Source organism: Magnolia sinica, chromosome 11 (genome assembly GCF_029962835.1).
Source record: "Magnolia sinica isolate HGM2019 chromosome 11, MsV1, whole genome shotgun sequence".
NCBI classification, from domain to species: Eukaryota; Viridiplantae; Streptophyta; class Magnoliopsida; order Magnoliales; family Magnoliaceae; genus Magnolia; species Magnolia sinica.
In genome coordinates this window covers 15,664,554-15,952,911 of record NC_080583.1, presented here as the reverse complement: position 1 = coordinate 15,952,911, position 288,358 = coordinate 15,664,554, and the positions used below count along the sequence as shown (strand labels likewise).

The 288,358-nt window shown below is 40.2% G+C and overlaps 4 protein-coding genes, 1 long non-coding RNA gene and 2 other non-coding genes across 17 annotated transcripts; 2 read left to right on the top strand and 5 right to left on the bottom strand.

The window, feature by feature from the left end:
* Window positions 1-22,983: 22,983 nt before the first annotated feature.
* On the top strand, window positions 22,984-25,995 carry LOC131218872 (FACT complex subunit SPT16-like). 11 transcript variants are annotated; one of them, XM_058213739.1, is made up of 7 exons: window positions 22,984-23,137; window positions 23,385-23,435; window positions 24,111-24,218; window positions 24,425-24,599; window positions 24,741-24,918; window positions 25,035-25,086; window positions 25,431-25,995. In XM_058213739.1, the coding sequence occupies exons 3-7, from the start codon at window positions 24,162-24,164 to the stop codon at window positions 25,443-25,445; spliced, it is 477 nt and encodes a 158-aa protein (XP_058069722.1). In that variant the 5' UTR covers window positions 22,984-23,137; window positions 23,385-23,435; window positions 24,111-24,161; the 3' UTR covers window positions 25,446-25,995. The 11 variants fall into 11 exon arrangements, 5 of the variants coding, with proteins under 5 accessions (XP_058069722.1, XP_058069718.1, XP_058069721.1 ...); XM_058213735.1 differs by having other exon boundaries at window positions 24,741-25,086; window positions 25,431-25,991; XR_009157883.1 differs by lacking the exons at window positions 25,035-25,086; window positions 25,431-25,995 and having other exon boundaries at window positions 24,337-24,493; window positions 24,741-24,885.
* Window positions 25,996-83,172: 57,177 nt separating this feature from the next.
* Window positions 83,173-84,055, bottom strand: LOC131218031 (nuclear transcription factor Y subunit C-2-like). The gene is made up of 2 exons (XM_058212712.1): window positions 83,951-84,055; window positions 83,173-83,899 (listed from the first exon to the last, which is right to left on the bottom strand). Exons 1-2 carry the CDS (start codon window positions 84,053-84,055, stop codon window positions 83,327-83,329), a joined length of 678 nt encoding a protein of 225 aa, XP_058068695.1. The 3' UTR covers window positions 83,173-83,326.
* Window positions 84,056-88,769: 4,714 nt separating this feature from the next.
* Window positions 88,770-88,876, top strand: LOC131219701 (small nucleolar RNA R71). Its single transcript, XR_009158347.1, has one exon. It is a non-coding gene; the product is annotated as a small nucleolar RNA R71 (small nucleolar RNA).
* A 16,229-nt stretch (window positions 88,877-105,105) lies between these two features.
* On the bottom strand, window positions 105,106-263,871 carry LOC131218030 (serine carboxypeptidase-like 18). The gene is made up of 27 exons (XM_058212711.1): window positions 263,608-263,871; window positions 263,100-263,245; window positions 261,672-261,748; window positions 261,223-261,345; window positions 261,023-261,125; window positions 260,114-260,151; window positions 257,710-257,811; window positions 257,274-257,354; window positions 256,382-256,549; window positions 251,008-251,079; window positions 249,378-249,496; window positions 248,865-248,978; window positions 248,353-248,398; window positions 246,984-247,066; window positions 219,691-219,726; window positions 173,791-173,838; window positions 173,545-173,690; window positions 171,575-171,651; window positions 168,955-169,077; window positions 168,127-168,250; window positions 149,828-149,937; window positions 148,662-148,742; window positions 124,203-124,274; window positions 105,868-105,986; window positions 105,672-105,785; window positions 105,533-105,578; window positions 105,106-105,189 (listed from the first exon to the last, which is right to left on the bottom strand). Exons 1-27 carry the CDS (start codon window positions 263,748-263,750, stop codon window positions 105,106-105,108), a joined length of 2,595 nt encoding a protein of 864 aa, XP_058068694.1. The 5' UTR covers window positions 263,751-263,871.
* LOC131219633 (small nucleolar RNA R71) lies at window positions 130,097-130,203 on the bottom strand. Its single transcript, XR_009158281.1, has one exon. It is a non-coding gene; the product is annotated as a small nucleolar RNA R71 (small nucleolar RNA).
* Window positions 154,477-154,916, bottom strand: LOC131218869 (histone H4-like). Its single transcript, XM_058213734.1, has one exon. The coding sequence runs from the start codon at window positions 154,892-154,894 to the stop codon at window positions 154,583-154,585; it is 312 nt and encodes a 103-aa protein (XP_058069717.1). The 5' UTR covers window positions 154,895-154,916; the 3' UTR covers window positions 154,477-154,582.
* Window positions 253,036-254,626, bottom strand: LOC131218870 (uncharacterized). The gene is made up of 2 exons (XR_009157878.1): window positions 253,248-254,626; window positions 253,036-253,193 (listed from the first exon to the last, which is right to left on the bottom strand). It is a non-coding gene; the product is annotated as an uncharacterized LOC131218870 (long non-coding RNA).
* Window positions 263,872-288,358: the final 24,487 nt, after the last annotated feature.

Below are 288,358 nucleotides of genomic sequence, written 5' to 3'. Positions count from 1 at the left end.
TCTGAGCCAGTTATGACGATGAGGCAATATGGATGAGAAATTAATCAGTTGCCCAAAGTTGTTAACAAGTACTTTATATGGTATGTATTTTAGAACCAACATTCTTGCAATTGAAGTAATAGGGATGGGAATTGCACATGCTTCGAAAGGTGTCTGGATAGGGGTGCAGTTGGGAATTCATGATATTTTATAGGGCTATGTATGATTTAGTGGTGTGACTGAGGATGAGATAACACATGATTCAGTTAATATTAGTATTTTTAATTACATGCCATGATATAGATGAGTTTAAAAAAGTCAGGGTCTGTTTGGTTTCCAGTAATGAATGAGTTGATTTCACTTCAAATCTTTCATATATTTCCATTTTTTTTTCTCATTTTGGCTATTATTCGCTTCAAATTGTCATAAGCGAGTTAAGTCTTCTTGTTGGTTCATCCACAGTTATATGTTTTCCCTAGTATTTCATATTATTTTCTAATAATAAGTTTCGTTCATATTGTATAATGTTAGGTAAGGGAGGGAATGCCAATAGATTGCCTAGAAGTATGGCGGCTTTTTGTGTTGGTAGGCTCAGTAGAACTGCAGCAATGATACAGGATAGAATCTTGATTAAGGTAATATATGAGAATCTTGAGAATGTCTTATGTATTTGCTCGAAATTAATGGAGCATTCCCGGATGTACGTCGGAGCTATCCGGATGAGCGGCGGTCCCTGGAAGGTGGGAACTGTTGTTATGACCATGATGAAGCTGTCCATTTCCTATAGACAGCATTGGAGGGGCCTGGCCATTTGGGCAGGCCGTGTTTATGTATTTGCTTGAAATTAATGGAGCAGACCCGAATGTGCGTCGGAGCTATCCGGATGAGCGGGGGTCCCTGAAAGATGGGAACCGCTGTTATGACCATGATGAAACTGTCCATTTCCTATGGACAACATTAGAAGGGTCTGGCCAATTGGAGCAGGCCGTGTTTATATCTGTATTTGCAGGGACCACACCCTAAACCTAAACCACGCCATAAACCTATAACCTAAACCTATTCTCAAATCCCAAAACCTATACTTACAGCATAAACCTAAACTTATAACCTAAACCTATTCTCAAATCCCAAAAGCTATACCTTTAACCTAAACCTTAACCTTAACCTATAACCTAAACCTATACTTATAACCTTAACCTAAACTTATTACCTTAACCTAAACCTATTCTCAAATCCCAAAACCTATATTTATAACATATACTTATAACCTTAACCTAAACCTATTCTCAAATCCCAAAAGCTATACTTATAACCTAAACCTAAACCTAAACCTTAACCTATAACCTAAACCTATACTTATAACCTTAACCTAAACCTATTGTCAAATACCAAAACCTATATAACCTAAACCTAAACCTTAACCTATAACCTTAACCTAAACTTATAACCTTAACCTAAACTTATAAACTTAACCTAAACCTATTCTCAAATACCAAAACCTATAATTTTTTTTATGGTTCCTTTCAGTTTTTACTGAAGACAATTGAATTACATAGCCAAGTGTTTAATGTAGGGAACTTCTCTAAAAATGTTATTCTGAATTTATAATATATAACCTATTCTCAAATCCCAAAACCTATAAATTTTTTAAATAGCTGATTGCCGCCTCTGGCATGTTTTAGATACATGATGCTCTACATATTGTTCCCCTTTGGTTGGATCCTTGTCAAATAAATAAACAATATATTATGGTTCCTTTCAGTTTTTGCTGATTCTGATTTTTCTGTAGCTGATAAATTAACCTGGGGTGTCATCTTACTCCCATATATTTGGCTTTTGGCAGATCCTGTGTTCTTCTTTTTCTCTATTAGTTACTTAGACTATCAAATGTTGATTTTCTTTCATTGTTTAGTTTTTGGTGTATGTGATTGTCTGCATTACTATAAATTACTGTTCATTTTACCGTTTTTGGAACCCACACAAATGATCTTGGCTCGCTTAAGTTTGTCACAGAAAACTTGCCACCAATGCTTGTTACTAAAACTTAAGTTACTGATGAGTACAATCCAATGATTGAATCTCTTTGGTGGTGGAAACTCTTTAAGTACTTGAGACTATGTTCCCTACTTCTTAGCTCCCTCTTGATCTAGCATATACGGAAACATGGCCACTTTGATTGCAGTAATTTCAGCCTAAGAGGAGACATGCAGTTTCAGTTTCTTTTATATTAGATTTTTTTTTTTTTTTTTTTTGTTTCATTCTTTCTCTTTTTCCCTTTTTGTTTGGACAATTAGGAATTGTTAGAGAAATTAGGCTTCCTCTTATATCTTCTTCTGTTATCCAATTTCATAAACACTTACATATAACATGTGTTGATACTCTATGATCTTAGTGAAAGTTTAAAGTGCAAGGCAAACTCACTTGATTTTTTTGATTTCATTTGATTTTTTTTGTATGGATACATCATGCATGATTTTATGATAAAACACATGTATGTATGTGTGTATATGTATGCATGCACACATGGATGGATGAAACGTATGCATGCATGCATGGATGGACAGATTATGCATGTGTGTATGCATGCATACATGCATGGATGGATTTATGTGTGTGTATATGTATGTATGTATGCATGCATGGATGGAAGACTAGATGGATGGATCATCACACATGTGTGTGTATATGTGTATGCATGTGAGACCCGACCCGAGTTCGCTTATGTGCATGTGTGTGTGTGAGTATGCATTTTGTTCATTTTGGTCCCGCGGTCCTACCGGTCAAATTTCGGTGACCCGCAACCTTCGGATAGTGTTTGCGGATACCCTTGAGTTCGGTCATGTAAACCCGACTCGGGTTGACTTGAGACCTATGTCATTGTGTCCGTCTCGTCGCCGCGATTCCAACGCCACGTCCCGTGCGTTAATCCGATATATATATCTCAAGTTATGATCATTGATCGATATGGGCCATTGATTGCATGATTGGTGGACCCCACCATGAGTTGCACATTTTCCCATACCATCATTTCACCCGAAGCTGAGATTCCTAGAAAGGCTATGACCCTAAGCCTTGTTAATATCACCATAGGCCACCATCATTGCCTAGGAGAGAGAGAGCTCATCATACAAGCCTTAAAAGTCTCTCTCTCTCTCTCTTTCCCTCTCATTTTCTCTCTCTCTCTTCTCTTCTTCCCCAGCAACTTCCCTTCCATCTTCCTCTCTTCTCCAGCCCCTTCTCCCTCAAATCCCCTCCCATCTAACCTTCAACAATTCATCTCACCCATTGAAACATGTCCCTTGGAGCATGAAGAGAAGATTGATGTAATTTTGAAGTGGGATCCATTAAGGTGGGTGATTATAATTTCTAATCTTGTTTTCTATCCTTTGATCTTATTTTTCTTCCTAGATGGATCATGTGGGACCCACCAATCCATGGTGGGGATCCCATTTGATCCCATAGATGTGGCCCTTTGGCCCATCCTGCATGCATGTCATGATCCATGATGGGGCCATTCTCCATGGACCCCATCATGATGTATTTAATGATCCACTCTATCTTAAGGTCATCTAGACCCTAAGGATTATGTTGGGATGGCATCCCAACCATCCATAGCAATTATAGATCATGCATGTAGTGATTTTATGTTGCATGTACAATTAATGTAGTTGTATGGGTATGATTCACTCTTGGGAGGGCCCATTAGTGGCGGGGCCCTACCCCCATGGCCGGATTACTCTCTTTTCTTCTTCTCCTTTCTCTGATGTATGGATGATAATGTGTGTGTGGCCCATTTAGTGGGCCTTGGATGTCCCAAAAATAAATAAAAATAAAAATCCAGCAAGGTGGGATGCCCTTACCACCCAACTCCATGATTATTGGACACCTTAATCAATGCATGCAAGTGTTCTAGTCCTAGTATATGATCTGGACTTATGTGAGGCCCACTGAGGAAGGCTACACACCCATTTTATGACTGAGATTATTGAGATATAGGCTAACGTATGCAGCCATGTATTGCTGTCCAAAAACCTGAATTGTTGCATGGACTGTCATGTTCAATCTTTGGCATGGATTTTTGGATCATGATTGCCATTATTTTCTTTATAATTATGGGGTGTAATGAGAAGGTGTGGACCCCACCGTGAGGTGTGATGGGTCATACCTCAGATGGCCCATGAAATGATACCCAAAAAGGAGGCCCATAGGGGTGGGCGGTCTACCTTGTTGGGCTGTCCAGCCCACATGTATGGAGGGAAAACATACACTTCAGCTTGGTTTCTCTGAGGGATGGGCCACTTTTATGGACCCCACCTTACTTTATTTTATGAAGAAAATATTAAACCTCCATTTTCCCCCTCTTGGATGAAGGTTGGGCCCACCTTATTGGGTAAACAATGAATGGACAGCAACATTTCTTCCTGGACAGATTGAAATTCCTAATTTAATTAAAATATTTATGAGTATCCAAAAATCATAAAATTTTTTAAAAAGGTGGTTCACTCATGGTAGGACCCACATACAAAATTTTGGGGCCAATGGACACCTGTACACACCATGGTGGTGGCTGGACTGGCCCATTACAATACGATGTCCAGATCAGTCCGATTTTTAGGACAGATTGATTTCTTTAAATAAATTAAAATATTTATATATGTCTAAAAATTATGAAATTTTGTAGAGATATGTTCCACCCATTCTAAGACCCACTTACCAAATTTCAGGGCCAATGGACCTCTGTGCACACCGTGGCAAGGGCCGGACTGGCCCACCACGTTGGGACGTCCAGGTCAGTCTGATTTTCTGGACAGTCTATTTTAATTAAATAAATTAAAATATTTCTAAGTGTCTAAAAATCTTAAAATTTTGTGGGCATGTAGGTCACCTATGGAATTATCACTCTGTAAAATTTTAGACCTAAAATACATTTGAGTTGCCCGTGGTATGGCTGGAAGTGGTCTGCTAGGCAGGGACGCCCAAGCTAGGGCATCCAGCCTGCTTCATGGGCCCACCTTGATGTGTTGAATGTCCCACCACCCATCCATGTAGGGTCCTTAGGGGATCGATCATACTTGCCCCCTTTTTATTCAATTAGAATCCATTAGGTGGATTTTTGGGCCAGATACCCCAGGCCCATAGGGCTGCCTACACATGGGACATCCCTGCCTTAGGCTACTGCTGGGCCTGCATTCTAACGGTCTGGCCCATTTCATATATGTATTGCATATTCTCTCTCATCTAGTGGGGCCCACAGTGATGTGTGTGATCCATCAAGAATTAATTATACTAAGAAATACTTCTAATGTTGAACTCCAACTAACCCAGAAATTTGGGTGGGCTGGAATTTGGCATTGAGCCCATTAACTATTGCCTATAGATGTTCTTTGGGGCAATATGGCCCACTAGATTTGAAGAGGATTTATGTCAGTATCTTACCATCTTAATTTTATATTTTTTGGAGCTTAATTAGTGTATGATTAAAGGCCCATCCCAAATAGGATTCTTCTTGGGCTAGTCTCTTAGTTAAGTATGGGCCTTATAGCCTTGGTTGGGCTGGAACTTTTGATATAACCATTGAATCCTTAGGTCCTATATTTACCATGTCATTGTGATGGGCCTTATGGGCCAAATACTCAAGTAGTTGAGCCCTTGTTTGCCCACTATAATAAATCCATACTTGGGCCGAGATGTGAGGCCCAACTTACATGTGTTAAAAATTTAAGGATTTCTCATATGTTGGGATAATGGGCTGCCCATTAGGCCCACCACAATGAATGAACCTATAACCCTTATGGTTGGGCCTTAACCTTGCTTAAGGACCCACCAGGTTGCCTTTGTTTTTGGGCTTAGTGTATGGCCCACTAGGCCATGGGTTGATTGTGCCTTGGACCTTTCTTTGCATATGTAGCAGGCTACCTTTTGGGACCCAGTTGAGGTTGGATGTCCTCCTTGGTGGCCCTAAGGTAGGCCCATAGAGGCCCTTATAGGTGGTTAAAGGCCCACCTTAGGCCTGGCTAGGACTGTTCCTCCTTAGGATTTTAACTCTCTTAGTTTGTGGGCCATCCCAAAGTACTGGGCTCCTACTAGAGGACTTCTCTTCTTCTTAGAATACCTGTCGATGTGCCTAAATCTTGACCCTCCTTGGAACAGACGATTTCATATTCCACAGGTAGCACACTTACATCGTTGCAACCCATATGCATCATCTGTATGAATTGATTGCATTGTATAATGGTCATTCAGGGATGGAGTTTCTCCCCTTGTGCACATTGAGTGCCTGAAACTTGTGCATGATCTGTGTGTGCGACTCACGCATTGGCATCGCATTTCATGAGGATACTGCCTTTGCTTCATCGGGGCCTTGCCTCCACAAGGACATTTGTGGATGGCCGCATGTGTGGACACCGAAAATATTACTTGAGCATACCGGGTGCATAGGATGCCCATGGGTGAGATTCCCAAAACTTCCATGGTACCAAGGATCTGCTCTAATGCCGTGACCGGGTGGAATACATGAGCGCACGAGGGACTTATACCGTTAGGCCGTGACTCCCACTGTCATGTAGTCGGTTGGATAGGGGTGTAGCCTTACCTGCCTGGCGAGAGGAGGCATTGCTAGGCTGAGTCTGACCAACTCGTAAATGGGTCCACTACCTTCAGGCCTTGTTGGTGATTGGTTGTCCACAGGCGGGTAGTGAGGTCTCTTATGCTCGTTTGACTGTGCGGGGTCTGCAGAGCGGCAGTCATTCAGTAGTGTAATGGACCCCGGTGATTTTCTTATAATTGGAAACGTACTTGACATATGGTTTGGATATGAGCACTGGCATTACTTACATCGCATTAGCATTGGCTGTACAAGCCCCTTCATGCATTGCCTTGGTACGGCGTCCAGTACTCTTTGCATCATATTCATAGTTAGCCTGGGTAAGGCTAGTGATATGTTCATTGATCATGCTTCTCTCCTTATACCTCTTACTATTCTTCTGTGCACCATTGTCACACACCTACACCACCCTCTAAGCTTCTATAAGCTTATGCACGATTGATGCGTGCAGGAGATTCTAGACAGGCATCGTAGCAGCAAAGCGTGGAGCAGAGCTGAGCATTTGAGGACCCTAGTGTTGCTGACCTTTCTCTCTTTTCCTTTTTATCTCATGTATGTCCTTTTGGACCTTATGGATGATTGTAAAAGTTTAAATTTTTTGTGGATTTTGTGATGTATGCCTTTGTTATTCTCAGATGTACTTGTTGTGATCTTGGGTATGCTCGCATTGGAAGTGATTATACTGTTATGAAAATCCTCCTTGTAGGATCCCAGGATCGGAACCTACCTCAGGAGCCGAGAATGGGGTACTACGGAGGCTGTTGCGTCCAGAACCGACCATCGGGTTCCTTGTGAGTCCGGTTACCGAGTCTGGGGCGTGACAATGTATGCATGGATAGATGGATGGATTGTTAGATCATGGATGGATGGATCATCATGCATGTGTTTATGTATGTATGCACGCATGGATGAATGGATGTATCATCATGCATGTTTGTATGCATGTATGTATGTATGCATGATCCCAAACCTAAACTCGACCCCAAACCCGAACCCAATTTCCTAAACCTAAACCTTAACTTATCCTCAATTCCCTAAAGCTATAACCTGTAACTTGTAACCTAAAACCTACACCTAATCATGTGCATATATTTGCGGATATATATAGATCCATGTATCGGTTGCATGGATCTATATATAGGTTGCATTATAAGGAAACATTTAATGATGTGTCATACAGGTTGTGGCTATCAAAGATATAATATCACCTCCTTATAGGGAAACATTTAATGATGTGTACAGGTAAATTCATTTTTTTATTCCTTATATTGTTTCCCAGTTATACTTGTGTTGGTTTCAGAGTACAGGTAGCAATAGAAAGTGTTGGTCGATTGTGGCTTATAGACAAAGGGATGAGTAACCAACAATACGAATATGGGAGGCCTTCCCCAGGTATCCAAATGCTTTTAGATACAATTATGTTGTTTTTAAATGTGTTAAATCGAAATTGATGGAGCAGACCCGGATGTGCGTCGGAGCTATCCGGATGTTGAGCGGGGGCCCTTGAAAGGTGGGAACCGCTGTTATGACCATGATGAAGCTGTCCATTTTCTATGGACAACATTGGAGTAGCCTGACCATTTGGACAGGCCATGTTTATGTATTAACTCGAAATTGATGGAGCAGATCCGGATGGGCGTCGAAGTTATCCGGATGTTGAGCGGGGGTCCCTGGAAGGTGAGAACCGCTGTTATGACCATGATGAAGCTGTCCATTTCCTATGGATAGCATTGAAGGGGCCTGGCCATTTGGACATGCCGTATTTATGTATTTGATCGAAATTAATGGAGCAGACCCGGATGTGCGTCAGAGCTATTCGGAAGAGCGGGGTTCCCTGGAAAGAGGGAACCGCTATTATGATCATGATGAAGCTGTCTATTTTTTATGGACAGCATTGGAAGGGCCTGGTCATTTGCTCCGGATGGCCGTGTTTATATCTATATTTGCAGGGACCATACCCTTAACCTAAACCAAAACCTATGACCTAAAACCTCAACCTATAACCTAAACTTCAACCTTAACCTAAACTTAAACCTTAACTTAAAGCCTAAACCTAAACCTAAAACCTAAATGTATTCTCAAATCTCTAAACTAAACCTACACTTAATCCTAATTTTAACTCCCTAACCTAAACCTATACCTAAACTTGAAAACCCAAACATAGACCCAATCCCGAACCCGAACCTAAACATTAACCTTAACCTATTCTCAATTCCCTAAACCTATATCTTATAACCTAAACTTAAACCTAAACCTAAACCTTAACCTAAACCTAAACCTAAACCTTAATCTAAACCTATAACCTTAACCTAAAACCTAAACCTATAACCTAAACCTAAATCAAAACATATAACCAAAACCAAAACCTATATCCTAAACATAAATGCATTCTCAAATCCTATAACCCATAATCTAAACCTAAACCTAAACCTATAACCTATAACCAAAACCAAAACCTATAACCTAAACCAAAGCCAAAACCTATAGCCTAAACCCGAACTCATTCTCAAATCCAAAAACCTATAACCTAAACCATTAACCTATAACCTAAACCAAACCTAAACCTACAATCTATAACCTAAATCAAAACATATAATCAAAACCAAATCCCAAAACCCAAACCTACACCTAAACCTAAACCTAAAACCTAAACCTAAACCTATAACCTAAACTCAAATCCCTAAACCTAAACCTAAACCTAATCATATAACTTAAACTCAAATCCCTAAACCTTAACTTATAACCTTAACCTAAACCTATACTTATAACCTAAAACTATTCTCAAATCCCAAAGCCTATAACCTAAACCTAACCTTTCCCTAAACATATAACCTAAACTCAATTCCCTAAACATAAACCTAGACCTAAACCTAAACCTATAGCCTAAACTCAAATCCCTAAACCTTAACCTATAACCTAACCTAAACCAATACTTATAACTTAAAACTATTCCCAAATCCCAAAACTTATAACCTAAACCTAAGATTTCCCTAAACCTATAAGCTAAACTCAATTCCCTAAAGCTAAACCTACACCTAATCCTAATCTCAACTCCCTAACCTAAACCTAAACATAAACTTGAAAACTCAAACTTAAACCCAATCCCGAACCTGAACCCGATTTCCTAAACCTAAACCATAACCCATTCTCAAATCCAAAAACCTATAACCTAAACCTAAACCAAAACCAAAACTTATAACTTAAACCCGAACCCATTCTCAAATCCCAAAACCTATAACCTAAACCCGAACCCATTCTCAAATCCCAAAACCTATAACCTAAACATAAACCTTAACCTAAACCTATAACTTATAACTAAAACCTATAACCTAAACCCGAACCCATTCTCAAATCCCAAAACCTATAACCTAAACCTAAACCTAAACATTAACCTAAACCTATAACCTATAACATAAATCAAAACCTAAACCTAAACCTAGAACCTAGAACCTAAACCTATAACCTATAACCTAAATCAAAACCTATTACCTTTCCCTAAACCTTAACCTAAACCTATAACCTATAACCTAAATCAAAACCAAAACCAAACCTAAACCTAAACCTAAACCTAAACCTAAAACCTAATGTATTCTCAAATCTCTAAACCTAAACTTACACCTAATCCTAATCTCAGCTCCCTAACCTAAACTTAAACCTAAACTTGAAAACCCAAACCTAAACCCGATCCTGAACTCGAACCCGATTTCCTAAGCCTAAACCTTAACCTATAACCTAAAATAAACCTATACTTATAACCTAAACCTATTCTCAAATCCCAAAACCTATAACTATAACCTAAACCTTAACCAAAAACCTATAACCTAACCTAAACCCAAACATATAACCTTAACCTAAACCTAAACCTATATAACCTTAACCTTAACATATAACTTTAACCAAAACCTATAACCTAAACCTATTCTCAAATCTCGAACCCGATTTCCTAAACCTAAACCTTAACCTATTCTCAATTTACTAAACCTATAGCTTATAACCTAAACCGAAATCTAAACCTATACCTTAACCTAAACCTATAACCTATAACCTAAACATAAACCTAAAACCTAAATGTATTCCCAAATTCCTAAACCTAAACCTACACCTAATCCTAATCTCAACTCCCTAACCTAAACCTAAACTTAAACTTGAAAACTCAAACCTAAACCTGATCCTGAACCCGAACCCGATTTCCTAAACCTAAACCTCAACCTATTCTCAATTCCCTAAATCTTAACCTATAACCTAACCTAAACCTAAATCTATAACCTAAACCTAAACCTATAACCTAAGTGTATTCTCAAATCCTGAAACCTAAACCTACACCTAATCCTAATCTCAACTCCTTAACCTAAACCTAAACCCGATCCCGAACCCGATCCCGATTTCCTAAACCTAAACATTAACCTATTCTCAATTCCCTAAACCTATATCTTATAACCTAAACCATAACCTAAACCTAAACCTATAACTTATAACCTTAACCTAAACCTAAACTTAAACCTGTAACCTATAACCTATAACCTAAACCTAAACCTATAACCTAAATGTATTCTCAAATCCCTAAACCTAAACCTACACCTAATCCTAATCTCAACTCCCTAACCTAAACCTAAATTTAAACTTGAAAACCCAAACCTAAACCCGATCCCGAACCCGAACCCGATTTCCTAAACCTAAACCTTAACCTATTCTCAATTCCATAAACCTATAGCTTATAACCTAAACCGAAACCTAAACCTATACCTAAACCTAAACCTATAACCTATAACCTAAATATAAACCTAAAACCTAAATATATTCTCAAATCGCTAAACCTAAACCTACACCTAATCCTAATCTTAACTCCCTAACCGAAACCTAAACCTAAACTTGAAAACCCAAACCTAAACCTGATCCTGAACCCGAACCCGATTTCCTAAACCTAAACCTCAACCTATTCTCAATTCCCTCAACCTTAACCTATAACCTAACCTAAACCTAAATCGATAACCTAAATCTAAACCTATAACCTAAGTGTATTCTCAAATCCTGAAACCTAAACCTACACCTAATCCTAATCTCAACTCCTTCACTTAAACCTAAACCCAATCCCGAACCGGATCTTGATTTCCTAAACTTAAACATTAACCTATTCTTAATTCCCTAAACCTATATCTTATAACCTAAACCTAAACCTAAGCCTATAACCTATAACCTTAACCTAAACCTAAACCTAAACTTAAACCCGTAACCTATAACCAAAACCTAAACCTAAAACCTAAATGTATTCTCAATTCCCTAAACCTAAACCTACACCTAATCCTAATCTAAACTCCCTAACCTAAACATAAACCTAAACTTGAAAATCCAAACCTAAACCCGATCCCGAACCCGAACCCGATTTCCTAAACCTAAACCTTAACCTATTCTCAATTCTCTAAACCTATAGCTTATAACCTAAACCGAAACCTAATCCTATACCTAAACCTAAACCTATAACCTATAACCTAAACCTAAACCTAAAACCTAAATGTATTCTCAAATTCCTAAACTTAAACCTACACCTAATCCCAATCTCAACTCCCTAACCTAAACCTAAACCTAAACTTGATAACCTAAACCTAAACCCGATCCTGAACCTGAACCCGATTTCCTAAACCTAAACCTTAACCTATTCTCAATTCTCTAAACCTTAATCTATAACCTAACCTAAACCTAAATCTATAACCTAAAACCTAAGGGTATTCTCAAATCCTTAAACCTAAACCTACACCTAATCCTAATCTCAACTCCTTAACCTAAACTTAAACCTAAATTTGAAAACCCAAACCTAAACTCAATCCCGAACCCGAACCTGATTTCCTAAACCTAAACATTAACTTATTCTCAATTCCCTAAACCTATATCTTATAACCTATACCTAAACCTAAACCTTAACCTAAACCTATAACCTATAACCTTGATCTAAACCTAAACCTAAACCTGTAACCTACAACCTAAACCTAAACCTAAAACCTAAATGTATTCTCAAATCCCTAAACCTAAACCTACACCTAATCCTAATCTCAACTCCCTAACCTAAACCTAAACCTAAACTTGAAAACCAAAACCTAAACCCGATCCCGAACCCGAACACGATTTCCTAAACCTAAACATTAACCTATTCTCAATTCCCTAAACCTATATCTTATAACCTAAACCATCACCTAAACCTAAACCTATAACCTATAACCTTGACCTAAACCTGTAACCTATAACCTAAACCTAAACCTAAACCTAAAACCTAAATATATTCTCAAATCCGTAAACCTAAACCTACACCTAATCCTAATCTCAACTCCCTAACTTAAACCTAAACCTAAACTTGAAAACCAAAACCTAAACCCGATCCCAAACCCGAACCCGATTTCCTAAACCTAAACCTTAACCTGTTCTCAATTCCCTAAACCTATAGCTTATAACCTAAACCGAAACCTAAACCTATACCTAAACCTAAACCTAAACCTAAACCTATAACCTATAAACTAAACATAAACCTAAAATCTAAATGTATTCTCAAATCCCTAAACCTAAACCTACACCTAATCCTAATCTCAACTCCCTAACCTAAACCTAAACCTAAACTTGATAACCCAAACCTAAACCCGATCCTGAACCCGAACCCGATTTTCTAAACCTAAACATTAACCTATTCTCAATTCCCTAAACCTATATCTTATAACCTAAACCTAAACCTATAACCTATAACTTTAACCTAAACCTAAACCTAAACCTGTAACCTATAACCTAAACCTAAATATAAAACCTAAATGTATTCTCAAATCTTTAAACCTAAACCTACACCTAATCCTAATCTCAACTCCCTAACGTAAACCTAAACTTAAACTTGAAAACCACAACCTAAAGTCGATCCCGAACCCGAACCCGATTTCCTAAACTTAAACCTGAACCTTTTCTCAATTCCCTAACCTATATCTTATAACCTAAACCTAAGCCTAAACCTAAACCTAAACCTAAACCTAAACCTGTAACCTATAACCTAAACCTAAACTTAAAACCTAAATGTATTCTGAAATTCCTAAACCTAAACCTACACCTAATCCTAATCTCAACTCCCTAACCTAAACCTAAGCCTAAACTTGAAACCAAAACCTAAACCCGATCCCGAACCCCAACCCGATTTCCTAAAGTAAACCCTAACCTATTCTCAATTCCCTAAACCTATAGCTCATAACCTAAACCTAAACCTAAACCTGTAACCTAAACCTAAAACCTAAAGGTATTCTTAAATCCCTAAACCTAAACTTACACCTAATCCTAATCTCAACTCCCTAACCTAAACCTAAACCCGATCCCGAACTCGAACCCAATTTCCTAAACCTAAACCTTAACCTATTCTCAATTCCCTAAACCTATTGCTTATAACCTAAACTGAAACCTAAACCTATACCTTAACCTATAACATATAACTTAAACATAAACCTAAAACCTAAATGTATTTTGAAATCCCTAAACTTAAACCTACACCTAATCCTAATCTCAACTCCTAAACCTAAACCTAAACCTAAACTTGAAAACCCAAACCTAAACCCGATCCCGAACCCGAACCCGATTTCTTAAACGTAAACCTAAATGTATTCTCAAATCCCTAAACCTAAACCAACACCTAATCCTAATCTCAACTCCCTAACCTAAACCTAAACTTAAACTTGAAAACCCAAACCATAACCTGATCCTGAACCCGAACCCGATTTCCTAATCCTAAACCTTAACCTATTCTCAATTCCCTAAACCTATAGCTTATAACCTAAACCTAAACCTAAACCTATAACTTATAACCTTAATCTAAACCTAAACCTAAACCTATAACCTATAACCTAAACCTAAACCTAAAACCTAAATGTATTCTCAAATCCCTAAACCTAAACCTACACCTAATCCTAATCTCAACTCCCTAATCTAAACCTAAACTTGAAAACCCAAACCTAAACCCGATCTCGAACCCGAACCCGATTTCCTAAACCTAAACCTTAACCTATTCTCAATTCCCTAAACCTATAGCTTATAACCTATACCTAAACCTAAACCTAAACCTATAACATATACCCTAAACCTAAACCTAAAACCTAATATATTCTCAAATCCCTAAACCTAAACCTACACCTAATCCTAATCTCAACTCCCTAACCTAAACCTAAACCTAAACTTGAAAATCCAAACCTAAACCCGATCCCGAACCCGAACCCGATTTCCTAAACCTAAACCTTAACCTATTCTCAATTCCCTAAACCTATAGCTTATAACCTAAACATAAACCTAAACCTAAACTTAAACTTTAACCTAAACCAATAACCTATAACATAAACCTAAACCTAAACCTAAAACCTAAATATATTCTCAAATCCCTAAACCTAAACCTACACCTAATCCTAATCTCAACTCCTTAACCTAAACCTAAACCTAAATTGAAAACCCAAACCTAAACCCGATCCCGAACCCATACCCAATTTCCTAAACCTAAACATTAACATATTCTCAATTCCCTAAACCTATAGCTTATGACATAAACCTAAAGCTTAACCTAAACCTATAACCTATAACCTAAACCTAAACCTAAATCCTAAATGTATTCTCAAATCCCTAAACCTAAACCTACACCTAATCCTAATCTCATCTCCCTAACCTAAACCTAAACCTAAACTTGAAAATCCAAACCTAAACCCGATCCTGAACCCGAACCCGATTTCCTAAACCTAAACCTTAACCTATAACCTAACTTAAACCTAAACCTATAACATAAACATAAGCCTAAAACCTAAACCTAAACCTAAAATCGAAATGTATTCTCAAATCCCTAAACCTAAACCTATACCTAATTCTAATCTCAACTCCCTAACCTAAACCTAAACCTAAACTTGAAAACCCAAACCTAAACCCAATCCCGAACCCGAACCCGATTTCCTAAACCCAAACCTTAACCTATAACCTAACATAAACCTAAACCTATTACCTGCACTTATAACCTAAACATATAACCTAAATATAAGCCTAAAACCTAAACCTAAACCTAAAATCGAAATGTATTCTCAAATCCTTGAACCTAAACCTATACCTAATCCTAATCTCAACTCCCTAACCTAAACCTAAACCTAAACTTGTTAACCCAGACCTAAACCTGATCCCGAACTCGGACCCGATTTCCTAAACCTTAACCTTAACCTATTCTCAATTCTCTAAAGCTATAACCTATATACTATAACCTATAACTAAAACCTAAACCTTAACTTAAACCTATAACCTAAGCCTAAACCTTAACCTAAACCTAAACCAAAACCTATAACCTACACCAAAACCTATAACCTAAACCTTAACCTATAACCTATAACCTATAACCTAAACTTATAACCTAAAACCTAAAACCTAATCCTAAACCTAAACCTAAACCTAAAACCTATAACCTAAACATAAACCTATTTTAATGATCAGTTTTATTTTTAAAAAGTGCCAACTTTTTTGGAAAAAGTTTATGCAATTTTTCATGATTCTGAATTATAATGTTTTGTTGGTTTAATATTTTTTTTCAGATGAAAGACAAAAAGAAAATTGTTGCTGATTTTTTTTTTTTTTTTTTTATGATGTTAAACCTATATGTATTTGTATGGATGAATGTAATGTGGATAAGATTGCTTGTGTTTGGATGGATGTAGTTTATGTTTGGATGAATGTAGTTTATGTTGGATTTACGTAGTTTGGGTTGTTTAGATGGATGTGAATGTGAATATGATGAAATATATTATATAACAGGTGTATATCAGGAAGAATACGATGAAATATATTATAACAGGTGTATAGTAAGCCTCTTATAAAGGACAGTCCATGACAGTCCTTTTTAAGGACGGTCCATGGCCGTCCTTTTAAAGGACGGTCTATGGCCGTCCTTTGAAGGCCCATAAGAGACGGTCCATGACAGTCCTTTTTAAGGATGGCCCATGACCGTCCTTTTAAAGGACAGTCTATAGCCGTCCTTTGAAGGCTTATCAGAGACGGTCTACGACCATCTTTTTTAAGGACGGTCCATGACCATTCTTTTAAAGGACGGTCGATGGCCGTCCTTTAAAGGCTTATAAGAGATGATCCAAGACCGTCCTTTTTAAAGACGGTTCACGACCGTCCTTTTTAAGGACGGTCTACGACCGTCTTTTTTTCGTCAATAAAAATGACGGTTTTCGACCGTCCTTTAAGTAATACGACACGTCAAAATTTGATGGCCCTTGCGACGGTCCATGACCGTCCTTTTTGGTCATTTGAGACGGTTTTGGACCGTCCTTTTTTCGCAGTTTTGGCGTAGTGCATGGCCATTCCAAGACCATGCATTGGTTGCATGTGAGATGAGTTGACAACATGCATGGGCATCTTCTCATGATGGGTAATGTTGATGGTTAAAGAAGAGAGATTCTCTTATCCTTTAGAATGTGTTGGGGCCTTATTTTTTCTTGTACTTATTTTCCTTGGGCTATGGGCTTAAAAAGGCCTTAAATTCATGGGCTGGGCTAGGCTCATTAAGGTTGTAGTTTAATAAAGTACATGATTTGGGCTATGGATTCAACAAGGCCGTATCTAACTAATGGAGTGTTGGATATTGACACACGGTTGGCACCTCCATCCTCTTGGTAGCGGTGCAATCGATATGGCATACGTTTCGGGTCCAACAGGCGTTGGTTGTCCATACGCTTACTTGTATTCTTAGGTTCTACTATGTACAGTTCAAGTTAGTCGGCATTTAGGTGTGACTATGAGGTGATACAAAGGATCAAGGTCCTAGAAAGGTCGTTACCCAGTTGCAAAATAAATAATAATAATTTAAAAAAAAAAAAGAACAAAAGACCACTAAGTTTTGGATCCACCTCATTTTTAAACCCCTAATCTATTGAAACATATTGACATATAGTATATTTCTCACCAAACATGCACGTGTGGACCTAGCACAATGCATGTGTGAATTAGAGAGCACACTGTCTCCTCTCTATGTAAATTGAGTTTAAAATGAAGTTTCCATTTTCATATTCATTTCTAAATCCAAGAGATGCAGCTTTAGCAGATCATAACCGTTCAATGTGGAGAAATCTTGGCTGACCATATCTACTCAAGCATGAAAACCAAAACATGAAGATCTCTTTTAACGTGCGAAATGATTCTTTCTATTTCTTTCATTTCAACAACCTACAATGACCAAATCAGTGTTGGGGGAACTACGGAAGCGTACACAGAGATGAATCTAGGATGGCAATCCAATATCACCAACCAAACATAGAGAACACAATGATTTAAAGTAGAAAAACCCTTTTGGGAAAAAAACCACAGCACAAAACGACAAATGATCACTATGAAAGCAGAAATTATAAAGAGAAAGAGCTTACCCGATTCGAACAAACTCGAATCTCACCCTTTGAAACCCTTGGACAATTTAGAAACCCTTAGAATACCTCTCAATCCTGTTTACATCCATATATGTAGCCTTGGTACGAATCCCAAATGAAATCGGAAACAAATCTCACAAATTTGCAGTTTTGCGTAAAATCAATGCAGAATCTTGTCGATTGTATCGAAGCTCTGTTGATGCCATAAAACTAACACCTCAACCTTCTAGAGACAAAATATGATTTTTCGAAAATTCTTGATGGCATCGAACACTCATCGATGACATCAAAAAAGTACCCAGTTAGTCCAGCAACCAACTGAAGAAAATCTAGAAAATATCGATGGGATTGAGAACTATTCGATGCCATTGAATATGACATCGAACAAACTATCAATGGCATCAACAGACCCTATATCTGACTCGATTTAAGACATCAAATACAACAATCAAGATCACCTTCATAAGATTATTGAAAAATCAAAACCATCCAACTAGATCTTAATCCAAGAATCATTGTAACACCGAACATGATGTCTGGATTTCCTGTTCTCACAACAACGTTCGTGCGGTAGCTAAAACTTTCTCACCCAAAACCAACCTACTAAAACTATCTAGAGCTTTGATTACTTTGGCCCACATGCACATGGGACCAATTTGAACCATCTAAAAGAATCAAAAAGTCGAAAGATGTATCGGGCTGAAATTCTCCATTAATGGTCGGTCGTCTTCCTCGACAAGGAATCACCACCATAGTTTCTTGAAAGAGCATCGATTTGAAATATAACCCAAGCACTTAGTGGGCCATCTGGTCAATATCTTATCACTACTTTTCTTAAGATCAAACACCACAATTTCAAATGAATCGAATAGAAACCAATGTCGAGAAATCTTCGTAAGTAAACCCAACACAACCCCTCCATACTTAATTATGATTCTAGAACTTTTGAGAAACTTAAGAAAATACATTATTTAAACCTTCTGTAGTAGGAGAGAGGGTTCAAAACAAGATTAGAAAGAGATGGGGGAGAGAGAGAGAGAGAGAGAGATTTCTATCAAGTTTGAATCACTGAGTTGATTTTAATTATCGACTCCAACAACCCTTGTTGAACATAGTGGGCAAGGGAAAGAGAAGGAGAAAGAAAGAGACAGAAAGAAGAAGAAAAGAAGAAGAGTCAAACTGAGTCAACTTACCAGTTATAGATGAGCCATGCATAGTTTTGGGCTGATTGGATTTAATCAGTGACAATATGTTAGGTAAGCTATCCTATAAAGGTTTTCATTCCAAAAGAAGAAAATTCTTACAATTTTTCTAGATAATTCAATGACTTGCCAAGTTAACTCACTGAGTCAGAGCTGATGTTCATCCGAAATCAGGTTTGTGGGTCATGAAACCTACGGAGAAACTAAGTACTTCATAAAAGTCGTTGCACATCAAACTCACATAAGATCACATCAAATTCTAGTTGATTCATTATTGAGTTCCACCTGTTCAAGGTGAATTCAATTCATTTTGTGTCAAATCAAGTGGGTCATCCTCCTGCCTTGTGTTCTTCTGATTCCTATATAAAAAAGAATTAATTCTCTTATTTCATTCTATTTATGATTTTGCATTGAGAATTGCAAGTTTACTTCTTAGCTTTGATATGGCAAATTTATGACATGAGCATATGAGCATTGCATAATAATTAATATTAAGATCGGGTGCGTGATCTTGGTTTCTAAAAACTGTCTTGGTCAATGCATTGCCATGGATTCCCTATAAGGTGCGCACGCCACCTCAATTCACTTATTGTGAGTTGCACGGATCGGATTCCCTAAAATTGTATTAGTTGATGCATTGCCTTGGGTTTCCATTTGATGAGAATTAAGATTGACATCACAAGTGCACTACTTTGGGTTTCCTAAAATGACATTCTTGGTGCTCAGGCCTGGGTTCCTTAAAATGTAATCATACATGCACTACATTATAACCAAAAAGGAACATGATGCTCTACCCATGAATGATCCTAAAATAGCACGCTTGATGCTCTACCTTAAACATCCTAAAATGAACACGATACTTTGCCTTGGATTCCTTAAAACATAGCATGGGTGCTTTGCCTTGGAATCATCCTAAAATTGTTGTGCACAGATGCACTACCAAAAACGTTTCTAAAAGGATGGATTGAAAAATGATTATGGAAAATATTGATGATGATTGTTCAAATTTGAATTTATGAAAAGCATTGAACACATTGTATCTCTTCCATTATGATTCTCTCTTCATGCTTTATTTCAATTCTATTTTGTTAACTATATAAATGCAGTAGTTTTTAGAAGTTGGCATGATATGATCCTACTAAGTTGTTATGCTTAATCTACTTTAAATAGTTTTATAAGGTGCAGAGTTTAGTCAGGGAGTGAACAGTAACAAATACATAGTCATCTATCATGTCATAGTTTCTTTTCTAGTTATATAAAAAATATGTAGAGAGTTTGAATTTGTAATGATGTTGAGTATTTTAATGAATGCATAGTTTAATGTTATGCAACTTCAATGATGCCATAAATTATTAAATAATTATAAATCATGACCTAAGATTTAGAGTTGTGTATGGCCAACTCAGATACTGGATTTCGTAGCATGACATGCGAACCTTAGCCCAACCTTACCCCAAGTTGGAAACTTGAACTTGATTAAAATTTGGCCCGAAACTTAACCTAAATTCCAACCTACACTCGGGCCCAAGTCCAAGCTCAGATCCCATTAAACCCAACTCATCTTGAAAACTAGAAGTCCAAAGAAGCACCCAAGGTCTAGGATGCTTGGATGCTTTTCCTTCCATCCAAATTCCTCAGTCTCACGGATCTTTAAAAGTTTCAGACTTCATTGGCATTGATGGCCTGTTGCCACTTCCTCCTTTTGCTCTTCCTGCTGGCGTTTTGGACCATATACATCGAGGGGGCTTCTACACTTTGGATTCGATGGATATCCCAATCTGGTCGTCGAACGCTAACTACTGGAAATTTCTCCGTAAGGTCGGCTTGGGATTTGTTTAAAGCTCATGGATCGAAAAAAGATAGGGCGCGAAGAGTCTGGCACCTCAAAATTCCCCTGAGAATCTCTCTTTTCATGTGGAAGCTCCTTTAGGGGGCTCTCCTAGTGGATGAATCACTACCAAAAAAAGGGATAAAGGATACAGACCACATTAGTTTTTTGCTACGGATATAAACTTTAGCTATAGTTGCTACAGATTTAATAGGTAGCTACAACCTAATTTATCTCTACCTAAAACCTACCTTCCCACCATAACCTTATTAAATATTGATGGTGCTTAAGGGGCTCCATGGGTCCCATTGAAATATATTTGTTTGATCTAAGCCGTCCATCAATTTTGATATATAATTTCAGTGGATGGGCCCAAAAATTATGTTGATTAAAGATCTAAGTGGACCACACCATAAGAAATAATATAAATTAAATTTCTATTGTTAATATGTCGTGTGGTCTACTTACAGTTGGATATGACTCACTTTTTGCATCAACACTTAAAATAATAATTTAAAATTAATGGACGGAGTGGATAAACAAAATACATCACGGTGGGCCCCACGGTCCAAAAACCCATCAGATAAAGGGCTGTCCGTCACGCCCCTCCCAAATGAAATGCGGAATCTGTCCGCCATTTTCTCCCGCCCGCAGCAGACCTCCCAAAACCCTTCTCTCCATCTCTCTCTCCATGTCTCTCTCACACTCAGCCTCTCTCTTTCCCTCGCCCTCTCTTGATCTCCCGCTCTCCCTCACCCTCTCCCTGTCTGTTGGCCGCATTCCCCTCTCTGTTTCCCAACCCCTCTCTCTCTCGCTAGGGTTTTCAAAACCCCCTTTCACCGCAAGAAGGAGAAGGAGAAGGAGAAGGAGAAGGAGGAGGAGGAGAAGAAGAAGAACGGTTTCTCTCTCTCTCTCTCTCTCTCTCTCTCTCTCTCTCTCTCTCTCTCTCTCTCTCTCTCTCTCTCTCTCTGTTTTTGAAATTTGTTGCGAAACCCATGTTTTGTTTTTGTAGATTATTCATGTTCTCTGATGTTCTTTAAAGATTAAATATAGATGTATGTTGGTAGAATGTGGTGGGTTTTTTTTTTTTAATGTTGTAAATGCCTTCCAAAAAAATAATTTTACTTGGTTTTTTTTTTCGTGGTTAGATAGATAGAATTTGAATATCTCACCAAAAAAAGAAAAAAGAAAGAAAGATTTGTATAGATTGGAGGGGTTTAGGTAATGAAAAGATTTTGAAAGAAAAAGAAAAAAATAAAAAAGATTGGTATAGATATGTGATGGTTGTAGAATGTGGGTTCTTGTTTTATTTATTTAATTAAATTTCTGTGTAGTGAATGCCTTTTAAAAAAAAATTTATTTGTTTTTGGTGGTTAGATTGATAAAAAAGATTGGTATTTCTTTCCATTGTGTGGTAATTTTGATCCTTTGCTTGTTTTTGGATTTTTCTTTCTTGGTGGTCGCCGATCTGTCAATTGATGCTGCATAGTTACTGATGACCAGCATTGCAGTTCCGTTGCAGGAGATTGGGTACTCAATTCAAGTACTTGTGACATGGCATTCGATTGACACACGCATGCACATGTATTTGTTTAGGAACATTACTTGCTGAACTTGGGAATGTTCTGTAGAATTGATATCAGAACTTCAGAGCCTTTGTAAGACATTGCTTGTTTTAGGAATTTTAGCAATGCCTGTTTGAATGATTGTGGAAATTAACCATTGCCAAAGTTTTGGATATCATGTATTTCCTAACCTGTCATGGGTCATGAAAGAAAGAGCGAGAGAACTACTAGGATGTTTGTGCAGGATTCTGTCAATCCTCTGAAAGAATTAGTTATAGAACACCTGATGTGAGGCTAATCTGATGATCTAATAACATAAACATATAAAACAATACAAGGCTAGCATCGTGTCATTCATCTTCAAAGGCATACACTGGTCAATCTGATCAGATTCTAACTTGGAAGGTTTCTTTTCTTTATCGTCATGTGGGTTTTGGTTCCTGTGTTGTGCAGGTTTATTCACTCGAAGATGGTCCTGCTCATGCTGTTTGGAGAAACATAGGATTGTCTGCCACTATTCTAGAAATCAGTAACAAATCAGAGATCACTATAGATTGGTTAAAGTAAGCCAGTTATACTCTTTTAGTATATCTTGTACTACTAGATATTAATTTTTGGGGAATTTTTTAGAAGAAGCAAGAATAGCTAAGAGCCTTCTCTTTTGGCTAAGGCAGATTGTGCATTTCTAGTTTGAATGGTTTCTGAATATCTGCTCATCTCGACTTGGAAAAAAATCTATGAGAAACATTTGGTTACCAAAATCAATAATTTTGTTTCCAATATATAACTTACTTTATGTGCGTTTTGCAGCTATGATGGTGTTCTTGTGAATTCTCTCAAGGCTAGGGATGTCATGTTGTGGTAAATATATATTTTCACTGCCACTTTACTTATTTGAGAATGCTTTTCTTCTCTGCAAATTATTTGAAGCATGTATTGTGTGATAAAGTTTTTGAAGAAAACTTGTCTCATATTAATTGCATTTTTTTTTTTTTTTGGAAAGTAGGTTTCGTAATGACATGGATGTACTAAATTGTAGTTTTCACCATTTTTAATTGTCTTTATGTCTAGTCATTTTGTTGTTCTCTATAACTATACTTTGTTAAATTTGCAGTCCCTGATTTAATCTACTTAACCATGCATAAAATTAGGATTCGAAACTATTAGGATTGCATTGCAATTGTCTGCATTGTATATGTCTGCATTGCATATATGCCCTTCTTTATTTGTCTGCATTGCATTCAATTCTCTTCTAATCTGTCAAAAACAATATTTTAAAACGGGATTCATGATATAGAAATGTGGCATGTGGAAGCCAAGGGACTGTTTAGCTTGACTTATGTTTATGGTGCAAGTTCAAGCATATATTCACCTTAACTGCAGCAGGTGCAACCCCAGAACTGCAACAGGTGCAGCCCCAGAACTGCAGCAGGTGCAGCCCCAGAACTACAACAGGTGCAGCTTAACTGCAGTTCAAGCATATATTCAGCTTTCATCCATGTAAAGGTTCTGAAATGTATGGGTTGCTTTGTGTAGGTTGTATTGACATCTGCAACTCTGCCTCATGAAATTTTGGAGATAACAAACATGTTTATGACAGATCCTGTTAGAATACTCGTGAAGCGTGATGAGTTGACCTTGGAGGTGAAATAATTTATTTCCTTTCTCCTTTTTCTTTTCTTTTTCTTTTTCTTTCTTTTCTTTTTGGTTAAAAATGCTTGCTGAAATGTGTCTTTGGTGCTCTTGGTTATGACTCGACAAGTGTGATCATATGCGCAATCGGATCGCGCTACAACAGCTACTGCTCAAACATTGCCAGAACATTTCTCATTGATGCAAATGCAACGCAGAGTAAGGCTTATGAGGTTCTCCTCAAGGCCCATGAGGCAGCGATAGGTTCATTGAAGGCTGGGAATAAGGTCAGTGCTGTTTACCAAGCAGCAGTCTCGGTGGTAGAGAGGGATGCTCCTGAATTTGCCTCTCATCTTACAAAGTCAGCAGGAACGGGAATTGGTCTCGAGTTCCGTGAGTCGGGATTGAGTTTAAATGCCAAGAACGATCGGGTGTTAAAGCCTGGAATGGTTTTTAATGTATCTCTTGGGTTCCAGAACTTACAATCAGAAACCAACAATCCAAAGACTAAGATGTTCTCGTTGTTTCTTGCAGACACCATTATTGTCAATGAAAAAGCTGCAGAAGTTGTGACTTCAATCAACTCCAAGTTAGTTAAGGATGTTGCATACTCATTCAATGAGGAAGAGGAGGAGGAAGAAGAGCGTCCAAAGGTCAAAGCAGAATCCAATGGAGCTGAGGCATTCTTGTCAAAAGCGACTCATACATTTAGGTTTCTGTGGCTTCTCATACATTTAGCTTTCTGTGGCTTGAAAATTTTATACTTAAGGGGCCTTATCGATTGTCAGCTTAATGCTACTGCTGTTGAGACTCACTTTTTGTTTGCAGGGATTTCACAAATCCGTCGTTGCCATCTGATCGGACAAGCAGATCCTCTCTGGTAAGAGCCTACCCTTTACGTCCAACTCCAACGTATCTGTTTAGTGACTCGTCTCTTCAGTGACTTAGTCTTTGGTTTTAGCATAATAGGTTTGTGGTTTTGCACATCCAAGGCTAGCTTACCCTTGATAAATATTTAAAAATAAAATAAAATAAAATTGCTATTTGAGTCAATGCTTACCCTTGATAACAATGAAGTGGGGATTTTCTTTCTTTCTTTTTCTTTTCTTTTTTCTTTTTCCACCATTTAGGTATTTAACTAGGAATATGCTGACTGGGCCTATACCTGGATGGATCATAAAGAAATAATAATCTTACTCATCAGACTGATTTCCTTAATTGCAGGTAGTTTTGCACTGAAGAAGCAAATGATGGATGAAAGAAGATTCTCCAAATTGCATCTGAATTTGCAACACCTCTTGCAGGTATTTTCTCAATGTCTATACACATTGCCTTAGAGAAAAATATGTACAAAAGGTGCTTACCCAATCACAAGGGAAGCACACTAAATAGGAAAACTCCACAAACATCACTACTCGTGGCTGCACCTAGCACATGTGGGACATCTAAGCTAACTGTAAGGTGTGACTGACTATGTAGATGACCTAGTCTAGAAATTAGGTGGATCACTCATCAGGGAGCCACTTGTGTGTGTGAACGTGGACCATTGGGAAATTGTTTATGAATGTGAAAACCAAAGTAGCCCCTGTATTGTGAATGTTATCCATCCAAGTGGGGCCCAATAGAGTAATGATCCCAGATTTACTAAAAAAAAAAAAAAAAAAAAAAAAAACCAAGCCTATGGACAGGCTTATATATTATATTGATGAAGTAGATCCGGATGTGCGTCGGAGCTATCCGGATGTTGAGCGGGGGTCCCTAGAAGGTAGGAACTGCTGTTATGACCATGATGAAGCTTTCCATTTCCTATGGATAGCAATATGGGTGGCCCGGCCATTTGGACAAGCTCATGTTTATATATTATCTCGAAATTGATGAAGCAGATCCGGATGTGTGTCGGAGCTATCCGGATGTTGAGCAAGGGTCCCTGGAAGGTGGGAACAGTGTTATGACCATGATGAAGCTATCCATTTCCTATGGACAGTAATATGGGTGACCTGGCCATTTGGACAGGCCCGTGTTTATGTATTATCTCGAAATTGATGAAGCAGATCCGAATGTGCGTCGGAGCTATCCGGATGTTGAGAGGGGGTCTCTGGAAGGTGGGAACTGCTATTATGACCATGAAGAAGCTGTCCATTTCCTATGGACAGCATTGGAAGGGCCTGACCATTTGGATAGGCCGTATTTATATCTGTATTTGCAGGGACCACACCCTTAACCAAAACCACACCCTAAACTTATAACCTAAACCTAAACCTTAATCTATAACTTAAACTTTAACCTGTAACCTATAACCTAAACTGAAACCTATAACCTATAACCTAACCTAAACCTAAACCTATAACCTAAACCTATAACCTATAACCTAAACCTAAACCTATAACCTAAACCCGATCCTAAACCTGATCCCGAACCTGAACCCGATTTCCAAAACCTAAACCTTAACCTATTCTCAATTCCCTAAAGCTGTAACCTATAACTTACAACTTATAACCTAAACCTAAACCTAACCTAAACCTATAACCTTAACCTTAACCTAAAACCTAAACCAAAACCTATAACCTTAACCTATAACCTATAAGCTAAAACCTAAACTTAAACCTAAAACCTAAATGTATTCTCAAATCCCTAAACCTAAACCTACACCTAATCCTAATCTCAACTACTTAACCTAAACCTAAACTTGAAAACCCAAACCTAAACCCGATCCCGAACCCGAACCCGATTTCCTAAACCTAAACCTTAACCTATTCTCAATTCCCTAAAGCTATAACCTATAACATATAACCTATAACCTATAACCTAAACCTAACCTAAACTAAACCTATAACCTAAACCTAACCTAAACTAAACCTATAACCTAAACCTAACCTAAACTAAACCTATAACCTTAACCTATAACCTAAAACCTAAACCTAAACCTAAAACCTAAATGTATTCTCAAATCCTTAAACCTATACCTACACCTAATCCTAATCTCAATTACTTAACCTAAACCTAAGCTTGAAAATCCAAACCTAAATCCGATCCCGAACCCGAACCCGATTTCCTAAACCTAAACCTTAACCTATTCTCAATTCCCTAAAGTTATAACTTATAACCTATAACCTTAACCGAAACCTAAAACCTAAACCCTAAACCTAAACCAAAACCTATAACCTTAATCTAAATCAAAACCTATAACCTATAACCTAAACTTATAACTGCTAACCTAAACCTAAACCTATAACCTAAACCTAAACCTAAATGTATTCTCAAATCCTTAAACCTAAACCTACACCTAATCCTAATCTCAACTACTTAACCTAAACCTAAACTTGAAAACCTAAACCTAAACCCGATCACGAACCCCAACCCGATTTCTTAAACCTAAACCTTAACCTATTCTCAATTCCATAAAGCTATAACCTATAACCTGTAACCTATAGCCTAAACCTAAACCTATAACCTTAACCTTAACCTAAACTTAAAACTTAAACCTAAACCTAAACCAACCTAAACCTAAACCAAAACCTATAACCTTAACCTAAACCAAAACTTATAACCTAAACCTTAACCTATAACCTATAACCTATAACCTAAACTTATAACCTATAACTTAACCTTAACCTAAACCTAAAACCTAAACCTAAACCTATAAACTAAAACCTAAACCTAAACCTAAAACCTAAATGTATTCTCAAATCCCTAAACCTAAACCTACACCTAATCCTAATCTCAACTCCCTAACCTAAACCTAAACCTAAACTTGAAAACCCAAACCTAAACCCGATCCCGAACCCAAACCCGATTTCCTAAACCTAAACCTCAACCTGTTCTCAATTCCTTAAAGCTATAACCTATAACCTATAACATATAACCTAAACCTAAACCTATAACCTAAACCTATAACCTAAACCTAAACTTAAACCTATAACCTTAACCTAAACCAAAACCTATAAACTAAACCTATAACTTATAACCTAAACTTATAACCGATAACCTAACCTTAACCTAAACCTATAACCTAAACTTAAACCTATAACCATAAACTTAAACCTATACCTAAAACCTAAATGTATTCTTAAATCCCTAAACTTAAACCTTCACCTAATCCTAATCTCAACTCCCTAACCTAAACTTAAACCTAAACTTGAAAACCCAAACCTAAACCCGATCCCGAACCCGAACCTGATTTCCTAAACCTAAACCTTAACCTATTTTCAATTTTCTAAAGCTATAACCCATAACCTATAACCTATAACCTAAACCTAAACCTAACCTAAACCTATAAACTAAACCTAACCTAAACCTAAAACCTAAACCTAAACCTAAACCAAAACCTATAACCTTAACCTAAACCAAAACCTATAACCTAAACCTTAACCTATAACCTAAACTTATAACCTGAACTTAAACCTAAACCTATAACCTAAACCTATAAACTAAAACCTAAAACCTAAATGTATTCTCAAATCCCTAAACCTAAACCTACACCTAATCCTAATCTCAACTCCCTAACTTAAACCTAAACCAAAACTTTAAAACCCAAACCTAAACCCGATTCCAAACCCGAACCCAATTTCCTAAACCTAAACCTTAACTTATTCTCAATTCCTTAAAGCTATAACCTATAACCTATAACCTATAACCTATAACCTAAACCTAAACCTAAACCTATAACCTAAACCTAAATCTAAACCTAAACCTAAACCTATAACCTTAACCTAAACCAAAACCTATAAACTAAACTGTAACCTATAACCTATAACCTAAACTTATAACCGATAACCTAACCTTAACCTAAACCTACAACCTATAACTTATAACCCAAACCTATACCTAAAACCTAAATGTATTCTCAAATCCTTAAACCTAAAGCTACACTTAATCCTAATCTCAACTCCCTAATCTAAACCTAAACATAAACTTGAAAACCCAAACCTAAACCCGATCCCGAACCCGAACCCGATTTCCTAAACCTAAACCTTAACCTATTCTCAATTCCTTAAAGCTATAACCTATAACATATAACCTAAACCTAAACCAAAACCTATAACCTTAACCTATAACCTAAACCTTAACCTATAACCTATAACGTATAACCTAAACTTATAACCTATAACCTAACCTTAACCTAAACCTAAAACCTAAATCTAAACCTATAACCTAAACTTATAAACTAAAACATAAACTTAAACCTAAAACCTAAATGTATTCTCAAATCCCTAAACCTAAACCTACACCAAATCCTAATCTCAACTCCCTAACCTAAACCTAAATCTAAACTTGAAAACCCAAACCGAAACCCAATCCCGAACCCAAACTCAATTTCCTAAACCTAAACATCAACCTATTCTCAATTCCTTAAAGCTATAACCTATAACATAAAACCTAAACTTAAACCTTAACCTAAACCTATAATCTAAACCTAAACCTAAACCTATGACCTTAACCTAAACCAAAACCTATAAACTAAACCTATAACCTAAAACCTAAACTTATAACCGATAACCTAACCTTAACCTAAACCTAAAACCTAAACTTAAACCTATAACCTAAAACCTAAACCTATACCTAAAACCTAAGTGTATTCTTAAATCCTTAAACCTAAACCTTCACTTAATCCTAATCTCAACTTCCTAACCTAAACTTAAACCTAAACTTGAAAACCCAAACCTAAACCTGATCCCGAACCCGAACCTGATTTCCTAAACCTAAACCTTAACCTATTCTCAATTTCCTAAAGCTATAACTCATAACCTATAACCTATAACCTAAACCTAACCTAAACCTAACCTAAACCTATAAACTAAACCTAACCTAAACCTAAAACCTAAACCAAAACCAAAACCTATAACCTAAACCTAAACCAAAACCTATAACCTATAACCTAAACTTATAACCTTAACTTAAACCTAAACCTATAACTTAAACCTAAACCTATAACTTAAACCCATAAACTAAAACCTAAACCTAAACCTAAAACCTAAATGTATTATCAAATCCCTAAATATAAACCTACACCTAATCCTAATCTCAACTCCCTAACCTAAACCTAAACCTAAACTTGAAAACCCAAACTTAAAGTCGATCCCAAACCCGAACCCGATTTCCTAAACCTAAACCTTAACCTATTCTCAATTCCTTAAAGCTATAACTTATAACCTATAACATATAACCTAAACCTAAACCTTAACCTAAACCTATAACCTAAACCTAAACATATAATCTTAACCTAAACCAAAACCTATAAACTAAACCTTAACATATAACCTAAACTTATAACCGATAACCTAACCTTAACCTAAACCTAAAACCTATAACCTATAATCCAAACCTATATCTAAAACCTAAATGTATTCTCAAATCCCTAAACCTAAACCTACACCTAATCCTAATCTCAACTCCCTAACCTAAACCTAAACCTAAACTTGAAAACCCAAACTTAAACCCGATCCCGAACCCGAACCTGATTTCCTAAACCTAAACCTTAACCTATTCTCAATTCCATAAACCTATAACGTATAACCTACACCTAAACCTAACCTAAACCTATAACCTTAACCTAACCTAAAACCTAAACCTAAACCCAAAACCTAAATGTGTTCTCAAATCTTTAAACCTAAATCTACACCTAATCCTAATCTCAACTCCTTAACCTAAACCTAAACTTGAAAACCCAAACTAAACCCGATCTCAAACCCGAACCCAATTTCCTAAACCTAAACCTTAACCTATTCTCAATTCCCTAAAGCTTTAACCTATAACCTATAATCTAAACTTGAATCTATAACCTTAACCTAAACCTTAACCTAAACCTAAACCTATAACCTTAACCTAAACCAAAATGTATAACCTAAACCTTAACCTATAACCTATAACCTATAACCTATAACCTAAACCTAAAACCTAAATGTATTCTCAAATCCCTAAACCTAAACCTACACCTAATCCTAATCTCAACTCCCTAACCTAAACCTAAACCTAAACTTGAAAGCCCAAACCTAAACCCGATTTCCTAAACCTAAACTTTAATTTATTCTCAACTCCCCAAAGCTATAACCTATAACCTAAACCTAACCTAAACCTATAACCTTAACCTAAACTTAAAACCTAAACCTAAACCTAAACCTATAACCTTAACCTAAACCTAGATTTTGAATTTAAAAGTCCATCCTAGGTTTGAACACATTACTCATGTTGGATTTTGCCATAGTTTAGAAGATTTGTAGGTACATTTTTTATTTCTTCATATATAAGTGTTTTTTTTTTTTTTGTCTTTCTTCCTTTTGAGATGTGTACGAAGGCATGCTTGTTTGATTGTGTCTACAAATGTCGTTTTATACAAGCTGACAAGCTAAAGAAGTCAGTGGAGGATGAAATTCATTTTCTCAAGCGAAGGGTTTCAGAACTTGAAAGTGATCTTGTGTCGAAGTCCACAGAAGTTACATCTGCCGTTTCAAAGAAAGAAGAAGCTCTATCTTCTACATTTGCTGAAATTGACCGTCTGAAGGAAGAAAATTCTGTAAAAACGTGAGCATTATTGAATATATATGGAGGGTGTTTACTGTGTTGGAGTGTATTTGTTTCTTGCACATGAGGGCACGCCTTAGTTGTAATTCTTATGATAGGTTGAGCAAAGTGAAGTATTGTTTATTTATAAATGTGAATGTATGATGCATTTTATGATTTGATTGCTATTTGTAATAAATGCATCATTTTTTTTTCTGATTGCATTTTATGTACTATCTCTATCAACATTAGGCTTAGATGAGTTATCAATCACAGCAGGTTCTTGTAATGGAAACAAGTCGTATTATTACAATTTTAAAAAAAATAGTTACAAATATAATCCGTAGCTATAGCTACGACTTTTGTCCATAGCTATTGGCATCTATTACTATGGATATTATTGGTGCTATTGGTATCTATTGCTATGGATAAAACCCTTTTGCTATGGATATGATCCGTAGCACGTCCGTCGCTATTGGTGGAGTAGCTAAAGGTATTGCTACGGATTATATCTGTACCTATTGGTATCTATTGCTACGGATTATATCTGTAGCTAATGGTATCTATTGCTACAGATATAATCCGTAGCTATACCTTTAGCTACCCCACCAATAGCGACGGACGTGCTACGGATTGTATCCGTAGCAAAAGGGATTTTGCTACGGTTTTTGGCCATAGCCTTTGCCCGTTTTTCTTGTAGTGAATATATCCAGAGGAAGGGGATTCCCCTAGCTTTGAAATGTGTCTGCTATGAAGGCGATTAGCGCTTTTCTGCCTGCTCGGAATCGCTGGATCGCCTTTTTCTTACAGGGAGTTTGGCGTGTTTTGTCTGGTCCTGGGTTGCTAGTTCTTTTGGGATTTCTCTCCCTTCCCACCTGTCCATCTCGGGCCGGCTCATCTGGTGGTGGTTTACAGCCTTCCCTATCCGGAAAATCCTAATCTGTCTTCGCTTAATCCCAGCTATGGCCCTGTGGGAATTTTGGAAAGGTAGAAATAGTGCCCGTTTCGATGGCAAGACATTCTCAGTTGATGGTGTGAAGGGGAAGATTTCGTGGTGGTTGGAAGCACTCTTCCCTCTAGCTTCCAAAGCTCGGGCTACCTCATCCTTCCTCGCCGTTGATCCGGGCCGCAGATCGTTCCCTGGCCCTTCCCCGCCCTCGGTTGTCGAAGTGGTCAAGTGGCTCCGTCCTCCTCGTGGCTGGTCTAAGCTTAATGTGGACGGCTCCGCTTTGTCCAATCCGGGTCTAGCAGGCGGAGGCGGTATTTGCAGAGACTCCTAAGCAAATTTGTGTTTTGCCTTTTGCAGGGGTTACGGGAATGCTACCAACAATATGGCCGAGATTCGTGTAGTGTATGATGGGTTGCAGATGTCTATTTCGTTCGGTTTTGACAGGATTATCATTGAGTCTGATTCTAAGTGGGTAGTGGATTGTTTGACCGGTATTTTCACTGTCTCCTGGAAGTGGAGATATTGGGTGACTAGAATCAGAAGGATTTGTGAGAGGGGTATATTCAGTTTTTCCCTTATTCCAAGGGAATCCAACGAGCCAGCTGATGGGTTAGCTAAAGAGGGCAGCTCGTCCCAATCTTCCAAGTCCTTTCGGAGTGTCTCCCTCCTCCCCCGACTGATTAAGGGCCGCTTCCTTTTAGACAAAGCGGGCCTTGGTTCAATTAGGTTTAAAAATTCTTCCTTTGTTTAGCATATGATAGGTAGGCAGTTGAAATGTAGTTGCTTGCCCGAAACCTCAAGTTGTTTTGTTTTACTCCATATATGAATTTGATGGGCCCTGGCTCATCTTTCTTTAAAAAAAAAAAGGCACCCAAGGTCTACTAGGGCTCCATGTTTAGTTGGGAGAGTGTCACCCTCCATGTGGATAACTGTGTAACTCAAGGGATGCTTAGGTGGAGGAGAGAGAATTTATCTCCCCGAATCGAGTGTTGTGCTTAGATTTTGAAATGACCAAAATACCCATGATTCCTCCTCTTTTTACCATTCTTACCGCATTTACTAGCCAATGGGAGGATGTTGAGTTGTATTCCCATTCTCTTAGCCAATCATAGCCCTTCAAGCCATCACTTCCCTCTCAAGCTTCATAAGAACAACCAAAATGCCATCTCCTCTACCTATAAATACCCCGTTCATTTCATTTTCACACACCAACACATTGTAACCTTAAGTGATAATGAAGGGGGAGAGCCACCATCCATTTCATCCATTCACTAAGTGAGAGGGAGAGTGAGAGGAAGGAAAGAAGTTATTTTAGCCCATAAACTAGCTTAGTTATGCCAATGCGCTAGCCATCCTAGTCACTCGGTACAGATCAAGCTTTCTCCTTAATTTCTTAGTTTCATCCATCTACCACCCTTCTCACAACCCTCATGTTGAATAAACTTAAACTATAAATCATTTTCATCATTCTGCATCTAGTATTTGCATTATTACATCCATTCCAACTTCTTGCTTTTCTAGTATGTTCGAGCGTATGCTTTATGGCTTGTCAAAATTTTTAGATGTTGTCACATCAAAAACTCGAATTGGCTAAATCATATTTTTTTCTTTCTCATCTCTCTCTCTCAAGTAAATGGGTGTTGGCAGATTGCCTATGTTTGATCTCTTACTCTCAATCATGAGTTGGACATGCATCATTCATCATTCATTCATTTTTTGTTTCTTTATCATTTCTCTAAGGTAAGTGGGTGTTGGCAGATCGCCTGCATTCAATCTCTCACTCCCAATCCTGAGTAGGACACATCACTCATCATTCATTCATTTTCTTTCTCATCTCTTTCAAGTAAACTGGTGTTGGCGGATCACCTGCGTTGGATCTCTCACTCTCAATCCTAAGTTAGACATTCATCATTCATTTCATCTCCATGCATACATAAACATTAGGGTAATTAATTCCTTAAAATTTCACTAAATCTCACAAATTAGAGCTTGTACTCATGTGCGAGCAAAGAGGGTGCCTGACACCTTCCTTCTTCGTCACCGAGGTCCCTTAGAATCTAAGGTTGCAGATAAGGAGTTATTATATAAAATGACAGATCTCTAGGTTCTCTAGTTTTTAAAAATTTTTAAGAGTCTAGCCCACTATGAAATTCTGATTAATTAGTTAGCAGTGATTTCAAGTCAAACATTTTATATCCCGAGTCAACCCACAAAAGCATGTAAGCCAAAGCTTGAAAAAAACCTCCCATGAGCATGACCCCAGCATTCAACGTTTACACCTAATCACTGAAAGGAAGGAGATCTATCTTAAAGTGGTAATCTCGATCTTATCCAGTGACTTTTCTTGTGCTGGGAGATGATATTGTCCACCTCATCCTCATTGGACACATCACCAAGAGATTGTATTCTATGATTTAGCACGTGTTGGATTTGTTGATCTACGTACTGAATGACCATGATCCTTTCAACAATTGGCCATTTGTTGCCACCAATTTGATTTCACCCTATGGCCTCAGTCAACTAAAACAATTGATGCTTGTGTCTCTCATATGGTTTGTGATGTAGAGTGGGTTGTGGACAGTTTCATGGCCAAGATGGATAAGAAAAGGCCCAGTCGACGACAGAAGTGATCTGGACCGTCGGACCTTAATTAAATCGGGCATATCTCACAATTTGGAATGAGTTACGAGTTGTAAAATATATGATTTTGGAGTAGGACGAGCTACTTTAGCCAACCAACTCAACAGAAGCTGGGTTGCTCACACGCGGAATTTGCAAAATTCCATCATATCGACGGTCGAATTCCATATTTAATTCCTTTTTTTTTACTATAAATGGTAAGTTTGAGTTTGATTATAACTCTTCATCTGTTGGGCTTTAGGAGTTGTGTCCAACATGAAAAGTGCTTAGAATAATTATAAGAATAACATGGTTAAGCCACATAGGAAACTTACAATAAAAAATAAATTTTCTATTTATAGTAAGTTACTAATTTCTAGGAGTTTTAGTTATAGTTTGCTTCTGATTTCTCTCTTATTGCTTGGTATACCTATTTAAAGGGTTGTGAACTTGTTTATTTTATTCATCAATTAAATTTCAAATTTATTAGAATTTATTTATATTTTCTTGCTCACTTTCCTCGTGGATTCGAGAAGTCTCTGTGAGGAGTCCAGATAAGCTCCGTGGATTCGGAGTAGTTATCCTTGAGGAAGATGGTAATCGACCTAGTCATGTTTATCCCTGCGTCAGTTTGTTGTACTATTGCAAACTCTACCTTAATAGCTGGTTGATTCTCCATAATATCATCTGAAGAATTATTGCTACTTTGTCTTCTAGTTTATTTTATTTTTTCAAAAATAGTGCTTCATTGATATGAGAGGATAAATACAAAAGAACTGATTCGGGATTCCCCAGGAGAAAAATGACCTGGGGAAGCCTATCATATTGCTAAATACTAAACAAAGGTCAGGCCCGCTAAAAAAACCACTGCGCTGACCTAGAGCAAAAAACGCTATACTTGCTAACACTCTCTAATCGCCCCTAGCCCCACCTTGTCCAGAAATAAGAGACCTCGGATCCCGGGCGGGAGATCAGCTAAAAGCTCAAAGGATGAGGAGGTCTGAGAGACGCTACCTTGACAGGCCAAGGCGTCTGCTGGAGCATTACCTTCCCTAAAGATGTGAGCAAGCTCAATACGGCCTCTACACTTCATCCTATTGATCCGGCTTAATCAATAGCTCCACTTCCAACCCGGATGGGATAGCCTTCAGCACTTTCACTACCTACAATGAGTTGGATTTAATAATAACCTTATTAAAACCTCTAGCAAGACAGAAATACAAACCGTCATGCACCGCACGCAACTCCGCATAGGTCTTGGAACCAATGCCGTAACCCATGGAGAAGGCAAAAAGGAAATGGCCCTTATCTCCTCTAAAACACTACCTCCGCCTGCTGATCCCGGGTTCAATCTGGAGGATCCATCGACGTTCACCTTAACCCAGTTGCTGCATAGCCTGATCCATTTCACCACCTCTGCAAACCTAGAGGGATCGGGCCTCTGCTTAGAGGCCTGCCCCTGCTGCTGCTGACGTTCTCTTCTACTGCCCGACATATCCAAAAGAGGTCTCTTGGTGCTACTCTGTTCCTGGAGGATTGCCGCTGACTGAAATCCGCCATTAAGCACACCTCACGATCACAGCCGGATTAGTGCTACTTTGTCTTCTATGGGAAGCCATGGCCCGAGGAAAACTTTAATATGATATTAAATAACACAGCAGGTGCATGGATATATAAAGTGATACTCTGGTATTAATGAAAAGTGCTGCTTACATTGCATCTAATAGCCTTTTATAAATAAAAGAAACCTAGGACTATAAATTATTGATTTGAAATATAAAACTTCTCCAAAATAGTGAAAAATGTTTAATCTTATCAAAGCTCATAACCAACTCTTTAATAATCTAAACTGGTTATACTGTAAATGGACTTTTATGATCCTAAAAATTTATAATTTAAAAAAAAAAAAAAAAGACAACTTTTTAAACATAATAAGTTTTAATTTAAAATTCTAATTTTATTCTTAAATATAATTGAATTTTATAAAACCATTGTTATCAAAGCGTAGAGCTCATCCATAACCTTCTAATGATATATTTATACACGTGAAACAGACAATCCGTTCTAAAATTATGGCCGTTGAAAACTATATTATATGTTTAAGCACTTTTGGGTCGCTGAAGCTCATCCAGCTTAATTTTTCTCAATCTTGAGCACTAGTCACTTTCATTGACTCATCCTACATCAAAATGTTGTAATATTTCTGATCCGTGGGATTATTTGAGACCCTCCATCGATTGTGAGACCCATCAAAAGCACGGTAGTGATCACCAAAGCATGGATCCCACGCCCCAATTCGTGCCTATCTACAACCGTACACATGCTATATTTTACCTCTTGTGTTAGGCCGATCAGAAATCTAAATCTACACGTGACAAATGTTTAATATTTGGGTTCGTACAAGGAATCTGGGTCAGCGATTGTGCCACCGATATGACCCAAACACGATAAGGATGAGGTAACTACAATCGACTTTTGGTGTATGTTTGTCCCTTCTGTGTGGTACACTTCCGCTTTACCAATCATGCAAGAGGGACTACAGGATCCTGTACACCAGCAAATGCATGGTTAGCTCACGAACTCGATGGTGCAGATGTGGGGCCAGTGGATAGCTGATATAGACCATTGATCTGGCCAACTCATCATATGTCGGGGTTGCAAAGAAAATAACCCAAGTTGGAAAATCTTACCCTTCTTATCAAGCACGCGGATTGCGTACTACCCCTGCCGGGACCCAGGTAGAGACAGACGATCCTGGCAGGAGCTCTGTGGGGCCACCATGATGTATGTGTTTTATTTATGCCGTCCATTCATTTTGAAAGATCATTTTAAGGCATGGCCCCAAAAAGGAGGCAGATTGAAGGCTCAAGTGGACTACATCACAAGAAGTAGTTTAGACTACCATTGAAAATTTTTTAGGGGCCACAGGAGTTTTTAATCAAGAAGATATTTATGTTTTCCTTAATGCAGGTCTATGTGACCTTATGGACAGGTTGGATGGAAAATAAACATCATAGTGGGCCCTACAAAGTTTTCAAGGTTAGGCTTTCAATACCCACTGCTTCTTGTGTATGGTCCACTTGAGTTTTGGATTTCTCCTTTTAGGTCTTATGCTCGAAGATAATCATTAAAAATTTATGGACGGTATGGATAAAACACATGCATTACCGTGGCCCCACAAAGCCCCTGCCAAGACCGTTCATCTCTAGCTAGGTCCTGGTGAGGATGGTACCTCATCGGCTCCCTTCTGTCAATGGCTTCGAAATAGACGGTTAAAAAGAAAATTTAACAACAATCCACCATTAAGATAACACAGACGGTAGACCAAAAAGCAGGAATTACCCAATATGTTTTTGAGAACATCCCAACAACAGTGGATCGACCATATCAACTAGGCATGAGCCCAAAAAATGAAGCAGATCCAAAGATCCTGTGGACAAATAGTGGTGATTGATGGCCACTACTAAAAATTTATTGGGCCATCAAGCTGAAATTTCTATTGATCTTTGTGATCTTATGACCAGGTTAGATGGCAAAGAAACATCACCATGGGCCTTGGAGGGTTTCGAATGGTGTGTATAGGTATCCCTACTATTTCCTATGATGCGGTCCACTTGAGCTTTGGATTCCTGCTGCCAATTCAATCAAATTAGACCCACACATATAAGCGAGTGCCTAAATTGGTTTTGCTGGCTTGATTCAAAAGTTTTGATTGAATTGTTGGTGTCCTAGCCCCGGAGATCCGGTTATCCTCTCAACCACTAATTTATGCTCCGTTCAAGCAATTTGTAAAAGGATAGGGGTTAGCCCCTCCATATGAGTTTTTTTGCCTTGTGACAATAAACATTAGTTTACAGTTTACAAACTAATGGACTTTTTCTTTCACTGGTCTTTAGGCTTGTATGCCTCTCAAATGAACAAAAATATACCAACAAATGGAAAAGGCTAACCATTGCTGATTTTATTAATATTTAAAATGTTTTACACATTACAATCGACATAGTAACAATCAATCACATAAATTAAACAAAAGTGATCAAAAAGAAAGATAAATTCTTAATATGTTTATTGGAATGGGTGATTGAAGCGGGTGGTAAGGAAGATGTGACTAGATTAGTATGATTAACCAAATCGGAATTCAATTAATCATTTTCCTACAAGTTAAGGTTAATTATATTTACTCCCGTTCCTAAGGTACTGTAGTGGGAGCCACTATGCAGTAGCAATCTATGATCGAATTAGGCTAAGCTAAAATAGGAAAAGATAAATGTAAAGTAACATAGATGTATTTCGCATGGGGCCTTGAGCTCTTCTTCATATGCTCTTTTTATATTGTCGAGGTGGTGAAATCCCTTACTGGGTTTCCTTGTTATTTTTGGATCCTTTGTGCTCACATCGCAGTTCTGGGTATACGAATCTCCCTAATTGATTCAAAACTAATAGCTTGCATTGGAAAAGAAAAAAGAAGAAGAAACCCAATTGGATCTAGATCTACAACCTTCTCAAATCTTCTTCTCATAGCTGATCCTTCATGGAGATGTTCATGACCCACTAAAGATTAGGTCTGGAACCAAAAAAGTTTTTCTGATGAAGACAACTAGATCTAGATCGACAAACCTCAAGAGATAGACATGAACCAATCACGGTCGCTTATCATTTCTGCTAATGACCTACCTTTTTAACTTCAACATGTTGGATGATGCAGATCAAACCACCCTTGTATTTGACTATCCATAAAGTGATGGTCTGCAATAAGGAAGGATAGAACTTTTTATAATTTAGAGTAAGAATTGGTTGGAGCCTAGATGTTTTAAACATGTGTTGAACTCTGTTGTGATATGAAGTTATATCACATGAAAGTACTTCCGGATGATTTGATATTTTAAGGATATTGAGGCAAAAATGTTCGGGTAATTGTAGATCATAACACCTAAGAATGCAAACTAAGCAGCAACCACGTCGTTGTCCCCCAACATGATCGATGAAGGGCGTTGATAGATGGGTTATACAATGTTTTAGGTGATTTAACAGCACTCCTTCACTAACAAGTGCAAAATATTAATGCCATTGTTAATCAACACCTCATTCAGGTCCCACGAGGCAGTGGTGAAGGAGATTTGTTACAAAATCAAAAGACTCGGGCCACCGGTCTTTAAAGGGAAAAATGACACCCTAAACGCTGAGAATTAAAAGAATTAGGTGGAAAAGCTTTTCGATGGAATGAGTTGTATCGATGAAGATAGTGTTATCTTGGCAGTATATACCTTAGAAGGAGAAGTAGACAACTGGTGGAAGGCAATGAAAAGAGCGGCCATCAAGGGAACAATTTATACATGGGATCATTTTTATGAGAAATTTTTTCAAAATTATTTTCCCCAGAGCACCCGAGATAGAAAGGTTGTTGAATTTATGAACTTAGAAAAGAAAATCTTACCATACGAAAGTGTAAGGATAAATTTACCAAGCCATCTCTCTTTGCACCCCACATTATCCCTAATGGAAAGAAAAATACTAAAAAGTTCAAGAAAGGTTTAAAGACTTCTCTTTGCACTAAAGTAGTCCCTTTTGAACTTTGAACCTATATCGAAGTCATGAACAAAGATTTAGTTATCGAGTGGGACCTGGAAGATTTATGGAAAAACTGAGAACATAAGAGGGTGGTGGGTATCAACACAAGGCTATGTCTGATGCACCATAGGGGGCAGGATAAGAGACCAAGAACCACAGCTTCGAACCCTCCATATTTTCAGCCGTGTCAAAAATTCATTGGCAAGTGTTTTAACTATGGCTCAGAAGGACATTTGTTATGCACTTGTCCTCTACCCCGTCGCCAGTCGCAGGATCAAAGGCTATTATAGTCTTATTCAAATATCCTATGGAAGAGACATTTTGAAACTTTTTTTTAAATTTTTTTTTATTGGGGGGTTAGCTTGTTAGTACACACCCCACTGTTAGTACACACTCCACTGTTAGCCACCCCCACTAGGGAATCGATACCAAGGCCTTGGTGTTGAAAGGAGGGTATCTTCACTCAGTCTACCACTTAAGCTATGGACTAGGGTGTGAGGCATCCAGAAACTTAAAAATAAATGAGGACAGAAATCAGAACATCATAAAAGGTATGCTAATCATTTAAATTTTATTGGCTAAGACTATGATTTTCGTTCTTTGTACTCTTTTATCTTAGCATCATTTGTTAAGTGAATAACCATAATCCTTGAAAGAAAATTTGAACGCACCCCTAGTTAGGAAAATGTAGAACTAAAACTTTTAAAATCGAAGTAAATTTTGAGGATGAAATTTCTTAAGGGGAAGGGGGGGTAGATTATAATAACCCAAGTTTGTATAGTCAATTATACACACTATTACATACATAGCTATATCATGAGGAACACAATGAAAATTTAGATACACCTTAAATTAGAGTATCCTCATCCGTGTACACGGTGGAAGTGTTTGAATTTTGAGGATGGAATTTCTTTAATGAGAGTAGAATGTAACGACCCGAGATTTTAGCGCGTGTACACACGTACACAAGTACATACACATGTAAACACGTACATTTATATTTATTCAAGCATACATGTGTAAAGCCATTAATTTAGCCTTTTTTAACTATCCATCTATGCTCTAATCTTAATTTAACCATTGATATATAGTACTCTTCATCCTTATAACAAGCTATCCAATTGTTGATTTTTAAGGTCGATTAACAAATCATCATGAAACAACCAATATATACAATTTAAGCCCTTTCCACCCATCATTAATAGATCTGAACATTACATCATGATTTTGATATACTAAGGACTGTTTTACACCATTAAAGTATAATTCTAATGATTACGAACGTGTTTTTATTGATTATCTTAAGTTTTCCATTGGGTTCATGTTCATACCCAATACTGAACCCTAGAAGACCTATTTCTAGTAATCTGATCATGGTAAAATTTTAGACAATGCTTTGTTAGACTAATTGAACCATACATGATTAATTTAGGATCCGAAGTCACAAGATCCACCATCTAATGGGTTCACATCCTATCCATTCAAAAATTGTTCACAACCCCAAGTATAGGGCTGCGATGTAGTAATAATCTCGATAAGACCGTGGTTGAATCCACAGGGACTGAATCGTGTACGTATTTTGAAAGTAACTAGAAGAAGATGTAATCTAAATTAGGAAATTTTAAGAGAATAATTGTAAACTGCTTAACTAAAACTTGTAAAATTCAAAGGTGGGAAACTAGGTTTCGAAGGATCCACTTGTAGAGATCAGAGAGATCTATGCTTGATTCATAAACACAACTGGAATTAGAGTCCTATCTTCATCCAGTTGGAAAATAACTCGTTAAAATCAAATATGAACTTCCTTTGATCTAGTTCTTAATAGACGAGAGGTATTAGAACTAGAATTGATTCCATCACAAAACCATGCCTATGAGACAAAGCAAACAACAGAATTTAACCAATTGTAAGTGCTATAGTTTATATCCCTATCTGTTGTCAAATTTGTGGTGCCAAAATCACTGTTATGTTATATATAACCTGCTTAAGTGAAGCTCTCTCAAGGATCAACATTCATCACTCCATGACCAAGCTAAGCTCACAACAAGCAAAGCTCACAAGACAAGACTCAAGCTGCAAGACTTCAAGAAGAGTTCAAAGCAGTTAATACACTTTCAAGATTGAGCTACATCAAGGTTTGATCTACATCAAGATTACAAGGCTCATACTTCAAGGTCTCAAGTTCCGAATGTTTCAATGTCCATACTTCATGTTTGAGGTTTGATTGACCATAGGTTGACCTTAGAAGTAGGTCATTTCGGATACATAAACCGAATGTTTATTTTACATGTGATTGGTCTGTTCTTCGACCAGTCTTAGGTCTTTTTCGACTAGTCCTAGACTTGCTTCGACCAGTCTAAGATATTCCTCGACCAGTCGTAAGTTTGTTACAAATTCCGGATAAAATCTGTTAGCCTTCGACTAGTCACGGAATGCATTCGACCGATCGTAGGCAGTGTCGGCGATCTTGACGATCGTAAAACCTTCGACTCGAAGTCCAGCGATGGTTTACAGGACCTACGACCAGTCGAAGGAAACCTACGACCAGTCGTAGGTGACCTACGACCAGTCGTAGGAGGGCTACGACCAGTCGTAGAACGGCCAGAGCATATCCCGCTGAATTTTTCAAATATCTGTTGTTGCTTCGACTAGTCGAAGAGCACTCTAGACCAGTCGAAGACCCGATCTTCTCACCTATAAATAGTGCACGAATCTCAGAAGAAACTATCGATTTAATTAAAGTATTCAAGCCAATCTTCGTCGAACTTCTGAGAGATAATTCTGTGCTCCATCTAAGCTAAGTGTGCCTATTTAATATTCTTCTTTCCTTAGCTTTATTTTAATTGATTTTGTTTCTGCTGTTCCAATATGATTTGATAAAGAGGAATTATTATTCCCTTTCTTTGGAATCAAAATCAATTAAGGCAAGCCCTATTTGGTTTAATTTAAAATCTATTAGAATTAGAACCATTGTAATCGAGTACTGGACATTGAACTTGGACATTCAATCATCTACTTTGATTTGGTTCTACCGGGCTGCTACAACGAAGGAGATTTTCAGGTATTTTACACATTGTAAATTCCTTTCTATTATTTTGGTTTCTTTCAAGATTTACCAGAAAAATCTTGTTATTTTGGTTATCTGAGGAAAGCCAGGAAAACTCAGAAGTGGGGTTTTTTTAATTGTGTAAGCCCACATACAAAGACACAATTGTAAGGGTTTTGGGTGAACCTGGGAAAACCTATTTTTAGTGAACGCTAATATCCCCTGTGTGAGGATATTAGGAGTGGAGTAGCATTTTGTGTGGCTGTCGTATAACAGTTGGTGAATACACAGGCGAACCACTATAATCCCTTGAGTTGTGGTTGATTGTTTTATTCTTCTAATTTTTTATTCTTTTTGTGGGATGTATGTATGGTGGTGAATGTTGTAATTATTTCAAGCTTTGTGAGAATATTGTAATAGCTTAGAATTTACTTTCTGCTATTCCTTTATAAGCTTGATTTTCAATTTCATTTGAAAGTTGTTCAAGCAAAGTTGCCCTGCCATTTTTATGGTGTATGGCTGTCCCTAGAACAATACATCTTTAATTACAAGTTATTTCAATTCAGTTTATATTTATTTTTGTATTCCTCTTCGATTTGAGACTTGATACAAAGACCTTTCTAGAAATAAGGTTGTCCTACCATAAACTCTGTTTTTGGTGTAAGGTTGTCCTTAGAATAACGTTTGTATCAACCTCTCAAGATCTGAATTTTGAGGTTGTTTTTTTTTTCCTGCATTGTTATTTAATTTGGTTATCATTTTCTTTATTATTCCGTTGTTATAAGTTTTTATTTGGCATTGTCCTATTCACCCCCCCTCTAGGACATATAGCTTGGCCTTTTCAAGTGGTATCAGAGACTAATAGCTCGTTTTTTGGATTTAATTCCTGAGCTAACGATTTAAGTTATTTAAGATGTCAAATTTTGATAGCCTTTCAGTCACTAGGCCTCCACCCTTTGATGGCTCCAACTATGCCTATTGGAAAGCCAGAATGAGGATCTTCCTCAAATCAATGGATGAAAATGTGTGGCAAGCCACAGTGACTGAATGGAATCCTCCTATCATGGAAGTTACCGGGGTTGATGGTTCAAAGTCTATGAAAACCACACCATATTACCAATGGACCACCCTTCAGAAAAGTGAGAGTAGTGGAAATGCTAAAACACTAAATGCAATTACTTGTGCACTATCACCGGATGAGTTCAAAAGAATCATTTCCTGTGATACTGCAAAGCAAGCTTGGGATACATTAGAAATGACACACGAGGGTACTACAATTGTCAAAAAATCTAAAGTCCAACTCCTCACAACCAGATTTGAAGAAATTCATATGGAGGAAAATGAAATGTTTATGGACTTTTACACCAGATTGAATGACATTGTAAACTCAATGTGGGGTCTTGGCGATAAAATCCCAGAAAGTAAAGTATGTGCAAAAATATTACGCTCACTTCCTGAACGGTTCAATTCTAAAGTAACCACGATCCAGGAACTTCGTAATACGGACAATATGAGAGTAGAAGAACTAGTTGGTTCACTACAAACCTACGAGTTAAACTTTAAAGCTCCTAAAGGTAAATCTATCGCACTAAAATCTTCTAAATATAATTCAGAAGAAAATTCTGATTCAGAAGATGATATGGCTCTTTTAGCTAAAAAATTTTATAAGATTTTCAAAAGCAAGAAAAGGGTTGATTTTCAAAAATCAAATGACAAAAAGAAGTTTAGACCCAAATTTCGAAAATCTTTGAAAGATAGTCAATGTTACAACTGTCAAGAATATGGGCACTTAGCAAATAAATGTCCTAAAAGGGACAAACCCAGGAAGAAGGGTATGTTGGCTACATGGGATGAATCATCTGATCCTGAAGGTTCTTCAAAAGATTCTGAAACTGAGTCGGGCAATGAGGTCAAAGCTCTTATGACTCTAGCCAAATTCACATTTTCAGATAATGACTCTACAAGTGAAGAAAATCTGAATAGTGAATGTGAAAATGAAGATGATCTTCAAGACGCTTACAATGCCCTATATAAGGAAAGTTGTAAAATTGCTGTCAAACTTAAACTTCAAAAAGAAAAGTTTTCTAAACTCAAAAATTGTTTTGAATCGCTTGTTTTAGAAAAATCACAAATTTCAGATTGTTTTGAAAAATCGAAATGCGATTTGGAATTCAAAAACTCCCAAATTGTTGATTTAAAATCTGAAATTGAGAAACTTAAAACTGAAGTATCTTCTCTTCTGAGTTTAAAGGACACATGGAAATATGCCCAAGGTGATCCAAAGTTAGAAAAACTTTTATCCGGATCTAGAAAATGTGGTGATCGATCCGGGTTGGGCTATGATAAAAATCTACCTCCTAAACAAAAGTATACTCCTCCTATGTTTGTTAAAGGAGAGTCATCAAACTCAAAAGAGAAAAGTACTTATCAAGATTTTTCTAAAAATTTAAAAACTTTTCAAAAACCTAGAAACAGCCATGTCAACTTTAATCAGAAACGAAATCCACTAGCTGAAAAGATAGTTAATTTACTCAAGGAGCTATTAAAATCTAACTCTATAGGTCATTCCTACAAATGTACACAAAAGAAGACCAACTATGTTCCTAAACCCAAAACAGTTATGAAATGGGTTCCTAAAGTTACCTGCTTGGTTGCTCACACTGCTTTCAAAGCAACAAGTCATTCAAAGTGGTACCTAGACAGTGGATGCTCCAGGCATATGACAGGTGACAAAGCCTTATTCACCGATCTGAAAGATATGACTGATGGTTCAGTCACATTTGGTGATGGTAGCAACTGCAAGATTATAGGCCAAGGTACGGTTCAACTTTTTAATCTTCCGATGTTTAAAAATGTTTTATACGTTGAAGGCCTAAAGCACAACTTGCTTAGTATATCACAAATATGTGATAATAACCATAATGTTCGGTTTTCTAATCAAAGCTGTGAGATATTAAATAATAAGGGTTCTGTAATATTAACTGGACGTAGAACGTCTGAAAATTGCTATATTATTAGTGAAACCAGCTCATCTAATCAAACATGTTACATGGTCCATACAGACGAGACTGATTTATGGCACAAATGTCTTGGACATGTACATTATCGAAATTTATATTGATTGAGCAAACGAGAACTTGTAAGAGGTTTACCCAAACTTCAGAAATTAGATAAAATATGTGGTGAGTGCCAGATAGGCAAACAAACAAAGAACTCACACAAAAAGGTGAATTCAAATACCACATCAAGACCACTCGAACTTCTCCACATGGACCTGATAGGACCTACTAGAACGGAAAGTCGTGGTGGTAAAAAGTATATCTTGGTAATAGTTGATGACTTTACCGGATTTACTTGGGTAGTCTTCTTAAGGGATAAATCTGAAACCCTTGAAGAAGTAAGAAAAGTTCTCAAAAGGATTCAAACTGAAAAATCTTCTCAAATCAGTAAAATTCGTAGTGATCATGGATCTGAATTTGAGAATAGCAATTTTGAGAAGTTCTGTACCGACCAAGGAATATTACATGAATTCTCTGCTCCCAAAACTCCACAACAAAATGGAGTTGTAGAAAGAAAGAATAGGGTGCTTCAAGAAATGGCTAATGTCATGTTGAATAGCATGAAGCTCTCTAAAAATCTTTGGGCTGAAGCAGTCAACACAGCTTGCTATATAATTAACCGAGTCTACACTAGCAAAGATAAAAATAAAACGGCTTACGAATTGTGGTTCAATAAAAAGCCTACTGTTAAATACTTTCGAGTTTTTGGCAGCAAGTGCTATATTTTACGTGATCGTGAAAATTTGGAAAAATTCGATACAAAGAGTGATGAAGGGATCTTTCTAGGATATTCCTTAAACAGTCGAGATTATAGGGTCCTAAACAAAAGGACTGGTGTGATTCAAGAATCCATTAATGTTGTCATTGATGATCACTTAAACACACCAATCTCTAATTCAGATAATGATGAGGTACTAATCATTGATAAACTCGATACTTCATCGAATCAGACTGATTCTGAGTTAAGGACTGTTAAAGATCATCCAACCACACAAATTCTTGGAAACCCTCTCACCGGTGTTCGCACCCGTAGACAACTTGAGGATATATGTAATTATGTAAGTTTTACATCCCAAATTGAACCATCTAACGTAAAAGAAGCTCTTGCTGATGAAAACTGGATTGTTGCGATGCAAGATGAACTCAACCAATTCATAAGAAATGATGTTTGGTATCTCGTACCAAGACCTAAAGATAAACACATCATTGGAACAAAATGGATTTTCAAAAATAAGTCTGATGAATGTGGAAATATAATTAGAAACAAGGCTAGACTGGTGGTACAAGGTTATACTCAAATTGAAGGGATTGATTTCGATGAAACCTTTGCACCAGTAGCATGTCTTGAATCTATCAGACTATTTATATCCATTGCATGTTTTAGAAAGATAAAGATCTATCAGATGGATGCGAAAAGTGCTTTTCTAAATGGCGATTTACATGAAGAAGTCTATGTTGAACAGCCAATGGGATTTGAAGATTCCAAAAATATTGATCATGTATATCGGCTTTAAAAGCACTTTATGGATTAAAAAAAGCACCTAGGGCATGGTATAAGAAACTAACAAATTTTCTTTTAACTCATAATTTTTAAATGTGATCTGTTGATAAAACTCTATTTGTTAAGAAACATAATGATCATATCTTAATGGTACAGATTTATGTTGATGATATCATTTATGGTTCAACTTGTACTGACTTGACTACTGAGTTTGCAGATTTGATGAAATCACAGTTCGAAATGAGCATGGTTGGGGAATTGACTTATTTCCTTGGATTGCAAGTAAAGCAACAACCTGAAGGAATATTCATTTCTCAATCTAAGTATGCCTTGAACCTAATCAAGAGATTTGGATTTGAAAATGGCAAAAATTTTGATACTCCTATAAGTACTACCCTGAAACTATCAAAAGACTCTAATGGTAAAAATGTTGACTCAAAACTTTATCGGAGTATGATTGGTAGTTTGTTATATTTAACTGCTAGTAGACCTGATATTTCTCTAAGTGTTGGTATTTGCACAAGATATCAATCTGATCCAAAAGAATCTCACTTGATTGCTGTCAAGCGAATTATTAGATATGTCGCAAGTACTGTAAATCTCGGTCTCTGGTATCCTCATGAAACCAATGTTCAATTAGCTGGGTACTCGGATGCTGACTGGGCTGGTAATCTAGATGATAGAAAATCAACCAGTGGTGGTTGTTTTTTCATTGAAAATTGTCCAGTTTCCTGGTTTAGTAAGAAACAAAATTCTATATCACTTTCAACAGCTGAAGCTGAGTATATTGCAGCTGGTAATGCATGTACACATCTTGTTTGGATGCAACGAATGCTAAGTGATTATGGAATTAAACAGGATTCTATGTTATTACATTGTGATAATTCCAGTGCGATAAATATTTCAAAAAATCCTATTCAGCATTCTCGTACTAAGCATATTGACATTAGATTTCATTATATAAGGGAATTAGTAGAAGAAAATGTTATATCTCTAGAATATATTCCTACTGAAGATCAACGTGCTGATATTTTCACAAAACCTCTTGATAAAAGCAGGTTCAAAAAGATGAAATTTGATCTTGGCATGTGCATTTTAAATTGATAATTTATGCCTTCTTGTATAATATTATATATATTTGCTAGATTGTATTTCAATTTTTGTAAAATTTGCAAGTATATTGAATTTTTGGGGTTTATACGACCAGTCGTGAGTATACACCACCAGTCGTACTATGACCGGTCGTAGATACCCACGACCAGTCGTGGAGCACGGGTTTCACTTCAAATTGGAGATTTTTTCACTTTCTTCCTTATTTCTTCTTTCTTCTCCTTGGAGCCGAACTTCGACTCGTCGAACCCATCCTTTAAGTTCTTCAAGGTTAGTGTTCCAAATCCATTTTTCTTGCATATTTGTGTCAAGATTGCTTCCTTTTCTCTCTTGAAGCTTTCTATTTTGAAAATCATTGAGATTTGGGGTTTGGGTTGTGAAAAATCTGTTTTGAGCAAACCCACTTCTCAATCCTTTACAACTTCTTTATTCCTTTAATTCCTTGTTGCAAATGGCTTCTAGAGGAAGAAAAACTACTTCACGTGGTCCTTCTTCTTCCTCCAGATCAACCCCTATCTCTAAACGTCATCTTCTTGTTCCCAATGATGATCCATCATTTGTTAGGGACATTAGATATCGTAAGGTTATCGTTGAACATCCTGTTGATGTCAATCACATTGCTCCATTTGACATCCTTCCTATGCTTGAAGCTGTAGGTTGGACTAACTTATTGCATTGGGGTGGGCCTGCATACCGGTCCATTGCCCAATCCATGTTTTCATGTATTAGGGCATTTTCACAGGATAATTTAACTTTTCAAATTTCTACTAGAGAAGGGCCATTTGACGTTGATCGTCATTTAATTTCAGCCCTTATGGAAATTCCTGTGAATGATGAGGGTATTCCAATTCATAATTTAACTGATAAACCCTCAATGGCTGAAAAACGCATGCTCACTAGAGACTTGTGCAATATGGATGTTCAATGGACTCAAAAAGGAAATGCGCTCCCCGCAAGGTATTTGTTACCCAAATACAGAATTCTCCACAGAATCTTTGTGTCTAATCTGTATCCTCGTTCGGGTAATAAATCTGACCTGACTTCATTTATGGTTCGTGTTATCCATGCTATCTCAAATGGTACTCAGATTTGTTTGCCATCCTTAATCTGTCATTTCATTCTTCAATTTCGACTCCATCCTAGTCATAGTGACATTCCATTTGCATACTTTATGACTGTATTGGCTACTCATATGTTAGTCGATATACCTGTTGATGAAGCACCAATCCATCATCTGATCTTCAACAATACAAATATTAATAAGATGAAGTTGGATCTGCTTCCTGAACAAGGTGGTGGTGGTGATGGTGGTCCTAAAAAAACTGGTGTTGACATTAATATGGATGACATTTTTGAGGAACTGGATTCTGACTCAGCTAATGATCCAGATTTTATACCATCTGATGTTGATGCACGTCTGAGTGCATTAGAAGGTAAAGTTGAGAATATAAATGTTAAGTTGGAAAACATGTCTGTTGCTCATGATTTGCAATTCAAGTACATGCGCAAATATCTTAGGCGCTTGAACAAAGGCATGCACCAACTTGATCCTTCTATTCCTGCTCCATCTTCAAGTTCTAGTTCTGACTAGTTTTTATAAGACTTTTTGGTCTGTAATAACTTTATTACTTAGCACTTGTTTACTTGGGTATGAGTTGGATTCTATTTATGTTTTATGCTGAATATTTGTTCTTAATGTAATGCTGGATATATGTGATGCTATCTTGAGTTCCTCTTACTCTCTTACTTCCTCATGTTTCCTCTCATGACTTCCTTTCTTTAGTTCTCCTTTGTCATATTGTGACAAAAAGGGGGAGAATAGTTTGTTCTTAATGTGATTGTGAGGGGAGTAGTAGTGGTTATGTTACCCAGGGGGAGTTAGGGGGAGTATATGTTTGATCTTGTTGAATGAAGATGGTTGAATGTTGAAACTGGTTGAATGTTAAATGTTGAATATTGATTTGCATGTATTAACCAGTTGTTTTACTTCTTGTTTATCTTGGTTATGTGTTTTGTCACTAATTTGACAAAGGGGGAGATTGTAAGTGCTATAGTTTATATCCCTATCTGTTGTCAAATTTGTGGTGCCAAAATCACTGTTATGTTATATATAACCTGCTTAAGTGAAGCTCTCTCAAGGATCAACATTCATCACTCCATGACCAAGCTAAGCTCACAACAAGCAAAGCTCACAAGACAAGACTCAAGCTGCAAGACTTCAAGAAGAGTTCAAAGCAGTTAATACACTTTCAAGATTGAGCTACATCAAGGTTTGATCTACATCAAGATTACAAGGCTCATACTTCAAGGTCTCAAGTTCCGAATGTTTCAATGTTCATACTTCATGTTTGAGGTTTGATTGACCATAGGTTGACCTTAGAAGTAGGTCATTTCGGATACATAAACCGAATGTTTATTTTACATGTGATTGGTCTGTTCTTCGACCAGTCTTAGGTCTTTTTCGACTAGTCCTAGACTTGCTTCGACCAGTCTAAGATATTCCTCGACCAGTCGTAAGTTTGTTACAAATTAGGATAAAATCTATTAGCCTTGACTAGTCCTGGAATCTGTTCGACCAGTCGTAGGAACAGTGTCGACTGATCTTCGACCAGTCGTAAAACCTTCGACTCGAAGTCCAGCGATGGTTTACAGGACCTACGACCAGTCGTAGGTGACCTACGACCAATCGTAGGAGGGCTACGACCAGTCGTAGAACGGCCAGAGCATATCCCGCCGGATTTTTCAAATATCTGTTGTTGCTTCGACTAGTCGAAGAGCACTCTAGACCAGTCGAAGACCCGATCTTCTCACCTATAAATAGTGCACGAATCTCAGAAGAAACTATCGATTTAATTAAAGTATTCAAGCCAATCTTCATCGAACTTCTGAGAGATAATTCTGTGCTCCATCTAAGCTAAGTGTGCCTATTTAATATTCTTCTTTCCTTAGCTTTATTTTAATTGATTTTGTTTCTGCTATTCCAATCTGATTTGATAAAGAGGAATTATTATTCCTTTTCTTTGGAATCAAAATCAATTAAGGCAAGCCCTATTTGGTTTAATTTAAAATCTATTAGAATTAGAACCATTGTAATCGAGTCTTGGACATTGAACTTGGACATTCAATCATCTACTTTGATTTGGTTCTACCTGCTACAACGAAGGAGATTTTCGTATTTTACATATTGTAAATTCCTTTCTATTATTTTGGTTTCTTTCAAGATTTGAGAAAAATCTTGTTATTTTGGTTATCCGAGGAAAGCCAGGAAAACTCGAAGTGGGGTTTTTAATTGTGTAAGCCCACATACAAAGACACAAATGTAAGGGTTTTGGGTGAACATAGGAAAACCTATTTTTAGTGAACGCTAATATCCCCTGTGTGAGGATATTAGGAGTGGAGTAGCATTTAGTGTGGCTGTTGTATAACAGTTGGTGACCACACAGGCGACCCTCTATAATTCCTTGAGGTGTGGTTGATTGTTTTATTCTTCTAATTTTTTTCTTTTTGTGGGATGTATGTATGGTGGTGAATGTTGTAATTATTTCAAGCTTTGTGAGAATGTTGTAATAGCTTAGAATTTACTTTCTGTTATTCCTTTATAAGCTTGATTTTCAATTTCATTTGAAAGTTGTTCCAGCAAGGTTGCTCTGCCATTTTTATGGTATATGGCTGTCCCTAGAACAATACATCTTTAATTACAAGTTATTTCAATTCAGTTTATATTTATTTTTGTATTCCTCTTCGATTTGAGACTTGATACAAAGACCTTTCTAGAAATAAGGTTGTCCTACCATAAACTCTGTTTTTGGTGTAAGGTTGTCCTTAGAATAACGTTTGTATCAACCTCTCAAGATCTGAATTTTGAGGTTATTTTTCTTTCCTGCATTGTTATTTAATTTGGCTATCATTTTCTTTATTATTCCGCTGTTATAAGTTTTTATTTGGCATTGTCCTATTCACCCCCCCTCTAGGATATATAGCTTGGCCTTTTCACCAATCCACAACCAATCTAAGAGAATTATGAACGTTAAGAAGGGTTCCATCATCCAACCATGTTCATAAGACGATGGTGAACAACAGGGTTCCCAAATTCACAATCCCTATAATGAAAAAAAACATGCTCAGAGCTATCACAGATCCATTGTAATTTAAGTCACAACAAACCATTAAAAACTAAAGGCATTCCTTATAATCAAACTAAAAGCAAAGATAATTCAACTTAAACATGAATCAAAACCATAGGAAGCATCCCATCATGCTACAGTTTTCACCTCATAGCCCTAGCTAAGAGGCTTAGCCTATCATAGACATGATCAAGGTATAAACTCTTAAAAACATCAAGGAAGAAAACTAAATAAGAAGAGGAAGAAAAACTCTTTGAAACCGGCCCACTCCATGACTCCCTCTCTTTTTGCTCTTCACGTCTCACGTCCAATGATGATCCTCTCTCTCTCTCACTCTCTTCTCTTCTCCTTTTATAGCCAAGGGAGGTCGGCTAGAGTCAGTGAAGGCATGAGAGAACTCGGTGATGTGCGTAAAAACTTACGCAGCCAACTTCTTTCGCAGCGAAAGTGCAACCCGATTTGTGTTGGATCCCATTTTTGGGATGGCTGAGCGTCTCAGCTTCTATTTTAACTTCATGGCTGGGGTCTGGATGATCTTTTGTAGCCTATGGATGGTCCGGATCACAGATCCGACCGTGATTGTGATCACACAATGGCCCAAGGTGGGCCAGACGTCCGGACACACATCCTTGTGCGTTAACCTACGCTAAGATGCTCGGTGGGCCTCTGGTGTGCATCAAAAGAGAAATCCCCTCCATCCATTGGATTCATGGCTAAATTTCAGTTAGGAATGGACGGTTTTTCTCGAGTTTGGTGCGGCCCAAGGGATCAAATCTTCCTACCGTTTATCCTATGTTTGATGGTGATCTTCGTGTGTGCACGTGCATGGTTGTAAAAAGACACCATGGCTGTGGTTGGCCCCACCGTCTGGACACGTTAGACGGTTCAGATCAACCATTGGGAGAAAAGTGGTGAGCCACTCGTTATCTCAGTGGACTGACGTCCGCACTTACTGCATAAACGAGAGCGACCTTTGACCGGACTCTCCGATCCAGTGTGGTGCGACTGTGCACCTTTCGCGCACATGCACCAATGCACGTGGTGTCCATTGTCATGTTCACGAGAAATTTGCACCATCTATTCAATTTGCCATCTAATTTAAGGAGTTGAGACTAAAGTTGAAGCATATCTAAAGATCAGGTGGGCCCCAAATCAGTGATTTTTTTTATTGATCTTTTCATTGGGCCATTTCCACAAAGATCCAATGGCTGAAATTTTACGTGTAAGGTTACTTTATGATCCTCAGGCCGGATATAAAGTTTCGTACCAAACGAATGGTGAGAACCTTGTGATCTTACATTCAGGACGATTTCAGGCTTCTTTATCTTCAATCACTTGATTTTCTCGGATCTTTGGCATATGAATTCTTCAATCTCGGTCTCCTAAGATTAGTCTCTTGCCTTGGTGATCTTTGAGCATCTAATTTATGCCTTTAGTATCCTTTTCATTCCAAGCTCTCAAATTCACCTTGCAACAAAAACATGATTAAAATGGAGCGTTAGGCATTATCATAGACGTAAAACCAAGTAATAACTGGGGTCTAGTATGCAATATTTGACCCTTAACAAAAATCACACCAATCCAACCATTTGATTATATAATTAACCGTTAAATTTTATCTAGACATCTCTAAGGAATCCTAAGATCGATAATCATCAATTTGAAAAAACATCCATCCATTGGATCTAAACACAAATTGCTGATCTTGCCAATGATAAATCAAAATTTTACAATCGTTGATCCAAATAGTTATACAAGTCAAACAATCAAGGACTAACCCATGCAATTGCTGGACTAAATGATGGACTGCGATCAGAACCCATAAATCTAGTGCACACATAGACGCACCCATGTACAACACTCAAAACCTGAAACAGATTCCAGCGAGCACACGAACAATATTTCAAAAATGGAAAATCTTCATTTTCCCAATTATAAGAGGATTCTTGTCCAAATGCAAGAGAGGAAATTCCTTCACAAATCTCGAACGTCTTATGAAGCTTCTGTAACGTCTCAAAAAAATCTGTACAAGGACCTGAGTATCACCTCAGGCAGAAATCACCCAGGACCAGAACCTTTAACAATTAGGTTAAGATTAGTAAGTGTTAAACTAGAGTACTTGTAAAATTAGCACTAATCACCTTAAATATGATCTGCAAGACCTGCAACATATAGAGTCATTGGTGCTACATTATTCTGGAATCTAGAATCCATCCCTAAACCCGGTTGCTCTCGGGAGCACACCGAAACTCCATATCGGACCTGGACCGTACGTCGAAAGTCCGATAACCGCAAAACTAAACAGCTATGACCGCATTATTAGACTTGACAACTCTCTCAAAAATCAAGTCTTAATTGTGTCTAGAAATGCACAACTTGAGCCCGGAGCAAAGTGTGTGAGAAACGTGAATATCTTTAGAAATAAAATCCGAATTTAAGTAAACTAAGTCGTGTCGCTTGCAGGCCAAATATAAGGATTCAGACCGTCAGAATCTGACCAAATACACCCTCGGATCAAGGGAAATTTTCCATACATGGCAATGTACTTGTGGCCCTGATTGAGTGACGGTGACCGTTGAACTGAAACTGGTCCGCCACGGTCGATCTGTAAACCCGATCGGAGCGAAAACTCAGCCTGACCTAGATCCAATGTCAGGGAACTTAATTCCGATCGCACGCAGAAAAGGGGGCTCCAGAAGTGCTCCGTTGGATCGGAACAGCCGATCTTTGGACATAACTTAAGTATACCATGGCCCTGGGGCCATTCCCTTTAGTTCTGGGCCTATATAAGGGCCGTAAACCCTCTCTCTTATATTCCATACGAATTTTAAACCCTAAGAAAGAGAGGAGAGGAAAAGGAAAGGAAAGAGAGAGAAAGAGAGAGAGAGAGAGAGAGAGAGAGAGAGAGTTGGAGATTCATCCAGGGATTTGATCACATTGCTCTACGCACTTAGCCACCCTATCTATATCACAAATCCGGCATTTTCAACAATGTACTTGGGTAAGAAAACCTAACCCTAATATGTTTTAGGGTTTCAGATAGTGTAAGGTATGAAATAGCTAACCTAATTCATGCTATAGGTTGTCAATCCGCCGTTGACAAAGACTAAGTGTCTAAAACGAATCCCTTATGTGTTTACCGACATAAGGTGCGGACTATAAACATATAGGTTATGGTTTTCAAGGCTTTCAATGTCGGTTAATGATTTATTACTGACGTGGGTGCTATTTCACATGCCAAATACGATGTTTGTTTCGCTTTTCAGATATATATGAACTATATTGAGTTTAGTGTATTCCATGTATTTGTAGAAAGGGTCATATACGTATGAAATTTAAAAATGTGTTTGCCTTGATTAATTGTTGTGTGTTTATACTAGTTGTATGTGTAACAACTCCTTGGCAAAAAGATTTGCCCCAATACATGTTATGGCCAACATATGTCGTGTATGTTAAAAAAAGTGTAGTCTAAGTATTTGTAAAAATGTCTGAATGAACTAATAGTTAGTAAATTGTACTTTATATGATTGTTGAGATATGATTCTCAACTACCTTAATTATGTGTATGATTTTCTCCATGTATTTATACTATAGTGTCTGTTTAGGCATGGATGTATATGTGTGAATTCATGTTTAAGTTGTATTTCCTAATATACTCAAATGATTGTATGAATTGAATTATTGATTCATTTCTACCTTGATCTTCTCATATGATTATCTGTTAAAGTTGAATGCGCTTGAGACTATGATATAGTCCAGGCAATCAGTAATAGGCCCTGATTTAGTGGCTGAGGTTGTTTTCGCCCCACAAGACGTGTTCGATGAGTCCGAGCTGTACTTCGGTTCTCAACAATGGTTAAGCCACACGGAGTGCTCGTGCACTTCATGTCGATCAATTCGATGTGTGCTCGTACCAGTCAAACTCGTCAAGTAACCCGATTGACCCGATGTATATTCACCATGTATAGACGCTACTGCTTGAATCTAAGGTACCGAACTCACCAGTGAAAACCCCTTTAACCTTGGTACTTCGATTCGCTAAGACTCATGAGCCGGGCATGGTGGTATAGGACACCGTGGTCGAGCTGTCAGCCTACGCTGGGGTGACGAGCCTCCCCGTAGTGACCAGTGAGCAACCCAAACTCGTGAGCCAAATACGGTGGTATGGAACACTGTATTTGAGCTGTCGGCCTACGTCTAGGTGACAAGCTAGTTGTAGTGACCTCGAGCATACTCTAAGACTGCGCAAAGGCGAAGAGTCTTTCCGTAGCAACTAGAGTATAAACTAGGCCTACACTGATCAGGTGACGAGCCCTTTGTAGTGACCTAGAACCGCAACATCGTATGAGATTTGCTAGGACTGACGACCCTAGAATGGATCATTGTTTGGTTATTGATACAAGGGAGGTACCTTAGCTTCCCAATCCTGCTTTATGAAAATGACTAATAAGAACTTGGTAATCACACTCATCACCACTTTACGTGTGCGTTTGGCGTAACAGGTCAAGCACCGAAGAAGTGTTTTATACGCGATCGTAAGATGAAGTCACTGAGGGAGCGCAGGCGAGGGCATGCATCATTATTTTATATCATTCTTGCATTAATCAGAGTATTTAGGGATATTCGATTGTGTTGTTTTATCATTACTGCTTGACTGAATTGATAACATGTTAACCTTTGCTTTATAGCTCCACTGAGTTGATCACTCACTCCCACGTTATGGGACGGTGTTTTAAATACCAACCAGACCCTATTGTAGTTTTAAGTGATGGCACAGCCTGCGAGGCGAAGCTAGACTTTGAGGATGATGAGGAGGCATTCTCATACATGCAGTATTCAGACGAGTTTACGTAGATCGTTCTGAATCGATGGGGCTTCAAGGCTGATACTTTGTAGTGGACCACCACATTTTAACCTTTTATATTTTGAAATAATACTTATAACTATTTGACCTGTAACATGATCATACTTGGGAGACTCACAATCACTTACATACTTTATATACTTATCACAGTCTTCCGCTTACGTAATGTAACTGTCTCCGGAGCATGATATGCTGTTTTGGTATAATCTCATTCATGTTAAATGCACTAATATGGACAACATTTAATCATCGTTATCCATATTGCATAAGTGATGCGTTGAAACTCGGGAGTTGGGCTGATGCTCGACCTCCGATTTTTAGGGCTTTACAAGTTGGTATCAGAGCATGATTTGGATTAAACCGGACTAAGTTATGGTCACACGACATGTGTTGATGCATTTAGACCTAGGTGGGTGCAAGAAAAATGTAGAGATAATTTATGTTTCCCAGTTTCGCCAATTGGTGAAATTTACCAAAAACGATCGCTGAGGTCAGGTCTGTACACATCCGTGATCACTTGAGATGACCCCGGATCACCCTTAGACTGTCAATCAACAGGTTTAGACCATGATTTATGCCATCTCAGCCTTCAACAATCGATAAATGCGAATGTACATCAGAAAGTACTCGAAATGACCCAAAATGACTCAAGAGGGAGTCGGGGGCCAAATGGGACACCTCCAGGGGGACCCAGGATGAGACCCACACATTTTTAGGGTCCAAGGGGCAAGAGGACCTCACCCCACCGGTGAGCCATCGCCGGTTTGTCCAGTGATCGACGAGGGCCTCGCCGCCTGGCAAGCCTGGCTGGGCAGGCTGGTTCGGGCCGACGCCTCTAGGGCGTTGTGTGGCCCACTGATGTATGTTGGGCTGGTTTAAACCCCTCCCAATACTTCCCCTCTTCATAACCTACCCCTCCAAGCTTTCCTTTTTCTTCAAAAACCCTTGTTTCTCTCTCAAATCTCCCCTCCATTCACCAATTTCCTCATTTTCATTCAATACACACACCCCTCCATCATTTTCCATCAAAACCCTCTCCTATCTCTCTTTTCCTTTGATTTGAGTGCATAAATCTCTCATTCGTGTCTCATATACCTCCAAGTCCAACAACTCATCCTATTCCCCACATATCATTCCACTCCAATGGCTCTATTCGAGCTTGTGATGACCTTTTTCTCGATTTCCACCTTCTCTCTATCATGGAAAAGAAAAGGGCTCATGTGGATAAAACCAGGCCTAGTCACCCTACTCGTTCAAGGAGGCCGAGAGGCGTCACCGCAAGTGCAAGCGTCGATCAAGAGATAAGGACCAAGCGGGAGCTTGATCCCAGGGCTCCCCTCGAAAGGATCCTTCTAACGGATATGTCTCATGGGAGATTTCATGGTCGCAGGGTCCTTTTTGAAGCTCATGTGGATAAGAGGCTCTTTGGGCAATATCTGGTGATGGACCGCCTGGTCGAGGCCGGGTGGGGTCTCGTATTCGAGGGTGAGTAGCTCACAAATGTGGGCATAGTCCGAGCCTTCTACGCCCACATTCGAGAGCCTATGCTGGAGCCCTTGCAGTTCAAGATCCCAGTGGGTAGAGATCGAGAGGCCACAATTGATGCTGGCTTGATAGCCTGACTCATGAGAATGCCGCTTGGCAAGAACCAAGCAAGCGAGAAGAATTTGAGGAGTGCATGTGAAAGGGATCGCCACACGCGATTCCTTTATAGACAAGTGGCCCACTGGAATCCAAACAACAACCTTCTAACAATCAATATGACTGACAACTTTTTCCTGCTCCACCACATCTTCACGTACAACATGTACCCCAGGTGGAACAATCGTAGCTAGCGCACCCGTCTGATGGTAGATTTCCTGAACCAAGTGGGGTAGGGAGAGAAGTTGTGTGTGCCTACGCATGTTCTGCGACAAATAGTTCTTACCACATGCTTCACTAGAGCGTCTGATTCGCTCCCATTCGGCCGACTCATATGCAAGATTGCACGTGAGTTTGGCTATAGACTCGGGACGAAAATGCCGGTGCTGACCCATTACATCAACGAAACTACTCTCAATCAGATAGAAATTGGACCGCGGCAGCGGCAAGCCCGACTCGATGAGAGTGAGGACGAGACGGCTAGTGAGGAGTATGGAAGCGAGGAGGAAAGCAGAGAAGAGATAGAAGAAGAACAGGAAGAAGTGGAGGCTTAGGACACGGATGAGAGCTCCCCTCCTATAGCAACGGAGCATGACACTGATCGAGCTTCTAGGGTAGTCCGCTTAGCTCGACTTGAGGAGGGCCAGGCTGCCCTGCGACAGGAGATCATTGATACCCGGGCCCTCGTGAAACACAAGTTTAAGAAGGTGACTCACACCTTGAAAGCTATCATGTGCTGCCTAAAGGATAAGGGCGCCCCTCCTCCGTCGCCAGACTCAAATGTCTAGTCGTCCATGTCGTTGCCCTGTAGCTTGTTTTGTTGCTATTTTAGGATGTCCGTGCTTTAAATGTTGATGAGCCTAGTAGTATTGTAAGTAGAAAGTGTGTTTGTGTTTGTGTTTGTTAGTTTGTTTTAATGTTTGTAGCCTTGCTTGTAATAGCTCATATGCATTTCCTGTCATGATTCATGTAATGTCGTATCTCATGTAATTGTGACAATTTTGGTAAATGAAATGCAAGAAGTTTCTTAAAACTGTGTGAATATTATGTGGTTGAGTTAGTGGGCATGCTGAATCTAACCTGGGTTGCACCTTATGTTGTGTATAGGGAATGCCACCTAAGGCCGCACGGAGTACGACATGTTTCATTATTGGCGAGTCGTTTGACGGGGCACCTCCCCTAAGCGATAACCATACGGACCCCAGTTCGGGCCCGTCTCCCTCTGACACCATGCCGGATTCTCAACCGGCCACTGGCCCCACCAATGGGCCTACACCTGTTGTACCACCAGTTCCAGAGCAGAACCGTGCGTCCTCTTTGACACCATCTGAACCTCAGTCAGTTCCCCCCACTGATAGGTTGGAGCAGATGATGTTATTGATACAGCAGCAGCAGGTGCAGCAACAAGCACAATAGCAGTTTTTGACCACCAAGGCAGGGATTTTTGCCCAGGGCATGGGCGTGGCTCCACCTACATCACCTGTGCCCTCTGCTGGCAATGTGGGTTCTAGCGGCCTTTTTGAGCGATTTTAGCACTTGCAGCCCCTTACCTTTGCGGGTACTCACAGACCCGAGGAGGCCGAGTATTGGCTTGACCGCATCTCTAAGATGCTAAAGCCGCTGTACTGCACAGAGCCTGACCAGGTGGAGTTGGTCACCTTCATGTTCGAGATAGAGGCCAGCTTATGGTGGGATAGTGTCCTTCGTACTGTTGCGGTTGGACACATATGGATGTGGGCAGCCTTTGAGACCCACTTCCACGAGAAATACTATCCCATTACCTATTACCACGAGAAGGAGAGTGAGTTCCTTCACCTCCGACAGGGAGGGATGTCAGTGGTAGAGTATGAGAACAGATTTACGGAGTTAGGCAGGTACGCCCCGTTGATTCTGGCGGATAAGCCGATGCGAATGCGACGATTTTCTGAGGGCCTGCGACCCAAGATCCACTCCAAGATGTGTTGTGCTAGCGTACCTAGCTATGCTGAGCTAGTGAGCATGTATATGCAGGCTGAGCAGGACAGAGACAGGCAATCCCGTATGCGAGCACCTATGTCTCCCAGGCCGCGACCTGATCTTCCGAGTAGACAATTCCTCGGTAAGAGGCCGCGCGCAGACTCACCGCCGAGGCTGATGACTTGATGTATGGTGTGCCTACTGCAAGAGGCCTAGCCACACGGAGGTGAACTGCTTCACCAGGATGAGAGATAGCGGCTTCTCACCACCCCAGAGGATCAACCGCCAGCATCCCCAGGTTATATCAGCACCACCTCTACAGTCGGCACTAGCTCATCCATCATTCCAGCCACCAGCACCTCGATCTAGTCCGCCTCAATGGCCTGTGGTACCTCAGCCCAACAGTTTTTAGCAGGCTCGTGTGCACTCACTTATAGCTGAGGCAACAGAGGCAGCACCTACAACACCTATGGCTTTTGACGTTACGGCACATATCCAAGGTACTCTAGTCTTCTTATTAGTGGACACTGGGTCCACTGTCTTTATCATATCGTGCGCAGCAATCAAGCGGCTGGGGTTAAAAACTAGTCCTATGGTTAGGGTGAGAATCCTTACTGCCATAGGACTTTATCGGACGCTACCAGGATCTATAAGGGGTGTTCGATAGATGTAGGGAGCGGGACAGTACTCATCGACTTGATTGTCACCCCATTGCATCATTATGACGTCATTCTCGGTATGGATTGGCTCACAGAGATGAAGGCAGAGATCGACTGCGATACTAGAGTGGTGACAGCCTATGGGCCAGAGGGCACAACCTTTACATTCCCAGTGCAGGTCAGTTGGCCCTATCGCATTGGTTGTTATGTTTCCATGCTGGAGATGTTCATGGTCCAACACTTCAGGACACTCCTGTGGTCCAAGAGTTCTTAGATGTGCTCAGGAAGATACCTGGACTACCCCCTCAGCGCGAAATCGATTTTACCATCGATCTAGTGCCTAGTACGACACCTGTATCTCTTTCGACCTATCGCATGGCCCCATTTGAGATGGAGGAGTTGAGGAAACAGATCGATGATCTGTTGGATGCAGGCTTTATACGACCCAACGTGTCTCCATGGGGAGCACCCGTGTTGTTCGTAAAGAAGAAGGATGGATCTCTACGATTATGTATTGATTATCGCAGATTGAACCAAGTGATGGTAAAGAATAAGTATCCTTTGCCTAGGATAGATGACCTGTTTGATCAGTTGAAGGGGGCAAAGTATTTCTCGAAGATTGACATGCAGTTGGGGTATCACCAGTTGCGCGTCAGAGATGAGGACGTGCAGAAGACGGCCTTCAGGACCAGTTTTGGACACTATGAGTTTCTCGTGATATCATTCGGTCTTACGAACGCACCGGCCGTGTTCATGGACCTGATGAACAGGGTATTTCGGCCGTTTCTATTCTGATTCGTCATCGTGTTTATTGATGACATCCTGATATACTCTAAGAGTCAGGAAGGGTACGAGGAACACCTGCGAGCAGTCTTAGATACTCTGAAGAAGAACCAGTTGTTCACACTATACAAGAAGTGCGACTTCTGGAAAAAGGAAGTCAAGTTCCTGGGACATGTGGTGTCTAAGAAAGGGATAGTAGTTAACCTCGCTAAGGTAGTCGTGGTTCAAGACTGGGAACAACCTGGTTAGGTTACTGAGGTGAGGAGCTTTCTTGGTCTGGTAGGGTACTACCGTAGATTTATTAGGGACTTCTCCAAGATTGTTAGACCGCTATCTCAGTTGACACGGAAGGATCTGAAATTCGCCTAGAATGAGAAGGCGGAAATAGCTTTTTAAGAGCTGAAGGATAAGCTGACGTCCGCCCCTGTGCTAGTATTGCCAAAGAAAGGGGTCAAGTATACGATATACATAGACGCGTCTCGCGTCAGTTTGGGCGGTGTTTTGATGCAGAAGGACAAGGTTATTGCCTACCTATCACGACAGTTGAGGAAACACGAGGAAAACTACCCTACGCACGACCTGGAGTTAGCGGCCGTCATCTTTGCTTTGAAGATCTGGAGACATTACCTCTACGGAGAGGAGTTCGAGCTCTTTTACGACCACAAGAGCCTCAGATACATATTCACTCAAAGAGACCTAAATATGAGGTAACAGCGATGGATGGAAACCTTAAAGGACATCAAGTTCGAGGTTTCCTATCATCCAGGCAAGGCTAACCTTATGGCTGACGCGTTGAGCTGTAAGAAGACCATAGAGTTTACGGCTCCGCTAATGGTGGCAGAATGGGGTATGGTAGAGTTCGTGCAAGACTTCGAGTAGAAGCTCACCATGGAGGAGCCGTTCGAGAGGGTCGCGCACGCTCATGTGCGGCCACTTATTGATGATAGGATCATTGAGGCCCAGAAGGGCGATGGACGATTGTCTGAGTTTCGAGAGCAGGCTAGCGACGATAAGGACACCGAGTGCAGAGTTAGTACGGATGGGGGCTTACGTTACCGTGGCCGCCTATGCATCCCAAATCTTCACAATCTGAGGCAGGAAGTTCTCGAGGCTATGCATAACTCGAAGATGGCGATGCACCCTGGAAGTACGAAGATGTATCGCGATATAAAGAGATCATACTGGTGGGACAATATGAAGGCCCACATAGCAGATTACGTGTCCCATTGTCTCACGTGCCAATAGGTCAAGGCAAAGCATCGCCGACCTCCTGGACTTCTTCAGCCCATGCCCATAACTGAATGGAAGTGAGATTTCATCTCTATGGACTTTATCTCGGGACTACTAAAGATGAGGAAGGGTTATGATTCTATCTGGGTGATCATGGATCGGTTGACGAAATCGTCTCACTTCCTCCCGATTAAAGTTTTGAACTCAGCAGACGAGTTGGCTAGACTGTATATCAGGGAGATTGTGCGTCTGCATGGAATTCCTTAGAGATCGTGTCGGACCGAGACACGCAATTCACATCTATCTTCTGGACTCGTATCCAGGAAGCAATGGGTGTGAAGTTGAAGTTCAGTACCGCATTCCACCCACAGACTGACGGGCAGATGGAACAGGTGTGTTGGCATGGCTCCTTACGAGTCACTGTATGGGCGTCCATGTAGGGCACCGCATTGCTAAGCAGAGGTTCGCGAGAAAAGCTTGATTGGCTCAGATTTAGTTCAGGCGACCTCAGAGAAAGTCGACATTATCAGGCGCCGACTTTTGGCAGCATAGTGCAGACAGAAAAGCTACACCGATAAGAGATGGCGACCGTTAGAGTTCGAGGTTAGGGACCATGTATTTTTGAAGGTTTTCCCAATGAAGGGAGTCCTCCAGTTTGGGAAGAAGGAGAAGCTCACGCCTAGATTCATTGACCCATTCCAGATACTTGATCGAGTGGGGGCGGTAGCATACCGCCTTGCTTTGCCCACACCACTCGTAAGCGTGCACGACGTATTTCATGTATCTATGCTGAAGAAATACGTTCTCGATCCTTCCTACATTATCATATGGGAGCAGGTATAGTTGAGCGAGGATCCTACATATATACTGCGACCTACACATATCCTAGACAGGAAGGAGCAGGTATTGCATAACAAGGTTATCCCACTTGTGAAAGTGTTGTGGAAGCACCACACCGAAGTAGAGGCTACTTGGGAAATAAAAGCCGAGGTTCGAAAGAACTACCCTCAGATTCTTGAGGAGTACAAAAAGGTACTAATTTTGAGGATGGAATTTTTCATTAAGGGGGATAGATTGTAACGTCTCAGAAAAATCTGTACAAGGACCCGAATACCACCTCAGGCGGAAATCACCCAGAACCAGAACCTTTAGCAATTAGGCTAAGATTAGTAAGTGCTAAACTAGAGTACTTGTGAAATTAGCACTAATCACTTTAAATATGATCTGCAAGACCCAAAACGTGCAGAGTCATTGACGCTACATTACCCTAGAATCTAGAATCTATCCCTAAACCCGGTTGCTCTCGGGAGCACACCGAAACTCCATATCAGACCTGTGACCACACGTCGAAAGTCCGATAACCGCAAAATTATATAGCTATGACCGCATTATTGGACTTGACAACCCCCTCGAAAATCAAGTCTTAATTGTGTCTAGAAATGTACAACTTGAGCCCGGAGCAAAGTGTATGAGAAATATGAATATTTTTAGAAATAAAATCTGAATTTAAGTAAACTAAGTCGTGTCACTTGCGGGCCAAATATAAGGATTCAGACCGTCAGAATTTGACCCAAATACACCCTCAGATCAAGGAAAATTTCTCATACATGGTAATGTACTTGTGGCCCTGATCGAGTGACGGTGACCGTTGAACTGAAACTGGTCCGCCACGGTCGATCTGTAAACCCGATTGGAGCGAAAACTCAGTCTGACCTAGATCCAATGTCAGGGAGCTTAAGTCCGACCACACGCAGAAAGGGGGCTCCAGAAGTGCTCCGTTGGATCGGAACAGCCAATCTTTGGACATAACCTAAGTATACCATGGCCCTGGGGCCATTCCCATCAATTTTGGGCCTATATAAGCCTTAAACCCTCTCTCTTATATTCCATACGAATTTTAAATCCTAAGAAAGAGAGGAGAGGAAAAGGAAAGGAAAGAGAGAGAAAGAGAGAGAGAGAGAGAGAGAGAGAGAGAGAGTTGGAGATTCATCCCAGGATTTGATCTCATTGCTCCACGCACTTAGCCACCATATCTGTATCACAAATCCGGCATTTCCGACAACGTACTTGGGTAAGAAAACCTAACCCTAATCTGTTTTAGGGTTTTAGATGGTGTAAGGTATGAAATAGCTAACCTAATTCATGCTATAGGTTGCCAATCCGCCGTTGACAAAGACTAAGTGTCTAAAACGAATCTGTTACGTGTTTAACGGCGTAAGGTGCCGACTATAAATGTATAGGTTATGGTTTTCAAGGCTTTCAATGTCGGTTAATGATTTATTACTGACGTGGGTGCTATTTCACATGCCAAATACGATGTTTGTTTCGCGTTTCAGATATATATGAACTATATTAAGTTTAGTGTATTCCATGTATTTGTAGAAAGGGTCGTATACGTATAGAATTTGAAAATGTATTTTCCATGATTAATTGTTGTGTGTTTATACTAGTTGTATGTGTAACAACTCCTTGGCGAAAGGATTTGCCCCAATACATGTTATGGCCAACATACGTCGTGTATGTTAAAAAAAGTGTAGTCTAAGTGTTTGTAAAAATGTCTGAATGAACTAGTAGTTAGTAAATTGTACTTATATGATTGTTGAGATATGATTCTCAACTACCTTAATTATGTGTATGATTTCTTCCATGTATTTATACTATAGTGTCTGTTTAGGTATGGAATGTATATGTGTGAATTCATGTTTAAGTTGTATTTCCTAATATACTTAAATGATTGTATGAATTGAATTATTGATTCATTGCTGCCTTGATCTTCTCATATGATTATCTGTTAAAGTTGAATGCGCTTGGGACTATGATATAGTCCAGGCAATCGGTAACAAGCCCTGATTTGGTGGCTGAGGTTGTTTTTACCCCAGAAGACGTGTTCGATGAGTCCGAGCCGTACTTTGGTTGTCGACAGTGGTTAGGCCACATGGAGTGCTTATATACTTCATGTCGATCAATTCGATGTATGCTCGTACCAGTCGAGCTCGTCAAGTAACCCGATTGACCCGATGTATGTTCATCATGTATGGACGTTACTGCTTGAATCTAAGGTACCGAACTCACCAGTGAAAACTCCTTTAACCTTGGTACCTCGATTCGTTAAGACTCATGAGCTGGGCATGGTGGTATGGGACACCGTGGTCTAGCTGTCGGCCTATGCTGTGATGACGAGCCTCCCTATAGTGACCAGTGAGCAACCCAAACTCATGAGCCGAATACGGTGGTATACGACACTGTATTCGAGCTGTCGGCCTACGTCTAGGTGACGAGCCAGTCGTAGTGACCTCGAGCATACTCTAAGACTGCGCAGAGGTGACGAGTCTTTCCGTAGCAACTAGAGTATAAACTAAGCCTACACTGATCAGGTGACGAGCCCTTTATAGTGACCTAGAACAGCAACATCGTATGTGATTTGCTAGGACTGACGATCCTAGAATGGATCATTATTTGGGAATTGATACAAGGGAGGTACCTTAGCTTCCTAATCCTATTGTATGAAAAGGACTAATAAGAACTTGGTAATCACACTCATGCACCGCATTACGTGTGTATTTGGCGTAGCAGGTCAAGCACTGAGGAAGTTTTCATGTGCGATCGTGAGATGAAGTCGTTGACGGAGGGTAGGCGAGGGCATGCATCATTATTTCATATCATTCTTGCATTAATCAGAGTATTTAGGGATGTTTGATTGTGCTGCTTTATCATTACTACTTGACTGAATTGATAACATGTTAACTTTTGCTTTATAGCTCCACTGAGTTGATCACTCACTCCCACGTTATGGGACGGTGTTTTAAACACCAACCAGACCCTGTTGTAGTTTCAGGTGATGGCGCAGCCTACGAGGCGGAGTTAGACTTTGAGGATGATGAGGAGGCATTCTCATAAATGCAGTATTCAGGCGGGTTTACGTAGACCATTCTGAATCGATGGGACTTCAGGGCTGATACTTTGCAGTAGCCCACCACATTTTGACATTTTGTATTTTGAAATAATACTTGTAACTATTCAACCTAGTAACATGATCATACTTGGGAGACTCACAATCACTTACATATTTTATATACTTATCACAGTCTTCCGCTTGCATAATGTAACTGTCTCCGGAGTATGATATGCTGTTTTGGTATAATCTCATTCATGTTAAATGCACTAATACGGACAACATTTAATCATCATTATCCATGTTGCATAAGTAATGCGTTGGAACTCGGGAGTTGGGCCGATGCTCGACCCTCGATTTTCAGGGCGTTACAGCTTCACATGAATAGTTAGAAAAGCAAAAAACAATGCATTTTTTAATTCAAAATAATTATCACTATTTTGGACAAGGATATAAGAAAAAGGGAAATTTAACACTCGTAAACGATGTTCTTTACATGAAGTTTTTACCAAGGTGAGAAATGCATCTCTCTAACCACTTACATTATCTGAGAGCAGCTTTCACATAAACAAGGTACGTCACCAAGTTTCTGTTGTCAGAAAGTCTTCAAGTCCTGCTGCTCAACCGGTCGAGCGAACCACTCGACCAGTCGAGGGTCCACTCGACTAGTTGAGCCCCGCTCGACTCAAAGTCCAACGAGCTAGTTTTTTTTGTGTCCGTCAGGCTCAACCAGTTGAGGGTCAGGCTTGACTGGTCGAGCGGGTTGCTCGACCAGTCAAGGCCCCCCTTTGACTAGTCGAGGTCACGCAGTTCCTGAACAGACTACGTAAATTTGAGGTGGTTTCCGGACTTTTCCGGACTATGTGCATAAGTGGAGTTTCCTAAACTATAAATAGGGGTATATAGGGCTATTCTAAGGTATTCTAAAGCTTTCTAAAAGTTTTCCAAGGGTTCCCAAAGGGTTCTAGGGTTATCAAAGGGTGTAGCAAGGGTGAGATTCGAGATTATTCAAATCGGATAAGTCCTCTCTCTTGTAATCTCTATTTTCATAGTGGATTTCTATCACTTTGTGCCGTGGTTTTTTTTTTCCCGCATGGGTTTTCCATGTTAAATCTTTATGTTCTTCTGTGATTGCTTGTTACTATTGAATTGCTATCCTAGACCTAGATCTATATGATTCCGCATCAAATCCCCAACAAGTGGTATCAGAGCAATCGTTGGGGCACAGATCTGAATCTGCAGGATTAGTAATAATCGGAAACGACAAGTTTGATATTGAGAAGTACTCCGGCAAAAATAATTTTGAGTTATGGAAGGTTAAGATGATTAACCTGTTAACCAAGTAATGTGAGATTAAGGCTCTTGAGGAGCAAAAATCTATCATGAAAGATGATGAATGGGAAAACCTTAATAGTAATGTTTTAGCATCTATCTGTTTATATCTCACGGATGAGGTTCTCTATAATGTTTTGAGGGAGAAAACTATGGCTAGTTTGTGGGCGAAGTTAGAGAACATCTATACAAAGAAGTCCTCTGAAAATCACCTACACTTGAAGCTACAGTGTTATACCTTCAAGATGGCAGAGGGTGGAGATTTAGAAGCCCATATCAGCAACTTTAATAAATTGATGTGCAAATTGCTAGATATGGAGGAAGTAGTCAAAGATGAGGAACAAGCATATATATTGTTGAATTCTCTTCCTACATCATATGAGTCTTTCATGGACACGATGTGCACCGCAAATAAAACCCTACGTGTTGACACCATTATCTCAGCACTTTAAGGGAATGCTATGAGAAAGCTAAACGATGACATGGGGGCAACTTCTGATGCACTGATTACGATGGACAAAGATTCTGAGTGAGGTACAAGATCCTCGAGGCCTAGATCCAAATCCAAGGGTAAGGTGTTCACTCCCCAAGTATAAGGTTGTGATGTAGTAATAAACTCGGTGAGACCGAGGTCGAATCTTAAGGGACTGAAACCTGTACATAATCTGAAATTAAGTAGAATTAGAACTGGACTAAGATGAAATCTAAATCGAGTGTAATTGAAGGAATAATGATGAAATATTTATCTAAAACTTAGACAATTCAGAGGAAGAAAACTAAGGATTCAGAGAATCCACTTGTAGAGATTAAGAACATCTTATGCCTGCTCCAAGAACTCAACTGGACTTCCATCTTCATCCAGTTGAAGAGTGTAAGCATGGAAATCAAAACTGATCTTCTTTTGATCTAGTTTTCAAGAGATGAAAGGTATAAGAATTAGAGTAGATTCCGTCACCAAACCATGCCCAGGAGATAAAGTAAACAACAGAATTAAACTAATTAACAACCAATCAGAGGATATATGAAGGTTAGGAAGGGTTTCGTCATCCAACCATGCCCAAGAGATGATGGTGAACAACAGGGCTTTTTGATGTCATTATCATAAAAAGGGAAGGAACATGCTCAAAGCTATCGCAGACCCATTATAATTTTAGTCACAACAGACCATTAAAAACTAAAAACAATCCCTTAATTAAACTAAAATCAACATCGGTTCAGTCTAAACAAAAGACACAAGTAAAAAGTCTCTTATCACGCTACAAGCTTCACCTCTTAGCCCTAGCTAAGAGGTTTAGCCTAGAATAGACATGATTAGGCTAAACATCTTTAAAGAAATAAAAAGAAATAGTAGAAATATATATATATATATATTACTCTCTCTCTCTCTCTCTCTCTCTCTCTCTCTCTCTCTCTCTCTCTCTCCCTGCTCCACGTCCCCTGCAAATTGAATACCCTTTTTCTCTCTTGTGCGTCCTCCTTTATAGGAACTCCAGTCGGTGGTTGCGTGAGTGCGTAACTTCAAACTCCAGTCGGTGGTTGCGTTCGCAGCATGAGGCGGTGGAAACTTCCGCAAATCGTTACGCACAAGGGCAGTTGCGTAGCGATGGTGCAAACCGACTTGCGCTTGGCTGATTTTTTTAGACGGTGCACGAGCTCACTTCGAGATCTAGCTCTATGGCTAGAGTCATCTTGGGTCTGGGCTCCGTATGGACGGTGCGGATTGGCCGTCCGCTCAATGGTGGTGGGCCACCACATCCCAAAAAGTTCGGATTTCGAGGCATGCGCAATCCTACTGCGTAACCATTTTACGCTGTTGAAGTCGGTGGGCCGCTGATCAGCATCATATGGAAAATCCAGTCTGTCCACTGGATTCCCCTCGCAAAACCGTTCAGACATGGATGATTTTGGGTCTGTTTCGGTGCGGCCCACGGAGTTTTTGTTCAGCCGTCCATCCTGCGTTTGAACGGTAGAAAACCGATCTCCGTTGTCTTCTTCAATTCTGTCACGTAGGCATGGATGAGAGGGACCAAGGGACTCTCATGGACAGTCTACCGTTGACGCACGGTGGTGGCCTACAAGACCCAAACACTTGCTCTATTCGCATTCGCAGCAAAAAGAAACGGTAGTTGCCGTTTTTTGAAGAGAATTCGGGTCAAAGTCGGTTTGACCCGAATTGTGTTTCAGCACACAACGAGTGCTCTTGTGTATGGTGCACACATCATGCTAGGTGGGGTCCACTGTGATGGTTATGTGCAATCCGATCCATCCATCTATTTCATCACCCTGTTTAAGGGGTTGAAACCAAAATTAAAGTATTCCCAGTACCAGGCGGGCCCCATGTCATGATTTAAAGGGATGATCCGTTCTTTGAGCCACTTTTAGAGGGATCCAGTGGGTCAAATTATGTGTACGGTGAATTTATGGTCCTCAGGCCATATATGAAGTTTCGAGCTGAACGGATGGTTGCAACCCTGTGATCTTGCATTCTGGATCAATTTCGGGCCACTTGAGCTTCAGTTTCTTGATTTTCTCAGATCTCTAGAATGTAAATCCGTCAATCTTAGTCCCCTGGGGTTTGTCCCTTGCCTTAGTGAATTTTGAGCATTAAATCCATGCTTTTAGCACCCTGTATCAGTCCAAGCTCGTAAATACACCTTGCATCACAAACACGATTAAATTGGACCGTTAAATGATATCATGTTCGTAAATCCAGGTAGTAACTGGGGTCTAATATGTAATATTTGACCCTCAACACAACCCCCAAATAGCATCTTACTATTCCCGAGCAAAGTATGCGAAAAATAAGTTGAGACTTACAGGATGATTTACATAAACTCGAGTGATTTATACAAAACAATCCAGATCCTAGAATTCTAAGATTCATGAATGTGGGGCATTACTATCTCCTGGACTCGAGTGCATGGTAAATTTCATAGTAAAGTTCAAAGTATTAATCCATCAATTAGAAAAAATTCTAAACATTGAGTTCCATGAGTGTATAGTGTAGTCTCAACTTATCATCATTAAGAGATCCAATCGTCAATTTCCTGATAACATTGATGATTGGAAGAGTATTCAGGACAACCAAAACCTAAACCAGAATTTGCCTTACAGTTTTTCTTTTTATTTTTTCAGCTTTTGATTTTTCCATCGATGAGCAGGGGAATCGAATCCTCACTTATAGGGAGCAAACCCATGGTGAAGACCATTCGCCCAATCCTTTTCTGATGACAACTGTTTTTTAGCTGGTTATTCTTTTTTTCTTTCATTCTTTTTTTTTCAAAAACTTCTTTTTCTTTTTCTATATTCTTCTTATTGAACATGATAAACAAATTCCCCAGGTTGGTTCCTTTTATGCTTAATGATCACCAAGTTACAATTTAATATCGAACTGAAATCTTAATATGTAAGCGAGATGTGTCCTGTGAAATCATGACTCAATCAATGTTTAAAACTTCTAATCATGGATTAACAATTCGAACTTAATTGTGAAATGTAATAGATAACCAAATCCAAAAGTCATAAATTACCAACATCACGTATCTTGTAATTCTAAATCAAAGATGGCTGTCAAAATCACATCGAATTTACAAGAAATTCTAGAAAATTTTAAAAAAATTTCACAAATTTCTGCTCAAGACCAAGAAAACACTGTTTAGGCAACCTAATCTCCCACCCCCAAACTAAAATCTATATTGTCCTTAATATAAAAGATATGAGCATGCAATGCACATAGGACAATGAAAGTAAATAAAACATGATGGGAAGATAGTACCTGAATAAAGGAATCGAGAGAGATTTTTCAAGAGATCGCAGTGTGAGAGCAGGTCAGTACGAGAGTGAAAACACGAAAACAAACTAACCTAATAACAACGTATCAAGCAAACTAAGCTAACGACATAAAATCGTCTATCGTAGAACAGCATAAAGCAAACTATCCTAGTCCTATGAAAGCGAGAAACCTACCTATACTTCCATCAGATTAGGAGGTCAATCCTGGTAAATAGGATCAGTCAGAGGCATGGACATGTCCTCTGAATCAAATTTCTTGACAAATGGTTTTAATCAATGTCCATTTACTTTAAACTCATTGCTATTGTCGGGATCTCTTATCTCAACAACCCCATGAGGATACACAGTGACAACAATGTAAGGGTCGGTCCAACGAGATCGAAGCATACCCGGAAAGAGATGTAGTCGAGAATTATATAAAAGGACTTTCTGACCTGGCTTGAATGATTTCCGCAGAATATGTTGATCATGAAACGACTTCATCATATCCTTGTAAATTCTCGAGTTCTCGTATACGTCATTCCGAATTTCTTTAAGTTCATTCAACTGAAGTTTGTGTAACGAGCCAGCGTTGTCCAGATTGAAATTCAAATTTTTGATCACCCAATACACTTTATGTTCTAACTCCACAGGCAAGTGACAAGTCTTCCCATAGACAAGTCTAAAGGGAGACATTCTAATAGGGGTTTTAAAAGCAGTACAGTACGTCCATAAAGCATCGGTCAATTGGGTTGACCAATCCTTACGATCAGGATTAACCATTTTCTCCAGGATATGTTTGATCTCCTTATTGGAAATCTTAGCTTTTCCACTTGTCTGTGGATGGTATGGGGTACTCACCTTATGAGAAATACCATATTTCTTCATTAGGCTCTCAAATGGTCTATTACAAAAGTGTGAGCCTCCATCACTAATGATGGCTCAAGGCGTTCCGAACTGAGAAAGGATGTTATCTTTTAAAAATTTAATGACTGTACAATGGTCATTGTTTTGGCACAGAATCACTTCTACCCATTTAGTGACATAGTCTATCGTAAGCAAAATATACAAATTTCCAAAGAATTAGGAGAATGGTCCCATGAAATCAATGCCCCAGCAATCAAATGCTTCTATGATAAGGATGAGATTCAAAGGCATTATATTTCGACAGGACAATGCTCCCAATTTCTAACAATGCTCATAAGCCTTGCAAAACTCATGAGTGTCCCTGAACATAGTGGGCCAATAAAAGTCACACTGCAGAATCTTGGCCATGGTCTTTTTAGAAGAAAAGTGACCACACAGGCCTGTGAGTGACAGAAGGAGATGACACTCTGATACTCATCGTCTGGCACACATCTCCTTAGGATTTGGTCTGGACAATATTTAAACAAATATGGATCGTTTCAAAAAAGTTGTACACCTCGATAAAGAATTTCTTCTTATCTTGTGCAGTCCAATTTGTAGGTATGGAACCTGTGGCAAGATAATTAGCAATATCAGTGAACCAAGGTGAATGAGAGACTCTGAACAGTTGTTCATCAGGGAACATGTCATTGATATGGGTCGCCTCAAGGGAATCAGAGGTATTAAGGCGAGAAAGGTGATCGGCCACTACATTCTCTACTCCATTTTTATCTTTAATTTCCAAATCAAATTCTTGGAGTAGAAGGATCCATCTTATCAGGCGAGGCTTAAAATCATTCTTAGAAAGAAGATACTTGAGTGATGCATGATCTGTGTGGATAATAATCTTGGATCCGATCAGGTAGGACCTAAATTTGTTTAAGGCAAACACTACGGATAAGAGTTTCTTTTTTGTAGTCGAGTAGTTCACTTGGGCAGGATTTAGAGTTCTACTCACGTAATAAATAACGTAGGGCCTCTTATCTTTTCTCTGACCTAGAACCACTCCAAGAGCATAATCAGAAGCATCGCACATAAGCTCAAAAGGAAGGCCCCAATCAGGTGGCTGCATGATAGGTGTAGTGGTTAACATTCCCTTAAGCTTGGTGAAAGCTTCCTCGCATTGCTCAGTCCACTCATGTGGTGCATTCTTTTGAAAAAGATTACATAAAGGATGAGAAAGGAGACTAAAGTCCTTTATGAATCATCTGTAAAACCTTGCGTGTTCTAAGAAGGATCGCACATCTCTGTTGTTCTTGGGTGGAGGTAGGTTAGAAATAAAATCAATTTTTGCCTTATCTACCTCGATTCCCTTGGACGAGATGATATGCCCAAGGACAATTCCCTTCTGAACCATGAAATGACACTTCTCCCAATTAAGTACTAGATTCTTTTCTTCACATCTTTTCATCACACATTTAAGACTCCGTAAGCACTCGCTGAAAGATGAACCGAAAATAGAGAAATCATCCATGAAGACCTCTAGATATTTTCCCATCATGTCAGAAAAGATACTCATAATACATCGCTGAAAGGTGGCAGGGGCATTACATAGTCCGAATGACATCTTTTAGTAAGCAAAGGTGTCGTAGGGACATGTAAATGTGGTCTTTTCCTAATCTTCAGGGGTGATCTCTAACTGATTGTGGCCTGAATACCCGTCTAAGAAACAGTAATAGGAATGACTAGCTAACTTTTCCAAAATTTGATCAATGAAGGGCAAAGGAAAGTGGTCTTTCCTCGTGACGGTATTCAACTTCCTGTATTCAATGCACATTGTCCAACTAGTAATAACTCTAATTGGCACGAGTTCATTATTGGCATTGGCTACGATGGTGATTCCGGACTTCTTAGGAATTACCTGAGTTGGACTCACCCATTGACTATCGGATATAGGGTATATAATACCCACATCCAATAGTTTCAGAACCTCGGCCTTAACTACTTCTTTCATATTTGGATTGAGTTTACATTGTGATTGTCGTGAGGTCTTTGCATTATCCTTAAGATATATGCAGTGAATACAAATCGGGGGGTCAATTCCCTTGAGGTCTGCTATCCTCCATCCAAGGGCTCCCTTATGCTCAATGAGAATAGATATGAGCATACTTTTCTGTTCTTTCTCCAGGTGGGCAGAAATCACCACCGGGTATGTCTCATCTTGACCTAAATAGACATATTTCAAATTAGAAGGTAAATATTTTAGGTCAAGCTTCGGTGGCTTGATGTTAGACGGTAGAGGCACTACATCAGTTTGGGGCAATTCTTCAAATTGTGGCCTCCACCGGTTAACTTCAAGTACCGGTGCAGTGTTAAGCAAGACACACATCTCCCTAATCATGTCATCATCCAAGTCATGGGAGTGGGCCAGGCACGTCTCTAGAGGGTCAGAGGATAAGGTCAGTGGTATTCTATCTTCCACGAAAGAATCAATCATGTTAATGTCGTGGAAATCGTCATCATCCTCAGAATTTCTGCCATTATTGAAAAAGATATTTGACTCTAATGTCATATTCCCAAAAGACATGCTCATGACTCCATTCCTGCAATTGATAATTGCGTTTGAAGTGGCAAGGAATGGGCGACCAAGAATGACAGGAATCTGAGTGCTTCCATTATTGACGGGTTCAGTATCCAGGATGATGAAATCTATAGGGTAGTAGAATCTGTGGACCTGAACTAACATATCCTCAATGATCACTATGTGAAAAAGGGAAAAATAAGACAAATTTTGAGACGGTTGTGAACCATCTCTAAAATCCCTTGGTTTAAAGACGGCTATAAACCGTCTCTAAAATTTCAGACAACTCTTAACTGTCTTTAATATAAACCAAAATTGTCTTAAATGTTAAACATCCACAAATCATTTAAGACGGTCAAAGTCCATCGGTAATTGCTTAGAAAAGACAGTTATCGACTGTCTGAAATAAAAGACAGTCCTTAGCTGTCTTATAGGTAGTCATCTGAGACTGTTAGACACCGTCGGCATTAGAGACGGTCCTTAGCCGTCTTATAGTCGTCATCTAAGACGGTCAGAGACTGTCTGCATTAGAGACGGTACTTAGCCGTCTTATAATGGTCATTTGAGACAATCAGAGACCATCTGCATTAGAGACGGTCTTTGACTGTCTTATAATGGTCATTTGAGATAGTCTGAGACTGTTTGCATTAGAGACGCTCATTGGATATCTTATAGGCCCAAAACTGCCTTACCCTTTCATTGTCATGACTCCCTCACGCAAGGTAGAGCATGCCTTAACGTGGGGTTACTGTGGGAGCCACCTTGATGTATATATTATGTATCCAGGCCATTCATTAGTTTCTCACTCTACATCCTTCTTATTTTATTAAAAATCGAGATTTAGGAAATGAAGTTTTAAAAAAATTGAGATTAAAAAAATCAAGATTTTGATAAATAATGGACATTCTGAAAAAGAAAATTGAGAAGTTAAAAAAATTTATGAATTTGAAAAAAAAAAAGTAATAAAGAAGCTTAGAAAAACAATTAACATAGTTTGAGAAAAATTGTGATTAAAAAAAAAACTGTGATTTGAAAATAAATTTTGAAAAAAATAATAATAAGAACTTCGAATAAAGTTGATCATTTGTAAAAATAATTAGATTTCCAAAAAAAAAAAATGATATTTTGAAAAAGAAAATTGAAAATATTAAAAAATTTGTGAGAATTTTGACAATTTTGAAAAAAAAAAATTGAAAAAGAAATTGAGATTTTGTATTTCGAAAAAAAAAAATTGAAAAGTTCGATAACAAAAATGAGATTTTGATGATGTTTCTCTAGCCCATTTTTGAGCGGGGTATAAAAAAAGTATAGATTTAAATCTTAAGTAGACCACACCACCAGAAAAAAGTGGTAATATAGTGCCTTGCCATTAAAAATTATAAAGAGCCCAATGTTTTAATAGTGTTTATTTGTAATCCAACTTGTTGATTATGTAAAGAAGATTTGGATGAAGGGAAACTACAAAGATCAAAACTTTTGTGGTCTTCAAAAGGTTTTTAATGGTTATTCATCACTGTTTTGATTAGTATGACCCACTTGAGATTACTGAGTTTTTATGATTTGGAATCATGATGGAAAAATATGTGTTTTATATAAGCCATCCATCCATTTTGGCAACTAATGTTAGTGGACGAACTCAAAAAGTGATGCAAATCGAAGACTCAAGTGAACCGCATCATAAGAAACGGTGCATATCAAGTCTCTATGGTCTATCCCTGGTGTGGTTGACTTAGGCCTTTATCTGCCTCCCTTTTTTATATCATGGTTTATAAATATATTTTAAAATAAATGGATAGATAAAAAAAATACATTACGGTGGGGCCCATGAGCCCCTAGTAGAACCGTCCACGCATGGATCCCCAAAATATCAGCGCGCGGCTTCTTTTTTTTTTTTTTTTGGGTAAAAGAAATCCCCGCTCCTCTCGCCCTCATTTTCACTTTCCCTCCCCCTCTCCCTCGCGGTCGCCCTCCCTCCCTCTACCTCGTGCTCCATCACCCCCCCACCCCCGCTCTCTTCTCCATCTCTCCCTCTCTCTCAATCTCGCTGCCACTCTCCGGAGGGTTTCTTCCCCAAATCCAACGATCATCTTTCCGGCGAGCATGAATCTTTCCAGCGAGCATCTCCTAAGTCAAACCCTCGCCATTGTTGGTATCTCTCTCCCTAATCTAAAGATTTACATATTCGAAGTTTTTATTTTTCTATTAATCATTTGGATATCTTTCATCTCTCTCAGGAGCTGAGATTTCTTTCGAACTTTCCACAATCTTGAAGGTAATTTTAACATTCGATCTTATCTTAGTCTTTCTTTAGTCAATCTCCTTTTCTTTGTATTCTCATGCTTCGATTTTTATATTTTCCATATATATATATATGTGATCTAGGGTTTGTAATGAGATTCAAATGATTATTTCAGAAAGCTTAGTTCTTGCAAATTTCCTTTCTTAAAAATGGAATTTCTAGACTTAATTCTACTAATTTCCATATTGGGAAATGATATTTACATCTCATTTTTTGATACACACTCCCTAATTTTTGATATACCCACCCACCCAGTAATGATATTTACACACCCACTAGTAAGAAACGAGAAAGGTAAATGTAAATGCTTGCATAACTGCACGTAATCACACCGGCAGTGTGACTATTCTTTGAAATGGATGAATGACTTTATGTGGGTGAGATCCATGCTATTGATCAGGTGTGCAGAGACATGTTAGCCTTTGATCATGAATATCACACTGATTCAAGACTTAGGTGGGCCTCACCACAGAAAAACAATGTAAAATCTGCCTAAAATCTCTAAATTCATGCGGTGTGGTCCACCTGAGTTTTGGAATAGGGTGAGTTGTTGAGAGTTCCTTTAACTTGGTGAGTAGAGCCTTACAGATGTATTGGATGGATGGCATTTATAAACCACAGTGGGCCTCATACACAACTAACAGTGGGTGTCCTGTCCCAACTCTTCGTTATGGTGTGGCCTACCTGACTTTTGCACTGACCCAAGTTTTGGTTTTCAAGGTTAACATGAGGCAAGACACATCATGTACGTTCTACAACCATGTGGTGCTCAGTTAGTTGTAGGCATGTCCTGTAGGACCACGCATAGTCAGGCTAGTGTGGTTCAAAGGCGAAAGGTAAATATGAGCTAGCTTGATTCTGTGAGGTATATCTTATGTTTGGTCGAATAAAATGGTGTTTTCTGCTTGCCCGTTGTTTCTGCTGATGCGGTTCATGTTTCGCTGATCGAGAAGTTCATCTGATCGGGTCCTTTAGCAATGGACCACACTGGAAAATGTCAGTCATTGGGTGATCTTGACCATCTGATTGGTGTGCTGGACATGATGGTTATGCCCATGGTCCAACATTCAGTGGAAGGAAAATAAATTGATCGAGTGCAAAAGATTTCTGGAAGGATATGTTTGAGTGGCACAATCCTGATGGGAACTTCCAGTTGAACGGCTTCTATGATGGAAAACCAAGGCCCACCCATAGTTGTAGGTGATTAACTTAAGACATCATTTTGTTGACCGAGGGTTGTATATTTTGGGATTCTTTTCTTTTTTGTTTGGGCTTCAACGTTTTTTTTAACTACTTCACGTTGATGTTGATGCGATGGTACATACTATGCAGTTATTTTCTTTTAAAGTCGATTGATTTTTAAAATTTCTAGTTAGAGCCTATTAGGAAACTCACTCATTATAATCAACCTATGGAATAGACTATTAGATAGTGTTTGATTGTAAATCAACCTATCTAATCGTATATCACATTGCACTTGTGGGTTTTGTGCTCCCATTGCTAGTCCCAAGCCCAGATAAAGGAGGGTTGCGCCAGTTTGGCAGCCAATGTCAAACTAATGCCACGACTTCCAACATGAATCCGAACAATATGACATTCCGATATGGCAGAAAAGGATTCGGGTAGCCAACCCCAATTAGTTGGGATAAGGCTTAGATGATGATGGTTATGATGATGAAGCTTCTGATTAGGAGCTGAGGCTGTTTTAATTTGTATTGGATGAATTCAGACATGAATTATCTGAATTTGATTCAATTTGGATTGTTTTATCTGTATTATGTTTCCCCTTTGATTTCTAATCTTGTTATTTCTATTTGAAAGTGTTCAGATGACTCCAACAATCATTCTCCATTCGTTGATAAAGCTCTTTGTTTTCTTGTTAAAAATTTGTTCTGAAAGGTTTTCTTGCTAAATTTATGACCTTCAATTTTGCCATTAGTTGATTACATCCAATTGTTCTTTTTAAATTCAATTCTCTGAATTTGATTTGATTTGTATCTTTCATTATCTGTATAGGCAGTTATTGCTTTTCAGTTGATATTTATGTGATTGTCTTTTCACTGTCCCTCTTTCCTTCATTTTCTATTAAGGCCATGTTTGGTTACTAGGGATTCCATGCCAAACAATGGAAAAGGAAAAAGGGTTTTCCTTTGATGTGACGTTTTTTGTTGTTTGGATAAGTATAGAAAAGGAGGACTCCACTAAACAATCATTATACTTTTCCATAAGTTCTTGGCATAAGAAGCTAGGTGATATTTGTGAGAGGCATATGATATTTCCACTTCTATATTCGAACAAGAACTCCAAAAATGGAATCCATGTTTCAATAGTACTTAGGAAATCATTGTTAGATATTTTTTGTTCCTTTCTTTTCCTTGGACTTCACATGTCCAAGCATGACCTAAAAAGTGCAGATAGTTATGATGGCTAATTCCCATTTGCTTAAAGCTCTATAAATTTATTTTATCCTTTTTTTTTGAAAGGTAAATTCATTTTTTCTTATTCCTTAAATTGTTTCCCAGTTATATTTGTGTTGGTTTCAGAGTACATGTAGCGATAGAAATTGTTGGTCGATTGTGGCTTGTAGACAAAGGGATGAGTAACCAACAATGCGAATATGGGCGGCCTTCCCCAGGTATCTAGATCCTTATCATCAACATAGAATTTTCCACCCACTGGTGTGTTGGGTGTTCAATTCTCCAAATGTTAAAACAATTAACTTTTTACATAGACTGTTTTTGGCAAGGAAAATGTTTTGAATATGGAATAGATAATTTGGTTGGTTGGCACCATAAATGTGATGGTGACTAAGAGCAGGGGAAGTGGAAATCTTTTTTTTTTTGGTAAATTTTCAGCATTCTGTTTGCAAGGCATGTGTCACCTGATGAGTGGATAACTTGTTTTTTTGAATAAGGACACATGGACTCGTGGGATCATATGATGGACATATGGGATCCCAAATAGCACACAGCTTAAGTGTGTGTTGCGTTTGTGCTTGCCATTGAATATATTGAAATGGGATATTTTTTTAAGGCCCAAAAAAGGGATTTCCTTTTCCATCTTAGACTCTATGGCAACTGGTTACCATCCAGATGCCTCTTTTTAAGGTTTTGGGAATTCACAAGTCAACAAGAACTTTTCTCTGAAAAGTGCAAAGTGGTCTCATTCCTTGGTAAGCTTTTCTCCAATCTAGTTTCGCTTGGATTTATTGATGTAATTTCGGTGTGAGAATGCAAGGGTGAAAACTGTTTGCTGCTTCAGGTGGGATTCGAAATACTTGCATCTGTCTGTAACTATGTAAAGTTTCCTCAGTTATTTGTATTGCCATTATTTGTGTATTCTGCAGAAACCCCTGTTGGAGATAAACCAGGAAATGGTCAGTGGTGTCCATATGGTTCATCTAAATGATGTAACTTGATTTTTCAGAATAATTCTTGGCCTCATTTTTTTTTTTTTGGCATCATAAAAACGAAGATTTTGCATAAACACAAGCAATCCTTTGGACAGGAGCAATAGTGACTGCCGGGGGGTTCAGTTTTTGAATTGAGTTCACAAAACAATGTCTAACAAAAGTGGAGCTTGTGCTGATCATTAGAAAAATATAAACTAGTCAAAGTCTCACTTTAAGACAGAGAAATCTGCAGAGTACTTGTATTGAAGCATGCAATTGAAACAAGATCATCTTAATTTTCATTCTTACCACATATTAGCTACGGTTAAAAAGAGAAATTGCATAGTTTTAATTTTACCATGTCTTTTCTTGAATTCATCTGCTGCTGCTTCATTTCCCTGTTCACGAATCTTCTCCTGGTTGCTGCTGCGGCTGCTGCCACATCTGAACATACAGATTTTGATCCACGACAGGTTTGCCCATGACCTGAGGGCCAGGCTGTGGCGACATGTAGTAGTAAGGAATAGCATCGGTGGGACCCCCAACTGAACCAGCCCCACCCCTTGGGAGGGCCCCAAGCACCTCATCCTTCAGCTCCTCCCTTGGCACAATGTCAACCAGGAAGTCAAAGATGTCCGTCCGTGTGATCGCAGCTGCGATGTCAGTCTTCTGCAGGGTCCGCCTCTTGTTCTCTTCTGTGTGATTCCATGAACGCAGTGTCAGTTCCAGGATGAACATCTCGCACGCCTTGGCAAACATGACTGGAGCTTCAGCCGATATCATCCGCACATCTTCATCAGCCTTCATGATCTTCTTGATCCTAGCCTGCGGCAGGCTGTGGTTTTTGAAGTCATTCACCTGTTCAATCTCCTGGTACTGGTTGTTCCAGAACATTTGGAGCTGCTGCTGCTGTATGTGCTGATAAGCAAGCTGATGTTGAGCAAGCTGGGCTGGGGAAGCAGCATAAGCAGTCGACTGGCCTCATGTTTCTAAAATATCCAATTGTCCAAATGGCAGGTGTATTACAGTGAAGGAACACTCAGTGTGCCAGTAGAGATGATAGAAGGGAAGTGTGAAGTTAGAAAGAAGCATGATCTTCCATCTCTGGATGGCCCTGCAATCTTTGAGCATATCGTCTTCAGCGAAAACATGTATGATCCTTCCAAATGCTGGGTGGTGTAGATAAAAGAGAGATGGCAATGATGTTAAGATGCAAGAACAAGGAAACAAGTGTACATGGCTATGGAACAAGTGTACTGATTATGGTACAAACACCATTTATGTGAAATGTCGGCGACTTACAACTTTCAGGTGGGAACTTCAAGCCATGGAAGGGCTTCCAGATTACATGAAGGCTTGCTATCGCGCACTCGCGAACACCGTGGATGAAATAGAGAGCCATATGGTGCCGGATGAAAAATTCTACCGTACAAACTACATAAAAAGAGAAGTATGATCACATCCAACTCTACCTCATGTTATTTCTTACATTCTTAATGTATATTCCTTCTACCTGAGCCCTCCCATATGGATGATTGAAATTGCCAGAATGTGGGTACAACTACATGTTCCTTATGAATTTGTGACAGTTAAATGCATGGAAGTGTTATAGTGCCATTGAGATTCATGATTTTGGACTTGGTTTTTCAGGAATTTACTCCCATTCAGCTGCAAGAAGGTGAGTTTTATTACCTTCAATCAGAAGTTAACCGCGCAACCCGCCTCCCCTTACACATTCAAATTTGATTGAGAATCCAAAAACACCCTTCTTGCATATGCTTTTCCAGCCACTGAAACATTTGCTCATGTTAGAAAGCCATTCCATGCAGTGACAAACCTGGATACCATGACCACATTTTTGTACTCTTTATAAAAGAATTTAGAAAGAGTCCTAAGACTAACTCTAAAGCTCATTGTAAAATGCAAGCCATTGATTGTATCTAATTGTGGTGCTTAAAAGTCTAACTTCGTAAACAAAACATGCAAATTATAACCTGTGATTTTAGCATTGCAGGTTACTGGTAATGAGAATGGCATCACTGCATTTTAGATGGACATAAAGGTCAAGACAAATCAAATCAACAGAACTCAGTTTCTTCAGGAGATGCTTTGTTTCTTGTGCATTGGAAAGACAGGTTTTTGAATGTTTAGTTTTTTGTCATGTTGATTCAGGTTTTTTGTCATGTTGATTCAAGTTTTTATTTTTATTTTTATTTTTATTTTGTTGTTGAAGCATGTATGTTTCTGGATCTGTTCATCAATTTGTACATTTAGTTTTCCTAGCTAGATTTTATTGCCACTTGTATGCATGCCATAGATCCGTACATGGTATTGTTGAAATCTGAAGATGTGCTTGTGGAGAATGAGAGATCTGATATTAATGGAGAAAGACATGAAAAAAAAAAAAAAAAAAAATCAGTTAGTCCGGTTATCTATTTTTATGAATTATTGATTGTATTATTTTCTTTCCAAAAATCAGGTCTCCACCAAAACTTTCTAAGCTTCTCTTCTACATAGGTCAGTTCTCTTCAATTCTAAAATGAAAATTCTAATTTGGAATTGGATACGAGATGCTTTCTTGGTCTGAGTGCAGGGCTAACAGCTTAGTGGGCGAGGCCCTGACTGTGGGACGCACCTTGATATATATGTTGTATATCCACGCTGTTCATCTTTTTTGCCACACTAGTAGGGATTGAATTCCCACCATAAAAAACTTCTTGGGATCCATGAAAGTTTGGATCAAGCTGCTATTTGTGTTTTCCCTTCGTCCTGGTCTGTGTGAACTTATCAACAGGTTGGATGGCAAATAAACATTACTGTGGATCTAGGAAGTTTTTAATGGTGGGTGTTCAATCACCACTGTTTTTCTGTCGTGTGGTCCACCTGGGATTCATATCTGCCTCAATTTTTGGACCATGCTCTAAAAAGAGATGGTGAAACGGATGGATGACGTGGATATACACCACATACATCAAGGTGGGCCCCATGGTCAGGGCCTCACCCACTTAGCTGTTACCCTTACCCCCGCCTCACCTAATCCATGTCCATGTCACACGTGCAGCAATGACATGGGGCATGGTACCTCCCATGCATCCAATGGCACTGGATCTGGTCCCTTTCTGGTTACTAGAGGCAAAATTGAGGCGAAATGCTTTAGCCTCAATTTTTAACCTTTTTAACCACGGTTTTGAATGGAGGCTAAAGCCCCTTTTTCTTGTAGTGGTGGCTAGTGATTTAGAGGTCTATAATGGGTTATGGAAGCTGTTATGGATTTGACTTTTGGCTATGGAAATGCCAAAAGTTGATTTGGCTAAACACTTGCCAGTAAAAATAGTTTGCCAATATCAAGAAAATAAAATTTCAAAACTTTATAAATGCTTTACGGTTGCAAATTCACGTGGACCATAGAACCCATGAATTTAATAGCCTTTTGTTTTATGCTACTAGATTTTATGATGTCATTATATTAGAAGTTTGTAGACCGTGAATGCCATCTCACTAAATGAATATTGTTGTTTCTATTTTTTTCAAACCCTCTTTTAATTCATTGATTAGTTTTCATAAGATTGTACATATTCTGTTGTAAAGGAAAATAGAAGGGCTTGATTAGTTTTTGAGCTCTTCTAAGCTTTCTTATAATTCATGTATGGCAGTGCAAACTTATGCTAAACTGTAGCTCTAATCTGAACTTTGTGTGCAATCTGATCAAGTACATTAATGGTTCAATTTGATCAAGTGCATTAAAATCTAATACTATAGTTAACATCTAATACTATCTTATTTCTTTGTAGGATAACACTGTCGTGTTTATGGACCCTTTTGCTACAATTCTTGTTATCATTATCATTGGACTCTTATGCATGAGAATCAACGAGGTATCCCTTTCACACATGCCTCTTTTTACAAAGCTTTAATTTTCTAGTAACTTGAATTGAAATACTTTTCTTTATTATTTCCTTGTCCACTTAAATAAAGCTTCTATTTAAGCTTAACAATTCTTCTTAATTCTGAATTATAACTATGTTTTGTTGGTTAAATATTTTTTTTATTAGATGAAAGAAACACAAAAAGAAAATTGCCTTTTTTTTATTTTTATTTTTATTTTTTATTTTTTTAATGCAAGAAATTTTTTGAGGCTTTAGGTTGTCTGTATCTCTAAAATATTGAAGTCCGAGACGGTCCATAACCGTCTTGTTTTAAAGACATTAAATGCATGTTAACAATGGCCACAGACCGTTAGTGTTTTAGACGGTTTGTTACTGTCAATCATCAAAGACGGTCCGTAACAGACCTTTCATTGTCCATCTTTAATTACGGTCCATAACCGTCCTTCTTTATAGACAGGCTATAACTGTCCATCGTTAATGACGGTCCATGACCGTCCTTTAACTAATACAACGCAGCAAAATAAGACGGCCCATGTGACGGTTCAAAACCGTCATTTATTGAGATTTGAGATGGTTTTTAGCTGTCATTTTTTTCACTATTTTGGCTTAGTACTTGGTATACGAACAGAACGATCAGCGAGTTGTAATGTGGATAAGGTGGTTTTCAATTCACCAAACCCTAGCTGTTTGAATACCGAGTAAAGAATCAGATTGACGCTCGCTCCTAAGTCAAGAAGTGCGTGTTCAATGGGGTAGTTACCGATCATACATGATATGGTTGGGCTACCAGGATCCTTGTATTTCTGTGGCACGTCTTGCTTTAGGATGACACTCACTTTCTCAGTCAAGAACTTCTTTTGAATACTTTGTTGTCTTTTGATCGTGTATAGGTCTTTCAGAAATTTTGCATATGAAGGTATTTGTTTCACGGCATCAAGTAGAGGAATGTTAACTTTTACTTCTTTCAACATCTCTAAAATATCCTGAGAGTTAGAGGTTTTGGTGCAACCAACCGTCGGGGAAATGGAGCAACTGGCTTCTCTAGAAGTTTCGGTTCTAATTTTTGTGAGGCATCACTAGATCCATCATTGTTGTCCTCTTCTAATTCTTGAGGCTTTTTGGGCCTAACCGGAAGGGTTTTATTAATAATCTTCCCATTCCTAAGAGTGGTGATGGATTTAGCGTGCTCTATCTGATTTGAAGAGCTTGGGTTGCCAACTTCATATTGCAGATTTGGATTGGAAAGAGGTTGAGCTGGGAGGCTCCCCTTATTCCCAATCGTGTTTTCAGCCTTAAGTCCTTGTAGTGTTTTGTTAAGGTCTTGTAAGGCTTGTAGCATACCCTGATTGAAAAGATCTTGCTTTTCAAAATGTTTTGAAATCGGATCCTCATGAGGTTTCTCTTGTTGTTGTTGTTGTGCGGTTTGATTAAAGAAACCTTGAGGGGTAGCAGTTTGTCCATTTCTCCAACTAAAATTTGGATGATTTTTCCAACCAGGATTGTATGTATTAGAGGTAGGTCCATTGAAAGGTCTTTGATAGTTATTTACGGCATTGACTTGCTCATTTAACACTCCTCGAAAGGCAGGTATTATAGGACAATTTTCAGTTGTGTAAATGTTACAATCACAGATGCCGCAAATAATTTTATTAACCTTATCCTTCTTTCCTTCCATGGCCTCGAATTTTCTTATGAGATTAGTCACTTTATAATTGAGATCATCCTCTTCTTTCAGGAGATACAATCCACCTTTCTCCTTAGATTGAGTCGGCCTAGACGTGGTGTTCGATTTTGGGTAATGGTCCCATGATTGTGCGTTCTCAGCAAGTCTATTGAGGTAATCTCATACCTCATCGACATCTTTATTCATGAATTCTCCATTACACATTGTCTCGACCAATTGGTACATGGAAGATGTCAGTCCATCATAGAAAAAGTTTGTAATGCGCCACGTCTCAAAGCCATGTTGTGAGCATGAATTGACAAGATCCTTGAACCTTTTCCAACATTGGAAGAATGTTTCATCCTCCTTTTGGGCGAAGTTCATGATTTCTTTTCTAAGGATAATCGTTTTATGATGTGGAAAAAAATTCTTTATAAATTTCCTCTAAATATCATTCCATGTGCCAATGGATCTAGGACGCAGTGAATGTAACCATGTCTTAGCCTTCTCCTTCAAGAAAAAGGAAAAGAGTGTTAGCCTGACTGTATCTTCAGATACATTAGGAAAGTATAAAGTGGCTATGATCTCATCGAACTCTTTCAGATGTAAGTATAGACTTTCTGATTTAAGCCCATGGAATTTAGGAAGGAGTTGGATATCCCCTGGCTTGATATCCATATGTCCTGTATTTTTAGAAAAAATCATGCACGAGGGCGTACTCACCCTCGCCGGTTGTAAATAATATCATAAAGTACGAGGCGTGGGTGCTTGCTGCACCTCATTCTCATCCTGAGTGTCCTCTACCCTAGGTTGGGGTAAAAGAGGTTGGTTTTCAGCCATCACTTCAATTAACTCAGGGGACTTCGAGCGGTGTATAGTCCTGCGATGAATAGTCAACCCCTCAATCAATCCTCCTTCAGTCAAGAGATGTCGAGTGTTGTCACGAGCCCACTTGGGCCTGAAACACTCGCAACCCTCAATCAGATTCTAAACCTAATCCTAAGAAATGAAATAAAAATCTAGAAAGAAAGAGAGGGTTGGAAAGAAGTTACCAAATTGAAGTTCCTAAGTTAAGAACTTGCAAAACAAATTAGTTTCTAAAAATAGAAAGTCTAAGATTAGAAAATTTCTAAAAAGAAAGATAGAAGTAAACTAGTTTCTAAAGAAAACGAAGATATTCCTAAAAAAGAAAGTAGAAAATTTCTACAACAAATTAGGAAAGTCTTAAACTAGAAAGTAAGTTAATCAAAGAGATTTGAAAAATAGAAAGTAGAAATTAGAAAGAGCTTACCAAATTAGAAGTTTCTATCTTAAAAGCCTACAAAATAGTAAGGTTAGTTTCTAAATAGAAAGTCTACAAAATAGAAAATTTCTAAAATTAAAACCCTAAAAATTAGAAAAAACCTAATCTTAAGCTAATCCCAAATCTAGTTAATCTCAGAAAAACATAACTGTCAATCCCCGGCAACGGCGCCAAAAACTTGTTCACTCCCTAAGTAAAGGGTTGTGATGTAGTAATAAACTCGGTGAGACCAAGGTCGAATCCCAAGGGACTGAAACCTGTACGTAATCTGAAACTAAGTAGAATTAGAACTAGACTAAGATGAAATCTAAATCGAGTGTAATTGAGGGAATAATGATGAAATATTTATCTAAAACTTAGACAATTCAGAGGAAGAAAACTAGGGATTCAGAGGATCCACTTGTAGAGATCAGGGAGATCTTATGCTTGCTTCAAGAACTCTACCGGACTTAGAGTCCCATCTTCATCCAGTTGAAGAGTGTAACCATGGAAATCAAAACTGATCTTCTTTTGATCTAATTTTCAAGAGATGAAAGGTATAAGAATTAGAGTGGATTCTGTCACCAAACCATGCCCAGGAGACAAAGTAAACAATAGAATTAAACTAATTAACAACCAATCAGAGGATATATGAAGGTTAGGAAGGGTTCCGTCATCCAACCATGCCCAGGAGACGATGGTGAACAACAGGGCTTCCTGACGTCATTATCATAAAAAGGGAAGGAACATGCTCAAAGCTATCGCAGACCCATTGTAATTTTAGTCACAACAGACCATTAAAAACTGAAAACATTTCCTTAATTAAACCAAAATCAACATTAGTTCAGTCTAAACAAAAGGCACAAGCAAAAAGTCTCCCATCTTGCTACAAGCTTCACCTCTTAGCCCTAGCTAAGAGGTTTAGCCTAGAATAGATATGATTAGGCTAAACATCTTAAAAGAAATAAAAAGAAATAGTAGAAATAAAAATAAATAAATATTACTCTCTCTCTCTCTCTCTCTCTCTCTCTCTCTCCATTTCTCTCTGCTCCACGTCCCCTGCAAATTGAATACCCTTTTTCTCTCTTGTGCGTCCTCCTTTATAGGAACTCCAATGGGTGGTTGCGTGAGTGCGTAACTTCAAATTCCAGTCAGTGGTTGCGTTCGCAGCATGAGGCGATGGAAACTTCCGCAAATCGTTACGCATAAGGGCAGTTGCGCAGTGACGGCGCAAACCGACTTGCGTTTGGCCGATTTTTTTGGATGGTGCACGAGCTCACTTCGAGATCTAGCTCCATGGCTAGAGTCGGCCTGGGTCTGGGCTCCGTATGGATGGTGCAGATTGGTCGTCCGCTCAACGGTGGTGGGCCACCACATCCCGAAAAGTCTGGATTTCGCGGCATGCGCAATCCTACTGCGTAACCGTTTTACGCTGTTGAAGTCGGTGGGCCCCTGATCAGCGTCATATGGAAAATCCAGTTTGTCCACTGGATTCCCCTCGCAAAACCTGTCGGACATGGATGATTTTGGGTCTGTTTCGATGCGGCCCACGGAGTTTTTGTTCAACCGTCCGCCCTGCGTTTGAACGGTAGAAAACCGATCTTCGTTGTCTTCTTCAATTCCGTCACCTAGGCGTGGATGAGAGGGACCGAGGGACTCTTATGGATGGTCTGGATCAAACCGTTGACGCACGGTGGTGGCCCACAAGACCCAACCACTTGCTCTATTCGCATTCGTAGCAGAAAGAAACGGCAGTTGCCGTTTTTTGAAGAGAATTCGAGTCAAAGTCGGTTTGACCCGAATTGCGTTTCAGCGCACAACGAGTGCTCGTGTATGGTGCACACATCATGCTAGGTGGGGTCCACCGTGATGGTTATGAGTAATCCACTCCGTCCATCTGTTTCATCACCCTGTTTAAGGGGTTGAGACCAAAATTGAACCATTCCCAGATACCAGGCGGGCCCCATGTCATGATTTAAAGGGATGATCCGTCCGTTGAGCCACTTTCAGAGGGATCCAATGGCTCAAATTTGATGTGTATAGTTAATTTATGGTCCTCAGGCCATATATGAAGTTTTAAGTCGAACGGATGGTTGGAACCCTGTGATCTTGCATTCTGGACCAATTTCGGGCCACTTGAGCTTCAGTTTCTCGATTTTCTCGGATCTCTGGCATGTAAATCTGTCGATCTTAGTCCCCTAGGGTCCGTCCCTTGCCTTGGTGAATTCTGAGCGTTAAATCCATGCTTTTAGCACCCTGTTTCAGTCCAAGCTCGTAAATACACCTTGCATCACAAACACGATTAAATCGGATCGTTAAATGATATCATGTTCGTAAATCTAGGTAGTAACTGGGGTCTAATATGCAATATCTAACCCTCAACACAAGGGCAAATGAAAATTAAAGTGTTTGAATTGTGGGTTGTCTGGACACATGAAGAAGGATGGTAGAAATCCTAAAACGAAGAAAAAATTCAGCGGCTTCTTCCAAGGAGGCCAATGTGGTCACAGTTGATGAAGAATTAAGTGGTGGTGATGTTTTGTCTGTTTCCATGATTGGTCACTTACATGACAATCATAAAGACGAGTGGATACTTGACACAGGAGCATCTTATCACATGACTCCTCATTGGAGTTGGTTTACCAGTTACACGGAATGCAATGGTGGATAGGTTTTTATGGGCAATGACAATGCTTGTAATGTTGTGGCTATTGGCATGGTGAGCATCAGAATGTTTGATGGGATGGAGCGTACCTTGACTGACGTCAGTTACGTTCCTGATATGAAGAAAAGTCTGATTACTCTTGTTGCACTCGAGGCTATAGGGTGTAAGTTCATCGGTATTGATGGTGTCCTTAAAGTTTCAAAAGGAGCACTCGTGGTTATGAGAGCGTAGATGCACGAAAACCTTTACAGGTTGATTGAGAGCACTTCAGCAGTTGGAGCGGCAGCAGCTATTGCAAACTCCACATCTTTACGTATGTGGCATGCTCGTCTGGGCTACATGAGCGAGCGAGGCATGAAGGTACTTTCAGGTCAATGTTTGATTCCAGCTTTTAAAAATTCTGATTTAGATATATGTGAGCATTGTATATATAGTAAACAATCTAGACTGGCTTTTAAATCTGGAAAACATGTTTGTAAGGGAGTACTTGATTATGTGCACTCTGACGTATAGGGGCCATGGCCAGAAGTATCCATTGGGGGGTCGTCATGGTTTGATTCATTCATTGATGATTATTCTAGGAAAGTTTGGATTTAGTTCATGAAACGTAAATCCGAAGTTTTCACCATATTCAAGCAATGGTGGAAAAACAGTCAGGGCGAAAAATAAAGGTTTTAAGGACTGACAATGGTGGAGAATTTACTTCCACTGAATTTAATGATTATTGCAAGGATTAAGGGATCATCAGGCACAACACAGTGCGCTACACGCCCGAGCAAAATGGTGTGGCTGAGCGAATGAATCGGACTCTCCTGGAGAGGGCTAGATGCATGTTAAGTAATGTTGCGTTGGGCAAGGACCTATGGACTGAGGCCGTTAACATGGCTTGTTATTTGGTGAACCGGTCTCCTTCAACGGCAATTGAATGTAAAATCCCAGAGGAAGTATGGAGTGGTCAGAAAATCGACTACTCAGATCTACGCATATTTGGTTGTGAGGCTTACTCTCATGTACCGTCAGTTGAGAGAGATAAGCTAGACCATGGGGCCAAAAAGTATATATTTGTTGGCTATGACATTGGTGTGAAAGGTTACAGGTTATTCGACAAGGTCACATGCAAGGTCATCACTAGCCGTGACGTCAGATTCGATGAAAGTTCTCTATTTCGCAAGAATGATCAAAAGGATTAAGAGGAACCAGAAAGGGTGATCGTAGATATCTAGATTGACACAGATAATACTCAGGCAGAGACAAATGCAAAGACAGGTACAGGATCAGGTGGAGCAGCCACCTGTGAGAAGGAATCCACCACGTGATCGCAGGTTACCGGCAAGATACATGGGCGACTCTAATATTGCATATGCCCTCATTATAGATGAGGGGGACCCGTCTACTATTCAGGAGGCTCTTGATGAGCCTGATGCAGAAAAGTGGAAGGCGGCTATGGACGATGAGAAGGACTCGTTGCATAAAAATCACATATGGGAGTTGGTGGAGCTTCTTGTGGGCGAAAAAACGATCAGATGCAAGTGGTTATTCAAAAGGAAACAGGATAGATACAAAGCAAGGTTGGTAACGAAATGTTATACTCAGAGAGAAGGGATCGACTTCACAGAGATATTAAGCAGGTATCTATGAGATTCGTGTTGGCGCTAGTTGCCCAATACGATCTCGAGCTAGAACAGATGGATGTGAAGATTGCATTCCTGCATGGGGAATTGGAAGAGCAGATCTACATGAAGCAACTAGAGGGCGACGAAGTTAAAGGGGCAGAGAAAAAGGTTTGTAGGTTAATGAGGTCGTTGTACGGCCTGAAACAGTCACCTAGGCAGTGGTATAAAAAATTTGATTCTTTTATGGTGAGTCAGAAAGTTACTCGGAGTGAATATGATCACTGTGTCTATTACAAGACACTGAGTGTTGGAAAATTCATCATCCTAGTACTGTATGTTGATGATATGTTGATCGCCTGTCATGATATGTCTGAAATCAACGTTCTGAAGACTCAGTTATCAAGGACATTCGAGATGAAAGATCTAGGGGCTGCAAAGAGGGTTCTCGGCATAAATATTCATAGAGACAGGAAGAGGAGCAGACTTTAGTTATCACAAGAAGAATACCTTGAAAAGGTATTGATCAAATATGGGATGGATCAGGCAAAGCCGGTGAGCGTTCCCCACGCGGCTCACTTTAAGCTTTCCTCAGAACAATGTCCTAATTCCAATGAGGAAAAGCAAGTTATGTCTCATGTGCCCTATTCAAATGCGGTTGGCAGTTTAATGTATGTTATGGTCTGTACGAGACCAGATATTTCACAGGCAATCGGTGTTATAAGCAGATACATGTCAAACCCCGGTAAGCAATATTGGGAAGCGGTGAAATAACTACTTCGATATATGCGATGTACGAAAGACTATGTCTTAACTTTTGAGAAAACAGGGACAAAGTTGGTAGGGTATGTGGATTCTGACTACGCAGGCAGTATAGATTCCAGGAAGTCTACTTCAGGATACTCGTTTGTACTAGCGGGTGGAGCAATTAGTTGGATGTCGAAGCTTCAGTCCGTGGTGGCTCTTTCCATGACCGAAGCAGAGTATATGGCAGTGACAGAAGCGGTTAAAGAAGGTGTTTGGTTGAGAGGCATGATAAATCAGTTGAAACTTCAGTAGGAGGCCGTGCCGGTTAATTGTGATAGCGAGAGTGCTATCAATTTGGCTAAAAATTTTGTTTATCACTCACGTACTAAACACATTGATGTTCATCACTACTTTATCCGACAGGTGCTTGAGGAAGGAGGCGTAACACTGGAGAAGATTCATACCAGCGTGAATCCAGCAGACATGCTCACCAAGGTCGTTCCTACAGAGAAGTTCAAGTTCTGTGCAACTTCTCTGGGCTTGACAATGGCTTAAAAGAAGGACGGAGTGTGCACGAGAAGTATTGATTGAAGCTATGATGCAATGCAAAGATAAGAGAAGAGGTCAAATAGCTACACGGTTGATGATTGAAGACTTGGTGGAGATTATTGTCAGAAAGTCTTCAAGTCCCGCCACTCGACCGGTTGAGCGGTCCACTCGACTGGTCAAGGCCCGCTCGACTCAAAGTCCAGCGAGCTGGTTTTTTGGGTGTCCGTCAGGCTCGACCAGTCGAGGGTCAGGCTCGACCGGTTGAGCGGGTTGCTCGACCAGTCGAGGCCCCCCTTCGACTAGTCGAGGTTACGCAGTTCCTGCATGGACTGTGTAAATTTGAGGCGGTTTTCGGACTTTTCCGGACTAGGTGCGTACGTGGAGTTTCCTAAACTATAAATAGGGGTCCCTAGGGCTATTTTAAGGTATTTTAAAGCTTTCTAAAAGTTTTCCAAGGGTTCCCAAAGGGTTCTTGGGTTATCAAAGTGTGTAGCAAGGGTGAGATTCGAGATTGTTCGAATCGGGTGAGTCTTCTCTCTTGTAATTTCTATTTTCATAGTGGATTTCTGTCGCTTTGTGCCGCGGTTTTTTTTTTTCCCCGTAAGGGTTTTCCACGTTAAATCTTTGTGTTCTTCTGTGATTGCTTGTTACTATTGAATTGCTATCCTAGACCTAGATCTGTGTGATTCCGCAGCGCAAATTCCCAACAATATCATACAATGTTTAAGACCGAGATTGAAACTGATGGAGAGATGCAGCTTTTCTCACTGAGAGAGGCCTTCCATAAACATAAACAAGGAAAGAGAACAAGCAATTTTCACTACATACAGAAACACTGACAGAGACATGCAGTTTTTGTTTTTTCACTTCCCAGGTACCCAAAGACTTCAGTAATATAGAGTCATGTTAATACTGTTCATGTTCATCCAGTTTATGAGTAGGTTCCTAAAGGCAACTCAATACCATGACCGGAAGCTTAAACTCCTTTCCTTTTTCATGATCGAGCTTTGCCTCATCGAGTATGAAATGCTTAAGTTCCAGCCGTTATTGTTAGCCGCTGCTGGACTGTATTTTTAAATAGAAACTTCAGTTTCTTTCTATCCTATTTGGAATGGATTCTTTCAGAATCCAAGAAGGGATCTCTCCATTCATCTCAACCGTTTAAGCACATACATCTCAACCGTTTGAACCAAGCCACGCAGATCTTTGTACAACAGAAAGCTGCTCACGAGAAGTCTCCTTTCGCTGATTTTCTTCAACACAGTAAAATAGAAACCTTGGCTCTAAATGGATTCACACCATTGAATATAAATCAAATATATCTTAAAATCCTAATCGGATTCAAACCAAACCGAAAACAACACGGTTCCTCGATGTTTCATGCAACAACGTGTGGTAAATAATCGAACGTGTTTCTGCAGAAAGCCACCAGGTGAAGTAATATAAACCACTGATTTTTACTATTTTAAAGGTTCTTTGGGTCAATTTGGACCATCCAGTGTGATGCGTTCGAAGAAAGAGGCCTCGGCTGTGAATCTGCCTTTAAAGGTCGCCTTCTTCTCCAATTTTAGATCATAACGATTCGATCTTTTCGTAACACAAATTACAAAAGGCTACACGATCACCGTTCAACACTACCAACTAACGCAAGAAGTACATCAAATGTGTCAACAGTGAGCCAATAAAGGGAAATTGACAGTACTCGCCTCCAAGTGTTTGAGCAAATTACCTAGAAAGCTACGTCATTCCATATAGTTTAAGAAGGCCTTATGACATGCTTATGAAAATTACTTGGACCAAAATGCCCTTTTCCTTGTTTTAGTAGTTGTACGGTTTTCCAGGGAAGAAGAAGTTACGTCGTATTTAATGCCAAAAAAGTGATGTGTACGGAACCCATTTTTGCATGCAGGCAAGGACCAAGCTCGTGGGGCCCACATTGATGTATGTGTATAATCCATGCCGCCGATTCTTTTTGCCACGTCATTTTAACGGCTAGGGCCCAAATATCAGCCTGATCCAAAGCTCGTGTGGGCCACATAATAAAAAACAATGGAAACAATGGAACTTAATGTTGAAACTTTCCAGGCTCACTCACTATGATGTTTTTTAGAAGAGGAATTTTTTGGGCCCATGCTGAGTAGGCCGACAAGGTGGACGGAATGGATCACCCATTGTGGGCCTTAGGCTATTATATCAATGGTTATCCTTTCATTTGGTAGTAAAGGACGTGAACATGTAACAACTGCGACCCATATAACATGCGAACTACGACTCATATAACATGATAACTACGACCCATGAGAACCATGACCCATATAACAACAGAACCACGGCCCATGACTACTATGACTCTTACCACATTACAACCATGACCTTTACCGCATTACAACCACGACCCAGGTATGGGTCGTGGTTGTCATGAGGTAAGGGTCGTGGTTGTCATGAGGTAAGGTCCGTGGTTGTCGTGCTATACGGGTCGAAGTCTTCATTTTATGGGCCTTGGCAAGGACCATCTAGTGGGGCCTACATTGATGTATGTGAATAATCCATGTCGCCCATCCTTTTTGTCGTGTCATTTTAGGGCTAAGTGGATGGATCTGATCACCCCACGTCAGGATTTTTTGGGCCCACGATGAGCTGGCTGACAATGTGGGTGGATCGGATCACCCCATTGTGGGCCTTAAGCTATGGTACCAATGGTTTGGTATAAGAGGAAGTGAACATGTTGAAAACCACGATCCATGCAACATGACAACCACGACCCATATAACATGACAACTACGTCGACCCATGCAAACAATGACCCATATGGGCCCACATTGATGCATGTATATAATCAATGCCGCCCATCCTTTTTTGTTGGGTCATTTTAGGGGTAGGGTCAAATATCAACCACGACCCTTTGTGGATAAAAACCACGATCCATTGTGCATGTGAACCACGACCCTTTATATGGATCGTGGTTGTCATGTAGCAAGGTTGAGGTTGTCATATTATATGGGCCATGGTTATCATGTTATATGAGTCGTGGTTGTCATGTTATAAGGGTCATGGTTGTCATGGGATATAGTTGCCAAGTTATATGGGTTGTGGTTGTCATGTTATATGGGTCATGACTGTCATGGGTCGTAGTTGTCATGTTATATGGGTCGTGGCTATCAGGATTTTTTGGGCCCACGGCGAGCTGGCCAACAAGGTGGATGGATCGGATCATCCCATTGTGGGCCTTAAACTATGGTACAAATGGTTTGGTAGAAAAGGAAGTGAACACGTTGAAAACCACGATCCATTCAACGTGACAACCACGACCCATATAACATGGCAACTACGACCCATGCAAACCATGACCCAAATGGGCGCACATTGATGTATGTGAATAATGCATGCCGCCCATCCTTTTTGTCATGTCATTTTAAGGGTAGGGTCAAATATCAAACACGAACCCTTGTGGATGAAAACCACGATCCATTGTGCATGTAAACCACGACCCTTTATATGGATCATGGTTGTCATGTAGCAAGGGTCAAGGTTGTCATATTATATGGGTTGTAGTTGTAAAGTTATATGGGTTGTGGTTATCATATTATATGAGTTGTGGTTGTATGTGAATAATCCATGCTGCCCATCCTTTTTGCAGTGTCATTTTAGGGGTAGGGCACAAATATCAGCCTAATCCAGCGCTCGTGTGGGCCACAAAATAGAAAATATTGGTGATTGTTTAAACTTTCCAGGCTCACTGTGATGTTTGTTAGAAGTGGACACTACCCAAGTCAGGACTTTTTTGGCCCACGACAAGCTGGCCGACAAGGTGGATGGCTCAAATTACTCCATCGTGGGGCCATAAGCCATGGCGCCAAAGGTTTAGTATAAGAGGAAGTGAACACGTTGCAAACCTCTATCCATGCAACATGGCAACCACAATCCATGCACATGACAACCACAATCCATGCAAACCACGACCCAAATGGGCCCACATTGATGTATGTGTATAATCCATGCCGCCCATCCTTTTTGCAATGTCATTTTAGTGGTAGGGCACAAATATCAGCCTGATCTCGCGCTCGTGTGGGCCACAAAATAGAAAGTATTAGTGATTGTTTAAACTTTCCAAGCTCACTGCGATGTTTGTTAGAAGTGGACACTACCCAAGTCAGGACTTTTTGGGCCCACAACAAGCTGGCTGACAAGGTGGATGGCTCAGACTACTCCATTGTGGGCCGTAAGCTATGGTACCAAAGGTTTAGTAGAAGAGGAAGTGAACACGTTGCAAACCATGATCCATGCAACATGACAACCACGATCCATGCACTTGACAACTTCGACCCATGCAAACCACGATCCAAATGGGCCCAAATTGATGTATGTGTATAATCTATGCCACCCATCCATTTTGTCGTGTCATTTTATGATCAGTGCACAAATATTAGCCTGATCCAGCGCTCGTGTTGGCTACAAAATAGAAAATATTGGTGACTGTTGAAACTTTTCACGCTCATTGTGATGTTTGTTAGAAGTGGACACTATCCAAGTCAGGACTTTTTGGGCCCACGAAAAGTTGGCCGACACGGTGGATGGATCGGATCACCCCATTGTGGGCCATAAGCTATGGTACCAATAGTTTGGTAGAAGAGGAAGTGAACACGTTGCAAACCACGATCCATCGAACATGGCAACCATGATCCATGCACATGACAACTACGACCCATGCAAACCACAACCTAAATGGGCCCACATTGATGTATGTGTATAATATATGCCACCCATCCCTTTTGTCGTGTCATTTTATGGGCAGGGCACAAATATCAGCCTAGTCCAGCGTTCGTGTGGGCCACAAAATAGAAAATATTGGTGACTGTTGAAACTTTCCTCGCTCGCTATGATGTTTGTTAGAAGTGGACATTGCCCATGATAGGACTTTTTAGGCCTACGACAAGTTAGCCGACAAGGTGGATGGATCAGATCACCCCATTGTGGGCCATAAGCTATGGTACCAATGGTTTGGTAGAAGAGGAAGTGAACACGTTGCAAACCATGATCCATGTAACATGACAACCGTGGCCCATGCAACATGAAAACTATGACCCATGCAAACCACGACGTAAATGGTCCCAAAATGGGGTGATCTGATCCATATACCTTGTCGGCCTGCTCGTCGTGGGCCCAAAAAGTCCTAAAATGGATAGTGTCTACTTCTAACAAGCATCAAGGTGAGCCTGGAAAGTTTAAACAATCACTAATATTTTCTATTTTGTGGCCCACACGAGCGCTAGATCAGTATTTGTGCCCTACCCCTAAAATGACACTGCAAAATGGATGGGCAGCATGGATTATACACACACATCAATGTAGGCCCATTTGGGTCATGGTTTGCATGGCTCATAATTGTCATGTGCATGGATCGTGGTTGTCATGTTGCATGGATCGTGGTTTGCAACGTGTTCACTTCCTCTTCTATTAAACCTTTGGTACCATAGCTTATGGGCCACAATGGAGTAATCTGAGCTATCCACCTTGTCGGCTAGCTCGTCGTGGGCCCAAAAAGTCTTGACTTGGGCAGTGTCCACTTCTAACAAACATCACAGTGAGCCTGGAAAGTTTAAACAATCACCAATACTTTCGATTTTGTGGCCCACACGAGCGTGAGATCCGGCTGATATTTGTGCCCTACCCTAAAATGACACTGCAAAAAGGATGGGCGGCATGGATTATACACATACATCAATGTGGGCCCATTTGGCTCGTGGTTTGCATGGGTCGCAGTTGTCAAGTGCATGGATTGTGGTTGTCATGTTGCATGGATTGTGGTTTGCAACGGTTCACTTCCTCTTCTACTAAACCTTTGGTACCATGGCTTATGGCCCACAATGGAGTAATGTGAGCCATCTAGCTTGTCGTGGGCCCAAAAAGTCCTGACTTGGGCAGTGTCCACTTCTAACAAACATCATAGTGAGCCTGGAAGGTTTAAACAATCACCAATATTTTCTATTTTGTGGCCCACATGAGCGTGGGATCAAGATGATATTTGTGCCCTACCCCTAAAATGACACTGCAAAAAGGATAGGCAGCATGGATTATACACATACATCAATGTGGGCCCATTTGGCTCATGGTTTGCATGGGTCATAGTTGTCATGTGCATGGGTCGTGGTTGTTATTTTGCTTGGATCGTGGTTTGCAACGTGTTCACTTCCTCTTCTACTAAACCTTTGGTACCATGGCTTATGGCCCACAATGGAGCAATCTGAGCCATCCACCTTGTCGGCCAGCTTGTCATGGGCCCAAAAAGTCTTGACTTGGGCAGTGTCCACTTCTAACAAACATCACAGTGAGCCTGGAAAGTTTAAACAATCACCAATATTTTCTATTTTGAGGCCCACACGAGCGCGGGATAAGGCTGATATTTGTGCCCTACCCCTAAGATGACACTGCAAAAAGGATGGGCGGCATGGATTATTCACATACAACCATGATCCATATAACTTCACAACCACGACCCATATAATATGACAACCTCGACCCTTGCTACATGACAACCACGATCTATATAAAGGGTCGTGGTTCACATGCACAATGGATCGTGGTTTTCATCCACAAAGGGTTGTGGTTGATATTTGACCATACCCCTAAAATGACACAACAAAAAGAATGGGCAGCATGGATTATTCACATACATCAATGTGTGCCCATTTGGGTCGTGGCTTAATTGGGTCGTAGTTGCCATGTTATATGGGTCGTGGTTGTCATGTTGAATGGATCGTGGTTTTCAATGTGTTCACTTTCTATTCTATCAAACCATTGGTACTATAGTTTAAGGCCCACAATGGGGTGATCCGATCCATCTACCTTGTTGGCTAGCTCGCCGTGGGCCCAAAAAATCTTGACAACCACGGCCCATAAAACATGACAACTACGACCCATGACAATCACGACGCATATAACATGACAACCATGACCCATATAACTTGGCAACTACGACCTATGACAACCACAACCCATATAACATGACAACCACGACCTACATAACTTCACAACCACGGCCCATATAATATGACAACCTCGCCCTTTTTACATGACAACCACGATCCATATAAAGGGTCGTGGTTCACATGCACAATGGATCATGGTTTTTATCCATAAAGGGTCGTGGTTGATATTAGACCCTACCCCTAAAATGACCTAACAAAAAAGGATGGGCGGCATAGATTATACACACACATCAATGTGGGCCCATATGGGTCGTTTGCATGGGTCGTAATTGTCATGTTATATGGGTCGTGGTTGTCATGTTGCATGGATCGTGATTTTCAATATGTTCACTTCCTCTTCTACCAAACCATTGGTACCATAGCTTAAGGTACATAACGGGGTGATTCGATCCATCCACATTGTCAGCCAGCTCATCGTGGGCCCAAAAAATCCTGACATGGGGTGATCCGATCCATCCACCTAGCCCTAAAATGACACGATAAAAAGGATGGGAGGCATGGATTATTCACATACATCAATGTAGGGCCCACTAGATGGTTCTTACCAAGGCCTATAAAATGAAGACTTCAACTCGTATAGCATGACAACCACGAACCTTATCTCATGACAACCACGAACCTTATCTCATGACAACCACGAACCTTATCTCATGACAACCACGAACCTTACCCGATGGCAACCACGACCCATACCCGGGTTGTAGTTGTAATGCGGTAAGGGTCATGGTTGTAATGTGGTAAGGGTCGTGGTTCTCATGTTATATGGGTCTTGGTTCTCATAGGTCGTAGTTGTCATGGGTTGTAGTTATCATGTTATATGGGTCGCAGTTGTTACATGTTTACGTCCTTTACTACCAAATGATAGGATAGCCATTGATACAATAGCCTAAGGCCCACAATGGGGTGATCAATTCCGTCCACCTTGTCGGCCTGCTCGGCATGCCCCGAAGTCTTGACTTGGGCAGTGTCCTCTTCTAACAAACATCACAGTGAGTGAGCCTGGAAAGTTTCAACAGTGGGTTCCATTGTCCCCATTGTTTTCTATTATGTGGCCCACACGAGCTTTGGATCAGGTTGATATTTGGGCCCTAGCCGTTAAAATGACACGGCAAAAAGGATGGGCGGCATGGATTATACACATAGATCAATGTGGGCCCCACGAGCTTGGTCCTTGCCCGCACGCAAAAAGGGTTCTGTACACATTACTTTCTTGGCATTAAATACCACGTAACTTCTTCTTCCCTGGAAAACCATACAACTACTGAAACAAGGATAAGGGCAATTTGGTCCAAGTAATTTTGTGAAGCATGTCAGCAGGCCCTTCTCAGAATATATGGAATGACGTAGCTTTCTAGGTAATTTGCCCAAACTTTGAGGCGAGTACGGTCAATTTCCCGCCAATAAATTTCAGCTATCAAATTTAGCCGATGTCAACGCAACAACTCCTAGCACCTAAAAGATGCCTCGGGATGAGTGAACAACCTAATAGGCAATCAACGAGAATCCAATTCCTGTTGGCATTGAAAATAATTTACCCATCTCACTTAAAGAAGAGGAGAAAGAGCCAGGGGGACTAGGGTGAGATTAGAAAGGTGGAAAAACTCCAAAGGGAGAGGAGAGAAAAAAAGAAAATGAAAGGCAAGAAAAAAACAAGGAGAGAGAGAGAGAGAGAGAGAGAGAGAGAGAGAGAGAGAGAGAGAGAGGAAAAGAGAAAGTTCCATCATAGAATATAAGTAGGGTTAGAATCGGAGATATCAAGCCATCTCTTCTATCAATAATTACTTGGTCTTCCATTTTCCCTCTAACATCTCATCCAAGCCTCCATTTACTTTTTGCACATTTCTTTATTTCTTTTTATTAGACAATGATTAAGATTCATGTTGAGTGCCTAGTCTATGCAATCTTAGTCACAACATTTTATTAATTTCTTTTTCGTTTCTCGTACTCTGATGGGTTAGGCTGATATTGAGTGTACGCTCTTCGTAGCTCCAATTTTGAATGTAATGATACTCTAGTGCTTGGTTAATTCCCAAAAAATTCTCAAAATTATGTATAGTAGAGACCACACAATTGTGCCTAAGAAAAAATAGTGTCTAATCCATTCCTTTTCAATTTAAACCCTTACACAGAATCTTCGACCACAAACCGACCACATGAGTCTCCCGAGTTGGGGAGTCTTATGATTCCCCAACCCACAAGTAATTTTATGGTGTCTATCCGGCCTTAAATTTAGTGCTTCATTGGCTAGTAGCAATTCCTAGTCTAATATATCGTTCTTATGTCAATACCACACCCTTTCTATGCTCCATGAAAACATGAAGGCTGAGGAGATGATTGTGCTACTCCCATAGATAGCGTTCACACACATAATCTTATGTACATTTTGTTTGACCTACCTGAAAAGCTGTAAATCCTGTTTATTGAATGATTATCTGGTGGATCATGGTTTTTTTTTAAAAAATGTATATTTTCACTCTGTTAGAACTTCATTATAACAACTAATAATGTAGCAACATGACCAAGAAAAAATAGAAGGTAACTCAAAAGATTATATATTTATAGTTAAAGTTCTTTTATTTATCATCTCGTTCTTTTTCTTTTGGTTTCTATGGTGTGTGAATATCTCTATAAGACTTTACAACTATAGATAGTGATCATTGCATAGACATTAAACATTACATTTCAATCTTGTAAGAACAATCAAATATGAGCTTCTCTTGACTGGATGGGATATAGAAACCAACGGTCAGGTTGGAAATTAGAACATTCTAGAATGCCATTATGCATATTAATTATAGAGGATTGTAGGAAATCCATCGTCGTACCATGGCAAGGCATTCCTTAGGCATGTACTCTGCAGCGGTATGGCCCCCTCCCTGCAAACATAACATGGATAATACAATATTAGATGTCATCCATGTTTCCATATTTACCAACTTGGAACTGCGCGGAACATTTTAGACCCACATCAAGTGTGCCTTCCCATGTAGGTGACCTTGCCCAAAGATCAAGTAAATCTAGCAAGGCCATGTATAAGAAGAATGCCGAGCATGGTTAGATGGTCCATTGAATTTGTACATGGGAGTCCACTTGGTGCAAGATTAGAGTGTCCCAGACTTGCACTAAGTTGGCATGTATAGTCAATCCAATGGCAGCAGAGAAAATCTATTATTTTGCATGTGTGACCACTCAAAGAATTGAGATTAAAGAATATCTTGCCTTCACAGTCGCAAATGTCAAATTGTTTGAATATGTCCTTGTATATCTAAGAACTCAACACAAAAAGAAAGATACTCTAATCACATACCAAATTCAATATCGATCTATGAATGTAGTTCCAATTAAAATGTAAGCTTACCCAGCGATTTGGCCATCAACAGACCATGATCGCCAATCATTGACGATGGAGAAATTTAAAGATCTGATCCATGCTTGGGTGCCCAGATATGGAATGACCAAGTCATGATCACCACTATATAATGATAAAAACTGGTATCAATAGATATGTTGATACATAAAGGAACACGGTTAGATAAGATGGATCGAAAGTTTACCTATATATTAGAGCTCGATAACCTTTTGTTGTTAGATTGAGATGGTATTTTAAGCTACTTTGAACATCACTCATGTAACTTAAGCCACGGTTGCACCTTAGCCATTGTTTTACTGATGCCTGACAGATTATTCTAAACATTAATAATATAAATGTCATTGTTTCAAAATCTCACAATGTATCATATCGAATTTGGTGTGTATAGTATTTTAATTATCATTGTTCAAAATATCAAAATATATCCTACCATGTAAGGAACTTATCAATTCATAATTTCCTGTACTTCAAATATTGAAATGCATCAAATCATATTAGAAATTATTGTATTGTCAGTGTTCAAAATATCATAATATATTTTATTGTAGTTGAAATTCATCACAATAAATTTACTAAATTCATGAGGAAATTTCACAATTACTTGCACGAAAATGCATTGCAAGTACCAATCATAATTCTAAAACATGGGGGGGTCAACTCAAAACTTCACTGAGTCAACATGACTTAATGAGATTTCGAGCCAAGTCTTTTGGGAACTAACCAACAACGCGACTCAGTTGGGACTTCACAAGATATGTTGGGTCGACTAGAAAACTCGATCAACTTGATACAACTCGGCCTGACTCGATTGAGACAGCCACCCAATTATGATTTTATTGTGTCATAAAAAGTGGTGGGAAGAGAAACTAACTCACCAAAAGTAGTTGGATTCTAATTGATTGTTTTATTACTTTATTATTTCCAAACATTTTAAATATTTAACATCAAACTCTATTAACTTTAAATCAAGTCATGTAACAACCGAGTCAAGTAAAGACCAAGTCCAGCCTTTGAGTTGACTGACCAGTTAGACATCAAATTGGATCAAGCTATTTATTTATTTATTATTATCTATGGTACTAGTACTGTTGTGGAATGTAAATGCTATAATATTGTAATTTGGTATTTGGTACATTCAAATGTTTTTTATTTTTATTTTTTCTATATTTCATTATTTTATCATTCAGGTCATTTGATTCCTATTTTATTGTCCTAGAGCATTGTGAAGTTGCAATGTTGCTAGTTGCATTGGAACATAGATTACATAACCTATCAATATGGATTATCTATTAGTTTTACGCCACACTTTGTGGGCAACAAGAAAAAATCATTCTGATCAAATGATCCTTTGTGATTAAAATTTAGCCTTCCATTTATAACGATCAATTTTTTAAGTGATAGATGGGTATAATTAAACTTATTTTCCCGGACTACTGGAAATCCATCATGGGTCTGAATCAAATTATTAACTGCACCTATATTTCGAATAAAAAAAATCTTCAGTGCCCATTTTTGTTATATTGATTGGATGGTTAGGAATTTAATGCGGTTTTTGCATAATGGCCTAGGAAGTGTGAGTTGATCCACATGAATTAACTGGATTAGCACCATGTCCGTATGCAAGAATGAGAATGATGACTTGTTAGACAGTGAAGTGGGTATCCGGAGAGATGGATCTTATCCCTCCAAATGCATAATTAAGTTGATTTTCTCTTAATCTGATATAAATTTCTATAATTGCTATTTTGTCTATTATAGCTTAGTAGTTTCTCTTTCATTAAGTTCCATTTTCCCTTTTTACGTTTTTTTGACTGCCTATATATATATATATATATATCCATGGATCAAAATGTATAGCCTAGCGATTTAGGTAGGCGCCACAAAAAGAAAAGGGGGCTCCCCAACTAAAAACCAAAGGGGAGAACATAGCCCTATTCAAAAAAAAAAAAAAAAAAAAACTTTTAACCCCTTCTAATCACACCTATCCCTACATTGTCCGGGTAATCAAGCCTCTCATCGAGGTAGGGATTTCCAATCTAGAAAAGTATCTCAAATTATGTGAGCTGCTACTTCCCATTCTAACTAGAGCATCCGCAACCACATTTCCTTCATGCAAAATATTGAAAATCTTAAATTGCACGGAGTGCCTAAGATGGAGTAAGGAGCCTAGGCAATATCAGATATTGGAGGGAAAAGCCATTTGTGGCTTAAAAGCCTCCTCTGAAACCACACTACAAGCAGTCTCTTCAGTCATTCTAAAGTCGATCTCCACCACGATGTTCGACAACCCTAGAAGCCTACACAATTCTAACACATCCACAAGAGCCTAGGCTTCCATGTAGGTATTAGAAACCCGGTAGTAGGAGTTGTGGAAGGCGAAAATAACTTGACCCAAGTGATTTCTACAAATTCTTCTACCTCTACCCTCTCTAAGATTGCCTCTAGAAGATCCATCCACAATGAGCTTTAACCAGTTTTGCTCTGGCCTGGACCACTTGATTACAAGAACTCTCTCATATTTCGAGGGCTCAAACCATGGCAATCCTAGGTACTGAATAGCTATACACTCAAAAAGTGTTTCCCTCCCTTTCTCCAACATTCTCTTGCCCGTTTCTTGCAACCAACTACATATCCTTCTAATAATAACTTCAACCGAAATAGCTTTTCCATCAAATCCACAAGCATTGCATCCTAAGCAAAATTTCTAAACAATAAATGTGAGGGATACGCTCTTAAAAAGTTTTATTCTCAACGAAAAATGGGGCTTGCTCGTCCAATAATTAATTCTCTGGGCTATGGTTTGATGAGGTTGAACATGCATGTCAAAGAGGCGAGAGAATTGATCTGATCCCTAGGAAGCCAAATTATTGAAGTAGAACAGGTGGTCGAGATCTTTCACCTGATGTTTGTTAGGATTTTTACTGCGGAATCACACAGATCTAGATCTAGGATAGCAATCCAAGAGCGCCAAGCAAACACAAAAGAACACAGAGATTTAACGTGGAAAACCCTTGTGGGAAAAAACCACTGCACAAAGTGACAGAAAATTCCACTATGAAAGCACAAATTACAAAGATAAAGGACTTACCTGGTTTGAGCAATCCTCAAACCTCACCTTTTCTCCACCCCTTGAAACCCTAGAACCCTTTTAGAAACACTTGGAACCTTTTAGAATACCCTAGAATGCCCTCTTAGTATGTATACACCATTTATATAGTTTTAGAAAGAAGTAGAATCGGAATAGGAAACAAAAAATCACAAAATCTGCATTTTTGCAGAAAATCTGCGCGAAACCTTCGATGTCATTGAAGGTCCTTCGATGACATCAAAGAATAAACTAAAACTGTCCAGCGACTAGGGGTAAAAATCCCCCAAAAAAAAATAAAATTTGATGTCATCGAACTGTCTTCGATGACATTGAAGCTGGTTCGATGTCATCGAACATTGATCTATTAGATTGAAGGTATCTGACACCAACAATCTCCACCATGTCTTCAATCTCCAAACATATAGCTTCTTGTCCCTTTCTCTTATCTCTGCTTCACTTCATAGCTTCATCAACGCTTCTCATGCACATTTCGCCCTTCTTTTACGCCATCGCCAAGCCCAGAGAAGTTGCACAGAACTTGTACTTCTCTGTAGGAACGACCTTGGTGAGCATGTTTGCTGGATCTGAATCTACGTGCCCAACTTCCTTTGCTCCTGTCTTCTCAAAAATAAGACGTAGTCTTCTGTACCTCGTATGTATCGAAGTAATCATCTCACCGCCATCCAATGTTGCTAGCCGGGGTATATGCTCACAACACCGATAGCTTATGAAAGAACCGGTCTAAATACAGACCATGGCATGCATTGCCAACTGCATTCTAATAAGGCTCATGAGACATATCCTGCTTTTCCACATCTGTTTTGGGACATGACCCAAGAAAAACTTGATGTGAGCCGCGTAGGGAACACTCACCGGCTTTGTTTGGTCCATTACATCCTTGTTCAATACCTACATAAGGTATTCTGCCTATGATTACCAGAACCTGCTCCTCTTCCGGTCTCTATGAATATCACTGCTGAGAACGTTCTTTGTAGCCCTCCGATCTTTCATCTTGAATGTCTCACTTAACTGAGTCTCCTGTACATTGATTTCAGGCAAGTCATGATTAGCGATATACATGTCATCAACATACAATTCCTGACTCACCACGAAAGAATTAAATTTTATACCACTGCCTAGGCAATAGGTCGTACCACGACCTCCTGCAAACTCTTTTCCTTAGCCCTTTTAAACTTTGAACCGTTCTGGTTGCTTCATGTAGATCTGCTCTTCTAATTTCCTTTACAAAAGTTCAGACTCCACATCCATCCTTTCCAGCTCAAGATTGCATTGGCCAACCAGCACTAATACGAATCTTATAAACACCTGTTATCCATCGTCGCGAATATCTCTGAGAAGCTAATCCCTTCTCTTTAAGTGTGACCCTTCGATACCAACCTCGCTCTGTATCTATGCTGTATCCTCTTAAGATCCACCTACATCTAATCACTTTCCGGCCTACTTGAAGCTTCGCCAACTCCCATATGTTGATCTGGTACAACAAGTTTATCACATCGCCCATAGTCATCTTCTACTTCTCAGTACTAGGCTCACCTAAAGCCATCTGAATAGAAGACGGATCCCTTGCGATATTAGAGTCGTCCATGTATCTTGCCGATCACCAGCGATTATGCGCTGTGATTCTTCTCACAGGTGGTTGCTCCACCTGCTCTGTATCTCTGTCCGCGCATCTCAACCTTCATGCCTTGCCTGCTCATGTGGCCATGTCTAGCATACCACACTTGCAAAGGTGGAATCTGCTACAGCCACTGCAGCTCCACCTTTTGAAGTGCTCCCGATCAAACTGTAAACATTATCGAGTCGTTGCACTTTCATGATCACCCGTGCCCCCTTAGATACTTCAAGGACACCATCAATACTTGTGAACCCGCACCCTATAGTCTCAAGTGCACCAAGAGAAATCAGGCTCTTTTTCATGTCAAGAACGTACCTCACCCCAGTCAGGGTATGTTCTGTCCCATTAAACATCTTAACACGCATTGTACCAACAACCACAACATTATAGGCACTGTCATTACCCATAAATACCTGTCCACCATCGCACTCCCTGTAGCTGGTGAACCAACTCCAATGAAGAGTCATATGAAAATATGCCCCTGTGTCTAGAATCCACTCGCCCTTACGATCATCGTATGAGCATCTGATCGTAGACACAAACAAGACATCACTATCACATCCACTCGACCCATCTCACGTAGCAGCGTTGGCTTTCCTGTATGAAGCCTCAAATTCTTCTCTCTTAGATTTAGGATTTGTACAATCCTTCTTCACGTCTCCTTCCATCCTACAATTTCAACACTTTAACGTACCTTTGCCTTTGCTCATGGACTTAGGTCTTGACCTTGAAGATCTTGTACCTTGCTCAGAATTCCTGCCATTTATAATCAGTGCATCAGAAGATGTCCCCATGTCACCTTTTAGCTTTCTCATGGCCTTCCCTTGAAGGGCTGTGATAACGGTGTCTACACTCAGGGTTTTGTTTGCGGTGCACATAGTGTCCTTAAATGACTCATACGATGCAGGAAGGGGATTCAATAATATACATGCCTGTTCTTCATCTTTGACTGTTTCCTCCATATCCAGGAATTTACACATCAATTTATTAAAGTTGCTGATGTGTGCTTCCAGATCTCCACCCTCTACCATCTTGAAGGTATAACATTGTAGCTTCAAGTGTAGGCGATTTTCAGAGGACTTCTTCGCATAGATGTTCTCTAACTTCGCCCATAAAATAGCCGCAGTTTTCTCCCTCAAAACATTATAGAGAACCTCATCCGTGAGACATAAATGGATAGAGGCCAAAGCATTACTATCAAAGTTTTCCCATTCTTCATTCTTCATAGTAGATTTCCGCTCCTCAAGAGCCTTAATCTCGCCTTGCTTGGTTAATAGGCTAATCATCTTAACCTTCCATAACTCAAAATTATTTTTGTCTGAGTACTTCTCAATATCAAACTTGGCGTTTCCCATTATTACTAATCCTTCAGATTCAGATCTGTGCCCCAACGATTCGTTTGATACCACTTGTTGGGATTTGTGCTGAGGAATCACACAGATCTAGATCTAGGATAGCAATCCAAGAGTGCCAAGCAAACACAAAAGAACACAGAGATTTAACGTGAAAAACTCTTGTGGGAAAAAACCACGGCACAAAGCGACAGAAAATTCCACTATGAAAGCATAGATTACAAAGATAGAGGACTTACTCGGCTTGAGCAATCCTCAAACCTCACATTTTCTCCACCCCTTGAAACCCTAGAACCCTTTTAAAAACACTTAGAACCTCTTAGAATACCCTAGAATGCCTTCCCAGTCCATATACACCCTTTATGTAGTTTTAGAAAGAAGTAGAATCGGAATAGGAAACAAAAAATCGCAAAATCTGTGCGAAACCTTCGATGTCATCGAAGGTCCTTCGATGACATCGAAGAATAACTAAAATTGTCCAGCGACCAGTGGTGAAAATCCCAACAAGATTTGATGGCATTGAGTTAGCTTCGATGTCATCGAACAGTGATCTGTCAGATTGAAGGCATCTGACACCAACAATGTTGAGTATAATGAATGACTAGGGACACTAGAACTAAACTTAGGATATGCTGCAACATCACATTTTGTTGAGGAGGTTGGACTCGATGAGTAGAAGTTGAGCGTTACTAATGATGTAGATCTCCTATTTCTCTTGTTACACTTGTTATTGTTTAATCTGGATTAATGCGAAGCTGGTTTTGGCGATAGGTATTAAACACTAGCTAGCGGTATCTAATTCAAGATTGGCTAAATGTGATGAATGACAATTAACTTCTCTAACATCTTCAGAATCTCCCATTTGAAAGCTCTGAGGTCGCTCCACGTTGAGAGAAATATCCTCTGGTCTGGGCAAGAGAATTTCCTGCATTGCCTCTGTTTCTCCCAGAGAATAGTTAACTATCATTGTTTCCCTCTAAGGTGTTGAGAGGGGATATATTTTCCACTGCAAGTTATCCCATGAAAATAGTGATATGTGTTGGATCAATTCCACTGATGAAGTTGACATTGAAGAGTATTGATGTTGATAGTTGTTCCCTAATAACAACGTTCTGCGCTGAAGCAACTCCGTTAAAGAGGTTGTGACTGAATTACTCTACCACTGATAGTGAACGCGATCATCTCGAGCCCGGGACGCACCCCTGCCAACAAGATGAATAGATGAAGTAACTGTTGGAGACAACTGAGAGTCTTAAGTAACAACTTGTTGGGGAGGCCTGCATTTGAAGATTGGGAGTGACAACACCATGACAGTTGCATTTTGACACCAAATGGATGCCTACTTTCTGGATAGCTGCGGCCACTGGTAATGCATTCTTCATAATCCTCCAAATTAAAACAGAAATCTTCGGAGGAATCTACTTGTTCCAGGTCCATTTGGTCCACTACATTTTTTTATTCCACTTTCGAGATAGGTCCCATGCTGATTTCAAAGTAAACTTTCCAGAAGATGTTGCATTCCAAACCAACTTGTCTTCTCAATCAAACACAAAGACCATGCTTTTCTTGATAAAATGAATAGTTTCTACCTAAAACAGTCCTTCAATAGCCAAGAAGTCCCAAGAGCCAAGTTGGACCCAGAAGTCTTGGACACAAGCTTCCTAGAGATAGCTTCGGATTTGATCTATAGTAGCAGTAGTGAAAAGTTCTCCTCCTATCTAATTTGTCCACCAAAATCTAATTTTTCCTTTACTCACCATCCATTAGGACTTATGAATGGTGAACAAAAGCTTTTCAGATAGATCTTTCCAGATACTTGAGGAGCCCCCTACGATAATACCATTAGATTGTAGGAAAGAGAGAAGGTACTTGGCTGAAAAGAGCTTCACCCAGAGAGAATTTCTAGATAGTAATCTCCATCACGTCTTTATCCGAAAATACTGCATGGCATCCACAATCCTTCTGATCCCAAGCCCTCCTTCTACATGAAGAGCGTAGATTCTTGTCCAGCTGACCCAATGCCTCTTATTGGCAACTTCAAAACTCCCCCAAAAGAAGTTAGCAAATTCTGCTTCTGATTTTGCGCAAAAACTTCGGGATGTTAAACGCTGCCAGAATGTACATAAGGTAACTTAATAGGACATGTTTTATAAGTGTTGTCTTCCCGCTAAGTTAAGAAGTCTAGCCTTCCATCCTGCCAATTTAGATGTCATGTTTTGTAATAGAGGAAGGAAGCCATGGGCTCAGAGTCTCCCTTTAGCAAGCATAACTCGCAAGTAGGTGATAGGAAGAAGAGCTTGACTGAATACCAAAATGAGACTGATTTCAGAGCCTTTAGATGGAGTAGAGTTTTTAGGTAGGACAAAGAAGCTTTTTCCCATGTTAATCTTTTGCCCTGATGCCTTTTTATAAGCGGATAAAAACTTTAACATACCCCCAAACATTTGAAAGCCTGCCATTCAAAAAAAAAAAAAGAATAGTATCATCAGCAAATAACAGATAAGGGACCAAAGGGCACAATCTCGGATGATGGAATGGGTGGAAAAGATCGACAGAAAAGAGGTTGTTGATGCCTCTACTCACCACATCAGCCACTAAGATAAATATAGCAGGCGAAATTGGATCCCCTTGTTGTAGACCCCTACTAGTGTAACGACCCTGGTTTTTTAAAGCCATATGAGAACCAGATTGACCAAATTAATAATTTAATTTTGTAGTTATTAACAAAAACTAAGCAATTAGCCTAGTTGGAAGGGGTACTCTCGATGGAAGGATAGGTAGGAAATTTATGCAGAAAACCCTAAAGCTATACAGTTTTCTCTTATAATTTTTCTCAACTCTCTATAGAAAACTCCTAAATCTAACCAATGAATGTGGTAGATTAACCCTATGTTCATTGTTTGATCTCTAAAGACATTTTAAAGGAAAGAGAACGACTTTTGCATGAGATTCTATATTTTGGGAGATCGGCATTAAGAAATCTAGCCATATCAGTCTAGGAATATTTGAATCGAAATATCCTAAAGTCGAACCATGTCAAGACCTTGAATCCTAGGGTGATCTGACTGAGGTATTTCCCCCCGTGATCGACTAGTAGGCTGGATGGTGTTAGACGATTCTGAAAATAGTTTTAACGAATGATTGTAGATTTCAAATATTTCATATCCAAACAATCCTTTGGTTATTCCAAATTTGACAATGAGAAAACCATTAGATGTGTTAGACCTAATTCAGAAATTGATTGAATTCATAAAAGTTAAGAGTTAAAGGAGAAACCATTAGATTTTTCGAAAATCAGACTGTAACAAAACCTAGCTGACTTTGGTTAATCGATCGAACATGTCAACTTTTATTTATCAAACTAAGTCGAAAAATCATATCGTAGTCCGATTGATTGAAGTTGAAGTTTGATTGATTGAGGGTCTCCTCGAGCGATCTCGATCGATCGAGGGTACTAATCGAGAATGACCAAATTTGTCCAATAACTAAATTGATTTAATCTTACCTATTTTGATCAATCAATGGGCAAGTTTGATCGATCGAAGATGGCCAAATTTTTTCAAAGACTTGAGATGTTAAATTCTAGATTTCATCGATTAATAACTGGTTGATAGAAAGATCGATCGAGGACCATCAAGCTGGCTCAATTGATCGACTGCATCAATAGATGGTTTTCTTTGTGGTTTTCAAATTTAGTTAAAAGAGTAATAGTGGGTCATCTTGATTTGATCAAGGGTGGACCCCACTTGATGGGATAACTTAATTGAATTTATGAATTGTTAAATCATCCTAATAGGGATTCAAATTCTAGATTCCAAAGCATTCGACTACTTAGTAGATTCAACTCTAATACGAATAGGTGAGTGAATTCCAACGTGTCTCATACCTGTACAGTTATAAAGATAGAAAATATGATTGTTATGACTATAGTGATTACTATGATTGCCATGATTGATATAATTGATTTTGTTATTATTTGACTATAATTCATGTGGTATAATTTACATTCTAAATAATTGTTAATTTGAATTACGTATATGACATCCTAAGCATCGATGACATGTTGGTACTGGGTGGGGGAAATTGTCCGCTTATGAAATGTATTGGATCTTAGAATCTCTCATACCATGAGGCAAGAAAAAAAAAAAGGTAAGGAAACTCGGTGGCGGATGGCCTAGTGAAGATAACTAGTAGTGGGAGATAGAATTGTACCTATCATAGTGGGGACGAGCTTCCGCATGAAATTAGAGACCTGGTGACTCTCAACAATGCAGGCCCGGGGACCAACAGACAGATCATCTCTATAAAGAGGCCATTTGCGAATATTGGTTCTCTAGTTTTGGTTGTGTGTGTGTATATATATATATATATATATATATATATATATATATATATATATATATATTTATATATGTATATATATATATATATATATATATATATATATATATATATATTACAAAATAAAATACTTTATTAAAATATGCATAGTTGTGCTGCTCTGCTTACATTCGGGCAACCCTTGGCCTAAAAATACTATGGCCCGCCTATCATGGGCGGGAAAGCTTCCCGAATGTACCCGTCGATTGCGACTAAAGAAGCTCGGCATAATTTCAAAATCTAAGGGTCCTTTTAAAGGAGGAAGGGTTATCACCCACCTTTCAAAAAAAATTTATTAGAATTTAGTTGTGCCATGATTGGAAAATTTTAGGCCATGTTCAGAGTTTGTGAAGCTATGGAGAACTTTGAAAATCTTTTTGGACTAATAGATGTCTCTACTGTTACCTGTAAGTGACAATCTATTCATATAAAGTCAGTCCTGTGAACACAACTGCTCACTTTTCATGAATGTGTCTCCTGCGCCTTTCTCCTGACAATTCCATGGGATGCAATTCTCCTGACAATTCCATGGGATGGATTGCATCCTAATGATACTGAATCAAATCAATATCATGAATAACAATATCTGGTCTATCAAATCAGATTCATCGTCTAGAAATGCAATTCCAATAAGATTTCATTCTTGAACAAAAATCCATTTTTGGATTTATTTCATCTATTCCATGACTGACAATCACGAACACCACAAACGAGTAGACCAACAAGGAAGTCGTCGAGTTATTCTTGCCCAAAAAAAATAAAAAATAAAAAATAAAATAGAAAGGAAAACAAACACACAGGCAGCCCTCAACCCTTACAAATACTAACCAGGCCTGCCTTATTAAGGAAAAAGGTCCCTCGAATATCATAAGAGAGCTCTGACCCATTTCGAAAGAGTCTGATGAGTATATAGAGCTTTTTGTATGTAGTTGCATGAGGACTTTGTATGGAGTTTATATGATAGGCATGGCCCAATCTTTTCTGTGGTGCCCGCCCGAATCCATGTACATCTTACTTTTTTGGAATTAATTAACAAAGTTTCAGGTGGCTTTATAAAGAAAGTATTTTAGTAGTGAGATCTTCTGTAACGCCGGATATTCAGCGTGTAAAACACTTAATCGATGGGGCTAACCTTGTTATGTATGTATTTGAAATCCACAACATCCATCAACTAAGCTCCTCAATAGTAAGCTTTGAGGGAAATATCTACCAGATTCATAACTCAGGGGAGCCACAACATAGGTAACAATTGAAATCAAGTCAACCATAGTTTTGTATGGGGCTCACAATGGTGTGATATTCCACCCAACCCGTTCATCAAGTGTGATTCACCCAAATTAAGAGATTTATTTAAAAAGAAGACTGAGCCATACTACAAGAACTTTAGGTTTTTGGCATAATTTGGAATTGTTCACCCATATTGTGGTCCACTTGGTTTTTAAAATCATGCATAATTTTGGCCTGAACATGAACATGAGGGCTTGCATTTAATGGATGGAGTGGATATTAAACATACAACAGATTGAGCTTGAAAGAGCTCGGGTGTTGTACCTACTTCCTGCAACACATTTTAGTAGAGAATTTAGGTCTGGTTTTTTTAAGATAAAATCTACAATATTCTGTAAGAGCTCTTTCTTCGCCTCTATCAAGCGTCCAGTGTCCAGAGTTAGAGCGATTGAGAGTTTATTGGGTATTTCCAAGTCAGTAGCGCATCTTGTGTACCTTGGCGTTCCTTTGGCTGTAGGAAGAGTGAAAGCCAACAAATTTCTGCCCCTTATAGATAAGATTGAGGGTCGCATTCGTGGGTGGTAAGCGAGATGCCTCTCGTAGGCGGGTAGATTGGTATTGGTGAAACATGTCCTCGGAAGCATCCCGATCCACACTCTAGTTGCCAGTCATCGCTGGAAAAGCGTTTTGCTGACTTCTTTTGGGGATGGGTTGATGGAAAGAAGAAGATGCATTGGCATAGTTGGAAGGCAGTGGCCCAATCCAAGCTGGAAGGCAGACTGGGTATCTAAAAGTTGTCGGAGACATTGAATGCCTTCTGAATCAAGATGGCATGGGCCATTCATTTCAGTGAAGACGTGCGCCTGTGGGGATCCTTCATGGCTTCCAAATACGCCACCGATTTGGCTGAGACACCCTCGTTGCAGTTATCCCTTGGCCCTTCACCATTGTGGAAGAAAGTTCGATTTATGTTCCCGTTCTTAGAGGCCTCGGTGCAGTGGAAGCTAGTTTCTGGTAGCTGCAACCTCTGGAGCTACAACTGGACGGGCCTAGGCCCCCTCCAAAGCTTGGTAACGGCTCCAATTACTACAAGTCTTCGGTCTTTACAGGTGCAGCATTTCCCGGGCGTGAGCGGCCCTCTCCCTCCTTCGGCGGTGTTTCAATTTCTCCCCCAGGACGTCACTTATTACATCTTCCGGTAGGGTTTTTATCTTTCAGATGGCCCGGAGGTTCCTTTTTGGCCTTTCACCTCGATGGGCCTTTTCTCAGTTAGCTCGGTGTGGTCGGCCAGCAGAGAGTCTAGCGAGCGTAAAAGCTGGGCAAATTGGGTGTGGCATGTGAAAATGCCTCCAAGGATCTCGACTTTCCTCTGGAAGGTTCTTTGTTCACACCCCAAGTATAGGGTTGCAAAGTAGTATTAATCTCGATAAGATCGAGGTTGAATCCACAGGGACTGAACCTTGTACGTAATCTAAAAGTAACTAGAACTAGAACTAGACGAAGATGTAATATAAATCAAGGAATTTTAAGAGAAACAATGGTGAAATACTAGACTAAAACTTGTAAAATTCAAATGTGGGAAACTAGGGTGCCAAGGATCCACTTGTAGAGATCAGGGGGATCTATGCTTGATTCATGAACGCAACTGGGATCAGAGTCTTATTTTCATCCAGTTAGAAGATATATCATTAAAATCAAATATGAACTTCCTTTGATCTAGTTTTCAATAAAAGATCGGTATGAGAATTAGAATTGATTCCATCACAAAACCACACAGAAAGCAACAAAATTTAGCCGATCCACAATCAATCTAAGAGAGTTATGAATGTTAGGAAGGATTCCATCATCTAACCATGCCCAGGAGACAATGGTGAACAACAGGGTTCCTAAATTCACAAACCTTATAATGAAAAGAACATACTCAAAGATATCGCAGATCTATTGTAATTTAAGTCACAACAAACCATTAAAAACTATGAATATTCCTTATAATCAAACTTAAATCAAAGAGAGTTTAACAACCATGAATCAAAGCAATAGAAAACCAACCATCTCGCTACAAGCTTCACCTCTTAGCCCTAGCTAAGGGGTTTAGCTTATCATAAACATAATTAAGCTAGTCTCTCAACAAGCAATAAAAGGAAAAAAAAAAAAAACTAGGAAGAAGGAAGAAAAGGAAAAAAAAAAAAAACTCATTGGCGGCCGTTAACTCACTCTCTCCATGTTCTCCACGTCCTCCAGATGCCTCCACAGCTGCTTGGATTCAATCCTCTCTCTCTCCCTCTCTCTCTCTCTCTCTACGTTCTCCACGTCTTCCTTGCTCTTTTATAGGTAGCAGGGTGGCACGCTGGGAGTCAGTTTAGAGTCGGACCAACTCTGTTTCGCAGCAGAGTTCGCGTGCGCAACGAAAGCACAAATCGAGTTGCGTTTGGAGCAAATTCGCGGTGCGAAATCCACCCATCCGTCGATTCTGACTCCTTGGTGGGGTTCAAGACCCCCTCTTGCAGCTTCTGGATGGTCCGGATCATAAATCGGACCGTGATCAAGATCACACAGCGGCACACGGAGGGCCTGACGTGCGGACGCACGTCCCTTACGTATGTGACTGTGTTGGACTGTTCAGTGGGCCCCACAGTGATGTTTTTGGAAAGATCCACCCCGTTCATTAGATTCCTGATAAAAAACTAGTCGAAAAGTAGTGGTTTTGGTTGAATTTTGGTCCGGTCCACTGTATTAAATCAACTCGTCGTTCAACCTGCGTTTTCTGGCGATCCACGTGTGTACGTATGCATGAGACCAAAAGGAGAGCTTGGCTGGGATCGTGGCCACCACCTGGACACGTTGGATGGTTCAGATCGACCATCGGAGTTGTGATGGTGGGCCACAATGCATCGCAGTGGGACACCCGTCCGCTGCTCTGTGAAGGACGTCGCGTCAGCCCGACTTTGACCGGGCTTTGGGTCCGGTGCGGCTTAGCCATACACCTGCTGTGCACACGCATCATGTGTGTAGGTCCCACGGTGATGTTGATGTTTATGAGAACTCCGTTCCGTCCATTCGTTTTACCACCACATTTAAGGTGTTAAGACTAAAATTGAAGTATATCCAAATATCAGGTGGGCCCCAGATTGATGATTCATAGGCTGATCTGACCGTTGGGCCACTTCCACAGGGATCCAAGGGCTTAAATTCGACGTGTACGGTTAATTTAGGATCCTCAGACCAGATATAAAGTTTTGAGCCAAATGCATGGTGGGAACCTTGTGATCTTTCATTCTAGACGACTGTCAGGCCCTTTTAACTTCAATCACGTGATGTTCTCGAATCTCCGGCCTGTAAATTCTTCGATCTCGGTCCTCTAAGCTCCATCCCTTGCTTTGGTGATTTCTGAGCGTTAAATTCATGATTTAATACCCCTTTTCAGTCTAAGCTCCTAAATTCACATTGCAACAAAAACACGATTAAAATAGGACGTTAAGCATTATTATGTACGTAAAATCATGTGATAACTGGGGTCTAATATGCAATATTTGACCCTCAACATTCTTCACAGGGCAATTCCGGTTGATGCTGCGGTCCAGAATCGGGGCATTTAGCTTGCTTCAAGGTGTGAATGTTGCAGGCTCAGCTCAACAGGGGGTCCGTCAGTTTAGTCTATCAAGCACTTGCTGCTAGACAGCGAGTTGGCGAGGCAGGAGTGGCAATGCTTGGGAGACCATTTCGGGATCAGCGTGCTACCAACTAACTCGGTAGAGGCCAAGCTACTTAAGTGGTGGGGCGCTCATTCAGGTAGCGACAAGTCAATTCTGGTTCACAAGCTCGCCCTTGGATTTCTTTTGTGGGAGGTTTGGAAATCCAGGAACGCAGCCCGATTTGAAGGGAAGCCCACATCCATTGTTGCCCTCTTGGTGTGTATCCGATGGTGGATGTCAAGTATCAGCGACACCCCTGGCAGTGGACATCTTTATGGGGTGCTGACTGGTGATTCAAGAGAGGTGGAAATCTGGGTCTCGCTTCCCAGACGAGCCAGGGCGTTTCCTTCCCTAAAGATGTGGGCAAACTCAATCAGACCTCTACACTTTAGTCTATTGATCCTGCTTAACCAGTATGTCCATTTCTAACCCAGTTGGCATCGCCCATTCAGCACATTCACTACCTACAATGAGTCGGACTCGATAATAACCTGATTGAAGCCCCTTTTTCTAGATAAGGTGGGGCTGGGGGCGATCAAAGAGCGTTAGAGAGGTTTGAGTGGTTGGCCCGCGCTTAGTGCGGAGGTTTTTGTCTTGTCTGGCATCTTTTGTTGTCTAGTGATATGATAGGCTTCCCAAGGTCGGGAATCCCGAATCAGAGTTTTATAATTATTTCCACATCTCAATGAAGCGTCATTTATAATTTTTTATTTTTTTTTAAAGATCTTCTCATTTAGATATATTTATCTCTGTTACCTAAAGTAAAAGATAACTCTAAAGTGAACTTTGTTTATTGAAGATCATGTTTGAAATTATACAGATTAATGTATTTCTGTATAATGTAGAATTCGAAAATTGCAAAATAATCAAAAATCAGGACAGGCTGAAGCACGTCTGAAACGCTGTCCTTAAAGCGTTATTTGCCCCTACTCAAGTGAATTGAGAATGTTGATAGGTTACAGGCAAACTGCTTCTAGGATACGACGAGCCTGGTGTGGGTCTGCGTTCAACAAACACGAAGGCTCACCAAATAGAATCCAATTACACACTTGCTGGCAGTATTAAAGTATAAAGGAAAAAATCCCAAGAGAAGAAGAAAAGAAGAGAAAAAGTAGTTTCGACTTCTACACAGGTCAATTCAAATCTTCAGCCACTGGTTCAGTTGAACCGTCCTAGACCACACCGATGGTCTGTTCTTCAAGCTAAGGTTTAAGCCTTGCTACATTGCTGGAAACACTAGAATATATGAGTGGAGAGAGGTTGGTTGTCTTAGTTCGTATGAGTTTGCTGGAGAAAGTTGAGATTGATTGGAAACCCATCCAGGTCCTCCTTTTATAGGCTATGGTGGTTAGGGGGTTATGGTCCAGAGACTTAAATTCCATTAAGCCATTTCTGGCTGTTGGAAAACTAGTTGTTTTATGGCCGTTTTCTGACTGTTGTGCATGGGCCATTAAGCTGCTGCTTGCTGACTGTTGTGAGACAACAGCTAGCCGCTTTCTAGCTGTTGGGCTAGCCATGTAGCAGTTACAGCTGGACCCTGTACTAATGGCTCAGCTATTACAGTTTCTGCTGCAACAGTTCTTTTCAGTCCCTCTATTTATACTGAGAGATTTCTCTCCCAGTCCTTTAGTCTCTCTGTTAACCGCGACTCGCACACGGCTCGCTCAAGGTCGCGAAGGAGCGACCCTCTGCGACACAATGCGGACGTGCGAAGTGCAAAGTGCGCCACTAGCACCTCTACAGCCACACTGCCTCACATGCCCACGCTCTCGCACCGAGACCGTGTCCGAGCCCAAGCGCACGCGCATGCAAGGTCCATAAGCCACGGACTAGGTAGGTAAATATTATAATACTCCACATCCTTCATATAAACCACAGTTTTTTCTCTTCTCTTTTCCATGTGGGACTATTCCCAAAAACCCACAGAAAAGTGTTTTTCAAAACAACTTTTTATATTATATATTATTTTATTATTGAAATATATTTTATTAAAATCAATATCTTTTGCAACAGATCAGTCAAGGTATTTGGCATTAAAACCTTCGTGAAAAGCTTTTTACCACCTAAAGATGCTCATCTGCACCCATGAATAGAAAACATATTGGAAATCCTAAAGACCATCCTTTCTTGTGGAGAGATTTCAAAGGATAAAAAATCAAGGATGTTTACTCCAATATATAAAGGCTTCTGGATGCGAAGTATGGTTGTGGCTTCTTATTCAACATAACTGGATCCCATCCACTTGAGTTTAAAGAGGACAAACATAACCTAATGGAAGTTGTTCAAATGTGTCACCAACTAAAGGCACACCAACTTTCTATGCAACGTGATGTGAACTCGTCCTCCACTTATACAGAAAATATTCTCACATATTTGCTCCTTGCACTTGCACATCATCCATCATGTCCTAATGTTCATTAATGCAAGGAGGTTCAAGCATTTGAATCAATTTACTGATGATTTTGCAAACGAACATGCATCTGCTTCAGCAGCAGCAAAGGAGGAGGAACGACAGGCCCCAGCAGACCTAAAAGAATCAGATAGAGAAGAGAAAATGGATTCTTCCGACAGAGGAGCTGCAGGAGATTCGGATGATGAACCCTTTAGTATGTTGAAGGTACGAGGAGCAAAAGTAGCCTAAAGCTTGGAGACTAGCCTTCTCTTTGAAAACTCAAATGTTAGATTTGGCTTTGTTGCCATTGTCCCAACCATGGTCTGTCAATCTGAGTTGTTAAAGGAAGACATGTTTTGGTACCTACAATAGATGCTGCTAATAAACTATAGTAACACAAATGCAGCAATAAGGGCCATGTATATGTAATTTCCATGGTTATTGCATGCAGCATGTGTTTGTAAATAAAAAATAAAAAATAAAAAATATAAAAAATAAAAAATAAAAATTCTACTATATTCTGTCGTTTCTTGAATAGCAAGAGAATATCATCGGCACACAATCAAACATGCAGCTAGAATTACCGTATACTATATAAATACCATTTTCTTTGGTTAAAGCAATCATTCTCGTATCTTCAAAGAATGCAAAGTTTAAGGCATTTCAAAAACTAATTACATGGAAAATCTTACTCTTGATTAACATTATGTATAATAAAGATGGAAATAGAGATTATTATTTTCATGACATACCTTTCGGATGTGGATTGCCTTTCGAACACTTTCATTGTTAGCCCAGAAGTAGGAAAGCAAATAACCATATGACTGCATAAAATATAATACCGTTATAATTTTTTTATTTTTTATTTTTAATTTTTTTGATAGAGTGGAATGGTGAAACAGGAAGTTGTGATTAGGCTTAGATTTTTATTTTTTATTTTTGAAAAAGACAAGCCGACAATGGAAAATTCACCGAATGCTCATCAACACGGCAACATCACAAGTCCGGAATGTTTGTGCATATGATGATGAATCATTTTAAACATAGAATTTCATGACTTTAGTTATTAGATGAAACCAAGTCAACTTGGCCAAGTCAATTCAGGGCTTTGGAGAATGGAATGAGGCTTCTAATTTTAAATATTCACATGTCTAGAGAAGGTGAATAAATATGATGAAACTATTGGAAAAGAAATTCGTAAAGGAAAATAATATAAGAAATGATGAAGATACGGTGTAATTGGATTTTAGAACCGAACAATCACTTTCTTTAAGTTAGTTTGGAAGCGACTTCTACAAAAACCTTTGGCAATCAAAAACAACATTTTCGTTCACTTGTCAAATGCAAGCGGGCTTTGTAGTGGCCTATTTCGATAACCATTTTTAAAATTGACAATTTTAGGTGGTAATCCAAACAAGCTGCAAGTCTGAGGTTTCATCTTCGAACCTTGGTTTTGATGGTATGTCTAAATGGGCCTTCAAGGCAGAAATTCCCTCTTTAAACTTGAAATGTAATTTGTAACTGGATTACTAGCATTTCTAGCTTTAGCATGCTGCAAAGTAAAAATTTTGTACAACTTGTCACCTTAAAGCAGTTTGCACCATTGAAAGCATCGCTTTGAAATTATTGTCCCAAAATTATTCTTTAAAAAATGGCATAGAATCATTTACAATGATTTTCCTAGGGAACATATTTCTACTATCGAAAAAAGAATGCTACTCTCCAAAACTTACTTTTTTACTAACATAAGTTTGCTAGAGTACATTCTAATGTAGTCTACAGATCATATGATGGAACTTTATTTGTTGGATCTATAATAATCTTTTAGTGTTTCAAACTATTTATACAATGGGCCTCACCTGAGAAGGGTGATATAGGATCGGTAAAGGACTGCTCAATGAAAGGGCAGGATAAAAAATAAAAATAAAAATAATAATAATAAATAAATTGGGGTGGAGGGCTTTGATTGAGGAAAAATTGTATAAACACGCACTATACATTACGTGTAGTGCGTGTCTATCCATTTCATATGTATAGTATATAATTGAAAAGTTATCAATGAGTTCTATGCTCTGGCTATTCATTGGCTCCCCAAATGTCTTCATAAAATTTAATCATTTTAGATTTGAATTAAGGTTTTAAATTAAAACTTACTATTTTAGTAAGTTTCATTTTCTCTATTTTTAGAGTTCCAGAAGTTCGATTCTGGTCCAAAGTTCTTACTATTCTCATTTACGAGTTGCTTACAAGTTAAGTTAGCATGTTTTTACTATTCTTCATTAAAGAAAGTTTTCTTTTCTGAGTTAGATTAGGACCATCAAATGGAATGAAAGCAGTACCTTTTATTCAGTGATATCAAAATTTTCAGAGATTTTTTCTTTTCTTTTGGATTCAAGGACAATTCATAATGATTTCTTCTCTTTCTGCATCCCCACTAGGTTAAGGGGAAAAGCCAATTAGTAAAAACTCTTAGAATGGAATATTCCAACATCTTGATCGTTTAACTCAATATTTTTAAAAAATGAGTACTCTTTCTAACCTTTGAACGATCAAAGGGTCCAAATAATTCCAATTAGAAAGTTTCTCTGTTACCCTAGATTCATGGGTGAGACAGATAAGTGTTGCGCAGCATGCCAACAACGCAGTGAACCGAGATCTAATTTCAAGTCTCACCCACAAATGATAAATAAGAAGAAATATATACTAGAAAAAGAATCAAAGCATTCCAAACAAACCATAAGACAAGACATACATGGAAAAATCTCAATAAGGGTAAAAGACCACGGATGCAAACTTCCACTATGAAGAAAAACGAAGATTACAAGGCAATATACTAACCTCTCCTTTGGAAGTACATAGAAAATCCTTTGCCCACTGTTGAGAGTCAAATATTACATATCAAACCCAGTTATTGCCTGGATTTATGAACATGGTACCGTTTAATTGCCCATCTTAATCGTGTTTATGATACAGGGTGTATTTACGAGCTTGGACTGAAACAAGGTGCTAAAAGCTAAGATTTTACCCTCAGAATTCACCAAAGCATGGAAAGGACCCCAGGAGACCAAGATCGACGAATTTACACACCAGAGACCTGAGAAAATCGAGAAACTGAAGCTCAAGTGGCCCGAAATTGTTCCAGAATGCTAGATCACAGGGTTCCCACCATCCGTTGGGCTCGAAACTTCATAAATGTCCTAAGAACCACAAATTAACCGTACACGTTGAATTTCAGCCCTCAGATCCCTGTGGAAGAGGCCTAATAGCCAGATCAGCCCACAAATCGTTAAAGTGGGGCCCGCATGATATCCGGATATGCTTCAATGTTGGGTCCAACCCCTTAAATGGGGTGGCACAGTGAATGGATGGAATGGATTTTAAATAAGCATCATGATGGACCCCCATGGGGGTTCGTGTGCACAGTGCATAAGTGCACTGGCTGTGCACCAAATGAGTTAGATCGGTCAACAGGCTGTTGATCGATCCCTTCTTCATCTCCCTTGTCAGCGAAAGCTCGAACAGAGCTTGCGGTAGATCATTGTGGGTCACCACCGGCTATCAATAGCCTGATCTATATCGTCCATTGGAAGCCTACGGGACTGGTCATCGAAGCCTAGGTGTCAGGCAATGAGAAGACAGCAGAGATGGGTTCTTAACGGTTCAACCAGAAGCTGAACGGTGTAATGACAGACTTTGTGATCCACACTGAATCTGAGTTGAACCACGCCATCCTCGACTGGTTTTTCAAGACGCATCTAATAGACGGCGTGGTTTTCTCGAAAGAAAGACTGAGTGGGCCCCACCAAGCATCAACGCAGCTTCCGTGCGTAAAGTTACGCACGTCCAAGAATTTCAAAAGTTCCGGGGCCCACCAATGATGATTAGATCGATGATCAGGACCGTTCAGTAGACTCCAACGACCTAGCTAAGGTAGACCTAGGAGAGCGAATTTGAAGAGAGCTGCATGATCGGTTTTTCATCGTGCAAATGCAATTCGGACGGCGGTTTAAAAAGCTCAGCAGGCCACACCAAATCCAGTCGAAAACCATCCGTTTCCACCTGATTTTTCGAGCTGAATACAATGAACGGTATGGATTCTTCCGTTACCAACGATAATGAACTCCATCAGGAATCCAGCGCAAGTGCGTTCGCACCCCTGTGCCTGGAAATCCGGACGCTGTGGACCCTTTTGTGTTTCTGGTCACCATCGGATGGGTAATCCAGACCGTCCATCTTATAGGGACGAAAAATCTGACCAAGATATGGAGGATTGCTTGCTGATCAGCAAGGAAAGTGGGCGATTTTCTGCACGCCTTCTTGGTTGCGTAAGAAGATTTACACAAGAAATCTTGGCTGCGTAAAGAATTTGGATCCGACTCCAACACGGCACGTCCTCTTGGGCGTGAGAACTCTCAGCCGGCTGTATCAGCCTATATGAAGGAGAGAGAATGAGGGAGGAAAAGGCATTGAAGGAGGGGAGCTTGGCTTGGTTTGGAGGGTTAAAGGAGAAGTAGCTGTGGAGCAGACAGAGGGAGAGAGGGAGTAGTATTTTTCTTAATTGTTTGTTTCTACTACTGTTTTTTATTATTTCTTTGAGGATGGTGAGCCTAATCATGTCTATTCTTGGCTGAACCTCTTAGCTAGGGCTAAGAGGTGAAGCTTGTAGCCTGATGGGAGAGATGTTGCTTGTGCCTTTTGTATAGATTGAAGGGATTTTGATTTAATTTTATTATGGGAATACTTTTAGTTTTTAATGGCCTGTTGTGACTGAAATTACAATGGGTTTGCAATGGCTTTGAGTATTTCTTTTTTCTTACTTTGATTATGACGTCAGGAAGCCCTGTTGTTCGCCATCGTCTCCTGGGCATGGTTGGATGGTGGTACCCTTCCTAACCTTTATAATCATCTGATTGGTTGGTAATTAGTTTAATTCTGTTGTTGACTTTGTCTCCTGGGCATGGTTTGGTGATGGAATCCATTTTAATTCATATACCTTTCATCCCTTTAAAATTATATCAGAGGAAGTTCAGTTTAAGTTCCATGATTTTTGAAGCAGGTATCAAGATCTCCCTGATCTCTACAAGTGGATCCTCTGAATCCCTAGTTCCCTACCTTTGAATTCTACATATTTTACTATTTCATCATTATTCCTCAAATCCACCTGACTTAGATTTCATCTTTTTTCTAATTCTAGTTATTTTCAGGAAACGTACAGGTATCAGTCCCTTGGGATTCGACCTCGGTCTGACCGAGTTTATTACTACATCACAGCCCTATACTTGGGGAATGAACAAGTTTTTGGCGCCATTGCCGGGGACTGACGGTTGCAATTCTCTGAAATTAATTAGGTTTAGAATTAGTTTAATATTAGAATTTGACTAACTTTAGTTTTAGGTTTTTAATTGATTTCTAGAACTAACTTGTTTCCATATTTTGTAGGATCCTGACATAAGTTCTTAAATTGGTAATTCCTTTCTAATTTCTCTACTTTTTCCACTTTTAAAATTAGGGTTTAAATTTTAGAAATCTTCTAATTCTAGTATTTTCCTATTTGTAGGAAATAGTTTATTTTTGAAATTTTCCTCTTTTGTTTTAGAAACTAGGTTAGTTATTTCCCTTTTTAAGAATTAACTTTCTATTTTTATTTTTAGTAACTTTCTAATTTTAACTCTTTTAGAATCTAATTTTGTTTCCTAATTTATTTTTAGAATTTTTGTTTAGAAACTAACCTTCCTATTTTGTAGGCCTTTAAGATAGAAATTTCTAATTCGGTAAGCTCCTTTCCTACTTTCTATTTTTCAGTTCTCTTTTAGTAATTTACTTTCTAGTTTAGGACTTTCCTAATTTATTTTAGAAATTTCCACTTTCTTTTAGGAATTCCTTCTTTTAGAAATCAGTTTACTGCTATCTTTCTTTTAAAGGATTGTTCTTCTTTTTTTAGAATCTAACTTATTTTGTTTTATTTTGCAGGTTTTTAACTTAGGGACTCCAATTTGGTAATTTTTTTCCAACTCTCTCTTTCTTTCTAGATTTTCTTTCCCTTTCTTAGGATTAGGTTTTGAATTTAATTGAGGGCTGTGAGTGTTTCATGCCCAAGTGGGCCCGTGACAATACTCGACGTCTCTTGACTGAAGGAGGATTGGTTGAGGGGTTAATTATCCATCGCAGGACTAGACACCACTCGAAATCCCCTGAGTTAATTGAAGTTATGGCTGAAGACCAACCTCCTCTACTTCCACCCAGGGTGGAGGATACCCAAGATGAGAATGAGATGCAACAGGCACCCCCGCCTCGTACTTTACGAGATTATCTACAACCGGCGGGAGTGAGTACGCCCTCATGCATGATTTTTCCTGAAAACACAGGACAAATGGACATTAAGCCAGGAGTTATCTAACTCCTTCCCAAATTCCATGGACTTGAATCAGAAAGTCCATATTTACATTTGAAAGAGTTCGATGAGATTATAGCTACATTATATTTTCCTAATGTATCTGAGGATACAATCAGGCTGAAACTCTTTCCTTTTTCCTTAAAAGAGAAAGCTAAGACGTGGTTACATTCACTGCGTCCTAGATCCATTGGCACATGGAACGACATACAGAGGGAATTCATAAAAAAATTCTTCCCACATCATAAAACGATTACCCTCAGAAAAGCAATCATGAACTTTGCTCAAAAGGAAGATGAAACATTCTTCCAATGTTGGGAAAGGTTCAACGATTTGGTCAGTTCATGCCCACAACACGGATTTGAAACGTGGCGCATTACAAATTTTTTCTATGATGGACTGACATCGTCCATGCGCCAAATGGTCGAGACAATGTGTAATGGCGAATTCATTAATAAAAATGTTGACAAGGTATAGGATTACCTCAATAGTCTTGCCGAAAAAACACAATCATGAGACTATTACCTAAAGTCGAACACCACGTCTAAGCCGACTCAATTAAAGGAGAAAGGTGGATTATATCTCTTGAAAGAAGAGGATGATCTCAAGTGTAAAGTGACTACGCTCATAAGGAAAGTTGAGGCTATGGAAGGAAAGAAGGATAAAGTTAATGAAATTGTTTGCGGCATCTGTGATTACAACATTCATACAATTGAAAATTGTCCTACAATACCCGCCTTTTGAGGAGTGTTGAATGAACAAGCTAATGCCGTAAACAACTATCAAAGACCTTTTACTGGACCTAACTCCAATACGTACAATCCTGGTTGGAAAAATCATCCAAACTTTAGTTGGAGGAATGGACAAACGGCTACCCCTCAAGGTTTCTTCAATCAAAATCCAAATCAAGTGAAACCTCAAGAGGAACCGGTTCAAAATTCCATACAAGAGCTGACTCAGGCAATGCAGGGAATTACAGATTTTATGCAAAAGATAGATTCTCGTATGACGGTTATAGAAAAGGGGATGCTTCCTGCACAACCTCTCCCCAATCCTAAACCGCAGTATAAGATTAATGATCCCAGCTCTTCAAATCAGATGGGGCACGTTAAATCCATCACCACTCTTTGAGTGGAAAGATCATTGATAAAACTCTTCCGGTCAGGCCCGAAAAGCCTCAAGAACCAGAAAAGGACAACAATGATGGATCTAGTGATGTCCCACAAAAATTAGAACCGGAACTTCTAGAGAAGCCAGTTGCTCCGTTCCCCCAACGGTTGGTTGCACCAAAACGTCTTTCTAACTCTCAGGATATTCTGGAGGTGTTGAAACAAGTGAAAGTTAACATTCCTCTACTTGATGTCGTGAAATAGATTCCTTCATATGCCAAATTTATGAAAGACTTATGCACGACTAAAAGACGGCAAAGTATTCAAAACAAAATCTTCTTGACTGATAAAGTGAGTGCCATCCTGAAGCAAGACGTGCCGCAGAAATTCAAGGATCCCGGTAGCCCAACTATATCATGTGTAATCGGGAACCATCGAATTGATCACGCACTTCTTAACTTAGGAGCGAGCGTAAATCTGATTCCCTACTCGGTATACAAACAGTTAGGTTTGGGTGAATTAAAACCCACCCTGACCACACTACAACTTACTGATCGCTCTGTTCGTGTACCAAGAGGGATAATTGAGGATGTGTTAGTTCAGGTCGATAGATTTTACTACCCTGTGGATTTTATCATCCTGGACACCGAACCCATCAATAACATGAGCACTTAGATTCCCGTCATTCTTGGTCGCTCATTCCTTGCCACGTCAAATGCAATTATCAATTGCAGGAATGGTGTCATGACTATGTCTTTTGAAAATTTGACATTGGAGTCAAACATCTTTTTCAATAACGGCAGCAACTCAGAGGATGATGACGATTTTCACGACATTAACATGATTGACTCTTTCGTGGAAGATACGACACCTCTGATCTTATCCTTCGACCATCTAGAGACGTGCCTGACCCACTCCCATGATTTTGATGATGACATGATTAGGGAGACGTGTGCCTTGTTTGATACTGCACTGGTACTGGAAGTTAACCGGTGGAGGCCACAATTTGAAGAATTGCCACAAACCGATGTAGTGCCTCTACCGTCTAACCTCAAGCCGCCGAAGCTTAACCTAAAACCTTTGCCCTCTGATTTGAAATATGCCTATTTAGGTCAGGATGAGACATACCCGGTGGTGATCTCTGCCCACCTGGAGAAAGAACAGGAGAGTATGCTCATATCTACTCTCATTGAGCATAAAGGAGCCCTGGGATGGACGATAACGGACCTCAAGGGAATCGATCCCTCGATTTGTACTCACCGCATATATCTTGAAGATAATGCAAAAATCACTGGGCAACCACAACGTAGACTAAATCCAAACATGAAGGAAGTGGTTAAGGCCGAGGTTCTTAAACTATTGGACGTGGGTATCATATACCCTATATCTGATAGTCAATGGGTGAGTCCAACTCAAGTGGTCCCTAAGAAGTCCGGAATCACCATCGTAGCCAATGTTAATAATGAGCTTGTGCCAACTAAAGTCACTACTGGTTGGAGAATGTGCATTGACTACAGGAAGTTGAATACCGTCACGAGGAAAGACCACTTTCCTTTACCATTCATTGATCAGATCCTGGAAAGGTTAGCTGGTCATTCCTATTACAGTTTCCTTGACGGGTATTCGGGCTACAACCAGATAGAGATAGCCCCTGAAGACCAGGAAAAGATCACATTTACATGTCCCTACGGCACCTTTGCCTACCGAAGGATGCCATTCGGACTATGTAATGCCCTGGCCACCTTTCAGCGATGTATGCTTAGTATCTTTTCTGATATGGTGGGGCAATATCTAGAGGTCTTCATGGACGATTTCTCTGTTTACGGTCCATCTTTCAGCAAGTGCTTGGAAAGTCTTAAATGTGTGCTGAAAAGATGTGAAGAAAAGAACTTGGTACTTAATTGGGAGAAGTGTCATTTCATAGTTCGAAAGGGAATTGTCCTTGGGCATATCATCTCGTCCAAGGGAATCGAGGTAGATAAGGCAAAAATCGATCTTATCTCTAACCTACCTCCACCAAAGAACATCAGAGACATGCGATCCTTCTTAGGACACGCAGGATTTTACAGGCGATTCATAAAGGACTTTAGTCTCCTCTCTCGTCCTTTATATAATCTTCTTCAAAAGGATGCTCCGTATGAGTGGACTGAGCAATGCCAGGAAGCTTTCACCAAGCTTAAGGGCACGTTAACCACTGCACCTATCATGCAGCCACCCGACTGGAGCCTTCCTTTTGAGCTTATGTGTGATGCTTCTGATTATGCTCTTGGGGCGGTCTAAGAGGCCCTACGTCATTCATTACGCAAGTAGAACTTTAAATTCTGCCCAGGTGAACTACTCGACTACGGAAAAGGAACTCTTAGCTGTTGTGTTCGCCTTGGACAAATTTAGGTCCTACTTGATCGGATCCAAGATCATTATCTACACAGATTATGCGGCACTTAAGTATCTTCTTTCTAAGAATGATTCTAAGCCCCGTTTGATACGATGGATCCTTCTACTCCAAGAATTTGATTTGAAAATTAAAAATAAAAAGGGAGTAGAGAACGTAGTGGCTGATCACCTTTCTCACCTTAATACCTCTGATTCCCTTGAGGCGACCCATATCAATGATATGTTCCCTGATGAACAACTGTTCAGAGTCTCCCATTCTCCTTAGTTCGCTGATAATGCTAATTATCTTGTCACAGGTTCCATACCGACATAGTGGACTGCGCAAGATAAGAAGAAATTCTTCACCGAGGTGCGCAACTTTTTCTGGGATGATCCTTATTTATTTAAATATTGCCCAGACCAAATCCTAAGGAGATGTGTACCAGACGATGAGCATCAGAGCGTCATCTCCTTCTGTCACTCACAGGCCTGTGGTGGCCACTTTTCTGCTAAAAAGACCACAGCCAAGATTCTGCAGTGTGGCTTTTACTGGCCCACTATGTTTAGGGACACTCATGAGTTTTGCAAAGCTTGTGAGCGTTGTTAGAAATTAGGAGCATTGTCCCATCGAAATATGATGCCGTTGAATCCCATCATTATCATTGAAGCATTTGATTGCTGGGGCATCAATTTCATGGGACCATTCCCTCAATCGTTTGGAAATCTGTATATTTTGCTCGCTGTGGATTATGTCACTAAATGGGTCGAAGCAATTCCATGTCGAACTAATGACCATCGCACGGTCATTAAATTCTTAAAAGAAAACATCCTTTCTCGATTCGGAACGCCTCGAGCCATCATTAGTGATGGGGGCTCACACTTTTGTAATAAACCATTTGAGAGCTTAATGAAGAAATACGGTATCTCTCATAAGGTGAGCACCCCATACCACCCACAGACAAGTGGGCAAGCCGAGATTTCTAATAGGGAAATTAAACACATTTTGGAGAAAACGGTTAACCCTGATCGTAAGGATTGGTCAATCCGATTGACCGATGCCTTATGGGCATACCGTACTGCCTTTAAAACCCCTATTGGAATGTTTCCCTTTAGACTTGTCTATGGAAAAACTTGTCACTTGCCTGTGGAGCTAGAACATAAAGCGTACTGGGCGATCAAAAATCTTAATTTTAATCCAGACAACGCTGGCTCGCTACGCAAACTTCAATTGAATGAACTTGAGGAAATCCGGAATGATGCGTGCGATAGTTCGAGAATTTACAAGGACAAGATGAAAGCATTTCATGACCAACACATTTTGCGAAAATCATTCACGCCTGGTCAGAAGGTTCTTTTGTACAATTCTCGATTACATCTCTTTCCGGGTAAGCTTCGATCTCGTTGGACCGGCCCTTACATTATTGTTACTGTTTTTCCTCATGGGGCCGTTGAGATAAGAGATCCCGATAATGGCAAGGAGTTTAAAGTCAATGGACATCGATTGAAACCATTTGTCGAGAAATTTGATTCAGAGGACATGTTCATGCCCCTGACTGCCCCTATTTACTAGGATTGATCTCCTAGTCTGATGGAGGTATAGGTAGGTTTATCGCTTTCATAGGACTAGGGTAGTTGCTTTATTTGTCTGGCTGAAGACAGTAAACTTAGCGCTCCTGGGAGCAACCCAGCTCTTCATTTCATTTCGTTTTTATCATTAGTTAGTTCAATGTTCGTGGGTAACATTACTGCAAACCCTCACAAGACTACAACTCGTCCACTAGGGGCAACCTAGGGGTTTAAAGGCTTGATGCATACGCTAAATGCAATCGAGAGCACCTACGAAAGTGGTATAGGTAGGATTTTATTTTTGTTATTTTACTTCTGTTGGTTTCTCTCTTGTGCTGACCCGCTCTTATGTAAATATCTTTGGAAAGCCTCTTGATTCTTTCATCCAGGTACTATCTTTCCATCACTCCTCTTATATTTTCGTTGACCCATGTGCATTGCATGCCTATTTCTTTTACATTGAGGACAATGTAGATCTTAGGTTGGGGGTGGGAGATTAGGTTTCCTAATCAGTGTTTTCTTAGTCTTGAGCGAAAATTGTGAAAATTTTAAATTTTTCTGAAATTTCGTATGAATTCAAAGTGATTTTGATGGCCATCTGGGACATTGGGAATTGCAAAATACATTATGTTGGTAATTTACGACTCTTGGATTCGGTTATCTGTTAAATTTCACAGCTAAGTTTGAATTGTTAATCCATTATTAGAATTTGTAAACATTGATTGAGACATGAATTCGCAGGACACATCTCACGTGCATATTAAGGTTTCAGTTCAATATTGAAGGATTAACTTGGTAATCACTAACCATGAAAGAGTCTTTACCATAGGTTTGCTCCCTATAGGTGAGGATTCGATTCCCCTTGGATGATATTTGAAAAAGAGTTGGGTGTACAGTCTTTACCTTAGGTTTGCTCCCTATAGGTGAGGATTTGATCCCTCTTCTTGGCGTTACTTCTAATGAAAAAGTCAAAAATTAAAATAAAAAGATAATGTATGTGGCAAGTTCTGGTTATCGTGAATTCTCTTATTGGTTACCAATGATATCCTTAAATAGCGAGGTGAATCTTAATGTTGACAAGTCGAGATTAGACTATACATCCATGGAATTCAATATTTAGAATTGTTCTAATTGATGGACTAATATTTTGAACTTAATTATGAAGTTACCGTATGCTTAAGTCTAGGAGAGAAAGTAATGCCAACATTCATGAATCTTATAATTCTAGTATCTGAATTGTTTTTTCATAAATTACTTGAGTGATAAAAAATTGTCCTGTAATTCTTAATTTATTTTTCGCATACCATGCTCGGGACTAGCAAGATGCTGGTTAGGGGTTGTGTTGAGGGTCAAATATTGCAATCAGACCCAGTTATTACCTGGATTTATGAACATGGTACCGTTTAATTGCTCATCTTAATCGTGTTTATGATATAAGGTGAATTTACGAGCTTGGACTGAAACAAGGTGCTAAAAGCTGAGATTTTACCTTCAGAATTCACCAAAGCATGGAAAGGACCCCAGGAGACCAAGATCGACGAATTTACACGCCAGAGACCTGAGAAAATCGAGAAACTGAAGCTCAAGTGGCCTGAAATTGTTCCAGAATGCTAGATCACAGGGTTCCCACCATCCGTTGGGCTCGAAACTTTATAAATGTCCTAAGAACCACAAATTAACCGTACACGTTGAATTTCAGCCCTCAGATCCTTGTGGAAGAGGCCAAATAGCCAGATCAGCCCACAAATCGTTAAAGTGGGGCCCGCATGATATCTGGATATGCTTCAATGTTGGGTCCAACCCTTAAATGGGGTGGCACAGTGAATGGATGGAATGGATTTTAAATAAGCATCATGACGGACCCCACATGGGGGTTCGTGTGCACAGTGCATAAGTGCACTGGCTGTGCACCAAATGAGCTAGATCGGTCAACAGGCTGTTGACCGATCCCTTCTTCATCTCCCTTGTCAGCGAAAGCTCGAACAGAGCTTGCGGTAGATCATTGTGGGTCACCACCGGCTATCAATAGCCTGATCTATACCGTCCATTGGAAGCCTACGGGACTGGTCATCGAAGCCTAGGTGTCAGGCAATGAGAAGACAGCAGAGATGGGTTCTTAACGGTTCAACCAGAAGCTGAACGGTTCAACCAGACTCTGTGATCCACACTGAATCTGAGTTGAACCACGCCATCCTCGACTGGTTTTTCAAGACACACCTAATGGACGGCGTGGATTTCTCGAAAGAATGACTGAGTGGGCCCCACCAAGCATCAGCGCAGCTTCAGTGCGTAAAGTTATGCACGTCCAAGAATTTCGAAAGTTCCGGGAGGTGCTGGCCTACCAATGATGATTAGATTGATGATCAGGACCGTTCAGTAGACTCCAACGACCTAGCTAAGGTAGACCTAGGAGAGCGAATTTGAAGAGAGCTGCATGATCGGTTTTTCATCGTGCAAATGCAATTCAGACGACGGTTTAAAAAGCTCAGCAGGCCACACCAAATCCAGTCAAAAACCATCAGTTTCCACCTGATTTTTCGAGCTGAATACAATGAACGGTATGGATTCTTCCGTTACCAACGATAATGAACTCCATCAGGAATCCAGCGCAAGTGCGTTCGCACCCCTGTGCCGAGAAATCCGGACGTTGTGGACCCTTTTGTGTTTCTGGTCACCATCGGATGGGTAATCCAGACCGTCCATCTTGTAGGGACGAAAAATCTGACCAAGATATGGAGGATTGCTTGCTAATCAGCAAGGAAAGTGGGCGATTTTCTGCACGCCTTCTTGGTTGCGTAAGAAGATTTACACAAGAAATCTTGGCTGCATAAAGAATTTGGATCCGACTCCAACACGGCACGTCCTCTTGGGCGTGAGAACTCTCAGCCAGTGGTATCAGCCTATATGAAGGAGAGAGAAGAGGGAGGAAAAGGCACTGAAGGAGGGGAGCTTGGCTTGGTTTGGAGGGTTAAAGGAGAAGTAGCTGTGGAGCAGACAGAGGGAGAGAGGGAGTAGTATTTTTCTTAATTGTTTGTTTCTACTACTGTTTTTTATTATTTCTTTGAGGATGGTGAGCCTAATCATGTCTATTCTTGGCTGAACCTCTTAGCTAGGGCTAAGAGGTGAAGCTTGTAGCCTGATGGGAGAGATGTTACTTGTGCCTTTTGTGTAGATTGAAGGGATTTTGATTTAATTTTATTATGGGAATACTTTTAGTTTTTAATGGCCTGTTGTGACTGAAATTACAATGGGTTTGCAATGGCTTTGAGTATTTCTTTTTCCTTACTTTGATTATGACGTCAGGAAGCCCTGTTATTCGCTATCGTCTCCTGGGCATGGTTGGATGGCGGTACCCTTCCTAACCTTCATAATCATCTGATTGGTTGGTAATTAGTTTAATTCTGTTGTTGACTTTGTCTCCTGAGCATGGTTTGGTGATGGAATCCATTCTAATTCATATACCTTTCATCCCTTTAAAATTATATCAGAGGAAGTTCAGTTTAAGTTCCATGATTTTTGAAGCAGGTATCAAGATCTCCCTGATCTCTACAAGTGGATCCTCTGAATCCCTAGTTCCCTACCTTTGAATTCTACATATTTTACTATTTCATCATTATTCCTCAAATTCACCTGATTTAGATTTCATCTTTTTTCTAGTTCTAGTTATTTTCAGGAAACGTACAGGTATCAGTCCCTTGGGATTCGACCTCGGTCTTACCGAGTTTATTACTATATCACAACCCTATACATGGGGAGTGAACACCCACACCTTAGAATTATTTTTCCATATCCTAGAAAAGCCCTAGGGACACCTATATATAGTTTAGGCAACTTCCCTTTCGCACCTTTACGAAAGTTGAGTCAAAAATCCGCAGTCCCCATCAAATCCGGAAACGAAACTACGTAACCTTGACTGGTCGAGTTTGCTGCACGCCGGTCAAGTAGGCTACACGACCGGTCGAGAGGACCCCTTGACTGGTTAAGCATGGGCCATAACCGGTCGAGCATCTCAGAACCCAAACTTGATGCTTGTTGGACTTTGAGTCAAGACACTCCACGACTGGTCGTGTGGGCTGCACGACCAGTCGAGCAGGGGCCACGACCGGTCGTGCGGCCCCCAGATGTGGCTCCACATTTTAACAATCTCTCACTTGGTCACACATCGCTATAAACCTTCGTCTTTTACATCCATTAAGCCTGAAGACCGATCAAAGCTGAACAGAGCTTCAACTTCTCCTGTGTGATCGCCTTGGTCAGCATATCTGCAGGATTCTCACTTGTATGAATCTTCTCTAGAGCAATCGATCCATCTTCCAGTAACGAACGTATGAAGTGATATTTGATGGCAATATGCTTGGTCCTTAAATGAAAGGTTGAATTCTTAGCCAAGTGTATTGCACTCTGACTGTCACTGTACAGCTTGCAATATGCTTACTTCTTACCCAACTCTTCCATGAAACCTTGCATCCACACCACCTCTTTGCACGCTTCTGTAACTGCAACATATTCTGCTTCTGTCGTACTGATAGATACTAACTTCTGTAACTGAGAGACCCAACTGACTGCAGCACTACCCAAAGAAAAAACATAACCTGTAGTGCTTCTTCTGCTGTCAATATCTCCTGCCAAATCTAAATCCACATAGCCTTGTAACTTGATTTCCGATCCACCATAACACAACCCTACATCCTTAGTACCTACCAGGTATCTAAGGATCTACTTCATAGCTTCCCAATGTTTCTTCCCGGGGTTGTTCATGAACCTGCTAACAACTCTCACTGCTTGAGCAATGTCTGGTCTCGTGCTCACCATAGCATACATAAGACTCCCTATAGCTGATGCGTATGGGACTTTAGTCATGAAGTCCCGTTCCTCACGCGTCTTTGCACCTTGCTCCTTAGATAGCTTGAAGTGGTTGACTAATGGAGTGCTAACTGGCTTAACACCTCACATATTGAATCAATCAAGTACCTTCGCTATATATTCTACCTGTGACAAAACCAGTTTCTTGTTTTCCCTATCACGCTTTATCCTCATGCTCAGGATTTGTTTTGCTACCCAGGATTTGTCTTTTGAGATCTGAGATGTCTTTCATGCTTGAACCGACCACAAGCATATCATCAACGTACAGAAGAAGGATGATGTACGGCGTTTCCCGACATCAAACTTCTTTAAATAACAATAGTTGTCTGCATGACATCTCCTAAAATCATTTCCCGATATGAAATTGTCGAACTTCTTGTACCACTGCCTCGGGGCCTGCTTCAGGCCATATAGACTCTTTTTCAGTTTACACACCTTGTTCTTCTTTCCTGGTGCCACGTATCCTGTCGGCTGATGCATATATATTTCTTCTTCAAGGTCCTTATGAAGAAAGGTTGTCTTAACATCTAGATGCTCTAGATGTAAGTCCTCTGTGACCACTATACTTAAGACCATACGAATCGTAGATATTTTCACTACAGGTGAAAATATTTCAATGAAATCGATACTTACCTTTTGTTGAGACCGTTTCACAACCAATCTAGCCTTGTACTGTTTCGAACCATCGTGCTCTTCCTTCAGTCTGTAAACCCACTTATTATGAAGAGTTTTCTTATCCATAGGTAGAGTGACTAGCTCCCATGTAAGATTAGACTCACGAGAGTCCATCTCATCATCCATGGCGTACTCCCACTTAACCCATGTATCCGACTGTAATGCCTTTTCAAAACACTCTAGTTCACCATTATCTGTCAGCAGTAGATAATGTAAGGAGGGTGAGTATCGGACCATGGGTCTTCTCTCCTGAGTAGACCTCCTCACAACCGGTGTATGCGGCTCTGCCTCATAATGCTCCTGTGCATGATCATTTTGTGGCGCTATAACACCCATGTCTAGTAACTCTTCTAACTCTACGAATTCCTTTTTCTCGGCCTTATTTTCCTACATACTGTCCTTATGCATCACTTTTTCATTGAAAATTACGTCCTTGCTTCTGATGATTTTCCTGTTTTCTGTATCCTAAGACCTGTAGCCAAAATCATGCTGCCCGTAGCCTATAAACGTGTACCTCTTGGACTTCGCATCCAGCTTGTTTTTGTGCTCTGCATCAATGTGAACATATGAAGTGCAACCGAACACTCTGAGATATGCAAGGTTCACTTCTTTTCTTGTCTACGTTTCTTCTGGTAGCCCACCATCCAATGGTGCTGAGGGACTTTTATTGATGAGATATGCGGCAGTACTCATAGCATCTGCCCAAAAGGTCTTGGGCAACCCTGTATGTAACCTCATGCTCTTGGCATGCTCAAGGATAGTCCTGCTAATGCGCTCAGCCACACCACTCTGTTGCGATGTCCCTAGAATCGTTTTCTGATGTTTGATTCCATTTACTACACAATACTCCTTAAATCTCTTATCACAGTACTCTCCCCCATTATCAGATTTGAGACATTTTATTGTTTTACTTGTCTCGTTCTACTATAACTTTCCACTTCTTAAATACATCAAATACATCAGATTAATGTTTTAAGAAATAGACCCACAGTTTTCTACTAGCATCATCAATAAAGGAAACAAAATAACGTGAGCCACCAAGAGATAAAACCTGTGCCGGTCCCCACACATCAGTGTGTACAAGCTCTAATAGATACATCTTTGGAGTGCGTCCCGTCTTCTTGAAGCTTACCCTCTTCTGCTTGCCATACACGCAGTTCTCGAAGAATTTCAAGTCAATAGACTTTAGCCCTGGTAGCTTCCCTTTTGACAATAACACTTTCATCCATTCCTCACTCAATATGTCCCAACCTCCGATGCCATAACTACCCATTCACTCCAGTTGATGCGACTGCGAGTGAACTATACGATCCTGAAGTCACGTACAAAGTACCTCCCTTCTTGCCTCGAGATATCACCAAGGCACCTTTTGTGATCTTTCAGGAATCACTGGTGAATGTCGTCACATAACCGGTATCGGCCAATTGCCCCACTGAGATCAAGTTACGTTTCAAACTCGGTACATGTTTGACATCTTTCAATTTCAAAACCGTTCCGTTTATCTGATTTACATGAATGTCCTCCTTTTCAACAATACTGCACGACTCATCATCACCTAGGTAGACTCTCCCGAAGTCACCTGATACATAATTACGCAGAACTTTTTTACATGAAGTGGCATGAAACAAAGCACCCGAGTCTATAACCCAAGACTCATTCCTCGTATCAAGAGACAAGACCAACGCCTCTGTGTCATTCTCCTCAGATAGATTCACTAAATCCTTCCCGCCTTGAGAGTTTCCTTCTTGTTTCTTGAGCGCCCTGCAATCACGTTTAATGTATCCTTTCTTGCCGCAATGCTAACTCCCGTCTTTGTCTTTCGGTCCCTTGAACTTCTCCCTCGACTTAGAACGCCCGTGTTTATTGCCTCTTTTGTTTAGCGATCTTCTTCTTCCTTCAACGTTTAAAGCATTCCTTGAATCTCTTGAAATTCCTGATGCCTTTCCTTTAGATTCTTCGTTGAGAATTAGACCGACCACATCATCAAATTTCAGCTTTGTCGACCCTGAGGAATTGCTCACAACAATCACCAAACCATCCCAACTGTCTGGCAGACTAGACAAGATCAATAATGCCCTGATCTCATCCTAAAAAACAATGCCAACGGATTCCAACTGACTCGTGACTGTATTAAACTCGTTTAGATGTTCAGCCACGCTCCCACCATCTGACATCTTCATGTTGAATAGTTGTTTCATAAAATGAACCTTGTTGGACGCTGAGGGTTTTTCATACATGGTGGTTAAGACTTCCATTAATTCTTTTGTAGTTTTCATATTGGATATATTGAAGGTGACACTCTTAGACAAAGAGAGTCAGATCGTTCCTAAAGCCTTTCGATCCAATAAAAACCATTCATCATCTGTCATCTTCTCTGGTTTCTTCTCTTTTCCTCCTAGAGGAATATAGAGGTCATTCTAATACAAATAATCCTCCATCTGCATCTTTCAGAAAGCAAAGTTTGAACCATCAAACTTCTCAATTCTAGTCTTCCCTTCTTCCGTCATCGCTCCCAATAGAACTAAACCAATAGCTCTTATACCAGTTGTTGCACAGCACGCTAACAACGCGGTGAACCGAGATCCAATCTCAAGTCTCACCCACAAACGATAAACAAGAAGAAATATAAACTAGAAAAAGAATCAAAGCATTCCAAACAAACCACAAAACAAGATATACGTGGAAAAACCCCAATAAGGGTAAAAAATCACGAATGCAAACTTCCACTATGAAGAAAAATGAAGATTACAAGGTAATATACTAACTTCTCCTTTGGAAGTACATAGAAAACTCTTTGCCCACACCTTAGAATTATTTTTCCATACCCTAGAAAAGCCTTAGGGACACCTATATATAGTTTAGGCAACTTCCCTTTCGCACCCTTGCGAAAGCCGACTCAAAAATCTGCAGTCTACATCAAATCCGGAAATGAAACTGTGTAACTTCTACTGGTCGAGCAGGCTGTACGATCGGTCGAGAGGACCCCACGACCGGTCGAGCATGGGCCACGACCGGTCGAGCACCTCGGAACCCAAAATTGATGCTCGCTGGACTTTGAGTCGAGCCAGTCCACGATTGGTCGTGTGAGCTGCACGACCGGTCGAGCAGGGGCCACGACCGGTCGTGCGACCCCCAGATGTGGCTCCACATCTCAACAATAAGTACATCAACGGTTTAGATCATTATAATGGACCTCGTATCTAACTGCTAAGGACCTGAATTTCCTACAGCGTGGATGTATTACTTTCGATACATGACCACCCTCACTAGTTCTTTTTTATTCCCAGTGACATACATATGCACATGCACATGTTGCAAAAGTTAGAGTATCATGTATAAACATGCGTAGAAATATTCAGTAGATGTAGGTATAAAAGTGTTCTTACCCTACAATCAGAATGATGGAAGGGTGCTTGAAAGAGGTGGGACACCCTTGAATCCTCTTCCAGAGATCTTCTCTGCTTCTCCATTTCTTCGGGCTTTGGGGAAGCATAAAAACAACTCGGCTCCAATGTTTGGCCTATATTTAATCCAACCGTGCACTGCATTTGTAAAAGATTGCCATGCAAAATGAAAAGGTGGGAACAGGCCTATACAAAGAGGAATGTTGTTTCTACCAACAACCCACACGTTCCCCATGGTACACGTGTATAAAATCCAGGATGTGAGAATATCCCATCCAAAAAAATCAGGTCAGGCCATACATTAGGTGGGAAATAATGCACCAAAATCATGGGAATTTGACCGTACTGACCTCGAACTTTGGTTAAATTACCTAATGAGATTCAACCTTTCAAATATTCCTAGGGTGGCCTCCAGACAAGCTTTCGTAAATTACTTGGACCAAAATGTCATTGTCCTTGTTTCAGTAGTTGTACTTTTTTTAAGGGAATAAGAAGTTACGCTGTATTTAATGCTAAGAAATTGATGTGTATGAAACCCTTTTTTGCGCGTGGGCAAGGACCAAACTAGTGGGGCCCAGATGTATGTGTATAATCCATGCCGCCCATCCTTTTTGTCGTGTCATTTTAGGGCTAGGGCCCAAATATCAGCCTTATCCAGAGCTCATGTGGGCAACATAATAGAAAATAATGATGATAATGGAACCTACTATTAAAACTTTCCAAGCTCACCATGATGTTTGTTAGAATTGGACACTGTTCAAGTTAGGACTTTTTGGGCTCACGACGAGCAAGCTGACAAGGTGGACAGAATGGATCACCCTATTGTGGGCCTTAAGCCATGTCATTTTAGGGGCAAGGGTCAAATATTAGTCTGATCCAATGCTCGTGTGGGCTAGAAAATAGAAAATAATGGTGGGGCCACATTGATGTATGTGTATAACTTTTTGTCGTGTCATTTTAGGGCTAGGGCCCAAATATCAACCTTATCTAGAGCTTGTGTGGGCCACATAATAGAAAACAATGATGACAATGGAACCCACTATTAAAACTTTCTAGGCTCACTATGATGTTTGTTAGAAGTGGACACTGCCCAGTCAGGACTTTTCGGGCCCCACGGCAAGCTAGCAGACAAGGTGGAAGGAACGGATCACCCCATTGTCACCAATGACTATCCTTTCATTTGGTAGTAAAGGAAGTGAACATGTAACAACCGCAACCCATATAACATGACAACCATAACCCATATAACATGACAACCGTGACCCGGGTATGAGTCATGGTTGCCATGTTATATGGTTCGTGGTTTTCATAAGGTAAGAGTCGTGGTTGTCATGAAGTAAGGGTCGTAGTCTTCATTTTATAGGCCTAGGACCAACTAGTGGGGCTTACATTAATGTATGTGAATAATCCATACCGCCCATCCTTTTTGCTGTGTCATTTTAGGGCCTTAGACTATTGTACCAATGACGATCTTTTCATTTGGTGCTAAAGGAGGTGAACATGTAACAACCGCGACCCATATAACATGATAACTACAATCCATGACAATTACGGCCCATGACAACCACGACCCATATAACTTGCATTTCCTGCTCCTGCAGTCTATCAATAGTCATCTTATATTCGAAAAACGCCAGGCTAGCTTTGGTACAAATGTGCACGTTACTTTTCTAACTTGGTACGGTATAACTTTATGAGAATAAGATCCACATTGTCTGTTAGATGCCCCACCTTATATTTAGATTGAGACCCAATGATGAGAATGATTCAACAGTCAGGTGGGCTACTCCATGGGAAACCATGAGCCATATAACAACATAACTACGACCCATGACAACCACGGCCCATATAACATGACAACTACGACCCATGGAGTTTCATCTGATGGACGATAAGGATCTTATGTATATTTATCCCATGGTGTCACCAAGTTAGTGCAAGTCACACCTTAGTTGTGAAAACGATATCTGTATAGTAGCATAGGTCGCATCAGGTGGTTATAATGTGGTAAGGGTCATGGTTGTAATGTTATAAGGGTTGTAGTTGTCATGGGTTGTGTCATGAGGTAAGGGTCATAGTTGTCATGTTATATGGGTCATGGTTGTCATGTTATATGGGTCATGGTTGTCATGGATCGTAGTTATTATGTTATATGAGTCGTGGTTCTCATGTAATATGGGTTCTGGTTGTAATGGGTCGTAATTGTCATGAATCGTAGTTATCATGTTATATGGGTCGTGGTTGTCATGTCGGGTCATGGCTCTTATTTTAGAGTTAAGGCCTATAAAATGAAGACTATGACCCATATAACATGACAATCATGACCCATATATCATGATAACCACGATCCATGACAACTACAACCCTTATGATATTACAACCACACCATTACCGCATTACAACCACCTGATGCGACCTATGCTATTATACAAATATCGTTTGCACGACTATGGCGTGACTTGCACTAACTTGGTGACTACATGAGATAAACATATATAAGATCCTTACCGTCCATCAGATGAAACGATCTATTTACACTGTGGATACTAAATTTCATTCAAATATAAATCTTTGTTTTTTCAAATATAAATCTTAAATGGACCATAACGTAGAGAATGTAGTAGAATTCTGAGTAAAATTTCCAATCTCAATTGTTTCCCATGGAATAGCTCACCTGACCGGTTGAATCATTCTCATCTTTGGGTCGTAGTTTTTTGAATATAAGATGACTATTGATAGACTGCAGGAGCAGGAGGACCTTTCCCTTTTTGTTATTGGCCCTCCCGAAGTTGTACAGCCGGTCCTGGCCGTTGTTAAATGAATTTCCTTTAAAAAAAAGTGCAGGCTATATGGGTCATGATTGTCATATAACATGGGTCGTGGTTGTCATGTTATATGGGTTGTGGTTGTAATGTGTTAAGGGTTGTAGTTGTCATGGGTCGTGGTTGTCATATTATATGGGTCTTGGTTGTCATGTGAGTGGCATGGATTATACATATACATCAATGTGGCCCCCATATGGGTCGTGGTTTGCATGGGTCGTAGTTGCCATGTTATATGGGTCATGGTTGTCATGTTGCATGGTTCGTGGTTTGCAACGTGTTCACTTCCTTTTCTACCAAACCATTGGTACCATAACTTAAGGCCCACAATGGGGTGATCCGATCCATCCACCTTGTTGGCTAGCTCTTTGTGGGCCCAAAAAGTCATAACTTGAGCAGTATCCACTTCTAACAAGCATCACAGTGAGCCTGAAAATTTTCTACTGTCACTATTATTTTCTATTTTCTGGCCGACACGAGTGCTAGATCAAGCTGATATCTGGGCCTTACCTCTAAAATGACACGACAAAAAGGATGGCGGCATGGATTATACACATACATTAATGTGGCCCCATATAGGTCGTGGTTTGCATGGGTCGTAGTTGCCATGTTATATGGGTTGTGGTTATTATGTTGTATAGATCGTGGTTTTCAACGTGCTCACTTCCTTTACTACCTAGCCATTAAAATCCTCCTAATGCCTATTGTACTGTTTACTTGACATCCAATCTGTTGATTAGGTCATACAAACACAGATGAAGGGAAAAAACAAAGATCAGCTTGATCTAAAACTTTTATGGCCCCCAAAAGGTTTTTAATAGTCTTCGCTCATTCAACATTGTTTCTTGTAATGTAGTTGACTTGATATTGGGATATACCTCATTTTTGGTCTCATACCATAAAATGATCTGGAAAAATATATGGACGGCATGGATGAAACACATACATCATGGTGGGGCCCACAGAGCACCGAGCACCAGCCATTGGTTGGTGGCAGGGGAGTAGCCAATCCGTCACTTTCTTGGGGTTGCAAAAAGAAGGTAACTTCTTATTCACTCCAGGATTGTACGACTTCTAAACCAATGACAGAGGCATTTTCGTCCCAATCAGGGAAGGCAACACCCCAGCTGACGCACTAGCCCGCGAGGGGAGTTCGTCCCAATCAGTCTTTTGTAGCTCTACATGGGCTGACCTACCCCATCAGGTTCGTGGTCTTCTTTTCTTAGATAGAGTGGGGTAAGGCGCCATCAGGGAGAGGTAGTTTACTTTTGTCTGTTTTTCTGGTTTTTTGTTTTTTATTTTTGGTTTTTGGGAGCCAAAAAAAAAAAAAAAAAGATGCATTTTCGTTCGAAACAATATCCAAAAGTTGTCAGAAGGTCACTCTTGAGATATCTGGAAGGTTGAATCTCGTTAGGTAATTTGACCAACTTTAAGGTCAGTTTGGTCAAATTCCCTGGAATCATCTATCTCTATGTGAAATCCACTCCGTCCACTAGGTGAAAACCCTTGTTCACCGTAAATACAAAATATCAGCCCAAGAAAGAAATCCAGATGAGCCACTCCAATGGTCTGCTATAAAATTTTGCCTTAATCGTTCAGTTATTGTGGCCCACCTGAGTTTTGGATAAGGCTGATTTTTGTATATTCCCTTCATCCCCGTGAGTCACACCTGATGGATGAACAGGTTTGATCAAAGATATACACAATGGGGCCAATACATAAACATATGGTTGTGTGTGGCCCACCTGAATTGTGGTTCTGGATGATTTTTGGTCCCAGCGCCTAGCATCGACGAAGGATCTGATGGACTGAGTTGATTTTATTTATACAACATGGTGGGTTGTAGAGGTTTCTTCACACACGAGGGCCAATTAATTTTGGAACTAGGAGTGATAACCATGGTGATCACTGTATGGATGGCCCAGTTCTCAAACACGTATGCCATGTCAACACGTGTGGGAGAATTTATGCTTTACGCATGAAGTTTGACGTCTGATCTGTGGCCCACCTCGTTTACTGCTTGAAGATCTTCTGAACACTGCCGATTAGTTGGATTTGTATAATCACCTTTGCAACTCTTCATGACGTCCTGAAACCAAGGTCAAGAAACCATCCATGATCACTAAAATGAATTCGTATTCAGCTAGTTGGACCATGTGTAAGGATGATCCGAACGGTTCAATAGGCAGGGCCCACCATAAATTGTGGTCTTGGGCAAACCATAGGATGGATTGTCCAAATGATCCTAGGTATTCAGTATGACAAATTGAATCATAGAAGGGGAAAAGGAGGATCTTCCATGGCCTCTATGGTGGGTCCTGCCCTAGGAAATGCGTCTCACACCAATTCACATGGCCCACCTGGCGGGCTACAATTGCACTTCAGCTGTGAGCAGTACCTGCCTTCCACCTTTCATCCATTTCAGCGGGACACACCGGTTTGGTAGTGCAAGGACTGCCCGAAATTATAGTTTGTGGTGCATCTACCAATAGAATACTGTGACCATGGGTAATACGAGCCGTTCATCTGGTAGGCCCTTTCACTGTGGCAGATGGTGAAAAGTTGAAAAGATAGGGTTCAATAGTATCCTCAGGTCTTCAGAATAGTTTAAAAACTTACAGATTCAACTTGACTTTCTGAGTCGAGTCGACTTGACCACATTTCAATAAGACTCATCGAATGCTTGATCAGGTCATGAATCGGTCAAAATTCAAGAAAACTCGAGTTGACTCATTGCAACTCGATATTATTTATACTTTTTAAAATATTAACTGATACTAAAAACACTAAAGTAGAACTACAAGTTCGAGAAAATGGATCAAATTTTCAGTCCAAATCGACTCGACTGGGTTTTGAGTTGGATCGAGATTTCGTGTTTGGGCCCCCCATTTTTGTCCCGGCCCGCCCCGAATTTCCAGTCCTGTAAGCCGCTTGCGGCCCTGTGTTCTTGAAATATATGTGAATTTTTCCAAAATAAAAAAACTTACGAAACAAGTGATTATCAATCCAGACAGTCAGTCTGCTGGGCCTGCCTTGGATGTACCTATATAGTGCTCTGGATCAATGACCCACAGGCCCCATTGTTTCAGAACAGAAGTCCTTTTTTTTGAAGGACCAGTATTATGGGGGGCGATGAACATATGGTATTTGGGTTCATAGGGGCATGGAATTCACCTCATACAGTTCGTCGGATATAATCCCCATTCCGTGTAGATGTGGTACCACTGAGTCACCGTCAAACTTGGCATCCGTTACTGGGTTTCCAATTAAGTAACCCTGCAAGTACGATTTCCAACCATTGATATTGTGGCTATCGTATTCATGTAATTGAGGTTTACAGATGTTTGATTAACCTTAATCTGTTTTTATGAAATGGTGGTGAACATGATGATGATGATCTATATGTATTGCAAGTGGAATTATTTTATTTTTTTAAAATTTTAATTTTAATTCTAGATCTTGCATATTGTGGACATATATATGGGAAAAGGTTCTATAAGATTTGAGGTCAATTTGAGAGCAAACTTCTTTTTTCTTTAATTCTTACCATTCCCTCCCTTCGCAAGTTAGAGGCCTTATCTTCCTTGATAAGGTCGGTCTAGGATCCATCAGAGCCTAGACCCGTCGGTTTTTCTTTCGAGTTTTTTGCTGTCTTTAAGGGTTCCATTTTCGATAGGTTTCCTAGGTCCTTTTCCATCTGGGCAACCTGAAATTGTAATTTTCCGAAGATATATGGAAATCGTCCTGTTTTTGAAAAAAAAAAGAAAAAAAAGGTGATGTTGTAGCTGACAACTAGTAATGTCTGGGGTCTGCTATAGTGTGTGAATAACATCTAGTTCATCTAACAATGCCTAATATGAAAATAGAATAGCCCAAAAATATGACAACTAATAGGATGACCCAAAAATACTGCAATTGAATCAAAATATGAGCCACGTAATAAACAACAATGGACAACCACCGAAAAAGCCTTAACATTCACGTAGTTCACTCACTTTGATGTTTGGGTCAGTAATGATTTCTGGGGCAACCGTGTTAAATGCAATATTTTATACACGGACCATGGTGACCCCACCCCAAACTAGTTGCATGCACAATGCCCACCTTGTACAAACTTAAAATCCAATATGTATCCTTGAGGGGATGGTCTCATGATTCCATAACAGTAAGTGCGCGCCGGGTGCAGCGAATGTTATTTCAATGCACAAAAATTATAAAAAGTAATAACATTTGCAGGATAACACCAATAGCAGATATGATATAATGAGCAATCAATAGATTAAATAATTAAAAAAAATTAAACTAAAACGAGTACAACTTAATCGAAGAAGGAAAATAAGAGAATATAAATGGTGTACTTAGGGGAGGCGCATAATTAAGTCACTTTTCTAAAGACTATTCATACCTATTTTTCGAACTAGATGAATGACCCATGTGTTGTTGCGACCGCCTTTGGGATAAAACTACTGATCGGCAAAAATGACGGACTCCACCACCACAACAGTTGATATATACTAAATATATAAAGACTGTATAATAATTGAAAAACAAAACTTAAAGTCAGTAATGGAGGATTAGTAAATTTCTTTTGCACTTGAAGAAGACAGAGAGAGACGTCGTGGCAAGTTTATTTTTTGACTTATGTATTAGGTATTTCGAAAAGAGCTTATAAATAGTAATCTCTAAAGCACACATGGCTGATACATGGGGCTAAGGTGGTATTCAATGTGTGTAAATGGTTATGTGAATGGTTACAACACCATTGCAGTGACGTACGACGTGCAACCGCAAGACTCAGTAAAAAAATAAATAAATTCTGAAAAAGTAAAACCAATCATGTAGACTAGCCGAAGCACAGCCCAGCACGATGTGGCACGGTTTGCTCGTGTATTATTTGGATATCGTACCCAAGAGCTAATGCAAAGACTATCTACATGAAACTATTTATAAAGGGGAAAACACCCTCCTCCTGTTCAAATGTGGGACTATTCCCACAAGCACTTTTTCTTATAAGTTTAAAAGAAATCTCTCTCTCTCTCTCTCTCTCTCTCTCTCTCTCTCTCTCCCCTCTTCATTTAAAAAAAAATATATATATATATATATATATATATATATATATATATATATATATATATATATATATATATATATATAGTCAAACCAACATTCTCCCACTATTTTTTAAAAAGAAAATATATTTGAGTATCAGATCTAGTGTGCCTAAACAAAAGTATTATGTAGACCTGAACCTTTATATGGTAAGAAGCAATCCCTTACCATAGACTTAGTGGATAATAATCATGCTTAAACATTGCATGTTTATGCTCTCAAATGCACTAGTTTCGGATGCATTCAAATACTTAATTGATCTAATTAGATATATTTTCTATATGCAAGGTAATTTTAAATGTAAAATTGAATACATACTTAAATGGATGCATTACATCTCAAAAAGAGATCAAGCTCTAAGGCGATGAAGAATTTGAGATTTGGAGAACAATATTGAAGAATTCAAGTACTAAAAATCCAAGGAAACCAAGTATTAAAGATGGAGAAGATTCGGTGTGACCGAAGTTTTTTTTTTTCAAAAAATGGATGGCCAATGGGCCCACCAATCCATATATGGAGAAAAGATTACAACCTAAGGTATTTCAGGCAAGCAGCCATCATTCAGCTACCCGCCTATCGTATCCTATGCAAAAGTGGATTTTTGTCCTTTCTAATGGAACCGAGGCCTTCTTTGTCAAGAAGATAACGGCACTTGACCAGTCGAGGGAGGAGGGGGACATTCTAAAAACACTTGAAAGATTGGGACGAGCTGCCTTCTTTAGCTAGACTATTTGCTGGCCCGTTGGCTTCTCTTGGGATAAGAGAGATGCAAAAAGTTCCCCTCCCGCAAAGCCTCCTGATTCTAGCCACCCAATAGATCCACTTCCAAAAAACGCTGGAAATTCCAGTTAAACAATCCACAACCTACTTGGAATCGGACTCGATAATAACCCTACTAATACCGGATGATATACACAACATCAGTCCATCATACACAGCAAGAAGCTCAGCCATGTTATTGGTTGCATTCCCGTAGCCCCGACAAAAGGCAAAACGCATATTAGCTTGGGAGTCTCTACAAATGCCCCCACCGCCCACTAACCTAGGATTGGACAAGGCGGAGCCGTCAACATTAAGCTTGGACCAGCCCCCAGGAAGGCGGAGCCACTTGACCACGACTTCGGCCAAAGGAGGGGAAGAGGAATGGAAGGATCTGAGGGGACTAGCGCCAGCTGGGATTAAAGGGGGGGGGGGGAGATCTTCTCCATCACACGAGCCGGTGAGATGGGAAGGCCGTTGAACCGAGCTTTATTCCTTACTTTCCAGATTTTCCACAGAGCCATTGCTGGGATTAAGTAAAGACGGATTGGGATTTTCCAGAATGGGAGGGCCCTAAACCACCACTAGTGGAGTCGGGCTGAGATGGTGAGGTGGTGAGGAATGGAAATCCCAAAAGATTTCGCTACCCACGACCATATAGTTGACGCTAATTTTCCCACAAGAAAAAGGTAGGCTAGAGATTCCGAGGAGGGGGAAGAAATAGGATCGCCTACACAACAGACACACTTCGAAGCAAGAGGAATCCCCTTCTTTTGTTAGGTTCGATACCATTGAATGAGAGTTCGGTGCAACCTAAGGGAGACAAAGAGTTCATAAGTATTTAAAGGAAATTTGGCTGCAACCGAAAGACCCCATCGATGCAATCAAAGTGATGTTTGGTGCGGACAAAGGTTACAATCGGTGGGACTAAAGGATAACAAGAGTGTAGAAATTCAAGACAATACAAAGTCAAATGCAGATTTTTCCTATTTAAAGAGATGTTTTAGGCTATTCTAAGTATGATTTCGGCTTTGGGGGAGAGAGGGTAAGAGGTTGCGATGTCTCTACGGAGCCGTTCTTCTTCTCCAATCTTTCAGTTCCAAGTTATTTTTTTCATTTTTTTTTAGAGTTAACTTCAATTATGATAATGATTTGCTAGATCTCTTAGCTAGGGCTAATAGGTGAAGCTTGTAGTTATTTTTAATGCTCTAGTTTACTTTGATTCAAGTTATTTGGTTTGAATGATAAATAATTCATGGATTTTAGTTTAAATAAAGCTTCAGATTTAGTTTACTTTGATCCATTGTCGACTCTGGGCACTTTAGATGCTTAGGAAGGCTAAGACTGTTTACTTATCTATTTTACAAGGAATTGATCTATAAAATTCATTGATTTATCATATACTACGGGCACAATAGATACTTTGAATTTTCTGCGATGAATAACTTGGTAGTTCGTGTGAGAACTAAATTAATTGAAGTTTTACTTCTCTTTTGGTTCATGGATGTTGAATTAACCGCTCTATTATCCAGCTGGATAGGAGAGGACTTCGATTCCAGTTGAGTTATCTGATTGAATAAATTGAATTAGACATTAAAAATGGCTAGAAGTGAATTATTGGAGCTCTAGTGTTTTGTTTTATTGATTTTCTCTTTACGTTATTCAGGTCTTTATCATTGCTTCTTATAATCCAAATCAAATACTTAGTTTTAGTTTTTATTATAGTTCTAAAGTGTTTTGAAAATGAATAAATATAGGTGTCTGAGGATTCGATTTGAGTCTCCAAGAATTAAAACTACATTATCGTCCTACATTTGGGGTTGCCATCCACTTGGATTGACCAAGCAATGCCTTACAAAACTAAGTTATTAAATGGTAAGATTAGTACTTCAAGTGCACACAGGATCACCTTTTTTTCCCATCAAAAAGCAAATTTCATTCATCCATTCGTGATTTTCAAAACATCATCCAAAAGAACCAGAAAACATAGCTCACAAGGATTTTTACATCGCCACCTCGGATTCAAAAATCTAAAACAGATTTCAATACAGACGGTACTGATCAGCCGCCGAAGCCATAGAGGGTATGGCCCTGGCGTTTAAGTGCATAGACGACATCCATGGTGGAGATGGTCTCGCGGCGAGCATGCTCGATGTGGGTGACGGCATCATGGATGACGTTTTTAAGGAAGTTCTTGAGATCTCCTCTCGTCTCCTCGTAGATCAGACCCCTGATTCTCTTGACCCCACTATAGTGAGCCAAACGATGGATGGCAGGCTTCGTAATACCTTGAATGTTGTCTCTTAATACCTTCTTATGCCTCTTCGCTCTTCCCTTTCCCAATCCCTTCCCTCCTTTTCCTCTTCCTAACATCTTCTCTCTCTCTTTCTCTTAATGCCTCTTCGCAGGATCACCTTTCTTTGATATATATATATATAATGCATTTTAAGGCCATGTGCTAATCCTAATTTCATGAGTGCTCTAGAAAACTAGCCAAATTATCATAGAAGGCAACCACACCTTCATACTCATATATGTGAGTTTATCCAGATCGCACTCATGACCATGCGTCCCATCCATAAGGACTATAAAGCTCATTGAGAGATTTGACCTCATCTTCAATCTGTCACAAGTAGCTAGTTTAACATTAGAATGGGACAGAAACCTCAGTTTCTTAAATCTAGTGCCTCCTAATACTGCTATGTAACTCATTTGTCCCATTAAACATGTTTTTTAGGTTCTCCAGTCATTCATGTTGGGTTACCATCATAAGTAGTTCACTTAATTGGCTTAAATCTCATTCCCATAGCTGTACTATAGATTTATTTATTTTTTCTTACAATGCCCTTAGTTAAAGGATCTACTAAGTTCTTGTTGAGGGTCAAATATTGCATATTGGACCCCAGTTATTGCTTGGATTTACGAACATGATACCGTTTAATGGCCGCTTTAATCATGTTTGTGATGCAGAGTGTATTTATGAGCATGGACTAAAAGGGAGCTTAAAGCATGGATTTAACGCTCTGATGACACTAAAGGTAAGGGACGGACTCCAGAGGACCAAGCTTGAAGAATTTACAAGCCAGAAATCCGAGAAAATCAAGCCATTCATGTTAAAGAGGCCCGAAATTGGTGAAGAATGCAAGATCACATAGTTCCCGCCATCTAATTGGCTCAAAACTTCATACATGGCCTGAGGGCCATAAATTAACCGTACAATCAAATTTCAGCCCTCAGATCACTATGGAAGTGGCCCATCAATTAGATCAGCCCATGGAACAGCGATTTGGGGCCCACCTGATATCTGGATATACTTCAATTTTGGTTTCAACCCTTTAAATTAGAGGGTAAGACGTATGGATGGAGTGGATCTCCCAGAAGCATCACCGTGGACCCCACATGAGCAGGGTGTGCACGGTGCACAAGTACTCCAGATGTGCACGACAGCTGCACCTCCTTCCAAAACGGGCTGGTCCCGTGACCAATTCAAAAACGACAGTGCCGTTCTCTGTTTAAAACAGGGACCTGCGGTCCTCATTTGTGGGCCATCATCACGGTTCAGAAGTCCAATCTGAACCGTCAGTTAGAATCCCAGGGTCCATGTTACTAGGGCCTAGGTATCTAAACTTGAAGATGATAGCAAAAACGGCGTCCCAACCATTCCAACGGCAGAATCATTGCCGCAAGATCAATCAAGTGGGCCACGTTATCAGCGCTCTAAAATGACTCATATTGTAATGGTTTTTGGAGAAGAAACTAATGGACGGTGTGGATATCTCAAAACGTTATCCAAAGTGGGCCCACCAAGCTTCAGCGCAGCCTGGCGTGCGTAATCACGAGCGTCTGGACGCTGCCCGGTTTCTCCGGTCGTAACGTGATCCAGAGCACATTCTGATGCGTGATCCGGACCGTTCAAACGTTAGAAAAGGGGGTCTTAACCCCAACCATGGAAGCAAAATCAGAGTTTGGGATGATCTTTGGCCCCAAAACTCAGTCCAAACGCAAGTGCGGTTTGCACTTTCACTGTGTAACATGCATACGCCTTACGGACGATTTTCTTCCAATTTGTTGCTGCGTAAATCCAGAAGCCAGCATCCTATCTTAGGTTATAAAAGAAAGAAACAGAAGAAAACCAAGGCAAGGAGAAAAGAGAAGGGAGCGCTCGGTCGGACGTGCATCAAAAGGAAGAGAGAGAGTAGAGGAGAGGTTTTGTCTTCTTATTGCTTGATTTTTGTTCAGGTTCTAGCCCTTTCATGGCTGGCTAAACCCCTTAGCTAGGGCTAAGAGGTGAAGCTTGTAGTGTGATGAGAATGATTTTTTGGCTTTGATTTATATAGTTGAACTATCTTGATTACGGTTCAATTAAGGGAATACTTTTAGTTTTTAATGTTTTGTTATGATTGAAATTACAATAGATCTGCGATGGCTTTGAGTATTTCTTCCTCCTTTTGATGTTTATGACACCAGGAAGCCCTGTTGTTCACCATCGTCTCATGGGCATGGTTGGATGACGGTATCCTTCCTAACTTTCATGCATTGTTGATTGGTTGGTAATTAGTTTAATTCTGTTGTTTGCTTTGTCTCCTGGGCATAATTTGATGATGGAATCCATTCTAATTCATACACCTTTCATCTCGTGAAGACTAGATCAAGTAAGTTCAGTTTAATTTCCATGATTCTTGATGCAGGCATAAGATCTCCCTGATCTCTACAAGTGGATCCTCTGAATCCCTAGTTTCCTTCCTCTAAATTCCTTAAGTTTTAGATTAGTATTTCACTATTATTCATCAATTCATATTTGATTTAGATTTCATCTTAGGCTAGTTCTATTTCTACCTAGTTTCAGATAACATACAGGTTTCAGTCCCTTGGGATTCGACCTTGGTCTCACCGAGTTTATTACTACATCACAACCCTATACTTGGGGAGTGAATAGTTCTCTAGCGATCTAATCTCATTTATAAATGTCACTTCTTCTTTGAGCAATTATTTAATTATGTTATGTTTTCAGCTTATTGGTGTCCTCATATCATTATATTGTGCATTGTTTACATGCTTGATGGTTACAATACCATCATAGTTTAGTTTAACAATAGAAACTAGTTTAACCAAAACGAAATATCATATAAAACATTTCTTAACCACTCGGCCTCTTCCGTGGAAGAGGTTAGATCTATAAGTTCAGACTCTATAGTAGAGTAAGAGATAATAGATTATTTTTTGGATTTTCAAGCTACAACTCCTGCACCTACGAGAAAGATGTAACCACCGGTTGCTTTGCAACCATCATAAATGTAATTCCAATTAACATCAGAATATCCTTCTAATATTGTTGCATATATCTACCATAGTTTAAATCATAATGTTGAGTCCTTTTCAAATACTTTAGCACTCTAAGTTACTTGAAAATCTACTTATTTTTCCCACAACATAAATTATGTCAGGTCTAATGCAGTTCATTATATAGATAAGATTGCATATAATACTAACACATTCATTTTTATCCACACTTACCCCTTTATTGGAATATAAACGAACGATAAGCTAAAAGGAGTGCAAACAGGCTTGTTGTCTATTATATTATATTTCTTAAAAGTGGACTCTATATAATGAGATTGTGAAAGAACAATCTCATCCTCTTTCCTAATAATTTTGATCCCTAAGATCACATTAACCACTCCTAAGTCTTTCATTTCAAACCCGGATGATAACAAAAAGTCTTTGGTTTGATTAATAATGACAATGTTTGACCTAAATATGAATAGGTTATCAACATATAAATAAATAATGATACTCATAAATCCATTATTCTTATAATATATATACTTATCTACTTCATTTATTCTGAAACCATTATCTCTAAGTATCGAGTAAAACTTTGCATGTCATTGCTTTTGAGCTTGTTTAAGACTATATAGAGATTTAACTAATCTGCACGCCTTTAAAAGTTAAGCAGGGTCTACAAACCCTTTAGGTTTGCTCGATGCAAATGATCTCCTCGTCGAGATATCTATGCAAAAAAGTGATTTGATGTATAATACAAAGGCTATCAATGTGAAACTATATATAAAGGAGAAAAAGCACTCCTTTTGTTCCAATGTGGGACTATTCCCACAAGAACCTTTTTTTAAAAAAAAAACTTTAAAATACCTCTCTTTTATATTTTATTAATTTTCTTTTCTTCTCGATCGCCAATCACCATCACATTTTGTGGCAACCCATGTTCATCGCCCATATTATTGCAACAATAGTTTCATTAGCCACTTCTACCACCTGCTCTAACACACTAGTAGCTACACCTGCCGTTTCTATTTCCACTACCTGTTTTATGCACCAACAACTACCCTCACACTTCCACTGCTTGCTCTGCCACATCGGTGACTGTACCCACCGCTATCATTGCGTGCACCATCTCTTCCACCACCCATGCTCCTCTCAAATCCCATCCCTCTCAAACCCCCACTAATCACACCTCCCACTGTCTACCTCATTGTAGCTAGTTACACCAAGACTGACACAACCCCACCCTCACCAAAGCATTGGCCCACATCCTAGTAGGTCTCCTATCACAGCACCACAACGGTTTCGTCGTCCCTTAAGGCTTTTCTAGTGTCACTGGACTAGCACATTAGTCACCACCACTCTCTTTTTTTAGTCACCACCACTCTTAATCTTACACTGCCATGACCACTTCTTTCGGTTTGTCACAGGCAGAACTATCACTACTTCTCTCTTTGTTTGGTCTCTCATATGCGCCAGCATAGGAGGTTCTATTGCCTTATTCAAGCCATCACAAGAGACTCTACCTTCTAGCTCAGGCCTTCATTCAAAACTTTGATGAGGATCATGTGAGTCCTCTATGTCTTTCTCATAAAGCTAACCGTGTTTATGTTTATGCTAGTGGTTTTAAGGAGAGTCATTCTATGTATCTAATGATATTGAAGAGAGCGAGGCTAATGACTAACTCGATGCTTCCGTTGCCGAGTAAATCAGGATCTTCTAAGAAACAACCAAATTTGGTAATTAAATTTGTCGTTATTCAATTGGAACATGTGGCCACACCACCTATTATGAATAGCCTGATTTCAGTTATGCATGTACGAGTATGTAAGTGCCAGGCATGCCAGAATTGCATTCGACTCGAATCAAACTTAACACCATGTGACCCAAGCACCAAGATCGATCGATTAAGACATGATTTGAGAAGATTGGTTCTATATTTAACCCCTAATTGACAAGGTGATTAGACAATTTGTGAAGGGAAGGGTTAGTCCTTCATATGAATTCTTTTTGCATTGCAGACAGGGGGATATTTTCTACGATAGTGGTGGCTTGGTTGCATTCATCACTAAAGAAAAAGTAATGTAAGAATTTTTAAAAAAAAAAATAGAAAAGAAAAGAAAAGAAAAGGAAGACTTTATGTTGATTTTATTAAGAGAACTTTACAATATAATACCTTATTAATATGATATTTACATATGCTTCCTTTTTAATTAAGTTTTCCTTAAGGTGCCTCATTAATCAAGTTATCATCAATCAAGCACCTTCCATTAGTTTAAAGTATGATTTTCCTAAAATGATGAAAATGCCCACTAATGTAGAGTCGTTAACCAGATTTCATATGGTACACTATGGGCCCTACTATGATGTATGTGTTTAATCCACGTCATCCATCCAATTTTCTAGATCATTTTATGCCACGAGCCCAAAAATAAGGCATATCCAAATCTTAGGTGGACCACACCATAGGAAACAGTGGTGATGAACGCACACCATAAAAAACTTCTTGTGGGCTACAAAAGTTTTAAATCAAGTTGATATTTTCTTTTTCCCTTCAACCAGGTATGTGTGTCCTTATCAAAAGGTAGGATGCCAAATAAACATTATGGTGAGCATTAGGTGGATCCTACAACTTTTTTAATGGTGGGCATTTAATTAACATCGAATAGTCCAGTTGAGATTTGGATCTGCTTAATTTTGGGGTCATGGCCTAAAAGGAGCAGGCAAAATGGATTAATAACATGGATATACAATACATACAACAAGGTGGGCCACATGGTCAGGGTCACACCAAATCCAGAAAGTTTTAACCTGCGGTGAATGGAAGTGGATTACCTGTGACCCAGGGCACTGAGATATTCGGATGTGGTACGTAGCACAAATACATTCCTAGCATGGCAGGACCGAAAGAAGGACAAATGAAAGTAGCAGTAATCCATCAAATCTCGGCCCAATCCTATGTAGGGCATGACAAAACAAAGCCCCCGAGCACGTTCGTTATGAAGAAATTCATTTCGAATAGGAAGAAATTATCATTTGAAGTGTGAACTATAAATAGGCCATAACTTTTGATCAGGGTATCATTACGCGACGCGAGACCTATTGATCTTTATGTAGCAAGCCATCTAGGGTCAATTAGCCTACATATAGGTATTATCAGTCCGTTGACTGAAAACACATGCTTCTAGTTCAAAATTGGGATTTTATGAAAAAATTACTATTTTTAGTAATTATGATTTTTGTCATATATCCTTATTTTTAGAATTTTAGATTTCCATCTTTTAAGAGATTGGCTGTAATCATGTCAAGATTCATCTAATGAGGTCAATATTTGGGCCTTCTTATTTTGGGATAAACTTATTATTTTAGGTAAATTCTATTTTGGTTAAATTAGGACTTTTATTAAGGTTAGAATTTTACTATTTTGATTAATTTTGAACTAGGATTTTATTTTTCCTTTATAATTAGTGTAATCAAGAAATTATAAAATTAGAAAAATTATTGTTCAATAAAATATTTGAGTTTTATTTTGTTATTATTTCTTGTGGATTCAAGAACTACCTTGTGGATTCAAGGTTTTAATCTCTTGAGAAAGATAGCGATATTTCTTATTATTATTTCACGTTCTTCCCTTCCACAATTGGTATCAGAACGAGGCTTTTCCTTGGTTTGATGGTATCTAATGATGGTTCAAGCAATATCCCATGGACGGTGTTCTAAGGAACAATCCAATGAAGCGGTGGTATTTGGCCATGTAAGGACTACAGGCAATGATTGATCATTTAACGAAAGTCTCACGACTGACCCATGTTCATAATAGTGAGCAACACATGATCGGCGATGGAGCTCATGGTCATCATGTTCATGGTGCGACATTAGTGATGAATAATAGGCCACCACCCGATAATAGTAAATCACAAGCCACCACTCTGACCATTAGGAAATTGTTGTACAGGTTGAAGGATAAGATAGATTTGCAGTGACACAACATCTTTCGAATGAGGTGCAACGTGAACAAAAGGTTATATGATTTAATCATAGATGACGAGAGCAGTAATAATATCAAGTCAAAGACTATGGTGGAAAAGTTGTAATTAAAGACAGAGAAAATACCCTTCTCCATACGCGATTTGATGGATTAAGGAGGTCGGCGAAACAAAGGTAATTGAATGATGTCATATTCCCTTCTCCCTTGGTAAACATTATAAGGACAAAGTAATATGTGACATAGTCGATATGAAAGCTTATCACATGTTGCTTAGTTGACCATGGCAGTACAATCTTGATGCAACGCATAGAGGTTAGAATAAATTTTTATTTTGTTAAAGATGGTATAAAGATTATCCTCGCCCCTATGAGAATGAAAAACCAACTCATAAAACTTTTAAAATAGATGGGCAGTCCATCGTAACTGAATGAGATTTCGTCAAAGAATCTGAGGAAATGGGGGAGATTAATGCATTATTTGAAAAGAAAAAAGAAGTAAAACCCATGAACATCCTAGAGAAGTTAAAACTAGTATTATAAGAGTCCAAGGGGATTATGCTCGATGAATTTCCCTCCATGCAAGATATTACGCTTACTCAGGTGGAGTTCACTTTCAGCAACATACATAATTGATACATTGACAAGTTCCCATTTGAAGTTGTGTATGGCCATGTTCTCAAACATACACTTGACCTGGTCCCTTTGCCTAAGTTACTAGTTATGAGTGTCGCAATAGAAAACATTGTGGACCATATTCATCTAATTTTGGCACTAAAAGGTGTTTGAATTGGGTGATAACCTACTAGTTCATCTACACAAGGAGAGGCTTTCGACTAGGACATAACAAGCTAAGGAATAAGAAGATAGAACTTGTTCTAATCCTAAGGAAAATCAATGACAATGCTAATGTTATAGATTTTCCCAGGAGCATGGAGATCTCAAGGACTTTCAATGTGATAGACTTGTACGAGTATCATGAGTGAATTCTGTTGGATAACTCGAGGACGAGTTCTTTCCAATTGGAGGGGACTGATGTAGGACGTGGCACATACATTCCTAGCATGGTTGGACCAAAAGAAGGCCAAATGGAAGTGGTAGTAATCTGTTAGACCTGGGCCCAGTCCTACATAGGGCATGACATAACGGGGCCCTGGGCACCAAAGAATTTCATTCTAGATAGTGAGAAATTGTCATTTAAAATATGAACTATAAATCAATCATAACTTTTGATATGGGTATCGTAACGACATGCATGACCTATCGATCTTTATGTAGCGGGCCATCTAGGGTCAATCGACCTGCCTAGCAAGTCATATTCATCCGTTCCACGAGAAAACAGATGCTTCCAATTCAAAATCAAGATTTTAGGAAAAATTACTATTTTTAATAATTATTATTTGTAGAGTTTTATATTTTTATCTTTTTTAAAGATTGATTGTAATCATGCCTAGATTCATCTAGTAAGGTTAATTTAGGACTTTTTAATTTTGGAAAAATTTATTATTTCAGCTAAGTTCTATTCTAGTTAAATTAGGACTTCTATTAGGGTTAGAATTTTCCTATTTTTGGGTCATTTAAAATTTTATATTTTCTTTATTAGTAGTGTAATCATGAAATCATACATATAAAATTTTATATTTTCTTTATTAGTAGTGTAATCATGAAATCATACATATCAGACAAATTATTTAATAAAATATTTAAGTTCTCTCTCTTATTTATTCATTTTAAAAAAAAAAAAAATTCTTGTGGATTTAAGAAGCATCAGGTGCATTCAAGGTTTTAATTTCTTTATAAGAAAGACATCTTTCTCATTATTGTTTTACACCCTTCCCTTTGTTATATTCCTATGTCTGGGGTTGTGTGGGGACAACGGAGATGTCCGTGTTCTCTGTTTCAGCTAAAGGTGAAAGATTTTATTGGAGTCTCATTTCCTGCTCTCCCATCCTCAGTTTTTTCTTTCTTGCCTCAGGATGTGGTGGATGCGATCTTTACGGGTGGTTTTGCAACCTCAGACGTTAGGAATAGTTGCTTCTAGCCTCTAGATCCGTCCGATAATTTCTCCGTAAAATCAGCTTGGAGCTTGTGTAGGAGGGTTGGGCCTCAGCGGAGATAGACCAGTAGAGTCTGGCATGGGAAAATGCCGCCCAAGATCATTATCTTTGTTCGGAGACTACTCCCAGGGGCCATTCTGCTAGATGCTCGCATCCAGGATAAAGGTATTCCCTTAGCCTCTAGATGCTTGTGTTGTGAGGGCTCCCAAGACCACCATCCAGAAGTTGAAACTCTGACCCATCTCTTCATTCACAGTGTATTTACAGACAAGCTTTGGTTACACTTTGGCAGAATTTTTGGCATCCCCTCCTTCCAAGCCCTCTCGATAGAAGCCAAGATGAATCAATGGTGGCTCTCCACTCCATCTAGTGGCAGCACCTCTTCCCTCCATAACTTTGTCCCTAGCTTGGTTCTTTGGGAAATCTAGAAAGCTAGAAATGAAGCTAGATTCGATGGCAGAACCATGTCTCATGTAGCCTCAATTTCTCGGGTAGGCTGGTGGTTCAAAGAGCTAGGAAGAGAATAAAGATCCCTCTAGCGTCTAAGCAGTCTTGTGCTTTGATTTTGAGAAATCTCAGGATAAGCCCTCCGGCTCAGCCTTGTCCCACGTTGGAGCTGATCAAGTGGGCTTCTCCGCCAGTTGGCAGGGTAAAACTCAATACAGATGGCTCATCTTGGGGTAATCCTGGCCCCTCTGGCGGGGGAGGGATCTGTAGAAATGAGGTTGCTGCCTTTCTGTTTGCATTTTCTGTGGGGTATGGCCAGGGTACCAACAATCTTGCCAAATTCAAAGTAGAGTGGGATGGGCTGATCCGTTGTCTATCCCATGGCCTGTCAAGGATTGTACTAGAATCTGATTCCAAGTTGGTAGTGGACATCCTCAATCAAACATCCAGCCCTTCCTGGATTTGGAGGAATTGGAGCTCCAAGATCTCTAGCCTGAAGCAAAAAGGGTAGCTTGTTTTTCGGCACGTTCTTAGAGAAGATAACGCCCTAGCTGATAGACTTGCAAGGCTGGGAAGTGAAAGGCAGACATCTTCGTTCTTTGCCCAGTCCTCATCGCTTCTACCGTCGATACGAGGGCTGGTTTTATTAGATAAGGTTAGCCTGGGTTTCATCAGAAAATCCTAAGTCAGGTCTCATAGGTTCTTGCAGAATTTTCTTCGCTTTCCCTTTACCTTGTTTAGGGAGGTCCGTATAGTTGTGTGCAGCCATAGTAAAGCCTTATACATGGAATAGAAAATCTTCTTTAAAAAAATAAAATAAAATGAAAACAGAGATGTCCATGACAAATTCCTTCCGTCCATCTGTTTTGCAAGACCACAGTAAAATAAGAGTCTAAAAATCAAGTAAATCCAAAACTCATGTAGGCCATACCACATGAATGTCTGGGGGTGATGGAAGTTGTGTATCAACATGATATTCGTGTTTACAGTTCATCTGAGTGGTAATAACAGTATGAACGGTTTGGATGGCATATAAACACCATGGTCAGATCCAGGAAGGTTTCAATGGTGGATATTTCCATTTCCGCTATTTCATTTAGTCGGCCCACCTGAGTTTTGGATATATCTGATCTTTAGAATCCTGTTATACCGGAGTCTTTCAAAACAGATGGAAACAGATGGACAGAGTGAATTTATCATGGACATCTTTGTGGACTCCACATAGTCCACAACGTAGATATATCTTTGTGTTCGGATAATAGGCAATCCACTCCCGCGACAAAGACAGACGGTGCTCCCTGGACTTCCTGTGGTTGGAAAGCTGTGTGAAGCCGTAGACATTTCCGTAATAAATTAATCACTTTTGCAAGACAAAAATAGGACAATAATCTAAAAATTAGGTAGATCCAAAACTCATGTAGGCCACACATATAAAATAGCAGAAATTGGACGCCCACAATCTTTGCAGGTCTCGGTCATATACTCGCATTCGATGTATCTGCATATCTTAGCGCTTGGGGTTAAACTTATTCAGTTTGAATCAAGCTGTACAATCGGTTCGGTATGCCCACCGACACCACACACGTGACCAAAAACAAGCCGAGAACTAACCGTATGTAATGAGATACCACACCCTCATTATATTCCTCAAATAACACCGCTAAACTGTCTATTATCACGGGAGATAATGGGCACTCTTGGTGTGCACCATGCTATTAAACTCCGTCATTTATTAAAAACATAACTTTGAATTAGGATACGCATTTTGAAATTTCACCTAGATTCTGGGTTAGATAACTAAAGAAAGTAAATCATTGCAGTCCCACCCATTTGACAGTCCAGATGGATGACTAGATAGTGACATGCCTAATAGATGCAAGTTGGATGCCAGTTTACATGCATGTTTTGACGTGCATGATTAAGGGTCGTTTGGACGTGTGGATAACTCATTAACTTGAAACATGGTTGTACGTGTCCAATCTCATTTTGGATGCAACGTTCACTTACAATAGAGTTGTCGACTTCGACATTGCTGTCCAAAAATGCTAAGCATTATGCTGTTAAAGGGGAGGCTAGATTCCATTTGTCAAAGACAACCCAGTCTTAAATAACCTCTCCACATCTCTACTGTAAACTGTATACAGATGCAACCTAACATTATAGGACTGGATGAGAGAGAGAGAGAGTCGACGTTTTAAAACCAGCTTACTACGGCACCTGAATCTTGTGCATGTGTGCAGAATCATCCAAATGCGAAAGAGCAACATCCATTTATGTCGATGCACCCAAATCCAATATATCTATATCCATTTCCAGTTCCTGGTTGTGATGAACATCCATGTCTTAAGCAAGTTGTCCACACATTCACCTGACCCAAACGTTGTTCAGAGCAGAAATACAAATATGCGTGGTCCGAGAAAACAATACCTTGAGATTGAGGATTGGCTCCTGCCTAGCTTCAATAGCTGCAACACCATACAAATTTGAAAATCACAAAGATAACGGCACCATTCCGAGGATTTGAACAAACTACAGATTTGGGACGTGAAAGGCAAGAAATAGAATCATTCCTAATGTAGTTTCTGCTTTTTAACCAGCCCTAAATGAAATCTACTCCGCCCATTAAGTTGCAAATCTCATCTTCACAATACATGCCAAGAAAATAGCCAGATAAAAAGCTCATATAGGCCACACCAATTTGCACGTGCAAAATTGCACCTAAACCTCTATGTTCGTGTGTTGGGCCCACCTGACACCTAGATGAAGATGAATTATCTCTTTCCTTCATCCTGGTGAGTCACGCCTGATGAACGGACTTGATGAAAGATAAATACCATGGTGGTCCCATAAACAAACCTGTAATTCGCGTCCCATCTCCATTTTGCACTATGTTGTGTCCTAAATGAGTGATGGGTCTGTCTGATTTATGGTATCTGGGCCTAGCATTTAGAATTACACCTGATGGACGGAGTGGATTTCACATATACAACACTGTAGTCCCAGAGATCTAAAGAACCATCCGTAGAAAGAAGAGATGATGCATGGCTGTACGGAAAGCACAATCAAGGAGCTCGGTTTTTCCCAACGAAAATCTCAGCATGCAGATACTGAGATATCTCCAATGATCCGAACCTCCCATCTTATCGATGCTGTCATAATTAAGCCATGGTCCACTAATCATCCTGACCTTTGGTTTCTGCAGTTGAACGACACCATTAAAAAGCTTCATTCTAATGGTATAACTTCGTCTACATGCAGTAATGGTCAGAATCATTAGACGTTTTGCAATAAGACATGCAGGACCTTAACCTTCTTATATAATGTTTCTCACTTTGTATGGTGGATGGATTAAAAGCTCACTGTTGGATTATTTCAACCCTCTGATAATTTGGCTATTTTGCTTTGAACATGCACGGTCACTGCAGCCTTTGTACAAGCACAGGGTTCAAATATTCAATTAAAAGTTATTCTAGAGCATCTCCAATCCAATAAACGGTTTGGGTCATTTGAAAATTTCAAATCCAACGGCTAGAGTGCAATATCTTTGGAGGTATATATTGTGGTAAACCTTGTCATTATATGGTGCTTGGACCAAAAGGTTTCTATAGTAAGTGGGGCCTATGGTTCAGTTGTCCAAACCAACTTGTATGATGGGCTACATTGTAGAATCCCATGTGATGAAGACCATAGATATAGAATATTTAGCCTTTTCGTAGTTGAATGTGGACTGTTGCTATATGTTCTTTATTAATCATTTCTTCATTGACAACTGATAGACCATTCACGATGGGGCCGATTGTATGAATGGTTTGGATGACCCACTATTTTCTTAATATATAAGTAATGGATGAGGATTACCATTTGATATTTCTTGAACGATGATAGGAATGGTGATGCCCGAGTAGGAATCGCCACCGATGTAGAGTGGATTTGAAAGGAATTGGGGGTGATCAATCAACCACTGTACACCAACGAAGGAAAATAAACGTTGAAACTAGGACCCTTGAATTTTATTTCAGGTCAGGAAAGTGGTCCGCCTGGGCTTGACATATGTGGTTATCTAGCAAGATGGGCCAGCCCAAGCCCGGTAAACCTGTGGACGGTTCATGTGAGCCCATTTACAACCCTAAAATGGTAGACATGGCCCCTAAGGGAACTTGGAAAACATGCATGTCAATCTGGACCTTCCAATTCTTTGGCCCCATTCTAGATGGACCATAGCCTGCAAATGGTACTGATTAGTGATTAGACGGTCTTCCATCCTAGATGGACCATAGCCTGCAAATGGTACTGATTAGTGATTAGACGGTCTTCCATCCTAGATGGACCATAGCCTGCAAATGGTACTGATTAGTGATTAGACTATCTTCACCATCTGACTTCTGACCACCCACTTGTTCGCAAATTGGACAGTCAGGATCACACAATTAATTAGTACACTTCCCAGGCTATATGCACCATTCACAGTTGGGCCCATGATTTAAATGCTCCTGATTGGCTTGCATATACACAATCAGTGAAGAGTGGGTCCCATTTCGTGGCCTAAAGGAGCAGTCTCAGTGGGTCAAGCTAGGCCATGTCCTGCCATGGGCTAAATACCCAGTCGGCTCTTTATCTCGATCTCAACTGTTCAAACAGTGATCAATGTCGTTAAAGATGGCCCACCTTCTTCAGAAACTCATGAACTTCCTTTGATGATCTTATGTCTCCATTCTTGGCATCTTTTGAGCCACTTGAGTACGAAAATCCAGTCCAAACTGGTGAATCTAAGAAGATGATGCTGGCAACCTGAAAATTCAACTCCACTTAACAAAATGAGCCATTTAATGCATAGTTCTAAAACTCACTGGCTTGACTCAAAACTCAACCGAGTCAACTCGACTCGGTATGGTTTTCGGCATACAACTACGTAAAGCATTTAAAACCAGTCTAAGGGCCTGTTTGGTAACCCTTAAAATTTTTACTTAATGCCGAATCCAAAAAGCATTCCGCGTTTAGTGTTGTTTGTTAACACAGTACGTGAAAAGCGCTTCATAATAATTGTTGAATTTTTTCAGCGATGGAGCTCAATGGTGAATTCAGAGTGTGCTCCATGATTGTTTTTAAAAAAATTCAAAATTGTGTTGAGCTTATCGAATGACTACCGTTAAAACCTTATTAGGGTCCACTGTGAAGTTTATTTGTCATTTAAACTCTTCATAAGGTCACACAAATGTGGATGAAGGGAAAATACAAAAATTAGCTTGATTAGAGGCCTACGTGGCCCTAAGAAAATTTTATGGTAGGCATCCAACTCCCACTATTTCTTGTAGTGTGGCCCACTTAAGAACTAGTTCTGGCTTATTTTTTGTCTTACTCCCTCAAAATGATATGGAAAAATGAACAAACGATGTGAATAAAACATATACATTCCGGTACACCCCCATACAGACATGAACATCCATCCCTGGCTATATCGAAGTAGGATAGTACGCGAACCCTACCCGGATTTTGCTGGGAGTGGATTAGGTGACACCTTGGATACACCGAGGTGGGAGGGACCTCAAACTATGGGCCTACAGTGATGTATGTGAGTACATCCACACCGTTCATCCATATTGAAAGCTCATTTTAGGGCATAATCTAAAAATTGAAGTAGCTTCAAATCCCATATGGACCATAGTACAGGAAACAGTGGTGTTTAACCATTAAAAACTTCTTATGGGCCACAAAAGTCTTGGATCAAGATGATACTTGTGTGGCCTCTTCATCTAGGTATTTGTGTCCTTATCAACAGGTTGGATGGCAAATAAACATTTTGGTGGAATCCATGAAGCTTTTAATGGTGAGAATTAAATCATGACAATTTCCTATGGTGTGCTCTGCATAAAATTTGCATCAGCTTCATTTTTGGAATAATGCCCTAAAATGAACTTTTAAAACGGCTGGATGGTTTGGATTTAAGGTGCACACATCATTATTAGCCCCATGGTCAGGGTCCCACCCACAAGGGTGGATACAGGATCTCACCTAAAACACTCGAATTTTCGAGGTATAGCATATTGCATGGTGTGCCACATGCCACCGACTGGCCCTTACCTTTGGGCCCACCTTGATGTATATATTCTATATCCATTCATTTTTTTCAAATTATTTTAGGGCATTATACAAAAAATGAAGTAAATCCAATTATCAAGTGGATCATACTATATGAACATTGGTGAGTGACCATTAATCAGCCACAAAAGTTCTAGGCCAAATGAGATTTGGATCATCCTCATTTTTAGGATCATTACCTAAAATAATTTGAAAAATGGATGGATGGCATGGATAAAACACACATTATGAAGGGGAAGCGGATTGTGTGGTGTGCCACATGCCACCGACCTTGGCCCTAACCATGGGACCCACCTTGATGTTTGCATTCTATATCCACGATGTCCATTGGATCTTTCAAATCATTATAATCATTATAGGGCATTATACAAAAAATAAAGGAAATACAATTATCAAGTGGACCATACCGTAGGAAATAGTGGTGAGTGACCCTTAATGGGCCAAGAAAGTTCTGAGCCACATGAGATTTGGATCATCCTCATTTTTGGGGTCAATCCCTAAAATAATTTGGAAAAAATGGATGGATGGCGTAGATAAAACACATACATTATAATGGGCGCCACACAATGCCATCTAATATCTAGGGGCTACTAAAGTCGTTAGTATGCAATTCGGATCCACCAAGGTGAGTGAGATCCTGACTGTGAGGCCTATTGTAGTGTAGGTTACTACATTTGTGCTGTCCATCCCCATTGAAAGCTCATTCTTGGACACGATAAAAAAATGAAGCGAAAAAGTGATCAATGACCATTCTACAAAAGCTTTGGATTAAGATGATATTCATGTGGTCTCTTCATCTAAGTATCTTTTTATGTTATAAACAGATTGACGAATAATACAATTGAATCCATAAAGTTTTTAATGGTGGGGATTCAATCATGACTGTCCGACAAGGGCAAATGTGTCAAATTAACATATTTCAAACATTTCAGTCTTTAGTCAACAAATGATTTTCCTAGATTCAATACAATATTTCCAACTTCATATTCAAATTTTAGATTCAGACTTCGCACTTCATATTTAACAAACATGCCCTAAATTTTTATTATTTTATTTATTAAATATGAAGTCAATTAAAGACTCGCCCAAGTCTTCGAATCAACTCGTCCCAGCTGCACAGCGGGTCAAGTCCGAGTTTTGATTTTCTCAACGTAGATTTAGAAATGTAACTGTAGAAAAAAATTCGCACCTTTGTCCATGAATGTTGTCTAAAACCAAGGGTTGGTACGCTCCCATTGTAGTCTAAATTCTCGAAATACAATGGACCTACGGCATAAAAAATATAGACATTTCAATTTTCTACCACACGAGTTAATGCGGCACATGTGTGAGTGATCCATCATGATCAGATGGTGGGCCATACGACAAAGAAGAAATCAACTGAGAAAGGATCGCTGGCACCCATACCCAGCCCGCATGTGTTGCTAACATGATGAGTGGGCTAGCCTTTTTTTGGAATGCTGCACATGAACAAGGACCACCTTATGAACATAAAGGATTGCTCACACATGTGCCATGTTGGCATGTACGGAGCGCCTTTTTTAGGTGAACTGTCCGTCGCTACGTGCATAATGACAGATGAGATGACGAAAACTTGGGTACTCCAGCAATGTATGATGAATGGACTCACATTTTATTATACAAACCTTCATGCGGGGCCTACCATGCATGGTGCGTGTGTATACTTCAACACGTGCGTCTGGGTCTTCAGAAAATTCACAGTTTCACGTCCCAGACATTAGGCCTATCCGACCATCACGGGTGCCACCAGTGATTTCATTTGGTTGGGTGTCCATCGTTTTTAAATGGTGTGGCCCACCTGATTAACGAAGACCGATGAATTTTCTGGGGTTACGTTCATGCGTGGGTTGGATGGTATGCACGCAATACATGTAACAAGGTGGGCCCGGCCCAAGAAGCAGTTAGGATAAATTTTCCACGTAGTTGAATACTTTCCCACGCAGTTGAAAATTACAGTTGTTGCAAAAATCTTATTATGCAAAGTTGATCCTCTCCAAATCAAACCGTCCAAATCATGGGACCCACTGAAGAAAGTTCATGAGCCTAAGGACAGATTGGTCAGTCTTCAAATCTCTATCTGCGTACATCTGGATTTTGAACTAATAACATATGTAATGTTTGTTTATAATCCATCTAGGTGGGTCCATGATTTGAACTGTTTAATTGGCTTACATGTATGGCATATGGATGGATTACGAGGGGATGCATACAGACCTTCACGCCACGCCGGAGTATAACTAAGCCACACGTGTGTGGAGCCTGACCATCGCTATACATGCCAGACCCATGTGAAAGATCTAAGCTTTTCATTAGGTGGGCCACACTCTTCCTAATAATAATATTAATATTAATAAATTAAATTAACTGTTAGATAGTTATAAACAAAGTGCAAATGATGGGTGTATTTATCAATTAAGCGGATGTAAATAGCAGCTCCCAAAGCATACGGTACAGAAGAAAACAAGGATTGTGATCCACAAGATCACATGATTAGATGGGCACCAGGTTCCAATTGGCAGAAAGCATGGGACCCAAGTGCGAAGTGATGGGATACACACGAACATCGATTAGGCCCACAACTGAAATTGGAATGTCCCACTAATTTTGGAGGACATCCAACAAGTAAACCATACCTAATTAATTAATTCCAGCGAAATGATATTTACACCAACTCTAACTTGCTTCCACCCACCTTTGATTTCGAGAATTAAAACAGTACACTTTTGTACTATTTTTATATTCCCAAAATCGGAATTGGGTGTAAGGAAATCAATCAAGGTAGCTGTGAAACTGCAAATAACGGCCCGATAGGCCCCAAGTAATCGAGATCTTGGTACAGTATTTTAGTGATCAGGTACTCCCCTTAATACCATAAGCTTTCCGTACTTTCTCTCTTTTCATGATTGATGTCACATTTGTGGAGCATCCAAGCCGTTCAAATTGTCGGACCCACCGTGAAAGATCATTTTCTGTTAAAACCAGGCCAATCAAGCGATCAGGTGGGCCAGACCAGTATCATGGTTTAGATCGTCAGCCTTCCCTTGATTTCAATTTTGATGAAGGGTGATCTTAATGATGGGGAGCTTCTTAATGGCTCATATGTCTATACGTCTTGCAACTTGATAGGAAAACACATACCTATTTCGAAAGCAAAGCCACTCCATGCAGAGCAACCTGGCCCACCTGAGAGCCACAGCATAAGCGGATCCTCTTTTGGGTTGTTCTCAGACTCTACAAAGTAGTAGAAGAGCTGGTCTTCATCCAATTTCCCCACACCCACATACCTTCAACAATAACACATTACATGTATATCAGAGATCACAGATCAAAACACCCATAACCAGTGTGGGAAGCTTTTTTTTTTTTTTTGAAATACCAGCTTACCCGGTTTCCAGGTAGAAGGGGAGCGGGCCAGGAAAGCCAGGTAAGGAACTGATGACTGATGGGGAGATTGCCGGCCAAGGATGGACAGAAATCAATATGAGTAGGTAAAAGGTGATGGGGCGCAACATTGCTGCTGTTGTGTTCTTTGATGCCTTTGCTGGAAACAGATGTAGGAAATAAACGGAAATGTATTTAAGATGAAACATCGATCGGTGGTTTGATAAGTCAACACGCGTGTATTAATAGTCTGGAACGAGTGTGAGACATCCGAACTGCTCATCTGATGGGGCCTACCATCTAGATGCCATGGCCTTAAAGATTAGGCTGTTTCATTCATCGGGTGAACCAGTGTAAAATACGAATGGACGGCTATGAAGGATTGGGCAACCACTCGATTCACGGAAAGGATTTCTGACACATGTGGCATGTTGGAGCGCGTGGGTGGGGAGAGTGGTGCGTGTGGGCTTGGAGAAGGTCTTGTTTAGGAGGAGAGCATGCTAATTGTTGGAGAACCGGCCCTGCAGAAGCACCTTAATTTGGATCGAAACAAATAAGAGAATGAACAAAATCTAAGCAACCACACCAAGAACACACAATTTTTTACATGGAAAATCATTGCGGAACGAAAACTATGGCACAAAGCAGTAATCAATCTACTATCCAGGGAAGATTATAGGGATGGAGAGAACTTACAGTAAAAAACCATATCTCTCCACTTGGAGGCTCTTACCCAAAAATAACCTAAAAATCGTAACTCTATCTTAACCCTCTAAGGGGTCATTTGGTACCATGGATTTGGGGGGATTTGAGGGGATTCGAGGAGATTTCAAATCGCCTGGTTGTTTGGTAGAAAAAAGTAAACAGGGGATTTCAAATCCCCTCAAAGAGGGGGTTTGAAATCCATGGTGAGAGATTGGATTACACCTAAAATCCTTTCAATAGTTGTATGTGTAACATGTGTGACACCATATTATTACTCTATTGGGCACATGGCCCACTAATGATATCAAAAAAAAAAAAAAAAACAATTAGATTATCAATTGCATCACTGTAATTACTTTAATATGATGATCAACACCGTCCACACATTGTCCATGTAAATCAATGGCTAAAAGTCTTGGTTAGTCACTCGGACATGATCTTGTGCTTGTGGCCCATCTGAGACTTGGAATCTCATCATTTTCGAGCAAAGCATATATTTCAGTGAGCTTATTACAACCATTATGTCAAACATTACATATGTCACTAATTAGAGATATTAAAGTTGATTTAGTAATTAAATTCAACCCCCTGTAAATATACCATGCATAGCTTCTTTTGAATTAAAAATTCAAACCCCTGTAAATATACCATGCATAGTTACCTTTGAATTAAAGTTGATTCCCAATCTAGGGTGCCAAACACAATTGAAGGATTTCAAATCCCTGTGGTTTCAAATCCAGGGGTTTCCAAATCCACACTCCCAAATAGGCCTTAACACCTTTTATTTATTTATTTATTTATTTATTTTTTATTTTAGAAAGGGGGATTTCATTCAAATATGATCTTAACACACATTCAGGTGGGGTCCCACAAAAAGACCAATGCCCCACGTATTATATGCCACCCTATATAAAGCCCAACCTAAAAATAAAATAAAATAAAATACAAAAAGAAAAATAATAAATAAATAACTAAACCTAAAGGAGACCACTGAAAGAGGCCTCATTCCAAATATGGACATCAACCTCAACCCTACGATAGATTTATCCTAACAATCCCTACCCCAACATTGTTTAATGCTTTTGATCCACGAATCATTCTCAGGAGGTCAGCTCAGTTAGTGTATAGTTTATTAGGGCACCTTTCACTAGCTAACCTCATTAATTAAGCCATCCGCTACAGAGTTGCCTTCATGCGTACGTACAAATTTTAGATTAAGGGGATGATGCTTCTGTTGAATGGTTACAAATTTGTACCAGATACTCCAGAGGGTGGAGGCTCAGGGATTATTTAAAAAAAAAACCAAAATCTCATTCATATATTTTTGGACAAAAACTGTACAACCTCTAGACACATTATTCAGGCCTCCTCTTGGAAAAAAAAGGACTAGGATGGGCCTATTATCATGCCCTAACTCGGAAACTGGGCTCACAGAATTCTCGATCGTCGAATTCGATGCCAACAGCCTCCGTAGTACCCCATTCTCGACTCCCAATGCCCATACGCTAGATTCCGATCCTGGGATCTTACAAGGAGAATTTTTCAATATACATTTATCTCGTAATAAGCATAACTACAAGTTTACCCAAATCACAAAGGCAACATCATCATTACATATCCACTAATATAAACATTTGAATACAGTGCTAAAAAGGAAATACAAATATCGAAATTCAAAGCTCCAGAAGATAGCTGCACGTTCCAAGCTCAACGCTGCTGCGACTTAATGCCACCTGCACGCATCTATTGTGCATAAGCTTATAGAGAGATTAGAGGGTGGTGAAAGTGTGTACTCAAGGTAAGTGTCAAGTATGCAATATCAGAGCAATGTAGAAACATGTTAGTAAGTTCATAAATACCATCAACCTTATTTAAGCTATGCAATATAGGAGCATAATAAACCAAATGTTATGTGCTGAGGATGCAATGCAATATGTGGTGCGAATGAAATGACCAAGCTGAAGTGTAAAGTCGGGATGATAACACGTAGTATCACATGCTATGGGGTCCATCACAAGAGACTTCTATCCAAACCAGTCCCATACCTAAATTTGAATAGTCAGACTCAATGTGGTAAACTCCTGATCTAAGGTTGGTCGCGCACCCCAACCGAAATCCTTGCCATTACGAAGGTACACATAACAATTAGTTGTGCACCACCAAGCCGAGTAAATAGTGAATAAATGAATGAGTGAGTATGCAACTCAATAAGTCCACATATCAATACCGTACATCTCTCGGATCATCACCGGGGTCTATTACACTCTACGCCAGCTTATCTCCCTTATTCGAGCACACAACTGGGTAAGTGGAAGAGACCTCACTATCCACCTACCAATATCGGACCCGGCTCGTCGATAGAGGACCCATTCCTCAAGCTGGTCAAACTCAACCTAGATATTGCACCCTCACTTAGGCGGGTAAGGTCACACCCCCTCCCAACCGACCACGACACAGTGGGAGACGCAGCCTACTGGTATACGGCCCTCAGGCGCTCATATATATCCACCCAATCTAGACTTTGAGGCATTTTCTGACCACGGAGGTTTAGAGATTTTCACCCAGGGACATCTATGATGCCCATATGCTAGAACGAAACATTTTTAGTGTCCCATTTGGCCATCCACGACACGCCTTGGAGGCCACGGCCATAATGTCGCTAGGGCCTACGGTGGTCATATTACAAAATACGATATGCATGAGTTATACCATCCAGTCATGCATTAAACTTGCGCATACCGCGCGCTCATGTTGACAACTCCTCCTATCAGGGAGTCCCCTAACAATTCGCCCTATGGCATATGCAATGGTCAACTACATCTAATAACAAATATGCAGATGATGCGTATGGGCATGTATCATGATGTTATGCTATCACATACTCATAATCAGTATCGATAACCGGCACCGATAATCAGCCTCGATAATCGACCTAACAAAGGGCCTAATGGAAGGTCACAATGTGGACATTTAACCATCATTGCCCATCAATGTGGACATTTAACCAACATTGCTCCCAAGGAGTGGCCTTCATAGGGCCAAACATATAGTGGGTCCATTACCTTACACAATGGCCCAATACACATCATGATGGGCCTCTCTCAAGGGCCAAATACACATCACGATGGGCCTCACTCATGGGCTACATATGCATCACATTGGGCCTCGCTCATGGACCTCATATACATCACAATGGGCCGTAATACATGGGCCTCATATACATCAAATGGGCTGCAATATATGGGCCTCATATACATCAAATGCACCACAATACATGGGCCGCAACAATGGGCCTTATATACATTAAGTGGGCCGCATCGCATAGGCCTCATATACAACACGTCGGGCCTCACTCATGGTCCACATATACAACACGTCGAGGCTCACTCATGGGCCACGTACACAACACGTCGGGCCTCATTCACGGGCCACATATACATCATAATGGGCCTCAACAAATGGGTCACAAGAACATCACAATGGGCCGCCTCACCAAATGGACCGCAAATATATCACATTGGGCCTCATATACATCACAATATGGGTCCCTTCTGCTGGACAGCATTGATACAACACATGCATCACAGTAAGTTTCTTCAACACAAGGTTATTTTTGAAGCTCATGTGGATGAGAAGCTATTTGGAGAAATTCCGGTGATCAACCACCTTCTGGCGAATGGTTGGGGTCCCATGTTTGAAGGAAAATTTCATGCTAGTGGGGGCTTTGTGTGAACCTTTTACGCACACATGAAAGACCCAACCCTTGAACCTCTCCAGTTTATCATCCCCCTAGGCAGACAGGAAGCCAGGGTTGATGTAGATGTTATGGCCCACATCATGGGAGTGGAGCGCGGCATTGTTCATGCCAGTGAGACCAATCTCACTGAGAGGAGGGTGAGAGATCACCGCACGCGTTTCCTATGCGGCCAACCCGGTGAATGGAGGCAAGAGAACAACCTCAAAATGACTCACATGACCCCTAACAATCGCCTACTCCACCATATATGCACGTATAACGTGTATCCCAGGTCAAGCAATCGCACGGAGTGCACTAGATTCATGGTGGACTTCCTGTATCGGGTAAGACAAGGAGATAAGGTCTGCCTGCCCACTCTTGTCTTAACCCAGATCATGAAGGCGGTGCAATCTATTCGCAAGGATCAGTCCCTCCTATTTGGTTGACTAATTTGCAAAATTGCCCGTAATTTTGGATTCAAACTGCACATGGATGATCTCACCCCTATTCACTCCATAAACGAAAACACCCTCAACAACATGAAGATGGGGCCTAAGTAGCGTGTGGCCCAACTGGAGGAGCTAAGGGACGAAATAGAGGAAGAGATTGAAGATGAGGAAAGTCAGGATGAAGAACAGGAAGAGGAAGTGGAAGCCCAGGACTCCAACTGGGAGCCTCCTGCCACCCGTAAGGAGCGGAAAACTCTAGCCAATGTTGTGAAGAACCAGGAGTATTTGAAGAAGAAATTTAAGAAGATATCTCGCACTCTGAAGGCCCTCTTATGCTGCATGGAGGATAAGGGAGCACCTCCACCTTTGCCGAAGTCGGAGGATTAGGAGTGTAGTACGTGTTTGTGTTCTCTTTTTGTACCAGCCTTGGATAGGCTTAGTTTGGTTGTTTGGGTTGTGAATGTTGTAGTTTTTTTTCTTTCTGTTGGATTAGTAATCATGCATTCTATGTCATTGTACATGTAATGCCGTAGCATATGTAATGGTGACAAATTTCGTTTAATGAAATGCATGAAACTGCTTTTGTTAAAGTGATGTGTGGAATGTTTGGTGAATTGATGATGTATGTATGATATCACTCTAACGTTGTGACTATCATGCCCTAAGTCTGTGGATGTTGTTATCTAAATGTTAAGACGATGGCTTTTAGGACGATGAGGCCACAAGGTGACAGCCATCTTGTCCGCCTAGCCTTGGGCGGGAGAGACGACCGTGAACGGTTCGCCCGAAATGAACTGCTTTCTAGTCAAGGCAGAGCCAATCAAGTGGATATGGACAGTCAGATGCCGACCCAACTTCCTGGGGCACCTCAAATTCATGGCGAGACCTCTACTCACCAGACCCCCCCAATTGGGGGCACTATGGAGCAGATGTTGCACGTGATGCAACAACAACAACAGTTGTTGCATACTTTGATAGGAGCAATGGCCCATCACATGAATGCACCATCATCAGGCCAAGTCGGAACGTCAACCGCGCCATATAATCTTTTCGAGCATTTTCAAAGGTTAAGACCGCCTACTTTTGCCGATACTCATAGAACTGAGGAGGCCGAGAGTTGGCTAAACTGGGTTACGAAAGCGATCCGGCCTCTTCACTGCTCGGAAGCCAAGCAGGTGGAGTTGATATCCTACCTATTTGAGAAGGAAGTTGACGTTTGGTGGGACAGTGTGTTGAGAACGGTCCCTCAAAACTTTGTGTGAACATGGGAGGACTTCGAGATGCGGTTCTTCTAAAAATACTTCCCATAAACCTATCGTATAGAAAAGGAGAATGAATTCTTGTGCCTCCAGCAGGGAGGTATGTCGGTGGCCGAATATGAAAATCGGTTCATCGAATTATCACGTTATGCTCCGAGGATTGTGGTAAACGAAGAGACGCATATGAGGTGCTTTGCTGAGGGATTGAGAGCTGGGATTCACACGAAAATGTGTTGTGCAAATATTCTGACTTATGCAGAACTGGTGGAGATGTCCCTGTGGTCTGAGCAGGATGGCGAAAGGGTTTCTCGGGCACGTATACAAGTCGAGTCCAAAGGAAGAGCCGAAGGACAATCCTCGTCCTCATCCGGAAGAAGAATGCCACCCATTCCGCCTCCCCAGCACATGCCTCTACCACCCGCGCATGCTTGTCCCGACCGGATATGCGGGTACTATCGAAAGGTGGGCCACTCAGAGGCCTACTGTTTTTCAAGAATGAGAGATCACGGGTATGTACCCCCTCAGTGAGTGAGTCGTCCACCGCAGCTAGCATCACCTGCACCTCCTCAACGTGCCGCAGGCCCATGTCAGCAACCATGTAGGCGGCCGACCCCTCAGATTAGGCCACCGTCTCAACCTACATATTAGCCCAACCGACCTCAGCAAGCATGAGTTCACTCTTTGACAGCTGAGGGCGTTGATGCAGCCACGACTACTCTTGCATAATTTTAGTTCATGGCCCATGTTCAAGGTACTCCTGTATTTCTTCTTGTGGACACTGGGTCCACAACTTCACTTATATCATCCAAAAATGTCAAGAGTCTAGGACTACCAACTACTCACATATTGGGGGTAAGAATTATAGCGGCAACTGGAACATTCACCGAAGCTACATCCGTCTACCGAGGTTGCCCCGTGGACTTTGGGAGAAAGAGGATACATGTGGATCTCATTGTCACAAAGGTTTTCCACTACGACATAATTTTGGGGATGAATTGGCTCTCCGCAATGAGAGCCAAAATCGATTGCGAGGACCGAACGGTGACTATATATGAAGACGATAGCTCTCCCTTCACATTCATAGTACAGGTTAGCTACCCACAATGAGTCATCTGTTATGCTTCACTAGAAGAAGGTCACAAAGATATTTCATTAACTTGCACCCCCATAGTGAGTGACTTCGTTAATGTATTCAAGAATATTTCATGACTTCCTCCCCCATGAGAGATCGACTTGACCATTGATTTGGTGCCGGGCACTGCGCCCATTTCTCTCCCAACCTATCGAATGCCTCCATACGAAATGGAGGAGCTCCAACTTCAAATTGATGGATTCTTGGAAGCGGGTTTTATCCGACCCAGTGTGTCTCCATGGGGAGCCCTGGTTGTGTTAGTGAAAAAGAAAGATGGCTCCCTGCGTTTGTGTGTTGACTACCGAAGGTTGAATCAGGTCACCATAAAGAACAAATACCCCTTGCCTTGAATTAATGCTCTGTTCGACCAATTGAGAGGTGCTCAATACTTCTCAAAGATCGACCTATAATCCGGATACCATTAATTGTGGATTAGACCTGAAGATGTGCTAAAGATGGCATTCAGAACCAGCTTTGGGCACTATGAGTACTTGGTTATGCCTTTTGGACTCACAAATGTGCCGGCTGTGTTCATGGACCTAATGAATAGAGTCTTTAGGTCATTCGTGTATCGGTTTGTCATCGTATTCATAGATGACATTCTAATTTATTCCAAGAGTCGAAAGGAACATGAAGAACATCTACGAGCAGTCCTAGAAACACTCAAACGGAATAAGTTGTATGCTCAGTTTTGAAAATGCGACTTCTAGAAAGAAGAAGTAAAATTTTTAGGCCACGTGGTGTCTAAAGAAGACATCTCTATGGATTTGGCCAAAGTGGCAACAATACAGGACTGGAAGCATCCGAGCTCAGTTACAGAAGTTAGAAGCTTCTTGGGATTGGTGGGATACTATCGCCGATTCATCAAAGATTTTTCAAAGATCACCTGACCGTTATCCCTACTTACCTGAAAGGACCTCAAGTTTGCTTGGAATGAAAAGCGGAAGCGGCCTTTAAGGAGTTGAAGGGAAGGTTAACTTCGGTCCCAGTTCTTGTTCTGCCTGAATAAGGGGTTAAGTACACCATTTTTATTGATGCATCTCGCATGGGTCTAGGTTGTGTCCTTATGTAGAAGGATAGAGTTATTGCTTATGCTTCTTAGCAATTGAGGAAACATGAAGAAAATTACCCCACTCATGACCTCGAACTGGTCGCCTAGATAGATTGCCCTGAAGATATGGAGACACTATTGTATGGGGAAGAATTGAACTCTTTTATGACCACAAGAGCCTCCAGTACATCTTCACCTAGATAGATTTAAATATGAGGTAATGACGATAGACCTTAAAAGACTTTAAATTCGAGGTTTCCTGCCATCCTGGTAAAGCCAATCTAGTAGCATACGCCTTCAGCCGAAAGAAGACTGTCAAATTTGTGGCTCCACTAATGGTAAAAGAGTAGAATATGGTGGAGTTTGCGCGAGACTTCGAGCTAAAACTAAGAATAGAAGAACCATATGAAGTCATTACACATGTTCACGCCCAACCAATGATCGACAGTCAGATCATTGAGGTCCAAAGGGGCGATGAATTACTATTGAAAATGAGAGAACTTGCGGCCGTTTGAAGCGATTCTAAATGGAGAATCGGCACTGATGGAGGACTACACTTTCAAGGCCGTCTCTATGTCCCAGATCATCCTAAGCTGAAGGAAACACTGCTAGCTGAGGCCCATAACTTCAAGCTAGCCATGCATCCTGGAAGCACCAAGATGTACCAGGACCTCAATCGTAATTACTGGTGGGACAACATGAAGAGAGAGATAGCTCACTTTGTATCTCGGTGCCTTACATGTCAACAAGTCAAGATCGAACATCATCAACCGCCAGGTCTCCTATAGCCCATGCCACTTACTAAATGAAAATGGGACTACATTTCCATGGATTTCATTTCGAGTTTATCCAAAATGAAGAAAGGGCTTGATTCAATTTGGGTGATTGTGGACCGGTTGACTAAATCGGCTCACTTCCTCCCTATTCGAACCTCATACTCCACAGACGACTTAGCCAGATTATATATCAAAGAGATAGTTCTACTTCATGGTGTTCCTTTGAAAATTGTGTTGGACTGAGACACGCGGTTCACTTCAATGCTCTGGACCCGAATGCAAGACGCTATGGGAGTCAAGTTGAAGTTCAGCACTGCTTTTCACCCTCAGACTGATGGACAGACAGAACAAGTGAATCGAATACTAGAAGATATGCTGAGAGCGTGTATATTGGATTTCTTGGACAGTTGGGATGAGTGTCTCCCTTATGCCCAGTTCGCCTACAACAACAGTTTCCAAGCTAGCATCGACATGGCACCCTACGAAGCCTTATACGGGTGCCCGTGCCGAGCTCCATAATGTTAGGCTGAAGTTGGCAAGAAAAGTTTGTTGGGACCTGAAATAGTACAGGCGACTACTAAAAGGATTGAAATTATCAAACGATGATTATTGACAGCCCAGAGCATGTAAAAAAGTTATGCGGATACAAGGCGAAGAGATTTGAAATTCAAAGCAGGAGACCATATATTTCTGAAGATCTCGCCAATGAAGGGAGTTCTACATTTTGGTAAGAAAGGGAAACTTACCCCACGATATATCGGCCCTTTTTAGATCTTAGATCGGATAGGCCGGTTGCGTATCGCCTGGCTTTGCCTACTCCCCTCGCTGGCGTCACTACCAAAAAAAGAATCAAAGGCTATGGACTATGCTAGTTTTTAGCTACGGATATAGACCATAGCTAAATTACTACGGCTTAAAACCGTAGCTAAAAAAGATCAAACCGTAGCTAAAAGCTAACACCTCCACACCTTTACATAACTTGGGACAGCCCCATAAGGGACTCTACGGGGCCCATTAAAATGTGTGTGCTTCATCCAATACATCTATCTGTTTTGAAATAACATGTTAGGGTAAGAGCCCAAAAAAGGAAGTAGATCGAACGCTCAAGTGGACCACACGGTAGGAAACTGTGGAGATTAATACCTACCATTGATCGATGGTGTGGTTCAATTGGACTTCAATTTACCTATAAGTTGGGGTCATTCCCTATTAAAAAAATTATAAAATTAATGGATGGAGTGGATTTATCAAATGCATCACGATGGACCCCACAAAGCCCCCGACAGAACCGTCCGTCCGAACCCGTCAACTTGTGCGAATGCGGAAGGGTGGTGAAGGATGGCACAATGGATACGGTCTAAAGGGGTTTTAGCTACGGTTTAAAACTGTAGCAGGACTGTAGCAAGTAAAAAGGCAGAAACCACGCTGCCCTTTTTCCTTTCCCACTCTCACGAAATTATTCATTTCCCTCCGCTCCTTTCCCTCCACTCCTGGGAAGAAAAACCCCATTCTCTCTCACGAAACTTTTCATTTGGTGTCCCTTTCTCTCTCATGATCTCTTGCGTCCCTTCTCTCTCTCTCTCTCTCTCTCTCTCTCTCTCTCTCTCTCTCTCTCTCGATCTCCCTTGCCCTTTTTCTCTCTCTCGATCTCCCCTCTCACAAACCCCTCTTCTCTCCCTAACCATCCCCCCTCTCTCGATCTCACGAAGAGTTGCCTCTCTCATGCCATAATTCGCGTCCATTTTAGGTATGTAAGATCGATTTTCTTTTTTTCTCTTTTAAATCTTCATATTTCTGTCCTTTTTTTTGTGGAATTGGATTGGGGGTTTCTCATGCAATTTGGTGTCCAATGAATGAATGAGCTTAATTCATGGATGGAACACAGCCCAGAAAATTTCATTAACAGAAAATGGTCAGGCATCCAATGGACAGGCTTATTCTGTGCAACAATGCCAGTTAGGACCATTGGTCAATGGATCATTGCTATTGAATGGCCACGTCCCAACAATCAAACATATTAGTTACCTTCTAAAGACATTGCTCCGAGCTATTGGTGTCTCAGAACTAATGGTGGGCCTAGAATGTTTGATTTTCTACATTTAGTGGAGAAATATTATGTATTTGGGTTATTTTTACTCTATTTTTCGGCTATGGCTATTAAACTTCTCTAGGTGAACAAGGACCATTGCAGATATTCGTTTTCACTATATGTCATCATCTAACCATGATCAGATGATGAGAGAGTCTTCCAGCTATGGCCCACTCACCATGGTGACAGATCATGAGACTGATGTGCCACATTATGATGAGTGCAATGTGGTTCACCCAATGCCATTTCATTAAACTAAAGATAGATTATCTCAAAGACAACTTTATTTAGACCCATCATTATGAAGTTTCTTAGTTGTAGTTTCAAATCCTTATTCATCATTTCCATTATCACAAACATTCAAAAACCGAAAGGAGAGAGCATGATCATTGCAGTTGATTTCTACATTATTCCTTGAATTGTAAATCATTCATGTTCAGTCACTTTGTAAAACTAGATTAGGACATCCTTAGAAACATTTGACAGTAAAAACTGATGAATAGCATTTTTCATCTGTGATTTTCAACCATCTACGATGAGTATCATTGGTTGGACAGTTTATATGGACTGCTCCATTTGTAACATATCATTCATTAAGCCATCAATGCCAATTTATTATCCAATTCAAATTTTCATCAATGCACTTCCCCATTTTCTTCGAAATACTTTCCATACTGCAACAAAAATTCAAATACATCCATGCATGAAATAGATAGGAAGAAACAAAAATACTAGGCAATAGCTCCCCATCTAAATCTCATTGAAAAGCACTTATTGTTGAAGAACACATTTCAACAGCAGGTGGGGCATCCAAACCTGCTCAGTCCATATCAAATTCAGCCATCCACTTTACCACGACAACCACATATAACACAGAGTCCAAAAGTTCCCATATTCTTAAGCAACATGTAATAAGAGGTATGCTAGAATAAGATGAGGTAAGATATCAGGAGCAAAATGACAATTCCAACGAGCAAGCTATAACTAGATCCTCTCTATTATCTTCAGTGGAGAAGGGTCCTTGAAGGTGGACCATCCAAGGCCACTGAGAAATTGTACATGGACAGTAACTCAATTAAACTGAGTAAATTGCAGAGCACAATATTACAAATTAACAATTCTAACCTCTCATTCATGGACACTTGTTTGTTGAAATAAGACCATTCGATATCTTCAACTTTCAGCCATCCAATAAATATCCACAAATCCAATAGTCAGTTGATGAACTGAGCTAATTTTTGGCTCATAATACATTTTAAACTTGCCAGAGAGTGTTTTATTTGAATTACTTGTATTCCACATGCAATTTCCAAGTGCCTGTGTATCATCCATCACACTCAAACAGAGTATCAAAGTCTTCTCTTAAACAAGGGTTGTAAATTTGCAAAGAGGACAGGTCTAGTATACAATTATCCATACTAAAAGTTGGCTATGTGTGAATCCTATCACTGGCTAACCAAGGGTGGAGAATGATGGAAAGTGTATTGGACCCAATTGGGGCCCACTTCCCACCCCTGATCAATCTTAGGTATATTAATCATAACAAAATTAAATCTCTACATCCAAGCAAATAAAAATTGAAGACAGTACACTAAATACATGTGATTTATAACCAGATTTTGGAAATAGGTTTCATTAACAAATACAATTAAAAAAGAAAAAGGAAAAATCATATCTTTATATATTTATAAATGTCAATCAAGATCCAAGCCATCAATTAGGTGGCTCTCCATATAGACCATTGTGATTTCTCATCCTTGAGATAAGATTTCAAAACTCTTTGGTGTTTTAGATGGCTTCAAATCAAGATCATAGATGCATGTGTTTAGAATTAGATTCGTGAATGGGTGAAAAATATATATATTTTTTTGGTAAGGTGCAGGTTCAAAATGGACCATTTTTATTGTTGAAGTTCAGATTTCTTGCATGCCTATTTTACTATGTATAAGAAATTTTAGATCTAACCTTTCCATACAGCTGTAGCGGTATTCACAGATTAAGATTCACTGTTTTTGATCATGTGTTTTCTTACTTTATTGAATAAAATGTAGGATGGAAACATAAAGACGTGTTTGTGAAATTTGAGCCTATTCTTGAAGTTGACAATGACCCTGTCAAGGTTGTTGTTGCTGACAACCTCCATGATGTGGTTTTCAACTTTGAAAAAAATGGTTTGTACCTACTAACATCTCTTTTTGTATTCTTCTTCATCATACCTACAAAATGAACCTCTCCAAACCTTTCATATCCAAATACACTCACATTCAACACTCATGCATGTATTTTCTCTTATTTCTTGATAATGTTTAACATCTTTTCTCCTTGTTGGTGCAGGTCAGGTGCATCATGAAAGATGGAAGGGTCAGGTCAGGTGCATATGGTATTCCAATTGGTTTTAGCTACAGATGCTCTTCTTCAACCCGAATTTGGCACTAAAGGTAATTTTCTACAGTTGAACATTCAACGAGGCCGATTGCAGTAGATTGCATGCATTTCATTGCAGTGCTGCTTGGAATGAAAGATGCATGGTTGAGCTAAGGTATGGCAACAAGGAAGTACATTTAACATGTTTGAACTTTGAATATTGGTCTTCCTTATTCATATGCATTGGGCTTCAATCAAATACAGGGATATTACTCAATGGCTAAACAACCATCGGACTTTGAGCTTCTCATTCAGGTAACAATCACCTATTGTCCTCTGTCATCATTGTGTTTTCTTTTTTGTATTTCTATCTTCTTCTTGGCAGTTATTCCTAATTACACTAATCTGTTTACTCTTAGCACAATTGTCATTTACATATTTATTTTGGGCTGTTTTGGTTAAGGGAATTTGTATTCTTTTTCCGTGGTTTTTCAGGGTGTTTTTCTCTAAATTATTTATGAGAGATCAAGTTACATATTCTGGGATATAGTTACAACCCAATAACCAGAAATTGGGCTGTAACTATATCCCAGAATATGTAACTTGATCTCTCATAAATAATTTATTGGTCTATCTATTTAGCAGATTGAATTTTTTGCAGGTTGATAATTTTGGCACAGTGAACCTTGTGGATGCATGCTAAAAAATCAGGGTGAATAGGTTCATTCTTATCAGTTCAATTCTTATGAATAGAGTTGCAATGGGCCAAATCCTTAATCCGGCTTACATCATTCTAAATGTGTTCGGGCTCACATTGATAGCAATCAGGAGATCTGGTATAAACTACACAATTGTTACGCCCTAGCGGAAATATAGTCATGGAGTCTAAGGTACAGAACACTCATTCGATCCTACTTGTTTCTGTTTGATATGCACACCTATGCTAAGATCATTTCTTTGGTAAAATAAACTAAAATGCCAGTTCTATTTATGATCTGTCTCTTGGGGTTTCTTTCACAGGATACTCTTTACGAAGGTTCTATATCCAGAGTTCAGGTTGCAGAAGTTGCTGTTGAGGCATTGCTGTACCCAGAGTCTCATTACAAAGTGGTGGAGATGGTTTCTCGTACTGAAGCTCCTAAATGTTCATTTGAGGACCTATTTGGTGCTATTAGGCAAGAGTAGATTTGAAGATGATTCAAAAGGTCCAATATGGCATGCAAGGTGAGATTTTGGATGTTCTTCTTTCATCTTTCCAATGATTGTCTATTATTGTACATGTCCTCATTGATGTGTAATTCCATTATTTTGCCCATGAAAAGAAGAAAAACCCAAACATGTCAAATTTACAAAATTGCATGATATATCAAACTTATAATTTACAATTTATGCATATTCAAATCGGTTGCATTATTATCTACATATTAATATGTAAGCATTAAGACTTTGGTTGAATGAGACCCAAGATAAATCGTTTTGCTCAAAACCTTCAACAAGATTGGTGTAATCTAGTTCACACTCAGTCCAATTCACATTAATATTTACACATTGTGATGATTTGAAAAATAAAATAAAATTACAAGAAAGTTTCTCATACCCTGATAAATAAGTATAACCTTGTGTTCAACCTCATCATCGAATTCAGTCCGCACTTCTATCCCTCTAACGGTTCCAAGTTTCCGAAGTTGTTGATCTTCCCACTAGCATAATCAGTAGTAAGCTATGATAACTTCTTGTTCTATGGAAGTGATATCATTGTTCCATCATTGTATATCTGCAATCCACATACATACAATATACACAAGTACTGGGACTAAAAACTCATCTTACATTTGACTTGTAATCCTCTAGGTTAAGCCCAAACCTGGCTAGGGCAGACTCAAGCTTGCCGCAAGCCAGTCAAGTCCATTTGCACCTCTAGCTATAGTTTTGGGTTCTAAGAAGTAGCACCAATAGTACAAAAGTCTCAGATGGTGATGTTGCCTACACAAGTTCCAGCTAGTTTCCTACATACATGTAGTCATGAGAAAATACCTACATCTAAGTAGGGAAAATGTGAACCCAACATCGCTTCTTTCTTCTTCTTTTTTACTTTTTTACTTTTTTCCTTTTTGAACTAAGAACCCTCAATCCCATGATCCAAAAGTCATGGTTTGAAGGGATTGGTCAAATCTATGACCCTGCACATACGTTGTATCTGAAAGGGTGTCTTGAACATCCATGTCATGAACAAGCCAAAATGAAACTGAGAAAGAAAAAATGAGCAACACATGTTATTAGAAACTAGCTTCAATTTGGATAACAATCAAATCAAGAAATTCAATGTCCAATGCAGATGAGATCTATACTACTGTTTGGTGATCTGATGAAAATTTACATTTATATCATATATGTTAGTGATAACTCATGTTTATGAGGTTTAGGCTGCTTGAAGATGACTTAAGCCTAAGCATAACACCACCTAACTTGACCTAAACAGCAAATCTAATTTGCAAATGTGGTTTTTTATGAAACCCAAGATGCATCACCCTAATGGAGATGCAGCCCAATGGAATGGTATAATTCCTTTTTTTAGGAGCATTTTCTACTAACTTTTAATGTCCATTGAACAGGTATAGCCAATGTGTCACATGTATACAACATCCAAGCTGTAGCTATTTAAAATATAAGTCCCACCTTGAGAACTCGAGTGCAAAAATTGGATACTTTCATCATGACGGCCACACATTACATTTGATTAAATCCATTGGCCAACCGTTTTATTCATTCCGTCCATGGTTTTCTATGGCATGGTACCCCTTGAAATGAATGGATGTCTTTCATTTATATTCTAAGTGTAGCCTCCCATCTCAGAGGCTGCCATATCCCATAGATATTTTCTGTTGAGCAAGGCTTAGTTCTGACTCAGCTTGGACACAGATTGCATGGTGACCCAACACCAAATAGCTCAATGGTGGCCATGAGCTGCGGTCAGAAATGGAGCCCATACAAAACATGTTTCTGAGTTGTTAGGTCGAATATGTACTTGACCATGCTCATCTTTGACAGGAGTCTTGGCCCAATCACATGCTACCATGCCCCAACACCACTTTAACTGTGGTGTTGGAGTCACCATGCAATCTGCATCCAACTCAATGGGCCTGTGTCACAATTTGCTGGACGGTGATTGGAAACTGTCAGGCTGTTGTTAGATATGAGCTTGGTTGAATATTTACTCAATCAATTACTTATAAACATGCTTTTGCATAGGCCCATCTCCAACAGCGGCCAGCTGTCCAAACAAACTCCACCACATCAAGGATCAAGGGAGCTGGGAATAGGTGGGGCCAGTGCCAGATTCCTCTTAGGAATTTCATCAAACACCCCACATGCACACGCAATCTCTTCATATTTCACATAGAAACTTAACAGAAAGATTTTCCTTTTCTATTGATAACTAAAAATTGCATTTCCACTCACTAAATTTTGTTTCCACTAGCGTACATTTCAATTAAATACAGGAAACATGAAACTAGGAGATCACCTTCAAACATATGAGAATGTAAACATTCACTATCCAGAAAGTCCAATGTGGTATGTGATGTGACAATTGTGATTATTTTTTTTCCTTTCATCTTTCTAGTGATTTTCTATTCTACAACCATATATAATTCTTTCTTTATTTTCTTTTCCTACCATTAGAAGGACAAAAAATAAACCCAAATTTGTTAAATACAAGAATAGGAAAAGAGAAAATTAACTGAAATTCATTAAATATTAGGGTTTGTTAATTTCTCTGTTGTATCTGATTGAATTGTGATTAATGTCTGAACTGAAAATGATCAAATTGGGGTTACCTTCTTCAGTATTAATATTAGGGGTTGGGCTTGGAATTGGAATTACATTACTGTCAACCATAATTCAAAAGCCTGTAAGCTGAGCTTGACTTCATGATTTAACATTTAAGTTAGATCATTGGAAAATGTTTGGGGTAACATGTGTAGTGTCGTGGTTGAAGGCATTACTTTTCCCACTAAAGGTGGGAGTTTTGAAGTGCCCTAACTTTTACTAATGGACACCTTGACCATGTGAATGACTGTACCCAAGTCATTGGCTGAGTTTAGCTGAAATGGTTGATCTATTCTATTTTTGCAAATTTAGTTAGTATTGCTATACCTATATTAGTTGGTATTTTGAATAGCTGATGTTTATTTTGTCTTTGGCTATTGCAGATTTTGCTTGTTCAGAAATGAGAAGATCAGCTTATGATCCTGAGTATATAACAAATTGATAACTAGTAGAGGCACATCTATGAACTTCTTCCTTGCGATTGTTGAGAAGCTATTTGGCTGCGAGAAGGCATTGGATCTTGCTGTCAATGAGAACTTTAAATAGACATATAACTATTATGTTGGCATTGTACTTTTGTAAATGGATTAAAATGAATGATTGTGTTTGATTGAACGAATGAATGATTCAGCCGTGAAGTATTTATCTATATTAGCTCATATGAGTTGATCTATTAGGGCATGTACTACAATGGTAAGGGATGCCATTATTATATTTTTAAAAAATATTTTTTTTTTAAAAAAAATAGGTATTAGCTACGGTTATTAACTGTAGCCCTTTATCTGAAAACTGTAGCTATTGCTAATTTTAGCCTATTGCTACGATTCTCGTGCTACTTTTATCTACAGATATAATCCGTAGCTGTATATACTTTACAGCTATGGAAAGTATTGCTATGGATTTAATCCGTAACTATTGTCTCTATGGCTATGGATTAAATCCGTAGCCATAACTTTAAGACCTATGGCTATGGTACCTATGGCTACGGTCGTGCTACGGACTATAACCGTAGCCATAGGCTTTTAGCTACGGCTTTTATCCGTAGCCTTTGCCCAGTTTTTTGGTAGTGCGTGCATAATGTATTTCACGTCTTCATGCTCAAGAAATACATTCCAGATCCTTCACATATTATTTGGTGGGAACATGTAGAACTCAAGAAAAATTCCACATATGTCCTTAAGCCCACCAGGATTTTAGACAAGAAGGATCAAGTCTTGCGAAACAAGGTGATTCCATTGGTAAAGGTATTATGGACACACCACGGAGAAGAAGAAGCTACTTAGGAAACAGAAGCTGAAGTTCGCAAACACTACCCCAACCTTCTTAAACAATACGAGCAGGTACAAATTTTAAGGACAAAATTTTCTTTATAAGGGGGTTAGATTGTAACGCCCCGTCCAAAAAGGGAACATTGTCCTGAGGCACACGTACGAACCGATGCAGGATCGGATAATTTAGTAGCACATGTAGGCCTGCTATGGACTAATTAATGTCAAGCTTAATCACTAATGAGATCAAATCGAGTCATGCTCAGGCCGAGCACGGGCCGAAGAGCCAAGTAGGCCCTTTATATTCAGCGACTGTCCATATGGGCCATGTTTCACCCAAGGAAGATCCAAAAATCCTGAAACTTTGTCAGACCTTTAGGCTCGCTGGACTCATGGTCTCATAAGGACGCCAGGCCCCGAAAATACTCAGAAACCGTCAAGTAGCGCTGCCCTACTGGCACTTGTAAGCCACAAGTCGCCTGGCCTAAAGAAATAAAATTCTGAAATTTGCCCTTATAACCCCGCTGCTTGTGTAAGCAAATTTGGGCATTCCACCCATCAGATCTCTTCTAAATTCACATCGAAGGTTGAAAATAAGTCAAGACCCGCACCTATAAAATCTGGTCGTTGATTGTGGAATGGTGACCATTGATCGCAAAACAGGCTGCTACGATAAAATCCCACATCCGTTTACGATCAAACTTCGCCCAACCCTTCATCGGGCCATAGGGCATCTATCCCATGTGTCTGATGGGCCAGGGTTCCATCAGAGCAGCTCTAATAACCTAAAACAGGCCCCATATGACTATTTGGGAAATTTCCTTAAACCTGAGGGTCAAATGAAATAAATCTGGACATATAAAAGTCCAACCTCCTCTCTCAAAACCCCATTTCTCAGCTGAGAGAGAGAGAGAGAGAGAGAGAGAGAGAGAGAGAGAGAGAAAGCCACACCTTGATGTGCATGTGAGCTTGATGCTTGGATTTTAAAGATCCCGACATCCTCACCTCTCCTCTACCGGTGAACTCCGTTGTTCTCCACCATTGGAAGAAGAAATTCCAACCCATCTAAGGTAATTTAGGATTTCTCACTCTATTTTCCTGATTTCTACAACATGCATGTAATTCTTGTGCATCCAATGCAATGTAGAGCCCCGACACCTCAAGCTTGCAGACCCGGCATCACTAGGATCTTCTCAGCAACCTCCGGTTAAGTTTAGGTGAGGACCATTACCTTTAGGTGGCTGGTTATCATGCCTAATATCGGTTTAACGAACATGCTTGGTGTATGTGGGTGCATGTGGCTGGATTTTCCTTTTTAGGCATAACTAAAGTGACAAATGAGAGATTTCTGAAATTCATGTAAAGGGACTTGACCCCAAACCCTTAATTAACTAAATTGCTTATGTGCATGCTTTGTTGGTTTCAAATTTGTGGATTTTCCTAATTTGCTGATGATTAACTGTGTTTCTTTTAGTTTGGTCCTAACTATGCCCAACATGCTAACATGAATTGTTGAAAATGCTTGTTAAATGTTTGATTTCATGAATTCCTAAACTTGTAGTTGAGCATGCTTTGTTGTAGACATGTAATGATGAAGAAGTGCCAAATTGGTCGATTCACTTGTCTAGATTGTAGTGTATGATTGAACCGTAAAATGCATGATAACCTGTGGGGAATTTATTCTAAGTGCTTTGTTACATGCTATCCATATAATTATATGAGTTGGAAGATGTTGTATAGAACCTATAAATGAAATAGAACTTGTGTATGGAGCTGCCCATGCATTGATTTTGCTAAAACTATATATTCCTGATGTGAAACGTATGTATGGATGTCGTGATTGGTGTCTATAATGCAAAATTCCCCTATGGATTGGCCGATTACCTGGAATTATCTGGGCAGTCCTTGTTAGACCTGTCCCTAAGTGAATCTGGCCCAACAGTTGAACCATAGGTTGTTGGCCGTAGTTGGACTACACGAGATCATGTTCTCCAGCCGATTAGTTATAGTTTAGCCCATCGGGCATATTGATCATTAGTCGACCATCCTGGTATGTTAACCTTGTTTGATCACGCCTGTATGAACCCAAAGTACTCTAAGACCATTGCGCCCATTTTAAAATATGATTTATGGCCCACAAAGTCTCATGAGCTGGGGATGGTGGTATGAGACACTATACCTGGGCTGTCAGCCTACGTTGGGGTGACGAGCCTCCCCGTAGTGTGCATTGAACATTTGGACTTATGAGCCGGGAACGATGGTATGGGAAACTGTACCCGTGCTGTCAGCCTGTGTTGGGGTGATGACCTCCCTACAGTGACCGCGAGTGGAACATTTAAGTTCCAATTTGATTTCGTCCATGTTATATTTTGTTCAGGATTAACGACCTTAATATATAGGGCTAAGGGTCGTGAGAGTCATATGACCACAGCCCTTGAGCCGCGTGATCGAATTAGGGCAATAACTCCACTAAGGGTATTTCGGTTTTCCCAACCTACTGGACGAATGAACTTAAGTAATCAACCAGGCTAATATATTTCATGACATTGCATTATATTTGTTGGCGATTATACAATCGAGGTCGCTTTTGATGGAGTGTTGTTTCATTGCGAATGTCAGATGTCATCGCTTGAGGGAGTGCTAGTTTTTGGCGAGGAGCACGCATCATATCATAATCATGCATTTGCATCAATAACAGTGTTTAGGAATCTATATTGTTTGCTGTTCATTAAATATATCCTATGCATAATAATTCGATGCCTATTGTTAATGGTACCACTGAGTTGATCACTCACTCCCACTCTGGGATGGTGTTCTAAAACACTAACTAGAACCCAATATAGATTCAGGTACCCTAGAGCAGCACGCACTAGACGATGTCGATGCCGACAATGATGAGTAGCGACCGTACTACCAGGAGTTTGGCAAAGCATACTATTAAGATGGATGTTGGAGGGACTGGGCCAGAGCTCAGGTCATTTTGGGGATTGATGAGTGTTGAGAGTAAAACTATGGATAACGGTTAAACTGATTTTATTAAGTCAACATGGTGGATACGAACCTTCTATGGTACTCTGTTGGTTAGTGGCATTTGAATTCTAAACTATATGATTAGAAATTGAATATGCTTAGATTAATTCATCATTGCTTGCTAGTACCGGATTAACTATATGCATTTGTAACTCATTATTGCACACGTGACACTCAGGAATTCGGGAGCCAAGTAGCTACTCGGTCCTTGAATTTTGGGGCGCTACACATACATACATCATGTGGGCCCCTGGATGCACGGTGTGCATTTAACACATGTCACAGTGGGTTCCATGGACGGTGTAGACCCCACACACATCAAGGTGGCCCCATGTCTAAGCAATGGATGGTGGGGATGGAACATATACATCACAGTCAGTCCCATCGTGCAGGGATTGGATGGTGGTGGGTGCAACATTACAGCGAGGTGGGTCCCTCGTGCTGATTGCAGCACGTCATCAAGGTGGACCCCACGCTATGGAACAAGCTGCTATTTGTATTTTCCTTCATCCAGCATTTAAGATGGATGGCATGGATGGAACACATATCAAGGCCCCACCATCCAAAGCAATGGATAGTTGGTTGGCATGGATGAAAAGCATACATCAGGTGGGCCCACACAACTTGTACGACATGGATCAAGTGGGCCACGCCCATCACAAGAGAGAGAGAGAGAGAGACGGCATAGTGGAGGGACCTCGCCACTATGGGCCCCTCTTGCTAGAACACATACATTAAAATGGGTCCAATCACAAGTGAGTCTTACATCAAAATCAAGACCTAAGGCTATGAACACCTATCGATTTCCACTTCTTTAGGCTCCATGGACTTCTTAGCCCCTAGGCTTCAACTTTGATGGAAGATGATGGAGATTGAATGGCTAGGATGAGAGATGAGAGGGGTAGGAAGTGGGCCACACCTAGCTTCTCGATGGGAAGCTTGGACGTCCTCTCCTTAGGAGTAGCTTGGGAGATGGACTTGAGAGAGAGAGAAAGAGAGGTGATGTAAGAGTGAGTGATGGGTGATGGGTGAGTGTAAGAAAGGGATGGGTGGAGAGAGAGAGAGAGTTAACTTTGGGAATGTAAGAGGTATGGGTTGTGTACTTGTTGTACTTGACTTAAGATTGATTGATTGATTGGATGGGTTACAGAGATTCTCTCGGGATTGCAAATACGCAGCGTTTCTTCGAGATGAACGCGGGCTGACATCTCCTGGCCTGGGTATCGCATCGGTGCGCAAGACATGCCGTTGGAACTGCAGCGACGATGCAGTCACAATGATACAAGTCTCAGGCCAAGCCGACTCAGATCAAAAGGATACCACTCAGGGTTGCGAGCAAATGCCGATTACAGATCGCCGGTCGTCGGAATTCGACAGGGAGAATAATGGGAATCTACAGAACGGTACGGTTTAGAATATAGGTCTTACAGCTCTCCTCTCATAATAAAAATTGTGTCCTCAAAATTTAAACCACAACACAACCAATACAGAGCTCACAAGTGAGCGAAATCCTATCACTATAGATATAATCAGAACACAACATACCAACATAATCAAACACTTAAGAGATGGGGATAACGCCCACGAATCTCAGCCTCTTGCTCCTAAGATGCCTCATCAGCACTATGATGACCCCACTGATCCTCAAATTCTGGTAAAAAATGATCAAGACTAAAATACTATGCAGCCTTAAAATCTCAACGGTAAGGAGCTACATCAGAAAATCTCTAAGTTATTTAAACTTGAGGATCTAATCATTCTAAGTTCTCAACAATCATAAAGTGAAGGGTAACTATCAGCAGATATGTGATGTTGTCCTCAGGTATTCCCAAGCTATGCTTTGATACCAACTTCTGTCATGCCCCAAACTCGGAACCAGGCTCACAGAATTCTCTATCCCTGAATCCAGTGCCGACAGTCTCCGTAGTACCCCATTCTCAGATCCCAGCGCCCATACGCTAGATTACGATCTCGGGATCTTACAAGGAGAATTTTTCAAAGTACATTTATCTCGTAACAAGCATAACCCAAGTTTACCCAAATCACAAAGGCAACATCATCATCACATATCTACTAATATAATCATTTGAATACAATGCTGAAAGGGAAATATATATCGAAATTCAAAACTCCAAAAGACAGCTGCACGCTTCAAGCTCAACGCTGCTACGACCTAACGCCACCTGCATGCATTTTTCATGCATAAGCTTATAGAAAGCTTAGAGGGCGGTGAAAATATGTGCTCAAGGTAAGTGTCAAGTATGTAATATCAGAGCAATACGAAAACATGCTAGTAAGTCTATAAATACCATCAACCTTATTTAAGCTATGCAATACAGGAGCATAATAAACCAAATGCTATGTGCTGAGGATGTAATGCAATATGTGGTGCGAATGAAATGTCCAAGCTTGAGTGTAAAGTCGGGATTATAATATGTAGTATCACAGGCTATGGGGTCCATCACAAGGAACTTCTATCCAAACTAGTCTCATACCTAAATTTGGATAGTTAGACTCAATGTGGTAAACTCCTGATCTCAGGTTGGTCACGCGCCCTAACCAAAATCCTAGCCATTACGAAGGTACACATAACAATTAGTTGTACACCACCAGCCTAAGTGGATAGTGCATGAATGAATGAATGAGTATGTAACTCTTGCTCAATAAGTCCACATATCAGTACCGTATGTCTGTGGGATCATCACCAGGTCTATTACACTTATGCCAGCTTATCGCCCCTATCCGAGCGCACAACTGGGTAAGTGGAAGAGACATCACTATCCTCCTGCCAATATCAAGCCCGACTCCTCAATAGCGGACTCATTCCTCATGCTGGTCAAACTCAACCTAGATATTGCACCCTCACTCAGGTGGGTAGGGTCACACCCCCTCCCAACCGACCACGACACAGTGGGAGACGTGGCTTACTGGTATACAGCCCTCATGCGCTCATATATATCCACTTAGTCTAGACGTTAGGTTTAGGAATTTTCACCCAGGGACATCTTTGGCGCTCGTATACTATAACCAAACATTTTCAGTGTCCCATCTGTCCATCCACGATATGCCTGTAGAGGCCACTGCCCTGATGTCGCTAGGGCGTACGGTGGTCATATCATAAAATGCGAGATGCATGAGTCATACCATTCAGTCATGCATCAAACCTGTGTGTACCGTGTGCTCATGTAGGCAACTCCTCCTATCAGAGAGTCCCCTAATAATCTACCCTATGACATATGCAATGGTCAACCACATCTCATAACAAACATGCAGATGATGCGTATGGGCATATATTATGATACTATGCTATCACATACTCATAATTGGTATCGATAACCGGCACTGATAATTGGCATCGATAATCGGCCTTGATAATTGGCCTAACAAAGGGCCCAAGGAAAGGTCACAATGTGGACATTTAACCATCATTGCCCATCAATGTGGACATTTAACCAACATTGCTCCCAAGGAGTGTCCTTCATAGGGACAAACATATAGTGGGCCTATGGCCTCACACAACCGCCCAATATACATCACCATGGGCCTCTCTCAAGGGCCTAATACACATCACGATGGTCCTCACTCATGGGCTACATATGCATCACATTGGGCCTGGCTCATGGACCTCATATACATCACAATGGGCCGTAATACATGGGCCTCATATTCATCAAATGGGCCGTAATATATGGGCCTCATATACATCAAATGGCCACAATACATGGGACGTAACAATGGACATTATATACATCAAGTGGGCCACATCATATGGGCTTCATATACAACACGTTGGGCCTCACTAATGGGCTACATATACAACATGTCGGGCCTCACTCATGGCCACGTACACAACATGTCAGGCCTCACTCATGGGCCACACATGCATCATAATGGGCCTCAACAAATGGGCCACAAGAACATCACAATGGGCCTCACCAAATGTACTGCAAATATATCACATTGAGCCTCATCAAAGGTCTCATATACATCACAATGTGGGTCCCTTCTGCTGGACAGCTTGATACAACACACGCATCACGGTGCAACAACACCGTCCTAATGCCTCGACAATGTGGATGCATACATTATATGGGGTCCATGTCATGCCCTAAATCGAGAAATTGGGCTCACAAAATTTTTAATTGTCAAATTTGGTGCCAACAACCTCCGTAGTACTCCATTCTTGACTCTCAACTCCTATACGCAAGATTCTGATCCTGGGATCCTACAAGGATGATTTTTCAACGTACATTTCTCTCATTAGAAGCTTAACCACAAGTATACCCAAATCACAAAAATAACATCATCACCACATATCCACCAATATAAACATTTGAATACAATGTAGAAAGGAAAATACATATATCAATATCAAAGCTCCAGAAGACAGCTGCATGATCCAAGCTCAATGCTGCTGCAACCTAACGCCACCTGTACGCATCTATCATACATAAGCTTATAGAAAGCTTAGAGGGTAGTGAAAGTGTGTGCGGAAGATAAGTGCCAAGTATACAGTACAATGCCATAATTCATAGAATATCGAAAATACTGGCCAGTTCATGAATCATACGATATCAAAGTAAGTGAAAATATTGACAAGTCCACGAATATAATCTGCCGTACGAAGGCTATATGATACAAGAATGTAACGAGTTAAATATCAGATGCAGAGAATATAATACAATATAAAAATCTTGATGAGTCCACGCATACCAGAATGTACAATATGCGGTGTGAATGAAATGATCAAGCTAGAGAGTGAAGTCGGGATGATAGTACGAAGTATCGCAGGCTACGGGGTCCACCACAAATGACTTCTATCTAAACCAGTCTCATACCTAAATTTGGATAGTTAGACTTAATGTGGTAAATTCCTGACATCTGGTTAGTCGCGGGCCCCAACCAAAATCCTGGCCATTACAAAGGTACACGTAACAAATCGTTACGCACCACCAGCCTGAGTGGATAGTGAATGAATGACTATGCAACTCCCACTTAATAAGTCCACATATCAGCACTGTTCATCTCTGGGGTCTATTACACTCTACGCCAACTTGCCGCCCCTATCCCAGCGCACAACTGGGTAAGTAGAAAAGACCTCACTATCTGCCTACCAATATAGGGCCCGGCTCGTCAATAACGGACCTATTCCTCAAGCTGGTTAAACTCAACCTAGATATTATCCCCTCATTCAGGCGGATAAGGTCACACCCCCTCCTAACCGACCACGACATAGTGGGAGATGCATCCTACTGGTATACGACTCTCATGCGCTCATATATATCCACTCGGTACAGATGTTGGGGTGTCTTCTGATACTAGGAGGGTTTAGGAACTTTCACCTAGGGCCATCTATGGCAGTCCAATGCTAGTAAAAGATTTTCGGTGTCTCATCTATCCATCCACAACATGCCTGTGGAGGCTACAGCCTTGATGTCTCTAGGGCGTATAATAATCACGACACAATACAAGATGCATGAGTCATACAATTCAGTCATGCATCAATCCTGCACATACTGTGCGCTCTTGTGAGATAACTTCTGCCTATTAGGGAGTCTCATAACAACCTGCCCAACAACATATGCAATGGCAAACCATATCTCATAACAAATATGCAGATGATGCATATGGGCATGAATTATGATGTTATACTCATAATCAGTATCGACAACCAGCACAGATAATTGTCATTGATAATAGGCCTCCAAATTGGCCTATACAATCGGCCTTGAAAATTAGAATCAGCCTCGATAATCGGAGTCAGCCTCGATAATCAGCCTTGGCAATCGAAATAGGCCTTGATAATCGGAATCGGCCTCGACAATCAGAATCAGCCTCGATAATTGGAATCGGCTTCGATAATCAGAATTGGCCTCGACAATCGGAATCGGCCTCGACAATCGAAATCGGTCTCAACAATCGGAATTGACCTTGACAATCAGAATTGACCTCGATAATCGAAATCGGTAATCGACCTAACAAAGGGCTTAAGGAAAGGTCACAATGTGGATATTTAACCATTACTGTCCATCAATATGGACATTCAACCAACATTGCTCCCAAGGAGTGGCCCACATAAGGCCGAACATACAATGGGCCCACGGCCTCACACAAGGGCCTAATATACATCATCATGGGCCTCACTCAAGGGCCCCAAATACATCAAATGGGCCGTATCAAATGGGCCGTATCAAATGGGCCGAATCATATGGGCCATGTCAAATAGGATGGATCAAATGGGCTGAATCAAATGAGCTGAATAAAATGAACTGAATTACATGGGCTGAAAATACATCTCAATAGGCCTCATCATATGGGTCATAAACACATCACATCAGGCCTTGCCCATGAGCCTCGAATACATCACAATGGGCCACAACCCATAGTCTTCAAATACACAATAAGTGGACCCTACACATAGGCCTAATATATGTCAAGTGGGTTGCATCAATGGGCCACACTAATGGGCCACATACACATCAAGTGGGCTGCATCAATGGGCCACACTAATAGGCCTCATAAATGGGCTACAAATATATCAAGGTAGGCCTCACAGATGGGCCACAAGTATATCAAGGTGGTCCTCTCGAATGGGCCACAAAATACATCAAGGTGGGCCTCAAGGATGGGCCATAGATACACCATGGTAAGGCCCACCATATTCTCCATACAATCTGATCATAAGGTCACAAAGACCTGGATTAAGAGGGAAAACAAATATCATATTAATCCAAACTTCTGTAACCCCAAAAAGGGTTTCAATGGTAGGCGTTCAATCTCCACTGTTTTCTACAGTGGTCCACCTAATAGACAACGTGGATATAAAATAAATACATCAATAGTGGGTCCCACACAGCACACTAATGATGATTAACAGCATCCAAACATCGTCTATGTAAATCAACATTGCCCAAACATTGACTGAGTAAATCAGCACCATCTGAACACTGTCCAGCTAATCAGTACCGTCCAAATATTGTCCAGCACCATCCAAATATGGGGGACGGTGTGGATGCAATATATACAACATGGTGTGGTCCACAGCACCGTCTAAACATGGTCCAGCAAATCAGCACCATCTAAGCTTTGGACGGTGCAGATAAGGCACATACAACAAGGTGAATCTCACCGTCCAGGTGAATGGACGGTGAGATAGAACAAATACATCAGGTATGCCCCATAGCTGCTGGCAGCGTGGATGCAACACATATACTTGTGGGGTCCACAGCTACAGGCAGCGTGGACAAGACACACATCACGATGGACACCACCTCTAGGCGGTGTGGATTTGAAACACATGCATCATGGTAGCCCTCGGAACTGGCTGATGTCAATTGCAGAAACTGTGCTGCTCGTACACTCAGATGGATGGAGAGGATTTAGAATAAATACATCAAGGTGGGTCCCACCCCACACATGTCACAAGCGTGGAATGGACCCCATGCGTCCTGTCATGGACGAACGGAGTGAATATATAACACATACATCGTGCTGGCCCCATAGCACCGTCCCAATCCATGGATGGTGCAGATAAAATACAAACATCAAGGTGGTTTCCATTGTCTAGATCACTGGACGGTGTGGAAATAAAACACATACATCATGTGTGGGCCCTACGTCCACGTGTGGACAGGGTGGCTAAAGCACGCACATCACGTGTGGGGCTCCACAGGTGTGCATCCAGCACACATCACAGTAGGTACCCACCGTCTAGCAGCTGCTGGACGGCTGGGATATAAAATACATTAAGGTGGGGTCCACACATCACGTCCAGGGACTGGACGTCCTGGATTTGCTGATCAGGTGGGCCATATCAACACCATCTAAAAAGGAAGAAAGAGAGAGAGAGAGAGAGAGAGAGAGAGAGAGAGAGGGAGAGAGATCGGTGAGATAGAGGGAGGGACCCCGCCACTATGGGCCCACCCTATAAAATGCATACATCAAGATTGGTCCCACATATATGGGCCCTCAAATCACAAAATCAGATACCAAAATCACCCACCTTAAGATCCCTTCTTCCTTCTTCCATCAACGCGTGCTCCAAGGTGTTGATTTTAACAGTTGAGATCAGCTTGAAGGGTTGGATTGAGTGGTAGGGAGGTAGGCCACACAAAACTTCTCTCATGGAGCTTGCTTGGAGTGAGTTGCTTGGGGGAAATGAGAGAGAGAAGAGAAATGAGAAAGATGAGAGATGTGATTGATGGGTGAGTGAGTGATGGGAGTACTTGTGTAAGAGAGATAGTTGACTTTAGGAATGGGTAGTTGTACTTAGGGATGGGTGTGAGTGATGGGAGTAATGTGTACTAAATTGATATGATTGATAGGATTGATGTGATGGATTCTCTTAGGATTAGCAACACACGGTGTTTTCCTTGAACTGAACGCGGGCCCACATCTCCTGGCCCGGGTATTGCCTTAGCGCGTGAGATGCGGCATCAGAACTGCGGTGACGGCACGTTCATAAGGATATAAGTCTCGGGTCAAGTCAACTTTGGAATACGGGATACGATTAAGGGTTGCGCGCAAACGACGATAACAGATCCCGAGTTGCCGAAATTCTACCAGGAGGACCGCTGAAGCCTATGGAACAGTACAGACTAGGATACGGGTCTCATAACTCTCCCCACCTAATAAAAATTTCATCCTCAAAATTTACAGAATAGATAAGGAAAGAGGAAACATCATCAAATATATATGTCAAGGAACAATCAATTTACAAAAGGATGAAGATAGCGTTCTCTAATCTCAACCTCACCCTCCAAAGACGCATCATCAACACTATGGTGACCTTACTAATCTTCGGCTCCCGAATCAGAAACGATCGAAACGGGAATACTATGCAGCCTCATAATCTTAACGGTAGGGAGCTATATCAAAAAATCTCTAAGTTATTCGAACTCGGTGATCTAACCATTCTAAGTTCCTAACAATCATTGAGTGCCGGGTAGCTATCAGTAGATATGTGATGTTATCCTTAGGTATTCCCAAATTATGCTCTGATACCAATTTATGTCACTCCCCAAACCCGAAAATTGGGCTCACAAAATTTACGATAGCCGAATCCGGTGCCAACAGCCTTCGTAGTACCCCATTCTCGGCTCCCAGCACCTATACGCTAAATTCTGATCCTGGGATCCTACAAGGAGGCTTTTTTAATGTACATTTGTCTCACTAAAAGCATAATCACAAGTATACCCAAATCACAAGAATAACATCATCACCACATATCCACTAATATAAACATTTAAATACAATGCAGAAAGGAAAATACATATATCAAAATTAAAGCTCCAGAAGACAGCTGCATGCTCTAAGCTCAATGCTGCTGCAACCTAACGCCACTTACACGCATATATCATGCATAAGCTTTTAGAAAGCTTAGAGGGTGGTGAAAGTGTGTGCGAAAGATAAGTGCCAAGTATACAGTACAATGCCATAATTCATAAAATATCAAAAATACTGGCAAGTTCATGAATCATGCAATATCAGAGTAAGCGAAAATACTGACAAATCCATGAATACAATCAGTCGTACCAAGGCTATACGATGCAAGAATGTAAGAAGTCAAATATCAGATGCCGAGGATACAATACAATATACAAATCTCGATAAGTCCACGCATACTAGAATGTGTAATATGCAGTGCGAATGAAATGACCAAGCTAGAGAGTGAAGTCGGGATGTAGTACGTAATATCGCAGGCTACGAGGTCCACTACAAAGGACTTCTATCCAAACCAGTCCCATACCTAAATTTGGATAGTCAGACTCAATGTAGTAAACTCTTAATATCAGGTTAGTCGCACACCCCAACCAAATTCCTGGCCATTTCAAAGGTACACATAACAAATAGTTACCCGAGTGGATAGTGAATGAATGACTATGCAACTCCCGCTCAATAAGTCCACATATTAGCACTGTTCATCTCTGGGATCATCACCAGGGTCTATTACACTCTATGCCAGCTTGCCGCCCCTATCCAAGAGCACAACTGGGTAAGTGGAAGAGACCTCACTATCTGCCTGCCAATATCAGGCCCGGCTCGTCGATAACGGACCTATTCATCAAGCTGGTCAAACTCAATCTAGATATTACCCCCTCACTTAGGCGGGTAAGGTCACACCCCCTCCCAGCCGACCACGACACAGTGAAAGACATGACCTACGAATTTTCACCTAGGGCCATCTATGGCAGCTCGATGCTAGTAACAGATTTCGGGTGTTCCATTTAGTCATCCACGACATGCCTGTGGAGGGTACGACCCTGATGTCGGTAGGGCATGCAATAATCACAACACAATACAAGATTCATGAGTCATACAATTCAGTCATGCATAAATTCTGCGCATACTGTGCTCTCATGTGAGATAACCTCCACCTATCAGGGAGTCTCATAATAACCTACCCAATGACATATGCAATGGTCAACCACATCTTATAACAAATATGCAGATGATGCGTATGGGCATAAATAATGATGCTATACTCATAATTGGTATCGACAACTGGCACCAATAATCAACATTGATAATAGGCTTCCAAAATCAGCTAATACAATCGGCCTTAAAAATTAAAATCGGCCTCGACAATCCATGTCTGCCTCGATAATCGGACTCGGCCTCGACACTTGACCTCGACAATTGGGATCAGCCTCAACAATCGGAATCGGCCTCGACAATCAGAATCGGCCTCGATAATCGAAATCGGCTTCGATAATCAAAATTAGTCTCGACAATCAGAATTGGTCTCGATAATTGGAATCAGCCTTGACAATTGGAATCAGCCTTGACAATCGGAATCGGCCTTGACAATCGGAATCGGTAATCAGCCTAACAAAGGGCCTAAGGTAAGGTCACAATATGGACATTTAACCATCACTGTCCATCAATGTGGACATTAAACCAATATTGCTCCCAAGGAGTGGCCCACATACGGCCAAACATACAGTGGGCCCATGGCCTCACACAAGGGCCTAATATACATCATCATGGGTCTCACTCAAGGGCCCCAAATACATCAAATGGGTCGTATCAAATGGGCCGAATCATATGGGCCAAGTCAAATGGGACAGATTAAATGGGCCGAATCAAATGGGCTGAATTACATGGGCCGAAAATACATCTCAATGGGTCTCATCATATGGGTCATACACGCATCACATCAGGCCTTGACCATGGGCCTCGAATACATCACAAAGGGCCACAACCCATGGGCTTCAAATACACAATAGGTGGGCCCTACACATGGGCCTAATATATATCAAGTGGGTTGCATCAATAGGCCGCACTAATGGGCCTCATACACATCAAGTGGGTTGCATCAATGGGTTACACTAATGGGCCTCATAGATGGGCTACAAATATATTAAGGTGGGCCTCACAGATGGGCCACAAGTATATTAAGGTGGTCCTCTCGAATGGGCCACAAAATACATTAAGGTGGGCTTGGGCCATAGATACACCAAGGTAGGGCCCACCATATTCTCCATATAATCTGATCATAAGGTCACAAAGACCTAGATTAAGAGGGAAAACAAACATCATATTGATCTAAACTTCTGTAACCTCAAAAAGGTTTTCAATGGTAGGCGTTCAATCTCCACTGTTTTCTGCAGTGGTCCACCTAATAAACAACGTGGATATAGAATAAATACATTAATGGTGGGTCTCACACAGCACACTAATGATGATCAACACCATCCAAACATCATCTATGTAAATCAGCATTGCCCAAACATTGACCGAGTAAATCAACACCATCTGAACACTGTCCAGCTAATCAACACCGTCCAAATATGGGGGACAGTGTGGATGAAATATATACAACATGGTGTGATCCATTGCACCGCTCAAACATGGTCCAACAAATCAGCACCATCCAAGCTTTGAACGGTGCAGATAAGGAGCATACAACAAGGTGAATCTCACTGTCCAGGTGAATGGACGGTGAGATAGAACATATACATTAGGTATGCCCCACAGCTGCTGGCAGCGTGGATGCAACACATATACGCATGGGGTCCACAGCTGCAGGCAGCGTGGACAAGACACACATCACGGTGGACACCACCTCTAGGCGGTGTGGATTTGAAACACATGCATCATGGTAGCCCTCAGAACTAGCCGATGTCAATTGTAGCAGTTGTGTTGCTCGTACACTCAAATGGATGGAGAGGATTTAGAATAAATACATCAAGGTGGGTCCCACCCCACACGTGTCACACGTGTGGAATGGACCTAACGTGTCTAGCAATGGACAGACAGAGTGAATATATAACACATACATCATGCTGGCCCCACAGCACCATCCCAATCCATGGATGGTGTAGATAAAATACAAACATCAAGGTAGTTTCCACCATCCAGATCACTAGACAGTGTGGAAATAAAACACATACATCATGTGTGGGCCCCATGTCCAGGTGTGGACAGGGTGGCTGAAGCACGCACATCAGGTGTGGGGCTCCACAGGTGTGCATCTAGCACACATCACAGTAGGTACCCACCGTTCAACAGCTGCTGGACGGTTGGGATATAAAATACATTAAGGTGGGGTCCACACACCACGTCTAGGGACTGGATGTCCTGGATTTGCTGATCAGGTGGGCCACATCAACACCATCCAAAAAGGAAGAGAGAGAGAGAGAGAGAGAGGGAGGGAGAGATCGATGAGATAGAGGGAGGGACCCCGCCACTATGGGCCCTCCCTATAAAATGCATACATCAAGATGGGTCCCACATATGTGGGCTCTCAAATCACAAAACCAAATACTAAAATCACCCACCTCAAGATCCCTTATTCCTTCTTCCATCAACGCGTTCTAGAGCTCCAAGGGGTGAATTTTAATGGTTGAGATCAGCTTTGAAGGGTTGGATTAAGTGGTAGGGATGTGGGCCACACAAAGCTTCTCTCATGGAGCTTGCTTGGACGTGGGTTGCTTGGGAGAAATGAGAGAGAGAAGAGAGATGAGAGAGATGAGAGATGTGAGTGATGGGAGTACTTGTGTAAAAGAGATAGTTGACTTTAGGGATGGGTAGTTGTACTTGAGGATGGGTGTGAGTGATGGGAGTGATGTATACTTGATTGATATGATTGATGGGATTGGTGTGATGGATTCTCTTGGGATTAGCAATATGCGGTGTTTTCCTCGAACTGAACACAGGCCCACATCTCTTGGCTCGGGTATCGCCTCAGTGCACGAGACGCGGCATCGGAACTGCGACATTGGAACCACGGTCGCAAGGATACAAGTCTCGGGTCGAGCTGACTCTAGAATACGGGATACGACTCAGGATTACGTGCAAACACCGATAACAGATTGTGAGTCGCTAGAATTCGATCAGAAGGACCGCGGAAGCCTACGGAACGGTACGGGCTAGGATACGGGTCTCACAGTCCACGTCCCAGAAGATAGACGAATGGTGAGGATAAAACAATATTATGCTCTATTAGGTGATTAGTGAAAGGAAAGAATGTTAATCCTTTCAAATGAGTTCTTTTTGCCTTATGACAATAGACGTGAGTTTACAGACTTAAGGACATAATTCTTTTGCCAACACTTTTAAGTTCAAAACACTTCTCAAATGAATGAATATACACTTGTAAATTAAAGAAGGAAAAATGTTACCGATTTCATTAATATTTGAAAATCATATTCATTATAATTTACAAACTACGAGACAAACAAATGAATAAACAAAACAAAATAATAAATACCTGATGCACCTATTAAAACAGATGATCGAGGTGGGTGTGATCAACTAAATCGAAACTTATAAATGATCATGGTCTACAACTAAAGCTTGCAAAAAGACTATCTTTACTCATAAGATACTATAGCGGGAGCCACTAAACAGTAGTTACAATTGTGCTAAAATATGCTAGGAAAATAAAGAAAAGATAAATAAAAGATAAGTTGATGGGGTAGGGCCCCGAGCTCTTCTTCAATCGCTCCTTTTATAAATTGTCAAGGCGGTGAAACCCTAGTTGGGGTTTCCTTGTTGCTTCTAAATCTTTCGTGCTCACATCACTATTTTAGATATTAGAAACCCTTTGATTTCTCTAGAACCATCGACTTAGATTGACAAAAAGGACTACAGTTAGATTTGGACTCCATGCCTTTTCGGATTTTCTTCTCATAGTTGATCCGTCGTGAGGTGTCCGTGGTCCACCAGAGATCAGGCTTGGAACCACCAAAGTTTCTATAGATCTGGGCCATTAGATCAAATTCTGGGAACCTCATTGGCTGATCCGGAAGGGATCCCTCTGAAAAATGGACATGTATTTCCTGCGAAAGCCTTTCACAGGAAGTTCTTATGCGAGGATGTGTGGTGGGGCCCACTGTGATGTCTGTGAGAAATCCACCTATCAATCCATTTTTCTAACTCATTTTAGGACGTGCAACCAAAAATGAGGTGGATCCAAAGCTCAAGTGGGCCACACTAAAGGAAATAGTTGTGATTCAATGAGCACCATTGAAACAATCTTATGGCCATAAAAGTTTTGTATCACGCTCTTTTTTTTTTTCACTTCATCCAGTGAGATTGACCTTATAAATGGTTTGGATGGCATATAAACATCAAGGTGTATCCTTTTTTCTTTTTTCTTGCACATGCTTTTAGATTTATTAAGAACCTCAAAGTTCAATAGCTACTTTTTTTTTTTTGAAATCTCTATGTATTCATTGAATAAACAAGACAAAACAGGCCAAGGCTGTTCGGGTGAGGACCAGCTACAAAAAGAAGGTTGGCCGGCCTATCATATCCTGTACAAGGAAACTTTATCAATGCTCTCTAATTGAGCCTAACCCCACCTTATCTAACAGATACCGGCCCTTAAAAAGATGGGGCAGGCTAAAGGCCTCTCGGAAAGTCCGGAACAGTTAACTCCCACTCCCTTCTTTGGCCAACCAATCTGTCGAGCCATTCCCTTCTCTTAGAATTAGGGAGACCTCAAAAGAACCCATACACCCATGCCCTCTAATTCGACTCAGCCAGTACCTCCATTTCCAGGAGCAGCTGGACCTCCCATGGAGTGAGTCCACCACCTATTTAGAGTTGGATTCAACAACCACTCTTTTAATCCCAAGGTTCACACAATAGGCCATCCCATCACACAGTGACTGAAGCTCTGCCATGTTGTTGGATCCGTGTCTGTAGCCCTTGACGAAAGTGAAAATCAGATCGCCCTGCCAGTCCCTGATTATACCACCTCCCCCTGACAACCCAGGATTTGATAAAGCAGAGTCATCAACATTCATTTTGGCCCAGCCCTCCTTAGGCCTGATCCACCTCAAAATAGAGAATGATTTTTTTTTTTTTTTGGGGGACCAAAATAAAGGGAACTTGGGATGTTCTCAAGCAATTCACCCTCGGATTCCCACGATCCACTTTCCCCAACCACCACTTCACTTTCCTGATCACCCCTATAGCGGAAACCCCTGAACCATCGAACCTTGTGGCATTCCTGGCCCTCCAGATTTCCCATAGAATAAATGAGGTGGAAAGCCACCATAATTCTGAGATGTCACCACCTGTTAGTGGCAGATGCCACCACCAATTCAATTGGTCCTAGACCGAGGTATGAAGGAAGAGGGAAAAACCAAAAATGCTAGAGAAATGTTTCCAAACCATATCTATCAAACTCCCTTCAATGAAGAAATGGGCTAGAGATTCGGGGAAAGGCCTGGACCCTAGACCATCATCACAACAAACACATTACAAGCTAAATACCTTTCCTTTGGATGTTGCCGTCAACCGGGATTGCCCCCATCAGTAACCTCCACACAAACGTTGCAATCTTTAGTGGCATCTTAGATGCCACACCCATTTATCCCAGCCCCTCCTTTGACCACCTTTTCTGCCTACCTCCCAGAAAATTTAACGAAAAACCTCCCAGTGGGGTCGAATGGCCAAATGTCTTCACCTTCTGAAGTACAGAAGCCCCCTTGCTAAATGTGGTCCTGAACCCAATTCAATAGAACAATTGGCACTACATCCTTTAGGCCATAAGGCCTAATCAAATCCTCAACTCTAAGATCCGAAAGCTTAACAGGGATATATAGAGAGGGAATATCCCCCCAGAGGGCCAAGACGAGTCCAGTAACTCCGCTAAAGACTGCAATGTCCATGGCCCTCCAACCATTGAACATTTCTGTCCAAGGAGGGGAACAAACTAACCAGGACCTTTCAAAGAGGGGATGCATTCACAGTAAGCCTGCCTAAAGAAGCGCCTGTCCCGGGAACACCATACTTGAACTGCATAAAATCTGCCCATAAGCTCCCTTCCTTGCCAAATTTAGTTGCCCAAGCCATCTTAAGCCGCAAGGCTTTCATGACCTCCTTCAACTTCCTAATCCCAAGCCCACCCTCCACTTTAGGCATGGCAATGTTGTTCCAATTGATCTAATGCAGTTTTTTCTTACTGTCCCACCATCCCCAGATGAAGTTGGCTAATACCCTCTCCATATTCCCCAGCACCTATACAGGGAGGACCGTAGTAGCCATAGTATGGACCAAAATCTTACTAAGAACATGGGTAATGTAACGTCCTGAATTTTTGCTATTTTGGATTTCCAAAAACCCTTAAAAGTTTTCATTATGATTAACTTATATTGTCACTTATTGGCCCTTGACTCTCGAAGTGAGCCTAAACATGGGTGGTATTGGTAAATAATTGCATAAATTCAATAAATCAACTGTAGAAAATTGATGAACCCGCCCGATCACTTAAATATCGAGTTAAGCCTCGTGATCTATTTGCATAGGGCTCAAATCTAGCTGACCTATCACTAACTAATTAAGACTACCACAACTAGATTAAAGGTCTACCCAAAGACGAGACCACTAGGGGTCGAATCGTAATTAATAAAACAAAGTGACTCAATTATCCATTTAGCTTATGAACCAACGGTTTAAAGTCATTATGACTGAATCGCCATTTTCACTAATTGCGAATAGGCCACACTATGAACATAGTTAATCAAACCCTAATAATTGCCCACGAGAAATCTCACTGCCTAATTCATTTCGAAAATGCCTTGATTATCCAAACGAGCGTTAAACCGCTTGTCACGCCCCAAACTCGAAAAACGGGCTCATAGAATTTCCGATCATCGACTCTGATGCCGCAGCATCCGTAGTACCCCATTCTCGGCTCTCAACATTCATACACCATGTTCTGATCTTGTGATCGTACAAGGAGGATTTTTCAACGTATATTTATCTCGTAAGAAGCATAACCACAAGTATACCAAAATCACAAAGGCAACATATCATTACATATCGACTAATATAAATAGTTAAATACAGTGCTAAAAGGGAGATACATATATCAAAAAATAAAGCTCTAGAAGATAGTCGTACGCTCTACGCTCAACACTGCTACGACCTAACGCCACATGCATGCATCTATTATGCATAAGCATATAGAAAGCTTAGAAGGTGGTGTAAGTGTGTGCGATGCACGTGTCAAACATATAAATATCAGAGTAAGTGAAAATATTGACAATCCATAAATTATACAATATCAAAGTAATGCGAAAATATGTTGGTAAGTCTATAAATACCATCAGCCTTATCCAGGCTATGTGATGCAAAACATAATAAACCAATATCATATACTGAGGAAGCAATGTAGATCAGTTATACAATGTGGAGACATAGTAAACCAAATATCATATACTGAGAATGCAATGCAATTAATCTTGATGAGTCCACAAATACCGTCAGGATCATCTAGGCCATATAAATGCAAAAACATACCAGCCCAAAATGTCATATGCCGCGGATGTAATGCAATATACAGTGTGAATGAAATGACCAAGCTGGAGTGTGAAGTCGGGATGATAGTATGTAGTATCGCAGGCTATGAGGTCCATCACAAGGGACTTCTATCCAAACCAGTCTCATACCTAAATTTCGATAGTCACACTCAATGTGGTAGACTCCTGATCTCAAGTTAGTCGCGCGCCCCAACCAAAATCCTGGCTATTGCGAAGGTACACAATAATTAGTTGTGCACAAGTAGCCCGAGTGGATAGTGAATAAATAAATGAATGAGTAAAATGCTAAGTATACAACTCTTGCTCAATAAGTCCACAAATCAGTACCGTACATCTCTAGGATCATCACCGCGGTCTAGTACACTCTACATGCGATCGCCGCCCACTGGATGCATAACCATGTAAGTGGAAGAGATCTCACTATCTGCCTGACCAGTAGTCAGCCAATATCTACCCGGCACATCGATAGTGGACCCATTTATGAGCTGGTCAAACTCAGCCTAGTTATGCCCCTACCCTCGGGTGGGTAAGGCCACATCCTCTTCCAACCGACCATAACACAATGAGAGACGTGGCCTACTGGTATTCAGCGCTCAGGCAGTTATGTATCCAGTCGATCTAGACGTTGGAGCGTCTCTTGGCCACAGAGGTTTAGGGACTTTCACCCAGGGATATCTATGGCACCTCATGTAGAAAAAAAAATGGTGTCCCATCTGGCCATTCACGATATGCTTGTGGAGGCCACGACCCTGATGTCGATAGGGTGTATAGTAGTCATATCACAAAATGTAAGATGCATGAGTCACACAGTCCAATCATGCATCAATCCTACGGATACCGTGCGCTCATGTGGGACGACTCCGCCTATTAGGGAGTCCCATAAATAACCTGCCCTATGGCATATGCAATGGTCAACCACATCTCATAACAAATATGCAAATTATGCTTATGGGCATGTATCATGATGCTATGTTGTCACATACTCATAATCAGTATCGATAACTGGTACCAATAATCAACATCGATAATTGACCTCGATAATCGGCATTGATGATCAGCATCGGCCTCGATAATCAGCATCGATGAGAATGAGCCTAACAAGGCCTAAGGGAAGGTCACAATATGGACATTCAACCACCATTGCCTATTAATGTGGACATTTAACTAACATTGCTCCCAAAGAGTGGCCCACATAAAGCCTAATATATAGTGGACCCATGACCTCACACAAGGGCCTCAAACACAACATAATGGGCCACATACAATCTCAATGGGCCTCATACAATCATAATGGGCCTCACTCAAGGGTCTCATACATCAAAATGGGCCACGTACAATCTCAATGGGCCTCACATACATCACACCGGGCCTCATTATATGGGCCTCACATATCACAATGGGCTGCATCACATGGACTTCATATACAACACACTGGGCCTCATTATATGGACCTCATATACAACACGTGGGCCGCACCAATGGGCCTCATATACATCAAGTAGGCCACATCAATGGACCACACCAATTGGCACATATACATCAAGTAGGCCGCATCAATGGGCTGCACCAATGGGCCACATATACATCAAGTGGGCCGCATATGCATCAAGATGGGCCATAATACATGGGTTGTACCAACAATAATAGCGGTTATAAGGATTGAAAGATCATCTGGACCACACCACAAATAGCAGTGGTGATCATGATCTCCACCGTTAAACAGTTCACAAGGCCGGGGCCCACCACAATATTTACTTCCATCCAATCTATGCATATGGTCACAAAGACCTAAATTAAGTGGAAAGACAAATATCATATTGATCCAAAGCTTCTGTGCAACCAAAAGGGTTTTAAGGGTAGCCGTTCAATCCCCTCACTATTTTTGCAGGGTGGTCCACTTGATAGCTGGTTAGGATATAACACATACATCATACGGTGGGCCTCACACATGGACCGTGTGGATCAACGTACACATCATGGAGGGACCCACAGATCTGTTGCATCACAATAGCTATTTACTATTGGAACCGGTACTCCAACCAATCTACGTCCACAGTCCAGGGATTGGACGGTGTGGATGTACTATATCATCCCAAGGTGGGCCCCACATGCTGATATGGTGGGGTCCACGGGGTTTGCTTACGTCCAACAAGCTACTTGTGTGAGACGCACTAGCCAATCCACTTAATCAGGTGGGTCCCACATGGGGCCTACCACATACAAATATATATATAATATAATATTATTTTATATTATTATTATTATTATTATTATAATATTAGATCCAGTCCAGCGTCCAAACGCTGGATGTTTGGATGGACGGTATAGATATATTATATGCATCGTGGTGGGGTCCACACACGTGGCTCACCAACTAAATGGATGGTGTGGATTCACACCATCAGGATGGATGGTTAACGTGGATGAAACCCACACATCTGATGGGTCCCACGGAATTTTCCGACATCACTGCTTTAGCTATATAGCTGGTGTGATGTACACCCGCCAATCCTCTTCTCATCAGGGTAGGCCCCATGTGTGGAGGGGTGGGTCCCACCGTCCACGTGGACGGTGTGGATACATCCATCCAGGTGGGTCTCACGTCCAGTCCAGCTGGATGGAGTGGATGCAAAACTACATCAAGGTGGGCCATAAAATCAAAGAAAGAGAGAGAGAGAGAGAGAGAAATAGAGAGACGTGTGAAGGGGAGGGATCCCATCACTATGGGCCCTCCCTACAATCAATACAAAGCATACATCAAGTGGGTCCCACCATAAGTGGGCCCACAAATAGAAATCAATGGAGGAAATTCCAAGATCACCCACCTATATCACTCCTTTAGCTCCTTAGGCTCCTAAACTCTATGGCTTTTCCTTTGATGGAAGTTGATGAGATTTGAATGGTGAAGATGAGAGATCTACGGGTAGGGAGTGGGCCACACTTGGCTCCTCTCATGGACGTTGCCTCTCCATGAGAATTGCTTGAATGGAGTGAGAAAATGAGAGAGAGAGGTGATGTAAGAGTGAGTGATGGGTGATGGGTGAGTGTAAGAAAAGGATGGGTAGCGAGAGAGAGCTGACTTTGGGAATGGGAGAGGGATGGGTTGCTTGTACTTGTGATAGGATGTGTACTTAATTGATTAATGTGATGGTTTGTAAAGATTCTCTCAGAATCTGTAACATGCGGTGTTTTCCTCAAAATAAATGTGAGCCCACAACTTCTAGCTTGGATATCGCATTGGCGCGTGAGATACGGTCGCTAGGGTATAAGTTTCGGGTCGAGTCGACTCAGATATACGGGATGCGACTTAGGGTCGCGCACAAATGCCAATTACAGGTCTCGGGTCACTAGAATTCGACAGGGAGGACCGCGGGAGTCTAAAGAATGGTACAGTCTAGGATACGGATCTTACACCGCTCATTAGTGGAGAATCAAGATAATATCCAGAACTGTGCAACTTCGGCCAGAGGACGAGTGCTTGAAATGCGCAAATACCCTAGGCCGAAGCCTAAAACTTAAGTGAAATAAGTCCATTTATTCTTTTACAAAGTTGTAGCTTTAGGACTGTCAATTCATGGCCAAAGTCGAGGTACCGACTAAAGATATTTCTCCAAACATATTCGTACAGCCGCGGCCCCGATCAACTATCAGTGACCGTTGAACAGACTTCTAATCATATCAGCCGATCGGTGCATCTAAATGGTGGGCCGATCATATCCATACGTAGGTCATCATTACCGCTAACTATCTTATGGTGTATATCGACATGTACACCCCATAATGGCCCTAGAGGTTAGAAACACTCTCCCATAGGGCTAGTATAATGAAAACTTAACCCTTAGAGCCATTTGTGCAACATCTTGTACTATATAAAGCCCTTATTTGGGCACCTCCTCTCCCCATACGAATTTATATTTTTCAAAGGAGAGAAAGAGAGAAAGAGGAAGAGAAAGAAGAAGAGTGAGAGGAGTGGGGAGGCTTCAGTGCTTCCCTACATCAGTTTTCTCCAATTAAAGCCCTAGCATCGATCATTTTCCTCCGCCGAAACTACCCCATTCACGATTAGAAGGTAAGAAACAAATCCTACTTCCCAACCTAGGTTTTTCTACGATGAATTGCATGAATCTTACTTAATTGCTTCTAAATTGGTATTAGAATCATTTTCCCTAATTTTCTAATCCTAGGAGTGTCGCGAGTCGAGCAGATCATCACAAGATGCGGACCATTATTTCTAGGTTTCTACATGTTATTACTTGGTTATGAATGCACATATGTTTGATAGAATACCTAAGTGAATGAATGTGTTATTTTGTTGATGCTCACATGTTTGATGGAATGCTTAGGTGAATGTTTGGTTTTTATTAATGCTCACATGTTTGATAAAATGCCTAAGCAAATATGTTGTTTCATTGATGCTTACATGTTTGATAAAACGCCTAAGTAGGTGCGTTGCTTCTATTGATGCTTACATGTTCGATGAAATGCATGATAGTTGTGTTGTTAGATTTAGGTTTCATATGAAATCTTAATATGATTTCCTGATGAATTGTTAGCTCTTAACGATGTTTAGGATTACTTAGAATATTGGGTCAATCGGTAAATCGCCCAAACTGAGGGGCGGCCTAAGTTAAGGCGCCCACCTTAGGCTTGTTCGATCGATTTGAGTTGAACACGGACGATCGACAATAGCTGGACTACACGGGGTGCTTGCACCAAATACCGGTTGTGTCGTGGTTCTCTCAAGTTAATCAAATTAGTCCACTAACCAATTGATCATGTATGTTTACAATGTATGACATGACTAAATGGAATTTAAGATACACCGTTCCTAATGGATGTGTCCATTCATAACCGTTAGTGAGGTATGATCCCACTATGACTCATAAGTCGGGCCCGGTGGTGAGAGATACCGTGTCCAAGCTGTTGGCCTACGATGGGGTGACGAGCCTCCCCGTAGTGACCAGTGGCAAGTAAGACTCATAAACCGGGCATGGTGGTATGGGACACCATGTCCAAGTTGCCGGCCTATGCTAGGGTGACGAGCCTCCCCATAGTGACCAGTGAGCACTGATGGAGGTGATAGACCATTGTTCAAACGGCCCTCATCAAATTACCCGGCCGATTGTTCCATGCCAGAGTACCATTCGAACGACCGGGCGTGAATGAAATTGGGTGACAAGTCATTTCCTTTGAATTAATTTGGTTTAATGTGATAAGCTCACACCTCTGTAACACCCCAGCCACTGTTCATCCGGGCTACGGTCCGAGCATGGGTTGTCATCTGGGTTCATGTGTGGGATCGGTCGGTCTTCGAAAATAGCGGTCCAGTTGGTCGAGGCAGCATGCTATAGGCTGTTACAACCTCAGAACTGAGTGATCATACTTAGTTTGGGTGACAACTCATATCGGGTTGATCCTCATACATTTAGGTATTATACCGTACCTTTAGAATTGTTAATTTATGAGATAAATAGGTAACACCTAAATTTGGATCAAAGGACACTAGTAAAGAGTCGCTACGTGCGACAATGAGCCATGTGATCCAGATAAGGACTCATGATATAACGTCGGTATCCTAGTTTCGCCAATATGCTGGATAAATGAAACTTAATAATTACTTGGCTAACATCATCATTCATCACATCGCATTAGTTTAGAATGTGATGAAAATAGGCATTGAAGTCGCATGTTGAGGAAGTGTTGTCATTTGCGAACCAGGTGATCGGAGTCGCGTGTGAGAGAGTGTTGCTTGGAAAGGGCATGCATCATGTCATATCTTCGTATACACATTTAACAAGAGTATTTAGGAATTGTTTGATTTCTTGTTTATCATTGACTACATTGATTATATTGATAACATGTATGACTTAGAATTAATGGAACCACTCAGTTAGCTACTCACTCACACCTGGCACAGTATTTTAAAACACCAACTATGCATATCATTGATGAAGGTACTAGCGAGACCTCAGACATATAGACTTATATCGGGTTGTGCTAACGCCGTTATGTTTTAAAGAATTGAGTGTAAACTGAAAGCTTTACACTTTAACTATCTTAGGTATGTATATTGTGGCTTGTATAATCCTCATTTTGGGAGATTACCACCATTAAAATTATATTTTTGATTATTAGCTCTATTATTTTGAATCTTTCGTTATCTCTACCGTGCTTTGGATTCGCTAAGTGAATTGAGTTACTCTGATTATCCATGTGCAGAATGAATATGAATCTGAATGAGGTCACATGTGCATTCTCATTGGGTTAACACCTGGGAACTCAGGATCGGGGTTTTTGTACTTAGGTGCCAATTTTCAGGGCGTTAGCCGCGTTATAGGTAATAAGAGCTAATCTGCCAAACGGGGAGAGGAGCCTCGCATTCCACCCTTGGATCTTAGCCGCCAACTTATCCATCATCAGCTTAAACAAACTACACTTAATCCTCCCTTTAACAATAGGCACCCCCAGATAGGTGATCCCTGCCACTAACTTACCAAATCCAAGAGCTCTCTCGATGATCTTCACCCTTCCCATAGATAGCTTGGAAGAACAATGGAAGGAGCTCTTTCTTAAGTTAACCTTCTGACATGAGGAAGATTGGTATTTGGAGAGGAAATTTCCTACCTCTTTCAGGGATTTACTACTCCCATTGAAAAATAGAACAGTGTCATATGCATATAGCAAATGGGAGATTTGCCTACAACCGTGCCTCAGCATGAACGGCTTGCACACCCCACTCGCTACTAATCTCAAGAAACCTCTACTAAACACCTCAGCTATGATTATGAAGAAGCTTGGAGAAAGAAGATCCCCTTGCCTCAACCCTCGAGAAGATTTGAAGAAACCAGAACTTTCTCCATTAATGAAAATAGAGAACCAGTTGTTGTTCTAACATTTCTCCACCATATTAACCCAGGTGGGGCTGAAACCAATAACGCAAGGACCTGTTTAAGAAAGCACCATTCGATCCTGTCATATGCCTTTTCCATATCTAATTTCAGTACTAAATTCCCTCCACGAGCTTTCCTATCAATGTCCTTGAAGATTTCCTACCCAAGAGCAATGTTTTCAACTATAGATCGGCCCCTAACAAAGGCCCTTATTTCGAAGAAATCAAATTAGGAAGAATGGAACCAAGCCTGGCGACAATGATTTTGGCGAAGATCTTATACACAGTTACACAGGCTAATCGGCCAAAAATCCACAAATGTTTTGGGGCTTGCTGATTTCGACACCAGGAGGATAAGGGTAGAGGTGAATGCCCTAGGGAAATATCCCCCATTAAACAGCTCTACCACAACTTTGTGGATGTTGGGCCCCACTATATTCCAGCACCGAGCGAAGAAGGCCCTTGAAATCCCATCAGGACCCGGCGCACCATCCTTAGGGAGAGCAAAAACCACTGGTCTAACCTCTTCAAGCAAATGGGCTCTCATGAGATGACGATTATCCACTTCTGTGATAAAGGGTGGGATTCTCTCCAATAGGGCACCTGCAGGCAAACTAGATTCAGAGGAGAGAAGAGAAACGAAAAAATTAGCAACTTCCCTTTTAATAATCGCTTGATTAGAAGTTTTCACCCCTAATTCCAGCTAAATTTCACCGATGCCAAATCTTTTAACTCTTTCCGAGGCCGAAAGGTGGAAGAACTTGGTGTTTCTATCCCCTCCATCTAGCCAGTTATTGCGGGCCTTCTGGTTTCAGAAGATTTCTTCTGCGAGCTCCATCTGGACCAGCCTCTGTCTAGCCTCATTTAACATATCAAAACCAATCCCTGCAGGGGAGGATTGGGCCCGCTGTTCCAGCTGATCCAGATCTTGTTCTGCACTTTTGAGGTTTTGGAAAATATTTCCAAAAACTTCTCTATTCCAAACCTTCAATCTCTGCTTCACCTTTCTGATTTTCAGCGACAGATTCACCATGGGCTGATCCAACATCTCTGCTTCTCATGCTTCTTCAACCACTTGAGTGAAAGAATCGTCCAGCAGCCACATTCTTAGAAAATGGAAAGGCTTGGGCGTGGAGGGCACAGTTCTCGGGAAACCCACCAGCAGCGGGGCATGGTCGAAACTCATTCTAGGAAGATGGTTCATCTTGCAACTAGGGAATCTGTTAAGCCAGTCCCCATCACATAGTACCTTATCAAGCCTGGCCCTCACCCTGGAGGAACCAGCTTAATTATTGGACCAGGTGAACCTATTGCTGTTGAACCTTGCATCCAATAGGCCTGCATTGTCAATAGCTTCAGAGAATTCTACAGAGCTAGCAGTATCTTGGTTCCTACTACCTCGCCTCTCCGAGCTATCAAGAACTACGTTGAAATCACCGCAAACTGCCCATGGCCCGTGAGTGACTCTAGACAAAGCTACTACCCCAAAGCTCCCTCCTACTAATCCTGGAACATTTAGTATAAACGAAGGTTTCAACGATAGGAATTTATTTCCCCAATTTTCCCCCTCGTGTGATCCACTTGAGTTTTGGATCCACCTCATTTTTGCCGCATGTCCTACTATAAGCTCGAAAAATTGATGGACAAGGTAGATTTCTCAGAAACATCACGGTGGGCCACACCCCACCCAACATACTTGCGCAAGAACTTCTTGTGAAAGGCTTTCGCAGGAAATCCCCTAAAAAACCCAAGTCACTCATCCACCAAATCCTATCTGCCCACCTTAATGGTTTGAAGTGTCGGAAGGGATAGATGGATAAGATCTATTGCATCAAGATCTCATAGACCTTCGAGTGGGGATTGGTCGAACTAGATTTTGGATCTAGTTATCTCATTCTTTTAGTTCTAATTAATGTTTGGAAAGAATGGTCTAATCGAACTGATGTGTCTGTTTCTCTTTATTTGGGTTTAATCCATGGTTGGGTTCGCTTGGACAACAGTCTGATATGTGGATCTTCGGAATCTTCTCGAACATTACCGTTGCTCCGAACATCTCTAGGGAGATCTCCCGTTTTGAGAGGATGGTGAGATATGACCTCACCAAGAATATCATCGCTAGATTCGTGATAGGTTTGTTCTCTCAGCGGCTCTCTTATAAATGCAAGGGATCTTCAGATACTCTGGTTTTCAAGGATTCTATAGGGTCTAGATGACTATGAAATTCTTATTAACTGACTAGTGATGACTTCAAGTTAAACATTTGATATCCCGAGTTAACCCACAAAAGCATGCAAGCCAAAACCGGAAAAAGCTCCCGTGAGTGCGACCGTAGCGTTCAACACCCACACCTAATCTAACCATTGAAGGAAGTAGTTTTACCTTAAGTTGTAGTCCCAATCTTCCCAATCTTCTCAAGTTGGTAGTCCCAATCTTATTTAGTGCCTTCTCACCCTTTGCTCTGGGGGATGATATTGTCCACTTCATCACTAGACACGCTGCCAATAGATTATAGTATATGATTTAACACAGAGTTTTAGATCTGTTGATCTAGGAACTCGATATCTATGAGCCTTTCAAATTTTGTGCGTTTGATGCCACCAATTTGATTTCACCCCATGGTCTCCGTCAACCAAAGCAACCGATGCCTCTCCATAAAATCATCTGATGAATTGTTGCTACTCAGTCTTCCATTGGAAGCCAGGACCTGAGAAAAAACTTTAATATGATATTAAATAATACACCGCGGGCATAGATAAAGTGATATTATGATATTAATCAAAAGTGCCTCATGCATGGATGAACTTATATAAGTAAAAGAAACCCAAAATCATAATTTGATTTGAAATAGATTTTTTTTTTTTTAATGAAATAGTAAAAAAAATAACTAATCTTAGCAAAACGCAAAAACAACCATTTGATATCCTAAACAGATTACACTACAAATGGACTTTGATTACCCTAAAAATAAAAAGATAGAATTTATTAAAAATAATAAATTTTAACTTAAAATTTTAATTTTAGTCCTAATATAATTGAATTTTGTAAAGCTGTTTTAGGCCAACAAATCTTATGATGTTATCAATGCGTAGAGCTCGTTGGTAGCTTTCCAATAATACGTTATGCATATAAGACAAGTAATCAATTATAAAATTATGGCAGTTAAAAAATTATACTGTGTGTAGCCCTTTTTCGTTGAAGCCCTCAGCTTAATGTTTTTCAATCTTGACCGTCTGTTAATTTCTTTGACTTATCCTTACATCAAAATGTAGTAATGTTTTTGATCCGTGGGATTTTTGGGACCCCCGTCAATTGTCAGACCCATCAAAACCACGGTAAGGATCACCAAAGCATGGATCCCACGATCCGAATAGAGCCTATCTGCAACCGTACATATGCTATATTTTCCGGAAGCCGATTGCTGGTGTACCACACGTCACCGACCGCTGGTGTGTTTACTTAACCAAGTTCTGTGGGTCCCATCACGAGGTATGTGTCATATCCAAACTGTCTGTCCATTTGGCGAGCTCCTGTTAATGCTTGAAACGAAAAAATAAGATATATCCGATGATCAGTATACTTCAAAAATCAGTGAAGGATTCAACGTCAACCATTGAAGTCCTTTTGAGAGTTACAGAAGTTTTGGATCAATATGATTTTATTTTATTTTTCCTCTTCATTAAGTTCTTTGTGATGTTATGAACAGATTGTATGGAAAATAAACGTTAGGGTGTGCCTTATGAATGTTTTAGGGTGTGGTACACCAGCCAATCTGCTTTCATATTTTTATCCTCTGCTAGGCCCACACACCACCAAGCTCAGTGGTGTGTCAATGTCACCTAATTTTGTGGGCTCCACCATGATGTATGTGTTATATCCAAACTGTCCGTCCATTTGGAGATGATGTATGTGTTATATACAAACCGTGCGTCTATTTGAAGATCTTTTTAGGGCTTGAGCCCAAAAATGAGACAAATCCAAACCTCCACTGGACCACATCATATATAGTAGTGGGGAATGAACGTCTGCCATTGAAAACTACATGGGGTCACAGGTGGTTTGTAACAATACGATATTTGTTTTTACCCTTTATCCAGTTCTTTGTGACCTTATCAGATGGTTGGATGTGGATGGCAAACAAACATCATGGTAGGCCCTAGGAAGGTTGCAATGGTGGGAATCATCATCCCCACTACATTGTGTAGTCCATTTGAGCTTCAGATCTGTCTTATTTTTGAGTTGATGCCTTAAAATGATCTCCCCAAATGGATGGACGGTGTGGATATAACACATACAGCATAGTGGCCCACAGGACTTGGCAATGTCAACACGTCACAACACGTAATCCGCTTCTCAAGTGTATAATATTCGGGATGCCGTCATGGAATCAGGATCGGCGATTGTTCCACCGATATGATCCAAACACAAGATAAGGATGATGTGACCACAATGGACTTTTGCTAAGGATGTTTGCCCCTTCTGTCTGGTACTTTCCCGCTGTACCAATCATGCAATCGGGACTTACAGGATCGTGTGCACGAGCAAACGCACAGTTTCCACACGAACTCGATGCTGCAGATGTGGGGCCAATGGATAGATCTAACCAACTCATCATAGATCAGGATTGCAAAGAAAATAACCCAAATTCGAAAATCTTGTCCCTTCTATCAAGGATGTGGGTACTAGGCCCACCAGGACGTAGCTAGAGACGGACGGTCCTGGCAAGGTCTCTGTGGGGCTCTCGTGTTGCATGTTCTTTTATTCATGCTGTCCATTCATTTTGAAAGATCACTTTAGTGTAGGATCCCAAAAAGGAGGCAGATTCAAAGATCAAGTGGACCACACTAGAAGACGTAGTGGAGATTGAACGCCAACCATTGAAAACTTATTCGCTGTCACGGAAGTTTTGAATCAAGCTGATATTTATGTTTTTACTTCGTCCGGGTATGTTGGACCTTATGAACAGTTGGATGGCAAATAAATATCGCATTGGGACCTAAGAAGGCTTCAACGGTGGGTATCAATACCTCCACTGTTTCCTGTGATATGGTCCACTTAAGCTTGGATATGCTTCAGTTTTGGGCTCATGCCAGGAAATAATGTAGAAAAACTGATGGACGGAGTGGATATAAAACATATATATCACGGTAGACCCCACAAAGCCTGCCATCAGGGATATCCCTGGCGGCAGGATCATCAGGGAATCCACTTCCCGCACCCGCGAGTCAGCAAATCGTTAGTGCTCATGCGCAGCACGTACAAGGCATGTGCATGCCAACGTATCAAATATCTGAGAGTGGAACGCCACTTTCAAAAGATCCATCTTAAGTGACAAAATGAGTGCATCGCACGTGGCAACTTTGCCCATGTGTATGGGATCTGAGACGTGGATGGCATGGTCCACGTTGGGAATGCTCCTTGGCCCAAAGCCCAGCGAGTTCGTTTATTAGGTAGTCCATCTTCTGATGAACGTCCAAAAATATGCACAAACGTGCCATGTGGTAACATGGAGCTTTTGTGTTCGGCGCCTAAGGGTGAGGCCATCTCTCACTGTGATGTATTTTTATTATATCCATGCCCCCTCCATCTGTTTCTCCGGCCCATTTTAGAGCATGAACCCAAAATTGCTGTAGATCCAAATCTTAGATGGACCACATTACAGGAAATAGTGTTGATTGAACGCCCACTATTAAAAATTGTTGTCAGCTACCAAGATGTTCATTTTTCCATAAAACCAGCTGTTGATAAGGTCATAAAAGACCTGGATGAAGCGATCACGTAAATATCAGCTTGATCCAAAACTTTTGTGGCCCACAAGAAAGTGTTTAAGGGTGAATCACCACTGCTTTGTGTGGTGTGGTCCATTTAAGATACTGTATTTTTAGGTGCATACCATGAAATGAGCTGGCAAAACGGATGAATAGCGTGGATATTAGGAAAATACTTTATAGCGGGTCCCACAGCGAGGGATCCGAAGTTGCATCCATGCAGAACATCTAAATTGATGGGTCCACCTAACTGGAAGCTCTCAGTTATGGATCCAGCTGTTTAGGGGGCGTTTGGATCTTAAGTTACTTAAGATAAGCTACTTATTTCACAAGTAGTTTTTCTTAGTTTCTACTTGTTAAGTATGTTTAGCAAACAGTCGTACTTGTATGCTTCTCCTCTCTTTTCTCTCCTAACAACTCTTTTCAACAGTAAACTCATGAAAAGTAAAAAAGCTAAAAAAAATTGACTGAAGTAATTAAATACTTTTAAGGGTTTTTTTTAAGGTGACTTATAACTGATCATAGATCACACTTATCTGAAATAAGTCACTTATCTACTTAAAAAATAAAAAATAAAAAATTTTAAAAATGGTTATATATATATATATATATATATATATATATATATATATATATATATATATCCATACGGGCCTTAATATCCTATCAGAGCATGAAGTTTAATACACAGGCTCAGAAATTGTACATGCGGCATAGATTTAACTCAAATTAAACCAATTAAATTCTGAAATCAGTTGTTGCTAAGTCACGGTCCCAAAATGGATGTTTGATCAAATCTAAACCCTGGTTCTTGGACACTTGTTTATTGAAATAGGAGCATTGGATATTGTCATTTTTTAACATCCAATAAATGTCCACAAATAATAAGATAGATAACTAAATACGTGTATTATTTGTCCATATTACTTTTATAATAGGATCCATGACTTAGAAATTTTAGAATGAATTAATAGTAATACCCCATACTTTTAGTACTCAAGTGTTACCCAGTAACTTAACAAACAACTCATTTTCATTCTAACCAAAATCTGATGGTTAGAAGTAATTTTCATCTATGGATCTAGCCATCCATCCGTTAATTTTCAAGCTGGATTGTCACATCATCAGGTTCACTATCCATCAGGTCCCCTAAACTCCGCATAGGGCAACCTACCACTTAAAGAAATAATTAGAATATCGAATTTTCAGTTCCAACCATTAAAATAAATCGATAACCATACGTTGAGACCATATTGTGACCCATTTATGAATTAAAATAATCTAATCTTTTAATCAAAGCCCTATAGGGAGCTGAGTGAATGAATAAATGGCGTTGATTGGGTGTGACCCACATAAACAATTTAGAGAAAAGTAGAATAAATTGTACAAAATGATGATGATGATGATGATGATGATGATGATAATAACAATGTTATTCACTACCAAAAAAACGACCTAAGGCTACGGACTATTCTGGTTTTTAGCTACGGATATCAACCGTAGCTCACTTGCTACGGCTTAAAACCATAGCTAAAACTGTTGATAAAAGCGAACTCCGCCAGACTTACATACAACCTTGGATAGCCCCATAAGGGACTCTACGAGGCCCATTAAAATGTGTGTACTCCATCTAATACGTCTATCCATTTTTAAAGAATATGTTAAGGCAAGAACTCAAAAAAGGAAGTAGATCGAAAGCTCAAGTGGACCACATGGTAGGAAAGAGTGGAGATTAATCCATTGATCAATGGTGTGGTTCAATTAGACCTTCGATTTGCCTAGATGTTAGGTAAATTCCATATAAAAAAAAAAAAACTAATGGGCGGAGTGGATATATTGATTGCATCAAGATAGACCCCACAAAGCCCTTGATAAGGCCGTCCGTCCAGATCCCGTAAAATGTGCACTCGTGGAGGGCTGGTTACAGATTGTACAATGGCTACAGTCATATTGGCTTTTAGCTATGGTGAAAAACCGTAGCAAGCGAAAATGCGAAAAATCGCACTGCCTTTCTCTTTTCCCCCTCTCACAAAAAGTTTATTTCCCTCCACTCAACCCTATTCCCTCTCACGTCCATCTCTCTCTCTCTCTCTCTCTCTCTCTCTCTCTCTCTCTCTCTCTCTCTCTCTCTCAATCTCATCCACCTCGCTGGGCCCAACGTCAAAAACCTCAAGGAATTTGTCACCATGGACCAATCCGATTTCACATGCCTCACCGACTCAATGGCCGAGTTCGTCGAGGCTAAGACCAAGCTCTCCATGGGCTCTTCCTCGCCGCCTTTTTGTAATATTGATTCTGTTCATGATCAAGATGGTGATTGCTGGGGAAACCCTTCTCCACGATTCGAAAGTTTGGTTGGCATTCGCCATCTTCATTTACTTCTTCAGCGTCTCAAGGGCAATGCATAACATAATCCGGAAGATGCCCCTATTTATGACAGACCCGAATTATCCGTCGAAAATAATTTTCTTCTATCAAGGGTCGGGGATGCAGCTTGGAGCAGAGGGATTTGCAGTTGGGTTCTTGTATATGGTGGTGGGGTTGTTGTGGGGTTTGTGACGCACTTCCTGGTGCGGGTCCAGAATGGGACTGTCCAGTGGGCATTCATGTTTGTGGCAATCTTAGTTTCGTTCTGGGCAGTGAAGAAGGTGGTGTATTTGGATAATTGGAAGACAGGTTATGGGATCCATGGGTTCTGGCCATCCAGCTAGAAATGAGAGTAGGCTGCATTTGGATGCATATCTTGAAATTTTCGGGTAAGGATTTTCTGGGTCGATTGGATGGTCAGATTAATCCCGATTTGAACATCATCAGTTAAAATGGTCTTGGGGCCTATTTAAGTGAATCTCAATGGTATATTCCAGTATCAGAAGTTGGAGTAAGGATGATCAAATAGCGAGTTGTAAACTTGAGTGCGTAGGCCCGATGACGATGGATTTGGCGAATTAGATCAAACTTTAAGACGACCTAGGGTCAAGGCCTGCTATAGTCCTCATTGAACAATTTTAGCGGTTTATAAGTGTAACTTAAAGACTTATTTTATAATCCAATGGTTGAATTAGGGAGATCAAGTATTAGAGCGGTCGACAGGACGTTGTGGATCTAAGGAGCAATGGATCTAGTGGTTCAGACTTCTAATTCTAAAGTTGTCGATTTGATTTACCTGTCCATGAAACTAAGATCCTAAAATAGGTTTCTTTAACAATGTGATGATCCATCTTGAATAGTGATGGTTAGATAGCTTGATATATGGGTGGGGGTGACTGTCGACGGTCAGATTTAGACTATAATGAGGGTGACCATTCAAGTAAGCTAGGTTAGTGTTCATACTTAGGTGACACGATAACACCGGAGTGTTAAAAATTACGAGGTGTTACACAAGGAGTGAAAAAAATAAGTAAATTGAGGTGCCTTGATGACCCTAACCTTAGACCCATTTAGGTCCAAAACAACCTTAGCATCTAGATGATCTATTCCCTAATAAGTAAACCTTTGTTTGATTATCCCATAGCCTTATAAGCCTTTATTTGATCATGGCTAGTTAAGCTTTAGAGGTGCAAAGATGTTGATAAACAAATACCCTAATCAGCAATTTCGAGTGGATTTCAATCCTATCAAAAGCTTGTTGATAAGAGTTGATATGATCGAAGGTCTCCTCGATAGAATCAAAGAAATAGTCCAACAATTAAACTACATATTTTTGTAATTTTTCAATCGAATCGAAGGCCAATCCGATCCTATTGATAGTGCCATTAAATTAGCCATTTTATAGCCGTTGGAGACATTTTCTCTATAAAACGACATTCAATCCTTGGGAAAATTGATGGATTTTTTGTGTAAATAGAGCCTAAGTTATTTCACACTCATTATCCTTCTCCTACACTCCAAACCAAAGTGATTTATGTCCCTCTTGTACTTCACCACTCTAATGAGCATTCCAAGCTCCATTATGAAGGTGTACATGAATTCTCCCTTCTTTTATAGATTAGATACAAACCTATAGATAAATCCTTGTCTAAAAATTCTCTAGAACACTATCTAGGTGAATCCCTATTAGGAACTAACTAAAACCATTAATTGTAGGAGATTCAACATAACTCTAATTACCTTGGCATCTCAAAGGGAGATCGTTGTCGGTAGTTGATTCAAAATCGCGAAAGAATATTTAACTTTAAGGATCAGAGGAGCATAAGAGAAGTAAATTCCATAAGTGAAGACGCATCTTAAGCAATGTGCATCAACAGGACTCAATCCGACAAGTAGATTGTCAATTTTAGAGTCAATTGTATACTCTTTCCTTGTGTAGGATTGAGTATAGAATTTGTGATCCAAAGTCGATTAAGTCCTTGTATGGGCCTCCGACAGGAGTCTACGTGTGGTAAGTCCTTCTGTAGGCTTCCAATGGGAGTACTTTTGTTGAGTCCTTGTGTAAGCCTTCGACGGGAATGTACATATGTAAGTCTCTATGAGAGCCTCCAATGGGAATGTACATATGTAAGTCTCTATGAGAGCCTCTGACGAGAGTATATGCTTGTAAAGGTTAGGGGTGAACCTATTGAAAACTCCTAAGATAGTGAAATCTAGTACACTCAAGGAGAGTGTGTTCATCGGGAGTGGAGTAGGCAAGTAGTCAAACCATTATACATCGTTGTGTTTACAATTACTTATGTTATGTATGTCTATTCTTTCTTATGATTTGATGTATTTAATTCATATGGATGCATGATTAGAATGTATGCTTAGCACTTAAATTATATCACACACAATTGATATTTCATATCTCACCATCTAGACTATGTGCTTATATTGTTGCATCTCTTGTAATCTATGTACTTGGATCTACTCGACCCTCAGGACTTAGTTATAATTCTAAGCTCTATCAAGCCTCCATGTGTCGTGGTAGACAATCCACATAATTTCAAGATGGATGGCATGGATATACAACACATCGTCAAGGTGGGCCCCACGGTAAGGGTAACACCTACTATGGTTTTACCTGGGTAACACCAAATCCGCCCCCGGTCATGTAAGACTGAGATGTTTCCAAGCCCAACACACAAAGAAACCCTAGGCCCAAGCCTTCCCTGAGCCGTGTTTAGAAAACAAATGGGTCCACGTCTGGTGCATTATTATTTTTCGTGGCCCGGGCTTATGATGGCCAGTGATTATAAGGGTTATTAATTAAAATAGCCCTCAATTATAACATCATAAAGGCGATGACCTTAGCATTTGAAGCCATTATTATTTTAGCCTTCTAGGCACTATTTAGCTTTTTTTTTATGATGAAAATGCCTCTCTGCCAGTTATCCCCTCGTACAGAGGTACCCTTTTCGAAAGTCGAGAGGTCTTTTTAAAAATGGCAGGTGGACCCCACTAAATCAATTATTGGGCCCACTCCTCAGCCAATCTAATCTGCTGACTTTCATCAAACAATCAGGAACCCGCAGTAGGGTCATTTCTAAAACAAAATTAGAGTTGTGTGTGATTTAAAACTACATTAACATTGTACATTAATTCCGACCTGTTTCCTCCAGTGTGGTACATCCATGATGAGTTTTTCCACCAAACTTTGGCAAATGGCATTAAATCAAATTCCATTTCATGTGGATGGCTTGGATCTACTCTAAGGTCATTCAGTAGGCCCTATAAAAGACATGGGATGGGTTCAATAAGTGGGTCCCTTGTGTGGGAAAGTCCATTTGGCATTTTCCTTCTTTTCTTTTTCATTTTATTCAGGGGAGGGGACCATTTGGCCATTAGGACCATTGCCACCTCCGTGGGACCCACTCCGGCTAGCTTCCGATGTGTATCCAACGTCATTCCCTCCATTCCAATGAGCTTCTAAATGTGTTTTTAAGATTTTTAGCAACACTCTCTGATGTATAAGCTATGAGAGTAAATGGTAGGTTTATGTTAGGATAATAGTTGCTTTTGTGTGTTGTTTTTATTTTTTATTAGTGGATATCAATGGAGAGAGTTTGTGAAAGGGATGCGGGTATGGTGATTCCATTTATAATTGTGATTTTATTTTTTTTAATCAATATGAATGGTCGGAGTTTGTTAAAGGGGTGAATTTTGTAATTAAAGAATGTTGTAATGGAAGAATGTTGTAATTGATAAATTTTGAAATATAAAAATATTGTAATGGATGAATGTGATGAATATTGTAGTGGAAGAATCTTGAAATGGATGAACGGTCATAGCTGTCACAACTCCCTATGGGTCGTAGATCCCACGAAAACAGTCATAACACCCTTATGATATGTCCAATATGGGTGATCTTATACTTGTTAGGAATGTAATTTGATGAAATTTCAAATGAATTTGGAAACATATCATTTAAACACCATTTGGTAGCCCTAAAGTCGTCTCAAATATCATCATGACATTTATCACCAAATGAGATATCCAAATGGATCAACTTTGGGCCCACTTTTGGGCAATCAAATGGTATCTAAATGAGGTTATTCCAAATCTATTGAAAATTTCATCAAATTACATTTTCAAAAAGTATAAGATCACTAAAATCGAACATGTAACGAGGGAGTTATAACAGTTTTCGTGGGACTCACAATCCGTAGTGAGTATCAACGACCCACGGTAAGTTTGGGCCCACTTTTTGGCAATAAAATGGTGTTAAAATGGGTTGATTGTAAATTCATTTGAAATTCCATCAAATTAACTTTCCAAAGAGCATGAGATTGCCCAAATTAAACATTCAACAAGGGAGTTATGACCGTTTTCGTCGGATCAGGGATCCATTGTGGATAAAGTCCTTGATGAACTTTGGGCCCACTTTTGGGCAATCAAATGGTGTCCAAATATGGATATTCCAAATTCATTTGAAATTTCATCAAATTATATTTCCAACGAATATAAGATCGCCCAAATTGAACATATAATAAGGGCATTATAATCGTTTTTGTCGGATTGATGATCCACAATACTATAAAACCCCGTACTTTTCATACTCGAGTGTCACCGTATAACCTAACTTTAGATGAATACAAACCTAGCTTTTTAGCCTAAATTCGATTGCAAAAATGGTCCACATCCATATATTAAGCCATCGATTCGTTGATATTAAGATGAACCATCACATCATCAACATAACCGATTTTTAGGACTCCAATCACTTAGATGAATCAAATCATCCAATAGTCCATGATATCTAGTCAGAACCCTAGATCATCGAATAATTCGTTCGCGGAATGATCGAACTGTCAGGTCTTCATAGATCGTAAGATAACCATAAGTTTACAAAGTGTAACCAATCTAAACGTTATATTGGCCTCATCTGTAGGAGGGTCAACTATTTAAACCCATGAAACCTCTTAGATGGTGTGGATCTTAGAAAAACATCATTCGTGAGACTCAGATCACAAAGTCCATTGTTCATTGGCTTCAAGAGTAAGTTGGGAGTAAACACAACTATGATTTACAAGAACTCATGATCTAGGCCTTAAATCCCACTACTAATCACGATGTGGATAGTCTTGGGCCTTTAGAACCCTTTTTATCGGTGATGATCAAATCTAGAGGAAATCCGACCATTAGATTGGTGGGAATCAACAGTTGACCATGAAGTCACTAAGTATGGTCCACCTGAGTTTCAAATTAACCCCTATATCACACTTGAACCTTCTTTAGGATTCTTAGGACCTTTTTAACCATTAACGTTCAAACTCGGGATGACCCGATCATTAGATCGACGTGAATCCATAAATAGGATCCAAATCAAGTTGTAGGGCCCACCTAAACTTTAAATCTGCCTGATATTTGGCCAAAGGCCCTAAGTGGACTCTTAGAAATGAATGAGTGGAGCAGATCAGGAAAAACAGCCATGTGGACCCCACCTCTAGACTGTGGGCATGCACAATAAGGTGTGCACCCGCTGTGCACTGAGCCATGGGGCTCGATCAAACGTCTTTGACCCAAGCCTACTCGAAAAGGAAGGAATTCTTCCTCCTTTCCTGCTTGTTTGGATTTAAAACGGACACCGTCCAAGCATTTGGATCTGTGGCCGGCCAAGACCACCCATTTCAAATATATAAATCATCCATCAAGCTTGGCCCTCAATTTTTATCCAACCCAAGTAAGTTTGACACACTGGTGGGCCTGCTCGTGCACACAACATTGATTGCAAGAAAGGTAGCGTGCGGTCGAGTTGTGTTTCCAACCCTCTCAAAACCAACCATTTGTGATCAATACAGGCCACCTAGAGCCAATCCAAACCGTCCATCTGATTCAGACTGTGGGCCTGACCACAATCCAATTAATCTCACGATTTTTCCTATACGCATGGGCACACGCTTCTCAGCCTAAATTGGAGTTGTACACAACAATTTCCAAAAATGGAAATCAGCTTCAGATTGCCACGATGGCAATTTGCATGAGCCTAGCTCCCAAAATCTCAGCCCTTTAATCTGAAAGATCTTAGTCATTCATTCCATTCACGAGGATTATGGTTTTTGTAGAAAACCAAAAATCGAAACATCTATCGGTTTCATATTACTGGCTGTATTTAGAGCCGTTGCAAAGCAACACAATCCGAACCACTCATTTCGAATCCTACGGTTTAGGATTGCTGAAAAAACTCCATATAAGAGCTTGGAACCGGATGCATTAGGGCTCCTCCTTGTTATTGCGGCCGCCTAAAGAAAACAAGCAGTTTTCTCCTTCGTTCGAACCCACCACCCAAACGAACTGGGATTTTCGTTTTCTTGTTCCTACAAGCCTCACTTAGAAGGCCTATACCCTCCAACATCGACGTTTCAAAGAAAGGTGGCCATCATTTGAATCTGTCATTGACGCATGTGTCATCTTCTCCATCATTCTACTGCAACGGGTCAACATGGTTCGACCCTAGTTACGCTCGGACTCGCTGTTGGACATTCCAACGTAGTAGGAGAAAAAGAGAGAGAGATGGAAGAAAAGAAAGAGGGAAAGGAGAGAAGGAAAAGAAGAGGGAGTGAGCGTGCATCAGTGCAACGCTGCCGGGTTCGCCGTCAAGTCAGCAACCCGCTGTGTCGACTCAGTCAAGTTGAGACTGGCCTTGGGTCGAGCTCAGTCCTTGTTGGATGTTGCAAGGAAGAAAGAAGAATAATCAAAGAAAGAAAGAGGTAGAAGGAGGAGAATGAAGTAGGTTCTGAGTCTGACTCGAACAATCATATGGCGAGTTCAGACGCTTAACTCAATTGGGCACCAAGTCACGATGTTAACTCATTTGTCACCATAATGCAACACTTACTACTAGTTATTCGAGCACCTCTGCTCGAGTTTGATGGAGAAATGACAAAGAAAATGAGGAAGAGAGAAGAAGGAAAAAAGGAAAAGAGAAATGAGAGAGAAAGAGGGAGAGTTTGGGTTGGAGTACGAGCTGACTCGCTGTTGAGTCAGCTGGTTTGAGTTAGAGGTATGCTGGACATTCCAGCAGGAAAGAAAGGAAGAAGAGAAGAAGAAGAAGAGTGAGAGAAAAGAGAGAAAGGAAGAAGAGAGAAAAGAAGAGAAACTAGAGAGAGGAGAACGAGTTAACTCGGCTGGAACTGAGTCCAGCTAGGTCAGATCATGCTTGGGCCTGGTCCAGGCCTTGTTGAGGTCGAGTTATGCAGAGTTCGGTCGACTCAGTTGAGTCGAGTCGGGTTGAGTCGAGGAGTGAGTCGTTGGTTCGAATTGAGGCGAGTTGAACTACCGAGCCGACTAATGTAAGTCAACTTTCTCCCCAAAGTAAATTGTTTTAATTATTATGGTTGGTATTATCATAATTAACGTGATTATTAAACATGATTGGCCACTAGTAGATTTCTTATACGTAGTATTAGTTATTATAAATAAAACTACAACTATTAGATATTAGAATTCTACTCACCATTCCTAAATATTATCATTAATAGTAGGAGTGTATTGATTTCTACCATCATAATGATTATTATTACCATGATGAGCTAATATTAATTATACCATTAATGTTAATAATTATGTTATACTTATTAAATTAACATGGTAATTAATTTTACATCAACTAATATTCAAATCCTAAAATCTATCCTAGACTTAAACTTTAGGATGAAATCCTTGACCTAAGTAATCCAGACCCTAGGTCAATACTCTAAACAGGACTAGTGTGTTAGGTTTGGTTCTAATTGTAGAATTTCATAATTCATGGTAGGATCTAAGTCTAAGGGCGTGTGCACTTCCTAACGATATTAGTGGACGATTCGACATATAAGGTGATGATTTCTTCCCCTTGAGCTTTCCATTTTTCCATTAGCTTAAGTGATAGTTTTGATTTTAATTTCGGGTGATAATTGATATCTTTATCTTATAATTACATGTGCTAGTTGTTGGAATTGAATGTTAGATTACATGCTCAATATTTATCCTGCACATTTTTTCATGCTTATGGATTGCTTATGGAACTTAAACTGGTCCATCAAATAGTGGGAAATCCCACTTATAAATGTAAACCCAGACTTAGGATGTAACTTGTTTGATTGTGATTATAATGGACCTTCGACTAAGTGGTTACTTGATGATGGTTTAAATGGAATATTGATGTGGTTTAAATGGAATATTGATGTGGGCCTACCATTCATGGGTTGTTTTGTCCAAGTGACTTTTGAGGATGGTCTTTTATCGCATAGTTTTGATATTTGCCCTATGCGGCTTCGATTTGATATTTTTCCCATATAATTTCGATTTATTATGTGCCCTATGTGGGTTCGATGTATTATTTTATGCAATTATTCGATAGTAAGCCATATACACTGAATTATGATTGGCCACTAGTCGATGAACTTCCATTAAACATCCTAAGGTGGTAGTCTCATGAGCCTGAGAAAGTGGTCAAGGGACACTATGTCCGAGTTATCGACCTACGCTGGGTGATGAACCCCCATAGTGACCTTTGAGCTTTCTTAAATTGGATGGTTATAAATGAAATAATAATAGTTGGGCTAATAATGCATTCATAGCATATGGGCAATGACGTGTGACTAATTCTGGATGTTGTAGCACGTGCCTATAGGATTTAGTTGGGGCATCGTTTTGCTAGCTCCCAGACCACCGACTATCAGCCCACTTTTGGTGAGCTTGGCACTATGCATGTACGATGTACTTTCGTTGGTGACCGGCCACATGCATAGGTTTACCCAAATGCCAACTGGATGAGCATCCCCAGTTGATGTGCACTCACGCGTCCATGCATTTAATAAGACTGCATCGTATATTGTTTTGAATGCCTTTTTGTTATAACTATGCTTACCTAATGCGGCGGTATGTAGTCTCGAGGGGAATTCACACTGAGCTGGTCACTCATTCATCGAATATATAACCGTACAAGTAGCACAGGTGGCCTAGATGATATTCGTGTTCATATTGATGAGGAGCAGGTACAATTGTCGAGGATGTATGATTGTATTGCCAAGAGTTGCTACGTGATTTTACAGCTCAAGATTTATTATAATTTACTTTGTTTCACATGCGATATTATTTCATTTTGTAATTGTAAGTATTGAGACATTGGTTTGTATAAGTCATTATGGGCAAACGCTAGTATATTTTGAATGTAAATGCAAATTTATGTTTGATTTGTCCATCTTCCACTAAACTGCTAACACTGAAAGACAAAGAAAGAAATATATATATATATATATATATATATATATATATATATATATATATATACACGTGAATTTGACTATCTTTAAAAGTTAACACTCGGGTTTTTGGAGAATAAGTCATATACTCGGGTTCTGAAAACACGGAGCGTTACAAATACGTATCAGCAATCCACAGTGAGGATTGACGATATTAACTGTGAATCGCAAATATTCATTGTGGATCTCTAATATTTAGTGACGATCACCGTTATTAACTGTGATTAGCCGATATTCATTGTTGATCACCGATACTCATAGTAGATCATCGATATTCACTGTAAATCGCCGATACGCACAGTGAATTGTTGATCTGATCTGGCGAAAATAGTCATAACACGCTCGTTACAGGTCCAACTTGGGTGATCTTGTACACATTGGAAATGTAATTTGATGAACTTTCAAATGGATTTGGAATCTCCTCAATTGTAAACAATTTGATTACCTAAAAGTGGGCCCAGAGTTACTGTGGGTCGTCGACACTCACTATAGATCGTCATCCTAAGAAAATGATCATAACTCTCTGGTTACTTGTCTGATTTAAATGATCTTGTACTTGTTGGAAAGCTAATTTGATGAACTTTCAAATGACTTTGTAATCACCTCATTTGGACACTATTTTTCATTACAATATTTATTAGTTTCAAAATTCATCACATTCATTCGTCACAACATCCTTCAATTACAACATTCTTCAATTGCAAAAATTCTTCCATTACAACATTCTTCCATACCCTCCTCCCAATCACAAACTTTCACTATTCATACCTAACAAAATAAAAATAAAAATAAAAACAACTATAAAAGGAACCACCACACCTTCCTCCATTTCACAAATGCCCACCATTGATTCTAACCAACAAAACCAAACACAACACATAAAAGAACTTACATTTGGTCGTCATACCTTCTACGTTGGAGATTGTGATTGTAGAACTTAGAAAAAAACTCTCTTTTTTTGCACGTGGAGCTTCGCCGAAGCTTCATCAGAGGTTTTTGTCATCGACGAAGAATGTAGTGTCCGTCTGTACAACTACTAACCATCGAAGAGGCTTCGGCTCTTTGCGTGGTCTCCTCCTGTGAAAAAAAATGAAGAAGAAAGAAGAAAATGCCGAAAGGCCTTTCCATGCAAGGGTCTCACCTTTTGAACCCATGTGAGACCCCCACTGAATTGTCCTGGATCAAATCTAACCCACCCACATGAAAGGGGTTATAATTTTATGTCATTTGCCAAAGTTTAAGGGAAAAACTTATCATGGATAGACCACACCGAAGGAAATGGTTCGAAATTAACGCACAACGTTAATGTGGTTACAGACCATATTAGCTCCAATTTTATTTTATTTTTGGGTCGAGGGAGATGGGAATGACCCCACCGTTCGTTTACGACTATTTGATAAAAGTGAATAAATTATATCAGAAGAGGGGTGGCCCCAATTGCTGATTTAGTGAGGCCCATACCCCATTCTCAAAAGGACCTCTCAACCTTTGTGAAAAGCTATTGTAATTCAAAATAACGACCGGAAGAGGAGCATCTTCGTATGAGAAAAAGCCAAATAGCACCCAAAGAGCTAAAATAATAATGCTTCAGATGCTGAGTTCATTATCTTATTTTATAATGTCATAATTGAGGATTATTTTAACTAATAACCCTATTATAACACATGGCCAAAGGCACACACTAGGCCAAAGATCCTTGATTATGGGGCTCACCGTGATGTATGTGTCTTACATCCACGCCATCTCTCTGTTTTGACAGCTCATTTTAGTGCATGATCTCAAAAATGAAGCAGGTCCAAATCTTAGGTGGACCCCACTACGGGAAACAGTGGTGATTGAATACTCACCATTAATAAGTTTTTGGAAGTTACCGGAATGTTTCTTTTCCATCCAATTTGTTGATAAGGTCAGAAAAGCCTCGATGAAGGGATGACAAAAATACCAGCTTGATCCAAAACTTTTGTACGCGCAAAAAGTTTTAATGGTCAATCACTACCATTTCCCGTGGTGTGATCCATATGAGATTTGGATCTGCTTCATTTTTGCGATCATACGAAAAATAAGTTGTACCCTAAAATGAGTTGTCAAAACGGATGGACGGCATGGATGCAAGCCACATACATCATGGCAGGTCCCAATCAAGCATCCACAGAAGCCGCACCCGAGGCTAGCCAACTGCTTTTGTGTAAGGGACGCGGATTTGGTACCCCAAGCTATAAATGGACAGGAGCTCTGAGGGGCCACCCTAATGTATGGGATTTACCCACACGGTCCATCCACTTTTCCATACATTTTATGATACAAGTTTTAAAAAATGAGGCAATTCCAAGGCTCAAGTGGACCACGCAATTGGTATTAAACGCCTACCGTTGAAAAAAAAAAACATTTGGGGTGCGACGGAAGTTTTGAATCAGGCTGATATTTGTGTTTTCCTTTCATCAAGTTCTACCTGTTCTATGTGTCCTTATGGACAGATTGGGTGGCAATTAACCATCACGGTGGACCCCAGGAAGGTTTCAAAACAGTGGGTGTCATTATCACCGTTGCTTCCTGTGTAAGATCTTGGTCATTCATTAGTGTGGCCCTCGTGCATGATACGGGGCAAAAATGTGTTTAAACTGGAAATGGATTGGCTACTCCCCTGCCACTAGCCCGGTGGCTGTTGGTCGGTGCTATGTGGGCCATGTGGGCCCCACCATGATGTATGTGTTTCATCCATGCCGTTCATCCATTTTTACACCATTATAGGGCTTGATTTTAAAAAGAGAAATTTACCACTGGACCCATTTATGGCCCATTTACCTTGTTAAGCCCACTTCTTTTTGCCGCACCAGAATATGCCCCAGCTGTACGGACGACTTGCCAAAGGTCGAAAATGCCCCCTGCTTTTTCCTTCAAGCGGATCGGCTGGTGCTTGAAGACGAACGCTGACGCTCCTCGTAACACCGAGTTGCACGAACGGTTCAGAAGAGATCAACGTTACATGGACCCACAGTTATGTATTTATTACATCCACAGCGTTCATCCATAATTCGAGATCATTTCGGAGCATTATAAAAAAAAAAAAAATCATATCCAAAGATCAACTGGACCACACCACAAAGAGCAGCGGAAAATTGATTTTCACATTGAAACTTTTGTAGGGCCCACCATAACATTTATTTTCCACCCAATCTAATCATAAGGTCACAAGGACATAGATGAAGAGGAAAAACAAATTTCATAATGATCCAAAACTTCTACGACCCTAAAAGGGTTTCAAGGATAGACGTTCAAAGCAGCATGGTAATGTCAAATACTACGGTTATACCTATGGCTATGGATTATAACGTCAGGCTACGGATTATAACGTCACAATAGATAACATAATCCGTAGCCATAGAGGGACTGTCCGGGGTGTGCTCGTTGAACTAGCCATAACTGTAATATGTTGTAGTCTGTGCTTTTTTTTTTTTTTTTTACATGAAGAATTTTATTCTACCTACAATTTTATCTAATACATATTTACATAAATATGTATATATAAGCATATAATTTTTTTTCTCTCTTTTTTCATTTCTTTCTTTATTCATTTAACAAGAATATCTTTTAAACCAAAATTAGTTACTTTACGCATCCCATATGATTTTGGAGTAAGAGAAGCTACTTTAGCCAACCAACCTGGTTATTTTCCAAGATTCCATTAGGTTGATGGTCGAAAATCCATTTCATTCACTTTGCGGTCAATTTCATTCATTTCATAATTTACTCCGCGATCAATTCCATGCATTTCACAGTCAATCTCGGCGATCCCCCTTCACTTCACAGTCAATTCCATGTATTTCACGGTCAATTCCCTTCACTTCATAGTCCATTCCGTGCATTTCATGGTCAATTTCATGCATTTCACGGTCAATTCCGGCGATTCCCCTTCACTTCACGGTCAATTCCATGCATTTCACGGTCAATTCCCTTTACTTCACGGTCAATTCAATGCATTTCACGGTCAATTCCCGTCATTTCACAATCAATTCCATGCATTTCACAGTCAATTCCCTTTACTTCACGGTCAATTCAATGCATTTCACAGTCAATTCCCTTCACTTCACAGTCATTTCCATACATTTCACGGTCAATTCCGGCGATTCCCCTTCACTTCACGGTCAATTCCATGCATTTCACGGTCAATTCAATGCATTTCACGGTTAATTCCCTTTACTTCACAGTCAATTCAATGCATTTCACAGTCAATTCCATGCATTTCACGGTCAATTCCCTTCATTTCACAGTCAATTCCATGCATTTCACGGTCAATTCTAGCTATTCCCCTTCACTTCACGGTCAATTTCATGCATTTCACGGTCAATTCCCTTTACTTCACGGTCATTTCAATGCATTTCACGGTCAATTCACTTCACTTCACGGTCAATTCCTTGCATTTCACAGGGTCGACCGGGTCTAGATGGGGTCGACCCCATTCAGCTGAAAGCTGTTTGGGCTTCACTTCTACTTTATACCGGGACCCATTGAAAGCAATTGACGTGAAGGTCAATGCAGAGGATGTATGTGAGATAATTTCGGAGAGCCTAATGTTAAATTCTTGGAATCGCTGTATATTAAGAATCTATAGTTTTCTCAACAAGTTCGGGTGGAAATCAAAATCACAGGATAAATCTATAACTCGGGTATGGCCCAAAAAGCTTTGAGGCGGAACGAGGTCGACCCCATCTAGACCCGGTCGACCTCGTCTTTGTAATAATTTCCTAGGCTTTTGCATCCGTCACTGCAATTCAACGAGCCTAACATGAAATTCAACGAGCCTAACGTGAAATTGAGCGAGCTGATAGGGTTTTTCCTCCTCGGAAAGAGGAGAGAGAAGAGTTGCTCGACCGGTCGAGTGGTGGTCGACTCAAAGTACAACGAGAAATAGGTTTCGAATCTCTGAGGTGCTTGACCAGTTGAGGGAGGTGCTCGACTGGTCGAGTGGGCCACTCGACCAGTAGAGGACCTTGCTCGACCAGTCGAAGTTATGCAGATTTGAGTCCGGATTTTGTGTGGACTGCGTAAATTTGAGACGATTTTCAAAGAGGTGCGAAAGCAAGTTGCCTAAACTATAAATAGGAGTTCCTAAGGATTTTCTAGGTAATGCAAGAGAGTTTTCTAAAGGGTTTAGGACTATTAAAAGTGTGTGTGAGAGAGAGAGAAAGAGAGAAAGAGAGAGGAAGCTTGTGAAAGGGAGGTTCTGCTCGTAGAGGTGATCTACTGTGCACTCGACATCTCAGCGCTTTAATGTCCTCGTAATCGGTGAAATCTCTCTGTTTTTTCTTTATTCTCTTATTGTTCATCCACTCCTGCATGAGTGAAGAAGGTTTGATCCAAGCGGTGTGTGCTTGTGATCGGTTGTGACGTTCTACTTCATAGTGGATTGTTGCTCTGGACTAGGTCCTGTGGTTTTTACCTCTTTTAAGGGTTTTTCACATAAAAATCTCTCATCTCGTGTGGTTTGTGCTTTAATTTATTTCATTGCTTTATTATTCAATAATTCTGGTGCTTTGGGGAGGCTAGATCTTAAGGTTTTGTGCAACGGCTCCCAACACGAGCCTAACGTGAAATTGAGCGAGCCTAACATGAAATTCATCGAGCCGAACATGAAAATCAAGGAGCCTAACATGAAATTCACCCGAACATGAAATTCACAATATTAACGTCTTCCATAGTGATTAACTACATGAGTTTAAATGCATGGAAATGACTGTGAAGTGAAGCGAATTAACCGTGAAATGCATAGAAATGACCGTGAAGGGAATTGACCATGAAATGCATTGACATGACCATGAAGTAAAGGGAATTGACCATGAAATGCATTGAATTGACCATGAAGTGAAGGGAATTGATCGTGAAATGCATGGAATTGACCATGAAGTGAAGCAAATTGATTGTGAAATGCATTGAATTGACCATGAAATGCATTGAATTGACCGTGAAGTAAAGGGAATTGACCGTGAAATGCATGGAATTGACTGTGAAGTGAAGGGGAATCGCCGGAATTGACCGTGAAATGCATGTAAATAACCATGAAGTGAAGGGAATTGACCATGAAATGCATTGAATTGACCGTGAAGTAAGGGAATTGACCGTGAAATGCATGGAATTGACAGTGAAGTGAAGGGGAATCGCTGGAATTGACCGTGAAATGCATGGAATTGACCGTGAAATAAAGGGAATTGACCGTGAAATGCATTAAATTGACCATGAAGTAAAGGGAATTGACTGTGAAATGCATAGAATTGATCGCGAAGTGAAGGGGAATCGTCGGAATTGACCGTGAAATGCATGGAATTGACCATGAAATGAAGGGAATTGACCGTGTAATGCACAGAATTGACCGTGTAATGCACAGAATTGACTGTGAAATGCATGGAATTGACTGTGAAGTGAAGGGGAATCGCCGGGATTGACCATGAAATGCATGGAATTGATCGCGAAGTACATGAAATGAATGAAATTGACCGCGAACTGATTGAAATTGACCGTGAAGTGAATGAAATAGATTTTTGACCATCGACCTGATGGAATCTTGGAAAATAACCAGGTTGGTTGGTGAAAGTAGCTTCTCCTACCCCAAAATCATATAGGTTCCGTCAAGTAACTAATTTTGGTTTAGAAGATATTCTTATTAAATGAATAAAGAAAGAAATTTTTTTTAAAAAAAAAGAGAGAGAAAAAAAAAGAATTATATGCTTATATATACATACTTATATAAATATGTAGTAGAGAAAATTGTAGGTAGAATAAAGTTCTCCATGTGTAAAAAGAAAAATAATAATAATAATAATAATAATAAAATGCACATACTGCCGCCACGGCAGTCCATCTTTGGCTACGGTTACAATCCGTAGCCATAGGGGCCCGCCAGATAGGCATGGCCCTGCCAAATCGGCGTGGCCCCGCCGAACAGGCCAACAACTAGCGAGGGCGCCGCCAGTTTGGCGAGCCCACCCCAGACAGTCCCTCTATGGCTAGGATTATGATATCTATGGCTACAGTTATAATCCGTAGCCATAGGTCTCACCGTAGCCTTCAAAATTCATATTTCTGAAAAAGCAGGGCCAATTTCGACCTTTGGCAAGTTGTTCGTACAACTGGGGCTTATTCTGGTGAGGTAAAAAGAAGTGGGCTTAAAAAGGTAAATGGGCTGTAAATGGGTCATACAGTGGTAAATTTCTCTTTAAAAAACGAGAGGGATTTCAATCTCAGGTGGACCACACCACATGAAAACAATAGTGATTGGATATCCACCATTAAAGTCCTCCTAAGGCCCATTGTACTGTTTCTTTGACATCTAATCTGTTGATTAGGTCATACAGACGGAGATGAAGGGAAAAAAACAAAGATCAGTTTCTTGATCCAAAAATTTTATGGGCCCCAAGAGTTTTCTAATGATCCACGTTCATTCAACATTGTTTCCTGTAATTTGGTCCACTTGAGATTGGGATATACCTCATTTTTGGTCTCATACCCTAAAACGATCTTAAAAAATAGATGGACGGCATGGATGAAACACATACATCATGGTGGGGCCCACGGAGAACCGACCACCAGCAATTGGCTGGTCAGGGGGAGTAGCCAATCGTTTTCCATTTAAACCTCAAAACAGGCCAGGATGGGCTCCAGCAGATAATAGGCCAGCCCGGTCCATTGGCAGCCCGAGTGGGGCCAGTTTGGACCAGCCAACCTCTCTTTTGATTATTGTACTAGTACGACAAACATCCACGTGTTTTAATTTCTTTCTAACCGTTGTTATTAGAGGAGGGCAGGATCCAACCCGACTCGTTGGATCCGACTCGACTGACTAGTCGGATCCAATCTGACCCAGGTCGGACCAAAATCCAAAGTCGGGTCGAATAGAGTAAAACCCATTCGGATCCGACGCCAAACCAAGTCAAGTTTGGGTTTGTAGCAACTTGAACCAATCCGATCCGGACCAGAATCTGGTAGTATAAAGTCAGATTATACTTTCTTTTTTTGCCTTTACCATTCTTCTACCTGAACCCTAGAATCTGGTAATATAAAGTCAGATTTTACTCTCTTTTTTTACCTTTACCATTCTTCTACCCGAACCCTAACCCTACTCGCAACCCGAGCCCACTTCCTCTCCTCCCCTCCTTTCTCTCCTCCTTTCTCTTTGTCTCTCTCCCAATTTCCCTCCTCTCATTCTTTCTCTCCTCCTCTCTCCCAATTTCCCCCATTTTTCCTTCTTAGTACCCGAGTCTCCTGCTCGACTTGACTCAACCCAATCCGAATCGACCGAACAGACTCAACTCAATCCAACTCGGTTTCCCTAACCGAGTCGGAGTCGGTTCGGGTCGGGCCAGCAAGGAATTAGTTCGGATTGAGTCAACCTTGCTGGACTCGGTCCTGAATCGAATCGAGTTCGGATCAGGTACTTGCAAAAACCCGATCAAGTCGAGTGGGACCTAATCCAGTCCGACTCGACTCGATGCCCACCTGTAGTTGTTATGATGGGTCTAAGCCTAGATGGCTCATGGACTGGAAATCCCATGGTTGAAAAAGCCATAATTTTTAAATAGCTGGCCAGGAAATAGACGGCTATGGAAGAAAACATGACAAGGGTTCAAATTCAATCCCAGATGGTCAAAATCTTAGCAACGGTTTGGACAACGGAACCCTGAGCAGCCGACCTCTTCAAACTGGAAGCTCGAAAGCAGTGTATGAACCTTCCATTTTATAATACGGCCAGATCGACTGTGAAGCTTTGTTAGTTAAGATAAGCCTACAACAAAACGTGTGGGCCTAAATGTGATGTGTTCATGATATCAAATCCATCCATCATGTGACCCTCATCTCCTCTTTACATCCAAAAGTCATGTGGGCCACACTATATAAAACCATAATTGAAACCTCTAAAATCAGGTGGTGCTACTCACCTGAATGTTGTAATGGCCTTTTTTTTTTAGTATGTACAAAACACAGTGGATCCCATCCATGTTGTTGTGTTACAACTGAGTCTTGGATCAACCTGATTTTTTGCTACAAAAGAGAACATGAGGAGCTGCACATTATAGACGGATTGGATGTTATGTACACATCACAATGGGCCCCACAAATCACGTGTAGGTTAAGTTTAACCCAGGAGGTTTGTAGTGTTCATCCTTGGGCCTTCCATTGACGGGCCAAGTGACAAAAGATACATATAACAGATGATCCAAGCCTTGACTGAAAGACTTTGGTCCCAGAAGTCATCCAATATTTAATGGCTATGATTACACAAGCAATGTTGATTTTGTGGTGTACCAGGCCCAGCAAGTAAATGGCCAAGATTTCGAAAATGTATTGAAAGGAAATAGTCACAACATTAATAAATGTAATCATATGTCGTGATTACTTAGACGGATGTAAGATCTTAATGAGAGGTAATTACAGTGGATTAAGAGAAATCCACCTCTTGAACATAGCAAAGCATTCCTTAGGATTGTACTCTGGAGCTGTGTGGCCTGCACCCTACTTGAACCACAAAGGAAAATACTACATTAGACATGTATGTGAAATAAACAATGAAGGGCAATGATCAGAGTACTATTTCCCATCCCCGGTCGGGTTGACATGGCACGTGTCTGCACGACATTCAGTCTTTCATCAGGTGGCGCCCACCATGAACATTCCCAACCACATATACTGGGCCTACATATATATATATATATATATATATATATATATATATATATGAAAAGGTTCTATGTGGTCCAGCTCATGAGAACTTCCCATGAGGTCGAGCTGTGTGGGCCCCACCATGATGCGTGTCAAACATCTACCCATAATTTTAGATGGTATGGCCCGCCTGAGTTCCATATACGGCTGATTTTTGGGATATCCCATAATTTAAAGGAGACCGATCAAATGCACGGTGTTGATGTTCGACACACATCATGGTGGGGCCCACACAGCTCGACCTCATGGGAAGTTCCCATGAGTTCGACTGCATAGAACCTTTTCCCATATATATATATATATATATATATATATATATATATATATATATATATATATATATATATATATATATATATATATATATATAGGCATGCTCACCTACGCACGTGTGCACCTTTGCACACGTGTCGAATCCGAACGGTCCGTTAGATGCGGAATCCCATGAAACCTTAGGGGGTGAATTTTCACCCTGATCTAAGATTCCGGTGGGCCATAGCAAAGAGAGATTCAAATCAAGGGAAGAAACTGTTTGCATTTTTATGGCCCACCGAAGTTTTGGTTCAAAGTAAAAAATTAGTACCAGGGGATTTTATGAGAGGTTTTGCTTCACGTGTACCATTCAGATTTTCGAGACTCATCAGATATGATGAGTTCTCAAAAAAGTTCGTAGGTAGTCCGTGGTTCGCAGGTGAGTGTTCCGCTATATATATATATATATATAAAGAAAATCATAAAAACAAAATAAAAATAAATAAATAAATAAATCTAACAATTTAAGATATGATTTACGATTCTATATGATTCAACCCCTATTACAACTTAGGATACAACGACGATTTAGACAACATTGCTCATAACCAATATATTCGACTAAGTGACACATCAGTTGAAACTAAACACATTACATGTAAAAGCCAACATAGGATGCTGTATCTGAATATACATACATACATATATATATATACATATATATATATATATATATATATATATATATATATATATATATATATATATATATATATATATATAAAATTTCTTTTTCTTTAATTAGGGCATTATTAAGGAGTTTTTACCTTTACAGTTGCAAATGTCAAGTTGTTTGAATATGTCCTCGTGTATCTGGAAAAGCAGCATACAAAGCAAATTAATTCAATTCCAAGTCAAAACATTAGTAGAAATTTGAGATCGAGTAATGATTCAAGGATTGTGGATTTGGATTCTCTTAAGTTTCCACTCATGTGCATGCTTTGTCCACATCCTTGGATGATCATAACCATCCATCTTCTATGCCGCTGATGGGCCATTATCCAATTATCATACTAAAAAGAAGGATCATAACCATTGATTTTTGGAGTAGAATGTGAACGACTGAAAATTTTCATTTCACTTATCCACATGCACCTGTACAAATCAATGGCCAGGATTACAGTCTTCTTGAGTTTTGGAATGTCACCCATCTACATTAGTGTTGAGGATGGATGGTTCCAATAACCGAATCATCTGTACATGGGGGGCACATTGGCAATGACCGTCGAGCCCGAGTTGGAACATATGCAAAACCAACGGTAAAAGAATGTGTGCTCACCCAGCAATTTGCCCATCAACGGTCCATGATCGCCAGTCATCAATGATGGAAAAGTTGAGAGATCTTATCCATGTCTGTGTGCCAACATGTGGAATGTTCAAGTCATGATCGCCGCTGCATGAGAATAAAAATCATCGCATACATCAGATAAGATCATACACATGCACAACAATTGTACATGTGGAATAAATGTATGTTTAATCAAACCGCTCATCCGTGGGCCACGATGTAGATAGATCATAACAAAAACCTTAGATTGGTTGAAAGGTCCTAACTTCTAATAATGCCGATTTGGACATTGAATTTGGACATTTTCCTATTTTACAATTAACCGTCCATTAGATGAATTCCAATCAGCCACTTATTACATCATTTAAGTATGTAATTTTAGTCTATAACCTATCAAAATAGTGGCCCAATATTTGGACGGCTTAATTTTAATTAGGTGTCCCACATGTACAATTTTTGAGGATCATCACTCTACTGTGAGAGTATAAAACCTTTCTTGTTCACCTGTATACCAAGGCTCTGTAACCTCTTGTGGTCACATTGAGATGATATTGTACGCTACTGGGGACATCTGTTATATAAGGCATGCCCCTGTGGCATCTTTTCCATTCTCCAATGGTCCCCTAATCACAATCATCATATTAATCATGGATTAGATCGTAATTATTTATAAGATAAATGTCTACATACAGGGACACATGTCATGAGGTATGATACAGTCAATTTTCTTGCCAAGAGTGACATATGTAGAATATCCTATCCATACAAAAGGTGGGTCAGACCATCATGATCATCTTGTAAGAAAATCAGGCCCAATCCACTCATTGGGTGGGCAGCACAAGTACACTTAGTCATACCTTTCGTTGTTCATTGATGATAATAACGCGTCGCTTTGTACATGTGCATCGGTCTAATTTTCGTATTAGGTGGCTGATGCAAGGATAAACGTGATAAGGTTGAGCACCGTCTTCCTGGGAAGATAACTACTACGAATCCATGGAGCTTCTCTGGACTCCTTAACAGAGATACATCAAATCCACAAGGAAAAGAAGAAAATAGAAATAATCTCCAGAAATTCATAAATTGATTGATAATTGAAATAAACATCTTTACAACCCTTTAAATAGGAATACTAAACCTTAGAAGACGTTTCGGAAGTAAACTACAACTAAAACTCCTATAAATCGTGACTTATAGTAAACTTACTATTTATAGAGAGTCATGATTCCTACTAGTCATCACGGTTTTCGCCCAAAAATAGTGTCCTATTTGGCCCAACCATGTGATTCTCCTAATTATTCTAAGCACCTCATTTTGGACGCACCTTCTAAAGCCCAGCCGATGAAGAGTTGTAATTACACTAAAACTTACTATAAATAGTAAAAACGAAAATAAAATGAAAATTCGACCATTGATCTAATGGAATCTCGCAAATTTGGCTTGCATAACCCGCCATAGTGGGTTGGGTAGCTAAAGTAGCTCGTCCTACCCCAATATCATAGATGGCACATCGGACAACTCATTCCGGTTTGCGAAGTACGTTCATTTTAAGGTTCTGACGGTCCGGATCACTTTCGCCTCCGATCGGGACATTTCTGGTCCATCTTGGCCATGAAATCATCTGCGACCCACTTTACATCAGTGGCCATCATGGTGTGGCCCAGAATTTATATGGATAGAATATTCTACATATGTGACATGTTGGCAGTAAAAGAATGGTGCGTCATAACTTGAGGTACAACTGCTGTATCCGATCATTACTCCACTTGTAATGCAATTATTCAGCATTTTAACTGGCATTACATGGTGCTTAGGGAGTATTTTTATTATGGGCTCAGCTTTCAATTTGTACATCTCTTGATTATCAAAACTGCTGGTATAATTGGGCCTACTTTGGATGGCACATGCAACTAAATTGATGACTGGCCCATTTCCTCTCAAAACAAGTTGATCGTTCCATTTCTCATGCTATGGATCGGACGGCTATCAGTCCAACCAATGCACTCAGCCTGAAATGGATGGATCAGATTGTTGATGATGATCAAACCATAGCACATTTCAAAATGCAAGCAGTTGTACAGTACAGCAATGGTGCAATTGTTTGTACACATTATTTCATTGTTTGTCACTGTACCTTACGGATGTGAAGAGCCTTTCTCACACTATCGTCATTCGCCCAATAGTAAGAAAACACGTAGAGGTATTTCTGCACAAGGTTAGAAGCAAAAGCCCAATAAAAAGAGAACAAATACATGTATTTCTGATCGATGTCAGTAGCAAGAGATTTCATGATGAGTAGATTCCTCGCGTGGAGAATGCTGACCCGCATCTTGGTGATCTAACCGTTGATATGATGGACCCAGTGGTGGATTGAGAGCCAGCAGCATTCTAACATAAGGAGTTATTTGATAGTCTGGCTGCTTGTGATTCTTGATATGCAATTAAAAATCGTAGACATGACAAAATAACTCAAATGAAACCATGTAAACTGTGGAAAACTCCATAAGGCGAAATCAAAGTCCCAAAATCATATTCATAGAACAATTTGAACCTCTCTAATGGAGGGAAGAGTATGGAATAATGAGACAAAGATAAGTGTCTTCCTCAAATAGTACAGGCCTTGAATCCACAAGAAAAAAAAAAAAACTCAAATATTTTATTGAATAATGTGTATTATCTATGATTTCTTTATTACACCAAGGAAAAATAAAACCCTAATTCGTAATTATCAAAAATGCAAAATTTTAACTTTCATAGAATTTATCCAAAATAGTAAGACCCATATAAAGCCTAATTTGCCAAAAATAAAAAGTCCACATAAACTTTACTAAAGGAGTCCTAGCATAATTATAAGCAATTTCTTTTCTTTTTTCTTTTTTTTTTAAAAAAAGATGAAAATCTAAAACTCTAAAAATAAGAAAATACTGTAAAAATCAAAATTACTAAAAAAAATGTAAATGTTCATAAAACTGGAATTACTAAAAATAGTAAAAATTTATGAAAACCACAATTTTGAGCAGGAACATTGCGTTTTCTCGTGAAACGAACTGGCAAGACCCCCAATGCAGGTTGGTTGACCCCTGATAGCCCATTACGATAAAGATTGATAAGTTGTGCATCCTATAATGATACCCATATCAAAACTTATGGCTGATTTATTATTCACATTTCAAACGGCAATCTCTACCTATCTGGATTGAATTTCTTCAAACCAGGCACGCATGGGGTCCAATTACATCATGTCCTACGTAGGACTGGGCCCTGATCTAACGGACTACTTCCACTTCTGTTTGACCTCCTTTTCATCCAGCCATGCTAGGAATGTATATGTGCCCACGTCCTACATCACTCTCATTCATGAACATTTATTTGTTGAAACTAGAACATAGGATGATTTCCATTTATAGACTGTCCACCAATTAGATCAGCAGATAATTAAATAAGCATACTTCTAGGGTCATGAAACATCTAAACTATGATTCATAATTTGGATAGTTTAATTTGAATTTTTGTATTCTAAATATACATTTTTTTCAAAGTAATTTTAAGTGCCTATTAATCATCAATCACATTCTACCAAAGTATCAAAGTTTTCTTATCTCAAGAGATGTATCATGGTTAACCTAGCAACCAACCTCGTGAACCCAAGGTTACTCCACCAAGGAGGATCTCAAGGCTCCTAGTGGTTCCCAGCTGAAGCCCACAATGGATCAACACTTGGACCAAACCTACGGAAAAAATAAAGGAGAAAAACTAAGACGACATGATGAGGCATGCAAGCCTTGCAAGGTGTTAGGATATCTACTAGGGCTGTCAATGGACCGGACCTGGGATTGGCTGCGACCTGGATTTTGAGCTGCTCAAGCGATGCCTATTCAAAATTTTGATTTTACTGGCCCAAGCCCAGCCCATTCTCTGTAGATGACTCGTCTACGATGGATTCTATGATTCTAAAGATGACTCATCCACAATGTACTCTTTGGGCCCTAGCCAATAATAGCAAGATTACATAAGGGATTTCCTCGAATCACATTTGAATCTCTTTTGTTAACTTTGCAAATGAAATCATTTACCATTAATGTACCCTATTTTTCTATTTAAGGAGTCTCTAAACCTCTTTATTCTTTTTCTTTCTTTCTTTCTTTCTTTTTTTTTTCTCTCCCTTTTCCTTTATCTTTTCTTTTTAACGAGGAATGCCCACATCAGGACACTTTACATTGACATCTTGGAATGCCAATATTTTCTTTCTAGGACAACCCAAGCCCTAGAGTGCCACCTTGATGTTTTCTTTTTAGGACAACCCCAGCCTTGGATTGCTACCTTGAAGTTTTCTTTTTAGGACAACCACCCACCCCCCCCCCTCTGGAGTGCCACCTTGACGTTTTCTTTTTAGGACAACCCCAGCCTGGGCTCTATAACTTACAAAAAGAAGAAGTCCACAACCAAAAACTAAGTGGTAAGAAACAACGTTTACAAGCCCAACCCCCTCAATTACCTAATTCTTAGATTTGCAATCCCACATTTGTAAACTAGAACTTTGTCTTAAGACTTTCCCAAGCAGCTCACTAATCGCATTGACGGCGTTGTTCCTTGTGCCCAAATTTGCTACTGCGAGGCAGTCTGCTTCCTTGTTGCCCTCCCTTAATATACGCTGGAGCTCCACATTCAAGATTCTCAAGGTAGCATCTCTTACCACCAATACCAAGCATCCCAATGGCCCCTTGCACCCAACAAGATATCACTAACTAATGTCCGAGAATTACTCCACAATTCCAAAACCATTAATACTCATGCATTTGCACAGGGTTAGGTTGTCCAAAAAGGCCTGGATTTCCACAATCACGTTGGTCGACGGGAAAAAAAAAAAAAAGAAAAAAAAGAAAAAAGAGGAAACACTTAATCTCCATTGGGGTCAGGACATAACACAAGGATAGACGTGATGAGGTCGAGCAGTCTCCCTCAGGAGATAATTACTCCGAATCCACGGAGCTTCTTTGGACTCCTCACAAAGATTCCTCAAATCCACGAGGAGAGATAGGAAATAGAAATAAATTCTAAATAAATTGGAAATAAATTGATTGATAATTGTCTCATGTGTGTGCCTGTTACATTATTAATAAAGAAAAAAATAAACCAAAATTCGTAATTACCAAAAATAGCAATTTTTCCTAAATTTTCATTTTTGAGCTGAAAGTGGGTTGGTTCACCTTAGATAGCCCATTACAGTAAAGATTGATAGGTTGTGCGCCCCATAATGATACCCAGATCAAAAGTTATGACCAATTTATAGTTCACCTTTTTTTGGTCCAACCATGATAGAAATGTATCTGTGCCACGTCCTATATTAAGACAACCCCCCTTGCCATCACTGTGCACAAGACTCTCTCTTAAGGAGTCATCCACATTGACTTTGAGGTGACTAATGAGTGGTAAAATCCACCTAGTCAGCTAGGCACAACCCAATCACTCTTAAGAACCCCAGCATCCGCGTTGAGTGAATCCAAGCTCTTCCTTTATCAAGAAAGGCCTATTATCACCAACCCTGTCAAGCATCTTATCATCCCAAATCAAACCAATCCCCTCATCTATACATCCTTCCACCCTAGCTTTATATAGGAAAGCCTTTATCATCTACCCTACCAAGCAGTCCTATCATTCCAAAATCAATCCAATTAAGGTATTCAATAATGGTTATGTAACAGTTGTTTATGGTGGGAATTCTTATGCGTAACAGCCATTACAAAAAAAAAAAAAAAAAAAGCCAGTAACAACCCATTATGGGGCTGAGACAATGTTTTTATTATTATTATTATTATTATTTTTTATTATTCTTATTTTTTAAGAGAGGCAATTATGGCTACCATTACTATTATTCAATACTTTGGACCAATCTGTTTATCCACATACCCTTACCCTTCCTTTATCCGCGAAAGCCTATATCGTCTGCCTTATCATGTAGCCTTATCATCCCAAAGAAAACCCAATTCCTAACTGCTCTTTATCTGCCCTATTAAGTGGTCTTATCATCCCAAAGACAACCCAATCCCCTAACTAGCCTCTATCATCTACCCTATCAAGTAGTCTTATCATCCCAAAGACAACTCAATCATCTAACTGCCCTTTATCATCCACCCTATCAAGCAATGCTATCATGCCAAAGCCAACCCAATCCCCTTGCCTATACACCCTTTCGCAAGATTCCATCAACCATAAACAACCAAAATCAACAGCTAATTTCTCCTCATCAAAACCCACATATGCATAACATGTTGGGTCGGTTTTAAAATATAGGAAAGACCTATTATGTCTCCTTTTTCTCATTATGTGTAGTAGTACTCGCCACACATCAGAAAAGGAGAGAGCCTGGAAAGCTTTTTGACGCGGGGAAGGGTGTGAAAAGGAAAGATCACCGTCTACCTCAAGTATGCAAAACTTTGAATCTACAAGGTAATTTTTTAATCCACAAGATTATTAAAAGAAAATAAATTTGTAATTTTATTAATCAATAATGCTCAGACTTCCCGTACATTACTTATAAAGAAAAAAGCAAAACCTTAATTTACAGCTCTAATTCAACTAAACTAGAATTTACCCGAAATAGTAAATTTTACTAAAAATAAAAACTCATAATTTAATCATGTCATATGATTCCAAGCATGATTAGAAGCAATTCCTAAAAAGATTGCATATGTTAAAATTCTAAAACGAATGAGATATGTCCAAATTAAAGCTTACTAAAAATAGTAAGTTTTTCCTTAAACTGTAATTTTGAATTGGAATGAAGCATTCTCTCATGAAATGGACCAATGCGTCCTACTTATGGGGGTCGATTGACCTCGGATAGCCAGTAAAAATTCATAGGTCGTGTATCCCGTAAAGATACCCAGATCAAAAGTTATAGCCAATTTGGGAGTCACACTTCGAACGACAATTACTCCCTATCCAAAATGAATTTCTTCGATCCGGATGTGCCTAGAGCCCAGTTACGTTATGCCCTACATAGGATTGTGAATGCACACGCACGATCAAACATCTACAGAGACATGCAGGATGCAAAAATATTCAGATGGTCATAGGAGTAGCAACAAGCCACATGGACCCATGTTGGATTTCTAGTCAGGACCCGGTGCGGATCAGGCTCATACCCGTAATAGAGGCCCATGGGTCAGGTATATGCCTGGATTTGAAGTACAATTAATGATCAGATAGGGTCCAGCCCTAGATGTCGCATCATGTTCTATCAGTGCCCAATCCAAGGCTAAGTGCAAGGTCGTTTATGGTGTTAAATAGTGGGCATGGACTGAAATCAAATAAATAGTGGGCATGGACTGAAATCAAAGACCGAATTAGTAAATGGGCTGGGCCCACACCTAATTGTTTTGCCCGATAATTTATCAGGTCAGGCTCATGACCTAATCCAGCCCAAACCCTACCCGTTGCCACACATATGAATACTTCCCATGTGTGTGTGTGTGGAGAGAGAGAGAGAGAGAGAGAGAGAGAGAGACCCTGCAGCCAAAGGAAGGATTGAGGTCCATAGAAGGCAAGGAAGGATTGAGGTCTGCAGAAGACTCCTCAAGGGATCTTTTATGTCCCACCACAGATTCTTTTGGCTTTAGGGCCACTTCGGCGCAGTCAGCCTCCAAAATGTGAGATTTACTAACTCCTGAAAGGCACTGCATAAGAAAAAGATCACCTACATCAGCTTCACCAATAGAAACAAAGAAGGGGACTCATGAAGATATGATCCTTGACCTGAACATATAGCATCCTCAGCCCTTGAACCTTTGCATGTGGGGCCTATTGTCGGGCTCATTTAGCAGCGTGGATTCAGAGGGATTCGTGGGGATTTCAATTTTTTGGGGTCATTGGTATCAAAGATTTGGAAGTTAATTCGCAAAATCTGCTCAGTTGCACATCTTGCAAAATCCACTCCATTCCATTGGACTTCAAACTCACACTGCTAAAAGTGTAACAGGCCTCAAGTATTCAACCCAAATACAGCTGATGGTGGTCGACGATCAAAGGGAAAATATTAGGTGGCAAGGAACTTCCAATCTGAAAAATGTGCAAGGGATGCTACATATATCCACGAGGATCATACACGTAAAAGTTCCAATTGGGATGGGCCTGGCTTGGGACAAAGCATGTCCAGCCCAACATATGAACTAAGAACTGTAGTCTAGGCACTTCATCGGGCCCACGATCCAAGTGCTCGGCCCACCGGCTTTAAATAAGTAAGGTCCCTTGAGCACACTACCAAGAGATCCAGGCCAATTCATGAATGTGCTTCCAGCCCAATTCATGAATGTGCTTCCAAATCACGTTTAATCCAACTTGGGCTAAGTTAGCCCAACCCCTTTATCATGTTTTACTTACACAAGGTAAGTTCTCCCTCACCTCATCCACTGCCTGAAGATCCTTTGCACACTGTGGACGGCTAGTATCTGTGTAATCTCCATCACAATTTATCTTGGCCGACTGAAATAAAAAAATAAAGAAAGAATGTTTTTTTTTTTTTTCACAATTCTAAACCCTAATAAAAATAAAAAATAAAAATGCACATTTGGATGCTCAATTCAACTAAATTGACATAAATCCAACTAGCTAGGATGACCAAACACCTAATGCAAATGTTCCCATTGCAAGTTGGACCTGAAGTGGTGGGAATTTCAATCCGAGGCTAGTGCCTCATTACGGTGGTGGGAGGGCAGCCCTGGCCATTCTAAATATTCTATCCCAATTCAATTGATTCATGCATCCAAATGCAGCTCAAGTGTGTTCTGTGTAGACGTTTAGGCATCTACTGAGAAGGAACTGAAAGGAATTGAAGGACCTCATAGAGTTCATCCGATATAAGGCCCACCCCATGTGCATATGGCACAACTGCGTTTCCGTCAATCTTTTCATCTGTTACTGGGTTCCCCACTAAATACCCCTGAAACAATTTCAAACTAAGAATAGCAACAAAAATTGCATGTATACCAGTACTCAGCAAAATAACACTTGAAAAACATAAAAATAATATAAAAATATAAAAATATAAAAATAAAAAGAAGAAGAAGAAGAAAAAGGACAAAAAAAATGATGGTATGAAAAGTATTTGTTTTTAGTTTTGCTTAAATCATTAAAAGGACAGTGAAAATTGGGTCAAAGAAACATAAATGCCAAAAATCAGAGAATGAAAGTTCGGGTTTAATATGGTTTCGACTAAAAAAGATAGAGAAAATACGGCGATATATGCACACATATATGTATATATGTTGTATATAAATCAGATTAAAATGCAAAACTTCAATTAAAATAGATAGATTTTTATATGCATGAGCAATAATGTCCATAAGTAATTAAACGGTGGGTTAATAACTTAATATCATGGGATTTTTACAGCAAAATTCCTAAGTAATTCTGGCTTTACTATATGATACCTAGAGTAATCGTTATTCTGGAAAAATGATTTTGGAGGGATGAAATGATCCGTTATTTTCTCTTTAAAAATTTGTAACACTGATAATTGTTGAGCTGACATGGAATGTGTATGATCAAACAAATAAAAAATATGGATGAACAATTCATAACATGCGCCATGCCATAAAAAAACATTGTACACTGCCCAAAAAATTCAAATTCATGTGTAGCTCATTTGATGATTTGATTAGTCAGATTTTTTGTTCATTTCATTACAATGATGGGTCCATATGTTGTATGGGTTGATGCCATAAACATACCTAGTGGGTCCACAATTCTTGACTCTACCACCTTTTAAAGAGAAAAATAATCAAGCTGCAACCTAAAATCATTGATTGGGGTGGGGAGGCTGGCGGGGCAATCCAGGTGTGGCAGCAATGGAGGAAATAAGAAGAAAGAAAGGAAAAGGATGGGGAAACGGACAGTCATGATCATGGTCAAATCATGGCTCTGATACCATGTTATTTTTCAGACACTACATTTTGGAGACTTTCTGTTTTTGTTCCATTGATAAGAATGACAGGAATATATATAAGAGGTGAGAGATCTATCCAGACACGAAGAGATCTTAACAGTCATACATGTATCCATCTGTACAGCTATTAATAGTATGTATAGCCATAGATATATGCCATATGTGAATATCTTATAACACAAGGGCATTTTGTTGACCACCAAGCTTTTTTTTCTAAACCCCCTCAAAAGATGTTCTTGCTGTTGTTGTTTCCTAAGGAAAACATGTTTAATCAATTTGCCCCAAAAAATACTTTCTCTTCTTCTCTCTTCTGAATATGCAGACTTCTAAATGTTAGAAGAGATGTTTTTTTTTCCCCTTAATACAGAATTTAAACAGATTTTTGCTAACCATGGGGCCGACCGGTTGGGTACGTGGGGTAAGCTGCTATGGTGCAGGCTTTAGTATATATTGTCAGCCCATTGGATAGGCTTGGACCTGACTTTCAACCCAAAAGGGCTGGGCCCATGCTCAAATTTAACTATTCTATCTGAGGGTGACCCAGATGCTAATCCAGGTCTAATTAACATCTTCCATGGGATGGGTTTGGGCCTTAGTTTCGGGTCCAAGGGTTCAAGACTGGTAAAGCAGTCTAGACTTTTAACATTTTAGTAGGTGTGACGAGTATACAACTGGGTCTCACCACGAAGGGCATGGGCCTGAGGGCCATGCCTGGGCCAATGATGAATGGCCCAACCCAGAATATTGGCCCTGGAGTAGTTTACGCCTGTTTGCACAGAACATCCTGCCTGTACAAAATGTAGGTCACATCATTAAAATTATATGACCAAAAATCAGGATGGTTCACTAATTAGGCAAGCTACACCTTAGAAATCAGTGGACAAATCGATGGTAGTGACTATTATGTTTGTGGCCCACCTAGTGATGGAATTGGTATGATTTTTGCCCTAGATGATCAAGGCCAGGGTTCCAGGGAACAGATTCTAACTGGGGCCAAAGGATGTCTCAAATGCAATTAGTTAGATGGCTACCATGTTACTGCCTTGCTAGAGCACAATTGTGGATGTGTCATGTGTTTATGACATCCAATCCGTTCAAAAGGTTGGCCCCAACATGAAGATCCCCTGGTGAAAAAATAGGGCTGACCCAGTGATTAGGTTATCCACGCCTGTAATTCAGGTTAGATATGAAGCTGCCCATTGTTTTCGATGGTGTAGCCCACTTATGAGTGGATCAGTCTGACTTTTCCTTCAAGTGTTCTTTCTCTCAGGTTTGTAGGGAATATGGAATCACATACCTTGAGATTGAAGAGAGGTTCCAGTCCAGTTTCAATGGCTGAGAAAAGATTATTAAAAAAAAAAAAAAAAAAGATTAAAATTGAAAATATGGAAGAAATCATAGTAGCAGGATAGCAAAATTATCCATCCATTTTAATGTGATCTGCTGCAAATGGATGCATGAAGGTTACGGTGCCTCCACAGTTTGAAATACATGCCGCATGCATCCATGACATCATGACCACACATTCGACATGTTTAATAGAGAATGGGGCCACAAAGGGGTGTGTGTGCATGTGCGTGTGTGTGTGTGTGTCATCCGACCCGTGCATCAGGTTCGCCCATCATGATGCTTTTTAAACTAAAAGAAATTGGCCCAATCCAACCATCAGGCAGTTCCCAACACTTGAATTTGTATATGTAGGCATTTTCCCATTGTTTTCTATGGTGTGGGGCCCACAACGGTGTCTATGTGCCATCCAACACGTGCATCGGGTGTGCCCCACCATGATGATGGGACACCCAAACAAAATCAGCCAATCGAATGGCCAGGTCGCACCATTGGAACTTGTAGGCTTTTGTGCCCTTTGAGATAGGTCTTTATGGTATTGTCTGGCCATGGTTGGATTGAGAATCCCATTTTTCATTGCAGGCCACACCTGTTGGATGGGTTGGATGTAACCAAATGCATGTGAACATCTGGGATTGTGAGTTTCCATTATATGGGTTTAGAGATTTTGAATTGTATTGTGAATTTCCATTCTAACAGGCTTAAGTGTAAAATGATTCCTTCAGCAGAATGTTTCAAAGCAATTTGTATTGTGAATTTCCAATCTAATAATTCTTTGAATTTGTGTAGTGAATGATGAGCCCATCCACCCAATCGCGGCGAAAATCAAAATGGTTTAAACTAAGAAAAAATATTTTACCATTTGATATCTCTTGAGCGATGATCGGAGCAATTTTGCCAGCGTATGAATCACCAGCAATGTAGAGCGGATTTGAGTGGAATTGTGGATGATTAATCAACCACTATTCATAGATTAAAACAAGAAATGCAACCCAATTAGGTCACTTTGTACACTTTCAATAGATTTCAATGTGGATTTTATGATTCAAATGCTTCCACCTTTCTTAGAAACTCATGGGCTTCTTTGGCCCATCTTGTGTCACTAGGCATGTGAACTTTTGAGCTGTTTGAATATGAAAATCCAGTCCCACCAGGTGAATCTAAGAAGATGATGTTGGATACCTAAAAATCTCATCAATGTAAAAATGAAAAAAAAAAAAAAAAAAAAAAAAAGAAGAACAAGAACAAGAACAAGAAATAAGTTGCGATTATTTGGACTGACGATTGAATTGAAATGCAGTAACTAATCTAATGAATTGGAACTAACCAAGTTGTGATTAGCTTCCTTGGCATTTATGCCTAGGGATTGGAGTCAAAATCTTGTTAACGAGTGCTTGACAACTAAGTAAACGATATCAATAGCACTGGACCCAATCTCAACCACACACCAATTTAAAAAGAAGAAAGGAGAAGAAAGTGACATTAAAACAGGCCACAGAGTTTCATACCTTTGTCCACGAATATGGGTTTAAAATGAGAGTTGGTATGCCACCATGATACGGCAGATGATCATATTTCAAAGGGCCTTCAAATTCAAAAGTTAAAAACATATCAAATAGCAATCGGACAAAGTACAAACAATGTGGATTTGATATCTTGCTCCATGTTAACATAACAGAGATGTCCTAGACTCCTAGTATTCTTTTACGAGCAAGTTCCCAATCCTAGTTAGTGATCAAGCGCTATGTCTGCATACGCCTGCACACACATGAAATCCAGACCGCTCATTTATTGCCCACCCCTTAGACAAGTCATACACAAAGAAGAAGAAGAAGTCCACATCAGTCAGATGATCCAAGCCATTGATTGGAGGAATTATCTTTTCTATTGAACATCGACTGTTGATTAGACATTTTTCTCTCTTTTAAATATGGGTGGACTAGGGGATTCAAAGTTTCTTGACTCTCCTATCCATGGTGGAACATTGGATCGTTCCACATGCCAATGGATCCAAACCGTCCAATAAATGGGCCAGCTCCTTGACGAGTCACGCTAAAACAAATTATGCCCTTTTGAATTTGGAGCCTATCTGATGTGGCCAGTTTTGGGACCATTAAAAGGAGTTTAGAGCAACGGTCGAGCAAAAAAGTCCACGTAGAAAGGTTAAAAACACAAGAGAACTTTGATACTCCGGCACGGAGTGATGGATGATGCACAGTCGCATAGATATTGCATCAGTAGCATTCAATCAATTCACATTTGACTGTCCAAATTACCGGTCCCAGTTTAGATACAGATAATTATGCTTATTTGAATATCACAATATCTGATTGGTGGACATTTTATGGGACGGTTAAGATTGAAAATTGGCTACTGTCCTATTTCAACAAACAAGTGTCCACGACTCAGAGGATAGAATGGGGAAACCAGTTCGAGCCAAGATCGAGCCTGTGCAGCATCTTCACAAACACATGGAGTGCACTTTCAATTTCTTACTGTATGTAAACAGCAGCAGTTGTCCACAGGTATTTTATCAAACACCTTGTAGGCAATATCAAAATCAAGAAAAAAGGGTATTTGTTTCATATACATACCTTCCTTGCCACCAGCTGACACTTGGTTGAGTCGTTTCATCAACCACTCGGTGAGCAACATCAATATGAAAGTAACCGAGTAACCAAACTGGTTCAATCCGAGTTCGATTCGAGTTGGGGTATCCGAGTCGAGTTCGGTTCGAATTTGTTCGAGCTAAAAAAGCCTCGAACTCAGTTTCGAATCGAGCTTTTTCCAGTCGAGTCGAGCCAGCTAACCAAGCTACCCGGTTCGTGTACAGCTCTAGGTGGGCCCCACCATGTGGGTCAAATGGATCCCAAGTTATATGATTCATATGCTTGAAAAGCTTTGGGATCTAGACCATTTTTCTTTCAAATGCATACCTACTTGGAAAGCAAAGCCACTCCATGCAGAGCAGCCAGGGCCGCCTGTGAGCCACAGCAGAAGAGGGTCCTCTTTTGGGTTCTTCTCAGACTCCACAAAGTAGTAAAACAGCTGGTTTTCTTCCAATTCCCCCACACCCACGTACCTACAACAATCCCATACATAGAATATTGGTCTACTTTAAAATAGATCAGAACCGTCTAATTAGTAGACCACCTGGATTAGCACTTTCCCAAAATTGCATCCATGGGAAGCTCAATCCATCAATCATTTCCAGGTGGTGGATAAAAGTTTAGAGTATTGCAGACAGAATACTGCAGATCTAACGGTTGTAAACAGGGCATTGCCGCAATTTTCGACGATCAACGGCATCTTTTGGTCTTGAATAGGAAAGAAAAAGAGAGAGAGAGAGAGAGAGAGAGAGAGAGAGAGAGAGAGAGATTATGATCGATGCTAAGTGTAAGAGATGATTCCCAGATTGGCAAATGGAGGAGGATGACAGCTTACCCGGTTTCTAGATGGAAAGGTAGAGGGCCAGAAAAACCAGGAAGAGTTCTGACCGTAGACTGCGAGACCACAAGCCATGGATAGGAGGATGGTAGCGCTATGAGTAGACAGATGGAGCTTGCATACAACCTTACACTTCCCATTTTTTCTATCTTTATCGCTCGCTCCCAGATGGGGCAGAACTAATATGCTTCCTGATTCGATCGAGGATATGCACTGTATCCGTGGGGGTTCACTTTGTCCAGGTAGGGCCGAGGTTCTGCCGCTGTAGGCAGTCCATCTGATGTGATCTACCGTAGATCTTGGACATCAATCTATTAGGTCTTTGATCATGACGCATGAACGTTATTAGCTTGATCAAAGTCTTCCTCAAGTATAACTATTTGGAATCCACGAAGCTTCTCTAGACTCCTTGGACTTCGAAAAATCTACGATGATTAAACGGGTTTATAACCCTTTGTACAGGGATACAAATTAAACTATAACTAAAACTCCTAAAAATCATACTATAAATAGTAAACTTAGTATTTATAAATGGTCATGATCCCTACTATACGCATGGTTTTCAGCCAAAAATAATAAGTGTCATATTTGGCTTCACCAGGTTGCTCTCCTAATTATTCTCCTAATTATTCTAAGCACTTTTCATGTTGGGCGCGATTCCTAAAGCTTAATGGACTAAGAGTTGTAATTAAAGTAAAATTTACTATAAATAGTAAAAACAAAATAAAAACATGAAATCAATCATCCATCTAATAGTGTTTTGTAAATTCAGCCCCCAAAAATATATTTGGTACATTCGATAGCCTATTCCTATTTGCGAGATACGTCCATTTTAAGTTCTTATGGTCATCCATCTTCGATTGGGCCTTTTTCTAGTCCATCATGGATAGAAAATTGTTTGTGACTTGCTCTACATCACATCTTTAATGTTAGGTTGTGGCTCTATTTTATTATTGATCGTCGATTTGATTTCCATAATTTGATAGGTTAGCATAGGTGCATCAAAGTGATTATCAAGGCATGATTAATCTAGAATAGAGCCGATGAATAGAAGGTTAGGATTATTAAACCACATCCAACTCACTTATGAATAGAAAATGCGTACATGAACACATATTGCCCACTGACGCTGCCAGTAGCCCGATAATACTTATGGACCCCACCATGATATAAGTATTTTATTCAATCCATCCATCTAATTTTTTAAATCATTTTATGACATGAGCCCAAAAATGAAAGAGGTCTAAATCTATATATTTTTTTCAAATCATTTTATGCCATGAGCCCAAAAATGAGATGGATCCAAATCTTGATTGGACCACAGCAAAAGAAATCGATAATAATTAATTGAACGCCCACTTAAAGCCCACCATAATGTTCTTTGTCATCCAACCTGTTGAACAGACGTGGATAAAAGGGAAATATAAATATCAGCTTAATCCAAAATCAACAACTAGATCACAGGAAAACAATAATGATTGGACGCCAACCAATAAAAATTTCCTAAAGCTAGTGTAATATTTATATGTAATCTAACCTGTTGATAAAAATTTCTTAAATCTAGTATAATATTTATTTGCAATCCAACGTGTTGATTAGGTTCCTCGTACCTGTATAAATGGAAAACAGAAATATCAGCTTAATCCAAAACTTTTATTGCCGTAGAGAAGTTTTTAATGATGAGAGTTCCATCACCATTGTTTCCTATATATATGGACCACATGAAACTGAATCTGACTCATTTTTTTATTCATGTCCAAAATGACATGGGAAATTGGATGGCAGGCCTGAATAAAACACAAACATCTGATAGGAAACGGATTGGCTACTCCCCCTATATGATATATATGTTTCATCCATTCTGTTCATCCATTTTTGCAAATTATTTTAGTGTTTGATACCAACAATTAGATGGATATAAGTCTAAGGTGGACCACACCACAAGAAAACAATAGTGATTGGATATCCACCATTAAAATCTTCCTAAGACCCAATGTACCATTTATTTAACATCCAATCTGTTGATTAGGTCATAAAGATTCAGATGAAGGGAAAAAACAAATATCAACTTGATCCAAAACTTTTATGACCCCAAAAGGCTTTTAATAGTTTACGTTCATTCAACACACGTTTTCCTATGATGTGGTACAAAATTGAGATATACCTCATTTTTTGTATCATAGAATAAAATTGTCTAGGAAAATATATGGACAGCGTGGATGAAACTCATACATCATGGTGGGGCCCATAGAGCACTGACCACCGGCCATTAGCCAGTGGCAGGGGGAGTAGCCAATCCGTTCCCCATCTAATAGGCCCACGAGGCACTATGGTGGAAGTGGATTGCGTACTGAGTAAACCTGGGGCGTATTGTCATTCATGCATTTCATCGCACTTCATCCATTCTGTCCATCCATTTTACCATATAATTTTAGGGGTTCAACCCAAAAATGAAGGATATTAAAAACTCAAGAAGAGCACACCACATGAAACAGTGTAAATTAGGGGTTCAACCCAAAAATGAAAGATATCAAAAACTCAAGAAGAACACGCCACTTGAAACAGTGTGAATTGAACATCCTTGAAAAGATCCTGGGGCCATAGAAGTTTTAGATCAACCTTATATTTGTTTTTTCCTTTCATCCATGTTATTATGATCTTATGAATTTGTTGAATGATAAATAAACACCACCGTAGGCCTTAGAAATGTTTCGGTGGTGGAAATCAATACTTCTACTGTTTCCTTTGATACAGTCCACTTGAGAATTTGATATATTTTAATTGTGGTCTCAACCTCTAAAATTATTTATAAAAAAATGGATGGACGGCATGGATAAATTACATGCATTTACAATGCCCCGACAAAGTTTAATCAGTACAATAACTCAGTAGCAACAGCGTCGGTACACAATTGTCAGTGCTCGTCTTCGCACAGAACAACTCCTCAGGCTCCGCGTTGTACTAATGGTGCAAAGGAGATCAAAGTTACATGGCCCTAAGTGATGTATTTATTATATCTATATCATTTATTTAGCTTTAAATATCAATTTAGAAAATTATATCTAAAGACCTTCTCGACTACATCAAAAATAGCAGCGGAGATAATAATTTTCACCATTAAACAATTCATACCTCACACCGTAACATTTATTTTCCATCCAAACTGTTTATAAGGTCATAAAGACCTGAAAGAAGAGGAAAAACAAATTTCATATTGATCCAAAACTTTTGTGACTCTAAAAAGTGTTTTAATAGTAGATGTCCAATCCTCATTACTTTTTTGTAGTGTGGTCCACTTGATAGTTAGATCTGTCCTATTTATAGTCTCACGCCTTAAGGCAGGCTCCTCAAATGGAATTTTAGAGATGGTTTGGATTTAACACATACCTCGTGATCTGCCCCATGGAATTTGCTGACGTCATAGTAGCTGTATACCTGCTGTGAGGTACACTAGCAAATCCACTTCCTCCGACTGAGATGCTCGGGCAATGTGAATCATTGTGCTTCCACAAAGATCCCGTGAGATATGTGACAGTGAAAGATTAGCTAGATTTCGACGGCATCTTACTGTTACTCCACCAGCCGGGAAAAAGACAACTAGCATACGTCAATCATTTCCAGACGACGGTGCATTTAAAATGAATGGAGCCGGCTTGGCTGGTGACGCACTAACAGCCAACCACCTACTGTCAAAGCTTTATGGGCCCACTATGATGATCTGTTTCCTGACATCCATTGACTTGATTTTTATTCTCAAGCATATCGAGAAAGAAGACAGATTCAAAGCTCAAATGGCCACGTAAAAAAGTGAGAACGAACGCTTGTGTTAAAAACGTCCGGAGCCCGGGAAAGTTTTGGATCAAGCTAATATTTGTAGCTTTCTGTTTAGATGTTAAGATGGTATAGACAGTGCACCTCATATCCCAATTGTTTCTTGTGGTAGACCACTTAAGCTTTAAATCTACCTCATTTTTTTTTTGGCTCATGCCTTGAAATGAGCTGAAAAGTTAGATGAATAGTGGTTTTATATATATATATATATATATATATAGAGAGAGAGAGAGAGAGAGAGAGAGAGAGAGAGAGAGCATGCTCACTAGCACACCTGCGCACCTTTTCACAGGTGTCATGGGCTTTTAATTCCAATGGTCCATGTGATGCGGAATCCCATGAAACTCCCATATAACAATTTTCACCTTGGTGGCTAACACAACCAACTCCAATCCCTTCTTTCAGACTCAATGATTACTTCATGATTCCGTCCACAACGGAAAATTCTAAAAAAGATCTGATTCGAGCCAAAATATGACTGACGTTGACCACCTATACGCTCAAATATATATATATATATATATATATATATATATATATATATATATATATATGTGTGTGTGTGTGTGTGTGTGTGTGTGTGTGGGAAATAGTTTCATGCGGTCACCTTATGGGAACTTTCCATGAGGTCGAGTTGTGTGGGCCCCACCATGATGTGTGTCTAACATCAACACCGTGCATTTGATGGGTCCCCTTTAAATTATGGGATATCTCAATAATCACCCAAATACGGAATTCAGGTAGACCATACCATCTAAAATCATGTGAAGACATGCCTAAAATATATAAAAGCACTTGGCAGGGCCCACATGAAATTTGGATGCGTCTGAAACTAGGTTTAACCCCTCATCCAAGTGGGACACATGTAATGGATGGGCTGGATTTGTGAACCACATCTCAATGTTCCCGACAAATGATTATGAATGTTTTAATGGGAGGGTAACCCCTCTCAACTTTTGTATGTATATGTGGGAAATAGTTCTATGCTGTTACCTCATGGGAACTTTCCAAGAGGTCGAGTTGTGTGGGCCCCACCATGATGCGTGTCTAACATCAACACCGTGCATTTGATGGATCCCCTTTAAATTATGAGATATCTCAATAATCACCTGTATACGGAACTTAGGTGGGCCATACCATCTAAAATCATGTGAAGACATGCCTAAAATATATAAAAGCACTTGGTAGGGCCCACCTGAGATGCATCTGAAACTTGGTCTAACCCCTCGTCCAAGTGGGACACACTTAATGGATAGGTTGGATTGGTGAACCACATCTCGATGTTCCTAACAAATGATTATGGATGTTTTAATAGGAGGGTAACCCCTCTCAACTTTTGTATGTGGTGTGGCCCACACATGTCATGGATTGACTTGATTTTTATGCCTGAGACCCACCATGAGATGGTGCATCTCACTGATGAGGTAGATGTTCGACACGCATCACATTGGGGCCCATACAGCTCGACCTCATGGGAACTTCCCGTGAGGTTGACCGCATAAAACCATTTCCATTTCCATTTCCATATGTGTGTGTGTATGTGTGTGTGTGTAGAAAAGGTTCTATACAGTCGAGCTCTTGGGAACTCTCCATGAGGTCGAGCTGTGTGGGCCCCACCATGATGTATGTCGAACATTAACACTGTGCATTTGATGGGTCCCCTTTAAATTATGGGATATCCCAAAAATCAGTCGTATACAAAACTCAGGTGAGCCATACCATCAAAAATCATGTGAAGACATGCCAAAAACATATAAAAGCAATTGGTGGGGCCCACTTGAAATTCAGATGCATTTGAAACTTGGTCTGACCCCTGATCCAAGTAGGACACACATAATGGATGGGTTGGATTTGTGAACCACATCTCGATGGGCCCAAAAAATGATTACGAATGTTTTAATGGAGAGTAACTCCTCTCAACTTTTGCATGTGATGTGGCCCATACAAGTGACGGATTGACTTGATTTTTAAGCCCTAGGCCCACTATGGAATGGTGCATCTGACTGATGGAGTAAATGTTCGACATGCATCATGGTGGGGCCCACACAGCTTGACCTCATGGGGAGTTCCCATGAGAGAGAGAGAGAGAGAGAGAGAGAGAGAGAGAGAGAGAGAGAGAGAGAGAGTGTGTGTGTGTGTGTGTGGCGGGGTGGGTGGGAATGGTACCATGAGGTTGAGCTGTGTGGGCCCTTCCATAATACATGTTGAACATCATCATTGTGATTTTGATGGGTCCCCTTTGGGTTATGGGATATGCCAAAAATCAGCCGTATAGAGAACTAAGGTGGGCCATACCATCTAAAACCATGTCATGTTATGCTTAAAACATATTGGTTGGGGCCAGCTGAGCTTTGGATGTAGCTGAAACTTGGTCTGACCTCTCATCCAAGTGAGACACACACAATGGATGGGTTGAATTTTTGAACCACAACTCATTATGCCCAATAAATGATTATGAATGTTTTAATGAGAGAATCATCCCTCTCAACTGTTGTATATGGTGTGGCCCAACTAAGTCATGGATTGACTTGATTTTTAATCCGGTGGCCTACCATGGAATGGTGCATCTGACTGATGAGTTAGATATTCAACATGCATCACGGTGTGGCTCACACAGCTCGACCTCATGGGAAGTTCCCATAAGGCCAGCCTCATAGTACCATTTCCATATATATATATATATATATAGCTTGTGTTTGGGTCACCAGCCAAAACACGTCCATAATAAATAGTTTTGACAGGTTGGATCAAAACATTGTATGCAACCTCTGTACATAAGGGAAATGATGCGCTCTCATTCTCAGGTAGTCGCAGCCCTCACCTCTGCAGATGAGATGCAGATAACAAGGTGACCCAACACCAATATAGCTTGATCATGTTGTAATGTGGCAGACAATTTGGATCACATGCTGCTGTCATTGTCAGGCAGTCAAGTCTGTTTGAAAAAATATACTTTTGAGAGCAATGTATTTGTCGTTGGAGGTATATACATCAATTCATTATAAGTGACAAGGACATATTTTACTTTTGGACGAGGCAAGGCACATCCCTTTTGAAAAAGCAAACCATTGTATTAAACAAGGTTTTTGTTGTATCATTTTTTGATAAAATAGATTAAAAATGAAAAGTTACAATGGGGAGACATGAATTTATGTATGAATTACTCGTAAAAGAAGAATTTGATAAAATCAAAGAAAAATATTAATCCACAATTTAATCATCAACGTCCATCATTACTCATGTAATAGAAATGTTAATTATTTTAGTTTTAATTTTATATTTTACTTGTATCTATATGAGGCAGATAGAAAGTTCTTTTTCAGTCCATTTTTTTTTTTAGTTGAAATTGTACTAAGCTCAAAGTTTTCGTTTTGTGCTTTTTGCCATTTTCATTTTTAAAAAAACTAATTGTTTGATCAACCTAATTTTAAGACTAGGAGTTGAATTCAACGCAAACAGTTTCCGTATCATTAATATAAAATTAAATCTTTATTATAATCAAAATGATCACCATCATAATCATTAATATAAAATTAAATCTTTATTATAATCAAAATGATCACCATCATAATTAACAACTAAGTTCGCAATCAATTATAATACATGTGATGTACATAATTATTTAGCAAGGAGGCAAGAGGTGGATGATAGTCACAACATGCCTGAGTCTTCCCAGCAAATCCAAATCCAACCCATTTAATTTCATATTAACAAAACATAATCAAAACCTAGCCCATATAGGAAATAGATTGACTCAAACCCTAACTTGGTTGGGTACGAGTCCAATTGGCCTATCAGGTTATGTTTTGTAACCTTTAATATTATGGTTCCACCATCTCTATTGAGTCAACTGTCATTTTAAGTTGAAAGGGTGATAAATTAATCCCATCTATCCATTAATTGTGTCTATGATGAAAGGATTTTGTTTCAAAAAAATCATGAATTAGAAAATTCTATCCATACCTATTGTATTAGTTTCCCCAATCCCCTACCAAATATTAATCAATATATATATATATATATATATATATATATATATATAAACCATAAATGAAAATAATTAACCAAAACCCAGAAGCAAAGAGAAGCAAGAGATAAAGAGACAAAAGATTTACGTGGGTTAACAACTTGCTTACATCCGTGAGGCAATAATATAAAGCTTCCTTCTTTACTAAAATAAAAGAAATCATATAATATAAGGCGTAACTCTCTCCTATGCTCTTACTGAATACCACAAGAAAATACATTTCTCTTTACATGTGTTTTCATTTTATAGACAAAATATAACCTAAGAGAGCGCACCTAGTAGGGCCTGCATAACTAGGCTTCAAACCTCTACACATGAAAAGAATACATACTCCATTGGCTCAACAAAAGAGTCCTCCAATTTGTGGCTAAGATCATGATGTAGGACATAAAATTGGAATATGATATGCAAGATGTCAGGCTTAGATCATACTAATTTAGAAACAATAACATAAAATTCCACATCCCACATAAAAGTCCAAACATTCAAGCAAAGGGGAATCTGTACGAGTCTAAGCTTACACGGGCTAGGACTAGATTAATAAAAATTATGGAACAAACAATGCTCAAAGGGAAATAAAAATCAACCACACATGCATAAGAATCAGTCCCTAGTCCAATGGATTCCCCAATTTCAATTCAAGGAATTCTAGGGGTGAGAAAATGGGCAAATAAATTAGGGAAACCACAATCTAGGGTTAGGGTTTATAAAAAACATATATAAGAGGGTAAAAGAGGATAAAAACCTGATCCAAAAAACTCTTCTCATGTGCGGACAGCTGGCCTGGGGCGCTTGCACGTGCGCAGGTACCTGAACGCACGTGCGAGGGGGCATCGATTGCAAAAAAGCTTTCTTTGGCCCTAGTTGGTCAGGGGTATGTTCCAAAACCCTGAAGTTTTGGGTCAATCCGAGCTAAGGCTTGTGCGTGGTGCTCCACCGAAGCTTCAGCCCTCATGTAGGGCTAAAATTTGAAATTCTACTTTAAAGAAGAAAACTGTTGCAACAAATGATGAATTTTAAGCACGGATGGTGGTAGAAGATGAAAGAAGAGAGATGATGGAGGATGGGGTTGAATCGGGATCGATGTGGCTTCACACAACGGTAGTTAGCCTTTCGAAAAGGGAGGGCTTTGCACCCACTTTTGAATTCTTTCACAACTCACTAAGAGAGCAGAAAAATAAAACAGAAATTTTTATTAAGCTTGAATGAATCAAAAGAACTATAAGGGGTGCCTATTTATAGGAAAAATCCTATATCCCAAAACTCGCTCCATGTGCGCAACCTATTACTTGACGATGAAGTAAACTAAAATAAAAATCAAATAAAGAAATCTAAAGCATTCACGATGTTCTAAATAACATGAATAAGCAAAACCTAAAATATTAAATCAATCCAACTAGTGGGTTACAATCATGAGATCCCATGATTGGATTTTCTTGACTATCGGGTTCACTCTTTTGAATCAAAACTTCATTTTCTAGTTAGGAGGCCCTCCGTAGACGTCGTCATTGAGCTAGATCGACAGTGGGGCCCTCCTTCTTTATATATACATGCGTAGGGGGGTGGTGTGCGTGCACGTGTGGATGGCGTGCTGGCGTGCGTGTGCACGATGTCCTCATCAACTCTCCTCGGCTGTGAAGATTTCGCCACTGGCGAAATAAAACTCCTAAACTACTCCAAAATGTCAATATCAAGTCTCTAAAGCTCTTCCTTAGTGAGCCATGTGTTGTTTAAAGCTGGGCGTGACTTCCATTTAACCACGTACTTCTGAAAATCGCCATCCAACGTGGAAACTATCGCATGGTCCAGGATATCCTCTATTTTCTCTCTGGGTGTGAGAAGGCTAGGTATGGGAGGTAGAAGATGGGAAGAAAGGCCGGGGAGAGGCTATGGAGCAAGGGGCAAATCTAAAGAATCAAGATGGGTGGGCGAAGGGCCGGACAATGTATCAGTGGGTCCTTGAAAAGCGACTAGCTCCTCCACATTGAATGTGGAACTAATTCTCATGGAAGGTGGAAGATTTGTCTCATACGCATTGAGACCGTTTCGTTTTATAATTTTGAATGGTCTAGCACTACACGTGTGTAACTTGTGAACGGCTTCCGGAGGATACCACTCGGGCTTGATGTGGACCATTACAGAGTCCCCAATATTGAATTCTTTGAAACGTCTATGTTGATCTGTAGAAAATTTGTAATGTTCATTACTAGTAGTGATCTTACGCCTGATTTATTGATGCAATGAATGTATGTAATGCGCAAAACACTCTGCAGACTCTGATGGCCTATGGGACAATGACATAGGGACAAGGTCAATAGGCTTCCTAGGCTTGTAACCAGTAACAACTTCAAAAGGACTTAAATCTATGGATCTATGGACAGAACTATTGAATGTAAACTTGGCTATGGGTAGTATGGTGTCCCATGTCTTGGTATGCTTCCCCACTAAACATCTTAGTAAACTCCCTATGCTCCTATTAACCACCTCAGTCTGGCCATCGGTTTGAGGGTGGTAGGCAGAAGAAAATTGGAGCCTAGTATTCATCATGTGCCATAGTGTTTTCCAAAAGTAACTCATGAATCGCACATCACGATTAGACAATATAGTTTTTGGTAACCCATGTAGTTTGACGACCTCACTAAAAAATAGCTCGACAACATGAGATGCGTCAAAAGTCTTAGAATAAGGAATGAAGTAGGCCATTTTAGAGAAATGGTCCACGACAACAAATATGGAATCATGTTTCCGAATAGTCATGGGAAGTCCAAGCACGAAGTCCATACTAATATCCTGCCAAGGGATGAATGGGACTAGCAAAGGTGTGTATAATCTTATATTCTGTTTCTTTTGCTTTACCAGTTAACAAGTACGATATTGCCCTATAATTTTGGCCATGTCTCGCTTGAGGCTTAGTCAATAAAACCTATTCTCCACTAGGGCAATGGTCTTGTCTCGACTGAAATGACCTGCAACCCTTCCTGAATGTAACTCCTAGACAGGAAAATCTCGAAGGAAGGTGCGTGGTATGCACAAGCAGTCACTCCTAAACAAATATCCATCTAAAATCAAATACTCACTGCTAGCTCCTGACGGACTCTCTAACAACGACGCGTACACAACTTCAAAATCTGGACACTCAGAATATGCTTCTTTGATGTGCTCAAGGCCCGTAACTTCAACACTCATGGAGTTGAGTAATGTGACTCGACGACTCAACGCGTCGGCGGGCTTATTCTCTACACCGGCCTTGTGCTTAAGCACAAAAGTGTACTCTTAAAGGAATTGAACCCACTTGGCATGCCTAGGGTTTAATTTCTTCTGAGAGTTCAGATATCTTAAGGCCTCATGATCTGAGAATAAAATGAATTCTTGCAACAATAGGTAATGATGCCAATGGCGTAGAGATTGCACCACCGCATAGAATTCCTTGTTATAGGTGAAATATCTTTGTTTCACCTCATTTAGTTTCTCACTAAAAAAGGCAACAGGGTGCCCTTCTCGACTAAGCACTCCTCCTATGCTGACTCCTGACGTGTTACATGTGACTTCAAAAGCTTTTGAAAAATCTAGAAGTCGCGTAACTAAGGCTTCGGTCATCTTGACCTTTATCTCGTTGAAAGCCTTCGAGGCGACCTTTGTCCATTGAAACTCTCCTTTTTTATGCAATCTGTGATGGGAGCCATAATGGAACTGAAACCTCGAATAAACCGCCTATAGAAGGTGGTTAAGCCGAGAAAGCTATGCACCTTATGAATATTGCAGGGTTCAGACCAATTGACGATGGCCTTGACCTTCTCGGGATCCGCTGATATGCCCTTACCTGACACAATAAAACCTAAGAAGATCACACTACTAAATAAAAATACACACTTCTTTATCAGCCTTAAGGATCTCACAAACCTGCTTTAAATGGTTGAGGTGTTGCTCATTGGTCATGCTATAAATCAAGATATCATCAAAATATGCGACCAGAAATTTTTTCATGAAGGGCCTCAACATTTGGGTCATCACACGCATGAAAGTGCTTAGGGCGTTAGTTAACCAAAAGGCATAACTGACCACTTGTATAGCCCATCCTTTGTCTTGAACACCGTCTTCCAGTAATCACCAGGGCGTACACAGATTTGGTGATAACCACTCTTGAAGTCAATTTTTGAGAAGATAGTAGCATTGGCCATCATATCCAATATGTTATCAAGACGCAGTATGAAAAACCGATACTTGATTGTGATTTTGTTGATGACCCTACTATCAACACACATCCTCCATGTGCCATCCTTCTTAGGTGTAAGAAGGGCGGGCACGGCACATGAGCTCATGCTCTCTCGAATGAAACCCTTCTGTAGGAGCTCATCAATTTGCCTCTTCAACTAAGCATGATCCTTTAGGTTTATTCTGTAATGAGGTAGGTTTGGTAGAGTCGCCCTAGGGATTAAATCATACTATATATCCCTCATAGGGGGAAGCTCATCCGGTAGATCCTCAGGAAAGATATTACGAAACTCATGCACTACCTGAATGGCCTTGGTGGGTAACTCTACGCTAGTCTCTGGTACACTCTCCCTAGCCATAAGGGCATACACCATCGCGTCCGCCTTCGTTTCTTGCTCAAAGTCTTTGGCATTTAGAATATGAAGCAGTTTGGACTTGGACTTCGACTCCTTCACTTCTTTTAAACCACTTACACCATTCTATGTGGTGGACTCCTTTCCAGTGGTATTCTTGGGTGGCAAAGGATTCAGCTTGACCTTCTTACCCTCAAACCAGAATGTACACACATTCAAACGACCAAATATAGTGACATCCCTGTCATAGAGCCATGGTCTGCTCAGAATAATATGGCCAACATCCATAGGAACAACATCACACTAAAGTATGTCTTTATAAGATCCAAACTGAATAGGAACAAGACATCGGTGTGACACTGGAATGGAAGTCCCATCAACGCAGGAGACTCTATAGGGTTGAGGATGGGCTTCCATCTTTAAGCCCAATCAGTTCACAGTGCTAGTTGATGCCACAACTACTACTATCCACGATAATCTTACAACTCTTTTCCCCACACTTTGCATAAGTATAGAAGATCGTGTTGTGGCATCAATCGTTCGTATTCTTGGTTTGAGCAAAGCTGCAACGCACAATTAAAAGAGTCGCAGACTCTTGCGGTCCCTCCTCATCGTTATTAGGGGTTTCAACTGGCACATATTCCTCCTCACCATCACTCTCTGGGGGCACTACTTCTACTTGCCCATCAATAAGGAGTACTTTGGTGCCCTCTCTCATGCTGCACTGGTGGGTAGAGTAACCAAACTCCTGACAACTAAAACACCTAGTGGCCCCACTTCGACGTGAACTAGACCCGACAATTTCTTTACACTTATCATCCTTAGACCTAGCTTGAAAATTATTGGAAGGTTTGTTTTGGTATCCAATGTTAGGTTTAACCCCAGAGGGATTGGTCTTAACACTAGAATCACGAAAGTCAAACCGCATTCCCACAGACACTTTGAGATATTACTCGACGTCAACACTACTTGATATAACTGTTCAATAGTGTCTATATCTTTGGCGAGCAACTCTCTCCTAATGTCAAGACGGAGACCTGTTTTAAAATGAGCAAGGGTAAGCACGGGATCCTCATCGACCTCGCAGCGGGTCAAGTACTTTTCGAATTTCTTAATAAGTCGGCAACACTCATGGAATCCTATTGAAGAGACTACCACCCTTCAATCAATAGTAAGCAATAAGAGAAAGGGAGGTACTTCTCTTTCAGCGTTTCTTTCATTTCTTTTCAATGGACTATTGAGAGTTCCCTCGCTCTTTCTTTCTTTTGCTCAACCGTCGCCCAAAACCTCTTTGCTTGGCCCACAAGCTTCATCTTGGCAAATCGGACTCATCAAGCATTCGACATGTCATATCACTCAAGATAGTGATCCATATCCGCCAACCAATCTAAAAAGGCTTTTAGGTCTAAGTGGCCATCAAACGTAGGGGCATATACTCTAACTCCCTCACATCTGGGTCATATTAGTCATGGTGTCCCTCACAGGGTGGGTGTATAGGTACACACCCATGACTAACTCCTTGGCTGCCTCCATTCCTTAGTCTAACCTCCCAACCACATACCTGAGATTGAACATCTTCCCCGATGGTGGGGTTTGCCTCAAGGGACGAAGCCTCTATTTGGTAACGCGATCCTCAAATTGGTCAAGGTGTTGATCTATGCATTGCTTTAAGTGCTTACTCAAATAATCAACCTGCTGGGTTAACTTGTTCAATGATTCTTACAGTTGCTCCATGTTTAGTATAGGGTGCAAATCAAAACCGCGACCCGTACGTGTGGGCATACACTTGCTAACTCCACCTAAGGACTTTCTAGGGCGACTATATGTAATTAAATAGGACTAAATGATCCTATGAGACTCTATATGAGGGAACTATGCAGTGTTTATTAAAATCCAGCAATATAGGTCACAAAGTAAGGGACTATGAACCCCTAAAAGCTACATGTGATAAACTGGATGCATGAAGGACTCAAACAAACTAACACTAATATGTAATATATTCCCCTATAAGAACCCTAAGCTTTGATATCAAATTTGATGCAGGACATGAAATTGGAATATGATATGCAAGATGTCAGGCTTAGATTATACTCATTCAGAAACAATAACATAAAATTCCACATACCACACAAAAGTCCAAACATTCAAGCAAAGGGGAATCTATACGGGTCTAGGCCTACACATGCTAGGACTAGATCAATACAAATTATGGACCAAACAATGCTCAAAGGGAAATACAAATTAACTACACATGCATAAGAATCAGTCCCTAATCCAAGGGATTCTCCAATTTCAATACAAGGAACCTTAGGGTGAGAAAATAGGCAAATAAATTAGAAAAAACACAATCTAGGGTTAGGGTTTATGAAAAACATATATGAGAGGGTAAAAGAGGACGAAAACCTGATCCAAAAGACTGTTCCTGCATGTGGATAACGGGCGTGGGGTGCTCGCATGTGTGCAGGTACCTAGATGCATGTGCGAGGGGGCGTTGATTGCGAAAAAGCTCTCCTTAGCCCTGGTCAGCAAGGGGTATGCTCTAAAACTCCAAAGTTACGGGTCGATCCGAGCTACGACTTGTACGTGGTGCTTCGCTGAAGATTCAGCCCTCCTGCAGGGCCAAAATCTGGAAGTCTACTGTAAAGAAGAAAACTGTTGAAACAAAGGATGAATTTGAAGCACAGATGGTGGTAGAAGATGAAAGAAGAGAGATGATGGAGGATGGGGTTGAATTGGGATCGATGTGGCTTCGCACAATGGTAGTTAACCCTTTGAAAAGGGAGGGCTTCGCACCTACTTTTGAATTCTTCCACAACTCACTAAGAGAGCAGAAAAATAAAGCAAGAATTTTTATTAAGCTTGAATGAATCAAAAGAACTACAAGGGGTGCCTATTTATAGGGAAAACCCTATATCCCAGAACTTGCGCCATGTGCGCAACCTATTACTTGGCGATGAAGTTAACTAAAATAAAAACCAAACAAAGAAATCTAAAACATTCACGATATTCTAAATAATATGAATAAGCAAAACCTAAAATATGAAATCAATCTGACTAGTGTGCCACAATCATGAGATTCCATGATGAGCTTTTCTTGACTATCGGGTCCAATCTTTTGAATCAAAACTTCGTCTTCTAGTTAGGAGGCCCTCCTTGGACGTTGTCATCGAGCCAGATCGACGATGGGGCCCTCTTTCTTCATACAAATGTGTGTAGGGGGGTGGTGTGGGTGCACATGTGGACGGCGTGCGGGCGTATATGTGCACGATGTCCTCATTAGATCACCTAACCAAATTTTTGGTGTGAACCATCATATTTCTTCCCATGTAACTGGTACTAACATATGCACTTTTTTTTTTAAAAAGGTGGGAGCAAACCACCTAAGATTTATTGTAATAGAAAAGGCTTTACAACCATTCGGGTGGGCTTATTAATGGGCCACACCTATCATATAAACGAAACCAAAACCAAAAACTATGCCTATACATCTAACCCTCTAACCTTCAGAGACATAGAGAACAAACTAAAACTATCCTACATGGCCACCAACTGCTCCCGCTGCTGAGACCTTCGAGACAGAGAATAGCAACCACACAAACCTGCTACAACTTAGCTATCCATGCACATATGGTGAGGCCCCATCAATCAGAAAATGCTTGAACTATAAACAAAAGTCATCCCATCTGGACTATACCCATACCCACTCGGTTTAAGAGGAGAGTTCCTTGAATAGATAGAGGAAGTTCGAAATAAGATTGAAAAAGCTGGTGCTGATGGGACTCACTTCCTAATCTGGCCAGCCCATTTATCACTCCTTTCACTTCTCTAGGCGAAAAAAAATCATCAAACTATAAAATAGGAAACTCTAGGCAACTTCACCCAGCCCTCCCTTATTTGGCCTAATCCACCTGACTACTGATGGCCCCTTGCCATGTCGGGGACCTAATTTAATTCCCAATGCATGAAGTGCTAGCTGGCACAAAAGACTATCGGGCTTTGGAGATGGAAACGAGGGGCTAATGAGGTGAATCCAATGAAGCACCCTGGAGATAGTGTGGTTCCCATTCACCGGCCTCCTGTCAAACTTGGACTCATTCCTTTCCAGCCATATTTCCTAAAAGATCAAGCAAGGTATCAGCCCTCGCAAAGTGTGAAAGTCATCTATAGACATGGCCAATCTCCACCAATGATTAGCCCGAGCGAAAGCAGATTAGGCTGGAAGGATGGGTAGGTTAAAATGGATTAAAAAAAAACTCCATACCAGCACGTGAGATATCTCGAAGCCAACAAATAGTCCGACGATTCTACCTCCAACGAATGGTTGCTCTCAGCTTCACAACATTCATACCTAGACGCCATGCTGATTCCTTTCCCTGGACTCCGCTCCATGGATAACCCTCCACCCAAACATTGAAATTTTGGGAGGCAGCTTAGAATGCCACACCCATCTAGCCCACAATTTCCTGTCTGACCTGAGCCTGCACAACCCCAAGCTGATTTAACGTTGAACTTGCCCGAGGATGTCCTTGTCCGCACACATCTATCGCTCCCATCCGTTTTACAAAATCCCTCATCTGAGATATGTTTCCACACTTGTTGCGACAACAGATTGATAATAGAAATTCGCAACAGGAGTCCCTCCAGACCTAATACATCCTTCACACGCATTCCTTAGAGAACTTACGGAATATCCCCTATCACCCAAGCTTTTAGAGGGCCTAAACCTAACCAATCAGTAGGCCAAAAGCTACACTCTCTGATACCGATTAACCACCTATAATGGTTGTCCAAAAGGGGGAATAGGTTTCTAATTTTGTTTCAGAAAGGGGAGACTAGGGAGGAAGCCAAACTGGTTGTTGCATTATTGAAATCTGCAACATACTTGGTACGGATGAAAGATGCCCAAATATTGGAGGGGGTGCTGAATCAAGCAAACCACGCGAGCTTCATCCTAAGTCTCTTGGTGATTTCTTTAACCTTTCTGCTACCTAACCCCCCCCCCCCCCCCCCCTTCTGACTTCGGCATGGACGTACACTTCTAGTTCAGCTAATGAAACTTCCTGCGACCTAGCTCCTATCCCCATAGAAAACTAGTGAACAACTTCTCCAGCGAAGCCAGGATGGAAACTGGTAAGTGCACAACAACCAGCATATGAATCAAGATGCTAGATAGTACATGATTGAGAGAAAGAAGTTTTCCTGACCAACCATCTAGTCTCTGCTGCACTTTCCCAACTAGCTTATGGAAATATATTACTTTAGTACGACCTTTAAAAATTGGCACACCCAAGTAGAGAAGAGGAGCCGAAGACTTGGGAATACCAATCAATCTCTCCATCCTTCTTATTATACCCTCTGGCACCTTCGAGGAAACGAATAGCTTACTCTTGAGCTTGTTAACTCTTTGGCCCAACACTCTTTCAAATTGAAGAAGGAACTTACTAACCACTCTTAGGGACTGGCTACTTCCGTTCACAAACAACACTGTATCATCTGCAAACAAGAGATGTGACACAAGTGAGCAGTCTCACCACATTAGGAAAGGCTTGTAGAATCCTCTCTCAACCAACCAATGAAAATTGCAACTAAAGGCTTTTGCAACAGTAGACACCCCACCCAGGCTAGCAACTTGACAAAGGATGGATGATCCTTAGGGCTAAATATAAACCCCACACCCTACCTAAAACCTCAGCCATTTCTAAGCCTAAGAAAAACCCTAGCTAAACCCAAGCAATTATCTAAGCCAAGACATTACCTAAGCCGAGCCATACCCAAGGTGTTGCCCAAGCCAAGCCATACCTGAGCCATTTCCAAGACAAAGCCTCAAGCCTAAGCCTTTAGCCGCTCTCTGGGCAAGAAGGAGCCAGCTAGCTGAATTTTGGAGAAGTACAATTAGGGGCGATAATCCATCTATCACCTCCTCTTGAAAAATGTGCCCTAGAGTTACAACTATTGCTCCCCTCAAAAGTCAACTGTGCTGACCAATTTGACCCTATAATTACTCTTATATACCATTTTACTAACCCATTTTACAAAATTTGCATTCATACTTTACTTTTCAAAAAAAAAAAAGAAAAAGGAAAAAAGAAAAAGATGAGCATCAATCTTTGGCTTGCACCCATTCAAGGCTTCCTCTCACCCCATGCTTACCTGATCTAAAGTTCCCATGAAAAACTAAAAAGAAGAAACCATTGCGCCTAAAAGGCACCCCTCGGATCACCTGAGCTCAAGGTTGGTAATACTGCAACCACTTCATCCATTGACGAAATGGCCCAAAATCTCAAGGTTTTGCAGGACCTTCTTACCCAATGCATTTAAAGAGGGGTTTTCCAAAGTATACATGTATCATCGCCTAGTGCCCCAATCACCTCAACTTTCCAGCATCCTCCCCATAACAAGAGTCACCTTCAAGGCCAATTTTTTGTTGGTGCACTCACCTTGCACACTTGTTTGTCAATCACGTGAATTGATGTGTCAAGTAAGTCTGGCGAGCCCTTGAAAAATGAAGATCGAAGACATGACTGGAGTAGAAGAATCAAGCAACATCTAAAGGGTAGAAAGGAGCTCTTATCCTTAAAACAAACTATACCCCTTAGATGATCTTGACCCAAATAAGAAAACATTAGTTGGATCATCCCTTTAAGCCATAAAAAGTTCAAAAATCCTATCTCCTTAGATTTGGCTTTAGTAGGTTCAAAGTTGTTAAAAGAATTGTAGGATAAGAACTTAAACAGAAAAATCTGTCTCAACTTTAGTTAGAGTAGATGCCACCGAATGACATCTTCGGTCTCATTGAAGAAACCTTCAGTGCCACTAAAAGAGACCAAAATAGTCCAACAACATTTAAAGTTAATTCGGTCCCACCGATATGATATTCAGTCTCACTGACTGTAACCGAAGACAACCATCGGTGCTACCGAAAGTGATCAAAATCATCTAGCAACTTTAGGACTTAATTCGGTGCCACCAAGAGTTAATTTGGTCCCACCGACGATAGTTCTGTGCCATCGAATGATCCCTCAGTAAGACCAAAATATTGCCATTATAGATCCATTGAGACTTTTTCTATATAAAACGAGCACCCAGAACTTTATGAAAATGATGGATTAAGGCATTCTAGAGTCCCTAGTGCATCCCAAACTTACCCTAGCCATCTTAGGGCCTGTTTGGGAGCGTGGATTTGGAATCCCCTGGATTCGCAACCCCTAGGATTGGAAACCCCCTGGATTGACAATCCTCTCGGTGTGTTTGGTACCCTTGAGTGTGAATCAACTTTAATTCAAAAATACCTATACATGGTATATTCACGGGGGTTTGAATTTAATTACTAAATCAACTTTAATATCCCTAATTAGTGAGATATATAATTTTTGACACTATGGTTGTGATAAGCCCGCTAAAATATGTGTTTTGCCTAAAAGTGATGAAATTCCAAGTCTCAGATGGATCGCAAGCACAAGATCATGTTTGAGTGACTAACCAACGATTTTTAATCGTTGATTGATATGGACAATGTTTGGACGGTGCTAATCTACATGAACAATGTTTGGACGGTGCTGATCATCGTTAGTGGGTCATGTGCCTAGTAGAATGATAGTGTACAGTGACATACATTTATACCTGCAACTATTCAAATGATTTTATGTGTAATCCAAGCTCTCACCTTGGATTACAAACCCCCTCAAAGAGGGGATTGAAAACCCCCTGGATTGGCAATCCCCAGTTGCTTTATGCTGCCAAACAACCATGGGGATTTGAAACCCCCTCTAATCCTCTCCAATCCCCTCCAATCCAAGGTGCCAAACGACCCCTTAAACTCTATCCATATGAGATTCATGTTCTTATCATTGTGATTCATCATCTCAATGAGCATTCAAAGCTTCTATTAATGAAGAAGATGATCTCAAGCCTTCTCTAGTGTATTGAGACCAAACCTATTTGTAAAATCTTAGTCTCTATACTACTCTAGAGTATCCATCAGTTGAATCCCCTAGGAAATCCACTTACCATCCAGTAGTAGGAGATTCAGCCCACTCCCATTACCTTGTTTACCCTAAAAGGAACATCATATGCAAGGAAATTTATCGTGAAGCTGAAACATCAAATCAACCATAGCATCGTGATCGGGGGAGCATCAGGGAGTTGATTGAAGCTCAACAAAGCAGAGATCAAGCAACCTATAAGCTAGATCAAGAAGGGCTCATCCACTTATAAAGTAAGTACAAGGGTCCGAAGAGTCTGAAACCTATTCCTTGTGTAGGATTTGGTTTCAGAGTTTGTTCGTAAACTTGCTAAGACCTTTTGTAGGCCTTCGAATGGAGAATACGTATAGTGTCATTGTGTAGGACTCAATACCTTATGTAGGTATGTATGATAGCCTTGTGTGGGCTTGATCAAATGCCTTATGTAGGCATGTGTTAATGCCTTGTGTAGGCATGTGTTATTGCCTTGTGTAGGCAAATACCTTGTGTAGGTATGTATGATTGCCTTGTGTAGGCATAAGTGATTGCCTTGTGTAGGTATGAGTGATTGCCTTTTGTAGGCTATACCTTGTGTAGGTTGTAAAGGTTTGAGGTAAACCTGATTTAAAACCTCTCATAGTGAAATCTGGTACACTTTAGGAGAGAGTGCATTCACCAGGAGTGGAGTAGGCATGTAGCTAAATCACTATACATGCTTGTTTTAGATTTGTCATTTGTGCATCTGTTTAATTATGCTTGTGTTTGAATGTTAAATTATATATGCATGATTAGATGAATACCTAAGATTGATAGGCATGCATGTTTACGATGTTATAGGCTGGTTACTTAATTTACATATCTTGAGTAGCCTATGTGATTAGACCCTCTATTGGATTGGAAGCCTTTAGAGTTCTATTGCCTTGCTTAGTTTAATTACAAATTATCTTAAGTTAGGCAATTAGGATTTTAAATTGGCATAATAATTGAAAAGTCTTATTCACCCCCCTCTAGGACAATTGAACTAATTCTATACTTCTACTATAGCGGTTTAAACCGTAATTTTATTTTCTGCAACCAAGAACCCTTTCTAGCAGCCTCTCATTGATGAGAATCGTAATCAAATACAACCTCCCACAGTCAGGAATCTTAGTCAATTCCAACATCTTCTCCTAATAGGAATCTAATCAATTTTAAGGGGTAAAATCCCTCTCGACCGGTCCCTCCGAAATTAAAGAGATCTGAGAACAATTGCGATAGATGTAAAGGAAGTTATGAAAACAACAGGGGGTGGATCTCCCATCCACCAAGTTTAGGGATCTTTGTCCCTTTCTCGATGCCAATTTAAGGTACCAAAATTTAAAATATATGATGGTACGGGGTGTCCTATGGACCACTTAAGAGCATTTTATGAAGAGTTTAATATTGTAGCAGGTAATGATGGAGCGTTGATCTGTCTATTTCAAAAATTCTTGAAAGGCGATGTGTTAGATAGGTACACATCATTAGACTACCATTGAATGAAAACTTGGAAAAAACTTTCCCAAGCATTCATCGACTGTTTCATGTGTAATCCTGAAGGAGCACCTAGAATGACAAATCTTACAGCATTAAGGCAGAGGAATGATGAGTCATTATCAATTTACGTTAGACAGTGGTGGGTCATGGCCACCATAATGAAAACACTCATCGACGACAATGAGCAAAATCTCCATGATCATCCACTCGACAAACCAAAGTATTTCTAAATATCTCGTTTTGTATCCATATGCCAACTTTATTCAACTCATCCACGTCGGGGAACAAGTTGAAGCCAGAATAAGGGTTGGGACGATCTCCCCTTGGTGGCCTCATTAGGCTTTCTCGATACAATGGATAATGGAAGGAAGGTTACTGGGCACGAGAACGGTAACAGAAGTGTTCCTGACTCCATCCAACAGAAGAAGACAATCTTGTCGCCTCTACCCAAGGCGCTCAATTTGTCCCTTAAGAGGGACAATGGAAAGAATAGTAGCAAAGGGAGATTCCTCAGTACCCTAATCATGGTCAGCAGATGGGGATGGCCCAAGAACCTAGGCAGTTTATACCGATAGCCTAAACTTATAGTGAGATAATATTCATGTTAGTCCAAAGGAAAATACTTACACCGTTACTGCTTAGGCTCCTACCAAACCCTTTACCACTAAACTATAATGAGAATGAGTACTGTGCATACTACCAATCTCGAGGCCACACAACAAACTATTGTTTCACCCTGAAACATGCGGTCCAAGATTTAATTGACAGCCAAAGGATTGTGGTTACCTCCACTGTTATTATTTCTACCAACTATATCCTCCAAAATCCCTTGCCACTGCATCAAGTATGCCCTAACTCATTAGGCACTCCTACCACTAATATCATCAAGGGGGAATCGCCTTACCATCCAGTCCAATCCATTCATGCAATCACTTTTAACCTAACACCAATACTCCTGATTCTGCATGGGGCACACCTAACCTGTCCAATCTCCACGCCCTTAAATATGTAAGGGCATCTCCAGCCAGTCCAATCTTTGTGCCCTTAAATATGTAAGGGGCTTCTCCAGCCAGTCTAATCTCCATGCCCTTAAGTCTACAAGAGCAACCCCCAATCAAGTAAGTCCATGAAAGTGCCCTGGTTTGTCAATTAGCATGAGTGTTGAGTCAGCTAGACTGCAGAGTCTCATAGGAAGATCAATTCAAAGCGTCTGCCTCAACCGGATGTGTGCAAGCTCACCACAGGTAAATCTAAGCCTCACATCCCATGTCTCAAAACACCAGGCATATAAAACCCTTAAAAAAATTAGAACATCATAAGGATTTTAAGTTAAGAAAACTTTTTCAAAAATCAGAAAAATGTCTAAGTTTTCTTGCTTTGTCGATTTATCGATACACATCTCGATATGATCGACCTGTGCTGTTGTTGTCCCCAATGCTTAAATGATATCATCGAAATGAGGACTAAATACATCCAGCAACCACATATACCTCTGGACGGATTTATCGATGAATCGATATACCTATCGATGTCATCGATATTTGAATCTCGAGTCCATCGGAGGTGACTCGATAATATCGACAGACAGATCTTCGGTGCCCTTGTTTTTACTTAAGAAAATGACATGTGTATCGATATATCGAAGCCCTTCTCAATACCATTGAAATTCAAATCTCGATGATATCAAAAGGCCCGCGATGTTATCGATCATGGGCGCTTAGTCTTCCAACAATTATTTCAGGATAGTTTATCTATGATCGAGGGTCACTCAATAAAATCGATATTCAAATATCGATGATATCGGTATGGTTTCGATGGCATCGAACAGGGAAAGAAACTGTTCAACAAGCTTAAACAAAAATCCCTTGGATTTATTGATGCCTCGACACATCTATCGATATCATCGACATTCAAATTCTGATGATCTCGAAGGTCCCTCGATCATCCTTGTAAACCTGAAATATTTCATAGCAAGTCTCTTTCATTTTTCAAAGTATCGATGAATTGAACCTCCCATTGAGGATATTAGAGTTTGAAATCTGATGACATCAACATGTGTTTCGATTTCATTGACCAGCTGGCAAAAGGGTTCAAAAGCGTATAACATTTGAGTTTGTGTCATCGAGTGGCAAGTCGATGCAATCGAGAGTATACGCTCGATGATATTGAACTCTGTCATAAATGTGACCGTTTTATATCCGTTGGAACCTTTTCCATTTATGAAGAGAACTTGTCTATTGTTGCTAGGAGAGAAAGAATAGAGTGCTTTTAAGTGTTTTACCTTAGATCATATACCCAAAGCCCTTTCTCTCACGGGAGTTCATCCTCCAATCCACCCTTATCATTGATATTCAATAGAGTGGATTGGGGAATGAACTTCCGTATTCAAGGATCCTCTAGCTACTACCATAATGGCAAATCATTAAGCTGGGATGCCTTGAATGCATAGATGACTGAAATCACTCTATCTTCCTTAATAGAGTAGGATTCCGTCTTGACCTTGACCCAACCCGAAGCCGTATATTGGTATATCATCTGTGTCGTGGATCAAGAAAGCAGAAGATTCTTCATCAATGAGGAGATCTTTGTCAACGTGCTGAATGGGACTCATCCACTTATTTGTAAGTTATTAGAGTCGAGAGGACGCTTGTGATCATTCCTTCTTAGGATTGGGTCTAAGGTGTTTCTCACCCTTATAAGCCCTCGTAGGAGGCCTTCGACGGAAGTGTACATAGTGGGTGCATTGTGTTGACCCTTTCTCTCTGGAGACCATAAATAGTTAGGTTCCTTGTGTGGATCCTTGGTCAGTGTGCCTAAAACCAGGTGCGTTGTGTTGACCCTTGCTCATG

Coding starts and splice junctions, on each gene's coding strand:
- LOC131218872 (XM_058213738.1), top strand. CDS start 24,162: ATGTTTATGACAGATCCTGTTAGAATACTCGTGAAGCGTGATGAGTTG. Junction 24,219..24,424: donor GTGATGAGTTGACCTTGGAG/GTGAAATAATTT, acceptor AATGCAACGCAG/AGTAAGGCTTATGAGGTTCT. Junction 24,600..24,740: donor GGGAATTGGTCTCGAGTTCC/GTGAGTCGGGAT, acceptor TGTTTCTTGCAG/ACACCATTATTGTCAATGAA.
- LOC131218031 (XM_058212712.1), bottom strand. CDS start 84,055: ATGCTCAAAGATTGCAGGGCCATCCAGAGATGGAAGATCATGCTTCTT. Junction 83,900..83,950: donor ACACTGAGTGTTCCTTCACT/GTAATACACCTG, acceptor ACATGAGGCCAG/TCGACTGCTTATGCTGCTTC.
- LOC131218869 (XM_058213734.1), bottom strand. CDS start 154,894: ATGTTAGGAAGAGGAAAAGGAGGGAAGGGATTGGGAAAGGGAAGAGCG.
- LOC131218030 (XM_058212711.1), bottom strand. CDS start 263,750: ATGGGAAGTGTAAGGTTGTATGCAAGCTCCATCTGTCTACTCATAGCG. Junction 260,152..261,022: donor CGCTCAAGAGATATCAAATG/GTAAAATATTTT, acceptor ATCTTTTCTCAG/CCATTGAAACTGGACTGGAA. Junction 149,938..168,126: donor TAATCCTCATCCATTACTTA/TATATTAAGAAA, acceptor GTTGGAAATCGT/ACTTGCAGGGTTACTTAATT.